Genomic DNA, 266816 nt, shown 5'->3' with positions numbered 1-266816 from the left:
GTTGGGACACACTAAGCAAGTGCAAACATGTAACGTTCATGTGGTGTTTCTAATTATGTGATAAAAAGCAGTTTTACAAGACATATAACTCCGGAGTTTTCACCAATAAAATGTGCATCAATACGTTTTACTACAAAATTATATGTAATATCTAATTATATAGTCAAGTTATATTTGTTTATAGCGCTTTATTTGTATTGTATCAAAGCAGCTGTACCCAAAAAAGCAAAAAACAAAAGAAAACCAGCCAAACATAGAATAAATAATCTTAAAAGTAGTTGTATAATTTACAGTGGAAAGCCAAGTGTGGAATGCCAAAGTATGGAAAGTGTGGAAAGCCAAAGTACCAAGTGTGGCTCGAACTCACAACCTCTGCATTGCCCTGATACGTACAGCCTTATAAGTACCGCACGCTGACCAATTGCGCCACTGGAGCTGGCAATGCCATCAGTGATAACAGATCTTAAATTGCACTGACACACATTCCCAATGGAATTTAAATTTTAGACAGCTTTTAAAGAAATGCACCAGGTGTGGCTCGAACTCTCAACCTCGGCATTGCCCTGCTACGTTGGGCCTTATAAGTACTGCACGCTGTCCAATTGTGCCACTGGAGCTGGCAATACCATCAGTGATAAAAGATCTTAAATTTTACTGACCGATTGTGCCACTTTGCACAAAAGCAAGATAAGGGATTAAGCTGGGATTTTCCAGTTATCCTGGCTGAATTTAGCCCTTACTCAGTTGCATGAAGGGTGGCTAAATTAATCTACTTTAAATTACTATGGAGATTTACACTTTGCAGCTAGCCTGCTCCGGAGCAGGCTAACAAACAGGCTAAAATTAATCCTAGTGATTTATCGGCTAGTTCCTCCCTAAATCCTACTAGATATTAATGTGTTTTAGTCACTTCTAAAATACTAGATATACAATCATTCATATAAGTATGCGTACTGTTATTTTAGTTATTATTGAAAACTGCTGTTCATTTCACTGTCAGAGGTTTGATGAATATATATATATATATTATTCGAGATTTAAAGCGTTTATTGTCATACACCCAGTGAGGAAAGCAGATTTTTTGAGCAATTATTACTTTGCTGTCGCAATGAATGCCAACAGAGTGCAAAAGAATTATACTATACTATATGAGAAATAGAATGACTATGTATATGCAAGTATAGAGTAGAAATGTCAAATATCAATATATTATAGCAGTTGATGAGATAATGGAGACAATGGCTCATGACATAATAATGAGACAATGGCTCATGAAGTTGCAAATGTGGTTTCAATTAAGTCCGTAACGAGGTCAATATGTAGTATATATAGACTAAATATTTTTGTTTCTCCGATTCACAATGGCTTGCCCTTTGTTGAATGATGTAGTTGATGAGGAAGTTTTAATACTCAGACGAGCATTCAGGCATGAAAGAGTCTTCAGAGATAGGGCAGACCCATTGGCCTTTTCAGACCAATATCTGACTGAGAGGTACAGATTCTCAGGTGATGGCATCAGATATTTGTGTAGGCTGCTGGGTCCAAACATACAGCACAGGACAGCACGGAGCCATGCTCTCACTGTCCCACAGATGGTCTGCGTAGCACTGCGATTCTTTGCAAGTGGCATGTTTCTGTATTCTGTCGGTGATGCAGAAAACCTCAATAAAGCCACTATTTGCCGCACAATAAGAAAGGTAAGTCTGGCATTGAAATCTCTTGTGCACATATTTATCACCTTCCCTGGTCACAGAAGATTCATCCACATCAAGGAGGATTTCTACAAGATTGCAGGTAACATGTGTAATGTATTTGAGTTGTTACAATTCCTGATGGCCGCTAGAGGGCACCCCCCGTGCGGTTGGCGAGTGTGGTGGCTGTGTTCCGAATAAAACTTGTCTAAACAGTTCAGCCAGATCTCCGGTTTCCTCGTGTGTATTCTATAACACAAAATGGAATATAATATGTTATTATAGCATATTGGTGCATACATAATATAAATTGGCGACGAGAATAAAGTTCCCACGGCAAATATTGAGTCATCGGCAGAGCAAAAAGGATGGCTACTACGATCATCAGACAGATCGAGGCATTCGACGAGGCAAGAGAACAATGGCCTACGTATGTTGAACGTTTTGAACACTTTGTTGAGGCAAATGACATTAGTGAAGATAAAAGAGTGTCAGTTTTTCTCAGTGTAATGGGGGCATCAACTTATGGACTGTTGCGTAGTCTAATTGCACCAGTTAAGCCCGGGACGATGAAATATGAGGAGATTGTGAACACACTTCAAGCACATTTTACACCCAGACCAATTGTGATTGCAGAGAGGTTCAAATTTCACAAACGAAATCAAGCAGAGGGGGAAAGTGTCGCACAATATGTGGCGGTGTTAACGAAACTGGCAGAGCACTGTGAGTTTGGCGACAATTTAAATGACGCACTGCGAGACTGATTCGTGTGTGGATTGAGTAGCGAATCAATTCAAAGGAAGCTATTAACTGAATCGGAGCTCACGTATAAAAAGGCTGTGGATATAGCGATGTCAATGGAGGCTGTATCTAGAGAATCACAGCATTTGAGCAACTCATTGAAGGTAAATGCCATGTCTTTGTTGTCAAAATCGTCAAAGGAAAAATGTTATAGATGTGGAAAGTCCAACCATATACAAAATGAGTGCTTTTACAAAGATCAAGTGTGTCACAAGTGTGGGAAGAAAGGCCACATTGCACGCATGTATAAAGGTACTAAGACAGATGAAGGAAAAAGTGCAAAATGGAAGGGACAGACAAAGAAAAGACCAATTCACAGAGTGGATGCTAATATGGAAAAGAGCGAGGAAGAGACAAATTCGGACACGGATACCGAACTGACCTTACACAAAGTAACAGCAACATCGCACGATTCTCCACAGGTGAACAAAATGAAAAGTGAAACTGATTTAGTGTCATCGGTAATAAAAGTTCAACCAAAAATTGAAGGATTACCAGTTGATATGGAAGTGGACACTGGAGCGGCAGTCTCTATTATCTCAAGTGAACTGTACAGAGATAAGCTGAGTCATATTCGATTACGCCAGACAAACGTTGTTCTCAAGACATATACAGGCGAGGTCATTCCACCAGAAGGCGTCATCAAAGTGCGTGTCAAGCTAAACAGACAAAACGTACGTTTACCTTTGTATGTTGTTTCAGGAAACGCAGCTCCTCTGTTGGGACGAGAATGGCTTCGCAGAATTCGTCTAGATTGGCGGGAGATAAAGACGGTACGAGCAGTTCATCAAGTGAATGAAGGAACATTTGAAAGTCTTCTAAAAAGATATGCTAAAGTATTCAGAGAAGATTTAGGGACATTCAATGAGTATACAGCGACTTTGAGTCTGAAACCAGGAACCCAACCAAGATTTTTCCAAGCTCGGGTGGTACCGTACACCATCAGACCCAAGGTGGAAGAAGAAATTGATCGCTTACTGAAGGAAGGAATCATTTCACCTGTGCAATTCAGTGAATGGGCAACCCCGATCGTACCTGTAATAAAAAAGGGTGGCAATGTTAGGATCTGTGGTGATTTCAAGATAACCGTAAATCCAGCTCTGTGTGCAGAACATCATCCACTACCCCGAATTGAAGATCTCTTCGCGTCACTAGCTGGAGGACAGAGATTTAGCAAACTAGACCTTTCGCATGCCTACCTGCAGATCCCTGTGCATGAAGATTCACGCAAATATCTAACCATCACGACCCACAAGGGGATGTTTGTGTACAACAGATTACCTTTCGGTATCACTTCAGCTCCATCGATATTTCAACGAGTCATGGAACAAGTGTTACAAAGACTACCGGGTGTACATTGTTTTTTGGATGATATCCTGATCACAGGAAAAGATAATGCTCATCACTTAGCTAACCTAGAAGCTGTTTCAAGTCGGCTGGAGAAATGCGGACTTCGTGTGAAAAGAGAGAAGAGTGAGTTTTTCAAAACGTCAGTGGAGTATTTGGGACATGTGATCGACGCATCAGGACTGCACAAGTCTCCAGACAAACTGCGCGCCATCGCTGAAGCACCAGCTCCTGTAAATGTTAACCAACTACGATCTTTTTTGGGACTGATTAATTATTATGCAAGATTTGTGCCAAATATGGCCACAGTACTTCACCCCCTGAATGCAATGTTACACAAGGAAGTAAAATGGGGGTGGTCGCCAGAGTGTGAGAAAGCGTTCCAAGATGCTAAAACTCAGCTGTTAACACCCAGGGTACTCACACATTATGATCCTAGACTTCCAGTTCGTTTGGCTTGTGATGCTTCACCATACGGGGTGGGAGCCGTACTTTCCCACATGATGCCGGATTGGCGAGAAAGACCCATTGCCTTCGCGTCCCGAACTCTGAGTAAACCTGAACAAAACTATGCGCAGCTAGAACGTGAAGCGCTAGGAATTATCTTTGGGGTAAGGAAGTTTCATACTTACCTATATGGACGTCACTTCACATTATTAACAGACCATCGTCCACTCACTACTATACTCCATCCGAACAAAGCAACTCCATCCATGGCTGCCGCAAGACTTCAGAGATGGGCTCTCCTGCTAGCTGCACACAACTACACCATTCAATATAAAAGTGCTAATGACCATGGGAATGCGGATGGGTTATCGCGATTGCCACTGCCGGTACAGCACTTGAACAGGAAAGATGCAGTGGACGCGTACCTCATAAATAAAATGGATGCACTTCCAGTGTGTAGCAGCGACATCAGTAAAGGAACCAGAGCAGATCCGATCCTCTGTCGGGTGAAAGAGATGGTATCAACTGGATCATTTCCATCTACAAAAGATTCCGAAAATGCACTGAGGCCGTACCTCACGGGAGGAACTCTCACTGATGCAGGACTGTCTGATGTGGGGACAGCGTGTTATCGTTCCACCACATCTGAGACAACGAGTGTTGGAGGATTTACACACAGGACACCCAGGTGTAGTAAAAATGAAGGCTCTAGCATGTAGCTACATCTGGTGGCCAAATATTGACTCACAAATTGAAGAGAAATCAAGGACATGCACGTCCTGTCAGCAAAATCAAAAATCTCCGTGTCTCTCACCTCTACATCCCTGGGCATGGACAGAAGTTCCTTGGCAGCGAATTCACATCGACTTTGCTGGTCCATTCGAAGGACGAATGTTTCTGGTAGTTGTGGATGCACACTCAAAATGGCCAGAGGTCCAGGTGATGGATTCGACAACTTCCGCCAAAACAATTCAAGTGCTGCGTGGTCTATTCAGTCGCTACGGTATACCCGAAACATTGGTGAGCGACAATGGCCCACAATTTTCTTCAGAGGAGTTTGGATGTTTTCTGAAATCAAATGGTGTTAAACACGTCCGCTCTGCTCCATTTCACCCAGCCACCAACGGGCTAGCTGAGCGTTTCGTGCAGACTTTTAAACACTCACTGAAAGCATTCAAAGAACCAGTTCCGTTGCAACAGAGATTAGACTCTTTCTTATTACAGTATAGGAATACACAACATAGCACAACAAAAGAAGCACCTGCTATGTTATTCTTGCATCGAAGATTGAGGACACGGCTGGATCTACTGAAACCAAGTGTGAAAATGACTGTGGAGCAAGCACAAAAAGTACAATGTTCTCACCGTGCCCTCCATGCCAAACACAGAGACTTCAATGTGGGTGACTCAGTGCTGGTCAGAGATTATCGACGGGGAGAAGAGAAGTGGAAAACTGGTACTGTTTCTTCTCAGTCAGGACCTGTGTCGTACACTGTTCAAGTGGACAGTTCACAAGGCTGGAAAAGACACGCGGATCAAATGTTAGACTGTCATCCAGAAATTACAAAAAGCACAGAATCACGGTCAGCAGAAAACAGTACATCACCAACAATGGATGTTAAGGAGCAAGAATTGCCTTTAACAGCTAATGACACTGAACCAAATTCTCCAGATCAACATGTAACCAAGCTCGTTGAGCCAGCTACTGTTTCTTCCCCAAATGTAAGAAGATTTTCAGTTAGAACCCGTAAACCACCTAACAGACTTGATCTGTAAAATGTGTTAATGTTCTATATACAGTTGTATATGTTAACAGTGTTACATACTGTTGTGTAAGTAACTTAGTGAACATTACAAATAATATTGCTTGAGGGTGGGCCACTATTTGTTTGGTCCCAACTGTTATTTCCCCAAGAAATTGATGTTCTTATGTTAAAATTAAAACACAGGGTAGACTGAAATAAGGTGGGAAAGATGTAATGTATTTGAGTTGTTACAATACCTGATGGCCACTAGAGGGCACCCCCCGTGCGGTTGGCGAGTGTGGTGGCTGTGTTCCGAATAAAACTTGTCTAAACAGTTCAGCCAGATCTCCGGTTTCCTTGTGTGTATTCTATAACACAAAATGGAATATAATATGTTATTATAGCATATTGGTGCATACATAATAACACGAATAATAACATTACTACAAAATGTTACATTAGCACAGTCACAGTATGACACTCATTATTTTGTGTTACAGCTTTTCCTAATGTAATTGGGACAGTGGATTTCACCCATATTCCTATCCAACGCCCCTCAGGGGCACATGAGGGAGATTATGTTAACAGGAAATCCTTCCACAGTGTCAATGTTCAGGTAAGAATGAGTTATGGTTACTGTCAGCTACATAATTATTCTGTGCATTAAATGACCTTAATAAGCTATATATATTTTTACAGATGATCTGTGATGCTGACTGCCTTATCACAAATTTAGAGGCAAAGTGGCCTGGCTCAGTCCATGACTCCAGAATCTTTCGGGCCAGTAGAATTTACCAGAGACTCTCTCTAGGTAAGCCACCCCATTTTTTAAGCACCTTGAACATCAAGAGTACAGTACATGTAAGAATTATGTTTTGCATTCGCAGGAGAGTTCTCTGGCGTGCTGCTGGGGGACAAAGGCTATGCCTGTGAGACATTTCTGATGACTCCCCTTACAGACCCCCAAACCCCAGCACAGCAAGCTTACAACCATGCCCATGCCAAAACCTGGGCTCTAATTGAAATGACCTTCGGCCTCCTGAAATCACGATTTCAGTGCCTGCACCACCTGAGGGTCTCCCCAGACAGAGCATGTGACGTGACTGTTGCCTGCACAGTGCTGCACAATATTGCCAGCCTAAGAAAAGAAAGGGCTCACAGAGTTGCTTTGGATGTTGATTGGGACAATGGTGCCATATTCCCAGATAACAGAAATAGTAGACTTGTTAGAGAACAATACATTGCAAATTATTTCAGTTAATTTAGTTTTGATTTAGCCCATCTTTTAATAAAGGATAATGTAGGCTATATAACTTTTTCATGTGTACATGCATTTTATTTGGCATCGGTAGCACACACTGTGGTCATCTTCCCAAATTCTAGTTCCACTTCACTGGATCAATAACTAAAGTGTACTTGACATTCATAAAAAAGTTACAAGACCACAATGGTTTTGGAATATTTTTCTTTTATTATTTTGGTGTCATCACTTGTCAGCTTGGAGCTTTGGAGAGAAAAAATGATGATTATTAATACATTGTGTTACAGTCATGGTTACAGTATGAACTGAAGTCACTTACTTCTCTTTCTAGTTTCTGGATTTCCAGTTCTAGTTTCCTCAGGGTCTTGTGTTTAATTTGCATCTCAAGGTCCATGTCCTGCAGCTTTCTTTTGTTCACATCAATCTTGACTTCTGTCAGCTCGATCTGTTTCTTAAGATGCGTTGTGTAGAGATATCTGACAGTTTGTGAATTCTGTGAACACCTTTTAGTTAGCATAGCAGAATTTTTGTATAATGTAAATTTACTTTAGGCAATACTCACTATGTTTCCAGGCTGCTTATCAGGCTCCCCAATGTCAGGATCCTGTAACAAATTATATTTTCTATTAGTACCACTTCCCTGACTTTTTATCTATTATGAACTTATGAAAAAATGTGTCTATTGCCACAAAATTTACATGATACCTCAAGCCTTCTTGAGTCCAGCGACACGGTCTCATCATCGACAGAAGTGCACTCCACTGCTGTAGATGTGGCTTCCCTCTGCCATATTCAATACTTGTAATGATATTTTTGACAGGACATGCAAAGCTTATGATTCAATAAAGATTACTCACCGGCAAATCTTGTGGCCCCAAAAGTGTAAAGGTGTTACCAGCCACTGCAAGGTAAGACAAAGTCGCACAGTCCACATAAATGTATATGGATTTCAATATTTTCCATGTGCAGTATCATGGCAATAATATACCTTGTATGAAGAGGTCAGTATCCCTTGCTGGGCCAGAGTCAGTGGCTGTACCTCCCTGGATCCCTTCAATCACTGGCTTCCCTTTATTTAAGTCCAGGGCCAGCTCCTCTGCTGTGGTGAAGTCTTGGGTTGGAGGGCCACCCCCCGTACCAGATATATGACTTTTTTTTTTATTGCTAAAATCAGACAATAAAATGTCAGCCAACATGTCACCTATGTTCTTTGCAAACAAGTCACTTACCAGCCTGCAAAATATTCTTGTATTTAATCTTGACTTGCTGCCAAGTCCTTTTTTGGCCAGACATGTTTGTTCTTTAAGAGGAATGGATAGATACAAATTATAAAATAGATTATATGTATAAAAAGAGCAAAAAAAGATTACAAATAGATAAGAGTAAAAAGATTATAGACATAAAAGAAACTAAATAGATCAAATAGATGCCCATAGTGGGTAAGTGTTTGCAATTATTCTTTATGTTAAATGCATGTCCACTGGTCACATTTAAGTATACAATTATTTTTGAAAATGACAAGTAACTCCTTGAATTGTAATTATGAGGGTTTCAGTGGAGCACTGGTTATTTGGACTACATACGCATTCAATCGGTCCGCTATTGTTTGCCATGCATTCTCTCTTTGTTTTATCACAGCAGCTGTATTGCCTTTTTTACATATTATATGTTTCACTTCTTCATACGTTTCCGTAAGAAGCTGTTGCTCATTAGACGAAAAGTATGCCGCACGGGTTTTGTCCATTTCTGCATCAGTGATTCTTTGATCGATTTTGTGATCTTCTTAAGAATGCCGTGAACGTGCATTTATCCAAACTATATACACCTGGCTTGACATATCCATGCGTTCTCATCCTGGCTCGGCAAACGTGCAACGGATTAAGCCAGGATGCACTGATTAAAATAAGGTCAAGCCGCGACTGTTCTATTATCCTAGCTTTCTTAATTCTACTTTTGTGCAATACCCCTCTGATCTTAAATTGCACTGGCCCAAATTCACAATATGATTAGACTTCAAATTTTTGACAGCTTTTAAAGAAATGCTCCAGGCGTGGCTCGAACTGACAACCTCGGCATTGCCCTGTTACGATGTGCCTTATAAGTACCACGCGCTGATCGATTGTGCCACGGAAGCTAGCAATACCATCAGTGATAACAGATCTTAAATTGCACTGGCACAAATTCCCAATATCATTGGACTTCAAATTTTAGACAGCTTTTAAAGAAATGCTCGTGGTGATGCTCGAACTGACAATCTCGGCATTGCCCTGCTACGTAGTGCCTCATAAGTACCGCACGCTGACCGATTGTGCCACTTAAGCTGGCAATACCGTCAGTGATAACAGATCTTAAATTGCACTGGCACAAATTCACAATATGTTTAGACTTCAAATTTTAGACATCTTTTAAAGAATTGCTACAGGTGTGGCTCGAACTCTCAACCTTGGCATTGCCCTGCTACGTAGGGCCTTATAAGTACCGCGCGCTGACCGATTGCACTAGTGGAGGTGATAATACCATCCCTGCTACGTAGTGCCTTATAATTACCAAGCGCTGACCGATTGTGCCACGGAAGCTGCCAATACCATCAGTGATTATAGATCTTAAACTGCACTGGCACAAATTCCAGATATAATTGGACTTCAAATTTTTGATAGCTTTTACAAATTTAAAGATGTGCTCCAGGTGAGGCTCAAACTCACAACCTCGGCATTGCCCTGCTACGTACTGCCTTATAAGTACCGCACGATGACCGATTGCGCCACTGGAGCTTGCAATACTGTCGGTGATAACAGATCTTAAATTGCACTGGCACAAATTCCCAATATTATTGGACTTCAAATTTAAGACAGCTTTTAAAGAAATGCTCGTGGTGATGCTCGAACTGACAACCTCGGCATTGCCCTGCTATGTACTGCCTTATAAGTACCGCACGCTGACCGATTGTGCCACTTAAGCTGGCGATACCGTCAGTGATAACAGATCTTAAATTGAACTGGCACAAATTCACAATATGATTAGACTTCAAATTTTAGACATGTGATAAAGAATTGCTACAGGGTGGCTCGAACTGACAACCTCGGCATTTCCCTGCTACGTAGTGCCTTATAAGTACTAAGCACTGACCGATGGCTTTAGTGGAGGTGGCAATACCATCCCTGCTATGTAGTGCCTTATAAGTACCACGCGCTGACCAATTGCGCCACTGGAGCTTGCAATACCATCAGTGATAACAGATCTTAAATTGCACTGGCACAAATTACCAATATCATTGGACTTCAAATTTTAGACAGCTTTTACAAATTTAAAGAGGTGCTCCAGGTGAGGCTCGAACTCACAACCTCGGCATTGCCCTGCTACGTACTGCTTTTAAAGAATTGCTACAGGTGTGACTCGAGCTCTCAACCTTGGCATTGTATTCAAAATTTGAATACCGTCAGTGATAACAGATCTTAAATTGAACTGGCACAAATTCACAATATGATTAGACTTCAAATTTTAGACATGTGATAAAGAATTGCTACAGGGTGGCTCGAACTGACAACCTCGGCATTTCCCTGCTACGTAGTGCCTTATAAGTACTAAGCACTGACCGATGGCTTCAGTGGAGGTGGCAATACCATCCCTGCTATGTAGTGCCTTATAAGTACCACGCGCTGACCAATTGCGCCACTGGAGCTTGCAATACCATCAGTGATAACAGATCTTAAATTGCACTCGCACAAATTACCAATATCATTGGACTTCAAATTTCAGACAGCTTTTAAAGAATTGCTACAGGTGTGGCTCGAACTGACTTCAAATTTTAGACATCTTTTAAAGAATTGCTACAGGTGTGACTCGAGCTCTCAACCTTGGCATTGCCCTGTTACGTAGTGCCTTATAAGTACCACACGCTGACCGATTGTGCCACGGAAGCTGGCAATACCATCAGTGATAACAGTTCTTAAACTGCACTGGCACAAATTTACAATATTATTGGACTTCAAATTTTTGACAGCTTTTACAAATTTAAAGATGTGCTCCAGGTGAGGCTCGAACTCACAACCTCGGCATTGCCCTGCTACGTACTGCCTTATAAGTACCGCGCGCTGACCGATTGCGCCACTGGAGCTTGCAATACTGTCAGTGATAACAGATCTTAAATTGCACTGGCACAAATTCCCAATATGATTAGACTTCAAGTTTTAGACAGCTTTTAAAGAATTGCTGCAGGTGTGGCTCGAACTGACAACCTCGGCATTGCCCTGCTACGTAGTGCCTTATAAGTACTTAGCACTGACCGATGGCTTCAGTGGAGGTGACAATAACATCCCTGCCACGTAGTGCCTTATAAGTACCACGCGCTGACCAATTGCGCCACTGGAGCTTGCAATACCGTCAGTGATAATAGATCTTAAATTGCTCTAGCACAAAATCCCAATATCATTGGGCTTCAAATTTTAAATTGCACTGGCCCAAATTCACAATATGATTAGACTTCAAATTTTTGACAGCTTTTAAAGAAATGCTCCAGGCGTGGCTCGAACTGACAACCTCGGCATTGCCCTGTTACGATGTGCCTTATAAGTACCACGCGCTGATCGATTGTGCCACGGAAGCTGGCAATACCATCAGTGATAACAGATCTTAAATTGCACTGGCACAAATTCCCAATATCATTGGACTTCAAATTTTAGACAGCTTTTAAAGAAATGCTCGTGGTGATGCTCGAACTGACAATCTCGGCATTGCCCTGCTACGTAGTGCCTCATAAGCACCGCACACTGACCGATTGTGCCACTTAAGCTGGCAATACCATCAGTGATAACAGATCTTAAATTGCACTGGCACAAATTCACAATATGTTTAGACTTCAAATTTTAGACATCTTTTAAAGAATTGCTACAGGTGTGGCTCGAACTCTCAACCTTGGCATTGCCCTGCTACGTAGGGCCTTATAAGTACCGCGCTCTGACCGATTGTGCCACTTAAGCTGGCAATACCATCAGTGATAACAGATTTTAAATTGCATTGGCACAAATTCCCAATATGATTAGACTTCAAGTTTTAGACAGCTTTTACAAATTTAAAGATGTGTTCCAGGTGAGGCTCGAACTCACAACCTCGGCATTGCTTGCTACGTACTGCCTTATAAGTACCGCGCGCTGACCGATTGCGCCACTGGAACTTGCAATACCGCCAGTGATAACAGATCTTAAATTGCACTAGCAAAAATTCCCAATATTATTGGACTTCAAATTTACGACAGCTTTTAAAGAAATGCTCGTGGTGATGCTCGAACTGAAAATCTCGGCATTGCCCTGCTACGTACTGCCTTATGAGTACCACACGCTTACTGATTGTGCCACTTAAGCTGGCAATACCATCAGTGATAACAGATTTTAAATTGCACTGGCACAAATTCCCAATATGATTAGACTTCAAGTTTTAGACAGCTTTTAAAGAATTGCTACAGGTGTGGCTCGAACTCTCAACCTTGGCATTGCCCTGCTACGTAGGGCCTTATAAGTATCGCGCGCTGACCGATAGCGCCAGTGGAGGTGACAATACCATCCCTGCTACGTAGTGCCTTATAAGTATCACGCGCTGACCAGTTGCGCCACTGGAGCATGCAATACCGTCAGTGATAACAGATCTTAAATTGCACTGGCACAAATTCACAATATCATTGGACTTCAAATTTTTGACAGCTTTTACAAATTTAAAGATGTGCTCCAGGTGAGGCTCCAAATCACAACTTGGGCATTGCCTTGCTACGTACTGCCTTATAAGTACCACACGCTGACAAATTGCGCCACTGGAGCTTGCAATACCGTTAGTGATAACAGATCTTAAATTGCACTGGCACAAATTACCAATATCATTGGACTTCAAATTTTAGACAGCTTTTAAAGAATTGCTACAGGTGTGGCTCGAACTCTCAACCTTGGCATTGCCCTGCTACGTAGGGCCTTATAAGTACCGCGCACTGACCGATTGCACCAGTGGAGGTGGTAATGACGTCCCTGCTACGTAGTGCCTTATAAGTACCACACGCTGACCGATTGTGCCACAGAAGCTGGCAATACCATCAGTGATAACAGTTCTTAAACTGCACTGGCACAAATTCCCAATATCATTGGACTTCAAATTTTTGACAGCTTTTACAAATTTAAAGATGTGCTCCAGGTGAGGCTCGAACTCACAACCTCGGCATTGCCCTGTTACGTACTGCCTTATAAGTACCGCGCGCTGACCGATTGCGCCACTGGAGCTTGCAATACCGTCAGTGATAACGGATCTTAAACTGCACTGGCACAAATTCACAATATCATTGGACTTCAAATTTTTGACAGCTTTTACAAATTTAAAGAATTGCTACAGGCGTGGCTCGAACTGACAACCTCGGCATTGCCCTGCTACGTACTGCCTTATGAGTACCGCGCGCTGACCGATTGCGCCACTGGAGCTTGCAATACTGTCAGTGAAAACAGATCTTAAATTGCGCTGGCAAAAATTCACAATATGTTTAGACTTCAAATTTTAGACATCTTTTAAAGAATTGCTACAGGTGTGGCTTGAACTCTCAACCTTGGCATTGCCCTGCTACGTAGGGCCTTATAAGTACCTCGCGCTGACCGATTGCTTCAGTGGAGGTGACAATACCATCCCTGCTACGTAATGCCTTATAAGTACCACGCACTGACCGATTGCTTCAGTGGAGGTGGCAATACCATCCCTGCTATGTAGTGCCTTATAAGTACCATGCGCTGACCAATTGCGCCACTGGAGCTTGCAATACCGTTAGTGATAAGAGATCTTAAATTGCACTAGCACAAATTCCAAATATCATTGGACTTCAAATTTTAGACATCTTTTAAAGAATTGCTACAGGTGTGGCTCGAACTCTCAACCTTGGCATTGCCCTGCTACGTAGGGCCTTATTAGTACCGCGTGCTGACCGATTGACCGATTGCTTCAGTGGAGGTGACAATACCGTCCCTGCTACCTAGTGCCTTATAAGTACCACGCGCTGACCAATTGCGCCACTGGAGCTTGCAATACCGTCAGTGATAACGGATCTTAAATTGCACTAGCACAAATTTCCAATATCATTGGGCTTCAAATTTTAGACAGCTTTTACAAATTTAAAGATGTGCTCCAGGTGAGGCTCGAACTCACAACCTCGGCATTGCCCTGCTACGTACTGCCTTATAAGTACCGCGAGCTGACCGATTGCACCAGTGGAGGTTGTAAAACCGTCCCTGCTACGTAGTGCCTCATAAGTAGCACACGCTGACCGATTGTGCCTTGGAAGCTGGCAATACCATCATTTGACTTCAAATTTTTTACAGCTTTTACAAATTTAAAGAATTGCTCCAGTTGAGGCTCGAACTCACAACCTCGGCATTGCCCTGCTACGTACTGCCTTATAAGTACCGCATGCTGACCGATTGTGCCACTTAAGCTGGCAATATCATCAGTGATAACAGATCTTAAATTGCACTGGCACAAATTCCCAATATAATTATACTTCAAGTTTTAGACAGCTTTTAAAGAATTGCTGCAGGTGTGGCTCGAACTCTCAACCTTAGCATTGCTCTGCTACGTACTGCTTTATAAGTACCACGCGCTGACCAATTGCGCCACTGGAGCTTGCAATACCGTCAGTGATAACAGATCTTACATTGCACTAGCACAAATTCCTAATATCATTGGGCTTCAAATTTAAGACAGCTTTTACAAATTTAAAGATGTGCTACAGGTGTGGCTCGAACTGACAACCTTGGCATTGCCCTGCTACGTAGTGCCTTATAAGTACCGCACGCTGACCGATTGCGCCACTGGAGCTTGTAATACCGTCAGTGATAACAGATCTTAAATTGCACTGGCACAAATTCCCAATATTATTAGACTTCAAATTTTAGACATCTTCTAAAGAAATGCTTGTGGTGTGGCTCGAACTCTCAACCTTGGCATTGCCTTGCTACGTAGGGCCTTATTAGTACCGCATGCTGACCGATTGCGCCAGTGGTGGTGGTTATGCCGTCCCTGCTATGTAGTGCCTTATAAGTACCGCACGCTGACCGATTGCTTCAGTGGAGGTGACAATACCATCCCTGCTACGTAGTGCCTTATAAGTACCACGCGCTGACCAATTGCGCCACTGGAGCTTGCAATGCCATCAGTGATAACAGATCTTAAATTGCACTAGCACAAATTCCAAATATCATTGGGCTTAAAATTTTAGACAGCTTGAAATGCTCGTGGTGATGCTCGAACTGACAATCTCGGCATTACCCTGCTACTTAGTGCCTTATAAGTACCGCACGCTGACTGATTGTGCCATTTAAGCTGGCAATACCATCAGTGATAACAGATTTTAAATTGCACTGGTACAAATTCACAATATGATTAGACTTCAAATTTTAGACATGTTAGAAAGAATTGCTACAGGGGTGGCTCGAACTGACAACCTCGGCATTGCCCTGCTACGTAGTGCCTTATAAGTACCACGCACTGACCGATTGCTTCAGTGGAGGTGACAATACCATCCCTGCTACGTAGTGCCTTATAAGTACCACGCGCTGACCAATTGCGCCACTGGAGCTTGCAATACCGTCAGTGATAACGGATCTTAAATTGCACTAGCACAAATTTCCAATATCATTGGGCTTCAAATTTTAGACAGCTTTTACAAATTTAAAGATGTGCTCCAGGTGAGGCTCGAACTCACAACCTCGGCATTGCCCTGCTACGTACTGCCTTATAAGTACCGCGAGCTGACCGATTGCACCAGTGGAGGTTGTAAAACCGTCCCTGCTACGTAGTGCCTCATAAGTAGCACACGCTGACCGATTGTGCCTTGGAAGCTGGCAATACCATCATTTGACTTCAAATTTTTTACAGCTTTTACAAATTTAAAGAATTGCTCCAGTTGAGGCTCGAACTCACAACCTCGGCATTGCCCTGCTACGTACTGCCTTATAAGTACCGCATGCTGACCGATTGTGCCACTTAAGCTGGCAATATCATCAGTGATAACAGATCTTAAATTGCACTGGCACAAATTCCCAATATAATTATACTTCAAGTTTTAGACAGCTTTTAAAGAATTGCTGCAGGTGTGGCTCGAACTCTCAACCTTAGCATTGCTCTGCTACGTACTGCTTTATAAGTACCACGCGCTGACCAATTGCGCCACTGGAGCTTGCAATACCGTCAGTGATAACAGATCTTACATTGCACTAGCACAAATTCCCAATATCATTGGGCTTTAAATTTAAGACAGCTTTTACAAATTTAAAGATGTGCTACAGGTGTGGCTCGAACTGACAACCTTGGCATTGCCCTGCTACGTAGTGCCTTATAAGTACCGCACGCTGACCGATTGCGCCACTGGAGCTTGTAATACCGTCAGTGATAACAGATCTTAAATTGCACTGGCACAAATTCCCAATATTATTAGACTTCAAATTTTAGACATCTTCTAAAGAAATGCTTGTGGTGTGGCTCGAACTCTCAACCTTGGCATTGCCTTGCTACGTAGGGCCTTATTAGTACCGCATGCTGACCGATTGCGCCAGTGGTGGTGGTTATGCCGTCCCTGCTATGTAGTGCCTTATAAGTACCGCACGCTGACCGATTGCTTCAGTGGAGGTGACAATACCATCCCTGCTACGTAGTGCCTTATAAGTACCACGCGCTGACCAATTGCGCCACTGGAGCTTGCAATGCCATCAGTGATAACAGATCTTAAATTGCACTAGCACAAATTCCAAATATCATTGGGCTTAAAATTTTAGACAGCTTGAAATGCTCGTGGTGATGCTCGAACTGACAATCTCGGCATTGCCCTGCTACTTAGTGCCTTATAAGTACCGCACGCTGACCGATTGTGCCACTTAAGCTGGCAATACCATCAGTGATAACAGATTTTAAATTGCACTGGTACAAATTCACAATATGATTAGACTTCAAATTTTAGACATGTTAGAAAGAATTGCTACAGGGGTGGCTCGAACTGAAAACCTCGGCATTGCCCTGCTACGTAGTGCCTTATAAGTACCACGCACTGACCGATTGCTTCAGTGGAGGTGGCAATACCATCCCTGCTATGTAGTGCCTTATAAGTACCACGCGCTTACCAATTGCGCCACTGGAGCTTGCAATACCGTTAGTGATAACAGATCTTAAATTGCACTGGCAAAAATTACCAATATCATTGGACTTCAAATTTTAGACAGCTTTTAAATAATTGCTACAGGTGTGGCCCGAACTGACTTCAAATTTTAGACATCTTTTACAGAATTGCTACAGTTGTGGCTCGAACTCTCAACCTTGGCATTGCCCTGCTACAAAGGGCCTTATAAGTAACGCGCGCTGACCGATTGCGCCAGTGGAGGTTGTAAAACCGTCCCTGCTACGCAGTGCCTTATAAGTACCACGCGCTGACCGATTGTGCCACGGAAGCTGGCAATACCATCAGTGATAACAGATCTTAAACTGCACTCGCACAAATTCCCAATATCATTGGACTTCAAATTTTAGACATCTTTAAAAGAATTGCTACAGGTGTGGCTCGAACTCTCAACCTTGGCATTGCCCTGCTACGTAGGGCCTTATTAGTACCGCGTGCTGACCGATTGACCGATTGCTTCAGTGGAGGTGACAATACCGTCCCTGCTACCTAGTGCCTTATAAGTACCACGCGCTGACCAATTGCTCCACTGGAGCTTGCAATGCCATCAGTGATAACAGATCTTAAATTGCACTAGCACAAATTCCAAATATCATTGGACTTCAAATTTTAGACAGCTTTTAAATAATTGCTACAGGTGTGGCCCAAACTGACTTCAAATTTTAGACATCTTTTAAAGAATTGCTAAAGGTGTGGCTCGAACTCTCGAACTTGGCATTGCCCTGCTAAGTAGGGCCTTATAAGTACCGCGCACTGACCGATTGCACCAGTAGAGGTGGTAATGACGTCCCTGCTACGTAGTGCCTTATAAGTACCACACGCTGACCGATTGTGCCACAGAAGCTGGCAATACCATCAGTGATAACAGTTCTTAAACTGCACTGGCACAAATTCCCAATATCATTGGACTTCAAATTTTTGACAGCTTTTACAAATTTAAAGATGTGCTCCAGGTGAGGCTCGAACTCACAACCTCGGCATTGCCCTGCTACGTACTGCCTTATAAGTACCGCGCGCTGACCGATTGCGCCACTGGAGCTTGCAATACTGTCAGTGAAAACAGATCTTAAATTGCGTTGGCAAAAATTCACAATATCATTTGACTTCAAATTTTAGACACCTTTAACAGAATTGCTACAGTTGTGGCTCGAACTCTCAACCTTGGCATTGCCCTGCTACAAAGGGCCTTATAAGTAACGCGCGCTGACCGATTGCGCCAGTGGAGGTTGTAAAACCGTCCCTGCTACGCAGTGCCTTATAAGTACCACGCGCTGACCGATTGTGCCACGGAAGCTGGCAATACCATCAGTGATAACAGATCTTAAACTGCACTCGCACAAATTCCCAATATCATTGGACTTCAAATTTTAGACATCTTTTAAAGAATTGCTACAGGTGTGGCTCGAACTCTCAACCTTGGCATTGCCCTGCTACGTAGGGCCTTATTAGTACCGCGTGCTGACCGATTGACCGATTGCTTCAGTGGAGGTGACAATACCGTCCCTGCTACGTACTGCCTTATAAGTACCGCGCGCTGACCGATTGCGCCACTGGAGCTTGCAATACCGTCAGTGATAACAGATCTTAAATTGCACTGGCACAAATTCACAAAATGATTAGACTTGAAATTTTAGACATCTTTTAAAGAATTGCTACATGTGTGGCTCGAACTCTCAACCTTGGCATTGCCCTGCTACGTAGGGCCTTATAAGTACCGCGCTGACCGATTGCTTCAGTGGAGTTGACAATACAATCCCTGCTACTTAGTGCCTTAGAAGTACCACGCGCTGACCAATTGCGCCACTGGAGCTTGCAATACCGTCAGTGATAACAGATCTTAAATTGCACTGGCACAAATTCACAAAATGATTAGACTTCAAATTTTGGACATCTTTTAAAGAATTGCTACAGGTGTGGCTCGAAATCTCAACCTTGGCATTGCCCTGCTATGTAGGACCGATTGCGCCACTTGAGCTTGCAATACCGTCAGTGATAACAGATCTTAAATTGCACTAGCACAAATTCCCAATATCATTGGGCTTCAAATTTTAGACAGCTTTTAAAGAAATGCTTGTGGTGATGCTCGAACTCACAACCTCGGCATTGCCCTGCTACGTACTGCCTTATAAGTACCGCACGCTGACCGATTGTGCCACTTAAGCTGTCAATACCGTCAGTGATAACAGATCTTAAATTGCACTGACACAAATTCACAATATGATTAGACTTCAAATTTTTGACAGCTTTTAAAGAAATGCTCCAGGCGTGGCTCGAACTGACAATCTCGGCATTGCCCTGCTACGTACTGCCTTATAAGTACCGCACGCTGACCGATTGTGCCACTTAAGCTGGCGATTGGACTTCAAATTAAGACAGCTTTTAAAGAAATGCTCGTGGTGATGCTCGAACTGACAACCTTGGCATTGCCCTGCTACTTACTGCCTTATAAGTACCGTGCGCTGACCGATTGCGCCACTTGAGCTTGCAATACCGTCAGTGATAACAGATCTTAAATTGCACTAGCACAAATTCCCAATATCATTGGGCTTCAAATTTTAGACAGCTTTTAAAGAAATGCTTGTGGTGATGCTTGAACTCACAACCTCGGCATTGCCCTGCTACGTACTGCCTTATAAGTACCGCACGCTGACCGATTGTGCCACTTAAGCTGTCAATACCGTCAGTGATAACAGATCTTAAATTGCACTGACACAAATTCACAATATGATTAGACTTCAAATTTTTGACAGCTTTTAAAGAAATGCTCCAGGCGTGGCTCGAACTGACAATCTCGGCATTGCCCTGCTACGTAGTGCCTTATAAGTACCACACGCTGACCGATTGTGCCACGGAAGCTGGCAATACCATCAGTGATAACAGATCTTAAATTGCGCTGGCAAGATTCACAATATGTTTAGACTTCAAATTTTAGACAGCTTTTAAAGAAATGCTCCAGGCGTGGCTCGAACTGACAATCTCGGCATTGCCCTGCTACGTACTGCCTTATAACTACCGCACGCTGACCGATTGTGACACTTAAGCTGGCGATACCGTCAGTGATAACAGATCTTAAATTGCACTGGCACAAATTCCCAATATCATTGGACTTCAAATTTTAGACATCTTTTAAAGAAATGCTCATGGTGATGCTCGAACTGACAATCTCGGCAATGCCCTGCTACGTACTGCCTTATAAGTACCACACGCTTACTGATTGTGCCACTTAAGCTGGCAATACTGTCAGTGATAACAGATCTTAAATTGCACTAGCAAAAATTCCCAATATTATTCGACTTCAAATTTAAGACAGCTTTTAAAGAAATGCTTGTGGTGATGCTCGAACTGACAATCTCTGCATTGCCCTGCTACGTACTGCCTTATAAGTACCCCACACTGACCGATTGCGCCACTTGAGCTTGCAATACTGTCAGTGAAAACAGATCTTAAATTGCACTAGCAAAAATTCCAAATATTATTGGACTTCAAATTAAGACAGCTTTTAAAGAAATGCTCGTGGTGATGCTCGAACTGACAATCTCGGCATTGCCCTGCTACGTACTGCCTTATAAGTACCGCGCGCTGACCGATTGCGCCACTTGAGCTTGCAATACTGTCAGTGATAACAGATCTTAAATTGCACTAGCAAAAATTCCCAATATTATTGGACTTCAAATTTAAGACAGCTTTTAAAGAAATGCTCGTGGTGATGCTCGAACTGACAACCTCGGCACTGCCCTGCTACGTACTGCCTTATAAGTACCCCGCACTGACCGATTGCGCCACTTGAGCTTGCAATACTGTCAGTGATAAGAGATCTTAAATTGCACTAGCAAAAATTCCCAATATTATTGGACTTCAAATTTAAGACAGCTTTTAAAGAAATGCTCGTGGTGATGCTCGAACTGACAATCTCGGCATTGCCCTGCTACGTACTGCCTTATAAGTACCGCGCGCTGACCGATTGCGCCACTTGAGCTTGCAATACTGTCAGTGATAACAGATCTTAAATTGCACTAGCAAAAATTCCCAATATTATTGGACTTCAAATTTAAGACAGCTTTTAAAGAAATGCTCGTGGTGATGCTCGAACTGACAATCTCTGCATTGCCCTGCTACATACTGCCTTATTAGTACCACACGCTTACTGATTGTGCCACTTAAGCTGGCAATACCATCAGTGATAACAGATTTTAAATTGCACTGGCACAAATTCCCAATATGATTAGACTTCAAGTTTAAGACAGCTTTTAAAGAACTGCTACATGTGTGGCTCGAACTCTCAATCTTGGCATTGCCCTGCTACGTAGTGCCTTATAAGTATCGCGCTGACCGATTGCGCCAGTGGAGGTGACAATACCATACCTGCTACGTAGTGCCTTATAAGTACCACACGCTGACCGATTGTGCCACGGAAGCTGGCAATACCATCAGTGATAACAGATCTTAAATTGCGCTGGCAAGATTCACAATATGTTTAGACTTCAAATTTTAGACAGCTTTTAAAGAAATGCTCCAGGCGTGGCTCGAACTGACAATCTCGGCATTGCCCTGCTACGTACTGCCTTATAACTACCGCACGCTGACCGATTGTGACACTTAAGCTGGCGATACCGTCAGTGATAACAGATCTTAAATTGCACTGGCACAAATTCCCAATATGTTTAGACTTCAAGTTTAAGACAGCTTTTAAAGAACTGCTACAGGTGTGGCTCGAACTCTCAACCTTGGCATTGCCCTGCTACGTAGTGCCTTATAAGTATCGCGCGCTGACCGATTGCGCCAGTGGAGGTGACAATACCATCCCTGCTACGTAGTGCCTTATAAGTACCACACGCTGACCGATTGTGCCACGGAAGCTGGCAATACCATCAGTGATAACAGTTCTTAAACTGCATTGGCACAAATTCACAATATCATTGGACTTCAAATTTTTGACAGCTTTTACAAATTTAAAGATGTGCTCCAGGTGAGGCTCGAACTCACAACCTCGGCATTGCCCTGCTACGTACTGCCTTATAAGTACCGCGCGCTGACCGATTGCGCCACTGGAGCTTGCAATGCTGTCAGTGAAAACAGATCTTAAATTGCGCTGGCAAGATTCATAATATGTTTAGACTTCAAATTTTAGACATCTTTTAAAGAGTTGCTACAGGTGTGGCTCGAACTCTCAACCTTGGCATTGCCCTGCTACGTACTGCCTTATAAGTACCACATGCTTACTGATTGTGCCACTTAAGCTGGCAATACTGTCAGTGATAACAGATCTTAAATTGTACTAGCAAAAATTCCCAATATTATTGGACTTCAAATTTAAGACAGCTTTTAAAGAAATGCTCGTGGTGATGCTCAAACTGACAACCTCGGCACTGCCCTGCTACGTACTGCCTTATAAGTACCCCGCACTGACCGATTGCAATACTGTCAGTGATAACAGATCTTAAATTGCACTAGCAAAAATTCCAAATATTATTGGACTTCAAATTAAGACAGCTTTTAAAGAAATGCTCGTGGTGATGCTCGAACTGACAACCTCGGCATTGCCCTGCTACGTACTGCCTTATAAGTACCGCGCGCTGACCGATTGCGCCACTTGAGCTTGCAATACTGTCAGTGATAACAGATCTTAAATTGCACTAGCAAAAATTCCCAATATTATTGGACTTCAAATTTAAGACAGCTTTTAAAGAAATGCTCGTGGTGATGCTCGAACTGACAACCTCGGCACTGCCCTGCTACGTACTGCCTTATAAGTACACCGCATTGACCGATTGCGCCACTTGAGCTTGCAATACTGTCAGTGATAACAGATCTTAAATTGCACTAGCAAAAATTCCCAATATTATTGGACTTCAAATTTAAGACAGCTTTTAAAGAAATGCTCGTGGTGATGCTCGAACTGAAAATCTCTGCATTGCCCTGCTACGTACTGCCTTATTAGTACCACACGCTTACTGATTGTGCCACTTTAGCTGGCAATACCATCAGTGATAACAGATCTTAAATCGCACTGGCACAAATTCCCAATATTATTAGACTTCAAATTTTAGACAGCTTTTAAAGAAATGCTTGTGGTGATGCTCGAACTGACAATCTCGGCATTGCCCTGCTACATACTGCCTTATAAATACCACACGCTTACTGATTGTGCCACGGAAGCTGGCAATACCATCAGTGATAACATATCTTAAACTGCGCTGGCAAAAATTCACAAAATGTTTAGACTTCAAATTTTAGACATCTTTTAAAGAATTGCTACAGGTGTGGCTCGAACTCTCAACCTTGGCATTGCCCTGCTACGTAGTGCCTTATAAGTACCGCGCGCTGACCGATTGCTTCAGTGGAGGTGGTAAAACCATCCCTGCTACGTAGTGCCTTATAAGAACCACGCGCTGACCGATTGTACCATGGAAGCTGGCAATACCATCAGTAATAACAGATCTTAAACTGCACTGGCACAAATTCCCAATATCATTGGACTTCAAATTTTTGACAGCTTTTACAAATTTAAAGATGTGCACTAGTTGAGGCTCGAACTCACAACCTCGGCATTGCCCTGCTACGTACTGCCTTATAAGTACCACGCGCTGCCGATTGCGCCAAGGAAGCTGGCAATACCATCAGTGATAACAGATCTTAAACTGCACTGGCACAAATTCCCAATATTATTAGACTTCAAATTTTAGACAGCTTTTAAAGAAATGCTCGTGTTGATGCTCGAACTCACAACCTCAGCATTGCCCTGCTACGTACTGCCTTATAACTACCGCACGCTGACCGATTGTGACACTTAAGCTGGCGATACCGTCAGTGATAACAGATCTTAAATTGCACTGGCACAAATTCCCAATATCATTGGACTTCAAATTTTAGACATCTTTTAAAGAAATGCTCATGGTGATGCTCGAACTGACAATCTCGGCAATGCCCTGCTACGTACTGCCTTATAAGTACCACACGCTTACTGATTGTGCCACTTAAGCTGGCAATACTGTCAGTGATAACAGATCTTAAATTGCACTAGCAAAAATTCCCAATATTATTCGACTTCAAATTTAAGACAGCTTTTAAAGAAATGCTTGTGGTGATGCTCGAACTGACAATCTCTGCATTGCCCTGCTACGTACTGCCTTATTAGTACCACACGCTTACTGATTGTGCCACTTAAGCTGGCAATACCATCAGTGATAACAGATTTTAAATTGCACTGGCACAAATTCCCAATATGATTAGACTTCAAGTTTAAGACAGCTTTTAAAGAACTGCTACAGGTGTGGCTCGAACTCTCAACCTTGGCATTGCCCTGCTACGTAGTGCCTTATAAGTATCGCGCGCTGACCGATTGCGCCAGTGGAGGTGACAATACCATCCCTGCTACGTAGTGCCTTATAAGTACCACACGCTGACCGATTGTGCCACGGAAGCTGGCAATACCATCAGTGATAACAGTTCTTAAACTGCACTGGCACAAATTCCCAATATCATTGGACTTCAAATTTTTGACAGCTTTTACAAATTTAAAGATGTGCTCCAGGTGAGGCTCGAACTCACAACCTCGGCATTGCCCTGCTACGTACTGCCTTATAAGTACCGCGCGCTGACCGATTGCGCCACTGGAGCTTGCAATGCTGTCAGTGAAAACAGATCTTAAATTGCGCTGGCAAGATTCATAATATGTTTAGACTTCAAATTTTAGACATCTTTTAAAGAGTTGCTACAGGTGTGGCTCGAACTCTCAACCTTGGCATTGCCCTGCTACGTACTGCCTTATAAGTACCACATGCTTACTGATTGTGCCACTTAAGCTGGCAATACTGTCAGTGATAACAGATCTTAAATTGTACTAGCAAAAATTCCCAATATTATTGGACTTCAAATTTAAGACAGCTTTTAAAGAAATGCTCGTGGTGATGCTCAAACTGACAACCTCGGCACTGCCCTGCTACGTACTGCCTTATAAGTACCCCGCACTGACCGATTGCAATACTGTCAGTGATAACAGATCTTAAATTGCACTAGCAAAAATTCCAAATATTATTGGACTTCAAATTAAGACAGCTTTTAAAGAAATGCTCGTGGTGATGCTCGAACTGACAACCTCGGCATTGCCCTGCTACGTACTGCCTTATAAGTACCGCGCGCTGACCGATTGCGCCACTTGAGCTTGCAATACTGTCAGTGATAACAGATCTTAAATTGCACTAACAAAAATTCCCAATATTATTGGACTTCAAATTTAAGACAGCTTTTAAAGAAATGCTCGTGGTGATGCTCGAACTGACAACCTCGGCACTGCCCTGCTACGTACTGCCTTATAAGTACACCGCATTGACCGATTGCGCCACTTGAGCTTGCAATACTGTCAGTGATAACAGATCTTAAATTGCACTAGCAAAAATTCCCAATATTATTGGACTTCAAATTAAGACAGCTTTTAAAGAAATGCTCGTGGTGATGCTCGAACTGACAATCTCTGCATTGCCCTGCTACGTACTGCCTTATTAGTACCACACGCTTACTGATTGTGCCACTTTAGCTGGCAATACCATCAGTGATAACAGATCTTAAATCGCACTGGCACAAATTCCCAATATTATTAGACTTCAAATTTTAGACAGCTTTTAAAGAAATGCTTGTGGTGATGCTCGAACTGACAATCTCGGCATTGCCCTGCTACGTACTGCCTTATAAATACCACACGCTTACTGATTGTGCCACGGAAGCTGGCAATACCATCAGTGATAACATATCTTAAACTGCGCTGGCAAAAATTCACAAAATGTTTAGACTTCAAATTTTAGACATCTTTTAAAGAATTGCTACAGGTGTGGCTCGAACTCTCAACCTTGGCATTGCCCTGCTACGTAGTGCCTTATAAGTACCGCGCGCTGACCGATTGCTTCAGTGGAGGTGGTAAAACCATCCCTGCTACGTAGTGCCTTATAAGAACCACGCGCTGACCGATTGTACCATGGAAGCTGGCAATACCATCAGTAATAACAGATCTTAAACTGCACTGGCACAAATTCCCAATATCATTGGACTTCAAATTTTTGACAGCTTTTACAAATTTAAAGATGTGCTCTAGTTGAGGCTCGAACTCACAACCTCGGCATTGCCCTGCTACGTACTGCCTTATAAGTACCACGCGCTGCCGATTGCGCCAAGGAAGCTGGCAATACCATCAGTGATAACAGATCTTAAACTGCACTGGCACAAATTCCCAATATTATTAGACTTCAAATTTTAGACAGCTTTTAAAGAAATGCTCGTGTTGATGCTCGAACTCACAACCTCGGCATTGCCCTGCTACGTACTGCCTTATAACTACCGCACGCTGACCGATTGTGACACTTAAGCTGGCGATACCGTCAGTGATAACAGATCTTAAATTGCACTGGCACAAATTCCCAATATCATTGGACTTCAAATTTTAGACATGTTATAAAGAATTGCTACATGGGTGGCTCGAACTGACAACCTCTGTATTGCCCTGCTACGTAGTGCCTTATAAGTACCACGCACTGACCGATTGCTTCAGTGGAGGTGACAATACCATCCCTGCTACGTACTGCCTTATAAGTACCACGCGCTGACCAATTGCGCCACTGGAGCTAGCAATACCGTCAGTGATAACAGATCTTAAATTGAACTGGCACGAATTACCAATATCACTGGACTTCAAATTTTAGACAGCTTTTAAAGAATTGCTACAGGTGTGGCTCGAACAGACTTCAAATTTTAGACATATTTTAAAGAATTGCTAAAGGTGTGGCTCGAGCTCTCAACCTTGGCATTTGCCCTGTTACGTAGTGCCTTATAAGTACCACACGCTGACCGATTGTGCCACGGAAGCTGGCAATACCATCAGTGATAACAGATCTTAAACTGCACTGGCACAAATTCACAATATCATTGGACTTCAAATTTTTGACAGCTTTTAAAGAAATGCTTGTGGTTTTGCTCGAACTGACAATCTCCGCATTGCCCTGCTACGTAGTGCCTAATAAGTACCACGCGCTGAGCGATTGTGCCACTTAAGCTGGCAATACCATCAGTGATAACAGATCTTAAATTGCACTAGCACAAATTCCCAATATTATTGGAGTTCACATTCTAGACAGCTTTTAAAGAAATGCTCGTGGTGATGCTCGAACTGACAATCTCAGCATTGCCCTGCTACGTAGTGCCTTATAAGTACCGCACGATGACCAATTGTGCCACTTAAGCTGGCAACACCATCAGTGATAACAGATCTTAAATTGCACTGGCACAAATTCACAATATGATAAGACTTCAAATTTTGGACATCTTCTAAAGAATTGCTGCAGGTGTGGCTCGAACTCACAACCTTGGCATTGCCCTGCTACGTAGTGCCTTATAAGTACCGCGCGCTGACCGATTGCACCAGTGGAGATGATAATACCATCCCTGCTACGTAGTGCCTTATAATTACCACGCGCTGACCGATTGTGCCACGGAAGCTGGCAATACCATCAGTGATAACAGATCTTAAATTGCACAGGCACAAATTCCCAATATGATCTGACCTCAAATTTTTGACAGCTTTTAAAGAAATGCTCCAGGTGAGGCTCGAACTCAGAACCTCTGCATTGCCCTGCTATGTACTGCCTTATAAGTACTTATAAAGACTGTTTTTACTAAACACATCGTAATCACTTGGTGAAAAATCAGCTTAGTGCTATGAGAGTGGAAGTGACCTAGCTGGCAGCCATTTCAGCAGAAGTACGTCATCATACCATGTGCCTCTACCCTATTCTCTGTGTTTGTCAATCATTCAGCTCTTTCGAATAATTATGTTGCATTGACAGACAAATCTCATGACATATTTATTAAACAGATATGAAAAGCTGATGAGCAGAGAGGAGGATGATGGAGGGTGGAGTTCTTAGACTGCAAGGATAAATAGGGACAGATGGAGGGGGCTTTCTCTGCATTTCACAGGCATGAACCATCCCAGAGTTACGTTCCAGACTCCAGGCAGGGAGGAGGACAATGAACCCCCCCAGCACAGGCTTGGGAAACTGACTTTAAAGTACAACCGCAAGGACTTGCAGCGAAGGCTGGACATTGAGGAATGGATTGATAGTCAGTTGCCTATGCTGTTTGATTGTGAGGTGAGGCACATCTCAAGACTTTAAATCTTTTTTTGTTTATGCAACACTTTTGTTGCACTACGTTAGTGTTGATATAGCATTCAATCGTTTATTGCTCCCTTTTAAAGTAGTTTAGAAGTGACTTCTTATCCTTACCTCTTGAAAGTAGCACAGAGTAGCTTGGAATAGTGCAAGCTGTTGTTGTAACATGATGTCCCCTTTCCTCTGTGTCTCAGCCTACGCTGTTGCTGTAAAAACTATAGCTACCAATATAACATTTGAGTCATTCAAATTACTGTTATACTAGGATTACATTTATTTATACTTTTATCCTTTAAACTGAGATAAAAATAAATGTATTAATTCTTTATTACAGGTTGTTTTGGTCTTCATTAATCTAATTTCACAAGCGAATGATGTACAGTAATCCACACAATGCTTCTCTGCCCACCGACTGCTCCTGAAAATTTGTTTCCCTGATTGTCTGTTGGACATACTTGTTTCTTTGTCTGTGAATGAAACTCCCAGTGTGAGAAGGACATGACACAGCGTGGGCTTATTCACATGCTCTTTCTATTATGTTAATGAAAGCTCAGCAGAAAGCACAGCTGCTTTTGTAGACCCCAATGAAAACAATTGGCATAGGGGGTTTATACATGGACACAAAAATGTACCTGAAGATATTATATTCACTTAAACTAGTTATTGTGTAACACTTTACAATAAGGTTGTATTTGTTAACAGTTACATGATGCATTTAACATGAACCAACAGTGAGCAATACATCTACAGGATTTCTTAAAGGTCCCTTGTGTGAATTTTAGCAGCATCTAACTGTGAGTTTGCGAATTGCAACTAACGGCACAATCCACCCTTCCCCCCTCCCTTTCGAAGCTCTACCGTGGTTGACGCAGAACTTAGAAGTTGTCACGTTTATGCTTCTTTGCCAAAGGAGATAACGTATTTACAAACGCTATGTAGAGCAGTTTGTCTGTTTAGGGCTAGAAACAACATGGCGATTTCCGTGCAAGGGGTCCCATGGTGAATGAAGATAGAAATTGCTCATTCTAAGGTGATTAATCACAACGCTTCATTATGTAAGGTCTTTATACACCTCTGAAGACATAGTTATGGATATTATATTGTGTAGCCGGTCCCACTCGTCCCGCGGGCTACGAACCGACGTCGGTCCGAATGGGAGACGCGCGCTCTAACAAGGAGGCTAAAGACCGCAGTCTCGAGCATCTGTCGCTAGAGCGTCTCTGTAGGTCGGGGAGTGAGGCTTACACACTGCACAGCTCTTCACTAGCTTGCACCCGTTACAATTGCATTTCTGTCAATAGATCCTCTTAAATATCACACACAAAACTTGTATTTAAAACATGCATATAAAAGTGTAAGATTAATTAGGTTTAACATTTATGTTTCTTTGTGCTTGTAAATTGGTCATTCATCCGTATGCCAGCAACTGTATAATAATGGGGTTGGGTTGCACAGAGCAAAGACAGAGGGCATGCTTCCTAAGGCTCAGCTTATCATACCCAGAACAAAAAAAACTGTGTCCTAAAATATGTGTATGTCACGAGACTGAGAAATGCCTTTTCTCATCTAGTTAGTATTCTGTTTGCATTGGTATTTCCTAAAAAAATGTTCATGAATTGTTTAGCCACTACAAGGTTGTTTTGTATGCAGTTATGAATGGCAACACATGTTGCTGACTTTTATCTCAACTACAAACAGACCCTCTCCTTTGTTCAAATCGCAATACATTTATCCACAACGCCCCATCTTGGATGTTCAAAAAAACTATTCAAAACATACATTTGTATTATCTTCAAGTTCTGTTTGGAACTTTTTTACAAACCACTGAATTTTGACGGTAAGAAAGTTGTTTTCCAGGAGGATGACATTCAAGAGCTGGAGATTGACATTGATGAGCTGTTGGAACTGTCAGACTGTGAGCAGAGACTAAAACTGCAGGTTGTAAACAATTATATTTGGATAACTATTCATAAATGAATACCACAGTGAGCACCCTATTTGTACTGCTCTGGATTCTGAATTTATTATTAGTTTGAAGCTTTGATACAATTTTTCTCTGAGATGAATCTTACAACACATTGGTTCAGAGTTTTAGAAAGGACATCATTTGTTTGAATGGCAGTAATATAATTTATAATTGCAGGACCTTCTCCGTGAATGTGGCAAACCAAAAGAGGTACAAAAAGAAAACATATTCTGTAAAGAGTGCAATGTCACTAGTGCACAGTTTTATTCAACGCTAATTTTAATGCTGCAACTCTGTTTCCGCACAGGACTTTATTGATGGACTTCTATATCGGATAAAGGGACTTCGAAAGATGTCAGGGACCTTGAAAAAATAAATTCAAGGACAAAAGAAGCTTACTTCGTGGATAGCATGTTAGCCTAGTTTCATTTTCCTTTAAAAAAGTTTATAGTCTGATGCCATGTGAGACTGTGAACATTGAAAGTCAATTTCTAAAGTCAAACTGAAACCATTGTATTAAGATCTCTTACAACTTTAGTGCAACCGGTACTTTAATAAACCAATGTGAAGCTCTTTATAGTTCACTCAAAAGAGAAATTATGTCATAATTTATTCACACTCATGCCATTCAAAAAGTGTTTATGACTCTTTCTTCTGTGGAGCACAACATATATTATCAGAAATGCCCCAGTGGTTTTGTGTCCATACATAGGAAGTCAACAGGGTTTAGTGTTGTTTGCTTATCAATGTCTCCTAAATATCTTTTGTGTTTTGCAGAAAGAACACTATACTTATTGGGAATGACATTGAATTTGGCAAAAATGTAAAGATGCTGTGAATGGACTCCATTGCGGAAACATAGATGCATTAGAAACAAAATGAGTATATAATTATATACCATATGTTTAATGCTTGGATCGTCACAATCTTTCACAAATAAACTTTCCTACTACCACACCAATGTAATCCTAAATGTGATGTTTATAACAACTTCAAGACCACACGACAAAATAATTATTCTGAGTCAAAAATTAATAGAGGTCTTGTGTGTAGTCTGTGTATAACTGCATATTCGACAGTTGTTTTATCATACGGTTGATTGTCCAAATGCATTCTTCTTTCACTCTTCAGACTTTCACTCACCACACGGTGATGTGGCAATAAATGTGATTTTATTTGGTTTTAATTTGTCCAAAGTTATAATGACACATGAGCATCGTCTCTTACAGTTCAATTCAATTATACAATTCCATCAAGCATTTCTGTTTAATGATTGATCACACCAACAGTGCTGCTTTACTCTCAGACAGTAAATGTAAGGTCAGATATATGATCTCATCCATAATGTCATCAATCCATGCATTGTCTTTGTAAAACTCACAGTTGACAGGAGAGATAACTCCCTCACACACAGAGATGTACACAAAGACTTTATGAGTACTGGATGTTTAAGATTCTACATATCTCTGTTACTGTAAAAGATATTTGTTGGTTCAACATTAAAAGATACACCAGGTTACTTTAAATTGTGAGTTAGTTCAACTTAAATAAAAGTGAACTTGATGAATGTGATGCAAACTCGTTGTGTTGACTAATATTTTTAAGTTGAACCAACATAAAAGGAAGGAAGGAGACGGGAACCGGTGAACATAAAATAGACTTTTAATTGGTGAAAATCAAACGTAAATAGACAGCCGGTGACACACACAAACCATAACATAAAGTCCAGGCCTGGCCCTCTCTCACTGACGGTCCGGTCGCTCGTCCTATTATCCTCCCAATCTCCTCTGTGATATGAGACCTCGAATCCTAGCTCTCGTCCAGCCTACCTCACTACACACTGATTTTAATTGTTCGTGAATTTTTTGCCATAAATCATTATTATTAGTAACTCTTTATGTTTGTCACTGGGTTTTTCCAACATCTAACCATTAAAAGGAATTAAAAACTTTTGACAACACAGTTTTTAATCATTTTAAAAGTACACTAACTCTTTCTCTCCACAAGTAGTGGTCTGGGTTTTGTTGAAACTAGTAACTTTGCATTAGCACCTATTGTCATGATTCTGCTGCATCATGTCATGTTTCGCTTAGTATAGTGGCAGGATCATGACAGAACCTCATGTTTAATGTGGAGAGAGACAATTATTGTCGTGGCCTTCCATACACTCTCTATGGTCTTGTCTCTGTTCCCACCCTATAGTTACCTTGTTATTATTTAATGCCCCTGTGTCTTCTGTCTTGTGCTGGTTCATGTGGTGAGTTCCTGTGTTGTGTTAGTTTAGTTATTTGTAGTTTATTCAAGTCTTGTTTATGTGTAGTTAGTTTTAGTCATGTTTTGTTATGTTATCCCCACGTGGGACTTTGTTTTATTATTTATTAAATTATCTGTTAACCCCTTACCTGCTGTCTGCATCTGGGTCCTCTCTCCGTGTCTCACCCCATGTTCATGACACCTATTGTATTATTGCTCCTGTATGACATATGGCTTATTGCTCCCTGATGTCACGAATATGGTAGGAAGAACCCAAGTGCAGGCAGCGGATGCAAGGGGTAACAAGATTTTAAATAATAAAACACAAAGCAAACACCCACAACGGGGAAAACACTGACAACCTAGAGTGCAAAACTGAAAACAAAGACTTCCCACGAGGGGGCATAAAACAAAAGACAAATACTTAAGCTATAATAACTAAGACTTACTAAACATGCATCAAAACAAGGCGCAAGGTAATATTCAGAAACGCCACGGCTGAGGACTACGACATGGAAACAGGCAAGGGAACATGTACAACAAACAAGCACAAGACAATAGACAAGAGGGCATTATATAGGGAGACTAACAAAGGAGATAACGATGGGCAGGTGTGGGTAATGAGACACAGGAGGAAAGCAATACTAGGAACGAGAGGTGCGGGGCCAAATGACGAGACTGGAAAGAACGCATATTATGTCCTGATTGACAATAATATGTTTCTCTCCACATAAAACACGTGGGTCTGTCATGATTCTGCCCCTAGACCAGAAAATCAAGACAAGAGAAGGCAGAATCATGACACCTGAACTCTCTGTAAATCGCTTTGGATTAAAGCGTCTGCTAAATGAGTAAATGTAAATCACATTTAGCAGTGTTTAAATTTAGTCGCTATTCTACGGGTTTGTCCTACAGGTGACCAAATAAATCGGTCTTCTTAAGAGGCATTTACGATTACTCCAGAGCACGATTTTTAAGTGTTACTTATGAAGCTTTTGGGAAAAGGTAGGTAGGTCTTAGATGATTCGTACTCCACCTTTGTTGGCGCAGCCATTTCTAGCGTATAATAACCGGCAATATCTTATATTATATGGAGGTACAGATCACGCTCACACTCATCGGATTTATCTTAAAGAGAAGTCTTTATTTTGCATATGACCATATAAGGAAGATCACATCACATATTCAAATAACACTTGATTACGTATAACATATGAGGGCATAGTTATCACAACTTAACACCCCCACTTGCTCTCATATACATAACACCATAATAATAATGATATATTACTTGTCTTTTTTTTTTTTTCTTCCTACAACATTGCATAACAAAAAGAAATGTTGTACAGTAATACAAAAAATCACAGAGAACATATCTCAAACGTATCAAAACAATGTTTGCAGTGGGAGAAAAAGTCTCCTTATAGTCCACTCCCAGTACCTGGCTATAACCCTTAGCAACATATCTGGCCTTATAGGTTTCAGACTCATCTGCATTGTTTTTAATGGCGTAGACCCACCTACCCCCCACTGCATGTTTACCCTCTGGTAGTATGGTTAAGGTAAATGTGTCGTTTTCCTTAAGAGAGTTCATTTCTTCTTTCATTGAATTAACCCAAACACAAGGTTTTTCTGAACTCATAGCTTCTGTGTAAGTTTGTGGCACATTACACACTTTGTAACAAAAATCAACATTTGTCAGAATCTGGTCATCAGAATCAATATCAGACACATAGTCTGTCAAATACTGAGAAGCTCTCCTATCTCTTTTTGGGTAACATACCCCGTGGTCGCTTCCCTTTCTTTGAGCACTCTCGTTACCATCAACTATATCCTCTCCACTATTCTTTGGACTCTGAAAAAATCCTCACCTGAAAAATCAGTCTGTGTCTGGTGCTCTGGAACACACTTTGTAAAGCATTTAACAAGCCTGTGCTTGAGAACTTTTCCAGTTTCTGGGTAATACACCAGGTAGGCAGTGCTGTTTTGTCATATCCTACAAAAATCCCCTTTTCACATCTTGAATCTAGCTTTTTCTTCTCATACTTATATGCATAGCATATTGAGCCAAATATCCTCATTTTAGAGAGGTTTGGCTTTCTCCCTGTTAGCATATAGTATGGGGTTTGCTTTGTGCGGCTGTTATAGCACCTGTTTATTATTGTTGCAGCTGCCATTATTGCATAAGTCCACAGCAACTTATGTATATTGCTCTCTAAGAGCATACACCTTGCCATTTCAAACCAGGTTCTCCAATTTCTCTCAGCAGTCCCATTTTGATGGGTTGAGTAAGGTGCTGAGGTCTCATGTCTTATGCGATTTCTGCTAAGCAGTGACTGAAACTCCTTTGTCGTGAATTCTGTGCCATTATCAGATCTTATACACTTTATGTTCCCATACGGTGCCACATCAGCTATGAATTTTTCAGCAGCTTTCATAGTGTCACTTTTAGCTTTAAGGAAGTACACAAACACTGCTCCTGAGAAATCATCAGTAAATGCCAGAGCATACCTAAACCCATCTTTAGCCACTGGTTCAATAGGACCAGCTAAATCAGTATGCACTAGTTCAAGTGCAGCTTTAGCTCGTGCGTCTGGTTCTCGGTTTCTGCTCTGCACAAATTTCCCTTGTGTACAAATTTCACATTCTAGATGAGACTTGTGAATTTTACCCTTGATTATCATTCCCTTAACAACATTCTGCAATTTGGAAATAATTACAGTGACCAAGAATCTCGTGCCAAGTTTGGATATCATAACACCCGTTACAACTATCATCTTCTTCACTTACAGTGTTCAGATAGTAAAGTATTGTATTGTTATATGTCAAACTTGGTAACGTCTTTATGAGTGAGTTCATCACATCCTTCCTTGAAGTTGATCGAGGCTCCACTCGTTGTCGCTGCCTTGACAGAAAAAATGTCCTGAGGATACGATGGTATATACAGGGCTTTCTTGAGCGTCGTCATCACTTGACGTCCCTCGCTGTCAATCAGGTACACCTCGGCATCGCCTCGCTTCAGCGCCACCCCATTCGCTCTGGTTCCGTCCGCTAGCTCGATGCAATGTTTTTCTGACTGGAACTCGTCATCAAACTTCTTAAACTTTCTGATGTCGGTGATAATATGTGATGTCGCTCCTGTGTAAACCATCAGTCCCTTTCGTTGCAACCCGTAGATCGGGCAGTCACTTATCTTAAATGCAAACGCATGCTTGTTGTCATCCTCTGTTTCTTTAACATGTTTTACATTGTCTCTCCTTTTGCGCCTGCATGATGTATCTTTGTGTCGAACTTTTGCAGTAACCACACCACTGCCCCCTGCGACGCTGGTTCGGACATGCTTGGGCTTTGTGTCCTCTTTGGTTGCAACTGTAGCAGATTATGTCGCCATCTGTAAATTGTTCTCGTTGTCCTCTGAAACCTGAAGTAGATGCGCTCGCTCGCATCACGTTGTCATCACTTGAGCTAGCATGAAACTTTTCGGTGCTTTCGAAACTTCTCAATTTAGTCTTGAATTCTACGAAAGTTAGGTCTACATCACCTTGTGTGACGTGTATAGTAAATGGTTTGAACGAATCGGGTAATCCTTTTAAAATCATCGCAATTAACAGTCCATCACTAAGAGTTTCGCCAGCATTTCTCAGTGCCGTAATCGCGGTCTCTGCTCGAAGAATGTAATCTGTAACAGTCTCATTTGCAGTTTTCTGCAAGGACGTTAATTCTGTGTACAAATTTACTACACGTGGTTTTCCATTACCTGCATAGTAGTCTCTCAAGATCTGCAGAGCTTTTCTTCCGTCGTCCGCGGCTTCCCTCATTACAAGGGCCAAACTTTTGTCGTCTAAGAATTGTATCAATTCAGCATATGCTTCCTCGTTTTTATCATCTTCGTCATCTGCAGCAGGTGCCCGCAAAATAATCTCCTTTAGCCCGATCAGTCGCAGATGGCCTAAAAACTTTGTCTCCCAAAGCTCGTAATTCTTTTCATCTCCATCAAAACAAAGTCGATTCCATCGGTTACCTACTTCTCTCCTGGGCCCATAACCTGTTGGCGCAGCCATTTCTAGCATATAATAACCGGCAATATCTTATATTATATGGAGGTACAGATCACGCTCACACTCATCGGATTTATCTTAAAGAGAAGTCTTTATTTTGCATTTGAACATATAAGGAAGATCACATCACATATTCAAATAACACTTGATTACGTATAACATATGAGGGCATACTTATCACAACTTAACAACCTTCGTCCTCGGTCGCTCTGGCTTCGCTGTGATCTTCCGGATACCTGCCTTTGCCTTGGTCGCCATAGCCATTGTCGAAGCCTTGTCCCTCAGGAACCTCGGTGTCACATGGGCTCTCCGTCTGCATGGCTCCACCCTGGACTCCTCCCTCATTGTCTCCGTCACTCGTCCTCAGAGTGTCATCTATCCACTCTCAATCATGGCTCTGCCCTGGGGTCTCCTACTGGTTGGTCTCTGGGTCATCCTGCTCCTGCACTGGACTCTTCCCTGCCTCCTTCCTCAATCGTCACCTCCACAGCCCTATGGACTTAACCCTACCACCTTCCATTTGGATAACCCTTGTCCACCATTGAGACCCAGTCTCTGTCACTGCACCCGTCGGCCATCTTGATTCCCCCTGCACCTGACTCTTCTTTACTGGACACTTTATATGTTGGACCCAGAGCATTGTTCTGGGTCCGGTCTAGATGTAAATCGCTTGGAATTCCAGTTTTGTATACCTGATACGTGTTGGCTTACATGTTTTGTGGAGCACAGTTTGGATGACTTGTTTTTGGATTGTTACCCTTTGGTTTTTTGCCCGTCTGGTTTTACCTTTTTGGATGATATCACTTATCACCGTTAACCCCTTTGTGTGTGTACCATTCAACAATACCATTGTTGAAATCTAATACAGCAATTAACCTTAAGTAACACAGACATTTACACAGAACTGTATTGTAATACATCTTATAAAATATAAAAGCAAGTAATGTAGGTTCAAAATTTTTGTACTAAATAAAAACAAGTAATGTATTCATTTAGTATTCATTTGTTTGAATTAAAATAGGCTATGTTAATACATTTGAACACTTTATACTTACTGCATGCAATTAGTCATTTAGGAATTTCTTGCCAATCTTTCTCTCTGGTTTGGTTATTTGCAGCGGTGTTACCTTTTGATCGTTTCGTTCCTTTGACTTAAATTCATCACATGGGTACATAAGTCTTAGATGATTCGTACTCCACCTTCGTCCTCGATCGCTCTGGCTTCGCCGCGGTCTTCCGGATACCTGCCTTTGCCTTGGTCGCCTTTGCCATGGTCGCCTTTGGCCTTTGCATTTAAGCCTGTCTGATTAGTTCAGTTCATTCAAGTCTGGTTTGGGACCTTAATTCCAGCTTTTCTACATGACTTTTATGGAACAGCCCTGTGGTCTTTTATCATGTTTATAAATTTTTGTTTTGTTTACTTTTAGTGTGGTTTGACTGTATCTGGGCAAAAATTACTTTTCATGTATAGATGATAAAAAAGCATCATCTTGTTGAGACATTTACTTTATAATGCCTTCACAAAAATATTTGAACACACGTTGCAGTAACTGGGGGGGACACACAAAATGGGGGCAAATGATTTTGAATCCTATCACAAATTCATAGCATTGTTTTTGATGGTTTAAATTGATTAAACCATAAAACCAAAAGGTGTTTTTATTGTGTAGCAAAAGTTGATGTTCATGAAAGGGTAAAATGCTAGTGTTGTGAGTAAAATGTTATGTGTTGTGTTGTGTTTTGTTTTGCATATGTTCTTTGTACAGCACTTTGGTCTACTTCGGTCATTTTAAAGAGCTTTATAAATAAAGTTTGATTGATTGAGTGTTCACTGAGAAACAGATGAAAATATGCCTTGTAAACCTGAATCTGCTGTAGGAAGGAGACGAGCCGGATGACAAAAATGCTTAACAAGGTTAAACGTACCTAAACAACAACCAGGGAAACCCACGTTTCTGTCAAGCCTTGTCATAAACACTAACTGCTGTTAAAAGAACGAGTCCTTATTATTTATCGAAAAAGTGATACTAATAAATCACAAGTTACACATTTCTTACCCATAGAAGTCAATTATAAGGAAACAGCCTACCGAAACAACGACAACGGAATATTTAAATATATTAAACCACGTGATTAATAATATTTTAGTGATATATATCTAGAGTGTGCACATCGACACAGGCAGACTCTTTTTGTCCTGCTCGGTCCTTGGCGATGACGGCTTGCGGTTAAAAAATCATTACAAACTAATTTAAAAGTGAGGGGGACACAAACAGGATTTTGAAAAGTGGGGGGGAAATGTCGATGCCTTTGTTGTCAGAAATGCATTGACAACATATGGATTTTCTCAAAATTGAAAGCAGGAACTGGAAATTAGCCAAAAGAACTTGATATTGTACTATTCCCCCATAACTTCTCTTATATCTTGCATTACCACACATAAACGTTGAAATAATGCCAAATATTCGACAAAGTTAAAGCAATGCTCTTCCCATCTTCAATCCTCAGAAATCCAATAAACATGTGACAAGAGTTGTCTCGATTCACAGTGTTATCACAAGTTCTTTAGCACCATAAAATGCCTTTGTGTGATGTAATCGCAATGCAATCCTTGTGCAACACATTTTTAAATATTACCAGTATGAATAACAAGAAGGAGACCCAGAGAAAAAATAGTTTATGAGTTCTGAAAAGTTGTTATTGCTATACTTGTATCAGATGTGGTAAGGGAAGTACAGAATTATTCTAATGTTTTATTGGGCAGTAATTCAGGCAAACCCATTTCTTAATTAAAAAACACGTCACACTTTTGAAACATTCTGTCGATTTTGAGGAGTGAACTAGAATATATATATAATATATACTTGACCTAAAATTTTATAGAACTGGACAACATGTTATATAACTTAAATTTAAAATATTGTTCACATTTTCTTCTAAAAAAGGATGTATTAAATAATATGCAAATGAAATGTATTGCCTGTCACATAAGCAGTAGATTATGAAATTAAAATCTTCAAAAAAGGTTTTTGCCATTTAGATTTTGTACAGGACCAAGCACAGGTCAACTTAAGAGACAAGACCTTTGTTGAAAAAGTACTTGATAAGATAAAATGTTCCCAAATGTTCCGGCAATTTTGTCAGTTTGGGGTCGTAAGTACAATGCAGCAATGATTCAAACCATTTGTGATGATCATTTACACAGCAAAGTTCACACAACGCTATGACATGGCCTCAGAAAGCTTGAAATAGAATACAGAAAGTACTACTTTATGCATGTTATACCAGTTGTGCCTTTATTTTGTCCTTTGTAGAGCTTGTCCATTCATGTTGAAAATTTATTTAGGTTTATCTTGAGGTTCAAAGGTTTTCATTTATGGGAGAAAGTCTGAATTATCATTATGGGTGAGCTGTATCTTTAGTTTATGTTGATAAACTTTTTATTTTAAATTAAAAAAGTTAAAAAACACCATATATAGATATATATATATAGAGAGAGAGAGAGAGAGAGAGAGAGAGAGAGAGAGATTTATATTCTGTATTTCAAAATTACACTGAAAAAATTAAGACCATTTCAGAATAAAAAATCTTTGGGTAAAAAACATTTTTTTTCTACTTGCATTTATTTGCAGCAAATGAAAATAACAGTAAATATGCTCAGTTTTTTTTTCAGACCTCAGATACAGCAAAGAAAACAAGTCCATATTCACTTTTGAAACAATACAATATTTCCACATGTATTTAGGAAAAGTTTAACATTTTCTATTCTATACATTGCAGGCTATAATATTTGACATTTTCCAAACTTTATGCACGACAGAGGAAGTCAATAATATGAATATAGGAAAAGGAGGTTTGAGATTTCACTGGGTTCATCGGGTAGGCATCCTCTGTGTTTGGGGGATAAATGATTATAGAAATACATACTTACATCTCATGAGTTGTGAGTCCAATCCACTTTCATCACATCCATTATCATGGGTGAAAGATGCCTTGGTGAGGTGCTACTTTGTATGCTTCCCATCATACAACACATCATCAGTTGTGCACCTCACGATTGGGTGTTTCGGCACTTTTTCACAAGACACCCTCAGCCAAGGAAGGCCCACCGCAGGTTGATCAGACCCGGGTGTGTGTCGCATTGTAACAAGGTCATCTTCTGGTCACCAGTCCGACTCTGTAACCATTTGACCATGACTGCCCACGCCGCTAATGCATGTTCATTGCCCCCGGTCCCGTATGGTATAACATTACAGCACATTATTAAAATCAACACAGCCATATGTGCCAACCCATTGGCTAAGGCAGTTATAGCCCCACTGGCACCATTAATGCATGCTCAGTGCCCCTGGTCCTGTTTGGCATAACATTACAACACATTACCAAAATCAACACAACCATACATGCCAACCCGTTGAGTAAGGCTATTGTAGTCCCACTGTTGTAGCCCCACTGGCTTCCTTAAGCAGCCATGTAGTGGAATTGGAAACAAAGCCCCTGCAGCCCACCTCCACCGGGAACACTGTCCATCCCCGGTCTTCAGCCTCTGCTGCCAAGTTGGCAAACTGGAGATTCTTCTTTCAAATGCTTCGTTAGTGGCCTCTTCCCAAGGTACTGTCAATTCAACTATGAGGACTGTTGTACTGGCGCTGGACCACAGAACCTTGTCCGGCCGCAGGTTGGTTGCTGCGATTTCCAAGGGGAAAGTAAGTCTGTGGTTTAAATCAACTCACATTTCCCAATACCCGGCTATACTCAGGAGAACTAAATCTGGAGATAAGGTCTTGGCCCTCCTGAATAAATTGTTGCCTTTTTAGCGAGTAAGCCGGGCGTTTTAGGCGAAGGCTTTTGCTGCCACTCTCTTGGTCTCTACTGCTGCATCCAAGCACTTTAGTACTTGATTGTGGTTCCTTGTGTATCTCCCCTGTCAAGTCAAGTCAAGTCAGCTTTATTTATATAGCGCTTTTTACAATTTTCATTGTTACAAAGCAGCTGTACAAGAAAACATTGACTGTAAGTAATACATTAAAGGTATGGAAGTCAAAACACAGTTCAAATATCAGACACACAATAAATTACTATATGCAGAGTTAATTAAATAAGACTATCACATTCTAGCAGCCCCCCTGGCCAGGCAAACAGTGCAAGCCACAAGAATATGTTTAAGATTAGCTGGAGCTGGACATAGGTGGCAGTCTGGATCCTGTCCACACCAAACAGGCAGATTTTTTGTTTGTTTCCAGCCTTCTTCCACTGTTTTCTCAGGCTTCTTCTTTCTCTCACAAGTCTTACAATTTATTTATCTCTCCTGTTTCATCCCATCATCTCCTACTGTGACCTTGGGTTCTTGCTTTACACTCTAAATCTCCCCACCCCATTGGTGTAGATGATCTCGCCCATCTTCTCCAGTTTTCTTTCGACATCTCGTTTTTGGCCTGCTAAAAACTGCTGTGCTAATCTCCTGGTTCTTTGTCATTTCCATTCCTAGATCTGTTGCCATGAGATGTCGACGAGTCATCTTGCCCTCTGCTCTTGCAGACTCCACGGTTATTCTTCCTATTGTGTTTTTTCGTAGCCATAGATGGATCTGGATCTGCCTACATAGGTAGTTAGCCCATGTCTGCCCCCGTGGGGTCTATTCCCTCCTGTCAGCAGTCTCTCCAGGCAGTCACCAGGTCTTTCCTTAGTTGTTAGCTGCCCTTTCACAGAAGTCACTGGTTTTAACCAGATTGCTCAGATTCGCTTTATAGGACTAGGTGTCATAATCCCACTATTTCAGCACAGTTGAATTGCCAAATAGGATATTTATAATGTAGAAATCTTTAATCTTTTTGAATTAAATAAAAACAATTTTGAATAAGAATATGATATTTCCAAAAAGCATAACAATGTGCTCAAATAAACTATAGACATTTGGGAACACATTTTTGATTGAATTCAAACTAATCTTATTAAATATAATGGCTCCAATAGCAGGGTTTCAGAGTCTTTAGTCATTTAATCTTTAGTATTATGTAACTCACGGTCTTCTCCTGTGATTAGGTTATCTCTTCTGTAAGTGATTTCACCCAAATGACGAGAGCAACATGTCTGAAATCATTACAATTGATTGTTTTGATCATACCTGAGCAGGTTGTCAATTTCTTTAAATGAAACAAAGCCTGAATCCAGCTATTTTGATTTTGAAAGATGATTGTCAAAGGTTTACCATGATGATATCAGAATGCAGAGTCTAAATAAAAACATATACTTTTAGTTGTAGAACGTTTTTGTTTTTAGTTTTCAAGATCCAGGTTCTGTTCTAATGATGCTGGAGATAATTTGGGTTAGGTAATCCCGAACACAGTCCATGTGGGATCCTAAATGTGCTGTTAACTTTTGCACACTGACTTGGTTTCATATGATAAGGGTTATAAACCGAGAGAGGACATTTCACAAAAATAATAATGATTACAACATGACTCACATACAGTACTGTATGGATCACTGCATTTACTGTTGGGACATGACTTACATGAGGGCCTCTCTTCTTTAAATAATAATTAAATCTTTTATATTTTCATTACTTTGCTATGATATAATGTGCTTGTTGTTGTTGTTTATTTACAGTATACATCATTTATTTAATGTTTCATGATTTTTTTAGGATAACAACAACTTGGTTAAAAAACAAAACATTTAAACACAAATTTGACAACAAATACAAAAACACACTATCATAAAGTCTACTTGTCTGGTCTTCATCTTTAAAAACAATCTTTGACCTATATCGTATTTAACATGAAAGACAATACAAATCAATCAAGCAAGCTAGACTAAAGATTTAAGATGCTGTCTTCCCGATGAAATCAGAGAGTTCCATCAGTCCCATTGCTGACGGGCAAGTCTTGGGTGTTGTTTATGAAACGGTCTTTGCCTTTGGCCTGCCACACTGGCTAATGGGACTTTGGACCTGTTGCAACCTTTGTTTAACCCCCTTAGCTGCTTGAGTATAAAAGGAGCGAGCCAGAGGAGCAGCATCAGTCTTCGTCTGAAGGAGGACTCGCTTTAGTTTCTGAGCTTCTTCTGACCCAACATAGGGAGTATGAAGCTCTTCCTGTTGGTGTTACTTGGCACATGTGCCTTGGCCCGTGAGTACAATATCCATGCGCTTTTTCTTTTAAATATGTTTCATTTGTTTTATAAAATACTTAATACTTCATTACTATGAAAAGACTTATTCTACTTAAATAATATTTAGTTTTTTGTGGTAGATTAATTTGATGTCTGTATAGACAACTCGCATTGTATAAACACTGGTTGGTCCAGAAACACTTCGGGTTTTATTTTAATTTAATTTTAAATCTTACATATATAATTAAATCTTAAATATATTCGTTTAACATTTGGAAATGTATTTTATTCAAACGTTTATGTTGTAGTGTTAAAAACTGAAAAAAAACGTTAATCATTAAAAGTGGTGTACACTTCTTTAATTGTTTGTATTTCATTTGCGGTTAATATATATATAAATATATTTAATTTATTTTTGTAACATCTTTGTCACCAGAGCAAGAAACTGAGTCCAGTTCTCACCCAGAATGTCATCGTAAGTTTTTTTTTCATTTTCTAATGAAATTAAAGTTATCTGTACTATAAATCTATAGGACCTTTAACATGTAAAAGTATCTCCACAATTCATTCTTACCCTTTATCTGCTGGACTTACTGTTCTTTGGTTGTTGTCATTTACTTTGAACCTACAATAAATGACATCACCAGACTAAATTGGGCCTGCCACGAGTCCAGATGTCAGAGTCCAAATTTCTTAATGCCTGAATAGATTAGATAATGCGATATACGGTATGTCATATAATTAATCTAATATTGCAATGCCTCCTTAAAGGACCAATGAGTACTGATACATTTACCTGATAAAAAACATAAGGAAAAACAAGTGAGAAAAGAATACAATAATGTTCAAGATATTAGTAATTTAGATATCAATTAATAATATGAAGATTTTACAAATGTCAAAAATCATGTTTTTTATTATGTTATTGTGTTTTGATTTGTGTTGTTTTATAACTTACTCAAAACCACCCAACTGCAGTTTTGATGATATAACTTCAAGTGCATAATGAAAAACATGATTTTTTTTAAACAAATGTATACGTTTTTTGCAAATGAATTTATTATTTTTAAAAATATAACATTGCCTTACTTACCTGGTAAAATTTCATTTGAAAATGCTAAGGACATTTTGACTATAGAAAACAATTTGTGAGAATACGTTTCATACAAACATTTTGATGTGTCATGCTTGGCTTGTCCTTCTGTTTATTTGCTTTTCAGTTTCTAAAAGATTTAAGATCTTCAAAAAATATATATATAAGTATGAAGCAGAGATCCAGAATGGCGTAAAAGGAACCTCCCCTCTCAAGAATGGCCCCAAAATCTCCTGCAAGGTACATTTAAAATAAAGAGGTCATCTCTCACAACTCAATCTTTCAATACACAGGCTGGTCACGTGTAGTTTTGGTCTACGTTGCCTTTGAGCGCTTCCTACCTGCTTTTAGAGATTTTTGAAAATAACCCCCCCCCCCTTCATTCATAGGTTGAGATTGATGTACCCCAGGCATGCAGTTTTGAGCTCCGCACTAGAGATTGCTCTCTGACTGAAGCAGTAGGTGTGAACTCCGATGGGACCATCACGTATGCACCTGTTGCTGATGCTCAGAACTTCCAAACAGCCATGGAGAAGTATGTTTGAATGTCACAGTGATTAAGAACTAGATTTGCAACTAGATCTGACTTAAGTACATTTAAACGATAGTACAGCATCTCAGCTAAATTATAAATGTTTCCTGTACAAACTACATTGAAAAGTTAGAAAAAATGTTTTTCTTTTTGACCAGAAATGTACTGAAGTTTGTAGTGGAAGGTGAGACCGGTGTGACACTCTACTCTGAGGATGAAGAAACCCACATCTTGAACATCAAGAGGGGTATAATCTCCACTCTGATTGTGCCTGTCATGGAGAAAGAGCAGAGAAAAGACATGGTACAAAGACAATTCCTTTTTAAAGTCTTGATCGATTATAGTATTGCTTTTAATCGTACTGTACATTGCACAGGTCGGCCTAATTTGAGTCTTAACCAATGCCATCATGAGCAGATAAGACCTGTTTTTTCTTATCGGGAACAATAAATTCCAATGAAGAACATGGTCATCCTGACCTTAGCCAACTTCATGATATCATAATATTACCTGTACATTGTCATCATTAAATGGACCGCAAATGTACAAGAAAATTGTGAAAACGTGTAATTTTACAGGGGAAAATGTTCTTTTACAAATTATTCCTGTCGCCCCAGTTTTCTTAACAAGATGTTATTTTTTACAGTTTATTTTTGAAATACGGTCAAAAACTGTAAAATTACAGACGAGGACAGCAAATTTATAAGAAAAACGGGAACCCTGTTATAATATATTTATTATATATCCTAAAAATCCTATATATCCTTAAGTCCTAAACATAAAATAGGTTTACTCTTATTGACTTAGATTACATTATTTACTTGATCTAGACAACTGTCCATGGAATCTGTGCCACTGAAGTCAAGGTCAACACCAGAGAAGATATAGCCACTGATGTCACCATCACCAGGGATCTGTCTGGATGTGATCATTTCGAAACCCAAAGGAGCCACTACAGCCCTCTGGCTATAGTTACTGGTTTGGTGAGGCATTCACACTGCATAACACTCTCCATATTGGGTCAAACTTTATTTTAATAGTTCACTTAAAACATTTGACAAACGAAAAGTACCCAACCAACCAAAAACCCTAACATTAATAATGTTTTTCTAAAATTATATTTGATCGTCAACAGCAATACCCTCTGTCCAAGTTAATTGGCAGCACCCAGTCCTGCAGCTACAAGTTTGACAACCAGAAAAAGCACATGACATCAGCTACATGCACAGAAAAGCACATCTTCCTTCCCTTCTCCTACAAGTGAGTGGCATTTACAACAATTTTGTATCAATTTTCATTTGCTAGAATTCAAAAGACAACGTTCATGCATAAACGGCATATTGGTCAATTATGATTTCCTCTTTGCAGGAATGAATATGGCATCTCTTCCCTTGTAAAGCAAGCCTTAACTCTTCAAGGAACAAGCAAGATCAACGACAGAGTTTTTGCTTTCCGTAAGTTTTTTTGTATATCTGTTGGTTAGAGATCTGGGCAATTGCAGTGTTATGCATGTCAAAACTTGAAATATAAATTCACAGAGAATGTATTTAGTACCAATATAATGAATCATCTGTTCATAAGCCCAGACAGAAAATTATCAGTCTATGCACAAGTTTTCTCATTTAAATGAGAGAGAAATTAATATGTTATGGATGTGACAAAAAGGTCGCACATTTCTGAGAGACAATATATTTTGTAGGTTTTTCTGTGAACACAGAAGCAATAATACCCAACAAATGAAGACGGGATGGCTCTTCATTGACCACCAAAAAAACCAATATATAGATATTTGCATATATATATTCATTTTCATGTGCCCAATTATGAGAAATATAGACGTTTATGTGATATTCACTTACCTGACTATAGAAAACTATAGTGTGTAGTTACTATAGTGTGTACTAAACACTATAGTATTTATTTTCCAATTGACTGCATTTCATATCCTTCTTTAATGCAGGTTCAACTGACCGCAAGGACTTGGCACTGGAAGCTGTGCAAGATAAGACCCTAGTCCAGACCTCTGATGCTCTGATGACAATTTTCAGAGAGCTCAAATCCATGCATGAGCAACCACACGACAACCTGAGAGCCCACACTTTCCAGAGGATGGTGTCTGAGCTCCGTGGCCTGGAGGTTGAGGTTCTGAAACAAGCTACCACTCAGATGATGGAGGAGGATGAGTTCTTGGCATTGCAGGCCCTGACCCAGTGTGGCACCCCGGAATGCGGAAGTTCCATGCTCAGTATCCTTAAGACACTGGACACTGTTGAAGTAGATGCTGCAGTCTATGCTCTGGGAATGATGCACAGCCCAACTGGCCTCCTGGTGAAAGATATACTGGAGATCGCCCAGACGAAGCAGAGCAAACCAATCATGTATGCTCTCAGCAATGTTGTAAGAAGGTAAGTTACCCAAACCCTTCCACATTTTAAAGAGATAGTTAACCTAAAAAGGAAACTTCTGTCATCATTTCCTCATCCTCAAGTTGTAACAAACCTGTATAAACCAAACAGTAGGCAAATAATCTACTGAAGTGGTCCATGGTGCCCGGGAACTGCTTGGTTTCCCACTTTCTTTAAAATATCTTTAGAAAATAATTGTACTTGTTTTGTTAGGCATTTCCAAGCTGAGGGTCAGCTCACCCCCGAGATTCTTGATGTGTACAACTTCATCTCCTCCATCCTTGGTGCCGACTGTTCTGGAGAGAAGGAACTGACCTTCATGACCATAAGGGTGTGTATTTTGGAAAATCTTCCTTCAAGACCAGTTTCTCAATGTATACATTTCGGAGAAGTTATCTAATTTTAATCTGTCCCATATAGGTTGTTGGAAATATGGGTGAGGCTATGGAAGCTTCTGATCCAAACATTAAAAACGTCCTGCTGAAGTGCATGAGACAGCCTACCACCACCCTGTCTGTCCAGCTGGCTGCCATCCAGGCTTTCAGACGCATGTCTGTGACTGCTGATGTAGGTGTTTTTGAATTGACAGCTGTGTGTAATGCCATGCATTATACCTGTAGTCTCTCAGGAACTAATACCATTCAAAATAAAACCTTTGATATCTTTCTGTCTTTTTACGCAGATCCGGTCCAACATCCAGAGAGTTGCCCTTTATGGCAAAGGTGCTGTTCAGAAAAGACTGGCTGCATATCTCATTTTGATGAGAAAGCCTGAGGCGAGCGACTTAGAGATTGTGAAAAAGATTCTTAACCAGGATCAGAATGCGCAAGTCAAGTCCTTTGTGGCTTCCCATGTCTACAACATTGTTCATTCCAAAGACCCTGAAATTCAAGAGTATGTTAATTGCTTTTTTTTTCTGACTCTGAATTTCTTCAGATATTCCTTTTCATCCTTTTAACGTCATTTATCGTCATTTTTCTTTTCTCAGGTTGGGTAACAAGATCATTGAGGTCATGGAGAACAATGAGGTGCTTACCCATGCTAACTACACTCAGCTTTCTCGTAACTATAAGATGGACACGTTTATGCCAGGAAAGGACGCCATTGGCTCCAGCATGCAGGGAAGTGTCATTTTTGATCCCAGCAGCCAGTTGCCCAGGGAAGTTTTGTTTGAAACAACCCTGAAGGCCTTCGGTTTCAGCCTTGACTTCATCGAGGTAGAAAATTTAATAAACCTAAATAAACCTTATTATATAATTTATAATAAGAAACCAACTTTATTTGCACTTAATTGAAATGTTTTTCTTTTTCTTTTGGCCACAAGTTTGGCATGGAGGGCAAAGGATTCGAGCCAACTGTAGAAGCTATCTTTGGAAGCAATGGTTTCTTCCCTGACACAATTTCCAAGGCAATGTACTGGGTTGGAGACAAAATGCCAAACAAAATCAATGAGATCCTACAGGAGTGGGTTGAGCCTCTGAGAACAGAAAAGACTAAGAGACAGGTACTGCAACCATGCCCATAACCCTTGAAATTATAGGACTTATATTTAATGCAGCCATCAAATGTTGGCTAATATCTTGAGTATGGTCATGATTCTGTTTTACAGGTTCCTGAGAACATTGTCAGAGAAATGGTGCGCAACTTCAACAAGCTTGCTAAGGACCTGTACAATCAGGAATCCCAAGAGGCCATGGCCTACTTGAGGATCATGGGAAATGAAATGGGATTCATCAAGAGCACCAGTGAACTGTCAGTGATTGTGGACAGAATGACCAAATACATTCAGGCATTCAAGAACTCACCTGCTTGGGTATGTGCATATAATTTTCTGCCGTTCCACATACATAGTTTTACTCATTCACCGGGCAACTTAAATATAATCCTAATATCTATTGTGCTATTGTACGGCAAATAATTTCTGTTATATATAATATACTGTTTCATTTCAGATTACAAAGGCATTGATGTCTGGAGATCAGAACATCTTCGCTCACTACATCTTTATGGATAATGAGTTCTCCCTGCCAACTGCCTCTGGATTTCCACTTAAGTTTGCCATGTCTGGAACATTTGCGCCTGGAGTAAAGGGTGGTCTGCGTATGGAGCCTGGCAAGGTATTAAATACAGTTCCTCATCAATTAACGCACAGTATATGTGAAAATATTTGTTACAAGTTAATGTTATTTTTTTAATGAGCAAATGTAATACACATTGAGGTACGCTGTTCTCTTCACAGCGTGAACTGTCTTTCTCACCTTCAATGGGAGTCGAATTTGTCACCCATATGGGAATCCACATGCCCAAGTTTGTTGACTCTGCTGTGGAAATGCGCACTACCTTGTTCCACGAGAGCTCTCTCAATGCCAAGATCACCATGGGTGACGGTCAAATAAAGTTGTCTATCCCTGCACCTACGGGCACCACTCAACTCTTCAGGGCCAGGTACATTTTCCAGATGATTTTGAAATTCCTTATTCAAACACTAAAATTATGTACTCATAAATATTTTAACAATGCACAAACTTAATATTTTTCATATAATTCTATAAACCTTTGTTCATTTCATTAAAACAGCAACAAGCTATTGATGGTGTCCGAAACCCAGGTCACCATTGTGCCCGACACAGGCGACAGTACCGCTATAGCACAGTGTAACCCTCTCATTTCTGGTATCAACTACTGCATCAGTTTGCTTACCTCTAGAGCTGGACCAGATTCTCCATACTTTCCTCTAAATGGAGAGTCCAGGTAGGATTTAGACTTCTTGACTGAATAAACATGGCTAATTGTCTATTTCCATGGTTTTGCGATACTAACACTGTTGCTGCCCACAGTTTTGCTGTGGATATTGAGCCCACCGGTGAAGTGAATGAGTACACAGCAACCTTCGCCTACGAGCTTTTAAACAGGGACAACGGCAACAAGGTTGATTCTCTGAAAATGATTCTGAGAGCAGAAGGCATGTATTGTGATTCTCAGGCACTTTTCCAGCTATGGCCCAGCATTGCACAAGAGCTATTTTAATATAGTGAACTTTGATAGTAATAATATTTTTTCTCTGTTTTGATCATAAGGTGCTAAGCCCACTGAGGCAACTGCCTCTGTCAGGTACAACCGGAACAAGAATTTGTTGACCACCAGTATTGAGATCCCTGACTATGACGTAGAGGCTGGAGTCAAAATCGGTTACACCGACAGCTCCTCTAAGGAAAAGAAGGTCTTCATTGATATCACCAACAAAAATGTTCCTCAGCTTTCTCTCATCGGTCGTGCCAAGTAAGGGCAGATCCAAATATTTTTGAAAAAACCCTGCTATACACCATTATTCACAATAAATATATCAGGTTTGACAAATTGTAGATTTGATGTATGTGATGTGAATAATCTTAAATTTCTGTTCCTGCTAATAACAGGCTTGAAGCCATGAAAGAAGGTTTGCTGGAAGCTCAGGTGATTGTCCCCTCACTTAGCACTGAGGCCACCCTTTCTGCCACCATGACCCATGATGAAGATTTAACTCTGGAACTCAAGAGTAATATCAAGCTACCAGAGACCAACTCTGTGCAAAAGATAATCTTCAAATATGGTACTGTATCTCCTTTCACAGTTTTTGCATGTTCTTAAATGTTACGAGAACAATTTTGAAAATGTGACGACTGAAATGGTTCTTTCAACAGCTGATGATGAGATGACAGTTCAGCTAAAGTCTGATATGGACTCGGAGATCCAGAGGCTTTTGAATATGGCACATCTGCAAAGCCACCTGCAACAGGTCATTGATGGCATCATGGAACACAAAGTTGTCAAGACTGACATGAAGCTGCGTCACATTTACGCAAAACTCTGGGAGGTAGGATTTTGTTTTATAGGTTCTGAAAAGCAAGCACAAGTTATTTCTTGGTTTTCATATACTTAAGCTAAATATGTGGAAGTATGTTTATTCCATTATGTTTAATTCTATTACAGGCTTATCTCATTAGGATGGACAAGATTTCTGCTGATATGCCTTACCTTCAGAACCTTAGAGAGAACATTCCAGAAGTGACTATTCCATCTATGCCTGAGAGGGTGTTCATGAACACGTAAGATTAATGCTAACCTCTATCACTGTTTGATGGTTATTATCTCACATTATACATACAAAAACTACAAATCACAATGACAGTTCAAAATATATATTTTTTTAATTTCTAGTGAGAGTACATTAAAATACAAGTTCAACAAGGATCAGGTCACAATCACTGTTCCATTGCCTTTTGGTGGAAAGACATCTGAGGACCTGAGAATTCCTCCATCCATGGCCACCCCTGACTTGGCTATGCCACAGATTGGTCTAATGCTGCCTTCCAAACAGTTCAATCTACCTACCTTCACTATCCCATCCAGTTATGACCTCTCAATGCCACTCCTCGGAATGGTAGAGATATCTGCAAAAGTGAGCACCAACTTCTATGACATTGAGGCGGTTTTCTCTGCTGGAAACAAAACTGAAAATGAACCCAACTACATTGCAAGATATACAGTCATTACAAGCTCCCCTGTTGAACTGCTCGCCTTCACTGTGAATGGTAGGCTGTGAATAATGCATACTGTAACCGCTTTAGTATATTTAAGTTTACATAATTGCTATCATTGGAGTCATTGGAATTTGTCTGCCATTACAAAAATTAATAATAACTGTGTCCATTGTATGCAGGAACTGCTCAAATTGCTGAAATGTCCAGGGACACTGCGAAGTTCGAAATTGGTTCTTCCCTGAAGCATAAGCTCATAGATGCACACTTCAGCCTAATGGAAACAGCCAAAACATCTGATGTGGTGAAGGCAACAGGAAATTACAAGATCGAATTATCCAGCCCTCTGGGTATGAAGATGTCCCTGGAGTACACAGCCCAGACCTCAATCTCCTCTGAAATTACAGGTGATGGAAATCTGGATGGATCAGTAAAAGTGGGGACATTGTCTGCAAGCACAGTGGCTACGCAAACTTTTCTACTACAGCCCAAAAGCAGAGAGGCAAGAGCTGAATCTACCTTCAGGGTGACCTCTTCCATCTTCCAAATCCGAAACAGGATGAAAGCTTCAGCAGCAAATGGAAAACTTTCATTCGAGTCCAACACTAACATTGAGGATGACCCACTTCAGAGGGCTGCTGTTAAGCACACAATTCACAACCAGATCGACTTCTCTGCATCCGTGAAGGGAGCCACAATCAGGATTGAGTCCAAGGCTGATGACAGAACAAATCAAGCTTTATCCCTGTTTGCTGGATCATTTAACACTCAAGGAGTGGAACTTAATACTGATGCCAGCATTAACTTTGCAGCAAACCGTGCCTCCCACAAAGGTACCCTCTCTTTCACCAAGGATGGCCTGACCTCAAGCTGTACCACCAATGCTCAGGTCGCCAGCGTGACCTTTGAAAACATTTTCCATGGTAGCGCCGCAAGCTCTGGTGCAACAATGTCTGTATCTACTAAGGGAGCAGTTCATGAGAACAATGCTGAGCTCAAAGTTGAGGGAAAACTTGCAAGCTCTGAAGTGTATTTCAACAGCATGTATAAGGTTGACACTTTCAATGCCAACACTAGAAACAGGATCACTGTCAAGCTGAATGAAGAAGGACTGAACCTGTCCAACAACTTAATGGCATCACTTCAGGAGATGAAAATAGAAAACACAGACTCTCTCATACTGACTCCCACTTCTTTGACCATCCGCTCTGAGTCTGACAACTTCCTGAATGAGAACAACATCTACAAGCACAACATTGCAATTGACATGCATGACTTTACAACATCTTTGGATGTCAACAATGATCTCAAAGTCATTGGTGTTAACTTTATCAATGATGCTCACGTAAAGGCAGGGCTCTACGAGATGGAAATGACTGGAACTCTGAAGGGAACCTTTGGTGAAGAGAAACTGATGCATAAATATGAAATCACCTATGCTGACCAGACAGCCACCATAAAGTGCAGCAGCAACGGAAAACTTCTGGGCACTAAAATTACTCAAAGCTCTGAGCATGAGATCGTTGGATTCTCCTCAAAATACACCAATGAGATGCGCTTCAACTCCCCCTACCTCCAACTCGAGAGCAATATCCGTACAAAAGCAGAACCTTTCAGAGTGGATATTGAGGGCTCCTTCGGTGCTGACGGAGAACTCAACATGTATGGAAAACATAGTGGCCAGGTGAACGGCATGCTACTACTACGTGCCGAGCCTAAATCTTTCTCCCACAAGCATCAATACAAGGCCTCATCCTCCCACCAGCTAAGCAACGCAAACTCCATTAAAACTAACTTCCAAAATGAAATCACCAGTACTGTCACTCCTCAGCAGCAAAATCTGAACATCAAGATGGAGTCTAAACTGAATGACCATGCTTTTGACTATATCTTAGATATCTTCAACAATCCCGAAAACATGGGTATTACATTGCTAGACAAAGTGTCTACCAACCACTTGAATAAGGACGGCAACGACAACCAGGAATTTTCCATCTCAGGTGCTCTTAAATATGAGAAGAACGGTGACAGTTATTTTATTTCCCTGCCCTTCACAGAGAAGCTCCCTGAACTCACTGAAGAATTCAAAACTGCAATGCTAACCATGAAGGACAATAGCATCATCATGATTAATGATATTAATGGTAAATATGACATTACAGCCACCGTCCAGAGCAAAATAAGTGATCTTTTAGAGGTAATCAAAAATGTTGATGTTAGCCTAATTTATGATAGTGTTACCACGTTGGTGACAAAATTTGTCTCGGAAATAGAAGTAAACCTGGAAACCATCAGGCACTTGTTTGTCAGTGTGTACCAAAAAACTGGCATTACCGGCAAGGTAAATGAAATCTACCACAGAATTGAAGAGATTTTGAAAGAACATGATATTGAGGCAGTTGTAGAGAAGATCATTGATGATGCTGTGGACCTAATGAAGCAATATAAACTAAGAGAAACCTTTCAATCAGCTTCAAGTTATTTAAAATCTCTGGACATAAAACCACTGTTTGATAAATTTTTTGAACAGGTGAATGAGTTGACAAAACAACTATATACCAGAGTTAGTGAACCAATTGATTATGATGCTTTAGCTGATGGAATAAAGGACATAGTCACTGACCTGAGCAAAGTTCCCTGCTTCGGAACATTGTCTGGCAAGCTTGAGATCAAAGCCTCTGAACACTCTCTGAAGACGACTGCTGAACTCAAGAACTCAACAGATGTCTCTAATCAGTTCAATGCTGTCCTGAATTCCCAGTTCCAGACTCCTCTTGATCTACTTGCTTACACTTTTGATGCCACTGCTAACCTTAAATTTCCAAGCATGAATGATCTATCCCTGACTGAAACCGTAAAAGCAAATCACATGGCTTTCTCATTTGATCACCAGGGATCCTTGTCTGTTAATAGCGTTTCAGCCCAAGCATCTTCCAAGACCACTGCAAAGGCAACCACTGACCCATACACTAGTGACTTTGTGAGCAATGCATTCCTGAGCACAGTGAATGGATACTCAGCTACTTTGGAGACTTCTTACAATCATAGTGTGAACATGCCAGTGGCCAACATCTTCAGCGAAGCCAAAATGACCCAGAAAGCCGTTGCTCAGCTGGAATCTGGAATCATTATCGTCACCATTGGAAATGACGGTAAAGGAAAGTACTCCATTCATGATTTTTCTAGTGAAGAAACACACAAGAGCAACTTGGAGATTGTGATGAACGTAAAATCTTTCAAACTGACCTTCAGCGGCAATACAGATTGCGGTCGAATGAAGATGAACCAGAAAGTGGATGTTGAGACTGTTGGGTTGACTCAGATCAAGTTTAACATACATTCTGAGACGGAAACTCCCTTCATCAAAAACAGCATTGCAGCAGTCAAAGGGCAGCTTAATCTAAAGAACCTCATGGTAGAGCTGAGTGGGTCTCACAGTGCTGAACTGACCGGCAAAGTCGAGGGAACGCTTTCTAACTCGGTTACCTTCAAGGCTATGCCCTATGAAATAATCTTTGACACCAAGAACAAGAAGAACACAAAGCTGCAGCTTCCATTTAACCTGTCTGGTAAAGTCGATCTGCAGAATGACATTTCTTTAACTTTGACTCCCACCGTGCAACAGACAAGCTGGACGGGTGTTGCTAGGTTCAATCAGTACAAGTACTCTCATTACATCACTATGGCTAATGGTGAGGAGGAAATTCAGATTACTGCATTAGTTAACGGCGAGGCTGATCTTCATGTGCTGACCTTACCAATTAACATCCCCAAAATGAATGTCCCATTGGTTAACAAGGTTACACCCTCCGTAGAGAGGTTTTCTTTGTGGGAGGATGCAGGTCTTAAAACAATATTGATCACACCTCAGCAGTCCCTTGATTTGGACGCAAGCTTTAAGTATGTGAAGAACCCTGAGATGTTCAACATGGAGCCGGTCCTGAATGACATCATGAGCAAAATACCAATTCTTGCACCTGATTTTACATCCGAAAGAAAACCATGTCTTTATTTTTCAAAGCTCACTCTTCCCAGTATCCAGAAACCAATCATGATTCCAGTCATGGGAGACCTGACCTATGAGTTCTCTCTTAAAACACCTATGGTCACCACAAATACCAAGGCCGAAATCTTTAATAAAGAGGAACTTGTTGCTCAGTTTGAAACACGTTTAACTTCAGAGTTTGATGTGTTTAATGGCAAGAGCAATGGCAAGACCACACTGAACAGAAAGTCAGGGATGAAATTGCTAACCGTCCTGAATGTGGAGCATCAATATTTTGAGAACAGCTATAATGGACTTCTTGAGTCCACTACTGACGTCTCTAAGGCTGTCATTTCAAATGCCGCTAAGGTCAATCTACCAGATGTGAAATTTATGCTCTCCCACAAGCTAACTGGAAATGCTGAAGAGGGTCTTACTGTCTCAGTATCTTCCCCATCTGCTGGACTGCTCGGTCTTCAGCTGCTGAGCAAAAGCTCATCCCAATACACAGGAAGACTTTTCGGCACAGCTACGGTAAGTCTGCTTTTGATTTGAATATATAATTCTGTGATTTTATTGTTTAGAACTGTAAATTAGCAGTTGCCATGACGATAAGGTATGTTCTGTTTTTCATTACAGTCTGAGGATACCGTAGACATTCTGAATGTGCATGTTGCAATAATGGACTCAAACCGACTTAGCTTCCAGACACAATGGAACAAGGAGGTTCCGGCTGAGATTCTTAGGTGGCTGAAGGCGAAAGTTGGTTCCCTTAAGGATCTGAAAGACACAACAACGTATTATATCAATGCAGTTTACAAAGACATCAGCGAGAAGTATGAGAAGCTAGAAATAACCATTGATCACTTTAAAGTTCAGGCTAAAGGCATGTACAAGAGAGCAGTTGAAAAGATTGCTGCTTCTGACTTTGCGAGAGTCAGCAGTAAAATTTCTGACAACCTTGTCATCAGCCTAAGATCTTACCAGAAGAATATTCAGACCCTGTTGGATGCAGCCATCTCATTTATGAGGGACACCCAGTTCCAGCTTCCCGGATACGCCGAGAAGCTCTCCGGACTTGACGTTTACAACAAAATTAGTGACTATGTTGCTGATGTCATTGAGGAAGCCATCACAAAGTTACCAGAGATCTTCAGCACATACGTCGAAGCTGTCACTAAGCGTATCAGAGAAGTAGAAATCACAATTCCAGGATGCACCTACATTATTCGTGGACAAGATTTGTTGGATGAGCTCCATGCTGTTTTCCAGAAGATCCAAAGCCAAACCATCACCATCGTGAAGAGTCTGGGAAATATCAGGTTTGAGACCATTGTGCAAAAACTCTCAGAAATGCTCAAATTCACTGTGGAGAAAGCAGAGGAGTTCATTACCACTTTGAAAGATCAGGATCTTGACAAGCTCAGTGAATTGATGAGCACCGTCTACACAGATGCTGTCAACTCCAACATCCTACGTGAGGTTATTGTGCAAGCTGAGACATCCAGGACAATCGTTGTAGAATACTATAGAACTGTCAAAGCTAAAGCCCAGGAAATCTTTGCTGAGATGACCATTGAACAACTGATTGCAGATATCAATGCCTGGATTGATGCAACTGCAACACGTCTGCAAGTCCTTGTGAATAGAATCATCATGACCATTAAAGATGCCGCCAAGAATGTTCAATCCTACGTGAGAGTGGGTGAGACAGAGATGGACATTGACATTCCTCTTCCATTAATAAGGGATTTCTTCAATAGTGTAATTTCTGATCCTTGTATCAAGACACTCCTTGGGTAAACTTTTAGCAAATGATCAAGTTTAAAAGTGTTATGCATGAAAATGTCTAAGCTGCTTTGGCTGCCCTTGCATTTTGTAAATGACTAATTTAGAATAGTGTTCTTCAAACAAAATATATGATTGTTATAATCTGTGTCTTATTGTGCTTTGAAAGCAATGACAGTGAAGTACCAATAAAAACATTTGTACTGCAATGGTTGTGTTGTTGTTATAAATAATAAGCTGTTCTTGCCATGATCCACATGATCTTAAGATACCCCGAACACTTGTGACTCATTTATTCTTAGGTATTTATACATCCAATTTATATCATGGAAAAATGACTGTAACAAAGATTCATAAAAGGAAGGAAGGAGCCAGGAAATGGCGAACGTTAAACAAACTTTTCAACATATAAACAAACAATAAAACGAACTTAAAATGTAAACATAATAAAACATAAAGTCCAGGCCTGGTCCTCTCTCGTCGTACACTCCTGTCGCTCTTCCTTTTATGCTTCCGGAGCTCCTCCATGAGAGATGCGAGACCGGTGCTGTCACGGTTGGGAGATTCATTGATTCCTCCTTGCACTGTTTTTATGTGTTTACTGCATTGTTGTGGGCGTGGTCACTGATGATCCTCAGGGAGAATCAGCGCCAGCTGATTCTCATCATCAATTGTATATATATATTCACCTTGAACATCTTGTGTTGTCAGATCGTTGTCTCCGCCTAAGGGCAAGTTATACTCTCTTTCTATCCCCGAGAGGGAGGCCATGGAGAAATACATTTCTGATTCTCTGGCATCCAAGTTCATCCGTCCTTCCTCTTCTCCGGCGGGGGCGGGGTTCTTTTTTTGTGGGGAAGAAGGACGGTTCCCTGCGACCGTGCATCGATTACAGAGGGCTGAATAACATCACGGTAAAGAATACCTATCCTTTGCCATTGATGTCATCAGCCTTCGAACGATTGCAGGGAACTTCTATCTTCACAAAATTGGATTTACGTAATGCTTATCATTTGGTCCGCATCAGGAAGGGGGATGAATGGAAGACCGCTTTTAACCCGTATACGTCGTCGGTTCCAAAGTGTGGCTTTCTACAAAGAACATTCCGCTTCGCTCCGTTTCCAACAAACTAGCTCCTAAATTTATTGGCCCGTTTTCTGTCACCAAAATCATTAGCCCGGTGACAGTCCGACTAAAAGCATATTCGGTTAATCGCATTCTGGACTCGAGACGGAGGGGACGCGGATTTCAGTATTTGGTGGACTGGGAAGGTTACGGTCCGGAGGAGAGAAGTTGGGTTCCTGCTGGGGACATCCTGGATCAGTCCCTTATTGATGATTACAATCAGCAGGTAGGCTCTTCTGGGAGCGTCAGGAGACGCTCCTAGGGGAAGGGGTACTGTCACGGTTGGGAGATTCATTGATTCCTCCTTGCACTGTTTTTATGTGTTTACTGCATTGTTGTGGGCGTGGTCACTGATGATCCTCAGGGAGAATCAGTGCCAGCTGATTCTCATCATCAATTGTATATATATACTCACCTTGAACATCTTGTGTTGTCAGATCGTTGTCTCCGGTGTTGTGCAGTCTTTCCTCGTGTCCCTGTGTTGCAGTTCCGGTTACCTGTGTGTTTTCTCTCGGTGTCTGTTTCCAGTTCTAGTCTCACGCCTTGTTGTTGGAATTACCACATCACCTCTCTTATCCTCTGGACTACCGAGTTGCCCTGGACTTCTACTACTCTTCTACTACTCTTCCTTTCGGATTCTGTCTGTGAACTCTCGGACTGCCACTGAGGATTATTTACGGCTATTTGTTGAGCTGGATTACTCTGCACAATAAACCAGATTACTTGCATTTGCCTCCACTGTTCTTATTAACGTGACAGGTGCATGCACAGTTGACACTCATCATCACTCGCATCACCGGCCTCGGCCATTCCCTCCCGGCTCTCGCCACGCATTGCTTGTTACAATGACTAAAAGCTCTACTTAGTCATCCACTTGGTGATTTATATTTAAATCTACATTTATAATCAAAGATCACTGACTTCAAAAGGATCGGATACATATTGCCAGTCTGATCAACTTAATTTTTTTATTTAAAAGGGGACATTTTAACATCTCATGGAGAGAGCTCATACAGATTTTAACATTTCAAATGAATACATGAATACATATTTATAATGTTCATATGATGTGGTAACTCTTCCAATGAAGTCACCCAGCTGGAAATCCCAACACATGGTCCAGTCTAACTGTAAAACTAAATATAGCTCACAGACATGAGGTCACGTTCCGTCCCATCTCCTTTCATAGGGAAGCAGCAGACATGAGGCTGCTGACTCACTGTTTATTCTATTGTTGATACTACAAACACAAAGCCTTCAAAGTAGTTATGAAACTTTGAATGCTGGTTTAGATTGATCAACAAACCAAACTAACTGTCTATTTTCTATTTGTGTTCAATTTAAAACATTGAAAATTCTATATGTTTCAGTTAGTTTTTTATTAAAATATATTTCGTCCCGAAGAACCATTTAGGGGCTGCTCTTTCCATTCAATTTAATAACCCATTTACAGATTGTTCATTTTCATGGATGTTGAGGTAGATAAGACCCATTTGTCACATGTGTTTGCCAATTAATACATGGTGGTTAGGTTGCTCAGTCGAACTGAGAACTGGGCATATTGATATTACAATTGTCTCTTAAAGTCAGTTCCTGCAATACATTAAATAAACTAATTTGTAACATATATGTTAAATAGTTAACAAATAGCAGAAAAGTACATAAAATTAATATTCTACAGAAACAATTTAGAACTTCAGCAATATTAACATGGCTACTTATACTACAAAATTCTGCTTGTCCTCGTGTTCTCGCTCTACCTCATCAATAACCGTCAAAGTCCGTTCCAATACTCAAGATCACAAGAACAGAGAACAGATGAAAGTACATGTGTTCCCGATTTCAAGGATGGAAGTGACTTACGCTTGTGATCACGTGATATACGGTGGTTTCCTGAACAGCTAGACTAGTCCCAGACTAAAATAAATGTAAGAGTTGTCCAAACTGAAAACTTGCAATGATATACTGTATCTTAACATACATCACTGCCTCTCAAAATGCAACACAATTTTTTGAAAGGCATGTTTGTTAAAACTACTTATAGTCTCTAATTAAACGAAGTTTAAAATAATCCCTGTTCGGGAAGCCGATACATATATTCAGATTTTAAGAAAATGTTAAATTCTATAATAAAGCACACAATAAATGTTTTATTCAGGAACTGACTCTAAAAGCTATGAACAGTGTGAAGAAAGTCCAATTTAAATGTACATTTACAAGAATATGTGCACCAATAATGTGATTATCTGAATTGCTTTGTGATGTAAGCATCAGAAACTACATTACACTGCAGTACAGCTACGGGCTAAATTACATTCTGTAATCTAGAAAATGTAATGTCCTGAAACAGGGTGGAGACCCATGACTACATGCAATTTTCCCTCAGAAAGAATGATATCTCCTTGAAGTCAGATTCTCAAAATAGTGCTAAATTTACGTCGTTGTCAGAATAACTGTAATTACCAGATGACAACCAGAGATTAGTCAGAGCAGTTCACATTCTTTCAAAGGCAATGCTAATACAATCATAGAATTTATTATTTAATATTATTTTGGTGTACTTTAATTCATAATTGAATTAAATTACATGCATTTGTACAACCATTTTCATAATCTATTTAATAGCACCTTAACAAAGAATACTGCATTATAACTCCAAGTGAGCAAGCTAACATTTGTAATGCAGAATAGTTTTAACATTATGTTTAACTTACAGTGGGTACGGAAAGTATTCAGACCCCCTTAAATTTTTCACTCTTTGTTATATTGCAGCCATTTGCTAAAATCATTTAAGTTCATTTTTTTCTCATTAATGTACAGACAGCACCCCACATTGACAGAAAACACAGAATTGTTGACATTTTTGCAGATTTATTAAAAAAGAAAAACTGAAATATCACATGGTCCTCAGTATTCAGAACCTTTGCTGTGACACTCATATATTTGACTCAGTTGCTGTCCATTTCTTCTGATCATCCTTGAGATTGTTCTACACCTTCATTTGAGTCCAACTGTGTTTGATTATACTGATTGGACTTATTATACTGAAGCCACACACCTGTCTGTCGTGAACGTGGAGGGAGAACCCAAGTGCAGGCAGACACGGGGATGAAGGGGTTAAACAGGTTTTAATAAATAAACACAAAGCAAACACCCGCGATGGGGGGAAAACACTGACAAACTAAAATCCAACACTGAAAACAAATACTTCCCACATGGGGGGCAAAAACAAACTACTAGAAAAACAAACTACTAGAAATACAAACAAGGAACTTGAACTAAACATACACGATACAGAAACCAGGAACTTGAACTACACACACTAGCAGGGACCATGTACAGGGATTACAAGTATACAGGTACAATCAACCAGCACAAGACAATGGACAAGAGGGTATTATATAGGGAGACTAACAAAGGAGATAACGATGGGCAGGAGTGGGTAATGCGACACAGGAGGAAAGCTATACTAGGAACGAGAGGGGCGGGGCCAAATGACGAGACAGGAGAGAACGCATATTATGTCCTGATTGACAATAATATGTTTCTCTCCACATAAAACACGTGGGTCTGTCATGATTCTGCCCCTAGACCAGAAAATCAAGACAAGAGCAGGCAGAATCATGACACCTGTCTATATAAGACCTTACAGCTCACAGTGCATGTCAGAGCAAATGAGAATCATGAGGTCAAAGGAACTGCCTGAAGAGCTCAGAGGCACAATTGTGGCGAGGCACAGATCTGGCCAAGGTTACAAAAACATTTCTGCTGCACTTAAGGTTCCTAAGAGCACAGTGGCCTCCATAATCCTTAAATGAAAGACATTTGGGACGACCAGAACACTTCCTAGAGCTGGCTGTCGGGTCAAACTGAGCTATTGGGGGAGAAGAGCCCAAAGATCACTGTGACTGAGCTCCATAGATGCAGTCAGGAGATGGGAGAAAGTTGTAGAAATTCAACCATCACTGCAGCCCTCCACCAGTCGGGGCTTTATGGCAGAGTGGCCCGACAGAAGCCTCTCCTAAGTGCAAGACACATGAAAGTCTGCATGATGGAATCGAAGATGATGAGAAATAAGATTCTCTGGTCTGATGAGACCAAAATAGAACTTTTTGGCCTTAATTCTAAGCGGTATGTGTGGAGAACCAGGCACTGCTCATCACCTGAAAATGGCTGTCCACCAACGTTTACCATCCAACCTGACAGAACTGGAGAGGATCCCCAAATCCAGGTGTGAAAAACTTGTTGCATCTTTCCCAAAAAGACGCATGGCTGTATTAGATCAAAAGGGTTATTTTACTAAATACTGAGCAAAGGGTCTGAATACTTAGGACCATGTGATATTGCAGTTTTTCCTTTTTAATAAATCTTCAAAAATGTTAACAATTCTGTGTTTCTGTCAATATGGGGTGCTGTGTGTACATTAATGAGAAAAATGTTTGCTTAAATGATTTTAGCAAATGGCTGCAATATAACAAAGAGTAACAAATTTAAGGGGGTCTGAATACTTTCCGTACCCACTGTATATATGAAGCTAACACCAAAACTCTTTTGCTATGTTCACACCAAGCGCTAATTAAGCAATTTGGGCGAGTAAATTACAAACAAAGTCAATGCAAAGATGGTGAATAGACAGGAACCTGTGTCATTCGCATCGCCTGAAGCGAGCTTGCGCCTATTCACGTCTTTGCATTGACTTTGTATGTAATTTACTTGCGCAAATCGCTTAATTATCATTCGTGAACGTAGCATAAGAGTTTTGCTAAACTTTTCCTGCGAGTAATAATGAGCGGGTGGATTGTTAGCGTTTGGTGTGAACACAGCATTTGGCTAAGTTTGATGAAAGTCAGATATAAATTCAGGAAGATGTTCGAAATATGTAAATAGATTATAGGCTAGACATACCCTAGAGAAATAATACAACTTAATTAATTTGAACCGATTTAATGCCCATTTTAAAAGTACGACAAAGTAGTTTACAATATGCTGGGGGAGGAAGGTGTCCCACTTTTGTGTTCTAAATCATTACCTATACACTGAAGATGTGGTAACTCATAGATCAGAAAGTCAAACTTTGCGCTAAAGACACTGTCCTCGTGTAAAAATATATTATTTCATATTTAATATATTTTACCAAATAAAACCCACGTTTCCATTACTTATGTTATCTTAGAGCAAATGTCTCAGAAATCAGAGTAAACTAATTTATTTAACTCTTTAACACATTTAAAAAGGTCTGAGTCTTGTTATTTAAAACAAAACCTATTTAGTTGCCTACTTGTTCGCTGAAAATCATGTGTCAATAAATATGACAATGTGTGGATGGTCCAAAAATACATTTTACCCATTTATGCAAATTTTAACTCCCATGGCATTACAGGAAAAACATTTATTTTACAATGCAATATTTACAGTTGAATTAACTGTTGTTTAACTATCTACCTAAAACAAAGTTCAATTGTCATACAGAGCAGCTTGAAAAAATATAAATACAGTACAGATACTTCATATTACTTTCTGTGGGTCTATCAATTCTAAACTATTTGTTCTTAAAAAATGAATTAGTTTATATTATCATTATGAACCAGTCGTAGATTAATCAAATAAGATCCACATAGACAGAAAATAAAACATACAGAATTTTACTAATATATCTTAAGTAGATACTTCTAGTCAGTGCTGGAAATAGCAGAAATTTACTTGTTGGTTTTTTTTCATATTCTTAAACCATAGCTTCAGAAAGTTCAATTTTGTGTATTAAAAGTGCACTGCATTTAGAAAATACTTTGATGGATAAAAGATGGACAGCCTTCACATTTTGAGGTGGAATTCAATCACCATTGAAATTCACCCACTGGACACTGTCTCCTGCCTTTCTCAAACTCCAGCCCTGCTTATATTTTAAACAGTAGCGAAAAAGGTTCAGCAAACCAAAAGCCATTTCTTTCACTGTGCAAATAAAAACAAAGTATAACAATACATACGGTTTTTGTAGCCAAACAGTAGATCTATACATAACCTGAAGACATTTGGCAGACGGTTTAAGCGACTTACATAGCATTATCCTATATACATAGGCATGTGCAATCCTCTGGGATCGAACCCACAACCTTACGTTGTTTACGCAATGCTCTTTCCACTGAGCTACAGCAAAGTCATTCAGATATAATAGCAAACGTTCAGCCAGCCACAACTTCCTTCTTTTCCGTGGCTCAGATGACTTCAAATGTTGACCACTTTAGGAACAGCAATAGACAGTGAAGTGTAGTGTTCTCTGTATCAAGTCTTTTTCAGCTCCACACCCACAAAAGCAAACATGAGAATTCTACAACTTGACGTGCGGAACTGTTGCCTCGAACCTATAGGCGTCCAGTGAATCTTCCCCATTGTGTCATCTGTTTGCGACCAGGCCTGGCTACACATGGGGGTCCGGTTGGGCTTTGCCCACCTTGTCAGAAGCTTTGCCCACCCTGCCTCCAACCAGAGCCGTTGAGAGAGGACACGTGAACGGCCGTTGCTGGGAAAAAACGGTTCCATAGCAGTGAACGGACTCTGCACGTCTCTCTCTCAGTGCCTCTGCGTCAGATTCCTACATGGGTCCTGTATGATAAACCTGCAGTAATTCCAAGAACACATGAAATCCCACAGCAGTACTAATTTTATTCCGTACCCGACCCTACCCGTTTGACAAAAATGCCGCGACCCGAACCGAATCGGCATTACATATAGCCTACATGATGTAGACAAATATGGCAAGCCGAATGAGCTTTTATTCATTCTAAGGATATTAATTTTTGATGTCAACAATTACATTGTTACTATTGAAAACTATAATTCTTGATATCAAGAATTTAATTTCTACTAGTAACAATTGCTATTTTCGATATCAGTAATTACATTTGCACTAGTAAAAGTGTGAATTCTTGATGTGTGTGAACAATGACGTCATCACTTGCAGTAATGTGTATTCTTGATATCAAAATGTAATTTCAACTAGTAAAAGTCATTCTTAATCAAAACCATTTATTTTCTCAAACAACAAGTTACAAAATATTAGTAATTCCTGGGTAATGCATTATTTGATTCGTGATTTATTATGTGTTTTAAAATTTTTAAGTCTATATTGTTCATGTGATATTAACAAGTTTCCCTTACCTTTCCTCTAAAATTATACCAAAGCCGCTAAAGGATAAGCTGCCATCGGGGATTAATAAAGCTTAATGCAGGACCAGGAGCATCATGAGCTAAAAGGTATGTTCCTTTGGCAATAATGATGCGCAAATATTAGTAACACAAAAATGTATTTCAGCCCGGAGTAATAGGTTTCTGCTGTCTACGCAAGAGAGAAACTGTCACGGTTATGGACAGAACCCAAGCGCAGGCAGACGTGAGAACAAATCAAAACTTTATTTAAACAAAAGACCCACGATGGGGAAAACAGAAACAAAAGACAAAGATGCAAATGAACACTTCCCACAAGGGGAACAAAACAAACAAGGTCCTTTGAATAATAAATAAACTATAGTCCACAAACATAACCACAAGAAACAGGAACAAGCAACACGGGTAATCCAACTGGTGAGTACTGATGACAAATAATGACAATGAACCGACAAGGGACAGAGGAAAACTGGGACTAGATAAAGGGAAACACTAACAAGGACTGATGACACAGGGAGAGTGGCGGCAGGTGACATAAATGAAACACTAAAGGAAAGCTAACAAGAGGATTGCACGAGGCAGGTGAAGTGAATGAAACACTAAGGGGAAGATTGTACAGGGACGGTGACAGGACTAAACACTAATGCCGCCATCAGGGAAACAAGGGGGCGGGGCTTAAGTACGCGACACCGAGAGAGCATGGGCGTGACAAACCAAAACAATGCTCTTTCTCCATACAAAACACATGGGACTGATCATGACAGAAACACTGCTGATTGAGTTAATGCGCAAGTTAAAGGACTATATATTACACACATGTAACATCTGCTTCATCGATAAGTTAAGAGTACGCAGGAGAGGAGTTGCGTGTAAATAAAGTGCATTCTCATATATTTCTGAACTTCTTTACAAATTTGTTGAAGCTGTAAAGCGCAAATTTGACACCAAAACACAGGTAGCCCCAAAAATAACGCGGACTCTTCGCATGTTGGTCTCCTTTTAGCCTGATATGATGCTTTGCACAATAAACTCGTGAATTTTTGTGTAACAGCCGCAAAACTGCTGATCCACGAGAAAGACAACGGAGCTCAGAATTATAAAATAGCGGTGTGCAACACACAGAGAAGCGTAAGACAAGAATTACACTTAATAAAACGACCTGCTTTTACAACAGAATGCCGGTATGTGAACTTAGTAGTCAGTTGAAATGTACATTTAAAAACCTGAGAGTCTTGTGTAGTACTGTTCGCCATTTACTTTCAAATGTTTACAATCTCTGATAACCAAACACTACTCCAGAGGCCCTTCCTCTCCTCTAAGGAAGGCCTCGCCCCTTTTTTGGTCTATTCCTGTGGTCGGAGGTTATAAAAAGCATTCTGAATAGTGACATCATGTACCCGGGAAGTAGAGGGCTGTAGTTCGATTCCAGCCGTTCTGTAGTCCTTGAAAAGAGACTTCTGTTAAAGACAATATCTCGCTTGAAACTAAACTTTGAGCATTATCATTTTGCAGGTATTATTTATGCTCTAAAAACGACATTACACACTAACTAAAGGTTGGAAATGCGACCGCGGGGAATGGGACCTTTAAAAGATGTGTGATGTCACCTGTCAATATGGGTTTGTCCGTGTCAGTAGCTGTTTAATAGGTTTCTTTAGCGGACAAATAAGATAAATGTACTACAGTGAAACTGAAAGTGTTCCTAGATGTTCTGCACCACAGACAAGAATGTAAAATGCGATGCAAAGAAATACATTTTGTATAGTACAATTAAAAAATAGAATATAAATAAATTTAATTTCATGTGATTGCAAGGGAAAGCCAGCAAATCTTATCTCTAAAATCTGATTTTACATAGAAGCCTAACCATTATTTGATTTTATATTTTCAATATATATTTATATCTTTTTACAAATTAATACTTTTATTTTATTAAACATTATAAAAAATAACTAGCCATCGTTCAATTTCGGGGTGAGATCTCTAATCTAGATCATAACCAAAAATAAAAATGTTATACAATATTAATACTAGATGTAAAAATAATTCAAAAAGCTATATAGTTATTTTGTAAATAGTTAATTTATAGTAAATAGTTTGGGGCAAAATATATATATATATATTTGTTACCCCACCCCGCCCACCTGGACAAAGCACTTGGCCCACCTTTCATTCCACCATTCACATCAATCGACAACAGTTTAAACAACCAGTGACCGGTCTGGTTCTCTTCGGTAAGGCAGCTCGTGTAGCGGTCTCAAATACTTCCCGAATCCCTTCTTTGGTTTTGGCGGAGCACTCCACGTACGCGTGCGCTCCGATGCGCGAAGCCATGGCGCGTCCGTCCTTCGTCTTAACGGGCTTGTGTTTGTTCCTCCACAGCTCACTTCTCACGATCTCGTCGTTTCGCAAATCTTTCTTATTCGCCACCAAAATGACGGGCACATTAGGACAGAATTGCTTCACTTCCGGTACCCACTTTTCGGGGATGTTTTGTAGGGAGTCCGGGCTGTCCACTGAAAAGCACATGAGGATAACGTCGGTGTGCGGGTAAGATAAGGGCCGTAGGCGGTCATAGTCCTCCTGTCCCGCCGTGTCCCATAAAGCCAGCTGAACTTGTTTTGCGTCCACTTCAATGTCCGCCACGTAGCTTTCGAAAACAGTGGGCACGTAAACCTCTGGAAATTCGTCTTTACTGAAAACGGCCAGGAGACACGTCTTTCCACAAGCTCCGTCTCCGACCACCACCAGCTTTTTATAAATACTTGCCATTTGTGAAGAGATCCACACACTGTAAACAGCGCAATAATAGTCTGTAGTGCTCATTGATGCGCAGGCAGTGCTGTGTCTCAGTGCTGGACTTTATAAGCGTTGTGTGAGTTCCTAATATAGCAGTCCAATCAGTGTAAGGGAGGTGCACCCTGAGATCTCTTTTTCAACATGATGACTCAAAGGCAGTTGGGACAGTTTCTCTCGTACTTCTGATTGAGTAAGAATGGATCTCGACCAAAGGGAGGAGTTATCAACACAATGCACTCTGGGAAAAAGGAACTTTTGGGTGACCTCTTTCTCTTTTTCGTTATCAGAGAAACATTTTGGTAAAACAGAAGACTTGACTTTTAACACCTTGAAACGCCACCTGCTCATCCTGCTGATCCTTGCTCAAATATTACATCAAAGCTTGGTTCCCATAAAGCTATTTTTTAAGGTGGGACGTTCTGCGTTTACTGGAATGTTCTCATACTATTATTTACAGTGGAATTTTGAATATATTCAATTGTGTTTTAATATGGACTATTTTAAACCAGTAAATATTTTTCAGGATAACTTTTACATTTTTTGTAAACACACGCACGTGAACAAACACACGAATCGTTGTTATTGTTTCACATTTTAGTTCATTGAACACACCTTTCCCAAAATATAAACAACAATTCATCATATTTAACCTTGTATCACTCCATCAAACATCAGCAAATGTATTGTCTTTTATAAATGCGATCAAACTAAACGCTTGTGTATATTTATTTATTTGTATACACACTATACTTAATGTGCATAATGTGTTCTTAATATGCATATATGTTGTTATTCATTATATCTCTATGTAATACACAAGCTGTGTTCAGCTTTACAGAGACCAGAGACAACTACATTTAAATCTACAACAAAACATGGCTTATTACCTTAAGTAACAATTTGAAAGTTTTATTAAAAATTAATTAATTAATTCTATTAATTCTTGAATAGCAGGCTTAATAGAAAATAAATAATATAAATAAATAAGCAAAAATCTGAATAAGAAATTAATTTTGAATTTGATCAAAACATACATTTAAAAATGTATCCGTCATGTTTAAATGTATATGTCTGACGTCCACGACACTCCTCCCTTCCATTCTGTGATTGGGCTTTCGCAAGGACTTCTGGGTTGTAAGTTGTTTGGAGCCTGTGCAGACCGCATCAATTGCACAAAGGGGACGCTGATGAGCACACTTAAGAGCGTAAAAATTACAAATGGGAAACACTACGGACTCGTAAACTTGGCGTGCATGCCACGAGATCGCAAGTCCACATGAAGTTCACCATTTGGGATGGGGCCATAAGCGTGCTTCAGCGTTCTTTTGTCCTCGTGTTCTCGCTCTACGTCATCAATTACCTTCACTATTCCCTACATGGGAAATTACATTTGAGTCCACTATATGGGGAAGAGGTAAATTAAAATAATTGAACGATTTCGGAAACTGACATAATATAACCTGCGTCTGACAGTAGCCTACTGTCGCGGACATTCGACATAACGGTTAGACTAGGCTACATTTACACTCAAAACACCAAACGCTAAGCGATTTGCAAGAGTAAATTACACAGAAAGTCAATGCAATGACACGAATAAACGCTAACTGGCGCCAGGCGATGCGAATGACGCGTGAACGTGTGAACACAGCATTTGGCTAAGTTTGATGAAAGTCTTCACAAATAAATTCAGGAAGATGTTCCAAATAAACAGATTATGCCAGGGGTAGGCCTATTCAATTAAAGTTCTAAGAGGTCTGGTCTTTATATTTTCTTCTAAACGGAGGTCCAAGATGTTTTTTTTAAATAAATAAATAAATATTTAATCAATTTAGCCCAGTTGGATATACTGTATAAAAGTTATGATCTTTTATCTGGCCATTTATTTTATATTGTGATACATGTATAGGCTCTGTGGTTTTAGGGGAATGCCCTCTTGATAGAAGTCTGATAAAAAATATTTGTAAATATATAAAAAAACTACTGACAACATGCCAACAGCAAACGTAATGTAACAATTAAAATGCTATATAACAATATATTTCATAAACAGAAAACAAAGTTACTAAACTACCTAAATTAGCCTTTCCGTGCCATTTTTACCTTTTCACATTCATACAGAACTACTTCTATCTTTAAGTAATTTCCCAATTAAAATGTTGTTCATTACAAAATGTGAACCTGGTTGTGAAATCAGCAAATGTCCTTTATAAAATTATCCTACAGAATATTCTCTGAGAATATAACAATATCTTCAATATTGACTGAATAATACCAAAATCTTAGTGAATTTAATGCTTGAAAATAATCTTTGATGCTTGTAATATATTCAATTGTGAGATATTAGCCTGGGTTTTCACAGGGTCAAAAATGTTTACATGCTGACTTATAATGCTAAATGTAGATAAAAAGCATGTGCGGAGTGGAAAGGGTTCAAATGAAGCGCGTTTGGTGCTAAATAAAGATATGAGAGGATATAGCAGCAAATATCATATAGGGCGTGTGATGTGATTCTGCGGCTCAATTTAAACAACAAAAATAGTCAAAGGTTTGAAATGGTTATTAATCTATGTCTCACGGTCCACCAATTGAGGATAACTGGATTATAGGCTAACATACCCTAGAGAAATAATACAACTTAATGAATTCAAATGATTTAATGCCAATTTTAAATGCACTACAAAGTAGTTTACAATATGCTGGGGGAGGGAGGTGTCCCACTTTTGTGTTCTAAATCATTACCTAATACACTGAAGATGTGGTAAAACTCACAGTTCAGAAAGTTAAACTTTGTGCTAAGGACACTGTCCTCAAATTTTTTTATTTCATAACACACATGTTTCCATTACTTCGAGACATTTTGCTTTAAGATAATATGAGTAAACTAATTTCTTTAACTTTAAACACATTTAAAATGGTCTTGAGTCTTGTAACTTAAAACAAAAATTATTTAGATAGCATACTTTTTCGCAGACCATCATGTGACAATAAACATGACAATGTGTGGATGGTCCGAAAATACATTTTACCCATTTATGCAAATTTTAACTCCTTTGGGAAAACATTACAGGAAATTTTTTTTTACAATGCAATATTTACAGTTGACTTTGTTTTAGGTGGGAGATAGTTAAACAAAGTTCAATTGTCATACAGAGCAGCTTGAAAAAATATAAATACAGTACAGATACTTCATATTACTTTCTGTTGGTCTGTCAATTCTAGACTATTTGTTCTTAAAAAATGAATTAGTTTATATTATCATTATGAACCAGTCGTAGATTAATCAAATAAGATCCACATAGACAGAAAATAAAACAAACAGAATTTTACTAATATATCTTAAGTAGATACTTCTAGTCAGTGCTGGAAATAGCAGAAATTTACTTGTTGGTTTTTTTTCATATTCTTAAACCATAGCTTCAGAAAGTTCAATTTTGTGTATTAAAAGTGCACTGCATTTAGAAAATACTTTGATGGATAAAAGATGGACAGCCTTCACATTTTGAGGTGGAACTCAATCACCATTGAAATTCACCCACTAGACACTGTCTCCTGCCTTTCTCAAACTCCAGCCCTGCTTATATTTTAAACAGTAGCGAAAAAGGTTCAGCAAACCAAAAGCCATTTCTTTCACTGTGCAAATAAAAACAAAGTATAACAATACATACGGTTTTTGTAGCCAAACAGTAGATCTATACATAACCTGAAGAATGTTTGAAAAGCCACATTGGTGGTGCACTGTAAAGTTATTCACATATAGCAAACGTTCAGCCAGCCAAAACTTTTCCTTCTTTCCGTGGCTCAGATGACTTCAAATGTTGACCACTTTAGGAACAGCAATAGACAGTGAAGTGTAGTGTTCTCTGTATCAAGTCTTTTTCAGCTCCACACCCACAAAAGCAAACCTGAGAATTCTACAACTTGACGTGCGGAACTGTTGCCTCGAACCTATAGGCGTCCAGTGAATCTTCCCCATTGTGTCATCTGTTTGCGACCGTATCATGGCGCCATTCACATTAACCGACAACAGTTTAAACAACCAGTGACCGGTTTGGTTCTCTTCCGTAAGGCAGCTCGTGTAGCGGTCTCAAATACTTCCCGAATCCCTTCTTTGGTTTTGGCGGAGCACTCCACGTACGCGTGCGCTCCGATGCGCGAAGCCATGGCGCGTCCGTCCTCCGTCTTAACGGGCTCGTGTTTGTTCCTCCACAGCTCACTTCTCACGATCTCGTCGTTTCGCAAATCTTTCTTATTCGCCACCAAAATGACGGGCACATTAGGACAGAAGTGCTTCACTTCCGGTACCCACTTTTCGGGGATGTTTTGCAGGGAGTCCGGGCTGTCCACTGAAAAGCACATGAGGATAACGTCGGTGTCCGGGTAAGATAAGGGCCGTAGGCGGTCATAGTCCTCCTGTCCCGCCGTGTCCCATAAAGCCAGCTGAACTTGTTTTGCGTCCACTTCAATGTCCGCCACGTAGTTATCGAAAACAGTGGGCACGTAAACCTCTGGAAATTCGTCTTTACTGAAAACGATCAGGAGACACGTCTTTCCACAAGCTCCGTCTCCGACCACCACCAGCTTTTTACGAATACTTGCCATTTGTGAAGAGATCCACACACTGTAAACAGCGCAATAATAGTCTGTAGTGCTCAGTGTTGCTCAGGCAGTGCTGTGTGTCAGTGCTGGACTTTATAAGCGTTCTGTGAGTTCCTAATATAGCAGTCCAATCAGTGTAAGGGAGGTGCACCCTGAGATCTCTTTTTCAACATGATGACTCAAAGGCAGTTGGGACAGTTTCTCTCGTACTTCTGATTGAGTAAGAATGGATCACGACCAAAGGGAGGAGTTATCAACACAATGCACTCTGGGAAAAATGAACTTTTGGATGACCTCTTTTTCGTTATCAGAGAAACATTTAGGTAAAACAGAAGACTTGACTTTTAACACATTGAAACGCCTCCTGCTCATCCTTATTGAATGCCACGTTTTATTATGATCGTCGTCGCAACTATTAAGTAATTATGGTATGTAGTGATCTTACATCACAGTCTGGTTCCCATAACGCTAGCTTTTAAGGTGGGACGTTCTGCGTTTACTGGAATTTTCTTATACTGTTATTCACAGTGGAATTTCGTATTATTCAATTGTGTTTTAAAAATCAGGATATTTTTCAAGGCATGTTTTGTATAAACACGCACGCGAACAAACACACGCATCGTTGTTATTTTCTGCACATTTAAGTTCATTGAACACACCTTTTCCCAAAATAGAAATAAAAATTCCATATTTAAGATGAGTTATAATAAATGTGATCTACTGACACACGCTAGTGCGCAGGTCTGATGTCGGATGCGCCCTGTGTGTGCGCGCGAGCGAGAGTGTGTGTGTGCGCACAGGGGAGGAGGGCACCAATCCTCCCAAACTCCTACACAAGCGTCTCCAACACCTAATCATTAAAACACACACACCACATCTCCACGGAAACTAAACTTACACACAGTATTGAGTCCTTCACAACCTCGGAGCATCGGCCTTGAGCATCATCACACTCAGCGCGTGAGTATCTTTGAGCAGATGGGATGGATATATCGGCGAGAGAGCCTCAATTGTTGCCCCTTTTGTTTAGGGGCTCGTGCAGGGGGGCCATGTTGTGAGTCTATCAGCCAGCAGACATGGGGCTTTATTTAATAATTGCTAACGTATATCAGTTTGTCGCGCTAGTGGGGTTGTGACCGCGTGGATAACGCGAAGATGTGTGTGTTTGTTTGAAGTTAGTGTTCAAGACGTCCGTTGATTGTCAAATAAACTTTTGGAAGCGAGAGGCCTGTGTGTTGTTTTATCAACAAAGCGGCTCGCGCATCCGAGCTAACGCGTTAGCAGAGACAAACGCACCACAGCAAGATTTCCTCGGAATCTTCGTTTCGTGTTTAGCTTTGCGTTTGTACTTGAAAGCTGCTTTGATATTTTTAAGCGCTGTTTGAGGCGTTTACGTTTAAATAAATGCGTTTTGCGCTACCATAAACCCTCACTGGGGCTTAGTCTTAGCGAGGCGCTAACTGGCGGAGTCACGGGCCCTGCGATGCTAACAAACAACAGACACACTCGATTAAGGAAGACCACCATTAGGGCGATACGTATAAATGTTTTAACAGGGGGTTGTAAAACTACGACATCAACAACAACCTAGTATCCATTTACGGTCTATCCAATTTGAAGCTTTACTTCACCGCCGTCCATCTTCGGGGGGTTAGCCGTTAGCATTGTGCTAGTAGTGTCCACCCAAAACATTCACACAGAAACGCATCGCTATTTTAATAGTTCAACGTTGAACAAATAAATTGGTCTGTTGGTTGAAAAACATCCAACAACGATACAATTATATATATATTATAATATCGCGTGAAATGATAGCTTCGTTCTTATGATACTTGAATATGTTTGTATTTTGTATTAATAGCATATACTTTCATGGAGTTACCAACGTATCAGGAATGTTTTAGTTATGTTTTATTCTTCAGTCTAAAGAAACATGTGTCTAGACGTTTTTGTGAAGAATTTGGAAATGTGTTTCTGTTAGTAATGACGTCAGTGCTGTTTACACATGTCTGTCTTTATTCTGTGTGTTAAACAAGTTTTTCAGGGTAGCAAGGCAACGTTTTGCATAACCCAGGTCTGATAAGGATGCCAGATATTCAAAATAGACCAAACCGTTCAGGAGAAATAATTAATGAGACAGCAGGTTGGCTTCATTGGCGAAGTGTGCATGAACTGGACTTTTCTCTCTAGGTTTCCCCGTGGAATGAGCGTTCCATGCAGCATCCTAGGTATGAATGACGTGGCCTGGCAGGAGACGCGAGGCGGGATGCTGCACACAAACGGTGCACCAGAGGCCGTAGGGGTCCGAGTCCACGCAGGGGGCTCTTTAGCCACCGTAGGAGGTGCTGTTCAGGGGCCTGGAGGTGCACACCCTTTGCCAGGGATGGATCGTGGGGCCAATCCGAACCCCGGCACCCCTCAGCCTCCACTTAGTGGCCGTTCCCAAGATGATGCCACTGTGGGCTATTTCTTTCAAAGGCAACCTGGGGAGCAGCTGGGCGGATGCACTACTAGCAAACACCGTTGGCCTACTGGGGACGGAAACCATGTTGACCAGGTATGACTGTGACACGGAGCGCACTGACATCTGCATGGGGTTGATCTCGTGTTTGATCTACAAATAATCTAAAGGCTAGATTTCTCTTGCCGCAGTCTGAGACGCATTAAATTGTTATTTAGTCTCGATACGTGTTCATTCGTGAAATTTATTATAACAAAACTATCTGGAGAGCTACATTCGGATTAGTTGGTTGGGGTCATTCTGGAAACCTTGAAAAACATTTCCAAACAAACTCAAATTCTTATTGCATTAGGTGTGTCTTCATGGGGTCTTTAAATCACAAACCTAAAATGCAACTAAAGCATGTTTAACACTTTATAGAAAGTTAGTTACGCTATTAGTGGTTTACGTTGTTGCCTGTAACTTGTTTTTTCTTTGCTGGTGAAAATGAAGACATGTAGAGCCGGCAGACATTACAAATGCTTTCTCCATGTGCAGGTACGCACGGTGGATGATATGAATTATGATTTTCAAGCCTTGGCTCTGGAGTCTCGCGGAATGGGCGAGGTATGTGATTAGATGATAGTGTTGTTTCCATCTTTTTGTGACCAGTATTACCGTCCCAATCCTGTAAATGCCCATATTAGGTTTATATTAACTATAAAAAATAAAATAGTTTTGACCTAATGATGTTTAAGTGCTTTAGTTTGTAGTTGGTTTTGTTTGAGTTTTTCTCCTCAGTTTATTTTAAACACGTTCAGAATTGATATGTTGACTTTTGTTTCAGCTACTTCCGGCAAAAAAACTGTGGGAATCAGATGAATTGGCAAAAGATGGCCGTAAAGGGATGTTGCTGGGTGAGGAATGGAGAGACAATGCCTGGGGTTCTTCCCGTAAGTTCTTTTAACCCACTATAGTGTTGTGATTGATCATTATTGTCAATGTTGTATGTGAAAATTGACCTGGAAAGATATTTAGTTGTTAACGATTAATTGCATCCAGAATAAAAGTTTGTTTTTACATAATGTATGTCTGAGCACTGTGCATATTTATTTTGTATTTATAATCGCATACATGTATATTTAGGGGTCGACCGATTATCGCCCTGACCGATAATGGATGTCGATATTAAACATTTTTATGATTTGCGACGTCTGTCATTTTCAAAAGCAGATTTGCCGATAAATTCATTTATTTGTGAAAAGCCTAATTTGATCTAATGCAGCCTCCTCTGTTGCAACACACCACCCTCTGGCCTAGAGCAATGCCCGCCCACCGCCCATCTGATTTGTTGAAAGCCACGAGCCAATCAACGTGGAAGGCTAAAGACACTGAACGGATTGCGCTCTTGCTCTCGCACGGAATAGGCATTTGCACATTATTTTAAGTCATGCCAATTCACAAATACAAACCATTTGAAAGCATCAAGTACTCGCGTGCGCTCAAAAGACGATCTTTAGTCAGTGCATTCAGGCAATTCATGCGCACACAGGACACAGCCGCCACTCAAACTGCTCGCAACAAGTGTCAGATTGAGTTCTTTTCCTAACTTATTACGTATAAATGTTCAGACACGTTATAATGCCCGTCTTGGTGAGTATACACGTAAGCACGGTCGGTTGTCTTCAGTGAGTAAATGTGAACAGCATCTGTAATAAGTGCTATTCCGTTATGTCTTACCGTGCCACCACATCTTTTTTTATTACTGCAGAGAAAGACTTATATACTCCAGAAATTTTGGTCATACAAATAAGACTTCTACACATTATTCGAAACTACTAATATGTGATTGGTCTTCTTTTATTTGCGTGTTCTCATTATCTACAAAATGTTTTGCTTTGGTAAAAGAGTGAAACTATACAGACTGTGCTTTCAGCAGTCTCTCTCTGCGTGCATCTTTCTGAAACGCTTTTAAAGCAGATTTAAAAGTCTGCGAAAACTCATCATTGAAACGTAAAGCATGTGTCTAAAGAAAGCTTGAAGTGTCTACTTCTAAATGATCCAATTAATATTCTCTGATTATGTACTGAGAATGTAAGAAAGTAAAGACAGGTACAGTTTCTCCCGCATCAGCTCTTTTTCACGTGATCTGCACAAGCCACAAACAGTGGCACAACAGAACAACAAGAATCTTTGTCAAACAAAGAGGAAATCTCTTTACAAAAAATATTAACATTCCGTTTAAAAAGTCACCACTACGAGGATAAACTTGTTTCATTGTAAAGAGCGACTGCATCAAATGGAGCGCATTCTTTCTGATGAGTGTTGTTTCTTTCTGTCCTTACGGTTTACCATCGTGTTACTATAGTAAACGTGAAATAACCATAGTTTTTGGGCAATGTTTTCATCAGAGCTCTTGTTATTCTTAATTTTAAACATATTTTTCATTTTTACACCAGACATACACAGTGGGGGAAATAATTATTTGATTTAAGTTTGCCTGCTTACAAAGAAAGGGTCTGTATTTTTTTATGGTTGGTTTATTTTAATTGATAGAGACAGAATATAAAAAATCTGGAAAAATTTTATATAAAGTTTATAAATTGATTTGCTTTTCAGTCAGTAAAACATAACTTTGTACTTACTGGAGAAACCCTTGTTGGCAAGCACATGTGTCGGGAGACATTCAAGTCCACTCCTCTGTAAATCTTAAATTTCTTGGCAAATTAGAGTTTTAACCTCCTTCACAGATTTTCTAGAGGACTAGGGTCTAGAGACTTGGCTAGTGCATTTAATGTGCTTCTCCTTAAGCCAGTCTTTGGTTGTCTTGGCAATATGTTTTGGGTCTTTATCATGTTAAAGGCACATCCACGACCCATCCTCAGTGATCTAGTTAAGTTTAGGAGTTTCTTGCCTCATGCGGTGAAGTAATCCTGTACCGAAGCAGAGAATAAGCCCTAACGCATAATGTTTCCAACACTGTGTTTCTCTGTAGGGGTGGGATTCTTGGGGTCATAGTCAGCATTTCCCTCCAAAACAGGAGTCAATTTTCTTCCCGTTTGACCACAGCACTTTCTCCAAAGCCTTTTCTGAATAATTTTGATGTTCATTGTTAAACTTCAGGCAGACCTTCTTGGGCAGGAAGACCTTGCAGGTGCTTCATGATTTCAATCCATTGTGGCATAGAGTGTTACCAATGGTTTGCTTGCTAACTGCGGTCCCAACTGTCTTGAACTCATTTACAAGCTTCTTCCGTGTAGTTCTACCCCATTGGGGAAATCTTGTAGGGAGCTCCAGACCAAGTTATTTTGTATTTATTCTATTTCCAAATAATAAATTATTGCACCAACAGTTGTCTTCTTACCAAGCTTCTGTCTGTAGCCTATTCAAGGTTTGTGGAGGTCTACAATCTTGTCCCTGACATCCGTTGAAACTTATTTGGTCTTGACCATGGTGGTGCAGAGGTTGAAATGAGAGATACAGATTCTGTTTGCAGGCATCTTTTATATACATAACACGCTGATTTAGGAGTACTTTCTTAAAGTGACATGACTAATCTGTGGTCCATATAGGCACATATCCAATCTGTGGAGCCAGAATTCTGGCTGCTTGGTAGGGGATCAAATACTTATTTCACTGACTGAAATGCAAATCAATTTATTACCATTAAATAAACAATTCTCCAGATTGTTTTTGATATTCTGTCTCTATCAGTTCAAATAAACCTAACATACCCTTCATTCCTTTGTAAGCAGGCAAACTTACAAAATCAGCAGGGGATAAAATAATTATTTGCCTCATAATGGTTTATAAATCGGTCTACCTGGTCTGTAATGATCGACATCGGCCCTGAAAAATTGTTATATGCAGTTATATACACCTAATGTATAAATGTTTATATATAATATAAGTTGTATACATATTAATATGTATATGTTCGTGTATGTTTATATAAATACAAAATAATTTGCCCAGGTGCAGACATACACAGAATAGAAGTTTGTTTTTACATACTATAAGATAAATCGTTGAATGGCCTAAAAGAGACAAGTAGACAAATAAATCTCAATTATTTGATGGACAATACTTTTTTGGCCAATTCTGATACAGATTTTAACAAACAACTATCGTCTGATACCGATATTTGTCAATTGCATGGCATTTAATTTGTTTTACTTCGCATGAATTGGATCCATTTAACAATTTAAGAGAGGCACAAGTTAAGATAAAAATGCAGTAAGACAACAAGGCAAGCTTCAAAAGCGGTTTTTGCTATCCAATATTTATTTTATGAACAAACATTAACTCCTATTCAACTTGACATTGAACATTTGTCTGTGCTATTGCTATTTAATTATTTTGCTGAAAGAAAAACGTTGGATTTTTCAGACATTGCTTCCCACGCAGTTAATTAATAAACCATCAATATCTGCCTTTTTCATGCTATTACCAATATGACGATGGCGTAAATTATTCCAATATTTACCGATTAATATCAGTGGACGATACATCGGTGCATCCATACAAATATTAATCAGCCATATTTTATAACCGTGAGCGTTTTTAAATACAGATGTTAAATGTAGTTTAAAAGTAGTATGTTTTCTATTATTGTCAAAGCGTGAATTCTTAATGCATGTTTTATATTAACAATCTTTTTTATGCTAATTTTATTATGGCATTGGTGTTTTTCTTGGCTGTGTTTAGATCATTCAGTATCTCAGCCTATTATGGTGCAGAGGCGACCAGGCCAGGGCTACAACGGTAACGGAGATGCAAGTTCAGTGCTTTCCCCACGATCAGAGGGAGGTGGTCTGGGTGTGAGTATGGTGGAGTACGTTCTCAGCTCCTCTCCTGGAGACAAGATGGACGATCGCTACAGAAACGGAGGCTATGTGAGTAACTGAGCTACTCCACAACACTTCTCAGTTATTCACAAATAATGTTTTCATTTGGCAAAAGTGTAAAATCTGACATCATATGCGCATCCACAGAAAAGAGGTAGAGGCATTCCAAATTTTCATGTAATCAGCATTTCTAGGTGTATTGGGGCCATTTCAGTTCAGTGTCTGTTGAATTTCAACAAAATCAAACCTTAGGAGAAAAAAGACTGACAGCATGACAAGACACATGAAAACTGTGAGAAATCACAGGTTACCACATAAGAAATAATGATCGACTTTTCCTAAATACATGTAGAAATAATAATGTTGTATTGCTTAAAATTACAGAGCTTCTTTTCTTATTCTGACCGTTTTCTCTAGTTTTCATTTTCTGCAAATAGAAACTATATTTTTGTTTGAAATGTAGGGGGATTGTTAGTAGTTCACAGAATAAAACAAAGATAATTATATTTCAACACATACCTATAAATTGTCAATTCAGAAAAACTGAAAATGATTTTGAAATGGTCTCTTAATTTAATACACCCCTGTTATTATATGTGTGCTAACTGTATGCAATATGATGATTTGAGGAAAATTTTGTCAATACATTTAACAAAAACGTGCTACCATTAAGTTTTCTCTTCATAAATTCATATGGAGGTGAGACTAGGATGACTTTTAGGTTTATTCTCTTAGTGATCTGTACATTAAACTTTGATTTCTGATGATATCAGGGTGGTGGAGATACAGATTCAGATGGCAGGGAAAAGGGTGATCTGAAAGAAATTGCTTCATTCGAGGAGGACAAAGGCCCAGAAATGAAGCTTGGAGAAGAAGGGGACCCCTCAAAAGGCAGTGCTAGAGGATTACTGAATGGAATGGACTGCAAAGACTTTAAGTATGATACGTTTGTTTGCAGATAGTTTCATAGACAAGGTTGTGGTATATTAAGAAATGCAGTTTCTGTTTTTCTCACTGATCAGCAGTTTTGAATGTTAGCAGTGTTTTAATTCAAACCATCTCTTACAGTCCCACCCCAGGCAGCCGGCAGGCGTCGCCCACAGAAGCAGTGGAACGATTAGGTCCTGGTCAGTCTGGATTGGAAATGATGGGGCAGCACCACCCACATGCTCTGCAGCCACCCAACCCCATTGCAAACAAACCTACCATTGAGGACTTCCAAAACCAGGAAGCCCAGAACATGGGCGGCATGGAGCAGCAGACAGGCATGGAATCACTCCAGTTTGATTATGCTGGGAACCAAATCCAGGTGGACTCATCTGATGCTACAGTTGGCCTGTTTGACTACACCTCCCAACAGCAGGTATAACTGCTTGCTTTATTTCGAAACGACTTTTACAGTATCATAGGAAGATGTTTTTAATAGTAAATTAGTTCACCATCCATGCAGCCTGGGTCAGGAGGCATAAAAGAAAGCATTTTGTGTTCTGTTGTCATTTGCGCAATGATTTTGACTAATGTTAGAAACCGTAATCCATGACTTGAAACCTAGCAAAAATACCTTCAAAAAGATGGTTTGAAGCCCGGCAGCCCCCGGGTGCAGTAAACTATGAGAAATAATGTTGGTAACAAGAACCCAGGGGTGAGAATATAATGGCATAATTTGGGCGAAATTTCTACAATTTGCATGATATATGCAGAGTAGCACTTAAAAGGCCAAATGTTTGGTGATGGGTGATATAATGTTTACAAATGATTTGTGTTTAAGTTGTTCCAGAGGTCCGGTCATCTCACCGTTCAGCAGCTGACGGCAGCGCAGCAACAGCAGTACGCCCTCGCTGCGGCCCAACAGCAGCATCTTGGTAATGGCACCTTGCGCTCACACATCATTCATTTTCCTTTTGTGACTCCGATAGGGTGCTTTAATACAAACCTTTAATATTGGATGTTCGGTTTTGCTCTTTGGTACTTGTGTGCGATTTGTTTGGGTAACGCAAACATTGCGTTTTATATTTTCCCTTTGTGATTTTCTGAAAAGTTTTTCACCGGTGTTGCTTTGAATCTACTGTTCCTCTTTACTATGTGACTTGAAATGTTCCCGTTAGGCCTTGCACCTGCATTTGTGCCAAACCCTTACATCATCAATGCTGGCCCTCCTGGAGCGGACCCATACGCAAGCCTGGCAGCAGCTGCAACGCTTGCAGGTACATGCGTGTGTATGTCTTTCAACCATAGCATAGGGAATGCTGGGATTGCTGATCTAAATCTGCGTGTTTTCCCCTAGGTCCAACAGTGGTCCCTCCCCAGTACTACGGTGTCCCATGGGGCGTGTATCCAGCCAACCTTTTCCAGCAACAGGCGGCAGCTGCCGCCAATCATTCTGCCAACCAGCAGGCGTCCAATCAAGGCCCAGGGCCGGGACAACAGGTGAATTACATAATCTTATGTGCGCATAGATGGTTTCAGCAGTAACAACACAAACAAACGTTTTTTGGTCCAAACTTCCGGTAGACCTCAGCAATCTGTAACTCAGTAACTGTTGAGTAGTTTAAATTTAATTTAATACAATGAATGTACAGTAAAACATGAATCTAATTTAAATGGATGTAAAATAAATATAAAAACGTATTATATTAATTTCAAACACAGACCTGAAGTTAACTTCAGGCCAGGTGCGTGTGTCTGTTGAAACAGTCTATAATCTTAGAATTAGAATGATCTAATCCATTATTACTTTGGTCATATCTAATCTTTTAATGGTTGTTATGATGACGTAACTCTGTAATCCAGCAATCAGTATGTACAATGATACCAGAAAGTGTCTCGACACATTATTGTATAATCCAGTTCATGTGGAGCAAACTCTGCATGCAGGATTTACATCAGAAACGCAAAATCAGTTCAATGAATGTTACTGTTTAAAATTATATTCAGTAAAATTGTACTTTATCATATTATTATATTCAGCTTTCATTAGGCCTGTGCGATTGGGGAAAATATCAAATTGCGATTTTTATTTATAAAATGTTTTAACAGACATTGCCACTCAATATTGTCAATAGTGTGAAGCACAGTATGGGTATAGTTACCCTGCTGAAATAAAACAATAAAAAACATTCTAGAAATGCTAACTGTTTCCATGAAACCATTACAAAATTCCCTTTTGAAGTGTGTTTTGGGCATTACTGTTGTTCTATTGTTTGCCAACAGCCAGATTACAATAGTGTAAACTATGATAGTTTCCATTAAAACAAATTCAACTCTCATTATAACCCTTAAATCCATAAAGTTTTCTATTGTGTAAAAATGGTACATAGGTTACATAGGCTGATAATTTTGTTTTTTAAGTATTTGGGATTTTAAAAACAAGTAGAAAATGTGTTGAATTTTTCATTTCATCAAAGTGAAATAAGCAAAACTGTTAGATAGAATTTACAATAGCATTAGGAAACAGGTTGTGTGTGCACAATGTGTAAAGTCCAAACGGCTTGTCCAGGAGACGCGCCGCACAAGGCAGAGATGCCTGAGTGTAATACAGGCTGTGTGTGCTTCCTTCTGAATGCCACTCAAAACGGAACCGATGCATTTCATATTTTTCACATCGCAACCTCTTACGATAAGCAAATCGCAACTTCTCACATCATTGTTGAATGCAGTGACAATAGATATAAATAACGAGATGCTACATTTAAGCGTCCAGTCACGTGTCCACCATCTTGGAACGGTCCATGGACGTCACTTACAGTTGATTAGAATGCCTCAGCACTGCTCAGCCATGGCTGTGGAAACCACAGGATTTAAGTTCCCGAAAAATTGAATAAACTTTTATTGTTGGCTTATTGCTGCTAATTTTCATAATCGTACACCGTCAGCTTGATATTGAATGTTAACAGACTGGCTCCCACCGTGCCAATATGGCGGGCGACCTACATATAGTGGCCTATTTAGACCGAAGCTAATGCGGCATCTAGTTATTTAGATCTATGGTAGTGACAACAACATTGATTTCATTTAAACCTTTAGTTATTTTTAGAACTCTTTATATAACTTGACCTTTGAACGCTCAAGGAAACGTGTTACTTTTAGGTCTGTTGATTATAGTCTCTATTGTCTTTTTCCATCCCCCCATTAGGTGATGCGTGCAGGGACCAACCAGCGACCTATGACCCCCGGCCAAAGCCAGCAGAGTCAGCAGGAATCCCTTGCTGCAGCCGCAGCCAATCCGGCACTGGCGTTCACTGGCATGTCAGGTAGGGCACTCGCTGATCTTTTCTTCCTCTTCTAACTTGTGCGGATGCTATGAACATTTTGTAACAAACAAAAGATATAAGTGTTTTGTTTATGTATGCTCATGTTCCTATTCCAGCTTTGCCTTCGACATTTGCCTGAGATTCTTGGTCTCAGAAATGTCCCATTTTAAACAGACGATCAAAGCCATTTAGTGCGTCACAACTTCATTTCAGACAGAGATTTGGGCAAAGAAGTCAATAGGTGTGATATCACTGATTGAATTTGAGCCTTTGGCTAGTGTAGCGTAGCCTTTAAATGTACATGTGAAGTCTTTAAACTGTAGCTTTCTAGACCAAGATCTTAAAAAGCCAGGAAGTTTTAGTTGGGAATTGTTTTTCTAGTTTTGACCAGACCTTTTTTTATGCTTGAATCAGGTTATCAAGTGTTGGCACCAGCTGCGTATTACGATCCAACAGGAACACTTGTAATGGGTCCTGGGGCTCGCACTGGCATGGGTGGACCTGTCCGACTGGTCCAGACCCCACTTCTCATCAATCCAGCAGCTGCACAGGCTGGTCAGTATCACCAGTTCCTTAAACTAAAAACATTATCAGGATTTTATATTAAATGAAATGTATATTTCAATTACACTAAGCTTACCAATACTCACTATTGTTTTATTAATATTTTAAAATCGAAATTCTAATATTTCTTAGCCGCAGCTGCCTCTGCCTCAGGCTCTGGTAACAACATGTCCGGTCCTGGTAACGGCCTGTACCGCTCCATGGGCTGCCAACAGCCCCAGCAGCCTCAACCTCAGCAGCAGCAACAGTCCAGCGGCCTGCCCTCCAGCTCTTTCTACGGTTCTGGCTCGGTGGCACCCAGCTCCCAGAGCAGCTCGCTCTTCTCCCACACAAGCGCGGCACCTCCACCCAGCAGCTCTCTGGGTTTCAGCGGTACCAGCGGATCTCTGGGCGTGGGGCTCGGCTCTGCTCTCAGTGCCTTCGGCTCCTCAGGTCTGTTGTCAAACTTTAAACAGACTGTGAATGGTTTCTAAGAAACGCTGTTGATATTTGAAATCGACACCCAAACAAATGTACAACTATGCTGAAGAAACACACCTTCTTGCGTTGTTGCTCTGCCGACATAACTTGTTCAGCAAATACTATCAAATGTTTTTGTTTTGGTTAGGTATGCACCGATACTACAGTTCTCCATCGATACCGATTATTCAGAGTGATATCTGCAAGGGATGTTGCGGTGTTGACATTTACCACTGGTTAATTGATCTGTTAACACCGGATGGACCGGGGGTCGAAGATGCGGCCCTGCGCATCACGCATTTTACTTTCAGTTTTAAAATAGTGGCAATTCGGGAAAGGCAATTGCTTAAATTAATGGTGGATTCAAATCTATTAAAGAGTACAATGACATTTGCTTATATAAAACACGGACGAATAATCACATCACACATCAAGCTAAAAATAAATAAGAATCGAAAATAAAAATACATTTACGTTGCCTATATTAACGAAAAGAGTAATCACAGCACACATTGTGCTACAAATAAATAAGGGAATACGAAACTAAAATCTTTGACGTTAAGCAAATAACAAACGAATAAGAAAGGAAAATAAGTGGCAAAGCACCAGCTTTTAAATAGTAGAACAAAAATAAATAAAACCTCAACCAGCTCTTGATAGTGCTTACATAGTCTACATTTTGGACAAGTGATGTTATCGGTAGGTGGGTGGACTCTCCGTATCACCGGTGACAATGACTATCGCAACAAGGCTAATATCTGCCTATACCGATAGTTTGGTAGTTATATTAACTCGCATAAACTTTAAAATTTTAATTATTTATGTACATTTTTAATATATCATCAGCTGTTTTTAACAGCTATTGGCCCATATTTTATCCACCGATTCCGATAATTGGACGATATATCTCTAGTTTGAGTCTTTATAAAAAAATCGGATTTAAAGAGAACAGAGATTTGTGGTACAGTGAGAGGTAGACCAACCTAATGATCATGTTTTGTGACCTAACTACATAGTGTCTCAAACTTATTCATTATTTTTTTGCATTGAGGGTTTGTTTTCCTTTTTCTATTTCCATGTGCAGTGTCAAGTTCCAGCAGCAGCAACGCGACTCGTCGGGACTCACTTTTGGCCAGCTCTGACCTATACAAGCGTGGAGGTGGCAGCAGTTTAACTCCCATCGGCCAACCTTTCTACAACAGCCTGGGATACTCCTCCTCGCCCAGCCCTATTGGCCTTACACCTGGTCATTCACCTCTGACACCTCCACCCTCTCTGCCTTCTTCCCATGGGTCCTCATCTAGCCTCCACTTGGGTAGGTTTTGTTGGATCAGTCAGTTGATCCAACCTGTTTGAATAAGTGCTATGTGGCTGCAGAGTGAAATACAAAAGGCGTTGGCAACAGACCGTCATTCAATACCGCCAGTTTGAGACCCTGTTTAACCTGTTTGTCATTTGTCAGAGCTTAGTATGGTTTTGTATCTTGCCCCTTTAGATCCTCTGTTCTCTACTGTAGTGTATTACTGAACAAACCAGTCCCCACAGGATTTTGCAGAGATATTTTTATTTGTTTCTGCGGCCTTAAATGCTTAGTTTTGAAGCTGCTTTTTTCAAATTTTGCGATAAGTCACAGGGATTTTTACAGCAAAGTTAAAAATACCAATTGAATTGGCAAATTCGTTTGTCATTTGAAGATTAAGGCCTGCCCAAGAGCCCATTTTAACTTACAGGTCAAGCAGCCAATCACGTTTAGTTTCATGCCGCTTCGTGTTTATGGTTTGGGAATGTCTCTTCGATAACGTTTATGCCATGAACCTCGCATACTTTATTTGCAAAATCTGCAACAATGCAAATGTTTTGGCAACTTACTAAATTTTGATAGTTTGTTGTTTGCATTTGCCAAATCCTGCAGGGACTGTGAAAAAACGAATTCATTGTTTATAGAGGAAAAATGATTCGTGAATAATAGTCTTTTATGTTAGCCATTCCCCTTGAACATGATGAAACCGAATCTCTCTATTTGCTTTTAAAAATGACGAAAACTTTTCAAAATCAAACCATTTTACTTGTTGCTATTCACAGGTGGTTTGCCCAATGGCAGCGGTCGTTTTATTTCTGCTGCCCCGGGAGCTGAAGCCAAATACAGGAGCTCGGGCAGCACGTCCAGCCTGTTCAGCTCCAGCAGTCAGCTTTTCCCTCCACCACGAGCCCGTTACAGTCGCTCTGATGTCATGCCTTCAGGACGCAGCCGCTTGCTGGAGGACTTTCGCAACAATCGCTTTCCAAACCTGCAGCTTCGAGACCTGCCTGGACACATGGTGGAGTTCTCGCAAGACCAGCACGGCTCCAGGTACAAACGCCTACCAACTTTTTCAAACGTTTTGTTAAGTGTTCCCATAGATTTAAAGTAACACAATTCTTTCAATGTGCAGGTTTATCCAGCAGAAGTTGGAGCGTGCTACACCAGCAGAGAGGCAGATGGTGTTCGGGGAGATCTTGCAGGCTGCGTACCAGCTCATGACTGACGTTTTTGGGAACTATGTCATCCAGAAGTTCTTTGAGGTAGCTTGTCTTCATCTGGTAGCCGTTTAGGACGGTTTTACTGTCACTGAAAGTCCAAACTGTCAGACCTGTTTTAGTATTTGCAGTTAACTGAACCTTTCATCTTTGCTGTAGTTTGGTAGTGCGGATCAGAAACTCGCTCTGGCGACTCGTATCCGCGGCCATGTTTTGCCACTGGCTTTGCAAATGTATGGCTGTCGAGTGATCCAGAAAGCTTTGGAATCCATCTCCTCCGAGCAGCAGGTAATTGTAAGTTGCCTTTTGCTTACTTTGCACATTACACCTCGACACAAAGTAACAGTTGCATTTTATAATTTTATAATAAATATACCATTAAATCACCATTCAAGCCTTCATTCATTCAAAGAGGACACGGAGGGATCAACAGTAACTACAAGTTTTGTTTTTCCTTAATTTTCAATTTTTTAGTGTGACATTGTGCGGGAATTGGACGGCCATGTGCTCAAGTGTGTGAAGGATCAGAATGGGAATCATGTGGTGCAGAAGTGTATCGAGTGTGTCCAACCCCAGGCTCTTCAGTTCATCATTGACGCCTTCCAGGGCCAGGTATCATGACTTTAGTCAAGTTTATTTTTTGTTTAATTTAGGGCTAGGCACAAGATGGGGATACATGAAATATCTTAGGTATTATTTGTTTATTATTTCATTGACTGGTTTGTATAAAGGAAAGTTAAATAACAATTCTGTAACAAAAAACTTGTATTTGATTTTCTGTAAAAATTCTCGTTACCGTAACATCCCGATTTGTACATTCCGAGTACATCATATTTGAATTTTACTCCGTTTGAATTACAACATATGTTCTACTAGATCTTCTCGAATGACAAAACATTGACAGAATATGAATTTCTAATAATGAATAAATGGTGAAGTATCCATTCTCGCCCTTACACTTGTACACAAAGATATTTACATTTAGTTGGATTTCATTTGAAGAAACCCATTGACCAGTACCTGTAAAATGACTAGGGGTGTCGCCGTCTAAGGGTTTACATAGTCGAATCAGAATGGTCACGTGTTGCCTATAGTGGACCAATAGTCGAATCGTATGTGTGTGTGTGACGACACCAGGTGGTTAAGGGTACAGCGCAACATTGATGCACCACAAAACAAACAAACATTCATTTACAGTATTTGTTAAGAATAGAATATACCTTTTATAACAAATAAAAAAAAAGTAAGTAACTAAAAAAGCCAGAGTCAAGTCACAAAATAATGTGTTTAGGCCAAATGTCTTAAATGCAGGGGAACATATTAACAAAACACAAGCCACAAACCCTTAAACGTCACGTATCAATGCGGTTCCATACAATGCTAGATCCGAGCTGAATGCCCAAATATTCAGTAAGTGACAAATGTTTGGAAACTGTGCTGGGTCATAGCCAGACCGACTACCTGACTCGTATGCACCGGGGGTTTCGGTACCATACCCTTAAAATGTCCCATTTCTTTGCATATAAATAATATTTGTTGCCGCCAGTGCCTGCCCATCAACGCCACTGCCCATATAACCAAAATGGCATGATCCACATTGCATAACACCACCTCCATAACACAGAGACTTGATCGCTGTGTGTTTGTGTTTCGTAGGTGTTTGTTTTGTCCACTCACCCGTATGGCTGCAGGGTGATCCAGCGTATCCTGGAGCACTGCACCCAGGAGCAGACCCTGCCCATCCTGGAAGAACTCCATCAACACTCAGAGCAGCTGGGACAGGTACGATTTCCCCACACCGCCATCCCGAAAGGGTGCCGTTATCTCTCGGGCGTATAGCACATTTACTGTAGTTTACTGTAGATGGGGCCTCTCTTCTCATTCTTTTAAATATATAAACAGTTGTGCTTTGAAGGATTGTGTGACATGTAGGGTGAATGGAAGAGAGGCCACGCTATTAGATGAGCTCTGTGAGAACGTTTTTGGGGGGGGGGCAATTGCATGACATTTTCTGCATGACCTATGTATGCAATTGTATCTTTTGCCTATTTTATTGTAACTTATTTAGTCTCTGTGAAGGATGTTCATGTGTCCAGTTAGATGTGCTTGATGGATTTTGATGCAAAACATCACCCACCCCTTGACCCCCACTTATTTTATCTAGAAATATCAAGGCGTTTCATTGGAGATGACCCCCAAAACATATTATACAGTGTCCAGCGATGCACTGTTCAAGGTCAGAGTCACGCGCCTTCCTCCTCCTAATAAAAACCTCCTGGCGTCTCCTCGTCTCCCTCTTAACCAGCCTTTGTCTAACACTTAGATGCTTCTTCTCCAGTCACAGTTTGCTCTGAAGGGTTCCTGTTCTCTTTCACCCGCCTGCCTGCCTTTCTTCATGGCTGCCTACTGCTCCTCTGTCTGCCTGAAATCCACTTTTAATACAATTTAGACCTCAAGAGTAGACCGCATGTTTCATTTGGCAGCAATGAGGTTGTGAGGTTGAGTGTCATGGTACCAAAATGTCTGTAGGTTAAATGAATACAATTATTAAACATTCTACTGCACATGCTCTCTTAAAAAGGGAAATATTAAAATGAGAAATGTATAAATGATTTTTAAGGTAAACCGCCGCTACTTTACACACAGAAAACCAGAAAAACACACATTTTAACCAAAGAAGTGCATTTGACCTCTCGTGTGTGTTTGTATGCGAGTTGACTCAGTTTTTATTGCACTTATTTCAAAATATTAGTGTCCGCTTAGTCGATGAATGGAGCGTTTTAGAAATTGAGTTTGTTGATGACAGTGGTGCAGAAAGTAGACACTCGACCATTCAAGCAACACATTCTTCACCTTCTTTCTAACCCTCGCAGCCTTAATTTGCATCACATTTAATGTGCCGTCTTCTCTGACTAAGGTCTGTTTTCTTTCCTTCACGTGATATTTTCCTAAACTCAGCAATTCATGTTTCTGGTCTTGTACTTGCTTGCTTCACAATTGTTTTCTTTTTCCGTTCCACTCCTGAGCATCCCAGATCAACACCTTTGATTTGTAGCGGGAATCCTACAGGATAGTTCACCCAAGAATGAAAATTCTGTCATTTACTCATCATTTTATCAGTTTAAACCTGTATGACTTTTTTCTTCCGCAGAAGACAAAATGAAGATACGTGACCCTGGACAATAAAACCAGTCCAATGTGTCAATTTTACGACATTGAGATCCCCTAAAAGCAGAATAAATGCGCTTTATCTTGATGTGTGGTTTGTTACGATATGACATATTTGGCCGAGATACAACTGAACAGAAAAAACTAAATATTGCGAAAATGCCATTTGAAAGTGTTTAACGCTGTTAACAGGCCGTTGCTAAGAAGAAACAGGTTTGTTTTAATGCTCTCTATTGGCTTACACTGTAATGGCGTTGTGAGGAGTAGATGAACCCGAAAGCAGGAAGTCAAACTTTACATAAATATCAAACTTGAGTGGGTAATTCTCTAAGAGCGGGCAACAGTGTGTCAACTTTATAGGTGTGTTTCTGGCCATTTTTGTTTGCGATGTAGCTGCATCCACTCACAAAAATCAAGTTTTAATGTATTTACAGTAGGAAATTTACCAAATATCTTCATGGAACATGATCTTTACCTAATATCCTGAGGATTTTTGACATTAAAGAAATATCTATGATTTTGACTCAATGTTTGTCGGCTTTTGCCACAAATATTCCCGTGCTACTTGAGACTGGATTTGTGGTCCTGACAAAACTAGGGATGTACCGATCCGATACTCTGGATCGGATTTGGCTCCTTTTTGAATGGATCGGGTATCGATCATGCGCGAGTGAGCACAACCGATCCAAATCCGATACCAAATTACCAGCAATTGTTGAACGGGGAGCTGTATTTAAGTAAATAGAAAACGTTCGTTTTATTTGAGAAAAATGCATTTACTTAAAAATAATAATTAAATACTTAATTAATTTTGCGTAATGGCCCGACAGGCGAGTTTAGTGGGGAGACCTTTCAGGACCCAACTTTATGCCTATATGGAAATTTCAGCGCGTTGAAGATGTCGCAGATGCAGCACAGCTGCCAGTGTGTAAGTACTGTTGCGCGTTACAACACGACACATTTAATCAAACATCTTCAGAAGCATCACGGAAAAGATCACAAAGAGTTTGTACAAGCGAAACGCAAAAAGGACGAATTAAAGCACCAAACCTTGCAGGAATTATTTCAAAGGCAAGAAAAACTTCACAAAGACGACAAAAAAAATCTGTAAAAATCACAGAAAAAGTTGTGGAATTTATTGTACTAGATAATCAGGCTCTCTCTGTTGTGGAAAATGTAGGCTTCTGTCGCCTGAACCGCGTTAGTTTACCATCGCGTAAATACATTTCTGAAACAGCTTTGCCCGAGTTATTTTATAGTGTCGTCGCATGTTGCGGATCAGTTAAAAGATGTCAAATCTTTGAGCTTCACTGCTAATATTTGGAGCTCCGACGTGTGTCCCATTCCCTTTTGAGTTTAACCGCGCATGGGATGGATTCTGGTTACGCATTGCAGAGTGCTGTGCTACATGCTAAAGAGTTGCGAGGATCACACAGAAGCAGCGTGATTTCAGCTTCAATCAAAGAAATGCTGGATGGTTTGAAAATACAGATTGTCATTTGGATGACTCCATAGCTTGATTAAATGTAATTTATTTCAATTATAAGTTTAGCACAGTGTTCTTGATAAAGATGTTCGTCATACTGTGTATATTATTTATCTAAGTTTTGATGTATTTCATGAATATGCAAAGCTTGACTTTAAGCAGATAAATTTAATGACTGTGTGAGTTACAGACATTCTAAACCTTAGAAGGTCAACAATAACTGATATCGGATTTGGATCGGTATCGGCCGATATTTGAAAGTTCAGTATCGGAATCGGATCGGCAGAGAAAAACTGGTATCGGTGCATCCCTAGACAAAACCAGTCTTGAGTCAACCTGACTAACCAGAATGCTTGTCGTGACACATCCTCTGAAATGTTGTTATGGTCATTCTTTAATGCCTGAGCAAAGTCGTCAAGGTATTTCTGTTTTTGCCTTCCAGAACTGTCGTGGATGCGTTTCCACAAAAGCAGCGCTTTTATAGTTTGGTATCCACTCACAAAAATCAAGTTCGATACATTTACGGCAGGAAATGTACAAAATATCTTCATGGATGATTTTTGGCATAGAGGGAGAATCTATCATTTTGACCCTTTCGATGAAAGATGATTTGGCTATTGCCACAAATATTCCCGTGCTATTTGAGACTGGTTTTGTGATCCAGGGTCACATATTTTGAAGAATGTTCAGTGGTAATTTTATTGTATGAAAACAACGCCAGTAAATTAGAACTGCTTAACCAACATTTTTGGAAATATCATCTTTTGTGTTCTGTTGAAGAAAGTCATACAGGTTTGAAATGAGCAGAGGGTGAGTAAATGATGACAGAATTACAATGTTTAGGTGAACTATCACTTTAATAGCTGAACTAATCTTGTTTAACCAAACCAACCCAAAACGAAGTGACTACTCAATTCCTCGTGTTAAGACAGGCAGGAGGGTTCAAAGCAAATGCCACACATCCTCTCGTAGAGATTGTGACCTTCACACGGTTATGCCACCTTCACAGTTGGCATGTTTGTTGCCAATCATTTGCATAGATAATATGGGAGCTAATGCTGTTAATTCATGCGGCTGGGTTTTAAGACCATTTTGGCGATTCGATTCTTATTTATGTTTTCGATTCAATATTGATAAGTTTTGCAGACATGGAATCCATATTTAAATATATAGGCTGGTAACTGAAACCCCCCTACTCGGCTAACTGAATGAAATACACCCATTACGTTAATAGCGCAACACGCAAAATTGTTTTGAATAACTTTTTCTTTTCTTTATTCGAGTAACCAAATATTACTGTAAAAAATTCAAATGTGCAACAGCGAATACATGAACCACTTACAAATAAAACCGACAAATTCAACTTGAACAATGGCTCCCTCCTCTGGACGAGAGGTTAAATACAGATATTATTCTCGGAGGCGAATCGAATCGATTTCTTTAAATTGAAGATTGATTTAAATCGAATCAATGATTTTTACCCAGCGCTATTAATTCAGAGGCGATTGGTTGCTGGTTTTGGATTTGCCCCAGTGAGTGGTGTAAGAATTCAGCTTATTAAGGGCTGTGTGGTACGGTAAAACCATTTAAATGAGTTTTTATACCGGACTATCGCGATAACGTCACATCGCCTTTCTCTCCATCTACAGGATCAGTATGGTAACTATGTGATTCAGCATGTTTTGGAGCACGGCCGTCCCGAAGACAAGAGCAAGATCGTGGCAGAGGTCAGAGGGAAGGTTCTGGCTCTGAGTCAGCATAAATTTGCAAGGTCAGTTGAGGCATTATTTGCTTCATTTTTGGTGTCCGCGAAACATTTTTACTGGTTTTGAGATTGTTGAAATTTGTGAGAACGCTTTGGCTAATTTGTTTTTAAAATCTGTCTTGTAGTAATGTTGTAGAGAAGTGCGTGATTCATTCATCTCGTGCGGAGAGGGCCCTGCTTATAGATGAGGTCTGCTGTCAGAAGGACGGCCCCCACAGCGCCCTCTACACCATGATGAAGGACCAGTACGCCAATTACGTGGTTCAGAGAATGATTGACATGGCAGAGCCAGCCCAGCGCAAAATCATCATGCACAAGGTATAAATCACGTCGGTTTTATGAATGTCTTTTGTGTGTTAATACGCTGTACCCTTATTCTGAGATCGTGCCGCTTATTTCAGATTCGGCCCCACATCGCCACTCTTCGCAAATACACGTACGGAAAACACATCCTGGCAAAGCTGGAGAAGTATTACATGAAGAGCGGCTCCGACCTGGGGCCTATCGGGGGCCCCACCAATGGCCTCATGTAGGGGGCTTACACCCCACCCTGGCCCTCTTTCCCCTCAAATCACGTCTGTTATGGGCATCTCCTCTCCGTCACCCTATAGGGGTTTTACCAAATAAAAAATGAGGTGGGCTTCACCTAAGAATGCTGTGACGTCTGACCGTGCCCTTTTGCCGTTCCTGGCGCTGTCGCCAGTGTCCCCCCACCAGAGAGCGCATGGTCTAGAAGCTGTTTTCTGGGTAAAGCACAACTCTCTTGTTTATGACGTAATTGATGTAACTGACTGTTTACTTTTTCTTTTCTAGTAAATATCTTGTACATTTTTTTTACCTTGTAAATTCTCTGTAGAAAAGTAAACGTTTGCTTAAAACGTTCAAATTCTTACAATTTACACCAGCAAGTGACTTTATAAGGCCAAACTGGGTGATCCATTTTAATCGTCTTTCCTTTCTCTTGAGTTTTTTAGCCAGAATTCTTAACGGCAGCGTGGCACATTCAAGGCCCGTTTTAGCACGACGGGACACATGCCAAAGCTGCTGATGAAATAAACCAGTCAGCCGATCTCAAAGACACTGGCCCGTTGGCGACCGCTCTTGAATTCCGATCAAAGAGCTTCGCTGGTGGTTTGGTGTGCCGGTAGTCTTGTTCGTTCCCTCCCTCATGTGTGCTCCATCTTTAGTTCTTGTTTTCTTAACTTGACCCAACTTGGAGCTGGAGAGTATTTGAGCGGTTTCAAAACAAAATCTCCAACCATGACCATTTCTGACCAATGACCAAGATCCCGTCTTGGTTCGCTTTTGCCGTTTCGAAGGACATCTAGATTTAGATCGGAGGAGCACATCTACGAGTCGTATTGTGATAGAAACCCGGAATTCATTTTTTCGTACGGGTGGGGGCAGGCACGTGGGGGGGGGGCGGTAAGGGGTATGGCATGCCGCGTCTGGATTTAATGTTTAATGGAATGATTTTTCTTTGTCATCATGTTTGTGAAACATCTATCCGTCGAGTAGTTTTTAAACACTGCCTTAGATACGGTATGGTTGTGTACTGATTATCATCTCTTTACATTGTAATAGCTTAGGCGAAATGTATAGCATCTTTATGTATAAGTAAATATGAAATTGTTGCTCTTTTTCGGGTGGGGGTGGAAGGGGGCGGCGCTTGAGTTTTAGACTGCATTCAGATGCTGAGACTGGCGGGCGACAACCTCGTCCGTGGTGCCATCCCAGGACTTTTAGCTTTGGATGAACTTTTTTTATACGCGAGGCGAGAAGAACGAAAATGCGCGGGATGAAATCGGACGTGGCGCTGCCGTCTTCTGCCACACAACTTTTCTGTATGACTAGTATATTAATGGCTTTTGTTCTTTTGCTTCATATGAATAAATGTAGAATACATGTAGTATACGTGGAGGTATTAAGTGTAAGTTTATTAGTTGAATAGAAGAAAAAAAGTATCTAGTTGTGATGTTGGACAGGCCTTGCTAAATCGCGTAGTGATTGCTTTTATTTTGTCTGTACAGTTGTACATTTGTAAACGTTAACGCTGTAAATGGAATGTCTTTTACACTTTTTGGGGAAGAAAAAAATGAGCAAAAATGTGCATTTTGATGTGTGAATATTCATCACTCCTTTCCCCTCGAAATATAATGTATACAGTTTTCTTTGAACAAGCGTTATTTTAAGGATGAAAATCTTTTTATGGCGTCACAATCTCAAGGCGGTTTTGTTTTTAATCCGTTCTCGGAAAAGGTCTGCCTCTTGATGTACCTGGAGCAGCGACACCTTCTGTCGACATTTTCATTTTGACGTGTGGCAGTTGAGTAAAATAATCGAAAATTCGTTGATAAAAAAGCTGTCTTTGGTCCTACCTGCTACCGTGGAAATATCACAGGACATGACAAGAATTATTTTTGTATAAAGGAGTGCTGTATTTTGGAACAGCCACTAACTTGTAAGTGAAATAATTGTAAGATATTGTCAATTATATAAATATGAACATATGAGTTTTGTCACACTGTCAAAGTCATGTACATTTTCAGGTGGCCTTATGTACATTTCCAGATGTTAGACAAGGAGAAAAGAACTCATTTTTTGGAAGCAGAATTGTGACTATGTATGATTAAACTGTTCTTCTAACATTTGACTTCTGTGTCCAACTAATTTATTATTTCCATACACTCACATCAACGAATTTATCATCCCTTAGTTTAGTAAGAAAAGCGGTGTTGAACAAAAAGGCCTGGCACACAATCTTACAGTTCTTTCCAAAGTAGTTCAATACAGGATTGCAGTCAGCGCTGCATCATATAACACAGCCGTCACGTTTATGATACATGAAACATTTTCATCTTAATACCATTCCATTGAAATGTGCATTCATTTTGGTAATGGTGTGTACTATACTGATATAATCTACAACAGGGGTTTTCTAATTTTATGACCTCATGACCCCCAAATATGATTTGTAAGGGGGACCCTTTTCTATATATAAATAAACATTTAAAATTTAGTTTGATGCATTGTATTAAATGTGATATTGTAAAGACAACTTATTGTTTCCATTTAAAAATTGTCTGTGCTTGTTGGATGTATATAACCCCGAAGAGATGTTTTCAGTTCAAATGGATTTGTACTGTAGCAACTTTAGCGGAGTGTTAAAAGAGGAACTGTACTGAGAAACTTACTAGAATGATCAAGGTAAAAAGAGATAACGCTTACTAAAAAATGAACCAATAATGTTCTGTAGACCTTTAAAAACATTTCCATAAAGGTTCTAGGGTCCCCAGACCCCAGATTAGAAACCCCTGATTTAGAACATCAGCAGGTATTTAAAGACAAACATGCAATCTTTAACCGATGAGAGATTAATATAATAACTCGGATGCAAAGAAAAGGGTTCTGATCGTCTTTTAAAAAATAATAATCTGTACATGATTCCATATTGGGGGACAGTAGAGAATATGTCAGAGCATAAAACACTTTGATTCATCCATAGCAAACAACATACATATGTTTGACATCATATTCAATCTCTTGTATGTATATATAACAGAATGTATACGGTTGAGTGTATATTGTGGCACGAGGCAAAATATTCAAGAAAACATGTCATTACAACAATTTGTTGAGTTAATTACCATGGGTAATATTTGTAGTCCTTATTTTGCTGTTGGGGTGTGAATATGAAAACTGGAGTGGCACATGTCAATCATAACATCGTTGAAGCCTCTTCTGCGCCTGACTGACACACAGCCAGAAGGTGTCGGACAAGAGCAGATTCATTATGTTCTGACACATCGCGTATCGGGATGGCGTACAGATTTATTTGAAAAGAATCCATTGCTGCAGGCAGTGTTGTATTCAACAAACGTTAAATAATTATAATAAAATAATCTGTTTTTACGGTTTGGTGAATTTAGTTGTTACTCTTGTATCTAACATTATGGAGGGAATTTTTATGAAGTGAATTTCTGTGAAAAGCCACCAACTCGGATCTCACTGGCACACAGACACGTGGTTTATGGATCTCTCAATAGTTAGGCAATCAAAGATGGTTTATTTTTCCCTGTGCAATGTTTAAGCAATATGATATTTGTTAAAGGGGACAACGGTCAACCATTTACCACAAGTTATGAATCTGTAGGGTCTTAATGAAATGTCTGTGACATACTTTGGTTTAAAGGTATCATGAACTGGCCTTTTTTATTATTTTATACTGTTGTCTGATGTCTACGTATGAGGTTCACATTATTTTTACATTAAAAAAACATCAAAATCAATAATAGGCTATATAACGTGCGCCGCATTGAAGACTTGGAAGTAAACTCTCTCTGCTTTGATTGATTCTGAAAGACATCAGTGCGCCCTGAGATGTACATTTCAGTGTGTCTGTTTGTCAAGCTACTTGCTTAGTTGGAGCCTTCTGTAAACTTGGTTAGACACGTCGGTTACACGTTATCAGGACATATAAAGCGATCTCTAACTTCTTTAAATAACTGTCAACCACGCATCAGAATCCAAATCAAGCGACTGTGTTCTTCCAATACAAGGCGCTGCAGAATATGTTTGTTTTCCCCTTGGAAATCGCAGCGACCAACCTGCGGCCGGACATGGTTCTGTGGTCCAGCTCCAGTACAGTCCTCATAGTTGAGTTGACTGGGAAGAGGCCATTAAGGAAGCATTTGAAGGAAAAATGCCAACTTGTCCGGTATCTCTGGTATGCCAACTTGGTAGCAGAGGCTGAAGCTTGGGGATGGACAGCAAGTGTTCCTGGTGGAAGTGGGCTGCAGGGGCTTTGTTTCCGCTACAAGGCTGCTTAAGGAAGTAGGGATCAGAGGACAGGCCCAACGGAAGGTAGTCAAAGAACTTGCCACTTGCTAAGAGAAGCAGCCACTAGCTGTGGTTGAAACGGAAGGACACGACATGGGCTGCCAAATGACCACGTAATAAAATGGTGTTGTGTGTTGGAATGTTACTACACGCGAAACCGGGGCATTGAGCATCCATTATCGGTGCCGCTGGGTTCCAGTGTTGGAAGGGGCACTGAGCATGTATTTCAGTGTAGGCAGTTGTGGGCTAATGGCTAGAGAGTCGGACTCAGGACCAGAAGGCTACTGGTTCGATTGGTTGAGGCAGATGGACACAGCATGGGCTGCCAGATGACCTTGCAACAATGCGACTCACACCCAGGTTTGATCAACCTGCGGTGGGCCTCCCTTGGCTGAGGGTGTCTTGTGATGAAGGGCCGAAACACCCAATGAGGCTGATGTGCCGCATCGATTGGAACCATACAAAGGGCATTATCAGCAGCACCTCACCAAAAGGCTTCTTTCCCCGGGATAATAGATTTGATGTAATTGGGATAACAACTACTCATGTGACGTCAAGTCAATTTTCATTGTTACAAAGCAGCTGTACAAGAAAACATTGACTATAAGCAAAACATATAAGGTTATGCAAGTAAAAACACAGGTCAAATATCAGACAGACTGTAAATTCCTATATGCAGTGTTATGCAGCAGCCCCAGGCAAATGGTGGCGAGGAACCCAAAACCTCTGAGGGAAACCAGGCTTAACCAGGGGTAAGGAAGTACTTAATACTTTTTAGTACTTTTTTCTGAGCCTGATGTCACTCTGATAATAGCAGGGAAAGGTTATTATGTATTTCTATAATCATTAATCCTCCAAAAACAGAGGATGTCTACTGGACGAACCCAGTGAAACCTCAGACGTCCTTTCCATATCCTTGACTGCTCCCTCTGTCACGCTTCAGGTGTGGGAAATGTCCTATCGGGCATTTCAACTGTGCTGAAATAGTGGGATTATAACACCTACTCCTATTAAGCGAATCTTTGAGGTCTCTCTAAATAAATATAACAGTGATGGAAGTCCTTACACATGTGATACGGTGTTAGCTGCTCTCGAGAGCCCTTCGCTAAAGTGACAGGGTTGCCAGATCTTCACAGAAACAATTAGCAAACAATGATGAGACAAAAATAAACCTTAAAATGCAAATCGTTTAAATGTTTATGACCAAATAATCTAAAAATCTGCAACAGACCATTTGTTAAGACCAAAGTAACAAGGCTTTTTGATCTAAGACCAAACAACAAGCATAAAAGTGCTTATTAATAACAAACATGGCAACACTGCAAAAGAGTGCATATCAGCGGTTTAGTTTAAACTGACAGACAAAAGTAATCTTTAGCCGAAAAATATGTTGCTATGTTCACCATTTTGTCAATCATCACAAATGCGGGAGTGTGTACTATGTGTACATGGCTAAAGTCATTGGCGAACCAGTGGGCGGGCTAGAAAAGTTGTTGATATTCTTCTGTGGAGGTGGTGTTCAACATATTATAGGTAGATTGCAGGACCCGTGGTTCGCTGGGCCTCGTGTCAATAAAAGTTGTTATTTCGATTAAAATGTATTTCTTAATTCATGACACCTTTAAATTCCTCACTGGTCATGTAAAACAGCACCTTAGCCTTGCCAAGAACAGTTTTGTTCACAGCGACCCATAAGCTACACCAGAAACCGTAACTTAATGCAAAAATGATATGTAAACATGTCTATTCGGTTTCAACAAATGAATTGAATCACATCACACAGCAAGTCTCCTCTCTTGGCTGCCAATAGAGGGCAGTACTTCCATAACCATTGTCAGTGTGTTTTTTTCTGTAACCTGTGATTACAATACTTTCCAAGTATACTCACCTATTTCTTCTTTTGTGCACATAACAAAGAAACAAGCAAATGGTTGAAGGTTGTCTGAGAACGTTTCTAATACAAACTGTAGATAGATGGATAACAAGTTACACATTTGGATAGCCTACGGTGCATGTTCATGGTTTAATGTATTTCCCTAATAGCACACTCCATCTGGCTTGTCTATATGACGTATGTATTTACATCTGCATTGTAAAGTTTGTCGTCTCTGAAACGTGGGTACGTCTGTAATACGTCTGCTTAAGATCTGGAAAACATCTTAGGTGTGCTCGCAGGGTTCTTTGTTTTCATGTTACACTTGCAGAAAAAGTATCTAGTTACACGTTATGATGCATCAAAATAGTGAATCCTTCTCAAGTTGGTTTACACTGCGTCTTTCCTCACAGACAATGCTGATTCTCCTCAACACCCGTTTCATGGAAAAGAATGCATGAGACTCCATAACAGCTTGCCTGGCTGATTAATGATTTAACCAGAGGAAAGGCAGAGAGAATAAACCTTGGCAAACCTTTCTGAGCAAGCATTAAACACAGGTATTAATACATGTCATTCCCATCTAATAAATAATTCACTGACTTTCAGGGAGGATGAACCCATTAACGGTGAGCCGGACCGGTGTAACCGAAGACTTGACCCAGTGCTCCGCTGGTTTAATGATGAATGATGATTCTTATAGATCGACGACCATGTCTGATTTACTGAAATTGCACGTTTAACAATACAATACAGGTGACTGTCTGTGCTCTGCAATCTAGTGCTAATGTAAGTCTGTCTTTTACATTTTCTATAACGAATTTCGACGTTACGGATGTGACATTTTCAGACATTGACATGAAATCTTAATGCTCAGAGAATGTATTTATTATCAATATATTGAAACATCTGTTTTGACTTTACTAGACCTTTAATGATAGTCTCGACATCAGAAAAATATCAGTCTTTGCACAAGTTTTCTATTTTAAAATGGAGATTCAGGGGTTGAAATGTATTTCTTAATTCATGACACCTTTAAATTCCTCACTGGTCATGTAAAACAGCACCTTAGCCTTGCCAAGAACAGTTTTGTTCACAGCGACCCATAAGCTACACCAGAAACCGTAACTTAATGCAAAAATGATATGTAAACATGTCTATTCGGTTTCAACAAATGAATTGAAACTTTTTTGAGCTTTTGACTTTACTAGACCCTTGCAGATAAAGTCTCGACGTCATAAAAATATCAGTCTTTGCGCGAGATTCGGGGTTACGGAGGTGACAAAAAGGACGTTTTCGAGAGACGACATTCTTTTTGGGAATTCTGTGAATAAGTGTGTCCAAATCACAAGCAATACCCAACAAACAAAGAAAGGATTTTTATTTCAATTTTCACGTGTCCGTTAAAGAGGATTATGGGCCCCTATGGACGTGACAATTCACTTGCTATGGAAACGACTAGATCTTCTGTCTATCTCACCGCATATTCTGAGAACTGTGGATTTCTGCTTTGCTCTTTTAGTGAAATCAGTGCGTTGAATGGCGCCATGCAAGTGTAACACTGGTTGCTAGGTAACCACTCCATTAGCATAATTGAGGACAGTCAAATTATGACTTAATAGTAGTAATTATTGATGATTCCCGTCCTTTGCAGCAAACGACTAAAGCCAAACTATAGCTCGATACCGTTGCCTAAGATGCATGCTTAAATGAAATGCTTTCATAGCCAAAACGTTTCTGTTCTTCAAACATGCACCGTGGGCCTAAATTAGAGAGTCATTTATGTGATCATATCCAACAACAAAATGACTTAATCTTGCTGTAAATTTGGATCTCCTTGTAAACAAGAAAATCACGAAAGCTTATAGACTAGCGTAAGTGCAGCAGGAGACCCAGAGGAATAGAGCCGCTGCGGCGTGATTATTAAAATGGGAATCTAATGATTTGCCTCTGCCAAGGTCAGACGAGGCTTAATTAGGAAAGAAGCAATCAGCGACATCCGTGCCTTGTTTTAAATGCTGTCTGGGCCTGTGCCAGCTTTAGTTTTGCATACGTCTCTTACGGTGTGTTATCGAAGGAGATGTGCCATCTTGTCTTGCTGTTTGAAATGAAGTCAGAAAGATACAGAAAAGACAAGGTGCATGCCATACGCCATTTAAAGAAATGGTTCATTAAAAATGAATTTGATTGCTACTAACTCCAAATTATTATTTTTTAGGTTGAAAGCATTTGCTGTGTAAATAGGTACAAGATTGTCATCGACATTGATCACAATAATGCAAGCTATTCTTGGCAAATATTTGTTCTAAACCACAGATAAGATGATTAACAATGTCAAAAAAACTGAGCTCAGTCTGCAATAGAAAGTCGATGTTATTGAGGATCTCAATATGAACTGAAACAATTCCCATCGAAATTACCCAAAAAATCCAGATCATTATAGTTATATGCAGTACATTCATTTTACACCTCCTCGTTCATTGACCGTCTCATTGGTTTCAGTTTTTATTTCCTCATCTCAATAAGTTGACATTTGAACGAAACACAACTAAGATGTCTATAAAATCTCCTAAACTACACTGTCATAAAGTCCTGTAGAAAATATGCGGTAAAATTGCAGCAAAAATCCTGTAATTGGACGGATTTACTGTATAAAAGAAACATGTGAAAAATCTTTAAAGAAAACAGCTACATTTTGTAAAATTACAGTTTTTAACTACACACTGAATGAAACGTCATTTTACAGAATGATAAACAAATTTAACACATCTTTCACGTATAATGTCCAAAAACTGTAACCAAAAAAAAAGACTTTACAAGAAAACATGTAATTTTATATTATTATTTTACAATATATTTCTGGCATCTCAGCCGCCATTAGTGTAAGTAATTTAAACATCTGTAAAATTACCGTTTTTACAGCATATGAAAGCAACATTTGAAAACTACAGTTTTCCTCCAGTAATTAAAAAATACTTTTAAATGTAAAACATGTTTTTTTGTGATTTTGGTGAAACACCTTGTTGTATTTTCCTTAAATTACAGTAGGATCAAATAAATCAGTAGGATAATTTTTTTAACAAAGCATTAAAATGTTTGATATCTATAAGGTAATGCTGTTACGAATTTTCCCGTGAGACTTAAGGGGCTTTCGTACTGCAGGAACAATTTCATAGTTCCCCGGAGCGATTTTTGCCGGAATTTTAGTTCGGGGGTATATGGAGAAAGATCCATCTGAAATTGCATACGTACTGATTTAAATTAAGTACCTACATCGACTTTAGAACAGTACGTTCTATATAGTATGTGTGGGGGTAGTATGAATAGATTTCGGAGATACTGCGTCTCTATGTTTTATTGTCATGTCATGTGACCAATATGCTCTTTGACCTAACAACAACCTATACCTATAGGCACTGGGAAAATCATACTTTAGTCACAAGAAATGTATTTATCGATACTTACATTTGAAAGACCGACACCCGTCTTGAAGTTTTCAGCTATTTTTATGAGATTTACTTCTAAAAGTTGACCGTTGCTCAGCTCTGTTGCATCATGGGATAGAGAGGTGTTCATCCGATCCACACTAACAAATCTCGGTGCAAGCAGTAGACCATCCGGGTATTTCTCGCCTACTATATAATATGGAAGTAGGCGATTTCGGACACAGCATTAGTTCACGAACGAGCTTGTTCCCGTGGAAAAAGCACCTTTATTCACTGGAGTACAAACTGTCACAATAAACTTCAAATGCTCAAATTCAAATTGACATGACAAGCTCTCTTGGTGTCTGTCTGGATAAATGCACGCATTTTCAATAGAACACAACGAACAATACAATACAATACAGAAGAAATTCTGCCCATTCTTTTCTGGACCATAAAAAAACCTTCAGGTATCCTGCAGGGATCGTTTTTTTAAGCGATTGGAGAGAGAGAGCATGTGGTGTGGAGCGGAGTCTGACTGCCTCTGAGTTTTTTTTATCTGACCCAGTTTCTGCGCTTGTGCTATTGCCACTGCTGGGGGCTGGAGGGGGCACCGCTCACAATATTTATAGGTGTCATGGTGGCTAAAAATATGACAACAACTTGTTGTCATTAGTATTTATAATCATTTGTTTAATACTTTTATGTATGAAAAGGGTTTGGTTGTCACTGATGATGAAACAAAAATCTAAAGGTAACGTGATGAAAATAATTGAGCTGATGCCTTGCGAATCAAACTTAATAGGGAAATGAAAATGTTTAATTTGTGACTTGTCTGAAGCAAAGAATAATACAAATGATTCTATCCATTTGTGTGTGTGTGTAGGGCTGCAGAGAAATGGATCGCACACATTTCTAAAGCATCTAGGAAAATCTGGCCTGGAATTGCCAGTATTTAAGGAGAGTTTGATTCTGCTGGAAATGACTGTGTTTCAGACGCATACATTTTACACAATGAGGAGCATTTCTGAGCAAAAAGTCTTATACACCTTTATCTGCAAACGTTTAAAGGAAGTGTGTATCCTTTGCCGTCTATGACATTCACAAGTCTTTGTGTTTTGTTAGCGGTTGGTGTAAAAAATCATGTCTGAATGAGCAGTTAAAAAAGAAGGTATTTAGAAGACAAAAATGAAGGTCCACTCACCAAAATCATTACATATTTGCTTGGTTATGATTAATGCTTGAATAAAAAATTCTAACACGTCATAGTTTAAATCAGGAAAAGTAAAACATATGTTAAAAATATATATTTGTATGCTTCCTCCAGTTACCAGGATCAAAATGAATAAAAGTACCCTGTGTGCACTACAAGTCACTAGAAGAGCAACTCCTATGGCAAGCCGAATTAGCTTTTAATAATTCTCACGATATGATTTTTGATATATTTCTTTACAAGTAAAAATGTAAACTGATATCAAAAATATCAATTGTTACCAGTAGAAATTCTATTCTTGATATTAAGAATTATAGTTTTCACTAGTAAAAAGTGTATTGTTGATATCAAAAATTCATATCGTGAGAAAGATTAAAAGCTAATTCGGCTTGCCATAAACACCTATTGTAAATAATCCTGCGAAGAATGTGATTACTGATGTTGTGTTAAAACTAATATATATATATATAATACTGAATATCAATTGAGCTAAATACCGTAACCTAAAATGTACAAAAAATTAAGATATAGATAAATTGGTCATTTCAACAAATGGTTGGGTAAGCAAACAAAACAAAAGCCCAGCCACCGGATTAAAATGAAACTTGATTTGTTGTTTCAAGCCTTAGTTAGGTCAAATTTTCAAACTTTTTGCCTTTATTTACACAGTACAGTGTGAAAAAGAGGACAGGAGGTGATGTGGGGCAGGATCGGGAAAGGACCACAAGTCGGGGTTCGAACTCGCGACTTGCCACGGACACGAGACTATCGGCTCCGGATCTTTTAGGTCATTTGTCTCTGTTAAATGAATCATGGGTTGACATTAGTGTGTAGGCCTACTGATAAACTTGATTTTACTAGCTTTTAAAATGTTAGCAAACCGTTATTGCATTACACCAATCCATTAAGTTTTTAAAAACATGATGGAAGACTGTTAAATGTAACCGGTCCGTGTTTTCCAGCAGGCCGAGTCCAGTTGAGAGCCGGGGAGACGTTTGATAATGCATTGCGTGCTGGAGTAACGGGGGCTTCAGTAGGGGTCTTATTTACATCCATGCACGTCGCCTTGTGAAAATAAAGAGTGTTATTGCAAAAACCAAATCTCAACTGGTGCTAAAACGCGCGTCTCTGCCACATCCAGCAATCCCAGTTAACAGTATACGCATGTTCAAGTCGTGTGTTGAATGCCCTAGTTCTTTTATTCACAGCTTGCACCCAGAAAAGGAACGTCTCATGACAGGACGGGCGGCAAGCGCTCCGTTCGCGACTCGCAAGCCCAAATCTATCGGAACCCGTGTGATGGGGGCGATGCGTGATGCAGAAGAGGATGCAGAATGAATAATGTAGACGGGCATCGGAGTCCGTAGCGTCAAAAGTCTGTGTCCTATGCAAAAACACGGACGCTGGAAACAAACCCACGTCGCCTGCTTCTCATTTAAGTCGGCTTTCGAGCATGGAAACGGGTCTGGTGGCGAATCACCAAGTGAAAAATGTTGGAAGCGGAGATCCACCTCCTTCGCCTCATCGTCGCACACCTCCACAGCAACAGTCGCAAGCACTCCACCATCAGCCACAGCAGCAGCACCGAGCCATTCACAACAATAACAACAACAGCATCGGTAGCCCGACACCCGCGCGCGGAGACTTTGGCAATCGACAGCATGGAGGGAATGAAACCGCTTTGGAGAAACGAGTCGAGCACCCTCCGCGTCTGCTGAATACAAGCGACGAGGAGGATCGGTCGTCCACGATAGGTTTTGATCGGATGGGCAGCAGGTACGAGCACTCCAACTTCGGAACGACGAGCGGCGGCGGAGGCAACAACAGCACCAGGAGCGGCGGCGGCGGCGGCAACGCGTCCCAAAGCACCGTTTCTGAGTTTCATCATTATTACGGGAATGGAAGAGGAGGGCCTAGCTTTGATCAACATGGCGGACAACAAAGCCCTCGGACTGCTTTAATGCATTCGGCACAGGGCAACATGGATCAAGTGCAAAACTCCCACGACGGGTACCATAACAATCCGTACAACCACTATCCCAACTACCGGCAGGGGTACGGTGGGGCAGGGTACGGTATGATGAGCCCGTCACGGCAGGGGAGCATGCTGGGCCCAGGCACCAATTCGCCTACTGCTAGCCATGGCAAGGCTGCTATGGCCTCCACCAACCCGGCTCCCGGTGCTAACGTGGGGGGCTTTCAGAGGTTTCCTTCGCAGAACCAACAGCACCCTTCAGGAGCGACGCCCACCCTGAATCAGCTTCTGACATCCCCGAGTCCGATGATGCGCGGGTACGGCAGCGGCTATCAAGATTACGGTAACCCTCAGCCGCAGCAGAACGCTATGGGTCTGGGGAAAGACCCGTACAGCCCTGGTGCGGGTCACAGCTGGGGAACACAACTAAGAAACCATCCGGCTATGAGCCCTGGGAATAACGGGAACGGCAGAGCTCAGGTAACCGCATTCGCCAGATTTTGCGTGCGCGCGTATCGAGTTTCGAAAGCAGGTCTCGCCGTGGCCTGATGCTACCCGAAATATTAGCTTTCCGTTTAGTCGGTTTTGTAATTATCCGGTTCACGTGACCTAAACGAGAATAGCATTATGAATTTGGTATCTTTAAGTTTCATGTATCGTTGTTTTAGGGCTTATTTGTGCACGTGTTGACGGACGGAAGAACACGTCAAGTTCTGCCCAAGGTGACTGTGCTAACGACGTTAGCGCGAGTTAGCCTGCGCTGAGACGGACTTCATTTCTGCATCAACAGATGCCCGATACGCCCTCAAATGTGCGGGACGGGTTGTATTCTTGAACAATATAACAATAAAACATTCCTACAGATCAGTCTGCGTGAAGTTAGTCGTTAAATAAGCGGAAATTGGTTCAGTGACAATAAAAATATGGAAGATTCTAGCACTCCGGTGATGCCGCTCACTGACATTTTTCGACCGAGCGTCTGCGTCGCATAAATAAAGCGACTGTGGATTGTTTTTTCTTCGTGTAAAATGGTCGTTTTCATCGTGTGGCGCGTAGCAAACAATGTTAAGTTTGCGGTGACTGGTTAGACGTCGCGGAGCGCTAACGTTTACCTGGCGCTAGCGCCATTGCGCCTCGTCTGCGCACAATTCATTACGATATGGAGATGTAGTCTAATGAGAAGACAGCGACTGAGGCTTTGTTTCAAAACTCAGCGAGATGCCCAACGGACACATGACCCAAAACTGCTGTCTAGTGAAGAATGTTTATCACTAGACAGATTGTGACCGACACATTATGGTGCTTCCTGAGTTTTGTGACTTCACGGCTGAAAATGCTGTCAAGGTTGGCAGCTCCTTGAGAAACAGTGTTTGAAAAGCAGTCTGAGTTGAAACAAAATGACTAGATGCCGATTGATGTTTGAAAATCTTGAATTTGCCTGCCCGTCATTTTACTGATCCATGTTTAAAATGAAAGCAGTTGAATTCATTGGAATAGTTTTGCATATAATAACATGCGCCCGGAGCAGAACAGGCTCGCTCGCTGCTTTGAAGAGTCCGTTGTGCGGTTCTGCATCTTACTCGATGCTTTGTGGCCTAAGGCCCTTGTCTGTACGGATGAGCAGCCCTGACCTTCACACATGCAGATTAGCCATGTGCTCCGTCCTATAGTGGCACATGAAGAGCGTTTGTGTTGTTTTGCCCAGGGTAATTCCAAGGCTTGCCCACACAACATGACTGGAACAGATGCCAAGACACCTGATACCCGTATGCACTCCATTCATTCCTGGAAAAAGTACTAGGAGGCACTTCAAGGGTTTTGGATGTTACTTGGCAAGAGGCACTTTTTACATCTAGTGCTTCCACACCTCAGATAAATAGAGTTGATAATAAAGGTTAATGTAGTCAGTAATTAAAATAATGGACTGTTTTGAGTGCAATTCATTCGGGGAATTTTTTTCCCTTATTCTTGTGTCTTGCATAAATATCCACAGTCCACATGGAGTAATTGCCTTTATGCGCTTCTGTTTGACCAGCTATCGGTTGCAATAAACTGGAATTGTTAGATAAAGTGAAATAAATTAAACAAATTCTCTTTCGTCAATATATTGTTCCAGCTTTGCTAAAAATGACAATATACTCTCAAGTAGCGAAACATTTGGCGATGTAGCCTTATGCACTACTGAATATTATTTGAAAGTATCCATAAACCAACATATGAACGCTTCATGGACACCTCTGAATTGGAAAAAAAGAAATGAAATTCAAAACCAACTTATCTCTTATAGGTTTACAATTTGTCCTGCCTATTTCGTATACATAGGGGAAAAAACAAGAGGCCTTTTCAAAATTTGGTTTAATGTGCATTTCTAGATGTATCGTGGCCATTCACTGTCTGTCGAATTTCAACAAAACCTCAGGAGTGACATAAAATCATCCAACAGCAACGTGAAAGATTGACAGTATGAAAACCTGGATTTTTATCTGGAGTTATCACGTAAAACATGTGAACTTCCTTAAAACATGTACAAATGGTACTATTGCATTTCTTAAACATGGACTGGTTTCTTCGCAGTATTTGAGGCCTGAAAAAATAGCGAGCATCTTTTCTGCTATTTTGACGTATTCCTCAAGTTTTCATTTTCTGCGACTAAATGCAAATACAAACAAAATTTCTATTCAGAATTTGGGAGAAATATTATTAGGAGTTCCCAGAATGAAACAAAAAGGTTCATTTGACCTAAACAGTCACATACCTATAAAAAGCAAATTCTGAAAAACTGAAAATAATTTTTAAATGGTCTACATTTTTTGTCGCAGCTGTTTTTACAATATAGCACAGTCTGTTGTTCTTGCTTATTTACTTGCTTACGGTGTTACGAGTGAATTATAATAACAGTAAAGTTATAATAATAGTACTATTTGTTTTAACAGATACGTTTTGTAAGAATGCCCTGGAAGCTGGGTATGGCCTAATAGTACACAAAACTTCAAGATAAGAGCAAGTCTCCTCCTATAATTACTCTAATTTGACAATGTAGTGAGCGAAAATGTGTGTGTGTGCACGTCTGCGGAGCGCTCTGGCGTGACTGCTGACGCTCAAACCGTTCATTTATAGTGCACTCCCAGGCTTTCTCAAATTGGTCACATTTTCTGTAAGTGGTGCTTCAATTGGCCTGAATTTGGCAGTGACATGAGAATATTAGCTCGGATGGCTCTCAGTCTTTCTGGCAGAGATGAGACACTCGAGAGTAAACCTGACCCCTCAACCCCTCTCAGTTGATGGCATGTTGCCCTAAATCTCTCCATTTACTGAACTGCTGAGCCTTATGATTGCTATTTGTATTCCTGTCTGGTCAGGCATAATCATCGTATGAATGTTTTCAAACCGCTTTACATTGCGATTGCCATTCTGTCATGCTCAAGTGTTGACACCCCTCTCAATAGGTGGCGCCTATGGACCCGATGGCCATGAAGCGTTCTCAGATGTACGGGATGGGCAACAGCCCCTATTCTCAGTCAGGCGGCACTTATCCAGGACAACCGTACGGATCACCAACCCCTCATCGATACCCGATGGGAATTCAGGGCCGTGGCCAGGTCGGCATGGGAGGGATGCAGTATCCTCAGCAACAGGTAAGAACTATTAAAATGTACGTCTTCTGACATTGTGCTTTACATCGTAGTATGCACATATCTCCATTCAACTTGTTTTGGTAAATGTGCCAGCACGCCCCACAAAATGAAACGTCTGAAGTGGGTATGTACGACATAGGGCCAGTTATATTGCTTTAGTTTTTACCGTGCCGGATATTTTCGGTTGCCACAGTGGGCTGTCCTTCCACTATATATTCTTTCTATGCTATCAGAATTAGCAACATTGACTCATAGCTTTCCAACAGAGATTGCAACGGGGGTCTCCACGCTATTGAGTCAACGGAAAACTCGAATGTCCCACAGGCTGCTAGTCTGAACACTGACAGCCCGAGGGGAAGCGCAGAGTGTGGTGCAGAAGGAACAGCTCTGTTATGCCTGTCAGCATGGAGCGACACTGCTCCCAGTGTACCAGAGATGTTGACAGTCTAATGCGCCGCATGTCTCTCGGCGGAGGTTGGCAGGCTGTCTGCTCGGGCTGGGCAGCCTATTCCGGGTACAGACTGCACTACTAAATTTAAACCGGTCTGCTGGACTGAGTTGAGCTCAGCACCACAGACCGGCTGGTAGACACTATGGCCAGGATCCCTGAAGGATAGGTGTGTTTACTTATAAAACACAGCAGTCGGTCAGCCCTGTTCCAAGCTTTGGACTCTATTTGATGTTTTTAAATAAAACAGTTTGACGGGGAAATAATTGGAGCGGAGTCATGATTAATACTTTTTTGTGATAGCAAAGATATAGTTCACCAAAAATATGAAAATCTGTCATTTTGTACTCTTGTGTCTTGTTTCAGACGCATAGGATGTTGACAGACTTGTGGCGCTGTTGACGTCACAGACTAATTAGCATATTTATGACGTCATCAGGTCGTGTTAGTGTCAGCACCTATCTGTTTTTCTTCTACTCTCTTATCTGTCACATTATACTGTATTTTACAACGGGATGCCACCAGCATTCACTTTAAACGCTGCTAAAATCGTGATTTATAAACGCAACATCATGGGGCAAAATCACAATACAGAACCTACGGGAGAATTCACAGATAGCTGTGCGTTAAAGGGCTTTAATGCACGAAGTAGAGGCCAAGAACCACCCGATGCGAAGCCCTTAAACCCTTTAACGCACGGCTAGCTGTGGATTATACCGCTTATACCATGGTTGTTTGACAAGTTAAAGCGGGTTATTGATGTTTACAGTGTAGCTTTAGATCAAACCAGTGAAAATGACCGTTATTTTTGTCAGTTAATTTTGAATGTAATCAAACTGGCCTGAGCTACGTGTTAAAGTGTTTTAATGCACACCCTCCAGCCAATCAGAATCCAGTATTCAAACAAACATGGTATAAATCTACATTAAAGAGCGGCTATATACTGTTCGACAATCGTCAATGTATTACGAAACTTCTTAGATTTTAAATGCAAGTGACAGTGAAATATGAGAGGCCAAGGGACACACCTGGAGCTCATCTTAGGAGAGTGCATGCGAACACGGAAGATGAGGATGTGCACGCAGCCACGCTTCACTCACACCGAACAAGTCAGGAAGGAGGGAAGACACGTAGGCGTTTTTTATCCACTAGTTATTCGATCACAGATACAGCCATTAGCACGAATGGATAAAACATTTTCTGACGCCAAATATACTTGGGCGGCCATAAATATACCTGGCCGGTAAATGTATTGTATGGGAAACGCTGAAATCTATGTGACTCTCAGTCTCCGTTAGTCAGCATTCACTTTCATTTGAAGTACGAAAGAGCAGTGTTGGGCATGTTACTTTAAAGAAGTAATTTGTTATAGTAACTAGTTACTTCTCACAAACAGTAACTGAGTTACATCATTGTAGAAGTAACTAATTACCAGGGAAAGTAACTAATTACCAGGGAAAGTAACTAATTACCAGGGAAAGTAACTAATTACCAGGGAAAGTAACTAATTATAAGGGAAAGTAATTAATTATAAGGGAATGTAATTAATTATAAGGGAATGTAATTAGTGCGTTACCTTTTTAAAAAGGTTCAAATATGTAAAATGACTTGTATGCCCCCGATATTTGACTCAATATGTTAAATGAATGAATTTTGTGTTTATAAATACAAAATAAATATACACAGTGCTAGGGCAGGGTATCAATTCAGATTTGATTTCGATTCGATTCTCGATTCGGTTCAATGCATGCACACAGATAAAATCATATAGATGTTTCTAAAAAATCACTTTAAACAACAGATTACAATGGTGAATTAATAAAAAGAAATGAAAAGCCACAAACGTGCAGTGTTTTCGCTAGGCATTTGGTGATGAGACAAGGCCTGTGCCTGGGAAATTGAGACCTTGCGCCTAAACACAAACCAACATATTTGGAAAAATGTTAGTTACCAAACAGATCTCATCCCAATTTACTGCCATAGTAGGGAAAAGAAATGGGTCAATGGGGGGTGAGATCTGTTTAGTGACCGACATTTTTCCAAATGTCTTCCTTTGTGTTTAGCAGAACAAATATATTTATACAGGTTTGGAACAATTTGAGGATGAGTAAATGTTAAAAGAATTTTCGTTTTTTTGATGAGCTATCCCTTTAAAAAAAAGATTTGCCGTTCATTTACTCACAATTGTTTCTTATGTAAAATAGTAAATATTTTTTCTGATCATTGGTGATTGATTAAATGTATTTTCTTGTCATGTCATTGGAAGTCCAAAAAACTGATTGTGGATTGTTTATGACGTCCTATGAAGCGAAACGATTACTCTGTGCAAGAAACTGAACTTTATGAGTAATGTTGTAAACAATGTCCAGTTTCCTGCACAGGACCATCGTTTCACATCACAAGACATCAATATGTATCAAAGAGTCGCAGTGATTAATGTTGTGCAGCCTGCTTTTTGCTTCCTGATAGTAGCTGACCTGAGAGAAAACTAGAGCCCCTAGTGGTAGCGCTAAGAAGGTTATTGTTGTGTTGTTGCGTTGCACTTGGAATTGTGCTTTCGGAACACAACAATGTGTAAAGTCAGGGTTGCAAAGCTAAAAGCATTGTGTACACATACTCGAGCATAGAAACATCAGCCGCTATCTCGTCCACCAGCCACTTTTTATTACCTCCAGATCCCATTGCACTGATCTCCGGTCAGCAGTCCTGTGCAGTTTACTCCCGTGATTGCCCGTGGGTACGGACGTGACCTTTTCGAAGTAAAGATCAGAATTAGCAATCTCCTCCTGGCGCGGTGGAATGTGGGAGAGGCACTAATCAAGAAAGACATCACCGAGTGCGGCCAGCACATAATGAGATCATTACAGGAGAGAGGTTCTGGGTAATCTCTAACCTGAGGCCTGTGCAATGCATCTGTACAGCTGTACCGAAAGGGGACCTGTAATGACTTTTATCTACCAGGGGGCCATCAATGGCCAAAGGACAGCGTTTTTTAACAACTCTACCTGAAATTGGATGTTTCATTTGGTCTGATACCAGGGGAACCCTGCTGTGTTATTTATATCGATCTTTGGGCCGCTTTTGTTTTTAGTTGTGAAAATTGTTTGCAAAAATAGAAGGGAAGGTTTGAACAAATTTCAGGTGACAGAACCACTAAAGAAAATGACATCATGGTAAATATGTCTGTTCCATAGAGGTCGTTTGTGTATTTCATTTTGGGATTTATTTCATTTTTGGATGTACACTGCATGGCCAAAAGTTCGGTGTACCACAGCTCAATGCATATTCATGATGAACCAGGGCTGTTCAGGAATCGTCACATCCAGAATAGAAGTTTGTGTGAATTTGCGATGGTTCACACAGATGTTTTTATTGGTTCAGGATGTGTCCGGATAAAACAAATCTGCCAATTGAACACCACTCTTGTAGTTGTTCTGCATTAATGCCAGCGATGGTTAGGTTTAGGGGAGTGTCTTCGTGTGTCTTACTTATGAATTTTCAAATTTGCCACCTTGTGGAATAGATACGACTTTCAGTGACTTGAAGCTGGTATATCTACCAGAAAAGATATGTGGTGTGTGTGTTCAGAGTGTGATAAAATGAGGTGGATGTGTCTCAATGCATGTGTGGATAAGGAGCAGGTTCGTGACGGGGGCTGCAGGTCCTGACAGGTGTTTTGGCTCAGCAAGGGGACGCTGTGTCCTATCACGGCTCAGTCAGCAGAAACTATCGACTCCCTGAGGCACCGGCCATCTGACCACATGCCACTCATCTGCCCTGTCACCAAGAACAGTCCAAAAAAAGGTTGACGTCCACGATCGGATAAAACCTCATTAGCTTATTTAAAGAAAATATGTCTTGAACGAAACTTTATTATCTTACACAATAACTTATTCTTTTTTTTGGAGATGTTTAGTTATTTTTACAAAAAAAACATGAAACGCTAATTAATGATTTTTTTTACCGTGTTGTCGGGTCTGTCCTTGCTTGACTCGCGCTTCCTCATTAAAGAAGCTTTAAAAAGCGCTCAGAGAACACAGCTCTACATTCAATTCCCATCTGAGCCCCTCGCGTGCGTGTGAGTGCGTACGCCCGTTGACACACTTCTGCATATATTACAGAGATGAGAGGGAAAAACACATCATCATGGTTCGTGGATTTGTTTTCTGTTCGCTATGAATGACAAATGAGAATTACAGCGGATGAAGGGTGTGGGGGGGCAGCGTGCCAGTGACAGCTGTTGCCTTGAAAGACTTACGTAAGAGCGTCACAATAACAGCTTGTCGTGATTTGAGTCTGGGGGAACAGTCGTGGATTACTAAGGAGCTAACACACCCACCGGGACCCTCGGATGTCTCCCATCATCCCTCGCTGGCGGTGTTCACATTATTGTTTGGGGCGTATAGATCGGTTTTGTTCACACAAGGTTGCGTGAGTGACAATTATGATCTTGTTACAATTTTGTGGATATGTAATGAATCGTGAGCTGAAAGTATTGTCACACCCCTACGTTTGGTGGATGTGTGCTGTATAAATAGATCCCTGAGTATGTTGAAGCAATTTTTCGATGTGAAGTTTGGGGCGACCGACCTCTTTCAGGTTAAAAAGTGCCTGAAAATAAGGGTGTTGTGTGGTTGTAAAACAAGACAAGGTTCCAGCTATACATAAAACTAATTGGACAGAATGTGATTTTTTTGGGCTGCGTGTCTTAGAGGATAAAAGCAGCAGGAGCTCCCCGAAATAGTTCAGAATAAATTAAATCTCCAAAGATCCAAAACAAAAGACTGGATACTTGCCATCTTCATCCTTCACAGTAGATATTACTTGTGCCCAGCTGTATTTTTCAAATTCCTTTGACAATATTTAGTGAATCTCAATATTGATCTCAAAACTTTTGAAAAAAACATTCAGATGGTCAGTTTGAACTGATTCACATTCATGAATCAAATGTTCAAACTGTGACATTCTGCCAATAATCGGACAATAATCGGACAATAATCGGTATCGGTTAATAAAAGCAATTTTCAAACTAGCCGCTTTCATACCATAAGTGAAAATGTAAAGAAACATCACATGTTTAATGTTCAATGTTAATATTCATTATATGAATAATAACATTCAGAAAGTTAAAAAGTATTAAATTAATCTTCAGAATAGGTATCGGTAGACATCACACTGTATCCGTATCAGTTTAGTATTGAAATTTAGTTTCGGCGCATCTCTACTAATTATGTTAAAAGTATGCCCTAGTTAATACCAATACGCTATTCACTGTAACATTATTAAATGTATACATTATTCGTCATTCAATTTGATATTCACTCATGTAACGACATCCGTTCAAACCAAAAACAACTTTATTTACAGTCAAATCTCAGTCACTAAGAAACTTTGTGTGAGAATCCGTAATTCTAGACTGTAGGCGTCATGCCCCATACGGTAAAGTTTCTAAACAACGCTGTAAGGTAGACAGGTAATGTTCTGGGGAGGATCACCATTTAACATACTTCGTAGATTAATAATAATAGTCTTCTCTGCCGTGACATGCTGTGTAAAGCCTTTGAGAAGTGATCGTTCGGGTGTGTGAGTCTCATGTGTTTGTCTTCGTCTCTTTCAGCAGATGCCGTCGCAGTATGGGCCTCAAGGCATGGGCGGCTATTGCCAACAGGGGCAGCCCCCGTACTTCAGCCCCCCACAACAGCAGCCTGCCGCCCCCTCTCAGCCCCCTTACATGCAGCAGCGGGGTCCGGCACAGCAGGTGAGCACTTGAAGATGTAAAGGGTCCAGGAGACCTCCGCAATTTTGAGTTTTTATTTTACCAACATATTTTCACCTTGCTGGAATAAAAAAACGTTTCAACCATTTCATCATGTATTTCACGTGGATTTTAAGCAGTTTGGATATTATGGGGTAAAGAAATATCCGGGTCATATTTTGCCCCCATATCAAAAACAATGAAAAACAATCTCTCTCTCTCCAACGTACACCTACATCTTTTGTTCTTCATTTCTGTATTTCACACAGCTTGTGCGTAACACACATACACAAACAAATAGCTTGGAGGTGGCAGTAATAAGAAACCGGCCTTGAGTGGATCTCTCTGGGGTGTGTGTATAATATCAGTGTGGACATCACTGCAGGAGTCTCATATTGCTATCAGACTCCCTTCTTACTCCCTGGACCTTAAAGGCATTATTTTCAGTTTCTCTTTTATGACACTGAAGCTGATTGGAAAAAATGCTTTCATTTTCTTTCTCTGTGCTGTGATTTCCAATGTCTCAGACAGAAGAGATTGTACAGCAGATGAACAGATCAGCGACATTGAATCTAGAAATAATCCGGTGTTAAACAAAGGTTTAGTATTTCGATTTTTAGGATTAAGAACAACCCATGGTAGAAATATCGATATATTTGTCTTAGTTTTCTGTTTTTAACTAATTGTCATTAAAGTAAAAGTATTCTTGTAGCTTGGCGTGTATCGCCCTCTCTGCTGGTGTTCACACAAATGCTCTACACTGAAGTTAATGTTAGAGAACACTACAAGTCAGTTCATTTTGTGTATCACAAGGTTCTCGAAAGATTTTATTCTAAATCAAAATTCGAACTTGAACAAAAATGACATTTAAAAAATACTTTCATCAACACGTTTCCTTTTTAGAAAAAAACAAGACCTTAAAAATGTCATTACCGTAACCCTTTGAAAATGTCAATAGGAAAAGATAAGCCTTGATGCCTAAACATGTTTTTATTCCTCATAGATTATTAGACGTTAAAGGGATAGTTTACCCAAAAATGAAAATGTCTTCATGAATTACTCACTCTCTAGTCTAGTTAAATCTGTAAACATTTCTTTGTTTCTTTGTCTTTGTTGAACACAGTGAAAGATATTTGGATTAATGCTTGTAACCAAACCATTCGTTGGCCACCATTGACTACCGAAGTAGGAAAATTACAATGGTATCAGAACGGTTTGCTGTCCTACATTCTTCAAAGTATCTCCTTTTGTGTTTAACCGAACAAAAAATATTTATAAAGTCATTTTTCCTATAAGTGTAGTCAATGGGGTCCAAGAACTGTTTGGTTAAAGGCATTCCTCCAACATCTTTCTCTGTGTTCATCAGGACAAATACATTAATACCGATTATACCGAAAGTGAAAAGTGAAAGTGACCTATTTGTCAGATATGGTGAACCACACCTGAAATGTGACCTCTGGATCCAGAGAGTAGTGAACACACGCACAGCAAGTCGTGAACCCACATACACCCGGAGCAGTGGGCAGCTATCACTGCAGCGCCCGGGGGGGCAAATAGGGGTAAGGTGCTATGCTCAAGGGCACCTCAGTCGTTTCCTGCCAGCCCTGAGGATCCAACTGGCAACTTTCTGGTCACGAGTCCGACTCTCTAACCATTAGGCCATTGAACTATCCCATTAATGAAGCATATTTCTTTTGAAAATGTAAAAAATATTTGCATTTGGAATACTACGTGTATCGGATATGATTATCAATATTTTCACATTACACAGTACGTCAAGAGACTATTAAACTTATGTGAAGAAATCTGTTTACTGCTAGCCATTTGGAAGGTACTGGCAGATGTGTTCATCAAACAAAATCAAGCTTAATAGAAGATGTATGTGTGTGTGTAATAAACAGTCCTTTTGGAGGATGAGAACCATGGACGCTTTGTTTTTCCACTATATAATCATTTTTATCATACATTAATATTCTATCAGTTTTTGTACTGATTTGAGAACATCTAGTAGAACATCCAATTATTATTTCAGAATATTTTAATTTAACTTTAATTGTTTAAATAACAGCATGTCATGCACTCAGACATCGCTGGACGCTTTACGTTAATGAGAGTTTATTTAGCCGAAAATGCAGTAAGACCAAATAAAATCCATTCCTATGTTAAAATGATTCAGCCCCAGATATTTTTTGTGTGTGTTACAAACTATATCATACGTTTTATATGTTTTTGTTTTATATCACGTGTTTCTGTGTTTTCGTGAGAATGACCCACATTTAGAAATCAAATTCCCCCTACTCCCTCTCGATTTAACAGTGAGCCGACTTTAATGCGTTGGAGTGTGCACTTTTCCGAAATTCGCAGGAACTAGTACCATCCCGCCATTGTGACACACTAACCTAATCTTGCATAATACTTACAAAAGAAATTGTGAAATCAATGTGAATCGGGACTGAGGCCTGTTTGATGTCAGGCATCTCTTGAGACATCATCGCATGGTGTCTGGTTAAAATCAACCTCTAAAATCAAAGTTTGGTTTTCATTAGAGCTTCGTAAAAGCGTCTCTTACTGACCCCCGGTCGTTTGTCTGACATCATCAATTAGTACCGTGTTTTGGTCATGTAAGGCACGGCTAGCTGACTCCATCTCGCAACATCTGCTGGCCACTTTATTTCTAGAAGGCCAGGCTGCTCTCATAACAAAACCAGCGTTTTGTGTTTGCGTTAGATTCAACTTTATTGTCATTACACATATACAAGTACAGTGTAACGAAATGTAGTTTAGGTCTAACCAGAAGTGCAGTTAGCAAGTGCAGGATATACAGTTAGAATAAATACAGAATACAATATGAGAGAATATAATACAGTATTAAAGTTACGGTGCAGTATACGAGTTAATGCAGTTAATAGGTTGCAGTCCAGAAGATGAGTTAATGCAGTTAATAAGGTTACAGTGCGGAAGATTAGTTAATGCAGTTATTGAAGTCACAGTGCAATAGATGAGTAGATGCAGTTAATAGAGTCACAGTGCAGTAGATTAGTTAACGCAGTTATTGAAGTTACAGTGCATTAGATGAGTAGATGCAGTTAATAGAGTCACAGTGCAGTAGATTAGTTAACGCAGTTATTGAAGTTACAGTGCAATAGATGAGTAGATGCAGTTGATAGAGTTACTGTTCGATAGATTAGTTAATGCAGTCATTGAAGTCACAGTGCAATAGATGAGTAGATGCAGTTAATAGAGTCACAGTGCAGTAGATTAGTTAACGCAGTTATTGAAGTTACAGTGCAATAGATGAGTAGATGCAGTTAATAGAGTCACAGAGCAGTAGATTAGTTAACGCAGTTATTGAAGTCACAGTGCAATAGATGAGTAGATGCAGTTGATAGAGTTACTGTGCGATAGATTAGTTAATGCAGTCATTGAAGTCACAGTGCAATAGATGAGTAGATGCAGTTAATAGAGTCACAGTGCAGTAGATTAGTTAACGCAGTCATTGAAGTCACAGTGCAATAGATGAGTAGATGCAGTTGATAGAGTTACTGTGCGATAGATTAGTTAACGCAGTTATTGAAGTTACAGTGCATTAGATGAGTAGATGCAGTTAATAAGGTTACAGAGCAGTAGATTAGTTAATGCAGTTATTGAAGTCACAGTGCAATAGATGAGTAGATGCAGTTAATAGAATTACAGTGCAGTAGATTAGTTAATGTAGTTATTGAAGTCACAGTGCAATAGATGAGTAGATGCAGTTAATAGAGTTACCGTGCAGTAGATTAGTTAATGCAGTTATTGAAGTTACAGTGCAATAGATAAGTAGATGCAGTTGATAGAGTTACTGTGCGATAGATTAGTTAATGCAGTTATTGAAGATACAGTGCAATAGATGAGTAGATGCAGTTAATAGAATTACAGTGCAGTAGATTAGTTAATGCAGTTATTGAAGTTACAGTGCAATAGATGAGTAGATGCAGTTAATAGAATTACAGTGCAGTAGATAGGTTAATGCAGTTATTGAAGTTACAGTGCAATAGATGAGTAGATGCAGTTAATAGAGTTACCGTGCCGTAGATTAGTTAATGATGCAGTTAATAAGGTTACAGAGCAGTAGATTAGTTAATGCAGTTATTGAAGTCACAGTGCAATAGATGAGTAGATGCAGTTAATAGAGTTACCGTGCGGTAGATTAGTTAATGCAGTTATTGAAGTTACAGTGCAATAGATGAGTAGATGCAGTTAATAGAATTACAGTGCAGTAGATTAGTTAATGCAGTTATTGAAGTTACAGTGCAATAGATGAGTAGATGCAGTTAATAGAGTTACCGTGCGGTAGATTAGTTAATGCAGTTAGTGAAGTTACAGTGCAATAGATGAGTAGATGCAGTTAATAGAATTACAGTGCGGTAGATTAGTTAATGCATTTATTGAAGTTACAGTGCAATAGATGAGTAGATGCAGTTAATAGAGTTACCGTGCGGTAGATTAGTTAATGCAGTTATTGAAGTTACAGTGCAATAGATGAGTAGATGCAGTTAATAGAATTATAGTGCAGTAGATTAGTTAATGCAGTTATTGAAGTTACAGTGCAATAGATGAGTAGATGCAGTTAATAGAATTACAGTGCAGTAGATTAGTTAATGCAGTTATTGAAGTTACAGTGCAATAGATGAGTAGATGCAGTTAATAGAGTAACCGTGCGGTAGATTAGTTAATGCAGTTATTGAAGTTACAGTGCAATAGATGAGTAGATGCAGTTAATAGAGTTACCGTGCGGTAGATTAGTTAATGCAGTTATTGAAGTTACAGTGCAATAGATGAGTAGATGCAGTTAATAGAGTTACCGTGCAGTAGATTAGTTAATGCAGTTATTGAAGTTACAGTGCAATAGATGAGTAGATGCAGTTAATAGAATTACAGTGCGGTATATTAGTTAATGCAGTTATTGAAGTTACAGTGCAATAGATGAGTAGATGCAGTTAATAGAATTACAGTGCAGTAGCTTAGTTAATGCATTTATTGAAGTTACAGTGCAATAGATGAGTAGATGCAGTTAATAGAATTATAGTGCAGTAGATTAGTTAATGCAGTTATTGAAGTTACAGTGCAATAGATGAGTAGATGCAGTTAATAGAATTATAGTGCAGTAGATTAGTTAATGCAGTTATTGAAGTTACAGTGCAATAGATGAGTAGATGCAGTTAATAGAATTACCGTGCGGTAGATTAGTTAATGCAGTTATTGAAGTTACAGTGCAATAGATGAGTAGATGCAGTTAATAGAATTACCGTGCGGTAGATTAGTTAATGCAGTTATTGAAGTTACAGTGCAATAGATGAGTAGATGCAGTTAATAGAGTTACCGTGCGGTAGATTAGTTAATGCAGTTATTGAAGTTACAGTGCAATAGATGAGTAGATGCAGTTAATAGAGTAACCGTGCGGTAGATTAGTTAATGCAGTTATTGAAGTTACAGTGCAATAGATGAGTAGATGCAGTTAATAGAATTATAGTGCAGTAGATTAGTTAATGCAGTTATTGAAGTTACAGTGCAATAGATGAGTAGATGCAGTTAATAGAATTACCGTGCGGTAGATTAGTTAATGCAGTTATTGAAGTTACAGTGCAATAGATGAGTAGATGCAGTTAATAGAGTTACCGTGCGGTAGATTAGTTAATGCAGTTATTGAAGTTACAGTGCAATAGATGAGTAGATGCAGTTAATAGAATTATAGTGCAGTAGATTAGTTAATGCAGTTTTTGAAGTTACAGTGCAATAGATGAGTAGATGCAGTTAATAGAGTTACAGTGCAGTAGATTAGTTAATGCAGTTATTGAAGTTACAGTGCAATAGATGAGTAGATGCAGTTAATAGAGTTACCGTGCGGTAGATTAGTTAATGCAGTTATTGAAGTCACAGTGCAATAGATGAGTAGATGCAGTTAATAGAGTTACCGTGCGGTAGATTAGTTAATGCAGTTATTGAAGTTACAGTGCAATAGATGAGTAGATGCAGTTAATAGACTTACAGTGCAGTAGATTAGTTAATGCAGTTATTGAAGTCACAGTGCAATAGATGAGTAGATGCAGTTAATACAGTTACCTTGCGGTAGATTAGTTAATGCAGTTATTGAAGTTACAGTGCAATAGATGAGTAGATGCAGTTAATAGAATTACAGTGCGGTAGATTAGTTAATGCAGTTATTGAAGTTACAGTGCAATAGATGAGTAGATGCAGTTGATAGAGTTACCGTGCGATAGATTAGTTAATGCAGTTATTGAAGATACAGTGCAATAGATGAGTAGATGCAGTTAATAGAATTACAGTGCAGTAGATAGGTTAGTGCAGTTATTGAAGTTACAGTGCAATAGATGAGTAGATGCAGTTAATAGAGTTACAGTGCAGTAGATTAGTTAATGCAGTTATTGAAGTTACAGTGCAATAGATGAGTAGATGCAGTTGATAGAGTTACCGTGCGGTAGATTAGTTAATGCAGTTATTGAAGTTACAGTGCAATAGATGAGTAGATGCAGTTAATAGAATTATAGTGCAGTAGATTAGTTAATGCAGTTATTGAAGTTACAGTGCAATAGATGAGTAGATGCAGTTAATAGAGTTACCGTGCGATAGATTAGTTAATGCAGTTATTGAAGATACAGTGCAATAGATGAGTAGATGCAGTTAATAGAATTACAGTGCAGTAGATAGGTTAGTGCAGTTATTGAAGTTACAGTGCAATAGATGAGTAGATGCAGTTAATAGAGTTACCGTGCGATAGATTAGTTAATGCAGTTATTGAAGATACAGTGCAATAGATGAGTAGATGCAGTTAATAGAATTACAGTGCAGTAGATAGGTTAGTGCAGTTATTGAAGTTACAGTGCAATAGATGAGTAGATGCAGTTAATAGAATTACAGTGCAGTAGATAGGTTAGTGCAGTTATTGAAGTTACGGTGCAATAGATGAGTAGATGCAGTTAATAGAGTAACCTGCGGTGGATTAGTTAATGCAGTTATTGAAGTTACAGTGCAATAGATGAGTAGATGCAGTTAATAGAATTACAGTGCAGTAGATAGGTTAGTGCAGTTATGGAAGTGGTCCATTAGTGCAAATGAGCATTCAGTTAAATATTCCTGGTGTGCAAGTGAGCAGTATAGAGTGCAAATTATGCTGTGTGTGTGTAAACAGTCCGGTAGAGCAGATACATGAAGTACTGGTGTGCACAGTTCAGTCATGCATGCAGCCCTGTAGTGCAATGTTAACAATGTTGTAGCAGCGTTGGTGTTAAAGGTATGAGAGGTAGTGGAATCAGTGTGGGGCAGAGTTCAATAATGAAACAGCTCTGGGAAAAAAGCTGTTTCTTAGTCTGCTGGTTCTTGTCCGGAGGCACCGGAAGGGCCTACCGGAAGGCAGGAGAGTAAACAGTCTATGAGCGGGGTGAGAGGAGTTCTTGAGAATGCTGCGAGCTGGACGCAGACAGCGTTTCTTCTGGATGTCCTCAATGGGAGAAAGTGTAGTCCCTGTGATGCGCTGGGCTGTTTTCACCACCCGCTGCCTTGCGCTCAGCAACAGAACAGTTCCCGTACCAGACTGTGACACAGTTGGTCAGGATGCTCTCTATCGTGCAGCGATAGAAGTTCACCAGGACAGTTGAAGACAGTTGGTTCTTCTTCAGTGTCCTCAGAAAGAAGAGACGCTGGTGAGCCTTCTTGACCAGGCATGAGGTGTTGGTGGTCCAGGACAGGTCCTCCGAAATGTGAGTCCCCAGGAACTTAAAACTGGAAACACGTTCAACAGCCATCCCATTAATGTGGATGGGGTCGTGTGTGCCTCCTTTCGTCTTCCTGAAGTCCACGATGATCTCCTTTGTCTTGGAGGTGTTAAGGAGCAGGTTGTTGCCTGAGCACTATGTGGCCAGGTTCCGGACCTCCTCCCTGTATGCAGTCTCATTGTTGTTGCTGATGAGACCAATCACTGTTGTATCGTCTGCAAACTTGATGAAGGAGTTAGATCCGTTCACAGGCCTGCAGTCGAGTGTGAAAAGTGAGTAGAGAAAGGGGCTCAGTACGCAGCCCTGTGGTACACCAGTGTTGAGGGTGGTGGTGGTGGAGCAGATGGGGCCTAACCTAACAAGCTGAGGCCTGTTCGTCAGGAAGTCCATAATCCAATTGCAGGTAGGGTTGTTGATACCTAGGTTTCCAAGTTTGACGATTAGCTTGGAAGGGATGACGCTATTGAAAGCAGAACTGAAGTCTACGAACAGCATACGTGCATAAGTGTCCTTATTGTCCAGATGTGTGAGCACGGAGTGCAGCGCCATGGACACTGCATCATCTGTGCTCCTATTGTTGCGATAGGCAAATTGGTATGGGTCCAGTGTGGGTGGTAGGGAGTCCCAATTTGCAATTAGCCGTCTGTAGCGCGTGTCAGGTGTGATGTGTCACACTTGTATAAGGTTCAATATTGTTCGATATGGGCCACTGATCAGAAGGTAAGGAACGACTACTGGAGAGAGGGAGGCAACACAGCAGGTAGGTGAAAACTCAGAACTTTTTTTTTACTGGTTGAAATCTTGCGTTCATTGAGTTTCTCAGTAGCAGTTTGTCTGAAGCATTTCAATTTCCACACTCATTCAGAACATACAACATATGACAATGCTTACGATCAACTCTCTTTGTTTCGTATTTCAGTTAGTAATTCTCAAGACTCGAATCAGTTCACAAATCAGTTCAATTGAAAACAACTGTCAAATACTTTGTATTAAAATGAAATAATAAAATAAACTTGTTGAAAACTCAACAGACTCGGTTTCTGTAACCCAACAAAATTGAAAGGACAAAATAAACAATGTTCTCAAAACATCATCACAAATTCAAAACTCAAAGGGTGACAGTCTTTTCAGCAAAATGAATCAAATATTCAAGATTGACTGAATTGATTCAGTTATTTTCAGTTCAGATTTTAAATGACTCGAATCAAAAGATTTGTTGACTCCTCAGAATCAATTAGTTCAGATTCAAAGTCTCTCTTGTCCAAGACTCAAGGAAAAAAATATAGAAAAACAAAGTTCAGTCTGATTTGTCCAAAAACAAAAGGAAAAGATTTCTCATACCAGTTTGATGAATTCAAGATCAAAACGCAACAATCAAATTGTCTCCGTGGGTGGCTCGCCTTTTACATACGCTCATACGCGTCTCACGTGTCCAGGATGGTGATCACAATTTCGCAGAAGAACACATACATGAAAAAAAAAGAAGAAACAAAAAAACCCAGCCAAGGCAAAAATGTAATATCTCCTTCAATAAGATAATTCGCGGTGATTTTGGTGCTCCATACATCTACATCAGTTTTTATTCTCAATTCTCTGTTCCGTCTCCTTCTCACTTCGTCGTCAGCTCTTCAAAGTTATCCCTTTCACTCATAAACGAAATCTTTTGATTGCATCTAAGTTACCTTTTCAATATCTATCCTCTGACTCGCTCTCTCTCAACGTCTCTGACCGCCGCAGCGTCACGGGCTTAATCTCAGTGCGCTGCTACCATTGGCTCGTTGGAGTGTCAATCAATGCAGCACGATCGATGATTGGATGAAACACTTTCTCTTCTAAAATACTTGTTTTTCTCTCTCATTCCTTTTCCCTAATTTTCCCATGTTTTTACACATCCTTAACACTTTTACTCGTACCCTGGATTATCCGGGTTACACTCTCCCTGCTTTGAAGATATGCAGGTCCCGCTGCATCCCTTAGGCTGCAAAGTCACTGCAGTAGAATTCCCACTACACGCTTTCTGAGGGTTATCTCCAAGAGAGTAGGGCTCTCCCAATGACACAGTGAAAGCTGCACTGAGCCCCTGTAGTAATGACTGCACAACCAGAGAAAGGGGATTACCCAACGTGGAGTACTGTAGCTTTCTTGGCGGTTCGCAATGTCTTTTTGAGCGTCTCGGAACATCTGGCAAACTCTGGCCAATCTCCTTTGAGCGGTCTCGGGTACTCCTCAAATTAGCAGATTCATCCTGTGTCAAGTCGTCATTCCTTTCATCCTCTCCATTGAGAGTCCCAGGTGGGGGCTTATCAGATTTCTGGTTCTGCTGTCCATTCTGCACAGACACATCACTTAAGACATCAGACCCTGTAGGGTCTTTTAACTGCAATCTCTCCTCTTCAGGTTCATCACACAGACACCCGTCTTCATCATCAGGTAGGTCAGGCAAGTTCCCTTGTGACTCCCTTGAGGTAGAAAGCCCGATGTCTGTACTAATTGCAGTCCTCACCTCAGGAGTAATTTCTGGTGCAACCCCAGTTTTTGATTGACCCTCATGTCTATGGCTGGAAAGAATTCTGCTCTCAATTCTTGGTAAGTACCGAGGTACACATTTTGCAAAGTCATCTTCAGATTCAGAATCTTGGGTTTCACTCTCAGGCTCTCTTAAAACAGGATTTGCTCGAGTTCTAGGCTTGCGAGGGTTTCTTGAAACTACAGTCTCCTCAGATTTATCTTCCTTTTGCAGAAATCCACAGGGTAATAGCAGGTCACGGTGCAACGTACGGAGCGTTCCATCCTTGCTCTCAGGTTGAACAGTATAGACTGGTAAGTCGCCAGCTTTCTTGATCACGACGTAAACTTCTTTCTCCCACTTATCTGCCAACTTATTCTTTCCTCTTAGTCTGACATTCCTCACCAGCACGCGATCGCCAACCTCAAGGAATGAAACAACCACTCGCTCATCAAATCTCCGCTTATTGCGCACAGCTACTTTTGCAGCATTCTCTCTTGCTATCCTGTAGCTCTCCTTCAGTCGATCCTTCAAATTCCTCACATAGCTCGAGTGAGACTGGGATGACTTATCAGCAGGTAACCCAAAAGCCAGATCGATGGGTAATCGGGGTTGCCTCCCGAACATTAACTCATATGGTGAGATCCCAGTTGAGTCATTACGAGTACAGTTGTACGCGTGGACTAACGGCTTCACAAAACTCTTCCAGCAGGTCTTTCCTTTATCATCCAGGGTCCCCAACATCTGAAGCAACGTCCTGTTGAAACGCTCCACGGGGTTGCCGCGAGGGTGATAAGGTGTCGTTCTCACTTTACGTATTCCTGCTATTGTACACAGCTCCTTAATCAGTTTTGATTCAAAGTCGGGCCCCTGATCACTGTGGAGTTTCTCCGGAAATCCGTAATGTACTAGGAAATTATCCCACAGGCATTTGGCCACGGTTTCAGCCTTCTGGTTTCTGGTGGGTATCGCTACAGCGTACCTGGTGAAATGATCGGTGATCACTAGAATATCTTTCGTACCACTCCGATCTGGTTCAAGCGACAGAAAGTCCATGCAGACTAGCTCAAGTGGTCTGCCTGTCACTATATTCACCAGGGGTGCAGCTCGTTCAGGGAGAGTCTTCCTCCTCACACAGCGCTCACAGGTCTTTATTTTCTCTTCCACAGTCGTTGCCATCCTTGGCCAGTAGAATCGAGATCTAGCGAGATCCAGAGTTCTCTCGATCCCTAGATGGCCCATGTCATTGTGCAAGCTCGTTAGCACGGTCTCTCGGAGATCCACAGGTAACGCCAACTGATATAGCACATTTCCTTGGTCCTGCCTCCTTCTGAACAACATTCCGTTCTTAAACTTGAGTCTGTTCCACTCTCTTAGCCATAAGGACACTTCCACAGGTTCTACTTTCCCAACTGGTTTCTTGCCAGACTCAAGATATTCGATAACAACTTTGAGTTCTGGATCAGCTCTTTGGTGTTCCTTCAGCTCCTCTTCAGACATTCGGGGAAGAACTGGAAGACCATGGGCGTCCTCTTGCTGGAACTCTTGGGGTATTGCACCAACACCGAGAGACAGCGACTCAAAGACGGTAGGTTGGGAATATGACACAACAGGATCAATACAGCTCTGATACGCTTGGTGTCTTTCGCAAAGAGCTTTCACCGCTGCTGGCAGTATCGTTGGTTGATCTGATTCTGCCAAATGGTGAAGGGTGAATTGCTTGATTCTCTCACATTCTCTTTGAGAGACTACGTCATCCAGAGGCATGTCATGAGGACGTCTTGAGAGCGCATCTGCATCCAGGTTTCGCTTGCCTGCACGATACTGAATCTTGAAGTTAAATGTCGACAGGCTGGACAGCCACCTATAGCTGGTCGCGTCGAGCTTCGCAGATGTCAGAATATAGGTGAGCGGGTTGCTGTCCGTTATCGCAGTGAACTCTCCTCCATACAGATAATCACTGAATTTGGTCGTAACTGCCCACTTGAGCGCGAGGAACTCTAGTTTATGCGCTGGATATCTCGTTTCACTCTTGGTTAAGCCTCTGCTGGCGAAGGCGATCACTCTCATTCGACCTTCCTGTTCTTGATAAAGGGCAGCCCCAAGTCCGGTGGTGCTCGCATCCGTAGTAAGCACATATGGAAGGCTGGGATCTGCAAATCCGAGGACTGGGGCTGAAGTCAACTTCTCCATGATGGTGTTAAACGCTCTGTGGCATTCCTCAGTCCATCGATCTCCAAATGGCTCTCTAGGATCTCGATACTGTGTACTTTCCTTTGGGCTTCGTCTCTGGTTTTTCTGCAGAGGGGGGTAACCAACAGTAAGGTCGTTTAGAGGTCTTGTTATAGTGGAAAAGTCTTGGACGAACCTTCTGTAGTATCCAGCGAAACCGAGAAAAGACTTGAGCTCTTTTAGGTTTCTAGGTCTTGGCCAGGTTTTGAGGGCTTCAATTTTGGATGGATCTGTTTCGACACCATTCTCAGACACTATGTGGCCCAGATATCGGACTGACTTTTGGAAAAACTTGCACTTTTTAGGAGAAAGCTTCAGTCCGTAATCTCTCAGCCGTTCTAGAACTTGAAGGAGTCTGGCTTCATGTTCTTCAAGAGTCTTAGAGAAGACTATAAGGTCGTCAATGAAAACTAGCACTTCTCTCCTGTTCAGATCGCCCATGCACTGCTCCATTAATCTTTGAAAGGTGCTTGGTGCATTTGTGATCCCTTGTGGCATTCGGTTGAACTCCCAAAACCCCAATGGACATACGAACGCAGTCTTCTGTTTGTCAGCCTCCTCCATCTCAATTTGGTAGAAACCGGATTTCAAGTCAAGAACTGAAAACCACTTGGATCCAGTTAGAACAGAAAAGGCTTCTTCCAGATTCGGCAGAGCATACGCATCCTTTATAGTTTGGGAATTCAACTTTCTGAAGTCGATACACAAGCGCACATCATTGTTCTTCTTCCTCACGACTACTATTGGGGAAGCGAATGGGGATTCAGATTGTTTTATGACACCGGCATCGAGGAGCTCTTTGAGGTGTCTTCTTACGGCATCCACATCTTGCGGGTGGATAGGTCTAGCACGCTGCTTGAAGGGTGTCTTGTCGTTAAGATTGATACGGTGTTTCACCTTATCAGTGTGGCCGTAATCTAGATCGTGCAGTGCAAAAACGTCTGGCATGGAGTTCACTAGATCCGTTATCCGCTCCTTCCATTCACATGACAAGGGTGAGTCACCGAAGTCAGGAACAACTTTGACTAGTGAAGGATTCGCAGCTTTGCACTCAGGGATACTCGCGGGGTGTCTTCCTTCAATCACATGCTGGATGGCATGCACTTCGGCCAGTACTGCTCTCGGAGGGATTATTAAATCCTTCTGCGTCTCGTTCTTCAGTACTACTGGTATCTGGACAATGCGCTTTGGAGGTAAGGAGTGCAGACTATTAGCCACTAGCAGTCCGCCAGGCAAGGAAAATGATGTTGACGGTTCCACTGCCACCCAAGTCTCTGTCAGTGGCCCAATGATGTTGACATAACCATCGAGAACTACGGTACGTCCAGCTGTTACAACTTCAGACGTACCTCCTTTCACTTTTACTTGACCCAAAACACTCGTACTAGCTCGTCGTCGTCTTGCTTCAAGGACTCTTATCACAGCTCGATACCCATGGCAATGTGACTTCGCTTTGGGCATAACCGCTTGTGCATGATCAGTATACAGGACGTCCAACGTGTTGGTGCCAATGAGGATTTGAGGTGCATATGTCAGATCTGGGACCACTAGGGCCAATGTTGGAACTTCAGCTTCAGTTCCTAGGAACTCCTGAGGAAACTTCAGAGTTAATTCGACATATCCCAGATAGGGAACGGCCTGTCCATTTGCTCCTTCCACTTCTAGCAGATGGTTCAACGGTTGCATGGGATGCTGTGACAAGTGACTATTGTAGAAAGACAGGGGGATTGTCGTTACCTGAGACCCTGTGTCCAACAAGCAGTTCACTTTTTTTCCTTCAACTTTAATTTGTGCAGTGCATTTCGTTCCTACCAGTCCAGCTGGTAACTTCGGGGAGCCTCTGGTGTCGGCTTGCTTGTCAAATGCTCGTTGATGCTTAGGGCATTGTTCGTTTCTCTCAGTCTCCGTCAGCCCTGCGACTGAGACTGACTTTAATTTAAAGCCTCTGTGGCAAGTCCTTGTTGAAAATCCCACTCAGCCTGCCTTTCTCTCAAGTTCCTTCTCTTTTCTTCAACTCTAGATGAATTTGGGGGATTTTGGCAGTTGATGGCTAGGTGGCCGTCATCCCCACAGCGGAAACAATACCATGGCCGAGGCCGATTTGTTCTAATCTCAGTGTACTTTGATCTTGCATATCTGTCTTTGCTGCTTTCTACGGCGCCATGTTTCGGGTTCTCTCTCTGACTGAGGGATCTTTCAGACTGGTATCTCTGCGCTCCAGAAACAGCCACTTGGGCTTTAAGCCCCGCTATCTGTTCTTTCAGTTCCTGCAGATCACTCATCCCTGCTTGCTCTCTTACTTCCTGATGAGTAGCTGTTTTTATGGCTGCAACTTGGCTTTGGAGGGCTGCGATCTCTTCCTTCAGAATGCCTACTTCAAACATTTCAGGGAGTTGCACTTTACTCTTCTGCTTAGAGGCTTTCAGCTTGGGAGCAGCAAGGGCTGGAGAATCAGTGTCTTCCTCTGATGTGTTGCAATAAGCAGACTGTTGGTGTGTTGCTGTACGCAGTTTAAGGGGAACTGATGGGTGCTTACTCATACCCAGATGTTTCCTCATTCTCTCCTCCTTTGATGTTTGCTTATCTTCCGCTGTACGGATGAGTATGGCTAATTCGGCAAAAGGAGGTGGGTCTGCTTTTCTCTTTTCAAGCTGCAGATCAGCTATCAGGGCATTGTCCCAGCAGCCACGGCAGAACTGCCTCAACAGACAACGGTCTCGTTCACTCTCTGCGACTCCGCTCCGTCTGATGGCAGCACTCAGAATTACATGCAATCTGTGAAGGTAGGCAGATGACTTTTCACCAGGATTCTGCAGGGTGCTTATAAGCTTGGCTAATAATTCGTCTCCGTCCTCCACCGACCCATAGACGGACTCCAGCAGCCTTAGACACTCTGACGATGGGGCGTTCGGGTTCACATGCTTGATTATGTCTGAAGCAGGCGGTAACAAGCTGTCCAGAATTTTCCGCGTCTTATGTGACTCAAGAAGGGATGGATCATTCAGTAAATGGTCAACACTTGCCCTCCAGGTGTCGAAGTCAGGCTCGTTGTTTGGACGAGGGCTCCTCCCAGAGAAAGCTTTCAGGCGGAATGGAGCACTGTGTAGGGATACGGGATCACTCGTCCTCACAATATGTTCCATCACTATTCTCTGGATGCCTGAAGGGTTCATAGTAGACATGGGAAGATTCACTGATATAGTCTCAGCAGAGTTGTCATCTGCATTGTTCGAAAAGTGAGGCGACGCTGCACCCATGTTCACCTTGACTGGGTTTTCAGGCTCTATTCTCAGTTCAGAGGGTGACTTTAATCCTTCCAATCGTGAAGGAGTGCTAGTCGCACTTGTCAAGGGGCTTGTCTCTAGAGGGCCTTGCTCTTGCCCAGGTCCTGCTCTACATGACGCATCGGCTTGAGCTTTTACTCCACTAACCTTGACCAATTCTCGTTGGAGGACATCTCTTAGGGTTTCTCCATTGGCGTTTGCTATTGCTTGTAGTTTCTCCAAGCACTCAGCGGTGGCGCTACTAGTGGTGGGGGTGTAAACCGTACCCAGAGCACGCACATGGAACACAGTATCTGCATCAGCAGGGCTCACTAAGGTTAGAGGCAGCTGGGACTCAAGATCGCGCATGGCTGAACTGTGCGTAAACTCCACTACTACATTACGATAAAACTCAGATTGTGGATCGTCAATCAGTAGATTGCGTCGTATGGAGCCAAATTTCAAGAGGCATGTTTCTAGTGCTTGATCTGATTCAGTCAGTGTTATGCCACTAACAATTACTGCATTTTGCACATTAACGCCTTCCCTCTCCACAACATCCATCTCTGTCAGATTCACTGTACGTACTTGTATCGATGATTATTCACCTCTGTCGCTGCTGTGCCCTCTCTCCTGGCTGGCTCGCCAAGTTTCGTGTAGCGCGTGTCAGGTGTGATGTGTCACACTTGTATAAGGTTCAATATTGTTCGATATGGGCCACTGATCAGAAGGTAAGGAACGACTACTGGAGAGAGGGAGGCAACACAGCAGGTAGGTGAAAACTCAGAACTTTTTTTTTACTGGTTGAAATCTTGCGTTCATTGAGTTTCTCAGTAGCAGTTTGTCTGAAGCATTTCAATTTCCACACTCATTCAGAACATACAACATATGACAATGCTTACGATCAACTCTCTTTGTTTCGTATTTCAGTTAGTAATTCTCAAGACTCGAATCAGTTCACAAATCAGTTCAATTGAAAACAACTGTCAAATACTTTGTATTAAAATGAAATAATAAAATAAACTTGTTGAAAACTCAACAGACTCGGTTTCTGTAACCCAACAAAATTGAAAGGACAAAATAAACAATGTTCTCAAAACATCATCACAAATTCAAAACTCAAAGGGTGACAGTCTTTTCAGCAAAATGAATCAAATATTCAAGATTGACTGAATTGATTCAGTTATTTTCAGTTCAGATTTTAAATGACTCGAATCAAAAGATTTGTTGACTCCTCAGAATCAATTAGTTCAGATTCAAAGTCTCTCTTGTCCAAGACTCAAGGAAAAAAATATAGAAAAACAAAGTTCAGTCTGATTTGTCCAAAAACAAAAGGAAAAGATTTCTCATACCAGTTTGATGAATTCAAGATCAAAACGCAACAATCAAATTGTCTCCGTGGGTGGCTCGCCTTTTACATACGCTCATACGCGTCTCACGTGTCCAGGATGGTGATCACAATTTCGCAGAAGAACACATACATGAAAAAAAAAGAAGAAACAAAAAAACCCAGCCAAGGCAAAAATGTAATATCTCCTTCAATAAGATAATTCGCGGTGATTTTGGTGCTCCATACATCTACATCAGTTTTTATTCTCAATTCTCTGTTCCGTCTCCTTCTCACTTCGTCGTCAGCTCTTCAAAGTTATCCCTTTCACTCATAAACGAAATCTTTTGATTGCATCTAAGTTACCTTTTCAATATCTATCCTCTGACTCGCTCTCTCTCAACGTCTCTGACCGCCGCAGCGTCACGGGCTTAATCTCAGTGCGCTGCTACCATTGGCTCGTTGGAGTGTCAATCAATGCAGCACGATCGATGATTGGATGAAACACTTTCTCTTCTAAAATACTTGTTTTTCTCTCTCATTCCTTTTCCCTAATTTTCCCATGTTTTTACACATCCTTAACACTTTTACTCGTACCCTGGATTATCCGGGTTACACGTCGGCTTATCTTCATTTAAAAAAATCCAATGCTAATTATGACAATGAAAAATGTGTGTATATTGGTATGCCTATTATACTGTATTAATCTAGCACAGTTCGCAATGCATTTAACATCCATAATGTGACTTATTTCGTTGGTTGTAATGTAGGGCGGGACCTAATTTTATCCATCGGGATTTGATTGGATTGCTTTTGCGCGCCCGTGATATTGCCGGTTAATGTTCCTGCTGCTGACGGCCTTGATTATAATCAGGAGAAAAGAAAAGTCATTATAGGGGCATAGAAAGAAATTACATATTTATGAAAGATTATGCAAACAAATCGTTTTTCTTTTCAATAGCGAGAATGAGGAATTGCGCACAATTAGATCAGCGACTGGTAAATAGGTTCATTGTTAACTTTTGATTTCGTGTCATCTTCAAAGTGAGATCACATCCCTCACATGGGAACTAAAGTTCACACCTGCGCAGGTCATTTTAGATGTGTCATCACTAAAGCCTGTGAAACACACACGAGGGACATTTCACTTTGATCTCTGCGTAAAGAACAGGCTGAAACTTCAGAGTCAAGACAAATTTAGAAAGATATTTTTGGATCTCTAATATCCTGAAAGTATTTTATCTTTTCATGTAATCTCAGGTGGGTTAGCCTACAGCTCAGAAGTGTTTGCTAGACACACCCTGCGTCTTATTCAACAACGTGTCTCAATTCAGAGTCCGACAGAAACGCAAATAATTATTATACGATAGAATTGTGCAGAAATCCCTGACTTAAATCAAGACGTATTGACGTATAAAGTTGCCTGAGGGAACGTGAGCTGCTTTAATGATGTTATATTAAGGTTTTGCTTTTAAATCATAAAAAGCATCTGAATAAAAGCACAGAAACAACAAAAAGAGAAATCAGAATAAAGGCCTTTACTATACAGAAAAGCTACATCAGAAAATAACCCTTTCTTTTTTTAAACTCAAATAGAAATATTATGCTGGAAAAAAATCTGATTTCTTTATAGATTTTACAAATGTTTTTATTAGTAGAGATGGTATATATATATATTAGGGCTGTCAAAAGATTTCAATTTTTAATCGCACCCTTTTGTGATTTTATTGTGATTATTCGCACACGTGTAGTGAAATTAATCTCACACTATTTATTATGTTTAACATGTTTAGTCAACCGATTCAAAAAATGTACTTGTCACACACAGCATTTATGTTTTTAAATTTACTTTTACATTCTAATAATTTCACATTTTATTGCCAATATAAATGTAGAAAAAACATATTTCAGACGTGACTTTTATCTTGCGCACAAAAAAGACAAAAGTTTGTTGAATGTATACATTCGATTAAGAAAATTATGTGTAGATGTCGTTTCATTATTTAATGCCTTTCGCAAATTCATACAAATATGGGCCCAGGTTTTTTTTGTCATTGTCAAAAAACAAGCAAACGATAATGCGGTCAGGGGGATCTTTCTGCCTCCACCTAAGCTCCGCCCACAAAAACGTGTCACAGAATCGTCTATATTTTCTAATACAAAAATTAACTCGTATTTGACTTTATACAGACATTATACAACAAGTGCATTCATGCAATGAATTAATAATAATACTCTACTGTTTATTATATCCGATGATCATCGTATAACTGATCCAAGATTAGCAAGGCATCCAATTAGCATCCAGGACCATAATTAAGGCATTAAAATATATATATAGTATAAAGAAAGATGACATTTGCAGGAATGGAGACTAAACAAGCCTCCAACACATGTCTTTCGGCTTTTACGCTTGGAAATCACGGACATCCCTAGAGCTCTGCAGCCCTACAGCACTGAAGTGAATGGAAAATCTGAAGATGACATTTTTTTCAAGCCAGACATTTTCCGCAGATCTGTTAGTAACGGTCAGAGCTCAAAGTGAGCTCGGAGTGACGCTGCTGGTATAAGGCCGAGTCAAATTGAAACTTGAGCCTTCAACAGAAAAGACATGTCACACACAGCAAGGGAGTTATCACACATCGTTGTGTTGTGATGCTTGTGAATCTCTGAGGTCTCACTGGCCGTTATCGCAGAGGAACAGCTGTTACGCCTCTGATTCAGCACATGCCTGAGCTGTGATGTAATGGCCCGACTGTAAACAGCCTTCTGTGTGTGTGTGTGTGTGTGTGTGGCCTGGCCATGACCCAGAGTCAATACACACACAAATGGGCCGTCTGGCGTGGGAATGCCCCGCTTTTTTTCTTTGCGCTCTTGAATGAAGGAAGCGGAGAGGGAGTTGTTGGTAATGTTTGTGTACATGTGGGGATTACAGGCTGGGCGACCCGTAGCTGGCACACTTTCAAACTCTTTTTTTCCCCATGCCTGTTTTCCTTTCCTAAGTGTATTTGCAGAGGGATATATCCACTTTTACTCAAATTACGCAGTGATACATTTCCCCTTACCACGTTGTTTTCTTAACCCCCAAAACAAGGAACAAAAGTGCTTGGCCCTTAAATGAAGAGTTATTTATCTGTGAAATGCTGAAAAAGGTTTTGAGGAACATTTTTAATTTGTTTTAAAAGCATTTCAGTTTGTTGAATAGAAGAAATGTTTTATATAACTTGATAATTGTCATTTTCATCTCATTTGTGTTTGGTTAAGCCACGTAAGGGTACGGTAGGCCTTCACGTGTGTGTGTACAACATAAGGTTGGCACCGTCTCCGCCTCATTTTGAGCCAGGACAACCCTGTTCCTCAGTCCTTTAATGTATAATTAAATGTCCAATGTGTCATTTATTGGAGGATCTATTGACAGAAATGCAAAAGAATAAACATAACTAAGGCTGAACTATTTTGAAAAATCATCTAATTATGATTTTTTTACCGATGTTGTTATTTAATTTGTCATTATTTTTAAGCACCTTGTGTATTATTTAATGAATAAAATCAATAAATCATGGTAACCAACGCGATATTAGACCGGCTAACCATAAACTGCAGGCCAGGCTTTTGATGAAATGAGGTGATGCTAATGATGAATTCATTGACATATTTGACCTCAATCACACACTGTATATTGAATTATTTGTTACATTTCTAGCCACGTAAACATAATAATTATCGTAACAAAGCATAAAATTGGTGTAATATGAAAGACATTAACTAAAGTGCAGATTACATAAATATAAAACAAAACTGTGGCTTTACCCCACTTAGTTATTTGATAATGCAGAGTCACTGCAATGATGATAAACATGCATTTATTGCATTTAAACACGGTCTGAAACTTACTTGACAATCTTTAAATAAATAAGTAAAAATATAAACTAATATATGTCTTTTATTGTTGTGTAACTGCTGCAAGACCATAGTAGTCTTGCCCTTGAGCAGGGTTTTTCCTTTCTCAAAATGAGGCGGAGGTGGTGCCAACCTGATCTTATACACACACGCACGTGTAGGCCTAAGTGTTACCTTTAAGTGGCTTAACAAAACACTTTACATATGAAAACATAAAAATTTGACGTGAATTACAATTATTAAGTTATATGAAACATTACTTGTATTTAACCAAACAGAATTTCTTTTTATCAAATAAAGCTTTTAATCCTTTTCAACTAAATTAAGCAGTCTTACTAAATGAACATGCCTCATTCACATCCTGCGTTCTCACTGAGCTTTGAATGATTCGCTAGAGACCGAAAATAAAAGATTCGGTTCCAAAGAGTGATTTGTTTGTTTGCAATGTGCATTCATTCATACTGGCGAAAGGTTTCAGCTGTGTACAGTTTAACCCTGAATCAACGAGACGCCTGCACATTGCAAACTTAAAACGTTACAATGTTCGCTACGTTTATTTAAGAAACCTTGTCAGAAATTGAACGTACTTGCAAAACAAACAATATTCAGCTGAACAGCCGTGAAACCCAGCTAATACAGCTCCTATTAGATCTTGTACTGCAACTCTTCAGCGCCTCAATGGGCTTATAACAAAACAGCGCCTCCCTTGTGGCACAATGCCGCAACTGCAGTTATAAATGACAGTGTTGAATACACGCAGTGTTTTGTGTGAAGACACACAGAATAATTTTGGTGAGAGTCTGAGGCGGCACGAAATTTTACAGAGGGTGCCGCCTCCGATTTCTTTATACAGGAAAACCCTGTTGAGGTTGCATTAATGTTAGCAAAAATAGTCCCACACAACTGTGTTCCTCTTTTACACTAAAGTTTCCACAGTGCCATGTTCTGTTGAGCCTGAGGCCATGCACAACAGGTCAATGTATGAATTCTTGTTTTTAAATACAGACGCGTGGCAAGCAGGCTCCAATAGAGAGCAACGCAGTCGAGAGAGCAAGCTCCCGTCCCGAGAACTTTTTAATGCTTTTGATTGGCCAATACCGATAACATAATAAAATGAACCATTCGATACCAATATGGCCGATAATCTATTGCGCATCCCTAATTATATCACAAATATTGTTTACATATTGTTATAGCCACTACCTTAAATGAGGGACTACTAAGGCATGATATAATAAACACAACGTTATCGTTACCTTAAGCTAAATGTAGTTATTGTTCTTGGTTTGAATGAGTCGAGACATGTGAGAACCATTGGAACTTGAAACAGTTCGAGGATTCAACCGAATGTTTGATTGAGGCTTTATCCCATCTTCAATACTTTCACCCAACCCAGCTTAGACTTGTACCCACATACTGAGAAGAGGAACATTGCTACCGGCAAGGGCAAGTTACATATGAGAGAGATGCTGGAAAGCGAGTTTTTTATGTAACTTTCTCAAAACTAAAAAGAAAAATATGTCCGTGGCTTCAGATCATTTAAAAAGTAAACCAGTGGATCAGTTTTACAGTGTTCATTGTTTATTTATCTGGATGCCGTGCTTAAGCTATCCACAGAAGTCAGTCAGTTACGGGTTTGGAACAACATAAAAGTGAATCAAGCATTCTGGGGTGTATTTTTGTTTTGTTTTGTCGTTCCCCTCATGTGGATTGTGTTATTTAATGCTTGATATCAGTGCACGTTGTTTCAGGCATCAGGCATGTCTCTGCATTTCTGCGTGAACAGCCGTTCAGCTCGTGTGAATCAAAGAGGCTCTGAACAAGGAGAAATGATGGGATGGTGTTGCCATCACGCTGTCTGAGACTGTCTAATTACTTCATTCCCGTGTGAGTCAAGGGCTGTTAGTTTATGAGAGCACGGCCCTTATTTGCCTTTTAGGGGTCGCTTGTTTCTTCGCTTAATTAAAAAAAATTGCTTAAACCTTTTCTTTGTTTTCACAGGACGCCCTTCAAGAGGAATACGGCAGTAGGGGTCAACCTGGAAAACCTAACCACGATGACATGGGTCTTGCTCAACAGGACCGCCCATCAAGCCTCCCTGTAAGTCGTTACACATCTCTTCTAAGTGTTTGGTAAAACTGTTTGGCAAAGAACCTTTAGTTGTGTACTTTGGTGCTACTAGTGGCACAAATTATAAACTAATTATTAAAGCAGCGCGAGTCTTTGAGGACAGGTTGCTCTTTCTTTTGGGTTGCGCAGAGAGACACAGAAATTGCTCCATAGCTTGTTTAACCAACAGGAAGTTTGAAATTTGGTGAGTAATGTTCGGGGGTTTTGGGGAAGGTTAGATTGTAGTGCATGCTTTCCTGTGGCTCAGTGGTTAGCAACGTTAAGGTCATGGGTTCGATCCCAGGGGATTGCACATAGTCAGAAAGAAATGTATTGAACAAGTCACTTTAAAAGTGTCTGCCAAATACATAAACTATATATACACAAAAAAGGCATTTCTGCACAATTCTAAGCCATTTTGTAAAAAGTGTAAATAGTGTGTTCGCATTTCAAATGTACAAATGTATATATATTTTGGATTGACGTTATCCAACTGATCTGGGAAACAGTATTAAGTAGTATAACAGGAGTATAAAACTGCTAAGTATTCCATTGCGGTGTTTGCTGTTTATTGATGTCAAATCTGGCATCAGGCGTTTGCATACAGCACGAGGATCAGATCTTTCTTTTTTTTTATGTACTATCCTTTTAAATGGGACACAGTCCTGCTCTGTGAAGATAAAACATATTTTGAGGAATTCCCAGTTACTGTCCATTTCCAAACATAGTAAAACAACCCTGAAGCCCCCGTAATGCTCTTAGTGTTTGCAGGGAGTCCGGGGATGCTGGGTATTCACGAGACCGAGCTGCAGTCTCTCATGCTGTCATGATGGCTTTTCCGCAGGGGTTTGATGACTGAGTTAACGTTGTTTAAAAGCCTTAGGCGCCCGCTGGTATCATGCCGGCAGACCTATTTTCAAATGGTTCTGACACAATGGCCCAGTGAACTCTGGCAAGGACAGAATGAATAACAGAATAATGAATGGCTGCTCTGCCCTGTGTGTGTGTTTGGATAATTATCTAAGTGCCACAGACTGTGAAAAATGACAACAGGTCAATGGGGCTTAGAAACCACAATGTGACCCAGAACATAGTCTAACTAAACAATTATATATATTCTATATAAACGTTCGGTAGGTACTGACCCATACTTATGACAACCTGAATAGTTGTAAAGATATAAAAATGTGCATACATTCGGGCTAAAATGAATCAAGCTAAAATGTCAAAAATCGCCCCAGAGTGATGCATGGTCACGTTTTAGTCTGTAAGGTTTCATCCACATTTGAGGCAATTATGTAAGATTATTTGAGGATATCCACCAAGCTGTTTTAGTTAGCCTGCTAGTTCATATTCAGTGTGCATCTGGCTTCTCTGCAGTGCCTTTGAAGCCCTGGTGCTGATGGTGGCGTTTCCGTGGCAACACGTCGACCAACGGCCTACAAACGTGCACTGTTGTTATATCAGGTTATTCCTCCCATGGAATTTATGGCAAATGAAACCGGGATCAATGCGACATCAGGACGATGTGCTATAATGTATGTTGTCAGACGCCGGAGCAAATTTGTTTTTCAGTCTTCTCCACCTGGTCGTGCTCCTAATTGCAGAATCCCCATAAAATCTGACGTGATTTTTAAATGGATTTGGCTCATTGTCTTTTATTTACGAAAGCGCAGTGTAATCCACTTAACTGACACCAAAGCAGCGTGAGCTTTGCACGGCGTAATCCACTCATGCTTCCCGACTACAGAAAGTCTTTGAACGATGTAAGTAAGGTACGATAGCAATATTTGGCCTTTGACATGGTTGCGTTTGTTCTGGAGGTGTGAAGCTTCTAGCGTGTCATGTGAAATTGAATCGGTTAAGATCATAAACAGTCTTAAACTGTGTTACTGACAGAAGTTTAGAATCATCTCTGGTGGTTTCAGTTTGTGCTGCACTGTAAGCAGATTTCTTACTGTGCCTCTTTTTTTGCTGTATGGATGATTGTGGTAGTTTACTGTCCTGATGACATGCTCGGTATTTTGTCGAAACAGGAAGTTGTCAGCATGTCTCATGCTGTCTTTAACTGCTTTCTGACCATTGAAGCATCAAAATAATACAATAATTGATATTCGGGGCCTGGGTGATTCAAACTAAATTGTTGGTTCCCATCTGTAGGTCTTTCGACGTTGTGTCGAACCGACAGATGGGGTTTCATCTTGAGAACCTATAAAATATGATTGTACTTTTTAAAAGGCCAATGAAATTGGCGAACGGTATGACGGGCCAGTCTCCACCCCGTACATATGGGTATAAAAGGAAGATGGCGTGCCCATTCATTCACCTTTTGTTCTTCAGAACCTGCAGATCATCTTTATATGCAAAGCGCCTTATCTCTCAATGTACTACTGGACCATACGACGCAGATCAGCGTACTCAGCCTCTCGGTACGACTCCCCTCGAGCGTTTCGGTGGAAAGCCATAAGTGCCTAGAAGAGCAAATTTCCCTAAAAGGCACATTTCCTACATCATGCATGGTCACTGACATGTCTCGCCGCTGTATTCTTGGGTTCTTAAACTAGATGGGCACAAGTCCTGTACCCTCTTGGGACCTTAATGTGGGCCTTGCTAGGGCTCCGTTTGAGCCCCTAGGAGAGGCCGCTCTACCTCATTTCACGATAAAGAAGATGGCCCTCCAAGTGGCGCTCGCTTCTATCAAGAGGGTAGGGGATCAACAGGCACTCTCTGTGTCCAACGAGTGTCTAGAGTTTGGACCGGGTGTTGAGTACTCTGCTATGTGCCCAAAGTTCCCACCACTGCCTTCCGGACTTGTAAGGGGTTCCACGTCCCAACCCCTGCCCTTGGACCGCACGCATAGCTTCAGAAGCTCTGAGCAGCTCTTTGTTTGCTTAAGAGCTCGGAGCATTTAAAAAATGCGTTGATGGAAAATAAATGTAAATTACAAAACACAGGCGGAATATCTAATTCCCATAATAACCAACGTAATAGCCCACCCTCGCTACATTACTCTTGTTTAGTAAATCTGATCTATACGTTTTATTATAAAAATCTTTACTGCTATGATGGTTCAGTGGTTTTGTGAGAATTAACTGCCTATGGGGCCATTAAAGACAATAAATCTAACGCAAGTAGCACAATTGTTACTGTGGGAATTATGCTGCAAAAAGCATCTGAATTAAATTGAACCTTGGTTTTATTTTAGCATCTTCAAAATGGCCGCCCTTTGACAAGAATTTACAAAATTGTTCTCTTAATAATTCATTTTTCAGTTTGTATGGTCCAAATCATCCATTACATAATCCATTATTAAAAATACAAAATATGTTTTAAACTTTATTTATTTTGTTTCTATGTTGGCACAATACGGTTTTTCTCTACAAAAGTCATTTCAAACACACATTTTGAGATTAAATGAGTATATTAAACTTTTCAGTCAAGCATCTCTAAATGTTGACTCCATATTTGAACTTGTTCTGTCTGTTTACATCAATTAGCGACATATCGATTGCTAAATAAGTTCAAAATATTAATAGTTCTCTCTTATAGACATTGTTTCGCTTTAGAAGACAATATTATCCCAATGAATTCGTTTGGATTACTTTTATGACGAATGCATGTGATGTTTGAAGCCCCGCCATCTAGACTCCATAGTCGCGCCATAGCACGTCAGTATTTTCATATGAAAATGTCTGTTTAGTTGAGAAGGAAAGGGAAGTTGTAAACATCTGGGATGGCATCAGGGTGACTAGATTCAAATGCTGAAGTTTAATATTTTGTAAACTTATTTAACTAGTAAAACATTTTGCTACTGCAATATCAGGGTTAAGGGGACCCCAAAAAAAGTGTACGCTGAATAATTAGCTTTAGCCTTGTTTGTCTTTTCATTTGCTTTATGGTTACTCTTTTCGTCTGCTTCTCAAGGTGTCTTTCTCAACTCTATTTGGCGGTCCTGTGCCATCAGCTTTGTCATCCCTGATGTGCGTGATAATGGATTCTTTGAGAGGAGGTTGAAATGTTCCATACATTAAAGTCATGACACAGTTTTGCACCTCCAGAGACTTCATTAAAGAGTGTGTCAGAGAGCGAAAGAGCTTCAATCAGAGTTTAATTAGAGAACAATGCTTTTGGAGGGGTGGATCATTGTCACCGCATTTTTTTCGTCGCTATGCAGTCGATTTTGAGGGACAGACTACTTGACCACATCTCTCCGTGTGCCTTATGAGTAGTGCTAAGATGAATTGTATTTATGAGAGAGGGAATAAGCATATAAGAACTCAACTGACAGCTGGCGTGTTTGAGAAAGAAAAGCCTCTGTGTTGTTTATCTGCGTATCAAAGCTACTGTCACCTGCGGTTTGCTCAGCGCTCACCTCTGTGAAGGGTAAAACGCTGTTACTCTGGCAGCATTTGTGTTGCTGTTATCGTAAATGGGTTCATCTAGGCAGCGTAGCCCGAATGTGTATACGCACACACATTTTATTCATGTCTTCCCTCTGTGTCATATTTCTCTCTGAACAAATATTGCTTTGGTGTTCTGCTCCATTTTTTAAAACTTCTCTCCGTGCCTTGGGTATCACCGGCTTGTGGGAATCGCTGTACAGTTTATCCCCTTTTTACCTGATTCTTTCAAAGTCCTTGTCTTTGCCTGCGTTCAAAACATCAATGCGGTGTGGTTGGGGAAAACATTAAGATGTGCGGCGTGTACGAGCCCGAGCGAGATTGATGGCCCGCGTTTCTCTCGCGCTGGGTTTTTGCGCTTCGCCTGGAGCCTTTTCATCATCTCCCATTAAAGAGAATTTGAAATGCTTTTCCTGGCCTCTATTTATTTAATCAAGCACTTCTTTAAGAGATGAATCAAATAAACATGCGCTGGACCTTGCAGATGTAATTGGCTGCACTTTGGTCTCTCCTAGTCAATTATTCTGTTTTTGGGGGGCTTTTTATTGGTGGAAGAAGGTTTTTAGGAAAGCTTTTAGGGATGGTAGCTGCTCCTTTTCTTTAGCTCGTAGAATTGTGGGTTAACACGTGAACAGGTGGCCTCTTTTTTTGCATCACAGCAGGTGGACTGCATGTCGTCTCCATTATTAAAGTCCCCATGAGATGGAAAGGTATTGTAGATTCTAGTAGATATAGGCACTGATGCAACAGATACTGATAATTGGGAGCGATATCTGCCGATACAGATTGTGAAGATTAAAAATAATAGGCTAGGGATGTACCGATACCGATATTTTAAGGATCGAGTACGATACTTTTTCCCTGGTACTCGCCGATACCGACACCAATGCCAGTTTTTTTTTGTTTGTGGCAATTTTCTAAGAACAACACAATGAACATATCAGCATCTTTATTTTTAACAACTTCAACTCATATTATGAATAAATAAATACATTTTTTGTGCTTATCAAAACTTTTCAAAGCCAAAATTTACAGTGTCCAATAACCTCCAAAGGGCAAAACCAAGGACATAAGCATACAGATTGCCATGCGTGGGTCGTCATCATTGATTTTGAAAGCGCGAATGAAGCGTTAAGAGAGAGTGATTTACATGTTAAGTCAATGCAAAGATGCGATAGACCTACTTGCGGTGCGTTTCACGCGAATGAGGCGGCGCGAATTGAGCGAGTTTAAAAATCTGAATTTTGGCGAAAATTAGCGCCACGTTAATCAATCAGGCGCCTGCTGTAGTAGTGACATGATTATGACATAGCGAGCGAAGGCAGAAATCTGAAACAACAATGAAGGACTGCGCCACTGAACGATCTGATGGACCCAGACACGGCGCCGAACGAGTCTACGTCTATCTTCAGCCTTCCATAAAACATAATGGTCAGCTACCTGCTCAACAAAATTCATGTCAGCCATTTCGCAACAAGACTGGATCCGCCTGCCAGAAGCCCCTCCCATGACGCAAATTTTTATCGGCAGATACCTATTATTGGTCGATATATTGGTGCATCTCTAGATTTAAGTGTATGTTAGCTTTAAGATTATCTGCTGTGTTTCAAAACAATGACACAAACATTTGTATGTAGAAGATTAAAGCTTACAAAACTTAAAGTCCGTCTGCAACAGTTTTGATATCAGTCTGTACTTGCCTTCCTGTCCAATCAAATGCTCTTTAAAATCTGCAGCACCCACCCACACATTATAAAAGAGATGGAAGCTGTGGCTCACACTTATTCGTTTCTTATTTATTTATTTAACATAAAAGTTTCATTTCGTATTCCCTTTCTTATTCATTTCTTATTTATTTGTTTTTTGCACAGTGTGTGCTGTACTTACTCGTTTTATTAATATAGACAACTTATTTAATGTAATGTTTTTTTATTTCCATTAATTATTTATTTTTTGCTTTGTGTCGTGATTATTCGTTTTGTTAATGGCTGACGTTTATATGATGTCCGTGTTTAATACAAGTGAATGTCATTGCAATTTCTTGTAGTTTTGTGTGGGAAAATGTAATGACCCTGACATTAAATTAGTGAGTAACTTGTGATATTGATCACAAAATAGCGATGTCAAAGAATAATTGCAATTAATCAAATCCAAAAGTTTGTCAGCGCTCTAGACTGCGACCAAATGGTCGCATTTATTTGAACTGTCAGTGAGAACTGCATCAGTGCGACTGCCGAACTGATCAATACATAATTTTGCGTGCAATAAATGTAATACGCAGACATTTTATATTGCGCATTCAGTCACTCATTTCCGTCTCCCATCCTTCATGCACTCACTTATCTATCAGTTCCCCAGCCCCCAAAGATGTAGCTCAAGAGGCGCATGCTATGATGAAGCGGAAGGACCAACAGAGCAAATGAGTGAAGCGCTTAATCTTGCAACTGAAATAAATATGTTTTGCCGCCTTCAGATTACAAGAATTTCCCCAGCCAAGGGACATAAGTTAACGAAATGTATGCATGTGAAGCTAATGCAGGAAACATGTGTTTAAAGTTCAAGCACTATACTAATGTTTAAAGCTCTCTACCAATACTGCAAAGCATGCAAAATGTTAACGTTATACATCACGTTAAAACCTATCGTTAGTGATGAGTCGTTACTGATGAAAGCCAAACGTGTATCAATGCAGGGGGTTGTTTGAGATATGCACATGCTCACGGAGTCAAAGCACAAAATACTAAACTGCTTTCTCTTTCACACGTTCTTACTCTGAAATGGACATATAAACGCAAAATTATATCAAAATTCATATTAACGAAAATACTTTTCGTTTCGTGAACAAACAGTTGCAGTACAGTAACTGTATATATCTTAAATTTTTCTTAAATTTATGCGTGAATGTGTTTATAAATGCTAAATGAATTTGCACATTACACAGACATATCTTATGTAAACACAAACTATTATTCTGGATGCAATGCATCATTTGTCAGCTCTTTCGCAAAAGATACAATTGTACGTACATTCAGATATATCCCATATTAGTCTAAAGGTAGCCATGCTAAAAGCTGTCGGGTCTCACACGTCACTTGACCTACAACATTACAACAGGAAATCTGTGGGATACAAGAACAGCTGCTATCATGAGATGTTTAAGATGTGAACCCGTGTCCCATCATTTACATTTATGCATTCGGCAGATGCTTTTATCTAAAGCGACTTGCATTGCATTATTCTATACATTTTGTTTAGCAAAATACCACTGAGCTACAGGAAAGCTGTCAGAACATCAGAAAGATATGTTTTTTTGTTCTTATTGACCTGTTGTGTTTGTGGTTGTGCCTTTGTGTAATTGATTCACCGTGACAGACAGTCTCTAACCATGTAAACCTGGGGCAAATGCGGTTATTTAATAACGGTGTTTGGTATTTTTAATGATTGTGGGTGTTTGTGGATTCGGTTGTCCAGCTGTTTTCATCAGCCAGTTGTCATGCTGTTGTCCAGCTGTAGCACGAAATATGCTTGTTTGTGTTTTAGAAGCTTAAGTATGCATGCTTCTCAAAGCAGGTGTTTAACAGCGTTGTTCCATAAAAATATAATGCTTGAGGGATTCTTATGTATTTCCACAAAAGGTCTTGACTTACATACCATTAAAGTCCTACAGTTAACGCAAATCGAGCCTTCAACCTTAATGCTCGATTCAAATCCAGAAAGGCATCAAATTCCAGGTTGATGATATGTTTGCATGTTCTTGAATCACTCTTTTCCTTCATCGTGGCCTTTTTCCTTTTGGTCCTGAGTTTTTGAATTACACTCAGTCTAGCCGGTCAATGTTTATGTGAGAGCGAGGTAGGATTTAGAGCAGTTAATGAGGAAAAGCTGGGGAGGAAGATGAGAGCTCAGCGCGGCCTTCAGGAGCTGAATATTCAACACCATTCATAAGAGGCAGACAGGGCACGGCAAGTCTGGGTTCGAATTAAAAAGGAGAGGAATAGTTGTTCCAAAACAGACCGAGCTGGCTTGCTGTCTACCTTTTAACCCAGAATCATAATTGAAATGTAACCTCATAAGTGGCCGATTTGAAAAGCTCTACATAAGCAGCAACTTTGTATGTCATGCACAGGGGACAAATGGTTTACAAATGTGTGTGCCCAGCATTAAACCAGCCTGATTTTGCCTGGCCAAACTGGTTTTTCTAGACCTCCAACACCATCAAACAATTTGAAACCAAACTAAAGGCCAGGTAGGATCAGCAAACTAGCTTAAACTAGCTTTTTTACCGAGCCTTCTTGACAAAATGTGATGCTACATTAAATTCTTTAGGAGGCAGCTAACTAGATTTTTGAAGGGAGGATTCACAGGCACTTACGCCGCTTCCCTGATCTCTGATGGGTTTTATAATTATAAAATATAAAACTAGCAGCTATTTCTTTGTCTTCACTTGTTTCCCCCCTCTCGTTTTCCTCCCGCTGTCTCTCGTTCACTCATTTTTGCTCTATTTCTGCCCGTCCCATCCTCTCATCACACTTTAGCTGGAAGGGGGAGGATGGTGTCTCTCCCACAAGAGCTCAGTTGCACCGAAACAGACACGGCCGACTCGCTCTCGCCGCCGTTCCGCAGCGCTCTAATTTACTGTGAACTTGAAAGAAGCGTTGTTTATCCCCGAGCCCTGCAGGCTGATCTGTATCCTGTCAGTGCGCCCTTCTCCCCCACCATTCCGACGTTCCATTCCACTCCATCTTGCCGTGCTCCTTTGATTCCACTCCCTCTCTCTGAGCGCCGTGACTTGTTCTCCATAATTAGAACGAGCACGTAGGAGATGGAAAATGAGGGAGGGGAAAGCGGCACCGGGGCCGTGCTGATGAAGCAGACGAGAGAGACGCGCGATTGGCCGAGCCGTTGGCAGGGGACGCGTGGGGGGATGGGAGTCCTTCACGCGATTGGCTGGAGCTGCTCTACAGGGAGGAAGTGAAGGATGGATCGAGGCCTAGAGCGCCCGTGTGTGTGCGTCTTGCTCTCGTTTTCTCTCCGAAGCCTCTGCAGGGATCCAGGACGCTCTCATCAACAGCTCATCAAATCAAGCGCAGTCTTGGCGCTGTCTGCCGCATCTGACTCGCTCTGCAGACGCATGCATTAGTCACTGCTTGCATGGGAAACGAAGAAAGCTCTTTTACATATAGCCCAAATCTTTAATCTGTCCTTTTATACCTTCTCTTGCGTCTTTCCAAATAAATAGCGAGCCTATCCCCGGCTTGTCAATACGGAAAGAACATGTCGGAGCTGTTTCGCACCTTCGGGCATTCTCGTCGCCCATATTAAGAACACTAATTGGTTCAGTGGATCCAATTCTTTTTTTAATTTGGGTTGTAGGCTTCAAACAGTGCTGTTTTGTTAATTGATGATGTCTGAAGGGATTTGTGATCCGCTGCAGACGGATAGATTGATGGCACTCTGTCAAAGCGAACACCATTGAAGTTAAAGTGGCGATGCGAAGAGTGCTTCAGCTTTGACCTTCTTTCAGATTGTCTGGGGAGATATAAATCTGACCGTGAAGGGCCATCGTTCCTCGTACGGTCCCTTAAACTCCAAACCCTAAGCACTTTCTTGCTCGAAGCCCAGTGGATCATGTGTCGAGACCTTGACAAGAAGGTCGTTCGGCCGCTGACGTGTTGGAGCTTAGTCGTACTGTAGCTTTACACTGTGGACCTCTTGGCTTTTTGACAGGGAATCAAAGATTAGTGTCTGCTTTTAACAAAGATCGGATTCGAGGGTCACAGAGGGGAAGCTCTTGAATGTTAGTCCCTCATTCCCCCTCTTTTAAGCTCGTAGTGGGAAATTCTCAGTGCAGCCGATCTTGAATTTGCAAGGCACTTGAGGTGAAGTGTGCTCGCCGCCTTTGTCTGTTTAGTCTTCCATCCGTTTACTTTTGTGTTGCTACGGGATAAGATAACATGTACCCTCTATCGCCAGAACAAAGCATTTTATTTTCTAAACGCTTTTATTAACGGAGCTTTTGTAGTGGCCTGATAGACCATCTGGAGGTATGGTGGGCCAACATCTTGACCTGGCAGCGGGACTCGTTCTTTGTTTACTGTAGTGTGGGACCGGTGTATTTATCTGGACCCGCTAGAGATTGGTCTCTTAAGGAGAGGCTTGAACATTCTGTGTTCATTTTCTAGCCCTCTTGTCATTTCAAACCTTTATGACTTTCCTTTTTCTGCATAGCACAAAAGATGATATTTTATGACATTAATATATCTGAGGAAATTATGTTTTTATCCAGGATTTGAACTTGTCAATCAATGGTCAAGATACATCATCAAGGTAAACCACATTTTGAAAATTTCTGATTTGACTGAAGAATGGTTGATGTTCACCCCTGATGTAGTTCATCAGCACTGTCTCCCCTCACTAGACTCCCAGCAATCGTTATCAGACACCAGACGACACCTCCAGCTGCCTCAATGTCACCTCCAAGTGTGAAGGGGGGGGTTCATCAGAGACTGTTTTTCTGATCAGAGAGCCGATACGATGTAAATTGCCTCTAAAAACCACACCAGTCTCCAGAATCTTCAAAATCTATTTTGAAAATTTGTACAGTTATTGTTTATTTGCAATATATCGTAGCTTCAATTATATTAAGTGATGAAAATATGTTTTGTGCAGGAATGTAGTTTAAAACAGACTTTCTTTGTTTACACACTGTGTAATCGGTTATCGTCGATTGTTTAAAAACAGTCAATGGTCGGGAGGAAAATGCCACGATCAATATTAATAGTCTAGATTTAAATAATAATATTCAGAAAGTGATGAACTATTGATTTAATCTTTAAAATCTCTATCGGCAGATATGACTCTGAATAATCGGGTATCGGTGGAGAAATTTAGCATCGGTGCATTTGGTGATTTTGGTGGCCAATAACCGATCATTAGAACCAGAATCTGTTGATACGATCACCGATGACCGATCAAAGGACCTATATCATAGCAGCCATAGGAACAGCTTAGAGTATAAAATGTGTTTAATAATTATGAAAAACAACCGACACGTACAAATTGCCAACTTTCGAGAGTGGCAACCCCATTTAAATGTGGGAGTGAATGCTCTTGATAGTTCCAAGTGTCTGCATTTGTGATTATTGACACGCTAGTAGCCATAGCAATGTTCTGGCGTCTCACAGCTATAAGAATATAAACCGTTTGGTAATTGTTATTTTTCAGCTAAGATTTGCTTTTGTGCATCGATTAAACTAAAGTACCCATTTTGTTGGAGAGCGCTCTTTCGCAGTGTTGCCATGTTCATATATTTTCAAGCACTTTTATGTTTGTTGTTTGGTCTTAGATTATAAACACATTAGGTGTAGAAAATGGTCAGTTGCGGAATTAAGAGATTTTTGGGTCTTATAAAATATAATTTATATGTATTTTTAAGGTTTATTTTGGGATTGTCAATGTTTGCAGATTTTTTTCTATGAAGATCTGGCAACACTGTCACTTTAGCGAAGGGCTCCTGAGAGCAGTTAACGTTGGCCCCCGTGTCAAATCTGCGAAAGCAAAGACTTCTGTCACTGCCGTTTTCTAGCATCTCACATACAGATGAAAAACATCTCTGATGGGCGTTTACATACGTCATGAACAAAGATGTTGAGTTCGGTTCATACACACGGCGTATATTTTGGGTTATGGGTTGGTCACTATCTGCATTTTTAGCGTAGCGCAGAAGTTGAACATACCAACGGTCTAGACGTTTTGTGTCATTTGGCTCTCGCCGATCAAGCTATTTAAAGTGATTATCAGCCGATGATAATCTGCGACCGATCAATCGGAGCACCATTGATCTCTACCTATACTAGCATTAAAATGCTTTCTGTAATGCTCATTGTTTTATGTGAGTTCAAGTGCTATAGAAATAAAAGAAAGAAATTATATCAGAATCTTTTTCTTTAAAAGACATGACCATAGCATAAACTTTTTTTGCCATTGACCTACTGAATGAGATTCATTGGTCTTATCAGTATTGACAAATTCAGACTTGTTGATTCAGTAACTCATCCTTAGAGTATAAATAACGGTGAGCTCATTGAAAGGCCCTATCTTTTACCACAGAGCTTGGGTTTCTTGGTTGAAGGCCTGCGTGCGACGTTCTGGGTGAGAAATGATGGCTGGGATGGCTTTGACAGGGCACCTGCTGAGCGAGTCTGATCCTCCATAGACGACTGCTATCACTGCTGTCAGCTGAAGAACTGACATCAGCCACAACAGAAAGCCACTGTCACACTTCACTGTTTAATGGGCTGTGAATGAGAGCTGCACTCGGTGATGTGTGTACGTGTGCCAGTGGTAGAAATTTTGCACGCTCGAACAGACGGCTCTTTGATGCTACCACTGACAAGACGAGATGTGATGAGGTGACGGAAGAAAGACCTGACATCCTCTTCCTCATACACTTCTGTTATACACACGCGCGCATGCACAGCGTTTCTCATTAACACATTGTGTGTGTAAAGTAATCTTTTGTTCTCTGTCCCTTTTCGTTTTATCTTTGTGTCTTTAAAGGGGGAGGTGTCATTCATTTTTCCATCTACACACACACAAAATCTTGCAGTAAAGCTGTAATGATCTGATCGTCTGTACTTTCCTATGGGTCTCCTTCATAGTTTTAAAATGATGTAATAAATATGGGAGTTGAAATCGGTTTCGGGCTCAGAAGAAATAAAATGAAGCATGACGTTTTGTCTGGCCTTGTTATTTCCCCAATCTTTGTGGTTGAAGTCTTAGTGTCACTTCATTCATTTTCCATATATTCCCAATAACTGCATCTACCTGCTCACCAGTTGTGTGAAATAAAGACCTTTTTTACCAGACGCATGAAAAGCCCCGGCTGTGCCACAGTGGTTTTTAGTATGAAGACTTATTATGGTTGCCTTCTCCTGTCAGAAGCATGTCATTTCCCCATGTCTCAGCTGCGGTTGCCTAATCCACCTGCACTCCTGGCTCCGGCACGCTCCCGGCGTCTGGGGAGTGCTCAAGTCAAACCCAATATGTCACTCTCTCTTCAGATTGTCAGGCATCACAAACAGTGGAAGAGAATTCCTCCATCAGGGGATTGTGTGCGTGTCACGTGTACTCGTATTGCTTTACACCCCTCACCCTTGCGGTTATGTACCTATCTGTCGTTCCTTCGTGTGATTGGCTGGCCCAAATGGCATCGGTTTGTTTGCCATTCTCGCATTGTGAGGCAGAAGATTCTTATTTTATTCCTTAATGAATCGGTCCTCCAGATTTAGCCGTCGACTATAATAAAACAAGCTCTTTTCTAATGTAGATCTGTGGTTGGATAGAGTTTTATATAATTATCATTATAAACACTATCCCACAAAATAAGAACAATGCTGTTGGTGAGTCACTTTGTCCAATCTGTAAATTCTGGATGTATATTTTATAGAATATCATGTATTGATTTTTATTAGGGCTGTCAAATGATAAATCTCGATTAATGGGATTCAGAATAAAAGTTTGTGTTTACATGTCTCTGTGGTGTGCGTATTAATTTTGTATTTATGAACATATGCATATTCAGGAAACGTTTACGCATATATTTATTTATATTTACCAATACTTTTAAATATAAACATGTTTATTAACTTTTATGTTTTGATTAAATATATGCATGTGTGTGTATGTTTTTATGGGTTTATCGCCATTTTTCTTGTTACTATGGTTCGTCTTGAAATTCAGCTTCGACAAAGGACATAATCCAGGTGTTGAACGTGGTCCGAGCTCTTAAAGACTGCCGAGTTGTTATGAAGTATGGCCACGCCTGGCTCCCCATTTAAACTCCCATAATTCCTCTGTGTTTTAATTGGCTCGTACAGGGCTGTCATGTGGAATGATGAAGGATGAGCATTGGGTGGGCCGCATTACTCAGTCCCACCAATCAGAAGAGGAGAGAGACGCTGCATTCATTTATTTTTCTTGGGTTTCTGTCTTCACTCCTCTGGAAGGAGAGGAAGCTTGAGTGACCAATGAGCCTGAATAATTACGTTCATCAATTAAAGAAGCCAGAGACTTAACGAATATTTCTAATTATGGGCATAAATCAAGCAAGCTGAAGTCGAGGCTAATTTCTGCAAGGTTGAAGTGGATTGACGTGTACGGGTGGGTGTTTTTGAAGCTTTTGCTGGTATGAATGAGATATAAACGTTAAAAGATGGGGCCTAACTATAAGGATATTTCAAATTGCCTGAGCTCTAGTGCCTTTTTTTTTGACTGTCCGTTCAACATAAATTGAAGATTTTTAAGATATAACCCTAAAAAGAAAAATATAAAGTGTATTGCTTTACAACAGCAGAATTTTTTGCCACCAATCCAGTACAGCAACCAGATTCATAATTTCAACATAATAAATGAAAACCAAATTATTTCCCATTCTATTACACTGTCTCTTTTTGCTTAGTCCAGTTATGTATCTAAGTAACTGGAATAACCAAATATGATGTTTTTATGCCATCTATATGCAACATGATAACATTACGCCAACCCTCTTTCGGGTTATGTGGAAAAAACGTGCACAATACCATTAACAAGCTGTCTAGCATAACTGGAAACGCAGAGACTTTCCTGTGGAGACTTTTCCTTCACGACGCTCTGTCATAGAGGTCAACATGCGGAATTGCGTAAAGCCCAACATATGTTCCTCTTCATCCACAACTAGGTCATCGTGATTAAGTCTGCAACTTGAAGTTAGCCCCTTCCAAAGACCAACTAGGTTTCCATCACGATAATTCATTTAAGACCATGAAGCGCTCTGCCTGAGCTCGGGCAGATGTGCCGTGGAGTTTGAGGACTTGTAGGAAAGTTTTGTTCCATAGTCTTTCAGCACTCTTGAGATCGTTGTGCTAGATGGCAAAAGAAATCAGTCATATTATTTTCGTATTTTGGCTCGGCACTCTGTAGTACCAGAAGATTGCTGGTGCCGTTGATGTTGTGCATTCCATTTTCCCCCCGTTTGCATTTTGCTACCACAGGGATTAAACATTAGTGCTCGTTGAGACCCGACAACCGCCGGCTTGCCTGGAGCTCATAAAACAACCACATAAACCAAAGTTCCTTTTCTGAAATCCGAGCCAGAAGCTGTTATCGCATTTAGGAAATAATGTGAGCCGTGCTGTTCCTTGCGACGTGCAGTCAAATCTTTCAAATACTAGTTAATGCTTTTTAAAGACCCACTTCTGTACTATTTATATTGCTGTGTTCCGGTTGGCTCTCTTGACGTTCCCAAGTCTCAGCCTTGTCAATCTCGTCTCCTGTTTATTTTTCAGGATCTGTCTGGCTCTATCGATGACCTCCCCACAGGAACAGAGGCCGGTCTCAGTTCGACCGTCAGTGCTTCGGGATCCACTAGTAGCCAGGGCGAGCAAAGTAACCCCGCCCAGTCACCTTTTTCGCCCCACGCCTCTCCTAGAGTCCCCAGCATGCGCAGCGGGCCTTCGCCCTCACCGGTCGGTTCACCGGTTGGTTCCAGCCAATCACGTTCTGGGCCCATATCACCTGCCAGCGGGCCAGGTAAGAAACTGACCTGAGTTTCTGTGTAAACATTTTGGGATTTTCCTGTGATACAAATGAAATGTAACCTTTTACGATTACTTTTTTGTTATCATTCAAGAGTCGAGAATTTGCATTCTGTATAAACTCAGATGACATTTTCCGTTTCAGACATATTGATTTTGGATAATTTTACTTTCCATTTATATTAGTACTATCAAATTGATTAATCGCAATTAATTGATTCCAAAATAAATGTTTTTGTTTATATATTGTATGGTTGTGTGTGTTTGTGTGTGTGTGTTGTGTATATGATATGTATGTATGCAGTTAAGGCACACACATATGTGTAATAAAAAATATTTGGATACATATATTCATATGTCAATAGATTAAAAGAATCAGGATTAATCATATCCTTTTCGTGCGATTAACTGCAAGTCTAATGCGCTTCCTAGACTTTATTTAACTCGTTCAAGAAAATACTAGACAAAATGTGCTTTCTGGCATAAGCACGGAAGATAAATTAATTCTGGTGCGCTATCTGACTGATTCTGACGCAGCCTTTAGCCCATGTGTACACCAGACCGGGGCCGCTGTCGCGTTGTGCTGAGCCGTGTTCCACAGCCAGAAGCTGTCAATCTATACTGGACATGTTAATACAACCATTTCAAGTAGTTTAAATGTCTTTATATAATAAAAAATATATTAATAACGCGTTAACGTTGACAGCCATAATATATACATATACATACACACTCACACACACATATATATATATATATGCATACATATAAATAATTTATATTATGTATACATGTACACATATTTCTTAAATATATATATATACATTTGTTTGTGTATTTATGTACAGGAGACGTATAAATATACACGCCACACACACTCCTATATTACATAAACAAACATTTATTTTGGAATTATTCATTGCGATTAATCGTTTTGACAGCACTAATTTATATAGTTATATTTTAAATATATTCTAACATATTATAGATTTCTACTTTTAATCTATTGTCCTGGAATAGGCCATCTAGGAACATACAGTACTTGTAGAATTTTCCACATTCAAATGTTCTGTATATGCTGGAGGGAAGAAAGATCCTGCGTTTGAGCTCCAGGCAGCAGTGGGTCAGCGACAAAATTCAAGCTGACTCTGAAAAAGTCACCCAGTCATTAAAATAGTTTTGAAAGTCTGTTAGCAGTTTGGAGTCTCTTTGACACAATTACTGTCCTGCTGTGAGCTGCATTGTTAGCCGGGCGTCTTTGATAGCCAGGCAGCAGAGGGTTTTGTGTAGCCGAAGCTGGTGTTTTTCCCTTCCGTTCTGGATGTCACTAACAAGGTCCACAGGAGAGCGTTTACCCTGCTGCACATAAAACTGCCTCATGCCTACTGGGAGAACTGACAGCCATTAGCCACATGCAGGACTGACCCTGACATATGATCTTGGTGCCATTACCAGACAGTGAATATCCTGCACACGTACACACACAAGTTGCTCTTGGGAGAGAGGAAATTTGCCTTAAACACCTCCCATGAGACTTGCGGTTAGATATTCTGCCCTCTGGGCTAATTTGTCTGACATTTATCCTGAAAAGTAGCTCTGGGATGAGACCCCTAACTGCTTTCGTGGTTGTGTGTACGAGAAATATAGTTATATAGACATGATGCAGAGATGGTGTTTTTTTTATGAAAACCCCAGAATGGAGTTAGCATTTTAGCACTTCCGGATCCATCTCCCCAAAGTCTATGGATTTTTTTGAATGGTTTTTGGTGGAAGGCCTAAAATACGTTCTGTGATAAAAAAAAACTCAAAATATTTTTAACCTTTGACATAAAATACACCAATTATAAACCGCTCGTGATTTTTAATAAGCTTTATTGTGTTTTAACAAGTTGCCAACAAGTTGCTAAAAGCGTCCACTACCTTGGATATCGAGCGACCTTTGTATTATTGTTTATAACATATCATGTTAGGTTTTTACTTCTGGCAATTGTATTTAGGCTTTAAAAGTAACAAATGTTGTGTTCATTTGTAAAGATTATCTTGATAGACAAAACTTTTTATCTTATTTTTTGGGACCTTCAAAATTCTAATATCTATGGGCTTTCAGTCATGGGACTGTATGTCCACTTTAGCGAAGGAAGTACCACGTTCTAGTAAAAAGGGCCAATTAGGAAAGCCTGACTATTCTCAGGGGTGGGACTTCACACAGAGGCTCATGCCAACCAGTGTGTATGCGAGGCAGCTGAAGCGACCTATAAAAAACACTCTAAAAGTGGCTCTTGGCTTATAATCATAGGGAAACCACTTTAGGTGCTATATTAAAGCAATAAGCCCCAAGAAACAGTGGGTTACAGTGCATTTTATAACAGCTAAGGGCATTGTGGTAGGACGCGAAACGGAGTGCCTAAACCCACTGCTTCGCAGGGCTTATTGCTTTTACAAAACAGTTATTCCATATGCGTAGCAAGGTTTCATAAAATAAAGTAATTAAATGATATTTAGACTATGTAGTACGGTCAGCGGGTATAAATCCCCCATTGAGCTAGGTAGGACTGCCCGGAGGTGTTACAAACATGGCTGCCGAGTGGCTTGACTTCCGTCAACAGACTGTTATATTATTTAATGTAGACTACATATCCAAGTTAAAAACTGTTCCTAAAATACTTAATTGCTGTTTTTATTCCAGACTATATCAGGCGGTCGTCTGCACATTGCACTCTTATAGCAGCATGAAAAGCGGTTCTGAAACGGAATAAAGCCCAATCTGAATAAATTACACAGTGAAACAATACTAGATCTCTCCCATTATAATCAACAAAGCTGTCGCTCGCTGCAAGTTTACGTAATTTGAGGTGACCGTCTGAGCCCCACAGTTTTGAAGGAGCCCACCGATCGTCTGCGCAGTTTTATGCAAAGCGCCCATTATAATCAACAAAGCTGTCTGAACTGCACAATAAATCTCTTCTATACCGTGTGTGTATGTATGCTTGATTATAATTGTAATGTTCTGATTTTCTGTGCTGCTCGGCGGATAATGGGTGTTGCACTGCTAGCAGCGCGACATCTATGGTAACGAAACAAAATTTCCGCTGAGATTTAGTTTTTTAAGTGAGGACTTGTTGGCCCTGGCCTCTGATTGGCTGTTGCATTTACGTACACAACGAGCACGTCTTATTGGTCAGGAAGCTTACTGCGACAAGGCATTTTTATTGCAGAGATAGATGATTTACACTTCATGATCTCCTAGATTGCACAGATATGTCTGTAAGATGTCTGATAAAGATCTGAAAAACATCTGTTGTGTAAATGCATCTGATAACCGTCGTAGCAAAAGCTGTTTTCATACATTCTAAATCATAAACATCTTACAGACATCTTCCAAATGTCTATATGACATCTGACAGGAGACGTCCAAGATACGTATTGCAGACGAGCAAACAATAAAAAAATAGGTCTTGCAGATGCAGGCTTTAAATAGACGTCCCCAAGATGTATGTGCGCTATCAGGGATGTTATCGTGCCAGCTGTAATCATAATCGTGTGTACTCGCGGAGCTCTGGTTTACACAAACATGTTTGTTTTTTAGGTACACAGATGGCCCCTCAGACCCCAGGGAATGTTCCAGATGTAGGCTCCAGCCACAGTCAGTCGCCCATGTCTCAAGACAGAGGTGAGCCCATTTCCCATAGTCCCACACTGGCCAGAGTCACTTTAGATGAGTCATGTTTGACTGGGCTCGTATATTAATGAATGTTATGGATTCGTTTTCCTTTCATGGATGACTGCCACATGACGCTGCAGAACTTTTGTTTTCATGAGCTGTGCTGACGCTGCCATTTGACGCTGAGTGTAGAGCGATGCGGGATGTTGATGGTTTGAAGCTGTGAGCATAACCTACAAAAACATTATTAGTTATTATTAGTGCTTGTGTTGTCACGATAGTGGCTTCAAGTTTCTAAAGGACATTTAACTGGATATCTATGAATATAAATCTTAAAAGCTAAGGGGATTTATAAATGTATTTGGTTGTTTTAAATGTGACTCATATCGTGTGAGAAGCCATTTTGACTGTGTACTTGCCAATGATGAATTTAATATTGATATAACTTTACCGATATTTAGCCTTCATTTTCAGAAAACATTTATTTTGGGTCAAAGCAACATAACATTGGAGAGGGTCACAAATATTATGATGTATTTGTAATACACAAATAAGTGTTATAATGCTAGCTAACTTGAGAATGGAAGTCGCAAGGTGCTTGTTACACAATTTAAATTCATTGAATAACAGATTAAAGAACTTCAACGGAAATGTTCAAGAAATGCACTTTCAGCAATTGTACATTCTTACCAACTTCCTATAACTTATCTTCAGAACAGTTTGGTGAATCCGGCCCCAGACCTTATGCGTTTTTCCAAAGGTTTGGCTGTGTGACACTATATCACAGATGTATCTCTTGTTCCTGCTGTTTTGTGCTTTAGGATTTGCACCTAACATGCAGCGCAACACACCTGGTCCTCAGTACGGATCCCAGCAGCCTGGACCCTCGATGTCCCCACACTCCTGTCCTACGGGCCCTATGCATCACAGTGTGGGCTCCTATCAGATGGGCCCTTCATATGGTCCCCAGAGCAGCCAGTATGGCCCTTCAGGTACCTTCACTTTTATCGGTAGCTTTTCTGCCTCGAGACCAATTATAGACCACTTCAGCAACGCTAATCAGAAGAACTTCCTGTTTCAGTTTTTTAACACTATGCACATGTACAAAATACAACCAACAGAAAATGTATAACTGAACAAGATGTAAAAAGAATATTCTTTATTATATATGTAAGATTAAAAAGGCGAATCCGGAAGTGCTTCAGGAACAGTGTTTACATTTTGCAAAGTGGTCTATATGAAGATTTGTGGGCTTCTTTCATCTTGATTCTTGCCCATTTACACTATGTGAATAGAGGCTGTAAAATAGACCTTTAATGGCTTTGGGACAAAACCCGTCTCTGCAATGGTTAGCATATAATTGGCATGAGCTTATAAAACAAAGTGGCTGTGGTGCACATCAAAATATAACTAAGAGTCTATCAAATAAATATGGTCACGTCGCAAAATCGCTTTCAGTGTTAAAATTAATTACAACAGAAGCAATTTACTTGAATGCTTATAGTTGCCGGCTTTGCATATTATTTAGTGGAACGAAAACATCTTGCATTTTTGTTCCACTACAGAAAAAAACATTTGTTTGGAACGGCATGATTTTTTTTTAGTTCACTTTTCTTAGAAGCATCTCATTTTTTTCCGCTGTGTGTGTGCGTGTGAAAAGAGCCCATTAACCGGCCGCGGCAGTAATTCATCATAAATGTTATGGCGTGCTGGTGAAATAAATGAATGGCTGCTAAGCGTGCTTTTATAATGTTGTGGCCTCCGCTCTGGCTGATTAATAGTCCCCGTTGCCTTGTATTCACTCACTTGACTGACAGCTGGCTCAAGACAACAGCATTGGAACGGGCCGGTGCGGAGCTAAAGCATCGATCCAACACTGATGCGGTACACAGGCTCATTGGATAATTATTGGATATTTTGTCTAAAGCCACAAACAAATGAGGAAACATTACAAGCCCAAAAGTTGCATGCTAACAATATAAGTGGACGCAACACCTCACCTCAGAATGATCATGGACCAATCAGCTTCAATGTAGCCGATTCCTGAAATAAACTACGCTAACATTTTCAACTTATTTCTACCTACTACATATTTAAAATACTCGATTCTGATTGGTCAGTCCTACACAGCGGTCTGCAGTTCCTTCAACCATATAAATCGTGTTTTGTTCAAATTTTTACAGTTTTAGTTTTTAACATGCTGAATACGAAAATCACTGACATTTTTTAACCCTCGCCGGTACTCACAAAAAACAATAAAATAAAAATATGTAAAGTAAGAGTCAAACACAGATTTTAAATGACATGACAGAGGAATAAATGAATTTTATTTTTGGGTGAACTATCCCTTGACGGTTGAAGATGAGTGCTGTTTTGTCAGAAAAGCACAGCTGTTTTATGTAGCAGGTTTACAGAAACACAGGGTCATTGGAACAAGGTGAGGTACGCGCATCTTTTTAGCTCGCAGAAGCCTTCACTTTGTGTTATTGTGTCTCACACCCCCATCCTCTGTGCATCGCTTCAGGCGTCGTCAGCGGAGCAGCCACCTGTATACTTCAGATTCATGGCACCTTTCCCACTTTCCTCACCCGAGGGAATGTTGGGATTAACAGGGTTGGAGGAAAGTCACTCCAGAGCGTCTGACAGCGGTACAGCATCTCTGTGTAATTGGCATTGCTCCAGGTCCACGTCTACATCCTGGCAGGCTACAGCGCTCGTTCTCCCCACCGTGAAGGAGCTTGTTAAGGGTCTCCATTCGCTGTAGCTACAAAACGGGCGCAAAAAAGCCAGCTCTACCCCTCCTTCCTTCTCAGAGAAAAACTGTATTCCAAAATCAGGTTCTTTTTTTATACCGGGAAAGTGGAAAACATGCCAAGACGCTTTGATTTCCGCAGGGAACTCATGAAATCTGAATGAGCCAGAGATCTCTGCGTTTGGACGGCGTCAAGACTGGAAATCCCAGTTCTAATTGTGACTGAAACGATGCCTGGCAAAGTCCTCCTGCCAACCAGCAACTTGGGCACTATTAAATTTATGCCTGTTATGCACATCAGCGCGTTAGACTAAAATTCTACGTGGTGGTGAGCATGATGGTTCATCCCCGGAGACGTCCATCGCCCAGTAAGGGTGTCAGGCTGAATGTCCTCAGATGCTCTTAAAACGTGTCATGAGGAGACACTTCATTAAGTAAGGCTTTCTGAGGGAGAAAACTGTGTGCTGCCCCACACAAAGATCTGGATATTGGATTGATTTAAAGGAGAGGAATAAATATATTGAGTAAAAACAATATATTTGATTAGAGATGCACCGATATATCGGCCCATGATCGGTATCAGTTCATAAAAGCAATTTCAATTATTGGCTGAATGTGTGCTCTGTATATATCAAATATTAAGAAACATCACCAGTTTGTTGTTCAATATTAATAGTGATTATATGAATTAATAGGATTCAGAAAGATAAGAAATAGTCATTTAATATTCAGAATCTGTATCGGTATTGGCAGATATCACTATGAATATTCGGTTATCGTATCGGTGCAGACATTTTGAATCTGTGCATCTTAATGTTATAGTATATAGAATGCTCATCATTCTGAAAATAAATGTTTTTTCAGCCAGTTTTCTAGTCAGATTAGTTTGTCTTGTTGTATACATTGTATGTATATCTGCATTAATTTGTTAAATGTCGAATTCCGGTGAGATAAAAAACTAACACATAATGAGTAAGTTACTTTCACTGTGTTGATACTGACATTCCTGTCTTATTTCCAGGAAACTTCCCACGGCCTCCTAACTATGGAGGGACACCTGGTGCCAACAACAGTGGCCCCGGCCCAGGCATGGGAAACAGTCTCGGTATGAATGCCAGCAGTCCAATGCACGGGCAGGGTCCCGGTCAACCCTGTGGGTCCATGACCACAGCTCGAGGACCGGGGCACTCAAGCGGAGGCCGACCGTACCCAGCCGGATCCAGCAACGTGGCTCCAACCTCTCCTAACATGCCTCAGTCTGCTGGCCCAGGGATGGGTCCGCCTCCACCCAACGTCAGCCGCAAACCACATGAGATCGGCCCCGCACCTGCCCAGCAGAACCCGGCACCCTCGGGCCAAGCCAGGTAAATTACAGCTTTAATTATGTTTCTGTAAGTTCCCATGTGCCTTCCTGCTTCAACAGGCCCAGATGTTTTGTGTAGTCTCAATTATAAGTGGTTTACAGTTGACCCATATTTACATGGATTAAAAGATATTAAAAACATAAAAGATATCTACGCAAATTATATGAAGGGATAGTTCACCCAACAATTAAAAATTCACTTTTATTTACTCGCCCTTTGGCATTTCATATCTGAATGACTTTCTTATTCTGCAGAACATAAATGAAGATATTTTGAAGAATGACAATTTGGCAACCATCAAAATGACAAACTCTCATTTTATAGCTGCACTACACTTGAAGCAATGAATAGTTCTTGAAGAAATGAAGAAATTCATATCGGTGGGTTTTACAAAGATGGTCTGTTCTACATAGCTGTAGGGCAGATGCCCATTCATGGGCTTTGGCTAAAAATAAAATTATTGCTTTTACAGGGCTGATTTGAAATGCTCTACATACAGTAAACAGATGTTGTGAAATACAAATAGCACTTCTTACGTAAAGTGCATGGAAGACTCAAATTACAATTTATTCAATAAATGTCATCCTTAGGGGTGTCACAATATATCGGTTCCGTTTTCTTTATTCACATATAAATAGGTGGGGGTTTTGGACCCATTCATCCACCAACATTGTGATTGGTCGAGAAAATGCTAAATTAACGATGAATTATTTTGGTCACGAGTAAACATATGTGCCAGTCGTAGTTATATTGTTAATATAACAACTATATTCTAATAAGCTCTATAAAATTCATCCATCCATTTTTTATTATGGAGTACATTTTAGTAAGATAAAACATTTTTGTTTTAGAAAGTAAACGACAACCCGTATAATAGACAGGCCCTGTTCTAAAGAGTGCACTTGATGTAGTGTGTCCCATTTGTCATTTTATGATTTGAAAGAATGCTTACTCTCATTTTTTTTGCTGAGCCCGCACTGGTGGCCCGCTAGCCGTCAGCATTACTTTACCAAAGTGAGGCGGTCAGTATTTGGGACAGGGCGAGATATCCTTTGGGGTGTCAATTCTAATGAAAAGTTAGTAAGCACCATATAGACTGTTGTGCTCTTCCCCTGCTTCAGGCCTCCCTTTGCCAGATCCCCCGTGTACCCCGGCCTGTGTGGGCCTGGGGGGCAGACGGCTTCGTTCCCCACCCCTAACCCCCACTACAGTTCTGGGCAGGGCCAAGGCCAGCGGCACTCTGAGCTGTATGGGTAGGTTGAAGCTCTGCGGCCTGCTGTGAAAGGCTGGACGGCTTTACTCTGCTTAGTTCTGCTCGTGTATGCTAGAAACAAAGCCCACTTTCACACTGAGCGTCTGCATCAGCCTTTCTTTCTTCTTTACCGTGGCTGTGTTACGCTTTAAGCATTAAAGAAGGAAGTATTCTCCGGGGAAACCAGCAGAACGTTTTGAAGCCTCCAGAGATAGAAAATCTACTTCTGTTTGTGCAAAGCGAGAGAGAGAATATTTCAGTTTTACATGACCAGTTCACCAAAAAAAGAAAATTCTGTCATTATTTGCTTAGCTTCATATCAGTTTTTTTATCACAAAAGAATCTTTACACAGAGTGACAGGATGGCGAAAAAATAATGGTGGAATTTTCTAGAGATACAACATTTCTCCACCGTTACCGATACTTTCTGAATGTTATTAATCCATAGATCGACTATTTACATTGAACATCAATGATGTTGATGTTTCTAAACATTTTATATACACAGAGCACAAGTTCATTGCATTTTCTTTTGGTTGACAGGATTCATCGGCCCTTAATTGTTCATTGTGTTTTTGCACAAACTTTCACACTGAATTGAATGTTAAACTTAATGCAGGAATGGCTTTATGAAAAAATGCATTCATAAATAAGAACCACATTTATTCGATATTATATTCTTATATAGAATTATTCTATTAAAGGTCCTGTGTATGACATTTTACGGTAAATGCGACCAATGGCTCACTCGACCCCACCCTTTCAAAGCACTACGGGGGCTGACACAGGACTAAGATGTCGTCACATTTTGCCAAAGTAGATAACATATTTCAATGGATGGAGTAAAACATATTGACACATTGCTCCTTCTATAATGTTTAAAATGCTGGGTACAAATAACCGATGCACACTTGCTTTTCCTCCGTTTTTAATGCTGAATGTCTTAACCCTCTTTGTCCCTGTGTATTTTTTGCTTTCCAGCTGAAATAGGACAATAGACTCTAACCAATCTACCAATGAACTGGCCACTACTTAGATAGAAGCAAAATGTTTGTTTGCTTATTATTGTGTGTTATTATCCACAGGCCAGGCGGGTATCAGGGTGGTTCCTATATGCTTGGAATGAGCACTGGAGGTCCGTACAACCATCCACCGAGCAACAGCTCAGCCAGGATGACCCCTCAAGGGCCCTCCTACAACACCATGCACCCCACAGGTAAGACATCCCTGTTCATACGTATGCCTTCATTCTGGGAAACATGTTAAGATGTTGTGCATCTCTCAATGTTGTGCATCTCTCAATGTTGCAATCTTAAGTGTCTGAATCATCTGCAGGGCACATGATGGGCTCAGGAGACACCACGATTCCCATCGATCCCAAACAGAGACCCGAGCACAAGGAGGAGGGCAGCACACCCACCACAGAGCCCCCCAAGGCAAAGGTATGAACAGACTCATTAAGCTTGTTTACATGCATAGACTTGCAAATTTCTGTTACCGTCTTCAAACTAGATATGAACCGATATATCGGCCAATAATCGGTAAAAAAGCTAATTTACACAGTATCGGCTATCGATAGTTTAAAAAACAGCCAATGATCAGAGCCGATATATCCTGTCAGTCAAAAGAGGACACGAAACCGCAATGAATTGTATTCTGTATTTAAAAAAATGTTAAGAAACATCACCAGTTTGATTTTCAATATAAATAGTAATTTCACGAATTTATAATAATATTGGCAGATATCACTCTGAATTATCGGCTATTTAGTATTAGTGCATCTCTACTTCAAAACCTTTGCTTTGTTTTACTTCATGCTTTGACCAATAGTTTTTGTACGTATAGGAACCTGCAGTTATGTTTTAAACAGAGATGGTGATAGAAAGACAAAGTTATGAATTGCAGCTTTAAACAGTAATGACAATTCGAACCAAACTACTGATTCAGTAAAAGAATTATAATCTAAACAAAACTTGTTAGAACGCATATTTAATGCTCTTCCAGTTCAACCATTTTTTAATTCTCTCAACCTAAATTGATTTGTCAGTTCTTGAATATTGCTCTACTTCTGTATAATATTCAATAAGCAAAGGAAAATCGTTCTCTCACGTGTTCTCATGTTAACGCTTTGAGACTTGATTTCTACTTATACTTCTGTATAGATTGTTCTTCCTCAGCCGTTGCTTTTACTTTCATCAGAATTATGTGGTGTCATTAAGTTCAGCTTCCTTTTTGATTGGTTTGAGATATGACGCAGAACGTTCTCTCTGAACTTATCTTACCTCTCACATCATTGCTTCATTTTAGATGTGCACTTGTACCTCAGTGTCTCTTTTGTCTTGCCGTTAGCTGGCAGCACAGATTTTTAGGTTTATCACGTTGAAAACGTCACTGGAAACACGGGGTACCAAGCTTTGTGCCGCTTTTATAAATGTATGTGTGTGCACTTTTCTAACAAGTATTCAAATCTAACACGCAGAGGTCATTGAAAGATGAATGAAGTTTTCTTTACTAAAGCTCAGAATACGTTTTATGCCCTTTAGACACAAATTGAAAGTGTGGTTTTCCTAACTGTAAAATAAAACTGTTTTGTGTATAACCTGATGCAGCGTGTCCTTACATTTTACAATAACTGTTCTGTTGTTGCTGTGCTACACAGCAGCTTCAGCATCTTCTCACATACGTGTGAAAGAAATTTCGTTTACAAATGTGAGTTTACATTTTGTCCCTCTGTTTTCTGTAACAGGACAGCTACGGCTCTCAGTGCGTGTCCCAGCCTCCCACCCCGTCCCCTCTGTCCCCAAGCCCAGCTAGTTTGTCCTCCTATCAGGGGGATGACAGCGATAGCATTAGTAGCCCTGCCTGGCCAAAGAACCCCAGCAGCCCTGTAAGTGCCTTGCGCACTTTTCACTTCTCTTTTTTCCGACCTTTCCTTTTCATTTCGTTTTGACTATAAATACTACTTGTTTGTCTTTCTCGTTTTGAGAGAATGATTAGCTACATGCTACTAGCTAGCCAAGTAAAACACAATAATTGTTTGTTTAGGTAACTAACTGTTTTTCTCTCAATATCTGTATGTCATTGCATTTGTGTTATATCAGCCACAGTGCTTTTTTAATATCGGTATCCACAGTTAAAAAAAACATCGGTCGACTACAGTTTTTTATTTGGGAAATTTTTGGCTATGTGTTAAGTAATGATAACTCAAAAAATACAGATAAGTGACACAGTAAAACCATTATTTATGAAAATGAATAAAAACATAGTTATCTGGTTTTGCAAATTAACTCTTTGTGTGGTTGTTGATCCTGGAAACTTTTAGCAAACCATAGACTATTCAGTTTATGTGCACTGAATAATATGAAATACAATAATTGTAATAGTTATATATATATATATATATATATATATATATAGGGTTGGGGGGGTCTTGCGTCATTGCCACCTTTTTTCACCCCAATGAGTTTGCATCCCTGTATTATAAACACAAACGTTTATTCTGGATACATTTGATCACGATATTATTATTTTATATATAATAGCCTATATTATAAATACAGTATATATTGCCAACACATGACATCTGTACACAAGCTTTTCTTGCTTGAATCATACCTTGAATGTATGTTGAGCATTGTACAGTACATAGCCATACAACATGAAAATGGAGTGTGTGCGTTCCATCGGACAACATTGATTTCTGGGACAAACAGTAGGTAGGTGGACACACGGCGATATATCTGACTCTCCTCTCATTTACTCTTGTTATTCAGAAGCAAAATTCGGGGAACACGACTAGCGAGAAGATAACACGACTCTATGGCATGGGATGTGAGCCGGAGCGGAAGGCTTGGGTGGATCGCTACATTGTCTTCATGGACGAGAGGGGCACACCTGTTCCCAGTCTGCCGCTGGTTGGCAAAAAGCCATTGGATCTGTGCCGCCTGTACCTCTGTGTCCGAGAGATCGGTGGCCTGGCAATGGTGAGTAAAGGCCAGACGGTCTCTCTCTTATTGCTCTCTCTTATATAAAACTTCATAAAGTCCTAAAGCACAATGATACCACTATGACCTTTCCTTGGATCTGTAGCAACCATCAATCAAATGTCTCAAAGACTATTTACAAGGAGGACATTTACAAAGAATGAACCTGTGCACTAGGGGTGGATCAGATTATTCGTTCGGTGGGACGGCGTCCGATTTTCAATTTTGAGATTTTATTCCAAATCTTATATTTGGAGCAGTTTGGACCCTGGTAAGGACACAGGTTGCATGTATACAACATGTATAACGTTAAAAAGAAAGGAAATAAATATATCTACCATTGAAAACAAAACTAAACCATTTTAATGGCTGCAACAGTTTAAAGAGTCTCCTTTATGTTTTGCATTTAAATCCGCGTTCCAGCGCAGTTGTCAATCAAACTATGCGAGCACCTGAACCACAAATATAATACTCCAAAAATATTCTAAATTCAGTTAATACAGAAACTAAACGAAATATAATTTGCCATTAAAAACTAAAAGGAACTATTTTAATTTGAGGCGCGCTGCTACCGGCTCACGCTGATCTGTAGTTTAGTAAAAGTGTATTAATCCTGAACGTGTCGCGTGTCTGTATTGCACCATAATGCGACACCCGCTTGGGTCCGCAGAAACACACAGGCCACGCGTTAAGTCGATTGGATGAACGGTTCTCGGGAAAGACAGACAAACACAGAGATTCCTGCTTTTATTAGAGAGAAGGATATGTTCAGAAGCCTTCCACATACTTTATGGTAAAAGAAATGTAATAAAATAATTCATTGCACTTTTGCATTTCCAAAGCATAGTTTTCCTTAGTCAGAGAGGTGAATTGGCATCCATAACAGAACTGTCTATATTCCTTATACATTGGAAATATATTGATTTTGTGGTCTCAAAAGTGACATCCATTCTCTATTTGTTGGGTATTATTGCTTCTAGAAATCCTGTCGTCTTTATTTGTCACATCTGTAATGCATGAATTTAAAATAGAAAACTTGTGCATAGACTGATATTTTTCTGATATCATCAGGGGTTTTGTAAAATCTAAAGAGATGATTCTATATATTGGAAATAAATACATTCTCTGGGAATTTGTGTCACATCCATAATGCTGGGCGGACATTTTTCTGACTGTAGGTCTCCTCTTGAACAGGTAAATAAGAACAAGAAATGGAAAGAGCTGTCCGGTCACTTGAATGTGGGGACGTCCAGCAGTTCAGCCAGTTCTCTGAAGAAACATTACATCCAATACCTGTTTGCTTACGAGTGCAAAGTGGAGCGCGGAGAAGAGCCACCGCCCGAAGTCTTCGCCACGGGAGAGAACAAGAAGCAACCACAACAGGCCAAGATCCAGCCACCCTCACCTGGTAAAGGACCTTATTGGCTGAGCCTTCAGTCGCCGGCACCTTTTTTTGTGTTTTATGTAAACAAATAATGTGAATTCTTATCGATTTCAAACGGTTTTTCAAATCAGGCAAGCACCCTGGCATCCACCACCGCCGGCACCAACTTTTTCAATGGGGCAAGCATCCATCACACTTCCTTCAGAAATGTACTTTTCTCACAATTACTCGGATGACTTGTCGTGATTTGTAGAGGTGCTCTGAAGTATCTGTCAAAGATACCTTTGGAGTATAATATTATTTGCTTTGCTTTCCACGATTTGTCTGCATCGCCCACACGTCGCTGCGGTCTGCCTGCCATATAATAAATTCAAAGCTTCTGTAGACAGAGCTATAAATATCTGACGGGTGACTGAATCAAAACGAGAAAGAGAAAAAAGATGGGGAGGTGGGGCATGCGAGAGCTGTCAAGCAGCCAGCTGAAGGATCCCCCCTCCTCGGGCGAATGGCTGATGATGTCACACAGGAAGAGAGAGAGGGCTGTCAAACACCAGGGGATGGAGGGATTCCCTCGGAGAAGATTAATGGGGGAGGAGTGTGGGATAAAAACAAAAGTGACCTCAGCCTGACCCTTTGCTCACTCCAGACCAGTGAGCCAGCACTTTCTCTCTTTCGCTGTGAATATGCGTAAGGTCACCAGCGGTCATTTTGACTGGAAGCGTTGCGGTGTAAAACCGTGTATTGTTTATTTTCGGCACTGAAAAAAGGTTTCACGGCTGGCAGCAGATCAAGGACTGGTTAAGCAGACACTCTTTCATTCCCTCGAACCCTATTGGCTTTCTTCTCTGCGCTGACATCTTTTGAAGCTCTTCTTAGCGCTCTGAGCTGCAGAGGAAAATGTAAATTGGTTTTATTACTTTGCATCAACCGAGCCGTGAAAATTTCAGAAGTTATTAGGGTGGTGTGTCCTTTTATGCAATTGAATTTCTATTGAAATTAATAACTAGTGTATTCAAATGTTATTGGATTATGGAAATGCACTCTGGGAATTGTACGATATTTGGGTTCTTTTCCTCGTGCTGCGAGAACTGATTAGTTTCTGCATTATTTTCTTGTAGCTTCAAAAAGCTTTAACATGCTAGAGATCCAAATGTTTTCCACAAAACAAAATGATGAAGATAAGAGACCATTTAAAAATTATTCTCAGTGTTTTTATTTATAGGTATGTGTTTAGATAAAATGATCTAACTACTTAAATATTTCTCCCAAATTTAAAAGAAAAAATGTGTTACTATTAGGGGTGTCCTCGATTAAGGATTTACATAGTCGAATCGCACCTGTTTGTGTGTGCGCACATGTGGGGACGACATCAGGTGGTTAATAATTGTACAGCGCAACATTGTTGCACCAAAAATATTTATATAGCGCTTTATTGAGTGTTGCTGTACACCCCAAGATGATGCGACCACACACCAGCTATAGATGGAGAGGAGAGAGAGAGACAATTCAGTGGGTGAGGATTATTAGGAGGCCATGATTGACAAGGGCCAGTGGAGGGAATCTGGCCAGGACACCGGGGTTACTCTTCTACCAGAAGTGCCATGGGATCTTTGATGACCACAGGAAGTCAGGACCTCGGTCTAACGTCTCATCCAAAGAACGGTGCTTTTTTACAGTATAGTGTCCTCATACGGACCGCAGGGTGAGCGCCCCCTGCTGGCCTCACTAACACCTCTTCCAGCAGCAATCTAGCTTTCCCAGGAGGTCTCCCATCCAGGTACTGACCAGGCTCATGACTTCTTCGCTTCAGTTGGCAACCAGTCTTGGGCTACAGGGTGACATGGCTGCTGGCAAAATAAGCCAGATTCAAGTCACAATGTTCAAAATAAATGTGTTTAGGGAAAATGACTGAAATGACGGGGAACATATATTCAAAACACAAGCCACAAATAGTCAAATGAATGGACATTTTCCTTAACGTAACAATGCTGTATTTTGGTTATCATGCAGCGCAACGTTCCGTCTAAGTACCAAACTAGGTGCATTTACAGACAGTGTTAATTCATTTTTATATACCCAAACATTCAGTAAGTGACTAATGTTTGGAAACGGTGTACACTTTCATTTGCGAGTCATCTGCGGGTGTGTCCGGAACGTGCTGCTTCTATTTACTGCAGAGACACGATCTTGCACTGGGTCACAGGCAGGACCTCTTGCTCATATGCACCGGGGTTCCGGTACCCAACCCAAAAATGTCCCATTTCTTTACATCATAAATATTTTGGTGGCAAGGTAGCGTGCCCATCTGCTACGCCACTGCCCATATAACCAAAACGGCCTGATCCCCATTGCATAACACCTCTGTGAAGATTCGACTGTGAGATCGGTAGTGTAACCAGGCTCCTCCTATCGAAGCGTCGACTATTCGGGGTCACCCCAGTTTCTATTTGCATTTATTTGCAGAAAGTGAAAACTGGAGAAACTGGTTTTTATATATTTGTTCTTTAATTTTTAATGCACAATGCTAAAACAAACAATCGTCAGTGCTGTCGTCAATGAGGAAATCTGTTAATTGAAATGTTTTAGGTCATTCTGTTCCAGGGACAAAGTTTTTTTTCACAACTGTAACAAAAAGCACCCTTATTTTGAGCATCTTTGTCTAGAATTCTTATTTTTTCACAAACACCACTTCTTTTTTCTTTTTATTCTTTTTAACAGCAAACTCAGGCTCTCTTCAGGGCCCCCAGACCCCTCAATCGACCGGCAGCAGCACAATGACAGAGATGCCAGGGGACATAAAGCCTCCCACACCAGCTACCACACCCCACGGGCAAGCCACTCTTCAGCCAAGTGGCAGGTGTGCTACGTTCATGTATATTGTGTGATATTTAGTGTCTGTTACATCGCTGTGTGCATGTACTGATTTGCTTGTTTTACTCCAGAAGCAGTGGGGTGAGTGTACAAGACCCATTTTCTGAAGGTAGTGACCCGGCCTTCCAGAAGCGAAACACCATGCATGGAGGCAGTGGTGATGCCAGCTCTAGAATGCAGTTTGACCCCAGCAAGGAGCCCTATGGAGCCCCCAGAAAAGGTACGTTGTATTACTATCGGCTGGTTTTACATTTTTACATCGGCAGTCTGATCATCTGCCTCCTCGACACTGTTGTGGAGGGACAGAATTGTTCAGACACTGCTGCCCTCTAGTGTGCATGTGCGGGTAACAGACAATACATAACATTTATTTTTAAATTATTTATGCTTCTGTTTCTGTTGGACATGATTCATTTGTGCATGTTAATGACATTAAAAATCTAAAATTTTTATCAAATAATTAAATTTTTCACAAAGGCTGAGCAGGTCAAATTAAAATCAATAGACAACTACCCTTAATAGCACAAATACATCTGGGGCGTCAATTTGATGTCTACATTATCATCTGCAACATTTTTTTGGTTTGCTATCTGCAATACTTGAGATGTCTCCAGTCAGTAAGATGTTTATGATTTAGAATGCATGTAAAACATTTATCAGAAGCGCTAACCCACAGATGTTTTCCAGCAGACAAATTACAGATGTACCTGTACTATCTGGGTACTTAGGCTTCGTTTTATGGTTTAAAAAATGTATCCAAATATTAATGTAGTATTTTAATGCCAATTGATGTTAATAAAAAGTACTAAATAATAAAATAATTCATATTAAACTGAATTCATATAGCACCTTTTAAACATTACATGCAGTGCAAAGCACTTTATATAATCAAATATCGGTTGCAACTACAAATCAATAAAAACACTTTAAAACACAATAGATCAAATGCTACACATACTGTATAAAATTCTTAAATGTACAAAAGACAAGCAAATCATCTGCAACATATCTATAAAACACCCAAACGTGTTAAAGCCAGTTTATCGTGAACATAATTCAAGGCAAACTAACAAAATGCTATGGATAAACGATACCCTGAGCTTCCCTAAAATCACAAGGAGAAATCACAAATTTCTCAATTTGAGAGCACAACTTTCTAAAGCAAGTTTAGAAAAGACAAGAAAAAGCATTATATTTGACTATATTAAGTTCTGAAAGTAGCACTAAGCCTCAGTGTCATGGTCACCATCCTGGTTCCCCAACTAGCAGAGGCTTAAAAAACCCATTCCAGGGACAGTTTTTTCATCCCCCCCATAGTCAACTTCAATAGAATAGATGCTGAACAGAACATTCCCTATATACACAGAGGTGTTCCAAATGAGTTTTGAAGGTTAAAGTGTTCAATTTTTCAGGTGGTTCTGACCCCTACATGACAGGGCAGATGCCTGGCAGTAACATGCAGGATATGTATCCACGTGTACCACCTTCAGGATTGGGTATGGGCTCACGACCCCAATACTCCTACAATCCTGGCTTTGAGAGGAGGTAGGACAGTTTGCCACTGTTTCTTCACTGCATTAAAACAGTACAAACATATCAATCAGTGTGTAACATCTATGTCCACAGGCCAGACCATGTCATGGGTGCCGAGGGGGGAATTGTGCCACCTGGAAATCAAAACAACTTGGTGCCTTCCAACAGTGATCCTAGCATGTACTCAGGCAGTAGATACCCCTCCCATCAAAGGTAAGAGGTGACAACCGTTGTTTAGCCTTTGTCGACGTTCTTTGCTGTGTAAATCTTTAGAGTAGTATTTTTGGCGTTTTATCGTAGACATGGACATGACGGTTATGGGCAGCAGTATCCACACAACATGGCGTACGGGATGTATCCCCAGCAGCAGGTCAGTGAACTACTGTAATGTCTTCCCTAGAAGTTATTTGCGTGCTAATAATGCTATAGTTTTAGACACTGTATATGTTTGGCTTTGTAGGGTTACAAGCGGCCTGGTGAAGGGATGTATGGACCTCCATCTAAGCGGCATGAGAGCGAAGCCTACGGTATGCAATACGGTGGCCAGCAGCCTGACATGTATGGCCAGTATGGCTACCCAGATCGCAGGGCCATGCAAGGCCCATTCTCTTACCCATATGGACGTGATCGCATGCAGGCTGGGGGGCAGGGACTTCCCCAGCACAGCATGATGAGTGGTGGACCACCCCCAGGGTCCAATTCCAGCGGTGGACCCCAGGGGAACATGTGGCACACCAGGCCTGACATGAACTACCCTTACTCAGGCCGGCAGGGCCATGGGCCACCCTACCACTCCATGAGCCGTGCGGATGATCCAGAAGCCAGGATCAACCAGGACAGTCAGTGGCCAGTTCAGCGCCAATCCCCATACCCAACACACTCTTCCTCCTCTTCCAGTTCCATGGCCTCCATGATTAGTCGCCAACCATCATCTTCCTACCAATCTCCTCCAACTATGCCAAACCACATATCCAGAGTCCCCAGCCCTGCGCCATTTTCTCGGCCTGTGGGTGGCTCTATGTCACCCAATAAGACTCATATGATGACATCTATGAAGCAGATGCAGAAACCCGGTGGCCCGGGCTCGATGCCGAGCTCTCAGAGTGGTGGCCTTCCTGGCCAAGGCTTCCCAGCAATCCATCGGGAGGTCAGTTTTCCGATGGACTCGGTGGAGGCTACGCAGCCCCAGCTTAAAACCCGTCGAAGGTTAACATCCAAAGACATTGGTAAGTCCTCCACACAGGCCTTTACAAGCGGGACTTGGAATAAAAAGCTTTGTAGAAGGCAGAATATGAATGGTCTGTTTGTGAAAAGATTCTCACTGGTTATATCTCACAGGCACACCGGAGGCTTGGCGTGTGATGATGTCTTTGAAGTCTGGTTTGCTCGCAGAGAGCACATGGGCCCTAGATACTATAAACATCTTGCTGTATGATGATAGCACAGTGTCTTCCTTTACCTTATCCCAGGTAAGTTCTGAACGCAGCGTAGTCTGCCAACATTGCTACAATTCCACGTTAAGGGCCAGCAAGCCATTCCTTTTTTCTATGAGTTGCTGATCAGAGACGACATAGTGTAGTTTGTACAAAGCATGATATTGATTAAAACCTTTGTAGAGCAAATCTCACAGCGTTTTGTTTGTATGCTAATGCCTGGAAACGATCGCGGAAGTCTTTCGTTAGTAGAATCAGATCTTTGTCTTTTTCTCTTCTAGTTGCCCGGTTTCCTGGAGCTCATCGTTGAGTTTTTCAGGAGGTGTTTAATAGAGATCTTTGGGATCCTCGAGGAGTATGAAGTTGGCACCGTGGGTCAGAAAAATCTTCTTGGTCCCTGTTCAGAGCCCACAGAGAAATATCAACCTTCCAGTCAAGACCTAAAAAGCCAATTTGAAGAGTTGGACGAGCAATTGGACGTGAACTCTGAGAAACCTCAGTCCAGCGGTTTAGCAACAGCAAACGCTGTGGAGAAATCACAGGAGTCCACGGAGGGAAAAGATGACCTATGTTTTCCATTGGAGCCTAGACCTAAGCAAGCCAGTAAGTTTGACAAGCTGCCCATTAAGGTTGAGGAGAGGGAGGCCGAGGTTGATCTAGTGGAGGATCGGTCCAAGCTGCTAGGCCTGGTTGGGGAGTTTACCAGCGGCCTGCTGCACTGGAAGGCTGGCGGAGGGGACTCCACCACTCACATCCAGACGTACTTCGAGAGACATGAAGAGAAGGAAGAAAGCAAGCCTTTGGAAAATCAGCAAAATGTGGAGGAGCATGCAAAAGACACACCTGAAGAGAAGCCCACCCGGGAAGAGGAGTTAAAAAGAGATGTTCCAGGACCATCAGAGGAAAGTGTCACCGCCACTGTTGATGACGTGTTAAGTTCTCGGCCCGGGTCTTTAGGGGAAGGTGAAACTCAGACGTTCCCCTTCCGCTCTAGAGAGAAGCTGAGCAGTATCATTTTGCTGGAGGACGAGCCCCAGTGCTGGGACGAAGCACCTCTTTCAGTAGCAGAAGACTGGCAGGATGAATTGGCAAGGCGCTGTATTTGCGTGTCCAATATCATTCGCGGACTTTCCTTCATCCCTGGTAATGACAGCGACATGGCTCGGCATCCTGGTTTGGTGCTTGTTCTTGGCAAGCTGGTGCTTTTGCACCACGAGCACCCCAAGAGAAAAAGGATGCTTCCTACGTACCAGCGCGAGGCAGAGAGAGGTCTGGCTTGCAGCAAGGATGAATGGTGGTGGGACTGTCTCGGTGCCTTGCGTGAGAACACCTTGGTCACGCTAGCCAACATTTCAGGACAGCTTGACCTGTCCATTTATCCAGAAAGTATCTGCCTTCCCATCTTAGACGGACTGCTCCACTGGATGGTGTGCCCTTCTGCGGAGGCCCAGGACCCCTTCTGCACGGCCAACGGCTTCTCCTCGCTCACGCCACAGAGACTGGTGCTGGAGTGTCTGTGCAAGCTAAGCATCCAAGACTCTAACGTAGACCTTCTGCTGGCCACACCTCCTTTTAGCAGACAGGAGCGGCTCTTCGCCTCATTGGTGCGGCACGTTGGCGAACGCAAGAGTCAGGTTTGCCGTGAGATGGCCGTGGCCATTCTCTCCAACCTCGCACAGGGCGACCCTACGGCTGGCCGAGCCATCGCCCTTCAGAAAGGCAGTGTGGGAGCTTTGATAAGCTTCCTGGAGGACAGCGTTGCCATGGCACAGTATCAACAGAGCCCTCACAGTCTCTTGCACATGGGACACTCCACCCACCCTGAGCCACCCAGCATCAACATGATGTGCCGGGCTGCCAAGGCCCTGCTAGCCATGGCCCAGGTGGAGGAAAACCGGCCCGAGTTTGTGCTCTACGAGAGCAGGCTGCTTGATATATCGCTGTCCTCCGTGCTGAACTCTGGCGTTGGGGCCATCTTGTGTGAGGTACTGTTTAAGCTCGGCCGCTCGTGACACGCACAAAGGAGCGGGAGCCTGTAGTGCCATGACGGAACCGGCTGGTCGAGCTGAGCCACAGAGATCACACGGAACTGTCGGTGTTATATTTTTATTTAAGGAAAAGAACACAAACAAAAATGTTTTTACATACAAATAAATATATAGAGAATATATATAGCTCCTCTGCCCCATTTCCCAGTTTTCATTTTGGATTTTTAAATGATTTTAATACAAATATTTAATACTTGGTCTTTTCATTCTTTCTTTTTTCAAGTTTTTGTTTCATCCGTGTATTTTATTTTGTTTGTTTAACCAAAGTTGGCATCTGATACCGTTAGTTTAACAGTATTTTGCTCTAAGAATGTTTGTTTTGATGCAGTGTGTCTTTTATTTCGTTTTTTGTGGGACTTTGTTCGGGGAATGCAGATTTATTTAAATTGTGAGACGTTGTAGATATTGCAATGTGTTGCGATAAAAGAAAAAACACAAAAAAACACTGATTTAAAGACGTACATGTATACAGCTCTGATAAAAGCATTGTGCAATAGTTCTTAGCTGGCTCAGAGGGGACATGATGAAATGTGAATCACCACAGGCCGTGTTCAGATGAGACCACCAGTGTTGCACTGTTTCACCGAACCAGTATCTGAGGGTCAAGTGAGTGTTGGTTGTGAACTGAATAGCTTCCATATTAGTGCAGCCGCAGAGGGTTGCATCTCTGACGGTGAACTCAAAGTGCTTCGGTTACCCCTCCTCTCTGTTCTATACACGTGGGTCGATTTGTATATAGGAACTGTACATTAAATGGGCCCCTTTTCATGTATTTTTTTCTCCAAGAGATGTGGTATTATACAAAGTGAGTAGTAAATGCTACATGCTATTGACATTTTGCCAAATAATATAAAATCGTCATTTTCAGGTGAGGGTGGTCATGTGACATGTAAGGGGCTGTTCACACGGGATACGTTCTCATGTGGAATTTTTACATTTTTGATCTGTGTACACATTTTTTAGGTTGTAGAATAGTTCAAAAGTCCAATGTCAGATTTGAAGTAAAGGACCAATCAGATCAATCTGGGGAATGGATTTTAACGTTTAAGTTATTGTGTGAAAATATTGTATGGGAAGTAGTGCACCAGTAAATGCTCTCCTTTTACAACGTAAGAACGCATTCCATGTGAACGCCTCCTAGGACTTTCCTGTGTGACAGAAATTGCAATGGCTCCCTCTAATGGCCTTAGATTTTGTAAATGACAGGCTAACTGAACGTCTGCTGGCGTAAATGTACTTCAATGTGAAAATGAAATTTACCCCAAAATGATTTTAACAAAAAAGTATGTACAACTCTTTGTGTAAGCTCTTTTTGCTCCTTATGATTTGATGACCATTGTTTATTCAGTATAAAGTCTTTATACATGTTCCACATGTTAAAAGTAAATGTACATGAAATTTGGTCGACCACTGTGAATGTTGTTCTTGAGTGTTGTGTCTGTTTCTTTAATAGTCAGAGGGTTCAAACATAACACTGAACATGCGTTTCGTTATAACAATATATTCTAGTGGTGTCGCATCGATGAATCGTGATAAATCGATTGCAAAATAAAGGTTGCGTTAATGTAATATGTGTCTGTGTACTGTGCATATTAACTTTGTATTTATAAACATACACATGCATGCATATAATTTAGAAAAACAATAATAAACGTTATATATAATTTAATTACTGGTAAAAATAAACAAATAAATTAAATATTGCCCAAATGTATATGCATGTACGTTTTTGTGTTTATAAATATGCACAGTACACAAACTTTTAATCTGGATGCGATTAATCATTTGACAGTCCTAATTATAATTTATACATATAAATGAATATATGTATAAATATATATAACGCATATTTCTTATATACTTGAATGTGTGTGCATTTATATACACAAATAAATACACAACTCACACAAATATACAAACAAAAAACATTTATTTTGAAATCGATTAATCGTGATGAATTGCTTTGACAGCACAAAAACAACTAGGTAAAAGCACAGGTTGGGGGTCTGTTTGATGTGTTGCAGCTGTCGCATGTATTGCGCACATCAGTTTAATCAGATCACATGCTGTAAATATGCAGACCACACAGGCGCATTTAAAACAGCTGCTTTTCTAACTTCAGTTATCACTGCAGGGCGCTGGAAAATATTTTTGTCCTTCGGCCTACTTTTCCAGGAAATCTTGCTTTTCAAAGACACTGAAAGAAGTTTTCGGAGAAAAAAGTTGCATTGCGCTTTTGTTATGAATTCCAAGCCACATGATGCCACTTTATCACAACAGCACAGTGCTATTTTGTTAAGTTATTGCAAAATATATATGCCAGCCAAATGGCAGTTTATTATATTCAAAATGCTCAGCCGTCACGTGCGAGTATGCATACTGTATTAAGTACAAATTTACAATATTGCCAAATGTGGGATATTGTGGTGTGCTTCAGCAAGAAACAGCTCAGGTCTTCTGAAGTTCTTCTTGGCACTCCGACCAAATGAAGGCAAACACAATCCCACGGAGTCGGGCTGGTCTTCAACAGTGTTCTCCCCAACTCCGTTACCTTGTACAGTATATTAACCACAGTTGCTGGGCTCAAAAGCGGTCGAATGAACCGACCTGTTGCCTCACGCAAGGGCAGAACACCTGATAAAAATAAAATCCGAACAGTCATGTAAGACTGCATTCTGAAAACTCAGATTTCTGCTCATTTTGACTTGAAGATGGAATCCCAGTCGATCGGAGCCGAGTTCTCCGCAGCGTCTGCGTTTTTGGGAAGGGAGGGGAAAAGGGATTGCATTTTCTGGCGAAATTCTTTCAGCTGTAATAGAGAAACGATACATATCAAACCACAGCTGCAGATTAAAGTAGGAAATATGACGCGACGAGACACGTACACTGTGGACACCCAGGGCCTTCCATATTGTGACGCTGAGGAGGCCAACACCACACCAGGCGTAGAGTGAACCCCAGCCCAGCGCTCGCAATGCTAAAGAGGCGCCACTTTCTGGCACCACAGCACTTCCCACTATACCCTGAACATGTGGAGACAAAAAAAAGTGTCTTGTGTTATTATTATTTTTATTAACAAGTATATTATCAGCATATCAACATGCGTAAAAAGTTACAGATACTAATTTTCTTATTATTTGGCATGTCCTCTTGCTGTAATGCTAGCATGCACTAAACCTGGCATGGACTTTATGGCTTAAGGCTTCTCCCTGACTAAATGTGTGACCTGTCTTAACTGAATAGAAGAAAATATCTTAAAATATATATCAGTGCCATTGTTTTGATTCAAAATGCACACCAGTAACGGTGTAGCGTTTTTATAAAAGCGACATAAATATCTTAATTCAACTAAAGCATAGTCCTGGTTTAAGCAAAGCCGTGTTTGTGAAACCGGGCCTACAAGTTTTCACAAAACTCATAATCATTATTTTAAAATGTTTAAATAAGCATCTTTTGTACTTTGTGGAAGGGAGAAATCTGATCTTTGTCAGACAGGAGCATGGTCCTAAAATTAACAAATGACATTACTTAATGCATCAGATTAGTGCAGAATCTTAATTGTTTATTCATTTTACATAATGAAGGAATGAACGTTTATTGACGCTGTATGCACACAGTGATAAGCCCCGAAACATAACTTGCGTCCATTTTTATTTCACATTGTCTAACGGCTAAACTAGTTGTTTGTGTAGCGAAGTTACGAAAACTTCCTGATACAGACACGCTAATGATGTTATCCGCTTTAATGTCATTTATCTCTTCAGTGCTCTACATATCAGATTAGCTGTTATTAGACCTCTGCATTCTGCAGACATCGAGAGACATTAGGAACAGAGCATCATGTTCAGGAACCATCTCTTGTTGCACACGTTTCTTTCTTATGAATCAGACATAAACAAGGACAAGAACCACGGCTCTCTATAAACAACATGGGCATTACCATGTGTACTCATTCGATCCCATGATGCACTGCAACAACAAGTGTAAACCGATGAACATTCAACAGCTAGCCTCTTGATCCACTGTGAGGCCAAACGAATTCCCTCATGTCTGCCAAAAACCCTGCCTGCATCCCTTCCGGCACCCCTTACCATCCCAATTGGCTCACTTGACCTTCAAGTGGACCATTTCAATGAAGTTATCTAAGGAGCTGTAAATGAGGGCATAGTGGATATTGGACAGTCTGAGATTTATTTATACGTCTAGCAGTAAAAATAAGTCCAATGGCTTTAAAGGGATTAGCATATAGGCCACACAATTTGATGAATAACTCATACACTACCAGTCAAAGGTTTTGGGACGCTTGAGTTCAATGTTTCTTTGATTTGAATTTTGAAAACAAAATTTGATTTGAATGCTTAAATGTCTGAAATTAGTTTAGTAGACAAAAATGTACTTGAGCAAACAAACGTGTTTTTTTAAATGACAAAACTACCATTTTATTTAATAACAAATGTTTTTGAAATGGATGACTTTGACTGAATAATGAAGAAAGAGGACTCAATACGAACACAGAATAGATGGGAACTCCTTTAAAACTATTTGATCTCAGGGCAAGAGCTGCTTGATAAAATGACTAGAAAACATTTCTACACTGAAGATGATCAAATACAACACGTTTAAAAATCTATTTCAACATAATTCCCTTTGATTTATTTCATAATATTGATGGGTTTATTATTATTCTAAAATATGAACACATAAGTTTCCAAAAACATTTGACCGATAGTGCATCTAAACTTTCTCTTTGACTATGATGAAAAATACCAATTTCTGTTATTTTTCTCTGTGATGACACACAGTGATAGAGCGAGTAAGTTGACAATAGAATGAGATAAACATGTATATCATTTGCATCATGGCATTGCAAGCAAATGATTAAAGATAATCTGTTTATACATTTATCTGAATGTATAAGAGTACAATGCATTTTTACATGTATATTTGACCTTAAAGCGTATGCGAGTCAGTAGCCCAGTTATGAGCCTCACCAAAAAGAAAAGAAACAGGCCTTTTGTGTAATAAAGGGTTACGTTCAGTAATACAGAAATAAAATAACTAATACACTATATTGACTTCTGAAGCTAGTTTTTCCAAAAATCTATTCAATCCTTCACACCTCTGCCATGATTATTGCGCTGATCTGAATCGCAGATGTTACTCAGTGGTTTTCAAACTTTTTTGTTGTAAAGCACCCTTTGTGTATATTGCATTGCTCTGCGGCCCCCAGATTTATTATCTTAAACATTTAATTATTTTGGTTGGTGCTCTTATTTTCAGATTGCATAAAATTGATGATAAATGTCTATATTTCATCAAATCCTTGGGCCCCCTGGATCCATTTCGGTCCCACCCCATTTTGAGAACCACCGGTTTAGCTGATGTTATTATTATATTGCTGAAAACTGTGATACCTTATTAAACCAACCGGGACTCTTCTTCTTAGCCATGGCGAGGGTGGTACCAAACCCTGCAATCATCCCCGCAGTGGCCACAGTAGTGAGAAAAGCGCTACCTGCATAACATAAACAAGTCACGCATCACACAGGGTAACATGCTTATACAGATGAACTGGTATGTAGCGAACTCAAAATGTTTATGTTATTGCCCGTATATGTTTAAGTGCTTCATTGGATGTCCTCCTCACTTGAGTCATAAACGCTTAAATGTAAACTACAATTGCTATTAGACAACAATCTTTACTTGAACACTTGCTAGCATCTTTCCTTAACAAGAACTTAATGTAACTATCTGTGTGTGCGTGCGTAAACAGTCCTTTAAACGTTACGGAGCATGAGAATAAGTGTCACTTTTATCGTTTAAGGACATTTCTTTTCCCACTTTATCTTCATTGTTATTATACACGAATGCTCCGTCAATTATTTTTGTCATTTGAGAACAACATCCGATTGTTTTTTCTGAATTTTTTAATTTTATTCTGTTCAAATTACAAAATATAATGCACTCAGACAAAATTGGGACGCGATACGGTAATGAGAATTTCAGCAACAACAAAAGAAGCAATAAGTTACAAAAATAACAAATTCCTCCTAAAAGTTAAAATTACGCTTTGCGCAAGGTAGAGAATACGGTTATGTTTCTTGTGATCATTATTTGAATGATCCGAATGAATGCACATTTAATGCAAAGCAATCCAGGTTGTAAATTGTCAATATTTATAAGACAAATTCCCAATGAACTACACTACCCTTAAACTCCAATGAGAAGCTGCTGTACCGTGTACAAAATAAACTGCATAAAACTATACGACTATTAAACTACTATTTGCTTTTTTGAGAAAATAATGGGCAGCCAAAGAATAAAAGGTGGACATTGTTATTTATGGCTTTTATTAGCAGCCCACAATTCAACAGTTTATTAAAATATTGTATGTTTGTTGTATCAGTAATAATAACAACAACAACAACTGCATTACTACAATTATTATTGATACAATGGTATAACGTGAATAATAAAAATTTTTGATGTTCTGTTATACCACCACTCCATCAAAACGCCGAAATAAAACTACATCAACATTCCATTTGTTTATATGACGTGACCCATCTGACGTAAGGTTATCCCGACAGCTGCTTCATGACTGACGTCGTGTAACAGTTAATAAGAGCTGCCCTTGCGTTCTGCACACGTTATTAAACGACACAAACCTTTGATCAAGAGTAATTTGTCGTCCTGATCCCTGTCATTCTCAGCAGTCACATTCACACTCGTGTTCTCCCGGTGCGCTGCCATCTTCAACGCGTCCCACTTCCTCCCTCGTCCGGTGGAAACATGTCCGGCGGAACCTTTCGCATCCCAATATAAAACGAATAAGGTGCTTTGTTAAAACATTGAACGAAGTTTCGCTTTTCGCGGTTCTGTTATTATATTCAGACGCGTCGCGCATTTGTGTAATTTAATACGTGACAAAAACGCACTACATATGACATTCAAACAGCGCTCGAATTGAATCAAGTCCCCACCATAAGACTTTTTTTGTGAGGGTGGGGGTTCGTGTCGAAAATATACAATTTATGCAAAACACACAATATATTTGATCATAATATGCATAACTATATTTATTCAAAACAGGCTTGCATAAAAGAACAGGCTTTTGCTGTGTTTTGGATCAAATCAATACAGGCTTGGTGAACAGAAATGACACTTAATGGTTGTTTGGCGTTTCAAATTTACAAGTGACAACTAGCCCATAAACAAACTTAATATCATTAATTCACAAAATGTATCAAATCCATTGCATGAATTTAATCACATTTGTCAATATCATTATAATTTTACTCATATATAAATTTTACTTGTTATGGGGGTGCCTATGGGGGCTCACGGATCCCCCAGATCCCCCCCCTTCAGTTCGAGCACTGCATTCAAACGCAATGTCAAGTTCAAGACTGGTTTGAGATTTGAGAATATACAATTAATTGTTATATTTAGAAATCATAATTAACGGCGAGGCTTGGAAAACATGCGCATGTCGGTTTAGTGTCAAAACCTAGCGAGCTGCCTACGCAGGCGGCATTTGTGAACTTTGCTGTATGTCTACACAGCGCACTTAAGTCTATTCTAAATGTGAATTAATTTATATCATAATATCAAACCGTTTTATTAAATGAATCGGTTTGAATACACGACCTCCTAAAAACGAAGCAAATGACGTCAAGCATCACCTCCGAGCTCACTCGGTTTTGACGCACGTGCGTAAAATACCGTCTAGGAAGCGACCGCGAACGAAGTCAGCTCAGCTCACACCACCGGGGTTTGGCGCTCGTGCTTCAAAAACGCGATGTAGTAAGTCAGCTCGCGAGTGTTTGAGACACGGCCGCTGTTTATAGGGTCATCTCTATGCTCTCCGAGCTCGCGCAGTGTTCGTGTTTCCCTCCACATCAGCTTCTCGACACAGATGACAAACGACAAACTCCGCGCTCGCGTCCGTCTGACGTTTTAATATTCGCCTCAGCAACACGTCTCTTCCGCTGTTCACGCGATACAAATCCGTTCACGAGCGGGATACGAGAGGACGCGTTTCGGTGGATTTGATTTAATCGTTGCGCGCGTTTGAGAACGATTTCTGGACGGGACGGAGAGCATCCTGTTGTGAAGACATCTGCAATGACTCGGTCCTCCGAACAATCACACGGATCTCATTTCGTTACGGATGTCAAATCCGCCGCTTTTCAAAATTGAAGATTTCTTTCAAAACATGGAGCAAAGAAAATGGTCGCATGGTTTTCTTTGACTGGCTGTTGTGATGCTTTCTTTCTCGGCGGTGCGCCTCCGGGATCAGCCTGTTCCTTCTTCGGTGGAGAACATCTGAATTCCTGCTTCGCTTTTCCAGCCTGTTTTGGCCCGATGACGGTCAACATGCATATGGGAGTAGAGGAGCCCATCAGAGAGTGCCAGTACAATCAGATCTGCACGCACAACTCCTCACCCAAAGAGACCCCGCACTCCAAAAAGAAGATCAAAAGGAAGTGGCAGGCCTTTCCTGGCCGAAATAAGTTTTACTGCAACGGGAGGATTATGATGGCGAAGCAGACGGGGGTTTTCTACCTTACCATGGTTCTCATCTTGGTGACCAGTGGCCTCTTCTTTGCTTTTGAGTAAGTGTAATGGGAGGGTTCTCTAGTAATAGTTGTGTTTTATATACTACACCGTGGGGTGATTCGTTTGATTCCAGTAGAATTAAGTTATTTATTTCCCTTGTGTTCATATACATCTGTTTGACGTCTGCATTACATCGTCTAGACGTCTGCGAGACGTTTCCTGTCAAATGTCGCATAGACGTCTAGAAGATGTCAGTAAGTTTCTAAGACGTTTATCAGGTGTTTCTGCCCGGCTGAAGTTGTCCAGAACTCTCTCTTGCAGACGTACCTGCGCTGGCATCTGCGCATCTTGAAGTACGTTCGGAGTGCGAGCCGGTCAGCTTAAACGGAAGAAGAGATTTGGCACAATTCATTGCGTTTAGGTAAAAACTCCAGACGTATAACGTTCTGGGTTCCGGACATTTCCGACAAACTTGACACAAGCGAGCCTTGTGCTCGGAGCTGTGTGGGGTTACTGTTTGGAAAAAACAAGCACGCATTTGACAATGTTAGCCAGCGTGTCAGGTGGTCGCAATAAATCCAGCCAACGCCGCTAACCCATCGTTCTCCGTGAAAGAACGTGTCAGTGTTATCCTGAGACTGCTGCACAGGATGTGACCCATCCCCCATCTCTCCAAACCCCATACATTCCATACCACAACTTCCAAAAACATAGATGTGGTGTGGTCCTGTTTCCATGGCAACGCTTTCCCCTTCCCGATCTTTGTGTGCTTTTGGAACAGGCTGTGTCTCCTAGGAAACAACGGGACGACCCGGCCCACAGTTTTATTTTCTGTGCTTTAGGGTTGATTGTGTCATGCTTTTTGTGAAATCATTACAGAGGCCATTAAGGCCAGATCTCAGAAATCACAGCATGCGTGAAAGACATTCGGGTTGGCAGTTTAGTCGGAATCCTTTGTAAGGCGTATATAATTATCTAGCTGAGCTTGTATATCACTGTCATGGTGGTTGACAAAATCATTTCGACTCGAACCTGAGCTTGTAAAGTCACATAAACATCGAGTTTCCTGTAATGCACTTGTAGCGGTCGTCTGTGGGGCAAGACGTTCCACATGGTGTGAAAGCAAATAAATGCGGCGTGTGTTTTTGAGAAAGCGTACCAAAGTCTGCCGTACAAACATGTGTGTGTTTGTATCGAGAAACAATATTACCAAAGTACAAGAAGTACGACATAATATAAACTGTAACAACCTCTCATAATGTGTTCATAACTGTTTCTTGGAGAGCACTTTACCATGAACTAATCTGCATACTACCGTCTAAAAACAGTGGTAAACACAGTATGGCTTTCTTCAAATGCCCTGCAGGGAAGGCCATGCCAGTCGATAACGTCTGACCGTTTTGGCTTATGAATGGCCATGACTCGTTTTAGTCAATTTAACAGCCATCAAATAGAAAAGTAAAGAACAACTAGTGGAGACCGTTTGAACCCAGATTGCAAATTAAAACGTATCAACTCAAATTACTGGTTAAAGTTTCTCATATTAAAATGTCATTATTACGCTGTTAAAAAAAAGGTCAAGTGGCCATATGACTGACAGAAAACGGATACTATTCGTTCACTTCTTAAAGGGACAGTAAACCCCAAAATTAAAAATTCTGTCATCATTTACTCAACGTCAGGCTTGTTCAAACCTGTATAAACTTCATTGTTCTGCTGAACACAAAGGAACATATTTATAAGCATGTCAGTAACCAAACAGATCTCATTACCCATTGACCCCCATAGTATTTATTTTCTCTCCTATGACGTTTAATGGGGAATGAAATCAGTTTGGTTACTGACATTATTCCAAATATCTTCCTTTGTTTTCAGTAGAACAAAGACATGTATACAGGTTTGGAGGGTGAGCAAACGATGACAGAATTGTTATTTACGGTGAACTTTTCCTTTAACTAAAGGACCGTGTTTGTTTAAGATCATCCAAATTGTTGGACAGAAGTTCTTCATTTATCTCAACATCTTCAAAACTTCTGATATTTGTGAAATTTGTTCACAGCGAAGCTTTAAGAGATAAAGTAATTTTATTTTTAAACATTTAAACAGTTGCACCACCTGCCAATCCTTTGCAAGTTTGAGATGCCAAAACATAAATTCAACATAATGTATTTCAACAAAACAGGTTTATAAAGTGATATGTTATAAGTGTATCACGTCATTTTAAAGGAAACTGTGCCCCCGGACACCGAAATATGCATGTCATGTCATTGACCCGTTCACCACCAATGCTTATCAGTGACAGACACAGTACGACAAAGTTTTCTTTTAATCCACCCTGAGATTTACGTTTTCAAAACTTTGACATGCTAGGTCACTTCAGTGTAATCTAGTTGCACTCGTTGTTTCCAGCAGACGAAATGGCAAAGCTTGGTGATCGTCTCCAAGAAGCTGTAGATTTCTAGCCCCCAGTTTTATCACTGCCGCTCTCGCGTTCTGTTAGTTAAGCACTAGAATCAACACTCTTATTATTATTTTTTGTCAAATATGTGAAAACACATCCATGTGTGTGTGATGTAAAGACGCCTACAAGCCAAGCAAAGTGCTTCCGCTCTGGAGGAGAGAGAGACTGTCAGCTGACAGTAAAAAATAACACAAAACCTTACGGCAGCACTGTTAACAAATCACATGACTGCATACAGGCAATCTGAGAATTTACTTTTTTAACATAGCTGACGCTAACCCTGCTGAAAATAAGACAGAAACCTAATACATTTTAACGGTTTACATTAGAATACCCTTACAACCCAATAGCTTTTTCCATTAAAACCGTTACAAAATTGCATTATTCCCACCAATAGAATAGTTTCATTAGAAATCCATTTAAAACCATTACAACTTTTTTAATGGTTTCTATTGTTTTTTTTTAGCAGGGAAGTGATGTAAACTAATGTTTAAAGTCGTTGGATTCTTACGCAACATTGCACTGAGCGAAACACAAGCAGCTATTATACCGTTTCCATAACTTCTCCTTTAGCTGTCCGTTTCTGGCGTCAAACCTGACTCCGGCCATTCCGGCCATCGGAGGAGTGCTCTTCTTCTTCGTGATGGGAATGCTGCTCCGGGCGAGTTTCAGCGACCCGGGCGTCCTGCCCAGAGCCACACCAGAGGAAGCAGCGGACATCGAGAGACAGATAGGTGAGAGGAAATGCTGAGATGATAGCTCTTCCTGTTTGTTTTCACGTGGAGCTGAATGTTCAGGTCTCTACCGAGAATGCTCAGTGTGAAGCCAAAGCATTTTGATGTTGTTCGCCTTTGCGTGTGATATGAATAATGCATGCTGCTGTCAGCCTGGGGTAATATCAAATCTGCTAAAATATTTATACCTGGCGAAGATTCCAAGTCTTTTAATCGAGATTTTTAATAAGAGATTTTAATCAGTTTTGAGTTAGCGCTTGTTCGTGAGTATGTTAGGGTGTTATTAAAGCAGTCAGGACTCAATTTGATCTCACTCACTCGGGCTCGGTATGAATATGCTTGTTGTAACTTAATGTGGTCACTTTCAGGGCTCTAATGAGTTTGTCACCGTCTTATTGAGACAGAATTTGTTCTCTTGCATTAGGACAGTGAACCCTAAGGGACGGGAAATGGAAATCACTGGGTCTTAGCCAGTGAAGTGCACTTGGGCTGAGGTTTTTCAGCCCCCTGCTGTTCAAATGAATAATATAGTAAACACTGCTGTAAGCCCCAGGGACGCAGCATGCTGTTTAGAAGATAGTGGACAGCGTCATCCAAAGATGAAAATTCTACCCACCCTAATGTTAGTCCAGAAACCGTTCTTTTCATATAATGAAAATTTATTTTTATGCTCCAATATGCTTAAACACCACACAGTCATTATTAAGAAATGTCAATGAAGTTGTCGGTAGGAGTTGTGCGGGTTCTTTGGATTTGCTTTTCTTAATGAGCAGACTGAAACTTAAAGATGGGGTTACACACGCAGTTTCTGCACATCTCATATCAATCTTGAGTGCCTATACAATAGTATTGCATCTTCGAAGAGTTTTTAGTTTGATCAAATTTATAAAAGACAGATATAGACGAGCTGGTAGAGGCGTGCGGGGGGGACTACAGCACACGCACACAAAACATTATCGCATTATCCCTTCGTGTTGTTTACATTATGCACGTACACACCGATTGCCAACAAAACACAGACATATGACCTAGGGGCCGTTTACACGAGACCATTTTCAAGTGAAAGCGCAAAACAATTTATGCGATTTGGCTGTCCGTTTACAACACAACCAAAAACAGCGTTTTAGGGGACTGATTGGAAACTTTTGAAAACGGGTTTCAAAGTGCAAGTTTTTGAAAGCCACGGCGTTCTCATTTCCGTGTAAACCCCAAAGTACACAAGAATGACAAAATGACATTGTGCACATGCGTATTAAGTGTGGGGGTGTGGTATGCGCGTACACCCAAACACAACGAAGAAGAAACAAATACAACAATGGCGGATTACATACTATAACCATCAGCGGACACTAATTATAGCAAAATCTTAACAATCATTCACTGCGACGAAGGGTTTTTAAACGGCGCTTTTGGATCAGACCCTGGGAATGAAAACCTTCGTATCTCCAAACTTTTCGCCATCTTGTTTGTTTGTTTGTGTATGTGTGCACGCTTCTCTTCACTATAAATGAGGAGAAATGCAGCGCTCTGTATTGTATGGTCTCTTTAGCGACGGAAGTCCGCCCTTCCGATAAACCGTCAATCAGTCCTCAGGGACTCTGTTATTTTTTCTTTACAAAGTGATGTCACCAACTTCTGGCGTGGCAGGCGTAATACAGCGTTTTAGTTATTTTTGCGGATCTGTGTAAACGCGGATAACGTTGTGGTGTGTACGTGAAACTTTTCAAAAACATTTCCCTTTTTCATCGTGTAAACGTGGCCTTAGTTTGACTTACCTTAGGGGTGGCGATCTGACGATCTTAAATCGCAATCGATTTTGAGGGCGTCCTGAATCCACTTTTTAACAGAATCAAGAGGTTCATGATCTTGTCTGTCGTCTAAAACAAGAGCTGTGTTCGACATCACACAGGGCTGCACAGATCCTTTGGCGTATGACATTGAAGAGGGTTTTGTATGCTTTCGAATCGCTCTCGCTGTGCTGCGAGGTCTGCGATGCTCCACATGAAGTTAAGCAGCCTTATGATTTTCTGTGCTGTGCTGATTGTCCAAAATATATATGTGTCTTCCTCAGATGTTTCCATGTGTGACTTATTTGAAAACAAATCAGTACTATAGTGCCATGGCAGATGAGGAGTTGGTGCCAAAAATGGACTCTGGTGTTTTTAGCAGGGCTGTACAGTGCGATATAGTTTTGCAAGTGCATTAGAAGTATGTCTGTCCTTGTGCTTGTTTGTGTGTGACATTAATCGATGGTGCACCGCTACTTTACTTGGTTTTAGTCTATTTTGTGATTGAAACTCATTTCCTGGCTGCATGGAGTTCATATATCCAGAGCCCTAGGATTTCTGTGATGATTCCTGCTATTTAAACCTGTCATCTGCCGGTACTGCGTGTATGAGTGACTGTGTTGCACAGTTTAACGTGCTCACACGGATTGGTATGTGTCTCACGGTTTGAGGACACAAACACATGAACATCATGTCCGGAGTTTCCCTGAGAGTTTATTTCAGGTGTTTTCACTGTTTGAGAAAAACTTGCGTTGCTGAACAACACACAGTCAATCCCAAGCGTCTATTGTGGGAGCGTCTTCACGACGACCCGTCAAAATAAATCCCTGGTTAACCTAAACGCTCGATTAAAAAAATACTGTGTTCGATTGTATTTGATTTAGCAAATTGTGGTATTCTTGTTGTAAATTGATCAACTGTAGTGTTCTTCAGTATTTACTATAGTAAGGTTCAAAACCACTATATCATCTAATATTACTGCAGTTTACTATTGGCCTGGTAAATACTTAAAAACAGGATTTTTATGTGGACAAATATATTACTATTGTGTAGTAAAAAATGGACAACACAGAACAATTAAAATACTAAATGAGATGGTCCATTTGTATATAGCATTAATGTCCTTTGTCATTAACCAGTCTATTTATGCGATGCATTCGTGTTAGATACAAATGATAACAGACATTTAAAACTTTAAACTGTTTGGCTTTCTGTGCTACAAAACTTTAAGCAAAAAAGTAAATATTTTCAGCTGAGTGAAGCGGCTTTTTCTCACGCTGGCCGGTTGACGCGTGACCTGCTTTTCCGGGAGAACGGCCAATAAAAGGAATGTTACGAAACAGGGATCAAGACTTATAAGAATACAGAAATACCACGTCATACGTCCAACTCGTTTTTTAACAAGTTGATCATGTTAAGCATGAGAAGCCAGCACGTTTAACAGTGTAAAGAAGTCAGAATGCATGGAATAGCATGTTATAAAATGGACAGCAAAAATACATTGATGGCATCACATGCAGATTAAGTAGGTTAAGAGACCAATTTCAAATTGGTTTTCAGTTTTTCTGAATTTACTATTTTTTAGATATGTGTTTAGATCAAAATAAATTTCGTTCGTGCACCACTAACAATATTTCTCCCAATTTCAAATAAAAATTGCATCTATTTGCATTTACTTGCAAAAAATGAAAACTAGAGAAACAGGTGAAAATAACAGAAAAGATGGTCTGTGTTTTTTCTGATCTCAAATACTGCAAAGAAAGTTCATATTCACTTAATAAGCAATACAACAATAATATTTAGATTAAAAAAATATATTTTGTGTAGTAATCTGTATTTTTATCAGGGGTTTCATGTGTCATGCTGTCAGTCTTTCACATTGCTGTTGGATGACATTATGTCACTCCTGAGGTTTGATTTGATTGAAATTCAACAGAGAATAAACTGGAATGGCGACAATACATGCAGAAATAAATTACCAGAAATGCATCTGCCTAGAAAGTTACTAGATGTACGCTTTTATGTTATGGATTTATTCATAATTGAGCTGCATATTTCTTATCTGATTTATATTTTTCATTTTAAACTTGATTTTTACAAAACCAAATTTCTTAAAGCTGCAGTCCGGAAGTTTGGCCACTGTGTTGCCATATCCGTTTGAAACGTAAAATTGCAGTTATATGCAGTTATTTTCTTTACGTGGGTTGTACTTCGGCACCGCGTGGATGAATCTGAGCTCTGTGCTTACTGACTCCTGCACGCCGCATCAGAGCAGCACCAGTGCATCTGTACATCAAGGTGACCGTAACAGATGACCGGATACAACCCGAAACGTTTAAAACATCACTAATTTAGAATCAACTGTACCGTTGGTTATCGCACAAATTTCCTGCATGGGGCGACCCGACAGCGCAAATTATAAATCATTATTATAAACTTGCCGTTGTGAATCAAGGTTAGATAAGACAATCGTTTTGAACACGGATCTGTCTATGTATTTACTCAATAATTGATTATTTGTACCACAAAATTGTTATATTTCAGATGCAGCCAACGGGCCGAGCGGTCCAGGCTACAGACCGCCACCCAGAACAAGAGAAGTGATGATTAACGGTCAAACAGTCAAGCTAAAATACTGTTTCACCTGCAAGATCTTTAGACCGCCGCGGGCTTCACACTGCAGCCTGTGTGACAACTGCGTGGGTAAGCGTGTGTGCAGAAGTGTTTTATTACCATGTTTTTGTTTAAAGTCGTAAAGATGCGCTAACATATGATGTTCTTCCTCAGAGAGATTCGATCATCACTGCCCGTGGGTGGGCAACTGCGTGGGAAGGAGGAACTATCGTTTCTTCTACCTGTTTATTCTGTCTCTGTCGTTCCTCACCATCTTTATATTCGCCTTCGTCATTACACACGTCATATTGAGTAAGTCAACTCTTCAGTTCCAGAATACATAAACATTTTAATAACATAAGTTACAATGGTATTCAGATAAACAACCATGTTGTTTGTTTGCACTTTGACGGAGAATAATTTTTTCAGCCTATTGGATTCGATAGAAATGGCAATAAATTAGCTTCCTTAGAGAAAAATCCTTAAAGACCCTGTGAAGTAAAGATAACAATTCCTATTTTTCCATGAAATATTGAAGACTTTTATTGAAGACTGTTATCTCCTCCCCTTCAACTGGCAGTCTACTGCTAGTTCCATTTCAAAATGCAACACCAGATTTATACAACCAATTAATTTGCAATGGAAAACACAAGTCACGTCCTCTGTTTTTAACATTCGGTATTTCCGTTTTACACTGTAACGTGTCAGAATATGGATGTGAAAACCATCGCAACATCTGGTTCACGGCGACTTTAAACATTCTTAAACCAATATTCAATTATTTGATGACCAAAGTAAAAATAAAAAGAGATAATATAAACATAAAACTTGTATAAGATGTGACGTGCAATTCTGCTTCACAGATAAAACAATGATTTTATTTTGTTCTTTTTAGTATTTTTGATGGAAAACAAGACACAAATTACAACAAAGAACATTTTTCTTCGGCACTCAGTACTAAGTTTTTATTTAAAGTGAAAGTTCACTCAAAAATGTAAATTCCGTCATCATTTACGCACCCTTAAGTTCAAACTTGTATAAAGTTTGTTGTTCTGCTGAACACAAAGAGAGATATTTGAAAGAATGTTTGTAACCCAATTGTCCAGAACTGTTGGGTTTCAAGCATTCTTCCAAATATCTTCTTTCGTGTGGCAACAAAACAAAGAAATGAACACAGGTTTGGGAGAATTTGAGGGTGAGTAAATGATGACAGAATTTTCATTTTTGGGTGAACTGTCCCTTTAAGAACGAAAGCTGGTGTTTCATTGCGGTACAGTATGGTTCCCATCAATTAGCTCCTGTTGGCCCTTGACTGGCAGCTAGAAGCCATGAATACGCTGACAAAGCAGTTTAAATCCCCGGGGGAGTGATGAAGAGTCTGTTAGCCTGAACGCAGCGCTGTTTACTGCACAAAACTGATCAATCAGGCCAGGAGGACAGGGGCATTCTGGGGTTGCTGTAGTGACAAATGGTTCTTGTAAGATGTTTATTGTACAGGGCACACTCGGTGTGCCTTTATTTACTCACCAATCTGTCCTCGGAAACCATTAGCAGACGACTAAAGGTCCTAAAAAGGTGTACATCATTCAGAACACCAACAGCCCAGCTTTTGGCACACTATGGTATCAACAGACTCGCATTTGCATTCTCAGATGTTACAATATTCGATTTTCAACACACAATTACTGTGGCTGAAAATGTAATGATAACGATATCATTGTGATATCTACGAAATAAAAATGCTAATAATGCTAGTTTACCCAGAAATGCTAATTCTGTCATCATTTACTCCCCCCCCCATGTCATTTCAAACCTTCATGACTTACTTTCTTCCGCAGAACACAAAAGAAGATATTTTTGAAGAAAGTTGGTAACCAAACAACAAAGAAGTTGGAAAATACCCAAAAAATACCAACATTTCAAATATATTCTTTAGTGTTCTGCAAAGGAAAGTAAGTCACACAGGTTTGAAACCATAAGATGGTGAGTAAATGATGACAGAATCTTCTTTTTTTGGTGAACTATCCCTATCTTTGCAATATTATACCAATTATCGCTGTTTTATCGAGCGATATCACGGTATAATGTGACACCCATAATTGACAGCTCAATGAAGTCAATGAATCTTTATCCAAGTTATTTCTAAATTCAGTCTGTGTTCACCATCCACCTGAGATCAAATCACCATAGAGTCCTCTGATATAGGGCGGTAATTTCCAATAGCTGCTAATGCCACGGAGTAAAGTACTCTGTGTCTATGGGTAACAGCTGCTGAAGGAGCCTCTAGGTATTGCGTCTCTATCTTAAAAGCATCTTTAGACATCCGTGAAACAGCAGCTGGTTAAATTATTTTCCAGCACTCACTACGCCGACTGCCATTTCAAATTCCAGTTGTTTGTTTCTATGACAGCTTTTGTTTGTTACGTAACCCGTTCTTCTCCTGCAGGATCCAACAGGACTGGCTTTCTCAGCGCTCTCAAAGACAGCCCAGCTAGATATCCTTTCACTGAAGTGTGTGCGTGTGGGAAGAGGCTATTTCTGTTTTTCACACCTCCAGAACACAATTGCAGAAAAGCACATCACCCATAATGATTTTTCTCTCTCTCTCGCTCTGTAAGTGTCTGTACCGCTCTCTTTTCAAAACGCTATTGAAATATGTTATTAAATACGGTCTGTGGGAAGTCTTTGCAGATCTAGGATTGGCGAGATCTCCCCTCAATCTGTATCACGGGGATTTGTGTTGCGGAGGGTGCTGTCGTGTTCACGCTCGCTGCTCGCATGAATTGCTTCATGATGGATTCACGAACACATAAACAAGCAAGTCAACATAGGATGCTTAGTTAAAGCATCGAAGGGATACACGTTTCCTTAATCATGTAATACGAGGGCTCATTTAGGGATAATATTCATCAGATTTGACAATATTCTGCTTATGGGGCTGCGTGCAAGATAGATGGACGTTATTTCAGCGTGTGAGACGAAAGAGTGTGATACGAAATGTGAGACACAGTGTAGGAGACTGGTTGCCACGGACAACAGTATTAAGTTAAGCATCACTTAGGCGGGTATCTTACAAGAAAAATTCCAGATTTTCAGAGAGCTGTGAAATAAGCAAGTCATAGATATACTCCTGAGGTGGCATGAGGGTAAATTTTACCCTCCGTAATATTGTATGTGTTTGTTAAAGGGGTAGTTCACCCTAAAAGGAAAATTCTGTCATGAATTGCTCGACCTTGAGTCGTTCCAAACGTGTATAAATGTTGAACACAAAAAAGATATTTGGATACATTTTTGCAACTGACAGTTCTGGGTCACCATTAACTACCATTGTAGGAAAAATGATTGCATAATTGTTTAGTTGTGTTGAGCACAAAAGAAGATATTTTAAAGAGTGTAGTAAATCAAAACATTTACATTTTTCTACTATGGTAGTCTATGGTGACCCATAACTGTCAGTTGCTAACATTCTTCTAAAAAGCTTTATTTGTGTTCAGCAGAACAAAGAAATTGATAATGGTTTGAAACTGCTTTAATACAAATATATAGATTTTGTTTGTCCTTGACACGTGCACTGTTCTGGAAGTGGTGGTGTGCTTTTTTTCCGTCTGGTCCATCGTAGGTCTGTCAGGATTTCATACCTACCTGATCAGCTCCAACCAGACCACCAATGAAGATGTGAGTGACACTTTTTTTCTGTATATTTATTTCTTTATCAGTTGTTAACTTATCAAACGTGCTGTTGTTTGAATGGACCAATGTTTTATACGAAAAAAATAATAGGACCAATGAAATTGATTTGACATTGATCATGATGGTCTGACCACAGCCAATAGTCACACGGAGTCTAGATATGAAATGATTTGTGACATTTTAGACGCTGCAAACAAATTTCTGTTCAATCTTGTGCCCGTGTATGAGACCATGAACTAGTAACAAATAAGAGACCGAGAAAGTTTCACCAGGAAGACAATACTTAAGCACTGGGGCTTGAAGACCCTTGTTTTTCAAGGTATTTTTCTCTGACAACACCTCGAAGGACCGACAAGATAATGAGTCTCATTTCCATAATCCCACTGCCAGGCTGTTTTGAGAGCAGCGTTCATCTCAGGCTCTCTCAGTGTCTGGCTGTCTGCTCTCGTGTTGGCAGCTTGTCCCTCTCAGCTACTGTAGTTCTCAATGTTTCAGATCAAAGGTTCATGGTCATCCAAACGAGGCAAAGGCAACTACAACCCCTACAGCTACGGAAACTTCCTCACTAACTGCTGCGCAGCGCTGTGTGGACCTCTGCCGCCGAGGTGAACGCAAGACCACTTCATTTCTTTGTTTCCTTGGTTGTGTTTAGAATCGATCACAGAGACACTGCATGCTATTCTATATGTACTGTAATACTGCCTGCTGTTTTTGAATATAGCACTAATGTTTCAAATATTAGCATGCAGGGTCAATAATGAACATTCACATTAAGGCAAGAGTTCTCAACGGGGGTGCATGCTGACTTCCAAGTGCCTCAAGATAAATAATATTTGAAAATAATAATGAGCATTGCAATAAATAAAAAACAAAATTTTCAAGGTCATTTCAAGCTCTAAAATATTTTATTGGGTAGAAATGTTGAGTTATTGGGAAGCGGGAGGGGCTGTTGGCGTTGGGTTGGCTTTGCATATCATCACAATCATTTTTGTGCACAAATGTAGAAATATTACTATTGAATTGCTTAAAAGTGAATATGAACTTTCATGAAATATGAATTTTCTTTGCAGTATTTGAGGTCTGTATGTAATGTAAGGTTTCTCCAGTAATTTTCCGACAATAGATGCAAATAGAAACAATATTTTATTTGAAATTTGGGAGAAATATTGTTCGTAGTTCACATAAAACAAAAATGACCATTTTACCTAAACACATACCTATAATAGTATGTTCAGAAACACTGAGAAATGTTTTGAAAGGGGGTATTTTCGACGGCTGTCTTTACCGCGTACACGAGTGTATGTGTATGCATATAATATCCTTGTATCTCTATCAAATAATGTGATTAGCCAGCTGCCTTTTTAAATAAGATGTCTATCGACTGGAACTCCATCAGCAAATCATTCTCCAGGCGCAATATCAGCCAAGGGCTTCGTGCTGATCTTGTAAAAAGAATAGTGACCTCAGCAGTTCTCGCACTCATTTACGAATACGAAAGGCTAAAACCAAACTGGCTTTCTTACTCCTGTAAATGCGATTTTCTTAGATAACCGAGGTACATCCTAAATTGTTTCAGTTGGTGTCTCGGCGAACGAGGAGGTTTGCAAACGTCAGAACACGCTCACACACCCACATGAGAGCTCGGCACACCATTAATGAGTTTTGCGCGGAGCCAGGAACATAAAGCAGAAGTGGGCACACAGCATCACTAGCTGCCATCTGCTCTGAGTGGGCATGTTGAGCTGGAGGAGGACTCCACACACACGGATCCTCTGGCTTCCTCGCCCACATTTCCTGACTCAATCAGAATGTATTAGCTTGGTTTTTTCTCGTTGCAGTTTGATTGACGGGAGAGGCCTTGTTCAGCCAGATACCCCGCAGCCTGTGGCCCAGACGAACGGTACCAGCGCCTGTCCCTCCAATCAGGTTCAGAGTCATATGGTAGGTGCACTGTACTCCGAACTCTGTCATGTGCGACACGCACACGGTATGTTATTCTATCGTACTAATGCGACTTTATTTGTAAAAATGGGAAACTACCACATTTTTTAAATGTACTGAAGTGATGTATTGAAGGTAAACAATCATATTTGGGAAATGGAGTAAAACATGATATTTGCTATTTTATGTAGTGCACTATTTTTTTCCAAAATCTAATCAAAATACAGAAACTTTAAAAATGTATACTCAAAGATAAAAATACAACACAGATTTGATGTCATATCTTCGTTTTGATAAACTTGTTTACGTGTTTTAGAGGAAAAAGACCCTTTGCTTTATTTCATATGGGAAGTCTTTGTTTTTGTATTTCTTGTTGAAATGCTGAACTTGGATCACATTGATTCATTCTGTGATGCTGGGACAGTGTGGGCTGCTGGAACACATGAATGCTGGATTCTGATGTGTCAGACGCTGACTTAAAGGCAATTATTCATTCCCTCGTGGGATTTTGTAAATTGATTATTTCCTAGACCCCTTGTAAACGTTAAAACACAATATCACTATGGTAAGATTCATCCATCTATAGATTATAGACAGATAATTCACGTTAAAACAGTTCCAGATCTCATTGGTATGTTCTTTGGAAGTTTTCTGTACTTGCTATTATCATCACGTTGAGTTGATTTAAATCAATCCATAGGCAATACAACAAACACTACAATGTTCATTTAAAACTAGGATTTCTCTTTTCTTATTCTTTTTTTCTGTCTTTCTTTACACTTTTTGGTTCTCAGAGCTTGACTTTTTTAATCTTTCATAATATGACAATGGCCTGGTTTCACAGACAAGGCTTAGCTTAATATGAACTAAATTCATATTTAAGTCGCTTTTATAATAATGCTGTGGGAAAAAAAAAACATTTCTGGTGAGCATCTTGAGACAAAACGATGGTTATTTGCTAGTTATTCTAAGTTTGGAAAGCTCAATCATTCATCATAGTCTGGGACCAGTCTCAAGCCTTGTCTGTGAAAGCGGGCAATTGCGTCTTTCTGACCAAAGAAACCAGACAATTTCAATTCGATTCTTTTGGATAGCATCTTTGACTATTTTGTGATCATTGTTTTTAATGTAGTTGCTATTTTAGTACATATTGAAACGATTTGGAACATTTCTTTACTATCTACACTAAAAATAAAGGTGCTTAAAAGGTTCTTCACAGCGATGCCATGGAAGAACCAATTTTGGTTCTACAAAGAACCATTCAGCCAAAGGTTCTTTAAAGAACCATCTCATTCTTACTTTTAAAATCGAAAGAATTAGAATTATATTCTTAAGATGTTAAAGGTTCTTAAGATGTCTTTATGGAACCAAAAGGTTCTTTTGAAGCACCTTTTTTTAAAGAATAATTGTAAGATGCTAGGGCTGCCAGATTATTTTGAGATCGCGATTATTTAACACGATTACTCATTAACCTTTAAAAGAACATAGAAAATAAAAAAACTTTGCTTTTAAACTCAGAATTTAACTGAAAAATTAATGTAAAGAAATAGCACTGCTGAACCACAGTAAAGGAAATGTGTGCGCTGTGGATTTATACTACAAGAAAAGAGAGGATCCTTCCAAAGTGGAATGCGGCACAATAATCGATTACGTCGATTATTTTGTTTTTGTAATTGATGAAGGCCAAAATTGACGATTATGATTAATTTTTTATGAATTGCTAAGCCCTTTTATAAGAGCAAGATGAAAAAAAACAATACATTTCAATGTGTGATTTTAGTTCAAATTTTGGTAGCCTTTGTATAATAAACTGTTTTATTAATGTAAATTATTATATTATACAGTGTTCCTGTTTAAAGTGATAGTTCACCTAAAAATAAAATGATATTATACTGACCCAGCCTTGTGAAGGGAATTATTTTCTAGTAGAAAGTGATATTTTAGTTATGCTAGCATTATGATCAAAGTATTTTTGCATGACCACAATTCTGACATTGTCGAAATCTATTGTTGAATTTTATTAGTGTTGGCGTCCATCTCTGCTCCAGTTTGAATCCTTGTGACTTCTTTTTCTCTTACATTTGATTCTTATGTTTCCTTGTTTAGTCTTAAGACTTCCTCCTGCCTATCTCTCTTTCCCTCTTCCTTCCAGTGTGCTCAAGACCAGTGCATTCAGAGCACCAAATTCGTTTTGCAGGCAGCCACCAACCCGCTTCTTCACAGTCAGCCCGTGGTTCTTAGCGGAGGTCCCGTCCTCCAACCCAAGACCACATTGGGAGGCCCATGTTCCACTCTGGGCCCCTCTCAGCCCACGCTGCCCTCCTCAATCCCCGGCCTCACCTGCGGTGGAGAGCTGATGGCCCTGCGGGACTCCGAGATACACTGCCACCATCACCTGCATCATCAACACTTCATAAGTCCAGAGGAGACGCCCTCCCCACCGGCAGCCCTGCCCTGCGCCACCCACCTGGGCCACCACGTCCACCCGGCACAGCTCTTCAACCCCGTCAGCCAAGACTCTCTCCATGAAGATTCTGTGCGGGGTTTGGTGAAGCTCAGCTCCGTGTGAACAGTGCGTATTAAATACCGCCTTGCTGAACTGAACCGAAAGCCATACATGTATAGCAGCCTCTAGTGGGCGTTTCTAATACTGTGTGGGAGACAGCAGCACTTACTGACGTCTTGAGGACTAAGCGAGGACCAAAGCAAGTCTTCCAGCTCCGGTATCACATAACCGAGCTGCGCTAATGGAACGCATTAGTGACGTGACATTTTTTCAGTGCTTTTCTGTAAGTATATTTCCTGTTCAACTTCTCCATTGGAATTTCAAGCCAAAGGTATTAGGTTCATGACGATATGTTATGATTTCACCATGAATTTGGTTGTTGAAGGGATAGTTCACCCAAAACCGAAAATTCTGTCGTCTACTCACACTCAAGTTGTTCCAAATCTGTATAAAGTTCTTTGTTTTGCTGAACGCAAATATCTTTGAAAGAAAGTTTACAACCAAACTTGACTACCATAGAAGAAAAAAGACTTTGTTCTGTTGAACACAAAAGAAGATATTTTGAAGTTATCGTCATTTTTCCTACTATGGTAGTCAATGGTGCCCCACATCTGTTAGGTTACAAACATTTGTTTGATCATTTATAAATTATGACAGAACTTTTATTTTCGGGTGGGGTATCCCTTTAAACGAAATATTTCAAAGCAACTTCAAATCACGTGATCCAAGAATTGTGGCACACTGTATATAATGAGATATGTGATTTAGAAACCCACGGTCGATTATTTTTATTATCCATTTAGTGCACAATATTTCTGTTTGGAGAACATGAACGGGATTTTTACATGTGGAACCCACTGCTGTATCCTATAGTGCAGACACAAGGCGGGCATCTTTCACGAGCTGTCATTCAGCCCACAGGTGGGATTATTTGTATGGACAGTGTTCCTATGTGACTCATACTATATCTGTTCATTTGTGGTCTTTGAACATTACCTGAGCTGTTGGGACAACGGAGAATCACACCTACGTTTGTTTGTACAGCCTGTGATTCGAAGTTTGGTCACATAATGGAAGAGACTATAATGCAACGTCACTGCCTTCTTTCTCTGGGGTTCTGTCGACAACTTCAGTGGTATTATCTATGATAATTATGCTTTCGTTCAATATTTGGGTATGTCTTGCATCCGATTTTAACCAGGTGCCAACACATCATGGTGATATGCGATTGTGCCAAAATGCAGTTTACTGGTTTTCCGCAAAGGTGGAATATTGTGGATGTTAATAAATTCACAATTTTTTTTAAAGAAGTGCTATGAGTGATTTGTTTGTTTGTGACATTAAATCACTGCATGTGTACAAAGTGGGTCTAGTGGTTGAATGAACCAAATGTTATATTTCTTTCTACAAAAAGAAAAATAATCAAAAAGCGTTATTGCATCAGGCTGGATTACAGGATTTAAGCAGTTTATAATAGAGATGCACGGATATGTTGGCCAATAATTGGTATCGGCAGATAAAAGCTATTTTGTCACACTGGCCATATATTGGCCAACATAGGTAAGAAATAAAAATGTAATCTTCAGAATCCGTATCGGCAGATATCACTGTAAATAATCTGTATCAGTGGAGAAATTTAGTATCGGTGCTAATCTCTGTTGGCTTTATTTTCGCTATAGGCGGTTTTAAAGCAACAAAATAAACAAATGTTAATGCACATGCACGCTTTTGCTCTGTCCAATATTAACTTCTGGTACATTTAGCACACAACCGCAAGGAATAGTGTCTGCAGATTTCTGATAAGAAGCAAAATAAATTACAAGCTAATACATTACATTAGCTAGCAAGTTCAAAGTTTGTCTAGCCAGTATTATTTTATCTAGCCAAACCGTATTAATAGTATCATTAGCCAGACCGATCAACAAACGCAGATCTGAAGTTAACGTCGGCATGTGCATCCAATGAAACCGTCTGTAGTGTATACTAACTAGTGTATACTCGTTTGCATTTTGTGCACAGCGCAATGCACCAACTCTTGACATTTCAAACCTGTATGATCTTCGTTCTTCTGCAGAACAAGAAGCAAGATGTATCGAAGAACATTGGTATCAGAAAACTATTGTTCCCCATTGACTTGCACTGGTTTTGTGTCCATACAAAAGAAGTGAATGGTGACCAACGGTTTTCGGTTACCAACGTTCTTCCCAATATCTTTTGTTCCGACAGTCATAGGTTTGAAATGACAAGAGGGTACGTTTTTGGGTGAATAACCCCTTTAACATAAACTATTTCCATACGTTTTCAAGTGCACTCTGGTGGATATTACATTGATGTTAGATTAATAATTCTTACAAAAATAATGATACTACATTGTCACAAGGATTAATGAACCAAATCTAAGAAGGAAAATGTTGCATACATTGTTAAAAAAGATAAAAGATTGTCTTGAAATAATGTTAGTAAGCAATTTACATCATTCAAATATTTTATGTTTTCTTTCAAGGTTTTTTCTAATAGGCACCGGCACGTTTTTTTCTAATAAATTGGTTTGGAAAAAAACGCTTTGTGAAAAACCCTTTACAACTTTTGACATTCATATAATTCACCAATTGGTTGTTGATTAATAAAGTTATTAATTATTCTATCTTTATTGCATATATTAAGCACTGATTTGGAATGAGGTAGCACAAAGTCAACTATCATTTTTAGTAAACATGACATGTATACATTAAATTAGTGCAGTATAGATTTAACTTCTGGACAACTGAATGTACCGTAACAGGTTGGAAATTGGTTCTCAGACTGTAGCTTCCAACCACAACTTGCAGTTTTAGATCACCCGGAATCATTTAGATAAACCAGTAAGTCATCTTTACTGTAAACACTGTTAATTTACATTGGATTAAGTTAAATTAAGACAATTTCTGAACCACTGTAACAGGGGAATCTGGTCCTCAGACTGAAGCTTCATACCACATCTTGACATCCACCAGATCTAGATCTCCCAGAATCTCGAGCTTGTTCACCCTCGACAGATTCTTCTCACGGTGCTTGTAAATCAGTTGATGGACTCCGTTTACTGCCACTCTAAACTGCTGAGCCTCACATCGGACGATCATCTGCCATAAACATTAGATGAAGACATCAGACACCAAGTTATTAGACTTTAAAGTCATTCGATACTGTAATGTGATGCATTACCTAACATCAGCCAAAAAGGTTCTTAATTTTCTTGTTCATTTGTAGTCAAAATTCTTTGAGTTTGATTAAAAGCTCTTCCTGAGTTGCAGCTAAGTTTAATACCTCAAAGTATTGTCCGGGTATGAAGGGAAAGCCGGGGAGGGAGTACTCTTCTGGTCCCCAACACCCAGACCGGAAAGAGTTTCGGACAAAGACTCTGGTCTTGAAACGAGGGTTTAGGTGCAAAGCGATGTCCTCCGAGTCAGCGACTCGCAAGTTTACAGCAAAACTTCAGCGACAGACAAGGTTGCTTACATACGAGTAGATGCTAGCTTGTTGGACAAAAACGACTATGAAATTTATGTTTTTTATCCTCCTGTACCTGTTTGGAAGATCGCTGATCTGAGCCTTCACGATAATTGTATCTCCTGGTTTTAGTCCTCTGTCAAATTGGCTCTTAAAAGGAAGCTTCTAAAGAGTAAAACATCATATTTAAAGGGACAGTTCACCCAAAAGTGAAAATTACGTCATCGTTTACTCATCCTCAAGTTGTCCTGTAGACATTTCTTTGTTTGGTTGAACACAAAGATATTTGGAAGAATGTTAGCAGCTGAGATTTCTGGGGCACCATTGACTACCGTAGTAGCAAATGTTTTGGGTGAACTGCCCCTTTAATGCAGCCGCATGGTTTATTGGAAACATTGGAGCTGAAATAATTCCAGAAAACCTTTCAACACAACACACTGCGTGATTCTCTGTCAAGAATGTGAGGTCGCTCAATTTCCAATTGAATGAGGTCATGGTCGTGAAAGAAATGTCATATTCCTTCCGCGTACTTACCAGGTCACCTGACTCCGACTTGATGGATTTCTATTGGACAAAAAGGAGGATGTGTTATTATTAAAACGGTTTCAGCTACACCTTTAAACTTTAAAGAAACATAATATTATATTAAGTTAATACAGTTTCCTTTTTTTGTATTTAAGCTGCAGGGGGGGGGAATTCAGACTAAACACTATACAAATGAAACTGGATTGTTGTAACTTACATGAGATGTGATTTGTGATTTCTCAACTTTATTTGGTGACTTGATGGCACTCTAAAAATGATGACATCATGGAGTTTAAATCACAAAGTGCAATACCAGCAACACTGTGTGTTTATTTATGATTTAACACTGTATTGATTAAACCAACCTCAAGCACCACACATCTGTCTTACAAACTGAAAACACAGCGTAATGTGTTTTACACGCACTGCAATTTTTTGTTAAATACTCACCGAACCGGGAATAAATGCAATGGCGCGAATTTCAACTTTTCCAGATATGGACAGTGTGTCAATCTTCTTGAATTCCAACCTGTGCTTGTATACTAGCAGGTGAGCGCCATTTACCGCCACCTGGGAGCAGTACAAACCAAATTTGAACGTATGAAAGGGACAGGTTAAGACAAGGTTTACATTTACATTATTTTGGGACTCTTATATTCATTCATTAAAACAAACGTTGAAATCACAGTGAGCAAATAGTAAATGTAGCCGAATCAAACTTGGTTTATAACCTTAAACACATCTTCTTCTACAAGAACGATGATCTCAAAGTCTTCGTTGTGTTTGAAGGGCATCCGGTAGTGAAGCTCCTCTTTTTCCCAGCGCTCCTGTTTGAGGGTGTTACAGACGATGTGTGGTGTGCTCTTGAAGCGAGGATTGAAGTGAAACGCCACATCTGCCCTGGGTTTTATGCTATTCCCATAGGTCAGGTCAACCTGGAATCTAAAAGCAAGTATAACATCAATCTTTGAATCGGCAAACATGACGCAAAAACTATTGTTATGATGTTTTCTACTTGTCATGTTGTAATTTCACCGTATGAAACATCACTGATGCATAATGACATTTAGTGGCATCCCAAAGATTTGCTTCTAACTGTCCCAAAGCCGGTAATTTGAGTGAATTTATAAACTGACTTAAGTTTATTCGAGGTTTTTGTTGTTTTGAAATGTTGTTATTCGATGCAAAAGTAAAATGCACATACTTAGGGACGTTTTTAAATATTCAAATGTGCCTGAAGTTTGTCTTCCCCCTTTCTGCCCTAAAACAACCAAGTCAACATTTAAAGTGAAAGGGGTTCAAAATATTATAATATTAATAAAGAGTATTTGGGTTTCTCCTCACCGGTCACTATTACTGGGTACTTTGCCTTGAATGAGAACCATCGTCCCGCAGTGCAGTCCATCCAGAATGGTTGTGGCAAAAGGAATCGCCTGCACGCAGAATCAAAGCCATATGACACAGTTTAACGGTCCTGAAGGGCATTACATGCTGAGAAATAAACTCAATTTAATTCAACAGATTATAATGCATTTCAGACAATAAGTGAATTATCTCTAACGTTAAACGAAAAGCATAATACTTACTGGATTTAGTATTGGTTGTTTCGGATTTGGGAGTGCCATACTGTAGATGTTGTCTCTTTGACAACCGACAATATAAATAAGAAATACAGACTGCGCAACACTTTCGCTTTCCTTTCCGCGTCCGCGAGTGTGCGGGTAGAAGGGATACAGCAACCTCCACTGGGCATGCGCACTTCGATTCCGCATCATTTCTGTCACACTGACAAGAGTTAATTACTAATTTTCTTATTATTATAAAGTTATGTTTAGGGGTGTGGTAGCTGTAGGCGTTAGATAATATAATAGCCACAACCGTGTGTGAGCGTTGGCGACTAAGTTTACGGATCAGAGCTGACGTATATTTGTAGTTTGTTTCCAAAACACGTTTTATTGTGTTTTTATTGTGTTAGTAAGCTGTATTTATGAATCAAAACAAACCAAAGGCAGTTTGATTGATATTAATCGAGATGCACCATAAAAACTTTTTTAAAATTCAAAAGCGGACTCTTCGTTTGTAGGCAGTCGATGGAACCGGAAGTGCTAAACGACTCGCTTGCGAGTTTCGAAAATTGTACAAAAATACGCCGTCCGTTTTCATTTTGATTTTGATTTAACTTTTTTTTAAACTTTAAAAATAAGTTGTCAGTCTTTATGACTTAATACTCGATAAATGCACTAAATGTTTTTTTTGTGTGAATTGTTCTCGTTTTTATTAGGTGTTTATGTGTATAAACAACAAACAACATTGCCGCTGGAAATGATCGTGTAGCACATGACGCGGAAGTTACCACACAGTACGTGATACGCGTGCTTCACCGGCTCTTCGCAGATCGATCTGCGTATGGCATCAGAGCATCGCGAGAGCGAGTCGAAAGCCTCGCTCGTGATGTAATCTCGCGATATCATTCGCCGTTCGGCTGCGCCTTTAAAAGCCGCACACGCTCATTAACATATGAGCCTTCTGCAGTTTCCCTCATTCGCGCCAGCGCACTCGATCATGAAAACACACTCTGTACTTTTCATAATCTCATTCGGTCTCAGGTGTTTTGCTGAATTTTATGTTATAGATGATAGGATTGGATTAGGAAGAGAGTTTGATGGAATAGGAGGATTAAGCGGAGGAGGGGTAAGTCATTCCTTAAAGGAAGTTCGAGTCAGTTTTTTGTTTGTGTGCCTTTCGTGTCAGAGGTCGTGGTTGACTTAAACTGTCGTTTTGTACACAGGCCACGTCGAGGCTTCTTATAAATTATGAAGAACCGTATCGAGGCCAAATCCTGGATTTCTTGTTCAAGGTATCAGTCACAGGAACTGCAGATGCATGACATTTGATCACGTGATGTCGAGTCACCTGTTTGTATTGTTGTTTTGGTTTCCCTCAGCCTAACTTTGGGGCTTCGCTGCACATCCTGAAGGTTGAAATAGGAGGTGATGCCCAAACTACAGGTCTTTAATAAGTATTTTCTAGATCTATTCATTGGTTTTTTAAAGTCTAATACCTTTAAGTCTTAGGTTTTGTGATGTGAAAGGGAGTCCACTTGGAAATTCTTCTTTTTAAACAAGTTGAACATAAAACCATAAATGTACCAAACTGACCACAGTAGTGTTGTTGATGCATCACTGTTTTCCCTGTGTGACAGATGGGACGGAGCCCTCTCATATGCACACTAAAGACGATGTCAACTTCGACCGAGGATACGAGTGGTGGCTTATGAAAGAAGCCAAGAAAAGAAATCCAGACATCAAGCTGATCGGTAAACGCTTTTGTTTACATGTACTATAAAGTGCGTGCACTGTAAAGATCAGAAGTACTGAACGTAATGAATGGTTTGGTTTTGAAGGTCTTCCCTGGGCATTTCCAGGATGGATCGGTCAGGGCACGCAATGGCCATACTTTTTTCCTAACGTTACTGCCAACTATGTTGTTTCCTGGATTGTTGGTGCAAAGAAGCATCACAACCTGGACATAGACTATGTTGGGGTATGCACGATCTGCTTATTGTCTGCTGTTTTAGAGGAAAACGTTTTTTAACTTTCCACTTTTTTCTTAGATCTGGAATGAAAAAAGTTTTGATGCGTTGTACATAAGGGTAAGTGAATTAATTTGCTAGTCTTCATTTTAGGACTTATCATTACAGTTAACGGATTTGAGTTTTAAATATAACAGGTGTTGCGGGACACTTTGGACCAACATAATTTAACAGACGTCGGGATCATCGCTGCAGATGGGGACTGGCAAATTGCTTCCATTATGGCTAAGGATCCATATCTGAACGATGCTGTTGAGGTGATAGGGTGAGCAATGTGGTACCTTTGGTCTTACCAACACAAAATGGTACAAGCGGCTTTAAAGGAATTGTTCACTTTCAACATGGATTTTCATGATAATTTTGTCACACCTTTTGATGTTTATGTATTTTTTTCTTTCGTCGAATTTTTTTTTAGGTTTTTGATGAAAACGTTCCAGGATTATTCTCCATATAGTGGATTTATTCATCGCCTGGTATCGTTTAAAGCCCTTTGAAGCTGCACTGAAACTGTAATTTGGACCTTCAACCCTCTGGAGTCCATTGAAGTCCACTATATGGAGAATAGTCCAGGATTGTTTTCATCAAAAACCTTAATTTCTTTTCTACTAAAGAAAGAAATGTCATCTTGGGTGACTAAATTATCATGAAAATGTATGTCGAAATATTAAAGGAATGTTTATTATGTAAACCAGAATAAATGATAAAAATAAACTAAACCTCAACAATTCATAAAATTCATGATTAAATAAATGCACTCCTATCGACAACAGAGCTCTGTTCTTCTTACAGTGTCCACTATCCAGGCACCAACACAGTGAAGGAAGCTCTGTGGACTCAGAAAAAGCTTTGGTCCTCTGAAGATTACAGCACATTTAATAATGACATTGGCGCTGGATGCTGGGCTCGCATTCTAAACCAGAACTATGTGAACGGCAGAATGACTTCGTAAGTTGTTTTCACATACATGTAGCTTGTTTCTGTTGAAGCACTTTTCATGTTTATCTGGTCAGATTATGCTGTTGCCTTTTAGGACAATATCGTGGAATCTGATAGCAAGTTACTACGAAGATCTGTCTTTTGGTGGAGATGGTTTGATGACAGCAGAGGAGCCCTGGAGTGGACATTATGTAGTGGAATCTCCAATATGGATAACTGGTAACGTGTTTGCAAACAAATATGATTCATTATATTATTTTTGTAAAGGTGTAGTTGACCTCAAAACGATTATTTTGTCCGTGGAAATTTATTTTAGATACAAATTAAAACATTACAGTGACCAGGAGCTAAACAAAATGAGTGCAAAGAAACACCTTTAAAGTAGTACGTAGGACTTGGCACAGACAAAGAGATTATAGAGACCTTTTGTATTATACATTTTTGTTAATAGGAATTTGTTGCAGCATTTGAGAAGTAATAAAAGGGCAGTTGTTCATTTCTAATTTGTCTCAAAGTAGGTCGCATCACATCGCATGCTGAGTGAACCGTTACATCCCTACGCAGGACCAAATCATTTTATATTTCAGATCAAACTACGGCCTTCTGTAAGGAACACAACCATTAAGTCCGTGTTCTTTTATAATAATGTTTGATCCAGCTCTTAATAGATCTAATAAACCACACACAAAGCTAAAACGCAACTTTGGAAGATTAAAATATATGTTGTATAAATCACTTTAATTATACTTTTTGGCTTTATTTGAATTTATAAACACATACACATGTATATATTATGTAAACGCAACTTTTATTTCTGGATGCGATTCATTGTTGAACAACCCAAACTATTCCTTTAAAATGAGAAAAACATTTAGCTTCGAAATGAGCTACAATTCTAGATGTTAGTTGTGTGCTACAATGACGTTATTTTAAAAAAATATTTTTTTCGCTTTATGTTGTAGCACACACAACGCAATTTGCACAACCAGGCTGGTTTTATCTGCAGACCGTGGGCAATTTCACCCATGGAGGAAGTTACGTGGCCTTAACAGACCTCAAAGGGAATCTGACTATTGTAATTCAAACCATGGTAGGTGGTTAACCACTATATAGTTTAAGTTTGATCTTCATGCATAAAAATGTGTATATTTATAAAAACATTCACATACATAAACGATTATATATAATTAAAATAATTGGGAAATATAATTAAATACATGTAAATATTCCCTAAATATGTATACATGTTTGTGTATTAATATGTGCAGTACCCAGACATGTATTATGTAAACACAAACCTTTATTCTGGATGCGATTAATCGTTTGACAGCCCTAGCGCACGACAAACACTCCTTTCTTTTGATATAGACACACAATCACTCGGAGTGCATCCGACCGCCTCTACCGCAGTTTGATGTGTCCCCGCAAACAGTCACTTTTCAGCTCAAAGGTTCTTTTGTAAGTCAAGTTCTGTCGGATCTTTACATTTGCATGCGGTTATTTGTAAACTTTGGAGCTTAATATTATGTTGTCTCTGTTTCTAAGGCACATCTTACTGAACTTCAAGTGTGGTACTCAAAACTGGATTTTGAGACCAAAAACGATACCCTTTTAAAAAAAGGAAGACCTATTAAGGTAAATTTAAATAAGTTGGTCATCGGTCATGCTTGCTAAAGAAATGATATCCGTTCGTTTACGGTTACAGGCAAAGTATTACATTTTCAGTGCATTGTAACCGTGAGGTTTTGGGGCTTTTACACAGGTCTACGACGGTTCCTTTAAGCTAAAATTAGATGTTGATGAAGTTTACACAATCACATCCATCACTACTGGACTGAAAGGTTTCTACCCCGAGCCCCCCAAACCATCCTTGTTTCCAAAGAATTACTCGGATGATTTCACTATTGGTAAGCGCTTGAAGGAATATAGTTTGAAACTACAGTAACTACAGTCGATCGTCATATCTAACAGAATATAACTGTTTTGGAACTAAGATAACCCTCCGTTCTCTGAGGCTCCATATTTTGCTGATCAAACCGGCGTGTTCGAGTACTTCAGAAATGTCACAGACGTTGGCCCACATGCCTTCACCTTACGGCAGGTGATCACAGAGCGGCCAGTTTGCTGGGCTACAGATGCCGACCAGACAATCAGCATCATCGGGGACTACAGCTGGTGTGTTTGTCGTATCTAAATGACCCGTTTATGTATTGCGTGAGTTTTGATATTATATGACTGTGATTAAGGCGTCATTCTGCTGATAGGATTGGCTGCAGCTGTTTAGGCTATACATCTGTAATTAATGTGTTATTATCTGTGCTGTGAATTATTCAACAAAACTGTCCACACTTTTTTAGGTTTATGCCAGCCAGGTTTATTCAGTCTTGAAATATTCAGACTCTAATGTGATCTCTACTGGATGATGTCCCCTGCAGAGGAATTTGAGAATATAGTTGTTGACTTTAGTTTTCTGCTATCAGCTGACTGTATTGTCTGTATTTTTCAACAGGACAGATCTCAATGTGTCCTGTGACGTGCTTATTGAAACTCCCAATACTGGAGGTGTGTTCCTGGCAGCCAGGGTTGATAAAGGAGGAGAATCCATCAGACGAGCAAAGGGTGTCTTTTATTGGCTTTATGCAAATGGAACGTATAAAGTCTCAAATGACATAGGTAACCATTAGTTTTTACATTCCGCTATTTGGAATCTCATTATATACACATTTTCTGCAGCAACAACAGGCACTTTATGTGGCCCAAACTTAACTTCCGGTAGACCCCTGCAAAGAAACAATAACTGTTTAATTTAATAAAATTGATATACAAGAAAATATTAATAAATAGAATGTAATCTTCATATACATAATATAAAAAATAAATTGTTCTATTTCGACAAACACCGACCGGAAGCTAACTTCGGGCCATGCACGTTCGTCCAATGAAACTGTCTAGAGCAGGGGTTTCTCAACCTTTTTGACTCCAAGGCCCCTCGTTGTATTTAACACTATTCAAAGGCACCCCTTCCGCTCACAAAATTTCTATCCAATTAAAATATTTCAGAGCTTGATATTAGCTGGAATAATGTTTATTCAAGGTAAAAATGGGTGAATCATTTTGTCTCATTTTTTATTATTATTCATCCTGAGCCCTCCTTGGAAGTCAGCTGGGGCCCCCTTGTGGGCCACGACCCCATTGTTGAGAACCACTGGTCTATAGACAATATTTATAAATGTTTTTGCTAATTGCACAGTAATAAAAGTAGTCAACATTAAAATTACCTGATTATTAACTCACCCCCATGTCAAGACGTCCATGTCTTCATTTCTTCAGACGAAAAGAAAGTAAGGGAAAGGGAAAACATTCCAGGTATTTTTTCCATATAATGGACTTCAACAGGGACCAATGGGTTTAAGGTCCAAATTTCAGATTCATTGCAGCATTTAAGGGCTGTACGACACCAGCTGAAAAATAAGGGTGATCAATTATTTTGTATTTTCTAAGAAAAATAATAAAAAACGATGTACTTTTTAACTACAAATACATGGCTTGCACTACTCTGTTATGCACGTCAACAACTTGCGTAGGGTTATGTAAATGTTATCACGTTGGAAATGTCACGATTGACGTAGATTTCAAAATTATTTAAACATCACCACACTCGTAAACATGAGGTCGCTACTTCAGCCTATGTCATGTGTTTTTTCCAACGCCGTTCCAAATTTCTAATCTCTTTGCCAGACAACCCCCTTATTTAACGGTAGAGCCTTTTGAGAAAGAAATTGTCAGGAAATTTCTATTCTGACATGAACTACTCCTTTAAATTGATATTACTATTTTTCTTAATTTTGTCTTTATTTTTTATTATATAGCTCAATTAATTAAAAATGATTATTATATGATCAAATCCCTGAACTAACTATAGTGACAGAGTTTTATGCATTTCATTCATTACTATCAAATGTTTTTTGTCCATAATAAAGATGGAAAAAGAGTTCTTGCTGAAGGGCTTTCAGGAACAAGGGCAGGTGTATGGTACTCGATAACTCTTAGTGTCAAGGTAACATCTGTCTAATTTTATTCGTGGTAGCCATTTTACACCCAACAGTTTGTGACATTAAACTGTGGATATTTTGGTCTCCAGGGATATTTTGCCTCTGGGATGCTGAATGGCTACCCACTGTGGAAGAACGCTGTTGTCCTCGAGCCCAAGAGCGGTTGGGCAGCACTAGGAACTCTGTCATTTGAATATGCGCAGTTTGATAATTTTCAAGTGCTTGTCGATTCCTGATCACTTTGAGTCTTCACACCCATGTTAACGTGATCATTGCACACCTGCTGCATTATGGGAAAATTCACCTTATGTATTTTGTAATTGAATTGCAGATGAACACTGTGATGAATATCTATGTGATGCAATAGTCTTTTGATTCTTTTTCCAGGAATCATTGTTTTTGTTGATTGTTAACGTGCAATGGGTCAACGAATGTGCAAATGACCCGCCTCGTCACTGCAGATGATGTATGACGGCATGATTTGATATAGTTATGTGTAGTTCCCTTAGGAAAATGAACCATGATTTTATTATATTATAGATGAGGTAACGTTTTGGTTACCACAGTTTACGACTAATATCATGGTTAAAGGGAAACTTTAACCAAAAAATGAAATTTCGGTCGTCATTTATTCACTTTTGAGTTGTTCCAAATCTGTACAAATTTCTTTGTTCTGATGAACACAGGAGGAGGATATTTGGAAGAATGCGTAGGCTATAACCAGGACGGGGCAACATCTGTCTGGTTATAAGCATTCTTCCAAATATCTTTCTCTGTGTTCATCAGAACAAAAAAATGTATTCAAATGAAGACAGAATTTGTATTTTTGTGTGAAGTATCCTTTTAATAAACTTTGGTCTATGTGTTAGTGTGGTAAAATATGGGTAATATTCGTAAGGGTATATGTTGTGTGTTATTTTATTTGCTGAAGCTCTGTCAACAAATGAAATGTTTTATAATTGTTTTTAAGATGAAAAGGGGTTTTACGTCGAGCTTTTTAAATAAAACACCGTTTAAGAAAAGCGCTCATGTTTGTTGTCTATAGCAACCAACCAAACAAACATGGCCAACAGCCGCGCGAGCACTAAACGAGTCTTTATCAACAACATCGATTCATATTCGTCCAGATATATCGCTCAGGTAAACAAGAGACTTGAAATAAAACGTATAATAAATAACACGCGTGATGTTGTTTAATGTTACGTTGTTCAGTTCTTGTCCTCGCGCGTGGTCGGGGAATCTCTGGACGATGAGGATGAAGAGGACAAACATCCAGCGTCTTCAAAAGACACTTTCAGCATAGTCGGGACAGTTGCGGATAAAGATGCAGAAAAGCTCAATTTCGCGTCGGAGATATATTCGGTTAGTTATTCCTTTATTCTTTTATTAGGCTTCTTGAAACCTACTGTCCCGGGGTTTTTGGTCACGTCATCCCCGTGAGACGTGACGCGCGCTCGCGTGTGCAGTGCAATGACATCACTTGCATAAAGTTTTTTCATTCCGTACTGCAATGTCGTGTCTTGTGGGCTATACACATCTGTTATGCTTATTCCGATCATTACTGAATAAATGCAAAAGGCATGTTACTATCAAACCTGTCAGCATGCAATTTAAAACAGTGAGACAACCTGCTGTTTCATCCTATTTCAGCTTCTGAGTCGAGACGAGCTTCTGCAGTGTCTGATGCAGTCTGATGTTATTGTGTATAATATCACTGAAAACGCTGATCTGATATACGAGGCCACTTGGGCCATTTCAGGTGACAACTTTTCTTTTTTGTCCGTAAAATCGCTCGCTTGGATTAAGTTCAATGACATCAATACTGTTCTTTACTCACCCCCAGGCAGTTCAAACCTTTAGGACTTTTTTACAAAAAGATGAACAGATTGTCTGGGTTGCCTCTTTTTATATTGAGCACCAGAACTAAATACACCCAACGAATAGTCTATACAACTTGTGAACATTTGAAGACATTAGCCATACGATAGCTTTATTTGAGGAACGACTAAAATGAGCTTTGTATACCCCTCCATAATCTTCCCCTCCAATCCAAAGTTTAGAACGGCATGAAGGTGAATAAACGATTGCAACATTTTCATTCATTCATAGAAGGACTTTAACTTTGTCCATTTTGTTCTTTATTAATACAATATATTGTATTATTTTTGTATTTAACATAGCTCTACACTCTGAAATGGAAAACTTTCGTGCCCCCAAAATATTTATCCTATTGTCAAGCATCATGACATGGGCTATGACCAAACCAGCTGATCCTGTAAGTGCCTTTGGTCCTGACCATTTATACATATATCATACATGTGATACTTTATATATCATGCTCTGTTTTATTTTTAGACATATATTTATTGTTATACATATATCATGCATTACAGTTGTTGTGGATATTATATTATATATTATGAATTTATATTAAGGACGATCCTGAGGTTCCTTTGACTGAAGATGACTACAGGAGAAGAAGACCTCATCCAAACTTTAAGGAACACACAAGCACAGAGAATCTTGTGCTTAAACTGGGAAAAACTGTAAATATGAATCCAGAACAATGCCTACATCATAAATTCTGTGGCGTCCAAAAGTGTGAGACCACATATGAAACAGCGTTTTTCCTTTTTCAATTTGTTATAAATGATGTTATCAACAATAACAATTCTAGTGATATTGTAATGTAAAAATAATGGGACATTTTTATAGGCCTTCATTCGGTTATAAAACCTGTTTAGTTTTCTGTTTTCTATAGAAAAAAGTGGTTTCGTATTTTAGACCCTTTTGTGTAAGTTGTATTTAACATAGCTCAACATTAAAACAAGATTTTGTCTTTCAGAAAAAGTCAAAGCTGGCTACTTATGTTGTAACAGCAGGACTGCAGTACGGCATGGGCGAGAATGTGTTCCACTTCTTCTTCAAAGTACTAAAATGACTATAGTTTGTGAGAACGGTATAACTGTTTGTCATAATGTAAAATCACAGTTTGTTACCGGTTGACTTTCCCTCAGGCAGCTTGGCTTGGACAACGTAGCAGCGTTCCAATTTTTGGGCCCGGCACAAATATCATTCCAACAATTCACATCCACGACCTTTCAAGGTTTGAGAAAACTATATGTTATAGACTAGTGTACCAAATGTTGCAATTGTGTCGATTCGTGTTCACGTACTCTCAAAATGATTTTCATATTTGGTAAATATTTGTTTTTGTAGAGTGGTACAAAACATCATTGATCACCGACCAAAAACACATTACTTCATTGCTGTGGATGAATCCAAGAACACATTTGAAGACATTGTGCAAGTATAAAATCAGTTGACATTCATTTTTCTGTTTGTGTTATATATTGCCCTGAATGCGAAGGAAAATGCACGAATAGAAGAGAATAGAATAGAAAAAAACACACAGTGATCAAAATGAACTAGAATGCATCTATATGTGTCCTTAGGCCATTGCTTCTGCTCTGGGTTGCGGAAAAACTGAAATGGTCCCAAAAGAGGAAGCCTGTGGCACAAAGGAAGTTACGGTATGCGTTTAGCTGAACACATTTTTGTCACATTATAAACAATATTTCATTTTTTTAAACACAGTGAATATATTTTCAGGAAACTGACTTGCATTACCTCAGTGTCAACCTTCGGGCCGAGTCTGTAATCTTAAAAGACAGATTTAACCTCCGCTGGGATTGTGAAACTGGATTAGTCGATAACATAGTTTTAGTGGTGGAGGAATACAAACGGACAAGGCAACTGCTGGTGAGCGATACAGCATATGTTTATTTTTTATTTTTTTTAATGAAGTCATCACATTTCTTGAGCATGCGGTTTCGGACTGCTTGCAGGTTGTTTAACATATTATTCTTGTTTTGCGTTTAGCCAAAAAAGCTCTGTCTTCTTGGTCCCCCCGCAGTTGGCAAAAGTTCAGTGGCAGAAAAGCTGTGCAAATATTACAAACTTCAACATATTCATGTGAAGGAAGCCATCAATGAGAAAATCAGAAAACTGGTAAGAGCTGCATAGCAGATACTATATAGCAATGGCTCGGAAAGGTTATTGGACAGTTAAGCCAAACCTGAAAGAAATAGTTCACCCAAAAATGAAATGATGTCATGAATACTCAATTTGTTCTAAACCGGTACACATTTCTTTGTTTGGTTGAAAACAAAAAAGATATTTGGAAGAATGTTAGCAACTGAGATTCCTTTGGTACCATTGACTACCCATGCTTTGAAGAAAACATTTCGGGGGCACCTTTGACAACCCATTTTAATGGTACATTCAATGGGACCCCAGAAATCTCAGTTGCTAACATTCTTCCATCTTTATTTGTGTTCAACAGAACAAAGGAATGTATACAGGTTTGGAACAAATAAATGGCAGGCCCGGATCAAGAATTCAAAGCCCCCTGGGCACAAGTGTCTGGTGGACCCCCCCACACACATGCACAATAAAGTTTTGAATTATAGGGTACTGCGTGAAGGAAACCCCTCTCTTATACAGGATTACATTGACAAGTTACAAACTATGATCACAGCCTGGAGGTTATCAACACCTGTACACATCCTTCATCATACAGGATTGCAATAAATAGTTTTCCTAAACCAGCAGCAACAACATTAAGATATTTCCCAGCATACTGTAAGTCACTGGCATATGAAAGCAGTACACACTACCACACCCCTAGCATTTCAGTTCTACAGATACTTCCATACTTCACACACAAACACGCCGGGTTCACAAAAGTGTTCTTAAGAGAAAATATACAAATTTCGTAAGATAAATTAAAGGAAGTTCTTAAGAATATTCTTAAGTGCTATTCTCAGACATCTTCTTATTAACATCTTCATTTACTCATAAGAGTAATTTTGTTAAATTGTTCAACTTTATTTGCGTAACAAGCACCAACGCGACTCTCGTTCTTATGTTTTTAGGCATTGACAAGTATTATAAATAGCCTACACTTCTTTAGCCATACATGTGTTACGACATCATAACTCGTGTGTATGTGAACAGTTTGCAATGCACCCTGGATGATCTAATAATAAAGGCTAAATATTGGTCATCATCATAATATCAATATACAATTCACCAATTACTTGTAAAAACAACTCACCCCTTTTGAGATTTATGTCACCCCTGAGGGTATTCTAACTCATAGATTATATTTACATTTATCCAAAGCGACTTACAAAACAATTCAGGGAGCAGTAAGCGATATGCCATACAGGAGCAATAATACAATTAGTGCTAATACAAAGTTACATAAAAGAGAGAGGGTTAGTGTACATACATTTTTATTTCTCATTTGTCTGTCAAGTATTCACAGAAGAGATGGGTTTAAGTAGTTTTTTGAAGGTTGTGAGAGATATGGTTGACCGGACCGAGTTAGGAAGAATGTTCCACCAGGAAGGACTTTACAACAATAAAGCCGTTCTCATTGACTAATTTTCAGTTTCTATCGTCAGTTCTGACTTACAACGCAGCATCATCTAACAAGCGGTGGTTTTCTCTATTCTCCCACAGCCGCCAACTAGCTAACCATGTGCATTACAGACAAACTGTGTTCATGTTTATATCCAAAAAGTCTATAACCGTGACAGGTTATGGGAAACACTGTTTTGTACTCGTTTCATTCAGGAGTCACCTGTCGTACGGTGAATAATATGTGCTAGATTTGCCAATAGAGGGCTAGTAAAAGTTAAATCAAGAGACAGACTTCATAAGTTAGAAACTATGGTTTCTATGCGCACCTCCATGTGCGCAAGGCCGAATGAATATTGCGGAAACACTGTTATGTGAAATTTTCTTCTCCTTGCTTGAGCCCCAAGCACGCATGGGCCCATAATGGGTGGGATATGTCTTTAACATGTATGAATGTCATTGTATTACAGTTTATTAACAAGTTAGTAGATCAGAATATATTTGAAAGCTGAGGAAGCAGTTGAAATATCGGAATCAAGCATATGGAAGGGCATACTGAGTATTTGACTGCATGTATTTAGGAAGAACTACTTGAAGAAAATGAGACAAGCGAGAATGAAGAAACGCTCAGTGATGCTCAAAAGCAGCTCGAAACCCTCAAGAACAACATGCTTGAGAATGACGGTATGCATTGAAGCTTAACGCCGTTCTTTACATTATGGACGTTAAAAAAACTTTTTTGTACAGACCGTTTCAGCGGCAACAGCAAAAACAATCGTTATGTGGTACAAAGTTAACTTCCAGTAGGCCACTGCGAAGAATCAGTAACTGTTGAGTAGTTTTAATGTAATTTAATACAATAAATATACAATCAAATAATAATATAAATTAAATATTAAATACATTGTTATTTTATAACCAAACACAGTTAACTTCAGGCCAGGGTGAGCACCCGATGAAACCGTCAATAAAGATGCAATAGGAGTTCACAGATATGTGTAACAAACTTAAAATTTGTGTTGTCTTGCAGGCGAGTTGGATGAGCAACACGTGATAAATATCATAAGAGAGAAGCTCAACTCGATGACCTGCAGGAATAAAGGATTTGTTCTTGATGGCTACCCAAACACCTATGCACAAGCTAAAGATATTTTCCGTGGTTGGCAAAAAGAACCATGAATGAATAAATGAAACAAAAGTATAACGTTTATTACCTAAAAATGTGCAAAATATTTTGCAGACGAAAACATGGAGGCAGAGGATACAGGTTACAGTGAGGTGTTGATTCCAGGTTGGTCATGTACAGTATAGAAAGACATGGGAGTTATTATAGTTTTAATTTGAGTTTTATCTCGCTTTATTTATATTTTAAATTATCTTCTATTCTTAGATTTTTATTTAAGTTAAATATTTAGCAGCTTTGTTATATGCTCTCATGCTTTTTTGTTTCTTTGTTTATTTTTTTTACGTTGCCATATAAGATTAATTCATTTTGGTTTAGTTTATTATCATAATTTCAGTTTATTTCTAAAGCGAATTCTCCATGTTCTTGTCAGTTCATTTTTCCCCCAATTAAATAAATTAGATTTTAATAGAAAAAAACACTTTCAAACTTTAATGTAAGTAAACTAAAATAACTTTGTAAGTCAGGCAATGTCCAATCCAAATGTTAATCATTTTATTGAATATAGTTCATGAGATATCCAAAGCAATCCATTTCCATTGTATAAAATGGATTTTAAAAAATACCATTGAACTTTTTTTTCTTGTTTACCCTAGAAACACATAGAACTATGAAAATCACATGGCTTGTGTTTCATGAAGACTTTAACAGCCTTTGGCTTTTCCCCCATTAGAGTTCATCTTCTCACTTGATGCCACAGATGAATTTCTTAAGGAGCGTGTTCGAAATCTTCCACAGAGTGTGGCAGAGGACAAGCACTACACTCAGGATGAGTTTACAGAGAAACTTGCAAAATTCAGAGAAGCTTTGGCAGAAGACGAGTCTGTTCTTGACTATTTCGATGAGCTGGAAATTCACCCTGAACACATCGGTTAGGAACAGAAACCAATATTGTTGTGGTCAAATAAGAAAATGCCATTCCATCAAATTGTTGCTTGTTATGAAGCAGTATCGTATACTGACAGTAATATTAGTGCCGTCATTTTCAGTGATTGACGGCTGTGAGAATATGGTGGCGTTGGAGAAGATTATTAAATCGGTAGGACGGCCATTGATCTACGGTTTGACTCCAGAGGAAGAAGAGGAGGAAAGGAAGAAAAAGGAAGAGATGTCTCAACAGCAGCTCAAACAGAAACAAGTTGAAAAGGAACTCAGGGAGACAGAAGACAATGCCAAAATGACTGCACTTCTGGAGGAATGGGTAGGTGTCACCAAAAAAACATACCTCCCTTTTTATAAATGTATCATGAATATCTTATTGTATTTCATAGTAAGCAAGTACAGTAATGACAACCAAGCACAGATTTGAGAACTTCTATAAGGTTTAATATTCATTTGTTGTTGTTGTGTATGACGTGTATGTGTAGAACAGGAACCTGGCTGAGGTGAAGAGGCAGGAACATGAGATTTTAGAGGCACAGTCTGTTCCCACTAGGCACTACCTCATGAAATATGTCATGCCTACTGTTATACAAGGAATGGCGGACTGCTGTAAGGTCAAGCCTGATGACCCCGTTGAGTTTTTGGTAACACCTTTACATTTCTTCATTTAGCAAGCACTCGTAACATTTGACCATAAAACTATTTATTTAGGATTACATGGTGTCCTTTTACTCTTTTTCAGGCTGAATATCTATTCCAAAACAACTCTGAAGATTAGCGATTCACTATAATAACTTATTTATTGATTCATTATTTGTCAATTAATTACTAATTATCAATGGAATTAAATGTTAATTAATAATAAAGTTATTAATAATAAAAGTTAATAAAGTTTCTGTCTTTTTGTAATCAATAATTGTTTTATAATCACAATGATATTATGTTGCACAGAGGCTTGAAATGAAGTTCAGTGACTTGTGAGTCTTGTCATATTGATTTCCATTGGCTCCTTTGTTATGCGTGTTATTGTTACTGTTTTGAACAGAAAAAGACATACTGACTTACAGATATGTGATACATGCATAGATGTCTGAAGTCAAACATGTGTATGGGCGAGGTGTATGTGAGTGACAGAATGTCTGTGTGAATATCTATGTATTTATTTGCTACACGTACACTGCACGCATATCTCATCCTAAGAAATAACTGTCTGCACATTTATTGTCAAAGTAATTAAATCCAGTTTCCAATTTCATTATTATACTGTGTCTGTTGTGACATCTCAGGGATAGAGAGAGAATGATAGAATGATAGAGGGATAGAATGAGAATGATATAATGATAAAGGGATAATAATATAATATCTGATCATTTGAAAAAAAAAAACAGTTAATATGTGGTGATATAGAAGTGAAGTGATGAACAGCCCCTGTAACTCGAGCGGCTTCATTAGTTCCTCCAGCTAAACTTCAGTCCTGTTACAGACTCGGTTATAGACTATAACATCTAAACACAGAGCTCCGTTGCCTGAGACCTTGTATTCTATGACAACTTATAGTCCACATAACATGATTTTATGCAGCACATCTGTGTTTACAGTAAACACATTCACGTGCTTCTTGTCTTCTTTTTTAAAGAATAGGTTGAATGAATGGCTGACCTAATAAAACACTTGCCGCCACCTGCTGGCGTTTTTAGTTTCACAGTAGTAGCCCATAACAACAGTTGCCTCAACATTTAATATTTACTGCATTCATCATTTTATATTTAAAACATTCATCTCACAATATCATTTATGCAATTGTTATTAGTAATTGAATCAGATGAAAATCATATTATATTAGAAACCAGTGTAAACAAATCCCGTGTCTTTTATAAAGGAATACCTGTCTGGGCACTTTATAGATATTAAAATGGGTCACTTTATAAACTCCACAGTAAAAAATATGTTTTGCTAAATTTATATTAGACGTGCGATAGACGGCACGAGTTCCCCAGGTTCGTGTTAAAAAAACAACACTCATGCGTCAGCACGGCGTGCGTCATGGCGTCACTTCCCGTTCCAATTGGAAGCTGTTGTTACCGGAGCGCCATGTTCGCGCAAACAAAAGAAACAACTTTAATGGCTTCATAACAGTTCACGGCAAGCAGGGAAACAATGGCGGAATTTAACATGCTTCTCAGCTTTTCATAAACCGAAGGTTTTCAGAATGCCTTTGTAAGTATGTCGCCGGAGTTTTAACGCAAATGTGATTAGCGTAAACGCCAGAGGTCTGCGGCCTAATGTCACGACTCTACATGTTCATAAAACACGTACGTTCTTGAACTAGTTGGTTAGTTATAATGATAGAGGGATAGAGTTAGTTAGTTACTAATTAGTTATAACTAATCCGCATTTCACCGTTAGTGACATAAAGCGACCATCTGAATATTCATATCGTAGTAAGCACGCCGGCTTGCGTGTTTGTATGATGCATTTGTTGTATAGGCGTGTTCTTCATTTAGAGATGGAGATCAACCGTTTATCGTTACATCGTGCTGATATCGGTCCTGGTTTCAATTACCCTTCAAAATGCGCAAATTGAAAACACGCGCAATGGAAACACGTCGTTATCGCAAAAATGTTCTCACGCGCGCACGAGGTGTTTTTTTTCAAGCGATGCGATAAACGCATATTTCGCAAAACTGCAACGAAAACACTTTTTGTCGTAGTTACAAGTCACGTGGCGTAAAAGGTCACATGACCATTCGCGGTGTGTTTTGGCAGAACATTTGGAAAGATGGGATGTAAGGAATTCACATTTAGTAATATGTCATGATGGCCCAAATGCAGGAAAACGAGTGAGTGCGCTACTGAGATTTATCATGAACAGTGAGGTAATATGAAAATATATAAAGAAATACTAGGGCCGTGCAATTAATCGAAAAAGTCAATTTTGGCCTTCATCAACTAATCGACGTAAACGATTATTGTGCCGCAAACCCTTTCCTTTACAGTGGTTCAGCAGAGCTATTTCTTTATATTTATTTTTCCTTTTCATGTTGAGTATTATGAGTAATCGTGTTAAATAATCAGGTTCTCAATATTGGCCAAAATAATCGAGATTATGATTTGTGTCATAATCGAGCAGGCCTAGGAGATATAGACATATCCTTCACTCTTTCATCACAGTAGGTGGCACTGTGCACTAAAGTTTGTTTGCAACCTGCCATAAAACGTACAAAGTGTGGCCTGAATGAAACATAACATCATTTAACGAAAATGCATATGCATATTATACGATATTATTTTAGTAAACATCGCTTACATTTTGCGCAAATCTGTAATGGAAACTGGGCTAGTGTAACGCTACTCTCGTGAAGGCTTAAAACGCGATAAGACTGTGCGAGCGCCACATGACGTCCATAAATGTTCATGTAAATAACACTAAACCCCAATTTTTACTTGTGCGTCCGACCTACGCCCGCCGTAGCCTCTAAGGACCTACATTGTCCGCGTCGACAGGCAATGACCACTAGGTGTCAGTGCCCACGCGTGACCAAGAAGAATGGGCTCGTTTGAGAATCATTAGCAGTGGTAGCGGCAAGTAAACAGGCACTTTTGTTGCAGCTTGAGATGTTAAACGCATAAGAACAAATCATTTACTTAGTTAATTCATTCGGAAATGCGTTTGAGTAAACATGATGCTATCACAGTATTTTTTAACTGAGGGAGGGGTTCAAACAGACCAATCACAGCGCTTTCGGTCCGCGTTGAGTTGACGTCTTGTTACATTTTTGTAACGGCTACGCCGTCCGACGCACAAGGAATAATTGGGCTTAAGGAATCAGCGATATAGAACACTTATGTTTTTTTACCGCTGTAATTGATCCCATGACCTTTGTGTCGTAAACAATGGCAAAAAACTGTCTTAAAGGACTTGTGATGTTGTAACTGTAAGTTGCCTTGTCTTGAAGAGATTATTGCAAGAAAGGGGTCGGTCAAATCGATATCAATCAATATCTGCGTCACGATATCTTGAATTTTTGGGGTGTGGTTAGTGTATATTTTTAAATACCGCTATTACTGACTTTGATCGGCTTTTCAGATTTTGTCTTTCATACCGAGTTTGTATTTTTGTTCATCACTGAAAAATACTAAAAGGGAAACCCATGTACACAATTTAACATAAATAAACAAATAATATATCAACCCAAACTGTGACTGTAAACATCTACCTATAATGGTTGAGCTCACTGCCTTTTGGGTTGTTTTAAGTTGTTTGTTCATAACATTCTCAGTGGCATAAATGGACTGATGTACCTTACAATTTCCAATACTATTGAGCGAGACATTTCGCAATACATTCTATTATAATGTTGTTATTTACTCACCCTGACTATATATCTTTCATGAAACTGATGTTTTGGAGAATTAGATGCAGCCTTTTCTCTACTTTAGTCATAGCCATAAATGAGAGAACTATTGCAGCGTTTGCTGTTCTAATGTTAAATGTCTTCCAGGTATAGTAGAGTCTGACTGGAATATTTGTGTTTTTCACAGTCCAATAACCAATCAGGTGCAAACGGCCCAGCAGACCCCGAAACACTATGGGATCACATCTCCCATCAGCCTGGCACAGCCAAAAGAGGCCGATCTCGTGCTCACCCGGAAGCTGACGGAGACGCTCCGACCTTTCGGAGTCTTTGAGGAAGAGCTGGAGCTGCAGCGGAGGTAAGTGTATGTCGCATGTATGTTTATGCGTCACAACATGTAGTTGAGTCTGAGGTTATCTGGATTGTACTTTGTGGATGCAAACCTTTAGTAAAATGATTTGTATTGGATGTTATTTTATCATTTTCAAAATATTACAATTTGAACTGTAAACAATATTGTACAGTATATTGCAAATTGAACATTGCATAACATTTTATATTGTGCCGCCCTATCCATGCCTACCGTATAGCATACAATTGTGTACTTCCCCCCCTGTAGAATTCTAGTGCTTGGAAAGTTAAATACGCTGGTTAAGGAGTGGATCTGTGATGTCAGTGAAGCTAAGGTATGCTTATTTATTTTATATTGATGTAAAAATAACAATAATATATAAATGTTTGATCTGCCACACATCGATACTGACTGGTGCTTTACATGTATAGAATATTCCTGCTTCAGCGATTGACAACGTTGGTGGAAAGATATTCACATTCGGATCCTATAGGCTTGGAGTTCATACCAAGGGTAAGTTATAAGGATAACTATAGTATAATAAGTTATAGACCAGTTTAGGTATATAGACGGATGTTTATAGTCTATTTGATAAATATCTGTTAATATGTCTACGTGTATAGGTGCTGATATCGATGCTCTGTGCGTCACTCCCCGTCATGTGGAAAGAACAGACTTCTTTTCCTCCTTTTATGAGAAATTAAAGGAGCAGGAAGAAGTCAAAGACTTGAGGGTATATCCACCTATTAACATTGTGTCCAAACTGTTCTCTCAGTCTCTGCTGCTTTTTGTCTGACCGTTACTTTTCATTTTTAGGCGGTGGAGGAAGCGTTTGTTCCTGTGATAAAGCTGTGCTTCGATAGCATTGAGGTATTTATGAAGTTTTTATTTATGCACACACAGAACAGTTATTTTTAACTTAAAGAGGGATGCTTGGCAGTAGGATTGTGACCATATATATCACGATTCGCACTGATTATACCTGTATAGGTCGATTCTGAAATCAATTCTGTGTTTTATGCACAGCTCCTTTCGTGAACTATGGCTCTACTTAGAAGTACCGCTGGATCTGAAATCACTTTGAGATCGAATCGTTTATAATGTGCATTTGAAAAAGTAACAACTCTTCAAACATCATCATTATAAATATACTTTATCATCATGAAAATACCTGAAAAGGTTTGAAGGACATCGATAGAATATGACCATTAGCATTTCCAGGAACTACCGTGTTAAGTGTGTAAATCGTTCTTCTGTGTCCTATATTGGAAGTTTCTTCGAAAGAGAGGTCTCTGACCTTCAGGTGTGGCGGAATTTAACCAAACAATGTCGACTCACTGAAAGCTAATGTTTATCCAAAAAGACGCAAGTAAGCTAATGAATGGGAAACACACGTCCCTTCACGATTGTGTTCAGGGCAGGGCTAGTAGCATACGATCATGCTCTAATAATGAAAGAAAATGACAAAACGAGCCCTTATTGGAATTAGTGATGATGACGGACAGCCTTTTCCTGTCACTGGTAAAAAAAAATCTGTCAATGACTGCAATGACCTTGAATATTGTGCATTAGTGCTACCTTTATGAACTTTTCGCTGTAACTTATTTTGCACAATCATGGTGGGTTTTTTGTAATACATTGTTGTGTTTGTGGCAGATTGACATTCTGTTTGCCCGACTGGCGCTGCAAACCATTCCAGAAAACCTGGATTTGCGAGACGACAGCTTATTAAAAAACCTGGACATTCGCTGCATTCGAAGTTTGAATGGTGATTGTTTGTATTGTTTTATTTCCGTTCAGTGAATCTTGTTTGAATATTTAGTGTTCTTTGGAGATCTTGTTACACTTTTCTATTAAATATTGACTCGTGTATCTGTCGTGTCACATTAGGTTGCAGAGTAACGGATGAGATTCTACATCTGGTGCCCAACATCGAGAACTTCAGACTGACCCTCAGAGCCATTAAAATGTGGGCCAAACGTGAGTAGACCCTTTCTGTCAGCCTTTCATTGTATTTTGCTTTTGGTTAAATGGATGACGTGAACTGCCAGAGTGAAAACAAGCCCTAGAGTTAGTTTGTTCAAAGAAACAACGCTGCTCATTGTTCATCATCAGAATTGTTAGGCTTGCGTGTGATCCTTCAGTGGAGATGTGTAATTGGACAGTGGACACTCGTGAAAACTGAATGTGACCTATGACCGAAATTATTTCTTAATTGTAAGCCGAATTTTGCCGTGTTTACGTTTTTGCGTTTTGAATGTCCGACACTATTTGAAACTCTTACAGGTCATAATATCTACTCGAACATCTTGGGTTTTCTGGGTGGCGTGTCGTGGGCCATGCTGGTTGCAAGAACCTGCCAACTGTACCCCAACGCTGTGGCCGCCACCCTGGTCCATAAGTTCTTCTTGGTTTTCTCAAAGTGGTGAGTTCCACAAACTAAGCATGTCTGGTCGAAAGCAATTTGGTAATACGTAAAAGAGAGTCAGACTTTAACCTTCCTTTAACCTGTTTCTCTCTCGCTTTTACAGGGAATGGCCAAACCCAGTCCTTCTGAAACAGCCTGAAGACTGCAATCTCAACCTGCCAGTCTGGGATCCGAGGGTACTTTGGTTGTAGTTATTCTTTATTGATGTAAATCATTTAAAAAAAACAGTGGCTTATTGCAAGTAAAATAAAGCAATAATCTGGTAAAAAACAATTTGAAGAATGTTTACTTATTACTTAACAAATAATTTTTTCCCTAAAATATTTGAGGTTTCTCAAACATTGGACTGATGCCACACATTCAGTTTTTTGAACTGATATTAAATTGTCATTAAATGATGTTTAATATGTCTAGCATAATAAAAACACGCAGAATGATTTAAAGCAGCACTAGAGAACCTTTTCTTATGGTTCCCCATGTGTTTGATAAGCGCAATTGATGGCACATGGCGTGCTAGCTACAAGGCACATGGCGTGCTAGCTACAAAGCACATTTGCAGCCACCTTAAGTTCTACCCCTGGACGTGAATGTGTTTTATAACCAGCATAAATAAGTTCTGTAGTTATATTTTTCGGAAGCCCACTTGCGACCAGGCTTTGTGTAATGGGTGCAATCACTAACTTACACTCAACTTTCTATGGGAACAGTGCGTAGCACAGTAAATACGGAATCAGCAGCTTTTGACCATGACACATTAATTATGGTTTGGTAGTCATCGTTTACAAGCATAACACTAAATTTGTGCATGATCACGCTACCTAAGCTATTGAGACCCGGCAACATTACATCATCTCTAGTCTACCTTACGGTAATAACTTGTGAACCAGTAAATTTAGTGAGCCAATAAACTACCTGAGCTTTAAAAAGTACAGGACAGTAAGAAAAAATAATATATACGACTTTCAAATCCAGAAGCAGGAAGGCTAGGTCTCCATCTGTTTAGCTACCGTTGCCTCATGCCTCTACCTTTTTGGTTTGTTTAAGCTGGCTCTGCCATGGTGATGGTTGCGTTGATTGTTTCGTCTTATTGTTAGCTGTTGGCTAACTTCACCCAGGTTACGAGTAAAACGTGACGCATGCTATAAAGCAGGTGATGGGCGGGGCTTGTGTACCTACCCGTACAAGTTAAGTGTGCTTTCACAAGTGTGAGGGCGGCTTAAGGAAGCAGCGGCAGTAAAATTCGTCCAGTTAAGAGTTGTCCAACCACTAATGAGATTTTAATTAGAGAGATAATTTTAAGGTAAAAAACTCCCTAGTGTTGCTTTAAGTGGTCAGATTTGGTCTATTTGACGGTGTCTTTTTTTTTCACTTTTTAGGTGACCCCTAGTGACCGGTACCACCTTATGCCGATCATTACACCAGCCTATCCCCAGCAAAACTCCACCTACAACGTCTCAGCGTCCACCCGAGCCATCATGGTTGAAGAGTTCAAGCGTGGTCAGTCTCATTTCTGAACATCTTCAGACACACTTTCTCATAGAAGTCATAGTTTACTCAAATCAGATAATTCTGACATTATTTACTCCTCTTGTCATGTCAATGTAGGTTATGGTAATGCAACGCGTACATGTAATTTATTTAAAGGGAGTTTTCTTGCCGTTTGAGAAATAGCTTGAAGTGAAACCCATTATAGCCAACTAGGCTCACCAAACTGAGACACAAGGCCTATTCAAATGGCACGCTTGCTGTCTTCTGAAAGCTTATAAAATCTTTATTATAATCTTACTCTTTCAAAGCTTGAAATAAGAGATCCACCGATGACCGATATATCGGCCAATAATCCATATTAGTCGACAAATGCAATTTAAAAACCGTCGCTGACCAGAGCCGATATATCCTGTCAATCAAAAGAGGTCAGGAAAATGCAATGAAATTGTGCTCTGTATATAGAAAAAGTTAAGGAACATCACCAGATGTACATTCAGAATAATAGCATTCAAAAACATTTATTTAATCTTCAGAATCAGTACCAGTAGATATCACTCTGAATAATCGGTACAGGTGGAGAAATGTAGAATTGGTGGATCTCTCTTTAAAAAATCATGCAGTCACCATTTCAGTCCGTCTGATAGAAGACTCAAGAAAGTGGCGTCAGTTTAGGACGCCAGAGTTTCTTTTATTTTGAATCAAGATGGTTTAAAGTTCATTGTGGTTTGACTCGCATATCCGATTGTTTAATTCTCCACAGGTCTCGCCATCACCGATGAAATATTGCTGAATAAAGCAGATTGGTCCAAACTATTTGAAGCACCAAACTTCTTTCAGAAATACAAGTATGTATTAAGCTGCTTATCCTGTTGGACACACATGGTGAGATTTAATCGTTTCAATAAAGATTTCTTTTTCAAAACCGCACCCACATTCATTCTGATACTGTTATGTAATCGGTACAATCAGTTTGAAATAAAAGCAGAATTTTGCATTCTAGCAGTCTCTTCATATGGAGTAGAAAACAATGCCTTAAAGTTTGTGTGTGTGTAATAGTCTGGCTAAACAAAACTGTAGAGTATGCTTGAAATGTACGTAACACATTGTTGAGATGGTACATTTATAACATTTTCAAAGGTAGGTATTTTAGTTGAATTTTGCTTGATTTAAAAGGTTTTTACTGGTTTTCCTGTGCCATATTAATTTGTATTCAATTCCAAAATAAAATGTTTTAGTTCACAATTCGTACAATGTATTTCTTGTTAGTCTGTGTTTTTATAGTATGCATAATTTTATTTTATGTTCAATTTCCCCTCAATGTTTAGCATTTAGTCTGTATGTGTTCTTTTTTAATTGACATTAGCCGTGTGAAGTTTATCTTTTTGCGCGAGAGGGCAGATCAACATGTTTTTAGATTTGCAAGCATTTCGATTTTTTTATAAAGGAGGTTCAAAATGACATTGCTTTACATTTTGCCAGTCAAAATCTTCAATTTTTTGTAGCTGCCATTTGTTTATTGAAGATCCAGCTTTCTAAAAAACATGATGCTCAGTTCTTTAGGTGGGTTAGATGTCAGAGTTGTTATTTACTCCTTGGAACAATCGTTCTACACACAGGGACCGTCATTATCGCTCTTATTTGTTTCTATAATGCTGAAACGTATTTTTGATGCCAGAATACTTCATCCGGCCTTGTATACGAAGACAAACTGCAACCAAGCCATGATGATGTCTATAAATGTAAAAAGAAAATTGGCTTTGGAGCGATCAAAACATTCCAACATAGCAGCATTAGATTACAGTAGGTTACAGGAGAACGATAAACCTTCTTCGTGAATTGACACAATCGAGTTTAAATGTACAGAAAGGTTTGAAACATTCATTCTGTCCATACAAGCACCTAATAAATCTGAGAGAAATAAATTGCTTTTAAGTTGTGCTCAAAATTCCTATTCTTATAAGTTTGAAAGTATTTATAGCATTGTGCTGTTGAAATGGAAAGTTGTATTCAAATCGGTTTAACAAAATGTTTAGTACCGGATCGTTGTGTGCATGTTAATGTAAAAAAAAAGGTTTTAAGATTGCGAAACCCTCATGTCATTCCAAACCTGTGTGACTCACTTTCTAGGATTTTTGGTAGAGCAAACAACACCGACAACACCCCATTGACTTTCATTGAATGCTCACTTAACCACCAGAATATTTTCTTTAATTTTCAATAGGAATCGAGTCATATACAGGTTTTGAACGATATGAGTGTAAAGAATCGATTTAGAAGTCATTTAATTTTTGGCTGAACTGTCCCTTTAATATCTTCCATGATGGAAACTAAATTTCCAATTTTCCACCAGCCTTTTTGTTTTTTAAGTCTCTTAGTCGATATATCTTAATGCGACTTTTTTGGCAAATGCAAAAAAATTTTTTTGCAGTGTATGACAACAATAGCTGACATTAAAGGAATACTCCATCCAAAAAACGAAAGTTCGGTGCCGATTTACTCGCCCTTAGATAGTTCTAAATTTTGTTGTTTTGCTGAACACGAAGGAGGATATTTGGAAGAATGTCGGTAACCAAACAGATCTCGTCCCCCATTTACTGCCACAGTAGGGAAAATAAACACCCAGGGAGTCAAAGGGGGATGAGATCTGTTTGGTCATTCTGCCAAATGTTTTTCTTTGAGTTTAGCGGAACATAAATATATACAGGCTTGGACCAATCTGAGCACTTTCATAACAGAGCTTTCATTTTTGGTTGAACTGTACCTTTAAAAGACTTTCTGATAGTATCAAGTTGATGAGTTTCAGAGTAAAGAGGTTTAGAGATTTGAATGATCTGAAATGTCCCAAGTGTGTCTGTGGAGGGGTGTGGTACGGTGTCGTTGAGACGGGGCGGGTCGGCCCTGTAGGTTTTGCCGGGTCTGAATGGTTAACTCTAGACTAAAAGATGTAATGGCATTGTTCTGTCTTTTATGTCCCAAGGCATTATATAGTGTTGCTAGCAAGTGCACAGACAGAGAAGCAGCACTTAGAATGGTGAGTAGAGCTTCCTGTTATATCTTCCGCTCTTTGTGGGATCAGTGTTGTGCTCGTGTCCCCTGCCTCACTCGCAATGTGGCGGGATTACGACTAAACGTGCGTTCTGCCCGACAGGGTGGGCCTCGTGGAGTCAAAGATCCGAATCCTGGTGGGAAGCCTAGAGAAGAACGAGTTCATCACGCTCGCCCACGTTAATCCACAGTCGTTCCCGGGACCAAAAGAGGGAAATGACAAGTGAGTCTGGATGCCTTTGACTCTTTGCACAACTTAAGAACATACGGGATTCTTTATGCGAGTCGATTCTTTATTTGTTTACAGGGAGGAGTTTACTACCATGTGGGTAATAGGGATTGTGTTCAAAAAAATGGAGGGATCCGAAAATCTTAACGTGGACCTGACGTTTGACATCCAGTCTTTCACAGACACGGGTAAGGCATTTTTCTGGGCATCCTACAGCTCACACATCATCAACCGTATTTGTTTCATGGTTCACTAATGATATTATTATTTCAAAGGAATGGATGGTTCTGTATTTTTAGGTCCATTCAGTTTATTTAATGATCATGTGTTGTTTCTGAATGGCTGTAGTTTACAGGCAGGCCATCACCAGTAAGATGTATGAACAGGACATGAAAATCACAGCCATGCATGTGAAGAGAAAACAACTCCATCAGCTGCTGCCCAAAGTTGCCATTCCCAGGGGCAAGAGAAAGGCAAGCGTCATAACCATATAAAAGGCATAGTTCGCCCAAAGATGACTATTTTGAGTGAATAAATGATTGAAGAATTTTGTTTTTGGGTGAACTGTTCCTTTAAAAGAAGTGTAATCATTGGTTCATTATACATTCTAATAAGTTCCAATGTAATGCTAACATCACTGAGTTTTACGCCGGCCGTTTCCTTTAGCATTTGTCTGATGGCCTGCGTGCGATGAACGAGGGCAGTCTCGATCTATCGGTTGACAGCGACAACAGCATGTCAGTGCCGTCCCCCACTGGAGCTTCAACTGCCAGGTGTGCCCCTGCCACCAGTCCTCCGGGGTAAAACATCTCCCTCGCCTCATCTTAACCCGTAAACCCGTTCAACTCCATAACTTTTAAGAAATCTTTATGATGATTTTTTTTCTCTGACTGTAGCTCCACCGTGTCAGCCGCCTCTGAGTCGCAGGGTAAAACGGATGTTTTGAGTGGAAGCACAGACCCAGCGGCTGGTATGTTTATCCAGGTCTTAAAGGGACAGTTCACCCGAAAATATATTTTTTTACATTAAACTAATTCATAATAATATTTTGTCATGTAGTAAGTACACACCTTAAACTTGCTAGTTCTTTTTTTGAATGAGAGGGAACAAATGGTGGACATTGTCCAAACCTATTTTTTATTTTAGGCGATTGCAACGTGGGCACTGCAAGCAAGAAACCCAAAGTGGACGACAGTGAACCGCCGAACCCTCAGTCGAGTCCGTGTTCAGCTGAACCCGCTGAGGAGAGACCCGACTCGCCCCTCGAGAATAAGATGTCAGAGGAAGCCAAAGCAGAGGGCGTAAGGCAACACTCTTATTTTCTGACCAAAGGGCTGTAAAGCAGGAGTGTCCAGATATTATAATGTTTTAGTATCGAATTATTCTCAATTTTATCCGTTTAAATTGTGTTCTCAATTTTGGACCTGGCCTCTACCTAGACTTTTTAAATAACAAGTGTATTAACGGTCCAATGTGTCATTTTTTTCGAGGATCCTCTTGTCAGCCACCGTAGTGCTTCGAAAGGGGGGGGAGTTAGCCATTGGTTGCAATTCGCAACCAGACAACTAGATGCCGCTAAATTTCATGAACTGGATTTTTAGGTTGTAATGTCATTTTCAAGACGGATGGTTCTTTAATGGATGAATTTCATCTTTTGCAGCACTCCGTACTAGAAGAAGAGTCCTCAGGTGACGCTAACTGCCACGTAGCAGTGGATCCAGTGGTAATGCCTTCTTGATAAGCTCTCTGCAACACGTTATATTGCCATTTTATTCTCTCTTGCAATTGAATTTGTAGAGAGTTTATCTGTAGTTTCATAATGTCCATAGCTTAGTGGGATTTTTTGCCATTGCTGTATTGTTATTGTGTTTGCGCAGACGGGTGAAACGGATCCTTCAGAGGCTGAATCCACAATGGAGGCTGAAGTAACGGTACATAAACACTAGACAATTCTAATACCTAGAATAACGTTGTATTTAACATTGATAATTTGATGGGTGCATGGGTCATCGCTGATGTCATTTCTTGTCCCGCTTAGGAGATGAACACAGCAGAGAAGATGCCTCCCACCCAGGTAAGGACTCTTGATTTTTATGTCATTATTGTCGCTTTGCCAAAGAATCAAGAAACATTTCTATCCTCAATATAAAGCGAAAAAGATTTCAAAGGCGCAAACAGCACACTTAAAGTGACAGTTCACCCTAAAGTCACCATCATTTACTCCTTTTAAACCTGTGTGATTTTCTATCTTCTGCAAAACACCAATATCCTTCAGAATATCTTCTTTTGTAAGCAAAAACCAATTCGGTCCAGTTTGGACCCATTTACTTTTTTTGTATGGACACAAAACCAACGCAAGTCAATGGGGACCGACAGTTTGTTACCAACACTCTACATAATATCATCTTTTGTGTCCTGCATAAGTCAGTCATACAGGTTTGAAATGTCAAGAGGGTGAATTTTACATTATCAAGTGAACTTTAATAATACATATTAATTAATTAAAGCACATTTGTTGTATTTAAATCAATAATATAGTCTTTCTACTTGGTAACGTGATGTTCTTTCAGAAAACTGCCAATGCGGATCTGTCGGACGTTCCGATTCTCCCGACGAACCCCATTCCTGTGGTGAAGAACTCTATCAAGCTGAGACTCAGCCGATAGAAGCGCAGTCCTCTGCTTCTCATACTCAGGAGGCCAACGTTTGGTCGCGTTCCGGCCACGTGCGACGCGTCTCTCCACAAGGGGGCAGCTCTGTTCTTCCACAAACGTCCCTGTGCCCTCCCCCTTCCTGGTACAATGCAAAAAAAAAAGTCATACCCGACAACCTCAATGTGATTCATTATTGTGTTCGTGTGATTAGGTGCACATGCTTTGTAAATCAACCACATCCCTTTGTTCGACCTTAAAGACGGTTTCGCTTTGCTTTTTTTCTTTTTGTTGGTAAATCAATTCAGAGGCATGTCATTTTATTCCAGGGTACAGTTGGTCCACTGGCGACCAGTCCATCACATTGGACAGAGCTGAAGGTGTTAGATGAGCATCAAACTGTGCTCGGTAGGTGGAGATGCATTGAATCTGCGTGAATTAATGACGGTACTGATCTGACGTGAGGAATGCATCGAACCGGATCAGGCGGAGATCGGTGTTCCAGTCATTTTTTGCCTTTGGCATTAGTTCGGGTTGTTGTTGTTAGGCGTGGGATAGCTAGTTTTCCCAGCATGCTCTGATTCCAGGCATCTCGGCTAACTGACCAGTGCTGGCTGTTAATTTAGATGGTGGGTGTGTGTATATATATTATATATATATTCATTGAAATCTAAATAGTAAATAATGACAGATTTATGTGCTTTTTTTCCTCATATTAAAATGCTGTTTTATCCCTAACGTGGAATCAAAGGTGCATTTTGAATGACTAACATCAGTTAAATGGCACGTCAACTTATTACCGTTCACCTGATTTTGAGGTTGTGGATGTGAGAAATTTAATTTAAATTTAGCTGTAATGATGTCTTTTGGGATCGACGAGTGATTTCGTTAATTTTGGAAACTTTTCTTACTCTGTTTTGCTGATTCTGTCAGAGACACGTTTTGTCTTGTTGGTCTGCGTTAACTGGATTTGTGTACAAGTAAATCTGCCGACCCAGGAGCACTGTCACAGCACAGATTCACTTCTCTAAAACGCCTTCGACAGCCTTGCGATGTTCTTTCAGTTCTTTCATACGCTTATTTGTAAGGACAAGGTATTGTACTTTTTTTCACAAATAAAGATCTACATGGTTGCAAAAGAAACCTCACTGTGTGATCTTTGTGTCTGTTAAGATTTCAGATGAAAGTGGCTGCGGGTGTGCTTACGCTGCACGAGTTGAAAATAAAAGTATATGTGGTGGTAGCGTCACGGGGATAAAGATATGAAGGGTTCTGATTTCAGTCATGCAAATGCTTTTGTGATGACAAAAACTGCTCCGTTTCTGTTGTGTTTGCATTGTTTGGCAAGGAACCGCACATTTGTTTGTAAATACAGTTGTGCAGAATAAAATCATAGGAATACATTAAAGGGGATAATTCGCTCGAAAATGGCGTCGTCATTTACTCACCCTTATTTTAAACCTGTAAGACTTATTTCTTTTTCAGAACACAAAAGATGGTTTGAAGAATGTAAGTAACCAATACACTTGCATTGGTTTTGTGCCATTCAATAGAAGAGAAGTACCGCTGTTGTTTGTTTACCAACTTTATTAAAAATATCATATTTTGTGTTTTGCAGAAAAACTAAAATCACACAGGTTTGAAATGACAAAAGGGTGAGTGGATGTTGACAATAACGCAAACTGTCATGCTATTTAAGTTTGTTAAAAAGAAAATACAAGAATCTAAATGAGTAAATTAAACGAATCTCAGTATAAGCAACGATGGCAGCAAACATCACTAATGCCTTGGACATGGTCAATGTTTCTAAATAAAAAAGAAGTAAATGAGGTTTTCCTTTGTAAATGTTGGATCACATTTTAGCCGACAATTTTTAATTATCCTTTCAGAAATCGACTGTCCTTCAATTTAATGTTTGCCAAACGTTACAGTTTTGTTACATGATCATGATGAAACTATACAATTAAAACCTATGACAATGCAAACTTGATCAAGCCATAATTTCATTTTAATTTATTATTTAACTCGACATGATAATGGCTGTTTAAATGAACCGCTACCGAGTGAATCGGGAGGCTGTGAACTTCAACCTTTTCCAGAAATTGAATTTCTAGTGGATACAAGTGTGAATAGAATGCTCTATGAATTCTGGGTTACACTTTATATTAATGTCCACAAATTCACCATTAACTACTTGCTTATTAACATGCAAATTGGTTGTATATAAGTATGCATAAAGCGCATATTATTGCCTTATTCTACATCCCTTAACCCCTCCCAATACCTAAACCTCACAACAACCTTATAAGCAGTACTTAGGGGTTTAAGGAGGCAAAACTCTTAGTTAATAGCTTGTAAATAGTGAGAATTGGTCCCTATTCTAAAGTGTGACCGGATAGACGCTACTTCCGGTTTGGGGTGCCACCACCTTTTGGTGCTAGTCAGCTAGCAAAGCTAGCCTTATTCTACATCCCTTCACCCTTCCCATTACCCTTCCCATTACCTTATAAGCAGTACTCAGAGTTTAAGGAGGCAAAAGTCTTAGTTAATAGCTTGTAAATAGTGAGAATTGGTCCCTATTCTAAAGTGTGACCGGATAGACGCTACTTCCGGTTTGGGGTGCCACCACCTTTTGGTGCTAGTCAGCTAGCAAAGGAGTCAGAGGAGGATGTTCTCCCTTTTTTCCTTCTTTGTAAGCACTGACGAGTCGTCGTGAGGCTCAATAACCCAACACTTCACTCTGTGTACCACTTTTTTTCTTTTCCAGTTAGCCTGTCTATCCACGTTACTGTTCTTTCCGTCGCTGACGGCTTTAGCACAGGTGATAAAAGCGTAACCTTCACATTAATGAAGTACTCACGCTAAAACATTGCCGTGTTCAAAGTGAAATGCCATGTTCATGAAATGAAAGGGTTGTGTTTTCATTCAGATCAAAACCTTCAGAAGTTAAAAACACACTGTAGCGCGGAGACATGCGCTTTTAATGAGAGCAAAGCATTATGGGTAGTAGAGGGGATTGTTTCATTATCAAGTTAGGCCTACTGAAATGTAGACCTGCATACAGTGATGTATTAAGTACCTAAAAGCAATACTGGAGTAAAAGTACAAATATCTTCCCAGAAAATTACATTTAAGAAGATAACTTGAGTAGAAGTTTTAAAGTAACAGATACATATTGTACCTAAGATTTAATATAAAACGTTCTTTTTAAACTTAAGTATTTAAAGTAAAGTTAAAGCAAACATTGTTAAAGGGATAGTTATTCTGTCATGACACACCCTCGGGTTGTTTTAAACGTATATTCATTTATATGTTCTGTTAAACACAGAGAAAAATATTTGTAAAAATGTTTGCAAATTTTCTGTTCTGTGACATCATCCACTACCATAACATTTGATGCATTTGAACATTTGAACAAATTACTTTTTTCAACTTTTCTGTTGAACACAAAGTGAGATATTTGGGAGAATTTAGGAACACAAACACTTTCGGGGGCATCTTAGACTATCTTCGTAATTTTTCCTACTATAGCAGTAGGCAGCAGTGTATCAATGATGTCACAGAATTAAAAATTGCTAACATTCTTCCAAATACTGTATCTGTGTCTCTCATTTATACAGGTATGAAATGACATGAGGTTGAGCAAATGATGACATCATTTTTCTTTTTGGGTGAACTATCGCGTGGATAAAAAAACCTCAGTAGTTTTATCTGGAACAAGATGTTGCCAAATTGCTAAACTATCAAAACACATGTTCAGAAACCACATCTTTAAAACTTTTTCTTTATAAATTATAACTTTATTAAAGGATAGTTCCCTCCCACCACCAATATTATTCTCTAAGAGAACAACTTGGAACAAAATCAGCAAATCTGTCCAGTAACTAAAACCCGCTTAGAGCAACTTTTTGGACTTGCACATTCTATGCTTTTATTTTGTAGTAACGAGCATGCTTAGGGGAAATGTCTCCAGGCAAAACTATACATTTTGTTCAGGAAATTTAGTGGAGTCAAATTAAAAGTCTGCCGAAAAAAGACTAAAGTCCAGATACTCTGTACAGTACTGTACTTAAGTAGTCTTTACATTACTGCACTGCATGCATAGAGCTCTATTCCCATATTCAGTTCAATGTATAGTTGCTAGTTAAATGTGTATCATTTTGGTATTTTATGACACGCTCAACCCTATTATAGTCAGGTTTGATATATTGGCCAAACATTGTTTTGCGTATGAAGTTTTCCCCAAAAGTAAAATCTACCCTCATGTCATTAAAAAAGACCACCGTGGTTTCTTTGTTTCACGCAAATCAGGTAGACTTTTGTTAAGATTGGTTATTTCAATGCAATAAATAGACATTCTTATCACAAAAGCACAAAAACTGTCTGATGTATGTGGTGTAATTTACATTCACACTTGTATATAATATTTTCACACATTTTGCGAGAGCTTAATGTTATTTGCTCTCATTGCCAGCTGACCTGTCATGACATTTTGTCTCTGTATACAAAGCTGTCCCAAAGGACTAATATGCACTATATATATTGGTTTAGTTTTATAGATCATTCCTCATTGCCTTGTATGAAAAAGATCGGCATTGGCAGTCTTAAAAATTCACAATTGACTTGACAGTAAATTATTCAGACAAAAAATGAATGTGTAGTACGATTACACCATCTGTAGATGTCGCTGTTGTATTCCCATTTGCCAGGCTGCTTGCGCTACTGGTCTTGTTAACCATTTTTTCACAGAAAATGTCAAATAAAAATGTCTTTCTATAGTTATCAGTTATCTGTCGAAATGATCAAAACCCACAAACAAACCCCAGTACTAGCCAAAACATTCGGAGACTTTTGTCTCACAAAACCCTTGTTTCAGTTTTTAACACCAGAGGAACGTTTGAGCAAAAATTGACCAACAGAACACATATAACCCAATTCAAATCTTAAAAATTGAATTATAAAAGAATAAAAAATAAAACCGGAAGTGCTTCTGGACTGCAACTTGTCTGTACTTGTTTGATTGCATCACAATAGAGTGATCATAGGACGGAACTATACTGAGATTTTCCATGTTTTTTGCACAATAGCTTCATTATTAAAAAACAAACAAAGAAACAAACAATCAAAAAACGACTCATTCAATCATAAATATTCAATGTGCTTACAATTTTCTTCCCCTAATGGAGACTGTTGAAACACTATTCTTTCATGGTAATATTGTTTTATTGTTGATTCATTTATACTTTTTTTTCACGTGACCTCAATATCAATTTACACACTGGTAGACTTTTGTAATATATATTTTAACTCGTTTTTAATATCATATAAATCTATTATATCTATAAATCAGAAATAAATCAATTCTATAAATCAGAAATAAATTCAGTCTTAAGGCACGAAACGTTCAATTCTATCTGCGAACGCTGAGTATCATATAGCCAGGCAGTGACATCACATCAAGGCCATTATATGATTGGCTTACAAGTTCAAGCTTACAAGTTCAAGATTGCATTTCGCAGAGGTTCAAACACTGAGATTGCATCACTTTCCCCCCCGGAACAACTCCCCCTCACCCCCGTCTAACTAAGATGCAAAACATCCTGCAAGCATGGCTGTGTTTGATAGAAAAACTGCCAACGGGAGTTCACACTAAATTGTTTGCTTAGATTTAAAGCGTTTGGACTTATCAGTCACTGAGTGGCAACTTTAGTGTTTTCTTCCTTTTTTTTGTCGCTTTCAAGCTGAACATTCAAAAAGATGAAGCACATTATGTTGCTTGTACAGCTGCTTCGCAACAATGAAAATTGTAAAGCGCTTTATAAATAAAGTTGACTCGAGTTGACATTAGGCAGCTGTTTTGGTATTGTACTTCAACGGATTGTTTTGACCCAATAAATGCATTTTTACATTGGCGTTCATTTAAAAGTAAAATATAATGATTGTACGTAACGTAAAAACAACATTTTATTCGTTTTTCCACAAACGGTCAGAGGGTTGTACCCTTCAGCCCCCGATCCAGCAGAGGATAAGGATGGATGGAATCAAGGGTTTGATGTTCAACTTCCAATAATTATCTGTAAGTGTATTTGATTATATTTATGATTATATATATATGTCTTTTATATCCTTTTATAGAAATGACAACACACAAAAAAAACCCCAGAGGGAAATGCATAGGAATAGCCCACCAACCCTTATTCCATTCATCTGGTTTAGTGTGCCCCCCCTCTGCCCTGCCCGATGCCCCCTGGTCCCGCACTCCTCTCTGCTCAAAGGGCTAATTAGTGGCTGAATATGCAAATGAGCACAGCTGCCAAAGCGTGGCATTTTTTCCTAAAACTCATTAGTAGCTCAATGAAGCTTTGGTTCGGTGGCGAAACGGCTTTCGACAGGCCCAAAACCAGCCGATTAAGCATCATTGGGTTCATCAGATGGCCGGGGTCACCTGACCTCTGTTTCGCCGCGCGAATAAATATTGAAACATATTGACGTCTGAATCGCCGTAAACCTGTTTTTGAAGTTCCGCCCCGCTGAGTGTCGATCATGCTTGATTAAAATGGAGAGGAGATCATTAGGAATCAATACTCAGTGAGTCCGTCTACACAGTCAATTAACCAGCCGGCGAACGTGAGCGCCAACGAGCTGATCTTGAATGGCTTCATCCACGCGTTCAGCTGAGGTGGGGTCTCGGAGCAACCCAAAGAGAACCCGAAGTCGCTTTCCCCCCAAATTTCTCAGGCTGGATAATAAAGGTTAATAACAGTCCTTTCGGTGTCATATTTGACATGACCAGTCATTGCGGTAATTGCGATCATTACAGCCTGAAGGATGTCGTCTTATCCCTCTTAAACACAGGCCGCTTCAGAAAATCAATTATTCAATCAAGAGGGCACCCCTCCTTCACTTCCATTCAATAGTGGCTGAATGCAGTTTGTTCACTTTGTGTCGGGTCTGGCGAGACCATTCATTTCAGACGTATGTCAAGTTTCTCCTCACCGGACGATTCGTGGAATCCAAGGTTTTTTTAATGCTATATGGCTCGTAAAGTTACACTTTCCTTCTTCTTTTCTCGCTCTCTGTCCTCTAATGCATGCCGGGATTGTCAGGATGTAATTTAGGTGCATGGGCATAAAAAGCGAATGCCAAATAGACAATGACGATGAAATCAGCTTTAAACGTAGCCGGTTCATTTGGGGTGTGTAATTAGGATCAGTGGTACAGAAAGGAATCAGAAAAATCACAATGTGCTTCAGACGCAGGAAGAACGATCGCGGCGAATAAAAGAAATGAACGCACGCCACAGACCGCGTTGGCTAGTGTTTCATAGCACCTTCACACATAGTTTGATGGGCTTGGCTATTAAAAGATTGCCCACAAAAGGTTTGAGACTTCAAGGTTCAAAACGAACGTGCCGTGAATTTTATATATAGTTGAACAAAACTGTTGTCATGGTATCACGACTTCAAGTATTGTAGATATTGATCGACATGAAAAGTGTTCAACCAAACTTGAAATTCTGAGAGAATGTATAGAGCCATCTGTTTATATTTTAGTAAACCAGACATCAGAAAAATATCAGTCCATGCATGAGTTTTTTATTTTAATAGAGGAAAGAACTCATGGGTTATGGATGTGACAAAAAAGAATGCACATTTTTGAAGATGAAATACTTTGTAGGATTTCTGTGAATTGAAATGTAGAAACCAGAAGCAACAAGACCCAACACCAGGAGAAGGGATGGCACCTCATGAACCACAAAATATGTATTTTTAATGCGCCCATTTATGAGAAATATGGACGGTTATGTATTTGACAATTCTGTTATGCATATGACAATTCACTTATATGGAATATGAATAAGGAAAACCATAGCTTACTAAAGTTTTGAAAGCACTTTTTGGGTCTTTTTAGAGACTTCGCATGGGTATTTAAACCTCCAAATAATGACATCTGACCTATCAGGTTTGCGTTTCCCGAACAACGACACTCGCTAGTTAACCACCATAGTACGATGCATCATTGCAGAAATTAGCAATGTAGTTACGACTGTTTTTCAAAACCGTAGCTCTGTCAAAGATCAATCGTTTGAACCAAATTGTGATGTAGTCTACTATAAATACGTTCAGATCGAATTCATGTCAAATTCTTGCTACATTGCATTTAACGGCAATTTTTGTCTTTGTCTGCAATTATCTTTCATAAGTGTCCTCCTATGTCATTTCGCGAAGGGATTCCGCAGGGTCCCAGAGCACGAAGTTCATGTGCACTTTTAAAAAAAGAGCGCTCGTATTTTCTTCACAAACTAAAAGATGTAAAATTAAATGTGTATATATTTCGAATGATGGATAGAATGCACTGAATGTTTCTTGCTTAGTTTGCTCAAAGGCATGATGCATGTAATTCCACATGTCATAATAAAAAGGAACTTTGCTTCTAACTAAGTTGCGATGATGCTTGTGATTGATTTTTTTGAACGATTGTTTCGGGAAACACACGAATTGTTGAACTATGTTGGAACGATGGAACTTGCCGCCCTAGTTGCCTTAAGATGCTTTTTGAGAAACGCATTACAGTATAGTAATAAACTTTTGTAAATAAGTCATCTTAAGGTTTGCATTAAATTTCTCAATATCAAGGGCTGTTAGAGATATAATAGTTTGATTCTCTCATGTGTTTTCTTATTAGTGATCTAATTTTATATGATGTATTATAGTTATGTAACAGTCATATTAACACTGTAACACTATCATTTATAAGTTGTATGAATAAAGTGTCAAAGCGATTGCCTCGATCTTCCCATACTTCATTTAAGACTTTGAAGTAAATAAAACAAACAGTAATGTTCTTACATAGAAGTATCTTCAAAATCCACCGTACCGACGTGCAGCTGAGTTCCTGTCTGCTCCGAGCCGTCTTCCGTTTAATTAGATTTGTAAAAACAATTTTTGGAGCGCCTTATTCTGTAAAAGCTCTCAAGGGGTTAAAATCAGCTGAGCTCTTCTTTTCAGTTTCTTTTCAGCGGTGAAGCATAAATTATTTAAAATTGTGCGACCTTTTATCTCACCCCCTTTGAAGGCAGCAAATTAAAAATGTAAATGGACTTCCTAATTAATATGCAAATGCATTCATTCCCAGTTAACAATTAGCAATTAAACCTGCACTGTCTAGAAAGAGCACTGACAAAATTTGCAACTAATTTTTGCATTTGAAAAATAGCGGCGGGACACAAATGTTTTGTTGAGCAAAGGGACTTTCTGAAATGTTTCAGATCAGCTGGCCTGACAAATGCGGCAAAGAAAACCTCCTGATCGGATGGTCACATACAAATGATTTGACCTTCTGCTAAGAGGTTTCTCCGGTCCTTTTGGAAACAATCAGTTTTTGTCTATGTTATTTGCGGAAAGATTTCAATAGCCAATAGAGGAGTCAGAAATCTCAAGGTTGCTGATTTGCATATGGGAAGGTATGCAGTCTCTTTGAGGGCTTGTAGACAGAATAATGCTGGTCACTATTCAGACTGAAAAATGTGAAAAGTTTCTTCATCACGTGATGCTGGATGATACTTGATGATAAAAACAATTACGGCAAGCTCTTAACATTGAAACGTTAAGTGTTTCAATATAAAGCTATTGAACTAAAGAAGCCAGAGCAGAAGGTGTCAAAGAAAATTCCAGCTGGCTATTAAAGCACTTCACAAACAAACATATTATGTTCTGTTCAACTCTTTCTTTCCAGTCTGTTCCATTTCTCACATTTTATTTCATGTGCTTTGGAGTAACACTTGTGTTATAACTCTTGCCCTTACACGTCTCGAAAGGAACAAAGTTATTTTTGTGTTTAGCTTATTATTGATTTGCTCCAATATTCCAGACTCATCTATAACAGGATTGGAATAAAATACACTATTACCATGTTACTACTATGTAATAACACACGTTGTTACTATGTAATATACAGCCATTGAACAATATTAAGAGACCTTTCCAAATGTTCATTTGATACGCAGTTCTAGTTTTATTTTGACAATTGCAGTGTCTGTTTCATTTCAACAGAATCAAACCTTTTAATCCAATTGCAATTTGAAAGACTGACAGCATGACAAGACACATATAAATCCAGGTTATCACATTAACTTTCCCTAAATACATGTACAAATAAAACTGTTGTATGGCTTAAAAGTGAATCTGAACTTACAGTTTTTATTTGTGGTCTTAACGGATACAGAGCATCTTTTTTACTTGTTTCTCCGGTTTTAATATTCTGCAAATAAACACAAATAGAAACAATCATTTTATGTGACATGTGGAAGAGAAATTGTTAATAGTTCACACAATGAGACAAAATGTATAATTTTGTCTAAAAACCTACCTATAAATTGTCAACTTTAAAATCTGAAAAATAGATTTTTTGGAAATGCTTTCCGTTGCTGTGTATTTATATCCCCTTTACCACTGTATTCCCTCAGTATGATGCGCACTAAACCAACAACAACCAAGCTTAACGGTGAAGACGTACCTACACCTTCATTTAAAGAAATGAAAACAGTGGAAGTGTGTCTCTTTCACACCCCAGCAGCTCTGTACGCCACATACAATTTTCTCACTCATCTTCAATCAGGTTCAAAGGCTCTTGTTTCATGATGAAGGTAAATCAAGTCAAATTGAGTGAGGACATCATTTCATCTGAGGACCACCTGTGGCTCCAGTTACGGGGATAGTGTGCTTTATGTCTCAGGGTAGAGCTGCGGAGGAGAAGAGCCTGTTCCGCTCGTAATTAACACAAGCCTGTTGATTCACGGATAATGAAACAGAATTCATTAACACTCTGTTAATTGCTGTCTAGCTCTTACAAAGTTTTCACTTCATATTGTATGGTTTCTTTTTCCTGTCACTTTTGAGGAAGGAGTGGAAAAGTGAGAATGAGCAGCTCGGTCCTTTCGCTGGAAGCCGTACTCTCTAAATTCACTGGCGTCGAGGAGCTTCAAGTACTACTTGAAAGCAGAGGTGTGCGTTCCGGCTCATGAGCCTTTGAGAGCGCCTCAAATGTCAACTGTAACAGAGACATTTCGCGAATATATATTTGTCCTAAAAATACAATTTATACAATGTTCAATTAAAAGTGTAGTCAAAACACATGCGACGGAACATTGAGTGTTTACTTTTACAACATTAAAATGTTTTTTTGTCAAACATCCAAATATTAACAGTATATTATCAGTACATTTAAATTAAGAAAGGTTCCTATGTATAAAGGTTTGGTTGGCATCAATGTATCAATTTTTGCTTTTCACTTTTGGATGATGAACTAGCTAATATTAATAACTGAATTTGGATCATCCACTTTCACATTCATTCTACACACTTTAGGACATCACAAGCATAAACCCCACTGAAAAATGTCACAATCATCTGCTGGGTCATTATTTATCAGTGAGGAATTGTTTTTTTTTTGCCATTCACTCCGATAAGCCGCCCGTTACTTTTATGCAAGACCGAGCTCATCTAATGCCACTTACAGAATAAAATATTTTAAATCAAAATGAAAATAGCATAAGGATACTTTTCTAAAGTATGCCTTCATGGATGTGAAGAGATTTATAAAGGTAAATTGTATGTGTTGAAGAGGGGCGAACAGAGTGAAAACTTTACAGTGGATGGGATACGGCAGCCTATTCTATTGCTCCATCATCAAATTATGTAAACTGCATTTATAACAAAGAACTGCACATATGCAAATGTCAAATGAAATGGCAGTAAATACTGCACTGTTAGGCTGTGAATTGAAGAACGCGCTAAATAAAGACGAGGTGGAGCCGAAGCCAGCCGCTGCCGTCATGTGTTTTACATGTTTCGCCGATAGAATCACAAGCGTATAGCGGGAGAGATGGCTCCAGAAAGGGGGTTGCTGAAATGTTGTTGCGCGTTATGTTAAGATCACAATGTCTGACCGTTTCAATGGTCAGCCCTCGGCGGCCCCCTCAAAAGCAGCGTCTTTGGCAATTGCCTGCCCCATTGCTACTCCTCTTTTCTGGCAAGGTCTGTGCAGCACAGGCAGCACAGACATTGGCAGGGACCCTAAAAGTGTGCGTGGGTCATTAAAATCATTCTAATCTTCCACCTTTCCCTGGACGCAATTCGGGCAGTTTGAGCAAGTTACTTAACAGTTTATTTATAACATAAAACACAAGATACAAGCAGTCACAGTGTTGTTCGAAAAATACACATAAGTGTATCAAAGCCAAACAACCGATTAGTATGAAGAACAGAAACGAAAGCCTTACATCTCAGGTCCGGTGAACATACGTTCAAAAACTGCCGCCAAGAAGAAAGCGTCACGTCAGTTTTGTTTGTGCAAAAGCATTGGCTCTTGTGTGTCTCGTGACCGATTGCGCGTCATTACGCCTGCATTGCGAACAATCTAAAGCAACGGATATTGCCACTCGTTGAAAAGCGACGGCAAAGGGGTCCCCCGGCCGAGTTAAAAGGCGAGGCATGAGTTGTACAAGCGGTCCATAAGGTGACAACCATATGCTATTGACCTGTCTTGGTCTGTACACACAATAATGATGCATTCTCAGAATATCTCAATCTGGTGTACAGTACGCATGCGTATGAAACAGGCTATTTCTGCACGGCGTGTTGTGAGCACTTCTAAGGTCTGTCAAGCAACACATCAAAACAAACCAGCACCCCACAGTCTCCGGAGAGTTCCACGACACCTCTTCCCAGGCTTTTTTATCCTCCTCTAATGTTCAATCTTCCGATCCCTTCTCAGACAGCCGCTCCTGCAACCGTGAGTTTGTTAGCTCACGCAGTCAATCAAAACGCAAGGAGGGGTATCGCTTTTACCTCAACCTGTGTTGAGATAAAACGCCCTGCTGATGGTGAAGATGGTGATGCTGACGGTCCACCCACAGGCGCTATTTGAGAAGTGAAGACAAAAGTCTGGGCAACTTTGACAGATTGTCATCGAACCAGAAGTGAAACAGCCCTCATTGACCTTAAAGACAAGTCAGAAATGACTTCCGAAGTTGTCTTAACTACCTTTTGGCAATAGAAGCAAGTCACTTTTGATTGTCCCTTTATTCACTGTCATCAGTAGTTATGGAAGAAAATTCAAGGCCCCTCACAATCACCTATGAATTTCCACAATTAAGCTTTTGTTTACACCCCAAAAAGACACATTAGAAGCGGTGAATTTGCCACAATTATTCGTAATTCTAACAATTCGAGAAAGTAGCTTCCTCATTTGCCTGCCTAATTCTGCCTTTTAATTTCTTGCATACATTTGCACATTAATTTTGCCCATTGTCTGCTGTGAGAGCTTGTTTATTTTAAAAAGACATTTCCTGTGTGATGTTTTTCACAGGAGTGGTACGCGGTTGGGTGGCGTTCCAACTGCGCGTGCTTGATCATTTGTTTTGTCCTCATTTACAACCCACTGCTTTAACACATTCACGACCACATCATTCAGCTAGAGAGAGAGAGAGAGACACACACGTGTCTACTGACAGGCACAAATGAGTTTGTGATTTTTGGACTACAGTAAGTCAGTGAGATATTTGGTTAGTTGACTTGCTGTGTGTACGCTAATATTTTGTGTGCAAATAAATATGTTCAAATACTTTCTTAAATCCTATCTTAATATAACAAGACAAAAGGATTGTCACACCATGAACAATATTTACAACCAAATGGTTCTTAATGTAAAGAAATACCAAAGTCATTAGTGCATTTTCAATAAAACTGTTTATGTTACCTTTTCTTTCTATCAAACTTTCTAACCAAACGTGGCACGATAAGATTTGCAGAGATTAGACAAAATGAACGTGAAAAATGCGCCGTGAATCAATCAATAAAAAATACGATAAGAACAACCTCTGTTTGTGTATATACAGAGATGCATCCTATTATTGTTGCTTCCATGATGCCTTACCGGATGCTATGCTGTAATGGATTATATCTTATTTATGCAATCAGTCTCCATGTTTCATGATGAATATTCATGGAGTGCAAAACTTCCAGCAAATGTGATTGCTGTGTGGGCGGAGCTGTAAGCCGCAGTCGCCAACATAGAATATCGTTCGCCGCGTTTCGCTGTCTCGGCTGGTTAGGACAAAAACTCTGCAATGTGATCCTGGACCCCGAAACCAGTCATTAGTCGCACGGGTATATTTGTAGCAATAGCCAACAATACCTTATATGTGTCAAAATGATCCATTTCTCTTTTATGCCAAAAATCATTAGGATATTAGCTAAGTAGATCATATTCCATTAAGATATTTTGAAAATTTCCTGTAGAGTAAATATATTAAAACTTGATTTTTTGTCAGTAGATGCAGCAAAGTCGTGAACAAAATGGCCAGACACACACCTACAAACTCGCCGCTACCCGCTCTTTGTGAATTACCCACTCAAGTTTGGTATCTACGTAAAGACTAGAATTTCCGCTTTCGGGTTCCTTTACTCTTCACAACGTCATTGCAGTGGTAAGCCAATAGAGAGTGTTAAAACAAACCTGTTTCTTCTTAGCAACGACCTGCTACGGCGCTGCTGATGGACAGAAATGAGATTTTCTCTATATTTACATTTTTTTGCACCCTCAGATTCCAGAATCTCAAATATTGTCCTATACTAACAAACCATACGTCAATGAAAAGTTTATGCCGATTTATAAATTATGAAATATGTTTTTGTGATCCAGGGTTACATGGAAAAGATATATTTAAATGCGTGTCACGTCACATTTGGTTGCGACACAGTGTAACAACGCAAGGTTGTGGGTTCGAACCCAGGGGATTGCAGATACCTATGTAAAATTTATAGGGTAATTCTATGTAAGTCGCTTTGGATAAAAGAGTCTGCCAAATGCCTAAATGTAAATGTAAAACTCAACTTACGGCGCAATTAAGCTAAACATTCTATGCGTGTGTGCAGTCCCCGGGACTCCATTGCGTGTTTTACAAATCTCTCTTTTTTGTGTTTGCATGAACTCCATCCTCACCGTCCTGTCCAAACCGGAGACCGCTAATCTAAAATCATGGCGCCGGTGTCTGCGGCTATGTGTGCTTGCGCTCAGATTTGCATAAATAACCTCGCAGCGTGCCTGCACCACTGCCCAGGTGCTGGGACATTTGCATATAAAGCTGTGATAGGGCTCCCCAGAGTCCCCTTGCCAGCCGCTGAGCGAATGAATTCGGCATTAAAATCCCACATGTGTGTCCTCTGTGAAGTCGGAGAGGTGTTGACCATGAAGACTTAGACAAGGAAACCACCGTCTAATGGGGAGGTGATTGATTCCGACAAAGATGAGTTAATTGATAAATTAATTCATTTTGGACGGTTTAACTGCAGACAGATGTCTTAATGTCTAGATCCACACATTACATTAAATAAATAATGAATCGCGCAAATACTTATTCAACCTAAAACAAATGAATCTATGTTGAATGCTATTACTGTTTCTCTTTCAGTCTTTTATTGGCCCACTTATTCCACATCATTTGATACCAGACCATGTGGTGCCCGTAATTTGTGTAACTTGAATGACTGTATAGACACATTTAAATTCTATATTAAATAGAAATCGACCTTCATCTGATTTTTTACATAACAGAGTATTATAGAGTATCATTTTTATAATGAACTCGTATTGAAAGCAACTCATTTTATACGTTTTATAAGTTTATAAGTTCATTCTATACTAAACCACTGTAAAGCAAATGCATCCATTTGCTCTCCCTTTAATCTCATCGAGGAGGAATAACAGAGATCTTAAAAGTTCTCATCTGTGATTTTCTTTCTAATACAACTAACTAAGATCATTGTCAATACATTTCATAACCAGTTTCTAAAAAAAACCATTTCAAATTCAAATAATTCACAAAAGGAAACAACGTAAGCAGACGTACACGTGTTAAGAATGGTAGTGAAAGCCTGCCTGAACGCAAACTCATCCCAGTTCTGCCAATCGCATGCATATGACGCCCGTTACACATGTCAAAAAGTCTCCAACGCTTAGTCATTTCACATTTGGACACGGGTGTAACTAGCTGCCAGGTTGGCAAGCCAAGTGTGTTGAGGATTCCCGTTGAATGTTACCCCGATCTCTCAGGAGATGGGGGATGCTCTCGTAGACAAACCCATTAAGGGGTGTATTGTGCCCAGACAGTTTAGGCAGACGGTTGCTTCCACGTTTGCTTTGGAAAGCACCGAAGAGTGGAGCGTGCCAAAAGAACCAAAGAGCGCCATGCCAACTGGACACCCAGCGGACCTGCTCACAGATAGAAGCCGATAAGTGTCATTAAAAGCCAACAGAGACAACCGAATCCGAAGCAGCGTGGAAGAATTCCTTGAGACTATCAGAATTTTGTTCAACAAGAGGCTTTTAAAAAAGAAAAGCAAATTTGAATCCTTTACTTGAACAGCAGCCAACACTTAGTCCTCTAAAGTTGAACCTAACGTTAGAGTCGTTTTTTTAAGAACAAAGTTGAGAAACCATTCCAACTTTTCATTTTATGAGCATTTCTATTGTGGCCATTCCAGTCCAGTGTCTGTTGAATCCAACAAAATCAAACCTCAGGAGTGACAAAGTCAAGTCCGTGACACATGAAAACTGATTCAAATCCAGATACATGTCGAAATTTGACTGTTGTATTGTAAAGTGAACATGGTCTTGTTTTCTGAAAAAATAAAGAGCATCTTTTATATTATTTTCACTTGTCTCCAAGTATTGCAAATAGAAACAATATTTTTATTTGGGACAAATATAGTTAGTAGTTCACAGAATGAAACAAAGATGATCATTTTACCTGAACGCATACTGTATTTAAATAGTCAGAAAAACTGTAAATAAAAAAATGAATAAACACTAAACATACAGAATTTGCCTGTGACGCATTTAAAGTCCAAGTAAACAGAGCAAGGTGATTTATTGGAGTTTATGTTCTAAATGTCCATGGGGTCAAAAGTTCCCATAGCTGGCTAAACACCCAATTACACACTTTTTTGACTCTTCAAAAGACAAGACGTGATTTGAAGTGGAAAATTTGCATTGAATGGTGATGGAATTGAGAGCACAGCGTCTTGATTGCTTCTGAGCTGCAGGCTGAGACTGAGGCATTGATATCAAGGACCCAGGTCTCCGAGTGACGGCCTCTGGGCTCACGTTATTTGCCTAATATGTTCTGCTGGAAATCTGCATTGTCTGGAACCATTGAAGTGCGTAGAAAAGAGAGATCAATATAATACGTTTGGAATCAAGCCAAAATGATCCTGACAATGCCAGAGACGGGCATTCGGACGCAGCCGTGCATATCGCCATGTTTTTTCATTTCGGGAGGGGTGGGGGAATAATTCAGCACGGATTGCCAGAAAGCGGGTGGGGTCGGATGGGTCGGGTGCCACATGGGCTGGCAAATTGGCTTGGCGATCAGACACGGAGTTCCATTCAGCAAAAGACATGAAGGAGAGCAAGCCGCCCTAATTTTCCGGGGTAAAGATCGCTTCGGGCCTGGGCTGTGGAAGCGCTTTTCCTTACCCACGTTTGCTGAAACAAAATGACTCGCTCATTAAACAGACCATACGTTTATTTTATTGACGCTTCATTACCTTGTAACATGACAAATTCAAGAAAAGCAAAACGTTACCACCACCCGTAGCCGTTTCCACCGCTAAAACATTCCTTTCCTCCGGTAGTTCCATGGTAATTTCATTTGTCATGCTAAAATAAAAGACATTCAAATGACAGTTTAACAGCTGACCCTACTGTTTTTTTGCTCCAGACTTTACAGCGTTGTCGTGGCCACAGATTAATCCATCAGCAGGGGCCCTGTCAGAGCGGAACGGTTCGGGAACGCTGTGTGAATTCTTGTCCCGGCACTCACACACCCACCAGGCTCCCCGCAGCCACTCAGGGAGCCCCGCAGGAGAGGCAGATTAAAAATGACAATCACCGTGTGTGTCGCATGAAATGCAGGTGTCTTTGTTGAAAGATGCTCACGCTACAAAAGCTTCTAATTATCTGAAGTTTTTTGTCATTCGCTGGCGCGACGCAGCCCCGCTTTCTCTGTCGCCGCCTCGTTTTCTACACATTTTTTGAGAAATCCTCTGAAAATCGAAGGCTAAATATGTGTGACAGTTCTGTTAAGCGAGCACAGCGATACGTGAATGTTGACTGGACCGTCTCATAAATGAATGTAATTCTAAACAGAGGCGCATCTTTACACAGCAGAGGCAACATGTATCACGCCAAGACTTTTTAAACCTGCACAGAAGGATCAGAGGCAGCCAAGCTCGCGTTGTTGACTGTGGTGTACAATGATAGTCATGATGACAGATACGGTGAAGGTTTGATGCAAATCTTCATTCACAAATGATCACACAAGTCAGTTTTTTCCCTGTCATTTTAATCCTCTACTTTGTTATATTGTACATATTAATAGCTAGTTAGACAGTTCTGTAGATTTGCCCATAAAAAGAAACTGCGTACCCATGCACGACATCTTTTCGAAATATTGAAAATTCGTTAAATGAAATGTGTGTTTGGTTATAATATGCTAACACCAGCACTGGGCAATAATCAGATAGCAGGTACGTCTGTAAGATGCCTGCTAAAGATCTAGAAAACACCTGCTGTGTAAAAACATCTTATGAACGTCTTAGAAAAGGCAGTTTTAAATAGCCTACATTTGAAATCATAAACATCTACAGACATCTTCTAGATGTGTATATGACATTTAAGAGGAGACATTATATTGCAGATGAAATGTGTATATATATATATATCTACATACAGTATATATATTGCTTGCAGATGTAAATGCAGACATCAAATTATCGACATCCCAAGATGTATTTGTGCATGGATGTTTGTACCCGTTCAACAGAAATCTATATCAATACTCGCCCCTGCACTTAATATTCCAAAAAAAAAACATATTTCAAAATTTGATAGCCATACTTTTGACAACTAAAACCTGTCGGATTTAATATTTAAAGCAGAGACTGGACTTTTACTGTAAAAATGTACTGTAAATGGATCCACTGGTTTAGTCATTTTACTATCGTGAATCAGTGCATTTGAAAGTATTGAAGAAACTATTAGTGTTTAAGAGCTCTGTCAATCACTCCGAATAATCAAAAATATAGCAAAAATGACAAAAATCATAATCCTGCCTGGCCATCTCCCCATCTCATCCCCACAACTTTCTCATTGGCTTTCTGTAAACGGCGCTCCGGCTTGTCCCAGGGGAAATCAGTTTAACATTACTGTCAGTGTCGTCCTTGGAGGGCCACGAAATTGGGCCCCTACCCATATGCAGATGGCTAATGCTACGCTGCTAATTCACTCTCAGTGTCATGCGTAGTCCCCCGACGTGTCATTTGGGGGTACATTGGCCTACAGGAAGTACGGCTCTTGTCCCTGGGAGGAATAATACAATAGAAAAGCATCTCTTCATGCTTTGTGACTTTGTTCCTTTAGCCACAGAAGCTGCGCTCCGTGCCTGTTACCGATCGGAGATGCCAAGTGGGAAAACTGGGGAAAGTGTTTGAAAGTTACAAGAAAAGGGCCCAGTAGCTGTGTTACCTCAATTCTTCACACTTGCAAATACAGCTGTGACAATTATAGACTGATGCTACCTATGGGGGGCGCTAAAGTACATCATTTGAGTATGATGCAAATCTTGCAAAACAGTTGATTTAGTTTGTACAGTACCATAGCACGAACACACGCACATGCACACATAGCTCCTGCAGTTTTCTTCTGCTTTCTCATCATCAAACTGCGCATCGCCCGTTGTCAGGTGAGGAGTTCCTCTCACACGCAAAAGCAGTTACAGTCTTAAGCTTGAGCTTTTTCTTCAAACTGTTTGCAAAACATTGTATATATATATATATATATATATATATATATATATATATTAATACTAATATAATGTATTGTTATTAATGCATTTATATTGTTTTATTGTCTTATATCGCTGGTATTGTTTATTTCTTTTTTAATATGGCAATTCACTGTATTTATTGATACATTCAAATCTTTTTTTAAAGTGTGATATGGTTTAGTTGAACAAAAATGTTTTGTTTTAATATTAAAAATACTTTTATTGTGTGACTCATGTGTTGTGTTGGTGCATATGCATGAGCTAAAGCAAAATGAATTATTTAAAAGTATAGTAATTTCCTTTGATAACAAATATAAGGGACATTTATTAGAAAATAATAACATTTGACTTTCACAGGACACTTGTCTTTTTTGTAAACCATACATGTTTCAACCAACAAATGTCATTTTCAAATTAAATAGTTGGTTAGATAACATTGTGGTGGAAATGAGATTTCAAACATTTTCTGTAAAAAATGACAAACTGATTTGTCTTACTGTGGTTAATCTTATAGCTAGCAATTTATTCGATTACATTCTCGTGCTTTTTTGCATAATTGACAAAATTACAACTTGATTGTAAACGACACACAATAAACTTTCTGTTCGCAGGGGTGATTTTTTCTGTCTTCAAACATCACAAATCTCACACTTCATCGCAGACATCACTGACAACTTTGTAAACAGTTATAACTTTTCATGTTGGTCATTGCGGAAATGATGCTCGAGATTGTGTGTGAAAATGACTATAAATCATGTACAAAATGTTTATATACATTTCTGTTGAGATCTTTACCATAAAAATGTAATATCAATCATTTTATTGTGGAGTTTTATATAAGCCTCAGGTGAAACACCAAATCCATCAAATCAATTGTATTTGAAAAGTAGCAAATGAAGTCTTGGTAAAAAGAAAGTTTTAATATGACCTTTAAATAATAAAACAAGAATTGTTTTAGTTAAAAATCACCATCCTGGGACAAAGTGCTCATACCTACAGAAACGTTCTCACATCGGTTAAATAAGTCATCTTCAAACATGTTAAATCTTAAATAGAGAAAAGAAACAATTGCAGGTGGGATTCGAGGAACTAGGGTCCTGTAGAAGCTGCTGTGAAGGTGTGAGCGTGTCATTCATTCCTCTGGCCTAGCCGAATTCTCCTCTTATTTAAGATGAAAAGGAGGACGTGAAGCAGAACGCATGCGGCTCCCAGAAGAGAGCGGCTCCTCTACCATCATTTGATCTCATATTGTAATCCCAGGTGTTTTGAATAATTTATGGAATACGGCTTCTCGTTAAACAGTAATTTATATGTGTCGCACAGAATAGGTTCTGCAGCCAGGCACATGTAAATAACACAGGCCAAAATACTTGTGATGGAATTTGACAATAATAATAAAAATTGCAATAATAATAACAATTATTATTATTATTATAGTGTTATATATAGTATTATTTAATAATAATAAGTTACTGTACAAATACAGAGAGGCGTCATGACACCATGAGAAATAAATGAATTGCTATTTATGAAAAAAAACTTTAGATAAATAACATATTATTAACACAACAGACATGGTCTTTAAGCCTGACATTGCACTCACAACATTTGCCAACCCATTGTGTCGTGATTGATACACAAAGAACAAAATTAACAAAGATCAGAATGGATCTCCTGCTGCAATTAACAGCGCAAGCTCACACCGTTTTCAGACAGGAAGTTGATGGGCTTTCACAGGAAGACGGGGTGCAGGTACATGGTGTGATGCGAGGGGGAAAACACCAACCTTCTCAGTAGGGCCAATTGAAATTCTTTCGCTTTTTTCTTGTTTTCTTTCTTGTAAGAGAAGCTGTTGATGACTTTTCACAGCCACGAGGAGAAGCATAGTTGTGCATGTGTTTTAATTGTTTTCTTGATGTTCGCTAGCATAATGATCACTTGCTTTACCTCAACAGAGACACAACTACAACACCCATTCTATTCTATTCTATTCTATTCTATTCTATTCTATTCTATTCTATTCTATTCTATTCTATTCTATTCTATTCTATTCTATTCTATTCTATTCTATTCTATTCTATTCTATGCTTCCATAAAATTGTTACTAAAAATAATAAAATTGTCATTAGATACGTTTCGCGTTCATGCTCGATAATGTGGTTCCTCAGCGCGTGTCGCGACAACCCCTCCGATCGCAACCAAATCTGAGATATCCAAATGATAAAATATAGATTAGCATTTTGATACTGTCTGGTCTGGCTCATCATTTTGCTTCAAAGCAGAGGAAGATAAATGGCGATGCCATTAAAAGTGAACTAATTAAGGAATGCTTCTTTTAAAAACTCATTAACAGCACCCTCATTTACATAATGATGCATATTAATTAAGTTTTAATGAATCCTAGCTTCAATCAAGTCACTTTTTGGCTGCGAAACAATTTTGACGAATGGAAAAAAAGGAACAATGCGATCAAGTCCATTTTTTTCACATCAAATAAAATAAAACTCAAACTCTGCCACCTTTGCTTTTTCAAACATGACATTTATGTCTTATTTATAGTCAGTTCTAATACATCAGTAGTCTTGCATGTTAATTCACATGTAGTAAAATATTCAAAGCACATGAGTAGCTGACAAATAAACCGTACCATGTGTCCTATTGTGTGACAGCAAAAATGTTGAAAACAAATTAATAATAATATCTTTTTAAATGTGATTAATATTTTATGTATACAAGTACTATACATAATAGTACTATAAATAATTATATAACTATATGTAGTTTATATTTATCTTCATTGTTCGATTTTAGACTACCCACATACGGTTAGGCAGATACATAGAAATCTTGTGCAATTTGAGTCTCACAATGTGCGAGGCTGTATAAAATAAAACCTTTTGTTAGTTTCACTTTTTGTCGGACAGGAATATCACCAACTCAGTTCAAACAATTATTTATAGAACACAAAATTTTTCGAATAGTCAAGAAGCTGATGCCTGACACATCAGCTCTCATCTGTCACACCTATGCAGTCATTGTCTGGGAAGAAATACTCCCCTTGGATTTAAAGTTGTTTTCGCTCTCTCCTGACACAGTGCCGTTTGCGACCGCTGCCTCTCCCGAGGTCAGGGGTCGCTGGAAAGCGTGTAAATGAAGCTTGGAAGCAGATGCTTGTTAATTAGGGGAAAATGTGAGTGACAGGATTTGATGAGCAGTGCTACACGCGTCCCCTGCCACACAACAGCTGTTGTCACCCGCCTCGCTGTGGATTTCACTTTCCCAGAACCCCCTGCGGGGTCGCAGTGCCGTGCCCAACCCCGAGCCAGTGTGCCAATAAATAGGGTGCATACTAATAAGCCAACACGCTGCAGAGTAAGTCAGATTATTCTCTCACCTTTGGCGCTCACTTTACTCCACATTGTGCGTATAGCTGTTTTGTCTGTTTGACATTTCGATTGTTTGGCGCAGCATGCACGTACCTGGCTCTTTGAATGTTCTGTGGTTTTTTTGGTGTGCTGGTTCCAACTTTCTATTTTAAAAGAACTGTTCACCCAAAAATGACAATGCTGTCAGTCGTTCCTAACGCGTATGCCTTTTTTTGCCATCAAAGTAATAAAAAAAACTTTATTCAACTCTTGCCATGCAAACAGTTTCTCTTAGGAACTAACCAAAATGGCAATTTTTATATATAAAGCAACTGTATATCATAGTGGAATATTACATCACAGCCATTGATCACTATAAGCTCAATTGTACTACAGTTTACAACATATATCTTTGGGAATGGAGAGAGTAACACAATTATGACAGGAGCCTCCTTTTCGGGTGATTTTCTATTTATGGTTTACAAATAATAGAAAAACAAACAATAGAATAAAGTTTGCCATCATGCTTGCAGTTTTAAAACTGTATTCACAGTCATTTCCTAAACACCTGCATGTCAATAGTCATTAAGCTAATTGCCTAACATTTCCATTGTGTCACCAAGGGCCTTGCCAATTTTTTACCCCGTGCCAAATGAAACTTTCTTACAGACAGAAAGAGAAAAGAAATCACATGTATGATGATACGGAGGGTTATGGCACACAGATGCTCCTTGCTTGCCTCCATTGAAGCATTTAAATAGGCCAGACATGTCTGTCAGTCCTGCATGCACCCCCTCGCACCTGGGACTTAAGGTGTTTCAACAATAACGTACCGCGGGAGGAGAAAAGAACCACTTTTTTTCTTCTGCAGAAATCCCACCAGAGCACACCAAAGGTATCAGAAAACTAAAAGAGCAGGGGAGAAATAAACCCAAACGCTTGAATGCCTGATGAATAATTTGAATGAAGAAATGAAGCCATGTATAGTGATGGAACGGAGCACAAACGGGAGGATAAGACTGGATGCAATTAGGTCACCAAACAGAGCTGCTTAAACCTTCGCCACTGAGTTCTCTGCACGCTTGTATCTCACAGAGAGGTAAATCTGGAGGGCACCAGTATGGCAAAAAATGTGCAGTCAGATTGCTGTTATCCTTATTGACCACTGAAAACTAACTGTAGAGTTTTTACACTGTTATACAGAGGATGACGATACCAGACAATACCAGTTTTAGATATTCCGATTTAGGGAGATACAGTATTTGTAAGACAATTTTCCCAAGACAGTGATGAAATAGTAGATGCATTTAAATGTTAGTAACACCCAGCCGGGTCTCAGAGGAGAAGGTCGACTTCTGACAGCTCCCGTGCTGACGAGGAAGCACTTGGAGGAAAACTTTCCTCAGAGCTCTGACAAAAGAGAAAAGGAAAGTGTGCGGGAGAAAGAGAGTTCGAGTCAACAAGAAGACTTTATCTTTTAGAGCCCGAACAGGAAGAAGGGCCTTATTTTTGAGAATGCAATGGCACATCTCCAGGTGACAAATATGTCATCGCCTAAAGCCCTGTGGCACAATTATGCCACCGTTGCTCTGAGTGTGAGCGATAGACGGAAGAAGAGAAAGAGATAAAGAAGGGGGGGTGCTGCTTTGGTGTGAGAAAAGTCATCACAGCCTTTGGCTTATGCTAAGAGACAGCCCAGGGGATGCAGTTTGCTCCTGTAACAAAGCATTCCTCCATTTTGAATGCGGTTCAGAACATTCCAGCTAAATCCGTTGGGTGCGTAGGGCGTGTGGGTCCCCTGGCAGTCTTATCTTTCTCGGGGACCTAATACAACACATTCTCTGCCGGCCTCATGCATAATGTTTACAATGAAACTGGACGTCGCTTGTACACAATTAAAATGAGTTAACGTTCTTCAAAAAACTAATGAGCGATAGACCAAAGAATGTTGTAGTTGGCACAGTTGCCAAAAATCTTTTGGATATCGATTTAACATATTCCCCATCACTTCCAGTGGTACCGAGTCATTTATTTGTTTGTTTGGCAGTCATCTGTATTCTAATAAACAATAGACGTAAAGCACTGGGGACCCAGCAAGGCGTAAGATGGAGAGAGAAAAATAAAGGCGCTGCATTCGACTACAACTAGGTCAAACTGAAGGAGAGAACAAAACATAACGGGCTGAGAGTTTGTAGGAATCTTTACAGGAAAACAAACTTGTCACTCACTTGACACTCTGTTTTGCTTCCAAAGGAGAGAATAATGGAAAAAAGCAGAATCTCCATTGCAAATCAGCTTTGGCATTGTGAAGTTCTCTGTTTGAAATGCACATCAAATCAGCAAAAAAAGACACCACGCACCTCGTCAGTGACATCTGGGGACGTATGAATCTGGAGGCCTTTGTTTCAAATATGCGACTGGGGGGTGTATTGGAAGTCATTCCAGAGGCTCACATTCATAAAACATAAATATGACTGCGGTATCTACTAAAGATCAATCATATATACAACTATTGCTAAAGGAACATGAGGAGCGTTGGAGGAATTGGACTGGGGAGCACTGGCCACCCTTTCACTGAAAAACACAAACAAGAGAGATTTAGAAGTTCGCCTGGATCTTTGTGGAGAGATATGCCGTGTCATTTTTGTATGCCTTTAGGGGGAAGTGGAAGCTTGTGGAAGAGAGGAAAAATGATGAATGACGCCGACCACGTTGAACCTACAAATGCACCGTGCCATCAACTGCTAGTTATATATTTTGACTATATAGTTTTACCCAGTGGATTAGAACCCAGGTCAGCCACACACTGCCGGGTGTCTGACACAATCACACTTTAATGGCTTTAATAATAAACATATATTAACTGCATTCATAAATGTTAATGTAAGAATTGAGTGAAACCTTGAATTCCACATTCAATATAAAATATTACAGCCGACAACCAAAGCCGCCATTAGCCTCCAATTCCAGTCAAATATTTGATGGAGTTGTCTTTCTGACAGGGGCCTATTTGTTAGCCTGATGTCTTGAAAATGAAGAAGTGCATGTATTTGTTTGTGTGTGTGTGTGTGTGTGTGGAGGGGGTGAAAGAACAAAAGAAGCGAGCAAAAAACGATAAGACTTGAGATGGAGAGAGAGCTGGGTGTCTCTGCATGATTGGCGGTGCAGGGGAAAGTGACAGAGCACCTCACCAAGGTCACATCCAAGGAGAGCACAGCCAATTACTATGCAGATCAGAGCAGGATGTGGTTTAGCAGGATTGCTCAGATGCAATCACATTAGCTGGCCAGAAAGGAAATGGCTGCCTGACCTCAATCACTGCAGGCTGCAGAGGAGAAGCAGGAGAGGTACTACATTTTCCCTGCCTAAAACCACCTGTCCCTCATCTTCACAATAACGTGATTAACAAACCAAACATGTCAGCCAGACTGTGTGCGTGAGAATTAGCGAACGATACGCGTCTTGTTGGCTGGTCGTGCTTTTATGTATAGATGTACTAATGCGTGTTTAAACCTGGCCAGATTGGAGCAGATCCCCTCCCTGAGGATGACATGTGTTAAGGCTTGTATATAAACTGCTCTTTTCACTAGCTTTCTTATTGCTTTGAAAAAATTATGAGAACTGGTTGGATAAGTGTGGCCCAGTGCACACAGACGATAACTGAAGAGACGTTTAGGCTGTGGCTGTGTTCCAAAATCTATTGAGCTTCCTACATAGACAGCACAAGGCCATCTTTGTCCATCGCTGTACATGCTGTATCTATTCCAGCATAGACAATTCCACAATGCATTGCAACATGCTGTGATGGACAAAACCATTGAAAAGATGGACGATGCGCCCCCATTCACTTCCACTAATGTAAAAATAAACCCAAAATGGCCAAGAAAAGGCTGCTGTCATATTTTGCAACGTTGACATAATTTGGACATTGCTGGGCCCATCCAACTACCAAACTAATTAGATAAACAAAGTTAATCAGCTTGATAAGAACTAAATAAAATGACAGAAATCATCTCTGACAAAAAGAGATTTGAAGTGCAATTGGATTTTTTTGTTTGTTGTGAGTCCCATTTGTTTAGCTATCCTTTAGCTCAGAGGTTAGAGCATGGCACTAGCAATGCCAAGGTTGTGGGTTTGACCCCAGGGGATTGCACATGCGTGGAAGCAAATGTATAGGACACTTCAATGTAAGTCGCTTTGGATAAAATGGAGAGGGTGTGGTTTATAACCTTTACTGCAGCCAGCCACAAGGGAGCGATTAAATAGCTTTGGCCTCACTTTTCAGGACATGCGCCACACGCCTGGTCAAAACAAGTTGATGACAAATTAACACATTGTATGCAATATCAAAATATGGCAAACAGCAAACTATACTGAAATGATTTGGAAGTTGAATGTCCCTTTTACTAAGTGTGTGACTAAGTGTGTGCTCCTTAGCAAGGTAGCTCTCTACGATTTTGGAGCAGAGCCTTGGTGTCCAATAATGTAATGTGCAAGCCATGTGTACATAAATCAAAGCACATTTTCTTAAGCATAATGTTTCTTCATCCAGTGTCTTAAAAAGAGATGAAAATGGGGTAGGGAAAAAGATATGGTG

At 39.9% G+C, this 266816-nt stretch overlaps 12 protein-coding genes across 27 annotated transcripts; 8 read left to right on the top strand and 4 right to left on the bottom strand.

Annotated features, from left to right (window-relative positions):
- Positions 1-28277: 28277 nt before the first annotated feature.
- Positions 28278-32172, top strand: LOC306904880 (protein phosphatase 1 regulatory subunit 14B-like). Its single transcript, XM_079475056.1, has 4 exons — positions 28278-28610; positions 30489-30569; positions 30775-30807; positions 30905-32172. The coding sequence occupies exons 1-4, from the start codon at positions 28440-28442 to the stop codon at positions 30971-30973; spliced, it is 354 nt and encodes a 117-aa protein (XP_079331182.1). The 5' UTR covers positions 28278-28439; the 3' UTR covers positions 30974-32172.
- Positions 32173-43925: 11753 nt separating this feature from the next.
- LOC306904246 (apolipoprotein B-100-like) lies at positions 43926-60194 on the top strand. The gene is made up of 26 exons (XM_079474036.1): positions 43926-44038; positions 44458-44496; positions 45242-45354; positions 45504-45649; positions 45805-45949; positions 46477-46629; positions 46782-46906; positions 47015-47100; positions 47607-48051; positions 48265-48382; positions 48472-48618; positions 48734-48945; positions 49040-49268; positions 49376-49555; positions 49661-49864; positions 50004-50168; positions 50291-50496; positions 50629-50802; positions 50889-51013; positions 51129-51330; positions 51468-51640; positions 51732-51904; positions 52021-52136; positions 52249-52622; positions 52751-57087; positions 57193-60194. The coding sequence occupies exons 1-26, from the start codon at positions 43993-43995 to the stop codon at positions 58354-58356; spliced, it is 9597 nt and encodes a 3198-aa protein (XP_079330162.1). The 5' UTR covers positions 43926-43992; the 3' UTR covers positions 58357-60194.
- A 7813-nt stretch (positions 60195-68007) lies between these two features.
- Positions 68008-69399, bottom strand: LOC306905032 (rho-related GTP-binding protein RhoB-like; the record flags this gene model as incomplete). The annotated part of the gene is made up of 2 exons (XM_079475366.1): positions 68008-68069; positions 68794-69399. One exon carries the CDS (start codon positions 69397-69399, stop codon positions 68809-68811), a length of 591 nt encoding a protein of 196 aa, XP_079331492.1. The 3' UTR covers positions 68008-68069; positions 68794-68808.
- Positions 69400-72072: 2673 nt separating this feature from the next.
- Positions 72073-74242, bottom strand: LOC306904923 (rho-related GTP-binding protein RhoB). The gene has a single exon (XM_079475143.1). It carries the CDS (start codon positions 74023-74025, stop codon positions 73435-73437), a length of 591 nt encoding a protein of 196 aa, XP_079331269.1. The 5' UTR covers positions 74026-74242; the 3' UTR covers positions 72073-73434.
- A 515-nt stretch (positions 74243-74757) lies between these two features.
- Positions 74758-98170, top strand: pum2 (pumilio RNA-binding family member 2). 4 transcript variants are annotated; one of them, XM_079475140.1, is made up of 23 exons: positions 74758-74982; positions 76213-76579; positions 77021-77089; positions 77310-77415; positions 81170-81357; positions 82083-82246; positions 82378-82672; positions 83078-83171; positions 83415-83513; positions 83594-83736; positions 85442-85559; positions 85974-86114; positions 86256-86555; positions 87667-87897; positions 88665-88932; positions 89015-89144; positions 89259-89387; positions 89574-89711; positions 90756-90881; positions 91264-91335; positions 95403-95524; positions 95644-95836; positions 95920-98170. In XM_079475140.1, exons 2-23 carry the CDS (start codon positions 76226-76228, stop codon positions 96049-96051), a joined length of 3612 nt encoding a protein of 1203 aa, XP_079331266.1. In that variant the 5' UTR covers positions 74758-74982; positions 76213-76225; the 3' UTR covers positions 96052-98170. The 4 variants fall into 4 exon arrangements, with proteins under 4 accessions (XP_079331266.1, XP_079331265.1, XP_079331267.1 ...); XM_079475139.1 differs by having other exon boundaries at positions 89259-89393; XM_079475141.1 differs by lacking the exon at positions 91264-91335 and having other exon boundaries at positions 89259-89393.
- Positions 98171-108051: 9881 nt separating this feature from the next.
- Positions 108052-181443, top strand: arid1b (AT-rich interactive domain 1B). Of its 6 annotated transcripts, none has more exons than XM_079475261.1 (22): positions 108052-109323; positions 112290-112478; positions 118547-118684; positions 141680-141778; positions 157512-157755; positions 161347-161430; positions 162243-162413; positions 165195-165537; positions 166659-166790; positions 167875-168005; positions 168125-168231; positions 169536-169676; positions 170563-170772; positions 171967-172180; positions 174875-175013; positions 175099-175247; positions 176440-176572; positions 176654-176773; positions 176861-176930; positions 177021-177786; positions 177899-178029; positions 178275-181443. In XM_079475261.1, the coding sequence occupies exons 1-22, from the start codon at positions 108322-108324 to the stop codon at positions 180003-180005; spliced, it is 6444 nt and encodes a 2147-aa protein (XP_079331387.1). In that variant the 5' UTR covers positions 108052-108321; the 3' UTR covers positions 180006-181443. The 6 variants fall into 6 exon arrangements, with proteins under 6 accessions (XP_079331387.1, XP_079331386.1, XP_079331385.1 ...); XM_079475260.1 differs by having other exon boundaries at positions 118544-118684; positions 175102-175247; XM_079475259.1 differs by having other exon boundaries at positions 118544-118684.
- A 511-nt stretch (positions 181444-181954) lies between these two features.
- Positions 181955-188122, bottom strand: tmem242 (transmembrane protein 242). 4 transcript variants are annotated; one of them, XM_079475401.1, is made up of 5 exons: positions 187727-188122; positions 186710-186847; positions 185456-185556; positions 182927-183064; positions 181955-182850 (listed from the first exon to the last, which is right to left on the bottom strand). In XM_079475401.1, the coding sequence occupies exons 2-5, from the start codon at positions 186792-186794 to the stop codon at positions 182737-182739; spliced, it is 438 nt and encodes a 145-aa protein (XP_079331527.1). In that variant the 5' UTR covers positions 186795-186847; positions 187727-188122; the 3' UTR covers positions 181955-182736. The 4 variants fall into 4 exon arrangements, with proteins under 4 accessions (XP_079331527.1, XP_079331528.1, XP_079331526.1 ...); XM_079475402.1 differs by having other exon boundaries at positions 187754-188020; XM_079475400.1 differs by having other exon boundaries at positions 187767-188020.
- On the top strand, positions 187789-205696 carry zdhhc14 (zDHHC palmitoyltransferase 14). 3 transcript variants are annotated; one of them, XM_079475396.1, is made up of 9 exons: positions 187789-188659; positions 191638-191798; positions 196130-196288; positions 196373-196510; positions 198645-198693; positions 199771-199873; positions 200384-200493; positions 201727-201829; positions 204027-205696. In XM_079475396.1, the coding sequence occupies exons 1-9, from the start codon at positions 188274-188276 to the stop codon at positions 204396-204398; spliced, it is 1581 nt and encodes a 526-aa protein (XP_079331522.1). In that variant the 5' UTR covers positions 187789-188273; the 3' UTR covers positions 204399-205696. The 3 variants fall into 3 exon arrangements, with proteins under 3 accessions (XP_079331522.1, XP_079331521.1, XP_079331523.1); XM_079475395.1 differs by having other exon boundaries at positions 187872-188659; positions 203982-205695; XM_079475397.1 differs by lacking the exon at positions 204027-205696 and adding an exon at positions 202254-202429 and having other exon boundaries at positions 188116-188659.
- A 1109-nt stretch (positions 205697-206805) lies between these two features.
- lgals8a (galectin 8a) lies at positions 206806-210124 on the bottom strand. The gene is made up of 9 exons (XM_079475398.1): positions 209933-210124; positions 209691-209779; positions 209078-209288; positions 208797-208916; positions 208564-208614; positions 208356-208385; positions 207898-207986; positions 207639-207804; positions 206806-207454 (listed from the first exon to the last, which is right to left on the bottom strand). The coding sequence occupies exons 1-9, from the start codon at positions 210119-210121 to the stop codon at positions 207290-207292; spliced, it is 1110 nt and encodes a 369-aa protein (XP_079331524.1). The 5' UTR covers positions 210122-210124; the 3' UTR covers positions 206806-207289.
- Positions 210125-210412: 288 nt separating this feature from the next.
- Positions 210413-217792, top strand: galca (galactosylceramidase a). 2 transcript variants are annotated; one of them, XR_013787657.1, is made up of 18 exons: positions 210413-211037; positions 211135-211203; positions 211291-211354; positions 211549-211662; positions 211750-211889; positions 211960-211998; positions 212076-212203; positions 212728-212883; positions 212969-213093; positions 213837-213964; positions 214243-214332; positions 214420-214509; positions 214637-214781; positions 214869-215049; positions 215384-215547; positions 216855-216931; positions 217016-217582; positions 217713-217792. XR_013787657.1 is itself a non-coding variant. In XM_079474671.1 (17 exons), the coding sequence occupies exons 1-17, from the start codon at positions 210864-210866 to the stop codon at positions 217160-217162; spliced, it is 2031 nt and encodes a 676-aa protein (XP_079330797.1). In that variant the 5' UTR covers positions 210413-210863; the 3' UTR covers positions 217163-217792. The 2 variants fall into 2 exon arrangements, 1 of the variants encoding a protein (XP_079330797.1); XM_079474671.1 differs by having other exon boundaries at positions 217016-217792.
- A 14-nt stretch (positions 217793-217806) lies between these two features.
- On the top strand, positions 217807-225196 carry ak7a (adenylate kinase 7a; the record flags this gene model as incomplete). The annotated part of the gene is made up of 19 exons (XM_079475463.1): positions 217807-217810; positions 217972-218066; positions 218139-218288; positions 218577-218685; positions 219107-219201; positions 219362-219472; positions 219772-219855; positions 219944-220032; positions 220146-220236; positions 220382-220459; positions 220539-220688; positions 220809-220937; positions 222935-223037; positions 223384-223527; positions 223594-223644; positions 224210-224407; positions 224526-224737; positions 224904-225062; positions 225161-225196. The coding sequence occupies 19 exons, from the start codon at positions 217807-217809 to the stop codon at positions 225194-225196; spliced, it is 2088 nt and encodes a 695-aa protein (XP_079331589.1).
- A 1255-nt stretch (positions 225197-226451) lies between these two features.
- papola (poly(A) polymerase alpha) lies at positions 226452-240101 on the top strand (the record flags this gene model as incomplete). Of its 2 annotated transcripts, XM_079474326.1 has the most annotated exons (23): positions 226452-226635; positions 228961-229131; positions 229393-229459; positions 229557-229638; positions 229749-229858; positions 229942-229995; positions 230782-230893; positions 231016-231105; positions 231412-231550; positions 231657-231729; positions 232930-233050; positions 233802-233886; positions 236019-236072; positions 236190-236309; positions 236394-236503; positions 236664-236788; positions 236982-237115; positions 237212-237285; positions 237462-237616; positions 237976-238038; positions 238193-238246; positions 238354-238389; positions 238886-240101. In XM_079474326.1, exons 1-23 carry the CDS (start codon positions 226628-226630, stop codon positions 238979-238981), a joined length of 2133 nt encoding a protein of 710 aa, XP_079330452.1. In that variant the 5' UTR covers positions 226452-226627. The 2 variants fall into 2 exon arrangements, with proteins under 2 accessions (XP_079330452.1, XP_079330453.1); XM_079474327.1 differs by lacking the exons at positions 231657-231729; positions 232930-233050; positions 233802-233886; ... (9 more) ...; positions 238354-238389; positions 238886-240101 and having other exon boundaries at positions 226464-226635; positions 231412-231554.
- Between the last annotated feature and the right edge of the window lie 26715 nt (positions 240102-266816).

Source organism: Barbatula barbatula (assembly GCF_947034865.1).
Source record: "Barbatula barbatula genome assembly, chromosome: 15".
In the NCBI taxonomy this organism is placed as follows: Eukaryota; Metazoa; Chordata; class Actinopteri; order Cypriniformes; family Nemacheilidae; genus Barbatula; species Barbatula barbatula.
Note: the sequence above shows the minus strand (reverse complement) of the source record. Positions and strands in the feature narration are given on the sequence as shown.

Bases quoted from the DNA above. Each gene is read 5' to 3' on its own strand.
- LOC306904246 (XM_079474036.1), top strand. From the start codon at position 43,993: ATGAAGCTCTTCCTGTTGGTGTTACTTGGCACATGTGCCTTGGCCC. The intron at 44,039-44,457 runs GTGAGTACAATA...CTTTGTCACCAG, and splicing joins TGGCACATGTGCCTTGGCCC to AGCAAGAAACTGAGTCCAGT. The intron at 46,907-47,014 runs GTGAGTGGCATT...TCCTCTTTGCAG, and splicing joins TTCCTTCCCTTCTCCTACAA to GAATGAATATGGCATCTCTT.
- arid1b (XM_079475259.1), top strand. From the start codon at position 108,322: ATGGAAACGGGTCTGGTGGCGAATCACCAAGTGAAAAATGTTGGAAGC. The intron at 175,014-175,098 runs GTGTGCTACGTT...GTTTTACTCCAG, and splicing joins ACTCTTCAGCCAAGTGGCAG to AAGCAGTGGGGTGAGTGTAC. The intron at 176,931-177,020 runs GTCAGTGAACTA...TTGGCTTTGTAG, and splicing joins GGATGTATCCCCAGCAGCAG to GGTTACAAGCGGCCTGGTGA.
- LOC306904880 (XM_079475056.1), top strand. From the start codon at position 28,440: ATGAACCATCCCAGAGTTACGTTCCAGACTCCAGGCAGGGAGGAGGAC. The intron at 28,611-30,488 runs GTGAGGCACATC...GTTGTTTTCCAG, and splicing joins CTATGCTGTTTGATTGTGAG to GAGGATGACATTCAAGAGCT. The intron at 30,808-30,904 runs GTACAAAAAGAA...GTTTCCGCACAG, and splicing joins AATGTGGCAAACCAAAAGAG to GACTTTATTGATGGACTTCT.
- pum2 (XM_079475139.1), top strand. From the start codon at position 76,226: ATGAGCGTTCCATGCAGCATCCTAGGTATGAATGACGTGGCCTGGCAG. The intron at 83,172-83,414 runs GTAATGGCACCT...TGTTCCCGTTAG, and splicing joins GGCCCAACAGCAGCATCTTG to GCCTTGCACCTGCATTTGTG. The intron at 87,898-88,664 runs GTAGGTTTTGTT...TGCTATTCACAG, and splicing joins CTCATCTAGCCTCCACTTGG to GTGGTTTGCCCAATGGCAGC.
- LOC306904923 (XM_079475143.1), bottom strand. From the start codon at position 74,025: ATGGCAAGTATTCGTAAAAAGCTGGTGGTGGTCGGAGACGGAGCTTGT.
- zdhhc14 (XM_079475395.1), top strand. From the start codon at position 188,274: ATGGTCGCATGGTTTTCTTTGACTGGCTGTTGTGATGCTTTCTTTCTC. The intron at 191,799-196,129 runs GTGAGAGGAAAT...GTTATATTTCAG, and splicing joins GGACATCGAGAGACAGATAG to ATGCAGCCAACGGGCCGAGC. The intron at 198,694-199,770 runs ATATCCTTTCAC...TGACACGTGCAC, and splicing joins CTCAAAGACAGCCCAGCTAG to TGTTCTGGAAGTGGTGGTGT.
- tmem242 (XM_079475399.1), bottom strand. From the start codon at position 186,794: ATGGCAGCGCACCGGGAGAACACGAGTGTGAATGTGACTGCTGAGAAT. The intron at 185,557-186,709 runs GTTTGTGTCGTT...TATGTTATGCAG, and splicing joins CAAATTACTCTTGATCAAAG to GTAGCGCTTTTCTCACTACT. The intron at 183,065-185,455 runs GTATCACAGTTT...CCACATGTTCAG, and splicing joins GTCCCGGTTGGTTTAATAAG to GGTATAGTGGGAAGTGCTGT.
- lgals8a (XM_079475398.1), bottom strand. From the start codon at position 210,121: ATGATGCGGAATCGAAGTGCGCATGCCCAGTGGAGGTTGCTGTATCCC. The intron at 208,917-209,077 runs GTTATAAACCAA...TACTGCTCCCAG, and splicing joins TAGAAGAAGATGTGTTTAAG to GTGGCGGTAAATGGCGCTCA. The intron at 208,386-208,563 runs GTAAGTTACAAC...TTTGTCCAATAG, and splicing joins AATCACAAATCACATCTCAT to AAATCCATCAAGTCGGAGTC.
- galca (XM_079474671.1), top strand. From the start codon at position 210,864: ATGAGCCTTCTGCAGTTTCCCTCATTCGCGCCAGCGCACTCGATCATG. The intron at 211,038-211,134 runs GTAAGTCATTCC...TTTTGTACACAG, and splicing joins GAGGATTAAGCGGAGGAGGG to GCCACGTCGAGGCTTCTTAT. The intron at 215,050-215,383 runs GTGTGTTTGTCG...ATTTTTCAACAG, and splicing joins ATCATCGGGGACTACAGCTG to GACAGATCTCAATGTGTCCT.